This window comes from Melospiza melodia, unplaced genomic scaffold (genome assembly GCF_035770615.1).
Source record: "Melospiza melodia melodia isolate bMelMel2 unplaced genomic scaffold, bMelMel2.pri scaffold_91, whole genome shotgun sequence".
Lineage (NCBI taxonomy): Eukaryota > Metazoa > Chordata > Aves > Passeriformes > Passerellidae > Melospiza > Melospiza melodia.
In genome coordinates this window covers 963402-1231149 of record NW_026948805.1, presented here as the reverse complement: position 1 = coordinate 1231149, position 267748 = coordinate 963402, and the positions used below count along the sequence as shown (strand labels likewise).

Sequence of the window (267748 nt, the reverse complement as noted above, 5' to 3'; positions counted from 1 at the left end):
TTCTCTCAGAGACCTGCTGAAGTAACGTGTTATACACCACCCGCCATAACTTCCCGAATTTCTTTGCTGACTTATCATCGTCTAGTACTGTATCCCACAATATTTCCCCAAACTTTCTCCACTCTGATAACTCATGAACTGTATGAGGATTAGAAAAGATACCCTTAGCATGGCCATAAGCTAATAACCCTGGTAACTCCTTTTTTAAATCTATCCCTTTTATCCCATGCCGCTCTAAATAGGCGGTAAATAAATCATATGCCGCTTGCCTATCCATACCTATTAATCAGCGCGCGCTGTTGCAGCTCTCCAGGCTCCTGCGACACGTATTGGCTTAAGTCACCGTTGTGAACCTTAAGGGTGCTTCAAATTCCGGCACCGTCCCGGCTGCTGGGACCCAAACCCAACTTCCGGACCGTGGTGTAATCCCTTTTTCTTTTAATCCGAGAAAAAGGGCAGAGATTCGGTTATGCCCGCATTCTCCACCATTTGTCGGCGGAAGGGAACCAGGACATCAGTTTGATCATCACAGGCTCAATTTTATTGATCAGTACAGCGGGTTAAATACAGTTAATAATGAGCTTCATACATATTGCAAAAGTTGAGCTCAGGATTGGTCAGCTTACATATCAGCACCTACGCCTACTTCTACATTCCTATGGTTCTACTTTTGATACTTTCTACATATTCTTAGGATATATTCAGGACTAATCTCAACTCCCTATCCTCATGTTGCAGCAAGGTCACTGCTGACTCTTCCTTTCAGCTTGCTGACTGCTGACTTTTCTCCTTCAGCTTAACCAGTGGCATTATATCAGTGTGGCCTTTCTCAGCTAACCAGTTATTGATAATGCTCTCCACACTGTTGGAGTTCTGTGCCATTCTTATAATTGTAAAATATTTCCTCCTTACAAATGTAAATCCACCCTTATTCAGTTTAAAGATATTGACCCTTTTTTCTGTCACTGCAAGATTTGGGAGAAAATAACTTTGATCACGATTTTTCCATTTTCACAGACTTTTGAGAGGACACAAAATCTTCCAGGATGGAGGCCTCATCACAAAACCAGGATGTAGAATCTGATAGCTCTGGGATCAGTGGGGCGGAGACTGAGGACAGAACAGGAATAGCCTGGGAGGGATGGAAGAGTGAGATTCTGGAGCTTTTCTTCATAGAGGATATAGGCATGAGAAAAAAACAATGGCACCAAGGGCAGCTGGGGAGGCCAAGACTGAACACGAAGAGAACAGAGTTTCCCTGGCAGGGCAGGGCTGTGGTGCAGCACGTCCCCCAGAAGGAGCCTGGAGCAGCCCAAGGCTTTGTATGGGCAGGCAGAGGCAGGCAGGAGGCAGAGCTGTCAGCAAAGGAAGGGCCCAGCCAGGTGGGGCAGCCGGGGGATGCTGACAGCCTGCAGGGACAGAGGCACAGGTTTGCTCAGCATCAGGGACACCTTTCCCTTGCTTGTCCCCACCTGTCATCACTGCCACCAGTGTTCTGCTCTACCTGGAACCTTGGGACACTTTCTCAGTTCTGTCCTTTAATGAGACCCATTGACCCTTCAAGAAAACTTCTGTATTTCAATCTGACTTTGAGTTCCTGAGAGGTTTTGAGCACACTCTGATAGACTGAGTCTGATGCAAAGAGCGCCAAAGCCCCAGACACATTAAAGTCCTTGTGCTGTGTCTGTGCTGCTGAGCTGGGCCGGGCTCCTGGCCCAGAGGCAGCTCCTGGCAAGGGCAGCGCTGCAGAGAGACAGCTCTGGCCAGGAGCAGCTCCTGTCCACAGCCCAGCAGGGCTGGGACGCTGCCAGGGCCCCTCAGGGACACCAGCAGGGCACAGACAGAGCTCACAGGGGCTCAGCACTGGCAGGGGCTGTGGGATGTCCCAGAGGGGGCTGTGTCACAGCAGCACCTCTGTGGCTGTGTCATAGAGGCACAGAGCAACGGGGATGTCAGCAAGGGGCTGTGTGACAGCACAGAGTGGGCTGTGTGAGGTCACAGATTGGGCTGTGACATCGCAGAGTTTGTTGCGTGATGTCATAGTGCAGCTACGGCATCATAGAGTGGACTGTGTGACATCATAGAGAAGGCTGTGACATCATGGCATGGCTATGTGACATCATAGAGCTGGCTGTTAGGTCAAAGTATGTGCTGTGACCTTACAGAGTGTCAGTATGACATTGCAGAGAGGGTTTTGTGACATCACTGAGGGGGGTTGTTACATCACAGAGCAGGCTGTGACATCGTAGAATAGGGTATGAGGCCACAGAGCAGATTCTGCCATCATAGAAGGTGGCTCTGTGACATCAGGGAGTGGGTTGTGACAACACTGGGTGGCTGTGTAGCATCATAGAGGAGGTTGTGACATCACAGAACAGATTCCAACATCACATTGTGGCTTTCTGAGATCACAGAGTCTTTTGTGACATCACAGTGCAGCTGCATGACATTCCAGGCTGACATAACAGAGTTGGCTCTCTGACATCACAAGGGTGCTGTGTGACATACCAGAGTGGGCTGTGATATCACAGGTTGCTTTGTGACATCACAAAAAAGCTGTGTGGCATCATAGGGGGCTCTGTGACATCACAGGATACTGTGTGACATCACAGGTGACTGTGTGACATCACACAGGCTGTGTGACATAACAGAAGTTCTGTGACATCCCAAGAGCTGTGTGAGGTTGCAGAGATGGCTGTGTGCCATCACAGGTGACTGTGTGACATCACAGGGATGGTGTGACATCACAGGGCCTGTGTGACATCACAGGGGCTGTCTGAGGTCACTGGGGAGGTCACTCTGCCCCGGCCCCCCTCACAGTTCCCCCCAGAGCAGTCCAACACTGCTCGTGCACAGCGGGGTCCCCTGTCCCCCCGGGTCCCCCCACCCCCAGCCCCACAGCCTCCCCCAGAGGATGTTCCACGAGATCGACCCCAGAGCCTGACACGGGGGCCTGGGGGTGGCACAGGGGGACAGGGACCCCCCGGCAGCGTCCCCATGTCCGCCAGGGCCAGAGCCTGGGCCAGGGCTCCTTCACCCTGTTACGAACGAGGCCTTGAGAGCACTGAAAAAATCCCCAGCAAGGGATCAGCAAAAACCAGATTTAATATTAAGGGACAGCAGCAAAAAGTTCCTTGGCAAGAGTCACTGTGTTCCTGACTGGACACTTCAGGCACACCAAGGAAACAAAGCAACAGCAAAACAAAACCAAATCCAGGCAATCAAACCAGGAACGAACCAAGAACTGTCCATGTGAGTTTGTGTAACAAAAGGACAGTGAGGGCAAGGATAAAAGGAATATCGCTCAAAAGGTGAACACAGCCCAAACTTAACAGGACTTAAATTATACCTTAATCTTAATTGATATCTTAAACATCAGAGTTTAGCAAAAGAACAGCACTTAACAGTATTTAACCTAACCTATACCCTATGACTTAATGATTTAACAGTGGAAAAATAATTTACAATATTCAACTTTGCTTATAACTTATATTAAACATAACAACTTAGCAGAAGAAAAACTCTTAGCAGCATTTAACTTCGCTTAGACCTCATGACCTAACCTCACTTACAGGCCTGACTGACTCAACTATCCAAGGCAATAAAACCCCTCAGAGAGCAGCATTTCTTCCACATTTCCCCAGCACAGGCACTCCTGTGTGCACACTGACACAAAGAGTCAGTGCAAGGCACCAATGAGAAATTCCCCTGAGGGCAGGCAATGCTCCCTGTGGGTCCTTTGGCATCTCCCCAGCGGGTGAAGGGTTGAGCCTGGAGGAGTGGGGGGATCGGCCCAGGCTCCGTCATTGTTCAGGATCCCCAAGTGCAGCAAACGGGAGAGTTCCCGGCTGGGAGAGGCCCCACTCAGAGGGAGTCACTGGCCCAGGAGAGCTCCAAGGGCTCCTTTTGGAGCGCTGTTTGCAGGGCCCCAAGAGAGGGGCTTCAGTCCCAGCAATGGCTCATCCTGGCCACACTTGGCATCAACAGCTTTCTTTGGCACTGTGAGAACAGGGATGTTGTGCCACTGAGGGAACAGAAACAGTTCCCAGGGCTGCTCCTAAAGGAACCAGGAGCTGGTTGGGCAGCAGCAGTGCCTGGAGCAGACAGTGTTTGTGATGAGCTGCAGAGGAGCTGAGCCCAGGGGCTGTTGGCCAAGGCCAAGGCCCAAGGAACATTTCTCAGCTGGAAGGGCAGCCTGAGAAGGGGAGGAGGGAATGCAGCAGCACAGGGCCCATGGAACCAAGGGACCATTGTAACACTGTGGGGCCTTGTGAGACCAAGGGACCAGTGTGACACTGTGGTGCCTCATGGAATCATGGAGAGCACTGTGACATTGCTGGGCCTCATGGAACTAAGGGAACCGTACTGACGCTGGTTGGCTCCATGGAATGTAGGGTTCATTGTGACACTGAGAGGCCCCATCAAACCAAGGGTCCATTGTGACACTGCGGGGCCTCGTGGAACTGTGTAGACCATTATGACACTTTGGGGTGTCATGGAACCAATGGGCCATTGTGACACTGTGAGACCCCATGGAGCCAGAGGTCCATTGTAACATTGCAAGGCCTCATGGAACCATGGAAAGACCATTGTGACACTTCACAGCCTCATGACACCAAGGCACCATTATGACGCCTTGGGGCACCCTGGCACCAAGGAGACCATTGCAACACTGAGAGGACTCATGGAATCATGGAGACCATGGTGACACTATGAGGCCCCATGGAATAAGCAAAACATTGTGACACTGTGAGGCCTCATGGAACCACTGAGACCATTGTGACTCTGGGGGTCCCCACAGATCCAAGAGGGCCATTATGATACTGTGGGAGCTTCTGAAACCAAGAGGCCATTGTAACGCTTAGGGCTGCATGGAACCAAGGCTCCATTGTGACACTGCAGGGCCTGATGTCATCCATGGTCCATTGTGACACTGTGGAGCCAAAGGAGACCATTGTGACACTGCAAACCCCCAGGGTCCAAAGATCCACTGTGACATTGCAGGATCATGGAACAGAAGAGTCATGTGACATTGTGGGGCCTGGGGAACCACAGAGACGATTGTGACACTTCAGGGCAGCATAAAATTAAGGGAACGTGGAACAGACCTGGCTGCTTTGGCCTCCTGGGCCTCCTTACTGGTCCAGCTGACCTTGGCATGTTGAAGGTCTCTTCTCATCTGCTACTGAAACACTGGGGCTCCATGCTTTCATTACTATGGAAAAGAACTGTCCTTCTCCAGGTGCCCATGGCCTGAATTGGGATTTCACCTCCAACATTGCCTATTGTGAGAGACTGGAGGACATTGTTGGCTCAAAACATTTCATGTGTGGGAGATGACAGGGAAGGTTCAGCCCTGTCCTGCCTAGAATCCCTACCCTTCCTTGGAACCCCAATCCCCCCAGAGTCTCTATCCCAGCCCAGCAGTGTCTGCCAGTCCCTGGCACAGCACAGGCAATGCTCCACAGCCACCTCTGGAGCCCCAGCCCAGCTCCTGAGGGACCAAATGAGCCCAAGTCTCACCTGGGGGAAGGGCCCAGGGAGACCAAAGGGTATTGAAGGCTGACCACAAGGCAAGCACACATCTTGACCCTACCTCCTCTTGGAATTTCCATCTGAACATTGCTGGAATCCAGGATTTCGTAGCTGTGTGTGTGCTTCTCTGTATCTTTTTTGTCTTTCTCTCTCTCTGTGTCTTCTAATAACCTCCTCTTGCAAATTTTGATTAACTTAAAATTGAACAAGCTAAGAGTTTGTTAAGTTGAATGGGCCAAGGTAATGCTTTGAGAAGTGTTTTCTGCTGATTGAATGTGGCATTAAACCTTTTGCTAAGCTCCTCTAATTTTCTAAAATTGCCAGTAAATGCTGTTTGGTTCTTTTGAACTCCTGAGAATATTTCCCCAGGGAGTCCAACTCAGAGTACACAAACAATTGTAATTCTTTTTAAACGTCTCACTGAGAGAATTTTTTGGGGCAGGGCAGTCAGGGCATGTCTGTCCTCCTTGGCACACCCCAGGCAGGGCTTTCCCAGCCACATTCCACACTCCATTTCCCAGCTGGAGCCGCTGCTGCCTCTCAGTTGTGCTGCCCCAGCCCCAGGGACGCTCTTCTTGTCTGCCCATTCCCCCACGGTCTCTGGGCAGGGATGGCCTCAGTGGGGGCTGCTGACATCCTCAGCAACTTGGAGGCTGCTGCTGAATTTTCCTGCTGCAGAGGCTTGTTCAGCCTTCAGCTGTTGAGTGCAGGAATTCAGTGTCCCAGGGCTCATTAACATTCAGAACACCTTAACCAGCCAAGCCTCTTGGAATAATTTGATTTTAATTTTCATATCTTTTGTGGTTAATTGGACAAATTTGAGTAGTGTATTCAAACTGAATATATTCTATATAAAATGACAGTAAGAAAAGATTTTTTTAAGTCCTTTTAAGCTTTTTCCCCATGTTTATAAATTGACATGCACAGTTCTCCAACTGACACTGAATGCAAGTACCTCCTCATGCACTTGGAATAGATATGAAAATCAAGACCCTTCATGACTGACAATCAATCATACTCTGTCCCTACCCTCACCCCACCATTTCCCCCATCAATGCTGTGGCACCCAGAGCAGCCTTGTGCAAATCTGAGCTCCCTCCAGCTCAGGCTGCACCTGCAGCTTTCAGCTCCTTGGCTCCAATTCCCACCTACTTTCCTTGGAGAAGGAACTACCAGAGACACGGAGGGATGTTCATTTATTGCCAGTCAACAAACCCAAGGGAAGGCAGGGCTCCATCAAATGCAAAAGTCATTCTTCTCCCTGAATTTGCCCTGCCCCTGATCCCCACATCTTGCCCTGTTTCCTTCCTTTCTACATTGCCAGGGACTTTGTGGGACAAGGGAGCTCTGCTCTGACTATGGAGGGAGATGCAAGTGCCACCACTGAAGTGGGAACCACAACTCATCAGGTTTGTGTCCTCTGGGGGTCAGGAACTGGTGAGACTCAGAGGCACAGGAAGTTTCTCTTCATGGCCAACAGACCATAGTGTAACAGGACACAATTTAATAACAGTCACACCCTTCCCTGAGCTATGTGCAATGTCCCAGCAGTGTCTGATGAGTTCCTCCATCCACAAGCAATTTCCATACTAAAATTAATTTCAGACAAACATGATTCTGTGATAGATATAAACACAATTCAGTTCTTGTATCTGGGTGCTCACCCTGGAGTGGGGGCAGAACAGCTTGAACAATTCCTGATTTGCAAAGCTGTCAGTCCTGGATGGAGAAGGGAGGTCAGCCTGCTCTTGGTGTTGAGGAAATGCTGAAACCAGCCTGACTCATTTAATTTCCTCCTGTCCTGGCTGATCTCTCCTGTTTCCTCTTCCACACAATGACTTTTTTCTCCCACCAGACCCCAGTGAAGAGCCTGGCTTCTGTGTTCTCCATCCCCTCCTCACTGGCACTGCCAGGCTGGGATGAGGAGCCCCTCAGCCTTCCCTGCTCCAGACTGTACCAGCCCAGCTCCCTCAGCCTCTGCCCACAGCCCAAGGGCTCCAGCCCCACCTTGGAGGCCCTTCCCAGACCCTTCTCCAGCTGCCAGACATCTTTCCTGCCCTGGGGAACCCAACCCGGCCACAAGGACCTGGATAATCCCCGTCCTTGATGTCCTGGTGACACAGCCCTGGCCCCTTTTCCCCTGTCAGGCTCTGGGGTGGATCCTGTAGAACATCCTTTGGTGGAGGCTGTGGCTCCAGGTGGGCTGGGAAGATCCTGGGGGACAGGGACCCTGCTGGGCATGAACAGCATTGGAGTTGTTGGGAGAAACTGTGAGGGGGAGCTGGGGCAGAGTGACCAACCCAGTGACCTCACACAGCCCTGCTGGGATGTCACACAGCCCCTCTGGGGGATGTCACAGCCAGCTCTCTGAGGTCACAGCCCATTCTCCAATGTCACACAGCTGGTCTCTGATGTCACAGCCAACTCTGTGATGTCATAGTCTGCTCTATGATGTTAGAACCTCTGCCCTGTTATGTCACAGCTTGCTCAGTGATATCAGAGAGGCAGTCCATGCCATAGCTGCTTGATGACCTCACATAACCCACTCTGTGATGTCATAGCCCACTCTGTGACCTTGTGTTACCAGATGATCAGTTGTCTCTACCAGGTGACACCTGGAGCTTGTTCTCCAAAATCCCAGGCCTATGGAAACCACACAGTGCCCATTGTGTGAGAAGGGCAAGTAGAAGTTCAGCAGCCTCAGTGTCCTGCCAGCTCAGCCCGGCCCACCGGAACACTGGGGTCCGTGACCACCACGGACCACCAGAGAGATCCTCAGGACAGAAGAACACATGGGTTAAGGGGAGGGGAAATACATTAATGATTCTGGAGAAATGATTGTCATATGTATGCTTAGTCTGGGAAAATCAATGAATATGTGTGCAAAATACACAAAATTAACAGAATCTTTCCTGCACTCAGCCTGCACGGCTTTGGGAAGAGCTCTCCCCCATGAATCCAGCTGAATAAAGAATGCTTCTTCTTAATGCTACACTGGTGTTAAGGAGTTTTCTGTTTTACCAAATTTTTGGTAACATTCCCACTGCCAAGGAAAACTCTGTCTCCTGCTGTTCACAAACAGAGAAGGGCTGGTGGCAGATGTGGGGCTTGTAGGCTGCCTGGGGCACAGTGACGAACAACTTTTCCATGTTCAGTGAGAGAAGGAGGGGCAGCAACAAAATTTCTGCACTTTAATTAGGAAGGGCAGATTTGGCCTATTCGGGATGCAGATTTGAGGAATACCTCAAAAAACACAGATTTTTTTAAAAAAGAAACAGCCCTTAAAAACAAAGGGGTCCAGGAAGGAAGGACACATTTCAAGAAAGTAATCTTAAGGGGCTAGTGAGGAAAATGGCTGGCCTGGCTGTCCATGGATCTTTGGTAACAACTTAAGGGAAAAAAGATGATGCATCATTTTGAAAGGCAAACAGGCAACTAAAAAGTGTTTAAGGAGGTTGTTAGGTTATGCAGAAAGAAAAGGAAAGAGATGAAAGCTCAAGTAGAGCTTAATCTGGCCACTTCTGTTAAAAATAATAGGAAATGTTTCTATAAATAAATTAGTAGCAAAACACCAGATAAAGAGAACCTCTACTCTTTATTGGATGCAGTGGAGAATAGAGTAACTAAAGAAAGGCTGAACTGTTTAACATCTTGTCTGTCTCAATGTTCAATATCAGAACAAGTTGTCCTCAGGACAAGTGTTCTCCTGAGATGGTAGATGGGCACAGGGAGCAGAATAGGCCCCTGGAATCCAGGAGGGAGCAGTTGGTGACCTGCTTGAGCCACTCAGATGCTCACAGGTGAATGGGATAGGATGGGATCAATCCCAGGGGGATGAGGTAGCTGTGGATGAGCTCCCCAAGCTGCTCTCCATCATTTACCATCAGTGCTGGCTCAGCAGGGAGGTCCCAGAGCACTGGAGGCGCCAATGTGAGCCCATCCCCAAGAAGGGCTGGAAGGAGGATCTGGGGAGCTCCAGGCCTGTCAGCCTGACCTGGGTGCCCAGCAAGGTTATGGAACGGATCACCTTGAGTGCCATCACAGGGCACCCACAGGATGGCCGAGGGATGAGAGCCAGCCAGAGCGGATTTAGGGATGGCAGGTCCTGCCTGACCAACCTGGTCTCCTTTTATGACCAGGTGACCCACCTGTGGATGTGGGAAGGGCTGTGGATGTTGTGCGCCTGCACTCCAGCAGAGCCTTTGACTCTGTCTCTGACAGGATTCCCTGGAAAAGCTGCAGCCCACAGCTTGGGCAGGTTCCCTCCTCGCTGGGAGATTTAAGAGCTGGCTGGAGGCTGGGCCCAGAGAGTGGTGGGGATGGTGCTGCACCCAGCTGGTGTCCAGGCACTGGTGGTGTCCTCCAGGGGTCCGTGCTGGGCCCAGTCATGGTTAATATCTTCACTGATTATCTGGCTGAGGGGATCGAGTCCAGCATTCACAAATTGCAGATGGCACCAAGCTGGGTGTGAGTGTGGATCTGCTGATAGGCAGGACAAGAAGACACAGCCTTAAGCTGCATCAGGAGAGGTTCAGGCTGGACAATAGGAATAGGTTCGTCATAGAAAGGGTGAGTGGGCATTGGAATGGGCTGGCCCGGGGGGAGGTGGCAGAGTCACTGTCCCTCTCCAGTGGCACTTAGTGGCATGGTCTTGGTGACAAGGCAGTATTAGGGCATTGGTTTTTTTTATGATCCCAAAGGTCTTTTCCAGCCTATTTGATTCTGTCATTCTGTGATGATTGGGACACTCTGGAGCCATTGTGACACTGCAGGGCCTCATGGAACTAAAGGGACCATGGTGACACTGTGCAGCCCCATAGAACCAGGGGTCCAATGTGGTGCTGTGGGGCCACATGGAACCAGGAAGTGCACCGTGACACTCTGGGTCCTTGTGGAACGACAGAGACCATTGTGACACTGCAGGGCCTCGTGTAACCAAGGGGTTTCACCATTTTGGCACTGCAAAACCAAGGAGACCATTGGGAGACTCCAGGGCCCAGTGGAACCAAGGGGCCATTCTGACACTGTGGGGCCTCATGCAACCAAGGGGACATTGTGACACTGCAGGATCCTGTGCAACCAAGGGGCCACTGTGACACGATGGGGCCTCGAGGAATCTGGAAGAACATTGTGACACTGTGTGGCCTCATGGAAACAAGGAGTCCTGTAGGCGACGGGGGTCACGCACGGTAGGGATGGATGGAGACGAGATCTCTTTGAAGCCAAGTTGTGAAACTATCGGTTTATTGCAAAGGGCATGGGTGAAGGGTCCTGTTGCGAGCTGCCAGCCGCAGCTCGAAGCAGGGCCCAGAGAGGAGAGGCTTAAAGTGTGAGAGAGTCAACAGCAAAGATTTAAGAGTGGAGAGCATGTAGAAAGGAGGGGGTGAAGAAGTGCAGAGGGAAGACAAAGAGACAAAGAAAGAAAAGGGCGCGAAGAGGAGCACGAGAGCAGGCAAAGAGATAAGGGAGAAGAGAGATAAGAGAGCGTGGAGAGCAAGCGAAAAGAGAGCAAAAAAAAAGAGTGCGAAGCTCCCGTTACAACACAATAAATTGTCTTCAGTGTTGAATATGCAGATTCTCATTAACCAATCTACTACAGCATGCATATCTTATAACATTTCCACACAACCTATAAGAATCACTACATTACCATACTATGTTTACGTGTTAAACCCTAAATCTTATTCTTTGGGCCCTATCTGCCAAGCTGCAAGGCCTGCTCTGACTCTTAGGCCTGCCTGCTTGCAGAGGGAATTGTTTCCTCCAGGGGGGATTACATTGAACTGGTCACAACTAAGGTAACTCAAAGGTTTCTTTCATTTCAATCTCCTTTATAGTTTCTATATTCTCAAAATCTTTTGCTAGGCAGTCATATTTAAAAGGCTTTCTTGTTTCATCCTGCCCAACAGAGTCCATTGTGTCACTGAGGGGACTTGCGGCACCACAGAGACCATGGTGACAGCGTGGGAGCTCATGTGACCATGGGCCCATTGTGACATTCTGGGACCCCATGGAACCAAGGGGCTACTATGAAACTGCAGCACCAACAAGAACATTGTGACACTGTGAAGGCCCACAGAACCAAGGATTCTAAAGTCACATATTGGGGCCCCATGGAACAAAGGAGACCAGCGTGACAGTACATGGAACAAAGGAGACCAGCGTGACAGTAAAGGGCCTGGTATAACCAAGAGGCCATTGTGACACTGAGGGGCCCTTAGGAACCAAGGATATCTTTGCAGATGTCACCAAGCTGGATGTGAGTGTTGACCTGAAGAAACATAGGAGTGGTCTGCGCAGGGACCACTGATAGGCTGGATCCAGAGGATGAATCCAACAAGGTGAGGATTAACAAATGCAGGGCCATCCAGGCCCTGCTTTTTGGCGCCTGTACTACAGGTTGGGGAGGGAGTGTCTGGACAGCAGCCAGACAGAAAGGGACCTGCAGGGACTGATGGACAGCAGGCTGGACATGAGCCAGCAGTGTGCCCAGGTGGCCAAGAAGGCCAATGGATCCTGGCCTGGATCAGGAATAGTGTGGCCAGCAGGAGCAGGGCAGTGATTCTTCCCTTGCGCTTGGGGGAACTGGTTGGGCAGCACCTCGAGTGCTGTGTCCAGTTCTGGGCCTGCTGGGGTGGGCAATTAGAAGAAATTTGAAGCAGAAGGAGTAAAGAAAGCAAAGGTCAAGCCAAGGAAATGCTCAGGGCAGTTTGGGGGTGGCTTCCAGGCAGCCCCTGCTCTGAGCAACAGTGTCTGCAGTGCCACAGGAAGCTCCCAGCTGATGGGAACAAACTTTCTGGCTGACTGCAGAGGCCAGGACAAAGCTGAGTGCTTTCCCTGGTGTCCCCCAACCCTTGCTGGCCCCAGGGGCTGATGGCATTTCTGCTCCCTCATGTTCATGCCCCCACAGCAACAGGATGGGGGTGCTCCTGTATTGGAGAATTTTGCTCAGAAATGGCTTACAGAGTTTTGTTCAGACATGCCATAATCATATACAGCTGATGGAAAAGTAAAAGGCAGCTGTGAGCAGAAAATTCTCACAGCCTGTTTCTGTAAACAGCTAAGTTTTTAAGCCTGTCTTCAATAACAAGTAAACATTCTGTCCTTGGCTGTCTTGGGAACAGACATGGAGGTTTGGAGAGCCCTTCGTATCAGGGTGAGAACACAAATCTTGGTTTCAATAACAAACCACAGGTATAGAAAATAAAAGGAGGGGTTAGTGTTTGATCTGTGGCCTATGGTGAGCTCAGGTTTGCAATATATATGAGCTTAATTAACACAGTTATAAAAACCTGCATTTTGGATCAATAAATTGGAGTTCGATGCTGATCAACAAGGATGGGTCATCTCCCTTCGCTTTCAACACTCCTGCCTGCTGTGTGCAATGCAAACAGGGGCTGCTGAGCCAGTGCTGCCGTGTCTGTTCCTGCAAGGATGGGGCACCTGTGTGAGCTGGGGGAGAGGCCAGGGCTGCAGAGGGGGGATGTTGTTGGCAGCTCCATGAGGACGCTCTGGGACACTGCCCTGGGCTGTCCAGCGCACTGGGGATGAATCAGCCCTTGCTCTGCTGCTCCTTCCCATCTGCCTCATGGCCCTTGCAGAGCCCCAGCCATGCTGTTTGCCCCCAGCCTGCCCACAGCCAGCCTGGGGCTGATCATGGGAGTTTCTGTGCTGAGCATTGGCCTGGGCGTGTTCTTGAGAGAGCCTGGGCAAGGAGCCTGGAGCCCCCAGGCCCTGGCCTGAGGCATCAGCACTGCCCCAGCAGTGCCCGTGGCCTGTCCCTGCTGCAGCCCCGGCACTGCCACACCCAGGACTGTGCCCGGCCCCGAGAGCACTCAGGCCCTGCAGCAACACCAGGGCCACCAGGGCAGCGGGGCAGGGCCATGGCAGGAGCACTGGCAACACCAAGTGCTGCTGCTGCTGGGCACAGCTGATGGGCCAGCACTGATCTGCCCCCAGCTCTGCACACAGACATTGCTGCTGCAGTGCAAGCATCTGCTTCTGCAGAAATGGCACAAACAATGACATTTCTTTGGGGACAATATTAATACATGTAATAGAGAAGGAAAAAACCCACAAACAAACCTAAAAGAAGTATCAAAGATAACTTTTATTACCAGTGATTTTCAGAAATTTTCCAGCAGTTTAATGTTCCTAAAATCATCCAATCATCAGACTCCTCACAGCAGCCTTGGGCTCCTGGTTCCTCGGGCTGCAGATGAGGGGGTTCAGGGCTGGAGGCACTACGGAGTACAGAACTGACAGGGCCAGATCCAGGGATGGGGAGGACATGGAGAGGGGCTTGAAGTAGGTAAAAAATGAGGTGCTGAAGAACAGGGAGACGACAGCCAGGTGAGGGAGGCAGGTGGAAAAGGATTTGTGCCGTCCCTGCGCAGAGGGGATCCTTAGCACAGCCCTGAAGATCTGCACATAGGAGAAAGTCATGAACACAGAACAGCCAAATACTAAACCGCCACTAACAGCAATCAGCCAAAGTTCCCTGCGGTAAGAGTAAGAGCAGGAGAGCTTGAGGATCTGTGGGATTTCACAGAAGAACTGGCCCAGGTCATCGCCATGGCAGAGGGGAAGGGAAAATGTATTGGCTGTGTGCATGAGACTAGTGAGAAAGGCACTGGCCCAGGCAGCTGCTGCCATGTGGGCACAAGCTCTACTGCCCAGGAGGGTCTCGTAGTGCAGGGGTTTGCAGATGGACACATAGCGCTCGTAGCACATGATGGTAAGGAGATAAAACTCTGCTTCAATGAAGTACATCAAGAAAAAGAGCTGAGCAGCACATCCTGAGTAGGAGATGTCCCTGGTGTCCCAGAGGGAATTGTGCATGGCTTTGGGGACAGTGGTGCAGATAGAGCCCAGGTCAGTGAGCGCCAGGTTGAGCAGGAAGAAGAACATGGGCGTGTGCAGGTGGTGGCCGCAGGCTACGGCGCTGATGATGAGGCCGTTGCCCAGGAGGGCAGCCAGGGAGATGCCCAGCAAGAGGCAGAAGTGCAGGAGCTGCAGCTGCCGCCTGTCTGCCAATGCCAGCAAGAGGAAGTGCCTGATGGAGCTGCTGTTGGACATGTGCTGTGCCTGCACATGGGGACCTGTTCATGGAGAAAGGACAGTGAGAAGTCAGGAGAGGCTTCTTTGAGCCAAACCTGGGTCATTCCCTATAGATTGTCCCACTGGGACTCACCCAGCCTTGTTCCTGCTCTGGGAAATCCTTCACCCAGGTCCCTGCCTGAGTTCCAGTTGTGCTGGCTGAGTGTGCCAGGAGCAGCCAGGGCTTTGCATGGGGGCCCTCAAGGAGCCATCTCTGCCCCACTGCCCTGGGTTTGTGGCCATGGGGTAGAGGGACAAGGCTGGATATTCAGTATTTGTCAGGGGAATCACTCGTACTGCTGACATACTATTAGCATCTGCACTCCCAGTTGTAACACAAATAGATGGCAGGAGTTGGTTTTAGGAATTATTTTCCTATCTACCAATCATTCCTGGCTCTCTGAGGTCAGAAATCCCCAGCATTTCTGCTGCACTCAGAGTTTGCCACTGAGAGATGTGAGAGGCAAAGGATTTCCTGTGGCTGAAGGAAGGTGAGGGGCTGGATGGGCTTGTTCAGAACCTGCCCTGGCTTTGCACCTTTGGCTGCAATCAGAGCACAATCACACTCCCTGGGTCACCCTGGGACAAACCAGACCCTGCCCAGAGCAGAGGGATCCCTGAATGTCTTGCCCTCTCTCAAGGTCTCTGGGCAAGATCTCAGCACCCCCTTGTGCCAAGGACACTCACAGCTCCCTTGGCAAACCCAACAGCATTTCCTCAGCACTGGCAGCTCTGCCCTTCCCCGTGGGACATTAAGGGAACTCCCAGAGGCTCTGGCACAGATTTGCACCCAGGAGGGCAGCTCAGAGCTTGGAAGGGCACAGCAAGGAGATCCCTGGCAGTGCCCATGATGGGATCTCAGGGATAGGGCTCAGCTCATTCCCCTTTCCCATGGACTGCTTTGCTCACAGCCCCACAGATGCCAGGGAATCTTGGACATCCCATTCCTATGGACAGCCCTGCCTGGCAGGAATGCCAAGGGCAGTGCCTGACTCAGCTGCTGCAAATGCCAGAGCCTCCCTGAGAGCAGCAGGTAACAGTGACAATATCAGGGCAGGGCAGAACCAAGAGAAGATGTTGTGGTGCTGTCCCTGAGAGGGCAGGGCAGAGACAGCCGGGCACTCAGGACACTGTTCCCGTGCCCAGCTGTGCCCGGCACCTCCCACACACCAACAATGCTCCCCTGCCCCCAGCACTGCTCTCTTCAGCCCCCTCTCCTTCCCTGAGCATCTCCCTGGGCCTGGACATTCCCTCCTGAGAGGAGCCTTGTCCCTGCCAGCGCTCACAGAGCCCATCCCAGCCTGTGTGCCCTGGCCAGGGCCCTACAGAAACCTGCCCGTGTGCAGGGCCCTGGCTGGGGCAGGCTCTGTGTGCAGCTGGGCAAGGGCAGCTCAGGAGAGCCCTGCTGGGCCCTGCAGAGGTGATGCTGCTGCTGTCCAGGGCTGAGGAGTGGCTGATGGCCCTTTGGGAGGCTCCCAGCAGAGAGACTGATTAAATTTACAGTTCTGCAGTCCCTGTAAAAGATCAAACATTACTTTGATGATTCTGCTGTGTCCCTTTCAACTCAGAATCTTCTGTGATTCTGGGATTACAATTCCTGCTCTGCTTCTCTCATCCCCCTGTTGTCTATAATCCAAAGAGAGAAAAAAAAAAAAAAAAAAAAAAAAAAAAAAAAAAACAAAAAAACCCTTGCTACAAGTGTTAGAACAGTAAAGTAAAAACCAGATATTAATTGAAAGCTTCTGGGTGTCCCAGTGGGGATGGGTCACACCCAGGCCCTGATTTCAACAATTTATTGAGATTGATTAACTAGGATATTTAACAGGAACATTCAATAAGAGATTCAGTTGCCCCAGTTACACACCTCTGGCTGAATCCATTGGAGTAGGTCCAAGGGCTTCTTTGCCTTAACTTTTTATAATGACTGCTCATATTCTGCTCATTCTCAAAACCCAAAATGTTCCTATATGTCCAGTTCCTAGAAGACTACATAGTATTTCAGGACTATATAAAAGAATAGGACTATACAGCATTTTAGGAATATATTTAGACTGTCAGGTTATTAAGAGAAAGGTAAGAAAACATACTAGATTTAATTCAGGATTAAAGCTTTTATAAGAATATAATAGTGGTTTAAGAGGTTCAAGAGTTTAATAAACTAAGGATTATAGTATTGTAAATATATAATAGTAATTTAGAGAGCTATAAACATATAAAATGTAAAAAATACAAAAATCTTTTGTCATCACTCCAACGTTTCCATCCTCTCCAAGTAGGAAATTGAAAACACTCTCAGGAAAGCTCCTGATCTTTCCAGCAATCCCAGGCTTACCTTCTTTGGGAAGTGTCCTCTGGAGCTGTGCCCAGGCACAGCAGGGAGCAGCCCTGCCCCACCCAGCCCCTCTCAGCAGCAGCCCCTGCCCAGCTCAGGGTGGCTCCTTCCCCCCACAGCTTCTCCCCAGCGCTGGGAGCAGCTGCCAGGGCTGGCTGAGAGCTGTCCCTGGCAGGCAGCAGAGTCCCTGCCCCAGCACAGTGCCCTGGGCTGCAGGACCCTGCTCTGCAGGACAGCCCTGGGCACCCCTGGCTGCAGCCCCGGCTGCTCAGCCCTGCAGCAGAGCCTGGCAACAGGAGCTGCCTTGGGCTGTGCCTGGGCTGGGGCAGCAGGGAAAGCCAGCCCTGCCCTAGTGCCACAGCCCTGCCCTGGAGCAGCTCTGAGAGTCCTCCTGAAAGGTCCTCAAAGCTGTGGGATGTGCCAGCTCCAGGAGATCCCTGCAGGAACTGCAGCTTCTCTTCCCACAGCCAGGGAATTACTGTTTCAAACCTGGAATGATTTCTGCTCTAGTGAGCCCTGAGTGAGCTCTGCTCTGTGCTCCCAGCCCAGGCTGAGTTTAACCCCTCTGTGCTGTGCCCAGGGTGGCTGCAGGCAGTGCCCCAGCCCTGCTGGGCTGTGCACAGGAGCTGCTCCTGGGCAGAGCTGTCTCTCTGCAGCGCTGCCCTTGCCAGGAGCTGCCTCTGTGCCATGAACCTCTGTGCAGGTTTTTCAAAGGACTTTGGGTTTGGCTTTTCCCTTGGAGTCTCTGAGTGGTTTGTGCAATCATGGCCTCCAATTATCTGCTGTAATTAGTCCCTGGAGAGGCTTTGTCAGTAACAGCACTCAGTGGGGCTCATTAATACTTGAGGGTACTTCATTTATTGTAAGGTAGTTGGTGTTTTCCCTTTGATACAGACTTTGTGAGAGGTTTGTGCAATCATGGCCTCAATTATCTGCTTTAACGAGTCCCTTGAGAGCTTTGTACTGAAACTTAGTGGGGCTCATTAATACTTTGAGGTACTCAAGGTTTTTAAAGGTATTTTAAGGATTTAAGGATACTTTTAAGTACTTTTAAGGATTTTCCTTTCCATACTGAGTCTCTGAGAGGTTTTTGTGCCGTCCTGGCCTCCAAATCTCTCCTCCAAAGAGTCCATGAGGAGCCTGTGTTGAGGATGGACCTCAGTAGGACCCATTCATGCTTTGAGACACTTTGGGTGTTTCCTCTGACTTTTCCTCCTGGAAAGGTGTGGTGGTTTGACCAGGAAGAAGTGGGAATTCTGGGATGCTGTGGTCAAACCAATGGGTGCTTGGATTTTGATATTGGCACCTGGTGTAGCCAGTGGGGTTTTGGACACACCTCTGAGAACACACAGGGGTTAAAAGCAGAGCTTCGGCCCTGGGAGTTCTCTCTTGGGACTTCGAGGGACGGAGGTCGGATCTCCCTTCCCCCGTCCAGCCGCTGCTGCTGGGCGGGAGAGGGGCAGCCATGTGGTAGGCCTGGGCCTGGACAGAGATGGGAGGTGAGGAGGCCCTGGAGGATGGAAGGGTGGAGGAGCCCCAAGAGACATCAGGCAGCCATTCCCCCCCCGGAGAGAGAGAGGGAGAGCTGGCGACAACGAATGTGATAGCAGCCGGCCCAGGAGGAGAAAAGGGGGGGAATGCAGCGAGGGAGGAGGTGCCCGGCCAGCCGGAGCAGCAGCAAGTGTGGGAGTGCCGGAGTTCTGGGACAGACAGAGACTGAAATTTTTAACCCCTTTCTTTCATGATTGGGACCTTCCAAAAAAAATACTGATCCTCCTCGGAGCTGAATAAGACGGGAGATAAGAGATGAGATGAGACAAGGACCTGGCCCGAAGGACGTGGAGAAGGCTTGCTGAGTGGAGAGAGAGGTGATTGGAGTGGCCTTTTGGCTGGACTTTTCTTGTGTAGCCATAGACTGAACCAGTTTTATTCCTGTGACACAGAGACTGCATTTAGGGGGAGGCAGTGCCTCAGAACCAGGAGGGTTCATTGTGGGGACCCCTCGGCCCCTGGGGTTGGATAAAAATGGGGGGGACAGATGTCCCAAAGCAGAGACTGCGCCTTTTTGGAGTGAGACAAGGCATCCTTAAAAGACAACTCTAAAAGCAGCTCTGGTCCATGCCAGTGGTGAGAGCACTGAGCATGGAAGGAAGATGTTACAAGCGGCAAAAGGACTTTCCGGGCAGTGCCGAGTGACATGGAAGCACACGAGGTTTCAGCGTGTTTCCAGGGGAAGCCTATGGTGCAAGAAAGACTCCTCTCCTCTTCATGGACTGAAGTTTGAATATCCAAAAGGGTGATGCCAGACTGGGCAGTTGGTGATTTTTGGGGGAATGTATCGGATTGGGAAAATTTTGGTGGTGGGGAGGAGGAAAGTGTTTTTTGTAAGGTTTTCAATCTTTTTTCTCTTATAGTTTTTGTTCCGTCTTTCTTTTCTTGTAGTTTAGGTAATAAAGTTTTCTTTATGTAAAAGCTGGAGCCTGCTTTGCTTATTCCTGGTCACATCTCACAGCAGACACCAGGGAGAAGGTATACTCATGGGGGCTCTGGCTCTGCCAGGCCCAAACCATGAGAAAAGGTTTGTGCCATCTCCTCTCAGGCCATGAGGTTCCAGTGCTCAGATCAAAGTGCACCACAGGGCTCATTAGGATCAAGCAATTCCTGACAAACCATGGCTCTGCCTTGTTTTCCCTCTGCTCTCATGCAGTTCATCAGGAAGGTTTCCTTTTATGTTTTGGTTCTCCAATTTGAGATTTCTTGGCAAATTCATCAATTATTGTGGTGTGTTCAGTTTTGGCTGATTACCAGTGCACTCGCTAGAATATACTTACTCATTTCCTGCTGTGAGAGAGGATTAGGAGAAAGGCAAAACAGGCTCAAAACTTTAAGAGTGTATAAAGAAAAGTTTATTAATAGCAACTAAAAGAAAGAGTAATAAGAATGTTGGGATCGGCGGGAGAAATGCGGCACGCAATATGAATGATCAGCAAATCTCGAACTTTATTGATAGGCACACATCTTTATGTCGGTGTTAATGAATCTCATACATATTACAAAGGCCAGCTCACTATTGGCTAGTAACTTATCAGCCAACTACGCCTACTTCTGCATTCTTGTGGATATTTTATTGAAACTTTTCTTTGTATTTCTGCCAAAGATGTTCTCCCCTATCCTGTTGTTGCACCAAGGGCACAATGTCCTTGCCTGTTATTGGACACTGACTCCTGACTCCTATATTGTTGCCTTCAAGCTTAACCAGCGGCATTATGTCGACGTGACCTTTCTCGGCTAGCCAACTGTCCACAAAGCTCTCCACACTTCCCCCGTTTTTCTGTTGGACAAGCATAGTCTGATTAAATGCAGCAGATATCATCCTTTGCACCATGTTCTGTAAGCACATGCAAAAACATGGCAAAATTAACACTACTAACAGAGCTATAATGCCCACTATAATGCCAGCTTTAACAACAGAACGTAACCATGATCCCAGGCCTAACGATAAGAGCCATCCATCAATACCGAAACCTGATTCTACCTGTAAGTTTCCAATTAACCTTCGCAATTCAGCGAGCTGGGTATGGATGGAGACTGCGAATGGTCAGAAAGATTCAAGAAACACATGCCCTCAAATTCTTCACAGCCATGGCCTTGTGCAAGTAAAAGAAAGTCAATCACAGCTCTATTTTGAAGCAGTGCATGACAAATAGAATCAATATCAAGCAAAAGGCTAGAAAGTGCCAAAGAGGTGGCATTGGTTTGCTTTGCAAGCCAGCATCCCAACTTATTTAGGGCACCATAGGCACCTGCAGCTGCCACCCCTGGAGCCAAAAAGGATGCTGCAATTATGGCCCCTGGGGACCAAAATTTTACATCGTCCCTACAGTCAGCAGTAAATGCATGGATCATTCTCTTATGTCGATAACGGTGGCGGCTCATGTTTAATATCATGGACGTATTGGGTGTAAGCAGAGACAGCCGTCCAATTGTACATGGCCCCCCCACACAGCATCGATGGGACACCAAGCATGGTCCCCACAGATTAAGAAGTAACCTGCTGGCAGTTGAATAGGGTCATTTGATGAGATTGACACTTTCCCTGTGGTATAATTGCACCCAGCTGTTGCATTACGGTACACAGCCATGCTGGAAGTTACAATAGTGGAATGGTTTTTTGCTGAAAACTGGCTTCTATGGTTAAAATTAATACATGCATCTGCCATCACTGAACCTAAAAGCTCCAATTCTTGGGGTTCCTGTGGTGCTACGGGGAGGTGAGAAACCCATTGGTCCCAATTATCTGCAGTTGTCTTAGGATTGTCAGTTTTGCAGGTGGGTACACCTGAGGGACATGGCCAGGGATCTGCTGGTAGTCCTACTAAGCAAGTTGTGGATGGATTACCGGGAGGAGATAATGACAGGCAAATAGCCTCCTAGTTTGTTAAGTTTGCCAGGATAACCCAAATATTAGTCTTAGGCTGAGGTGGGGCCCATGCATGATAAGTTTTCACCTCTCCGGCAGCATCTGCACTGTCTGCTAAGAGGGTGAGGATCAGCAACATAACAGCATAAATGTGCCACATCACCCTGGTCTCCCCAGGCGCTGTTTTGAACCACCCACACATTTGGTAGATAAACTTGTTTCCCACAAGTCATTAAGAATGTCTCTCCTTTCCCCTTCTTTCTCCTTGATCTGCCCAGATTTAACCTCTTTAGGTCTCTCAGACAATTGTCCCACGCTTGGTTGAGATCTTGATCTGCAGAAATCGGACCTATTATACTTGTTTGTGAAAGGGGAATACCCCTACCACACTTAGTCTGTAAAATATGCAACTTGGACTGTCCCAAAGCACGTTTAACTAAATGCTGGGTTTCCCACCTAAACCATGCAATAATTTTCTGTTCTGGTGACTCATACAACTGTAACCCTTGGCAACCAGGTAATCCTGTAAAGGCCCGGAGTTCTGCTTGCCAGGAGCCGAACCGCCAATAAAATCCACAGTTCCTGCACCACAAATAAGGTAATTGAGTCTGATGTAGCCACTTAGTTTGCTGACAGCCCCCACAGAAAAACAATACCCATGCAGCACACTGTCTATTATGACAATTAATACAAGCTTGGTCCCTAGGCCCTCTAAAATCAAATGTAGAAAGCGCTTGAAGCAGGCTTAGTATATAATCTAAGGATTTACACCGATCAATCGCTCGGTAGATAGCCAAACTACACTGTCCTTTCAGCTTAAGAAGTATTGGTCGAAGGATGATCAACAGCTTCGTCTCTACTCGCTGACAGTCTTCTGCGCTCAGTTGATGGAGTTCTGGTGGTTCCATCTAATACAGCTGCTCGGGTCCATTTAGCAGGTACCCATAAGGATCCTGTAGGGGTAGAGACACAAAGATGTTCTCGGCCCAAATATAACACCTTAGCAGGACCTTGCCATTGCCCTGTTTTAGGATCTCTGTATTTTACCCATACGTCTTGCTTTACACTCTCTTTCTCCTGTACATAGTGGTGAATGTGAATTACAGCAGGCACCTTGCTTTCCCCAAAAACACACAAGTGATTTAAAACAAATAAACGCCTTAACAATCTTTCTTGCAGTTCTCTAATATCCATGTATTTACCTAGATATCTTTTCAAGGTACCATTAGCTCTTTCTACGATTGCTTGCCCTGTCGGGGAATTAGGAATGCCTGTCACATGTTCTATCCCCCACATTTGCATGAACTACTTTATTCTTTTGCTGCAGTAGGCAGGCCTGTTATCTGTCTTAATACACCATGGCACTCCCATTACAGCAAAGCAGCTGCTGAGATGCCTCTCCACTTGCCCAGCTTTCTCACCTGTCTGTGCTGTGGCCCATATAAAATGACTATAGGTGTCTATAGTAACATGCACATACTTCATCCTTCCAAACTCAGCAACATGTTTGACATCCATTTGCCAGGTCTCATTTGTACTCAACCCTCTTGGGTTAACTCCCAGACCTAACCCGCAGACCCCATTATGATGACTACACATGGGACAGGCTTTGACTATTGCCCGTGCCTCGCCCATAGATATCTGAAATTCTCTATGGAGACCTTTTGCATTTTGGTGAAACATGGAATGTGCCTCTCTGGCAATAGTCTGCCTGGGAATTGTAGTAATTTGTGTGATTGAGACTAGTTTATCTGCTTGCACATTACCCTCTCCTAGACCAATATCCCATTTGTGACTTCTGATATGGATAACAGAAAAGGGATGTGTTCTCAGCTTAATTGCCCTCTGTAATTGAATAAACAGTTCATGTAAGCTCCTGTTTTGAACCTCTTTTATAGGCGTCCTCTATTCACTCACACACTCATGCAACATACAAAGAATCTGTCACTATGTTGAGGGCCCCCGAAAAATGCATCATGGCCCATAAAACAGCCAATAGCTCCATCATTTGTAAAGTATCCGACTTGGAAGCCTGGAGAATCTGATGGTGCCATTGTCCCTTTTCCTGCCAGGTCACTGCAGCAGTTCTTGATTTTCTTCCTGCATCCGTGTAGGCTGTTATAGCATCCAACAGGGGCTTCTGTGATCTTTTTGGGCATTGAATCCAACCCCACCGCCCTATCCAGTTCAATGGTATATTGGGAATATCATCAGTGGCAATCACGCTTCCAGCTCCCAGCGGTGCCTCTTGTAATTCCATATTGTTTATCAGGTACCAGGTCAATGTATCTTTCTTCATTGGTATCCGTATCTGATCAGGCTCCTTTCCCGTAATCTGTAATGCACGTTCACGACCCTTCTTAAGCAGGTCAGCCAAAATTTCAATTTTTTGAAGAAGGGTTTTATGCTGTTGAAGTGGAGGAGATATCCATTCTAAGGCCCAAGCCTCCCCCATTTTTCTGTTTTGCTGAATAAGTGCACCCAGTAAAAATTTAGTTCCACACCAAACTGTCAGCTGTATGGGGAGGTTAAGATCTCGTCTCTGGACACTGCCCTGTGTCACACAGTCCAATATCTGCTGAAGTGTCTTAACCTGCTCAGAGGTTATATGGACAGGTTATGCTGGGTCAGTCCCTTTTAGTAAAGGTCGAAGTTCATCTAACAACTCATTTGGGATGCCCACAATAGGGCGCAGCCATTGCTGATCACCAAATAACTTTTAAGCATCATGCAATGTATGTATTTTAATTTTGAATTGCAATTTCTGGGGGGTAACAACCTGATCAGTAAGCGTCCATCCCAAATATTTCCAGGGTGCAGATAATTGAATTTTTTCAGGAGCTGCAACCAAGCCATGTAGTTCCAGGGCCTTATGTATTTCTTGAATTTGTTGACCTGCAAAAGGTTGTGGCTGCACAAATAAAATATCATCCATGTAATGATAAATGGTTGTTTTGGCCCAGACCTGTCGCAAAGGTTGTAAAGCATTGTCAACATACAGCTGACACAAGGGGGCGCTGTTGCGCATTCCCTGTGGGAGAGTAAGCCATTCAAATCTCTTGTCTGGTTCTTCCCTATTTAAAGCCGATAAGGTAAATGCAAACCTCTGAGTGTCTCGAGGGTGAAGAGCAATAGTAAAAAAGCAGTCCTTAAGATCCACAATTAACAGTGGCCAGTACTTTGGCAACATGGCTGGGTTAGGCAAACCTGGTTGTAAGGCTCCCATAGGCTCCATTTGTTCATTTACAGCCCATATATCCTGTAGCAAACGATACTTTCCCGACTTCTTTTTAATAACAAAAACAGGGGTATTCCATGGGCTTACTGACAACTGTAAATGACCCTGCTCATATTGTTCTTGTACTAGTACATGTGCTTGTTCCAGACTTTCCCTTTTTAATGGCCATTGCTTAACCCACACTGGTGTGTCTGTGTTCCAAATGAGTGGGATTGGGAAAGTCCACACAATGGCCATTAGCCCAAAGAGTACTCATTTGTCAGCACTACCCCCATTTGAGCAAAAATGTCCCGACCAATGAGGCACTGCACAGTAGGAGGCATAGGCACAACAGAGAAAACACTCCGTAAAATTTTTCTGTCAATACTTACTGATAACATGGGTGATTTCCTTGCAAGCGTTAAGCCTCCAACCCCGGTAACGGCTACTGTGGTGGGCTGTAACGGCCAGTTGTGGGGCCAGCAATCCGGGCTGATAATGCTGGAGTCTGCACCAGTATCTAATAAACCTTCCAAGGTTTTCCTGTCACCCTGATACTCTATCAATACAGGAGGTTTTGGTCGAATGTTTAAGTTCATTGTTAACAGAGTAAGTCCTCCATTGGAGCCAAAGCCCCGTTCCCCCTGGACAGTGATTGATGAGGGGGTAATGTTTTAGTCATTTGTTCCAATGGAACTAATTGAGCTATCCTCTGTCCTTTCTCGATTCATATCGGTGGAAAAGGAGCGAAAGGGCCGCTCCTCCGTGTGAATCCTCTGGTGCCTGACAAGATGAGAGCTGGTCTGAAACCTCTTCCTGCATTTATCACACTCATAGGGCTTCTCCCCAGTGTGGCTCCTCAGGTGGTAGATCAGGTGGGAGCGCTGGCAGAAGCTCTTCCCACACTCTTCACACTCGTAAGACCTCTCGCCAGTGTGGATCCTCTTGTGGACAATCAGGTTCGACTTGTGGGTGAATCTCTTCCCACTTGGGGCACTTCCAGGGCTGCCCTTAGTGATGGCTCTGTTGGTGTCTGGTCAAGTTAGAGCTCTGAGAGAAACTCTTCCTACGCTCAGAACACTCGTAGGGCCTCTCCCCGGAGTGGATGCACCAGTAGCTGATGAGAGCAGTGTTCTGCTTGAAGCCCTTCCCACAGTCAGGGCAGTTGAAGGGCCTCTCATCTGTGTGAAGCTGCTGGTGCAGGAGGAGAAAGGAGCTGGTCTGAAACCTCTTCTTGCATTTAACACACTCATAGGGCCTCTCCCCAGTGTGGATCCTCTGGTGGCCAAACAGGTGGGATTTTGACATGAAGCTCTTCCCACACTGCCCACATTTGTAGGGCTGTTCCAGCCCTGTGTGGACTTCCATGCGGCGGGTCAGGTGGCTTCTCCTCTGGTAGCTCTTCCCACATTCCCCACACTCAAAAGGCCATTCCCCAGTATGGTTTCTCTGGTGGATGGTCAGTTCAGAGCTCGTCCTGAAGCTCTTTCCACCCTCTGCATACTCATAGTTTTGTTCCTCCGTGTGGGTCCTCAGGTGGGCAGTCAGGGTGGAGTTCTGGGTGAAGCTCTTTCCAAACTCAGGACACTCGTAGGGCCTCTCCCCGCTGTGGATGCACAGGTAGTGATGAGGCCGGAGTTGTACCTGAAGCCTTTTGCACAATGGTGGCAGCAGAAGGGCCTCTCGCCTTTGTGACTCTGCTGATGCCTGATGAGACAGGAACTCATCTGAAACCTCTTCCTTCATTTATCACACTCGTCGGGACGTTCTTCTGTGTGGATTCTCATGTGGCGGATCAGGGAGGATCTCAGGGAGAAGGTCTTCCCACATTCTGAGGACTTGTGGGACTCCTCCCCCTCCTGGAGCTGCTCATGGATCCCCAGCTCTGAGCAGCAGCTCCCTCCCTGGCCCAGGGTGGGCCTTTCCCCCTCAGATCCCCATGATCGGCGTTTGCAGCCCCTCCTCGTAAGGGATCTCTGGGGCTTTTCTTTTCCCTTTGATTCCTGTGCTGTGGAGCTGCACAAAACAGCCTCTTCTACAAGGTTCTGCTGTGGGGATTTGACCTCCCTGGTCTCTGGCCTAAGCTTCTTGTCTGGGGAAGGAAGGACAAGGAGAAGATGGGATTTGCCTCTGTGCCACAGGGAAGGACAAGGAGATCCTCCCAGTGCGTCCCCAGCAGGACAGCTTTGGCACCAGGGTTGTCCTGCAGCCGGGGGCCGTGCTGGGGTGGGAGATGGAGCAGGAGAGAGGGGGAAAGGGGCACTGACTTCCTCCTCACCTGCCTGGGGCTCCTGGGCCATCTTCTTCCTCAGGGCGTCCTCCTTCTTCATCGGGCCAAGGTTTGGAAAAAAAAAATCCTGGTTTGGGGGAAAACAAGGGCTGAATGTGTTGGGTTTGATAGTCCTGTTGCCCAAGTGCAGCTGGAGAAGTCAATGCCCCTTTCAGCCTTGAGGGGCCTGGAGCCCACTCATCCCCAGCCTCCCCCACCCCTCCAGGCAGCCAGTTTGTCTCCCAGCTCCGGGATCGCCCCTCTGCGCTCTTCCCCACTCCAGGGCTCCCGAGCTCCCGTCTGCTCTCCTGGGCATCCCCCAGCCCGAGATCACCCCTGTGCCCATCGGTACCAGGCGAACGTGAGGCTGTTCCCTCCACGGGAAATTAACGGTTCAGGTTTGAGGTCCTGCAAGAGTCAAAGATCCCCTGCCCCATGAAAAAACCCTCCCAGAGACCCCCCCAATGGATCTGGTGCACGCTCCCCCTCCCCACTCACCTGTGGCTTCTGGAGGGGGCAATGCAGCAGGAGTCGGGGGAGCTTCAGCCTGAGCGGCAGGGGAAGGCGGCGGGGAAACCAACGTGGTTGTGCTGCTCCTCTTCCTTCTGCTCCTCCACTTACTCCTCGTCTGTTTCTCCTCTTCCTTCCACTTTTCTTTCACTCCTAGACCGGCCCAGGCAATGCTGACACCCAAAAGCAGCCACGCTCTGCCCTGGGCGGGTTCGGAAACAGCATGGCAGTAAAACTGGGGAGTGAAATGGGAGCATTGGGAAAGATCATGAGAGCAGCGGGAAGGAATTGGGAGCGCTTTCCCTGCCAGTCCCGCTTTTACTGGGAGAACTGAGAGGGAACTGGGAGCAAACAGCACTCGGAGGCGGCTGCAGCCGGCAGCTAGTGGGGCCACGATAGAAGGCCTGGTTATGAGAATAAGAGAGCGATCACTCGCTGGGATTGGTGGGCGGGAGCAGCGCGGGGTTTGCTCGGTTATGTGAGGGCCGGGAGGGGCCGGAGCAATGGCGGCGGCGGCCGGTGAGAGGGGACAGGGAGCGGGAATGGGGACCGGGAGCGGGAATGGGGACGGCAATGAGGACAGGGAGTGGGTATGGGGACAGGGAAGAGGCATGGGAATGGGGACATGATCGGAAATGGCACGCGGAACTGGAATGGCACAGAGAATGGGGACAGGGACCGGGAATTGGAATATGGGTATGGGACAGGGAATATTGAAATGGAAATATGGGAACAGGAGTGGGACCGTGAATAACAGAAGGGGAACAGAGACTTGGAATATGGGAGACAGATAGGGAATGAGACTGGAATGAGATTCAGGCTGGGATGGCAGCGGAACGGTACCAGGGTGACATGGGAATGGGTGGGTGAGAGGGGGTGACAGCAGGGAGAGGGGGATCCTGAACAGGGACACTGGCAACCAGGACAGAGGGACATGGAGACAGTTCCAGGGCAGGGGGGCCTTGATCAGCTGTGCCACAACTTTCACCAGGGTCCCCAAGCACTTTTGCAGCTACTGGGCCTGTTCTGCCCAAAGCCCTGAGCAACCCCCAAGTCCCTCCCAGGAACGCCCACCTCCCTCAAACCCAACATGCCCCCCGTCCCCTGGCAGATCCCCCCATGTCCCCATCAATGGCTTATTCCAATGTCTTTTTTTTTACCCTAGTTTTGTGTGTTTTGAAGGGACCAACAGAAATGAAAGGAAAATCCAGGCCACGGGGTGCAAGGAAGATGTGAAGCAGCTGGACAGGTGGTTTCTAAAATGGATAACCAGCAACAGGAATGGCCTGGGCTCTGCTTACCGGCGTTTCCTGGGGATTACCCAGGGTGGATCCCTCTGTGGTGGCTGGAGCTGGAGCAGTGCAGGAAGGTCTTCCTGCACTTGGGGCACTCACTGGGCTGCCCTTAGTGCTGGCTCTGTTGGTGTCTGCTCAAGATAGAGCTCTGAGAGAAGCTCTTCCCACACTCAGGACACTCATAAGGCCTCTCCCCACTGTGGATGCGCCGGTGGGTCACGAGGGTGGAGTTGTCCCTGAAGCCCTTCCCGCAGTCAGGGCAGCGAAAGGGCCGCTCCTCCGTGTGAATCCTCTGGTGCCTGACAAGATGAGAGCTGGTCTGAAACCTCTTCCTGCATTTATCACACTCATAGGGCTTGTCCCCAGTGTGGCTCCTCAGGTGGTAGATCAGGTGGGAGCGCTGGCAGAAGCTCTTCCCACACTCCCCACACTCGTAAGACCTCTCGCCAGTGTGGATCCTCTTGTGGACAATCAGGTTCGACTTGTGGGTGAATCTCTTCCCACACTCGGGACACTCATAGGGCCTCTCCTGGGTGTGCATGTGCTGGTGGCTGACAAGGGAGGAGTTGTACTTGAAGCCTTTCCCGCAGTCGGGGCAGAGGAAGGGCCTCTCCTCTGTGTGAGTGCGCTGGTGCCTGAGGAGATCAGAGCTGGTCTGAAACCCCTTTCTGCATTTATCACACTCGTAGGGTTTCTCCCTGGTGTGCCTCCTCATGTGGACAGTCAGGTGGGAGATCCGGCTGAAACTCTTCCCACACTCCTCACACTTGTAACACCTCTCCTCGGTGTGCCTCCTCAGGTGGACAATCAGGCAGGAGATCCAGCTGAAGCTCTTCCCACACTCCTCACACTTGTAAGACCTCTCCTCGGTGTGGCTCCTCAGGTGGACAGTCAAGTTGGATCTCCGGCTGAAGCTCTTCCCACACTCCTCACATATATAGGGCCTCTCCCCCGTGTGGATTTTCATGTGGCAGATCAGGTTGGATTTCTGGCTGAAGCTCTTCCCACATTTCAAGCACTTCTGGGGCTTCTCCTTACCCTGAAGCTGCTCGTAGACCACGAGCTCTGAGCTCCAGGCGCCTCCCCGGTCCAGGGTGGGCCTTTCCCCCTCAGATGCCTGAGATCTGCGTTTGCAGCCCCTCCTTGTGTGGGATCTCTGGGGTTTTTCCTCCCCGTTGGATTCCTGTGCTGTGGAGCTGCTCAAAACAGCCTCTTCCACAAGGTTCTGCTGTGGGGATTTGTCCGCCCTGGTCTCCATTCTCAGCTCCTGGTCTGGGGGAGGATGGGATTTGCCTCCGTGCCACAGGGAAGGACAAGGAGATCCCCCCAGTGCGTCCCCAGCAGGACGGCTTTGGCAGCAGGGTTGTCCTGCAGCCGGGGGCCGTGCTGGGGAGGGAGATGGAGCAGGAGAGAGGGGGAAAGGGGCACTGAATTCCTCCTCACCTGCTTGGGGCTGCTGGGCCATCTTCCTCTTCCTCACGACCTCCTCCTCTTGCATCGGGCCAAGGTTTAGAAACAGGAAATCCTGGTTTGGGGGAAAACAAGGGCTGGGCGCGTTGGGTTTGATGGTCCCGCTGCCTGTCTTGGTGTCTGCTAAGGAAGGCAGAGCCTCCCTTAAAATTGAAAATGTAAACCCCCTCCCTCCAAAGTACTATAATTTTGAAATTAAGGGGCTCTCAGGGAAAGATATGGAAATAGGAATAACAGTTCTTTGCTAGGAAAAATAAAATGAAAAATGTAATAGTAGAAAGAAAACCACTGACAGAGTCAGAATCCAAGCTGACACCCTGTTAGTCAGGGTGTTTGTTGCACTCCAATTAAATGGTGGCTGCAGTCCTCCTGCAGGGACAGATGTGGTTCTGTTGAAGCAGTGGTTCCTGCAGAAGGGTGTAGTTTTCCTCCAAAGGTCCAGTGGTGGTGTAGATAGGTCTGGTCTTCCTCGGCGAATCCAGTGGAGAAGAAAAGCTGCTCCTCTGGGAATCCAGTGGAGAAGAAACGCTGCTCCTCTGGGAATCCAGTGGGAAAAGCCTGACTGTGGTGTTCCAAATCTCTGATTATATCCAGGTGGGAATGCCTGGCTCCTCCCCATGGGTGGAACATCTGCCAATGGGGTGAGGTAATTTTATCAGTCCTGCAGTGAGGCTCAATGGCCCATTAACAGAAGATATCTCCCTGGAGGGCTTGTGGAAGAGATAAAGAAAACTGCCCAATTAACAGAAGATAACTGCCCCACCTCTAACAGATGGCAATAGAATACATACCCACATCTTGCATTTCCAACCTCAGACACTCTCCGTTGCTCTCAGTAGCCCAAAGTGTGATCCCAGTTGCTCCCTTTTAACAGCAGTATGATCCCAGTAACTTCCAATATGATCCAAGTCATCTACCACTATTCCCAGTATGGTCCTAGTATAATCCTAGCTGCTTCCAGTCCATCCCAGTATGGTCCAAGCTGCCTCCAGCTACATCAACACAATCAGTCCCAGTATGATGCCATTTGCTACCAGCGTGCTCCCAGTTGCTCACAGCATCTCCCACTCACTCTCAGAATGATCCCAGTCATTCCCAGTATATCACATTAGCCCCTAACATGGTCTCAATTGGCCCAGCAGGTTCCTACTCACTTCCAAAATGATCCCAGGATGATCCCAGTACAGCCCAGTCCCTCCCAGTGATGCCACTCCTGGCATCCCCCAGCCCTGTCTGTGTTCCCCCCTCCCAGATTGCCTGATAGGAGCCCCAGGGGCTGGAAGGCCTCAACCAACATCCCCAGCAAGCCCCAGTGTGGATGTGCAGCCTCCAGTTTTCCCAGTCTGCCTCTCCTTCTCCCCAGGCAGGGTTCTCCTCCTCCTGCTCCTCCCGGCCCCAGTGGGTGGGAGCAGCTGAGAGCCCCGCACTGCCGAACCCGACCTGTCCCGGCTCCATCCCCGCTCCTGCCGCGGGCTGCGAGGGCTGCAGGACCGGGGCAGGAGGAATGGGATGGTGGAGCAGGGAGGGAGAAGCAGCAGGACAAGGGCTGGAGGGAACAAGAGAAGGAGGAGGAGGAGGAGGTGTGGAGCAGGAAGAGGAGGAGGACGGGTGGGAGGAAGAGCTGGGTGAGAGGAGGAGGAGTGGGAAGTGGAAGCGGGGGGAACACAGGCTCCAGCCCTCGCTTTCTCCGCAGCACTCCCGGACCCTGGGGCATTTCCCCCCCATATCTCAGGTGATCACAGAGGGGGAGCTCAACCAAATATCCTGGGTGCTCCATAGCTGGGTATCTTTTTGGGGATGGGGGGATTTTTGGAGCTCAAAGGACTCCAAAGCTAAGCTGCAAATGCCCATTGGGGAGATTTTGGCGGTGTCCTGGCAGGTTGTTTCTTCGCGGGGGAGGGCAAGAGAGGGGAGAACACTGGGACACCGACGTGTGTAGCCCAGAGAGAGGAGACCGCCAGGATTCAGCCCGGAGAGGGGAACACCCTTGCGAGGGGGAAACCCTGGAGCTCCCCACAGCCTGGAGCAGAGTCAGGGGAAACGGGAGCGCTGAGACACCAAGAGCCCCGGCATTGCTAAGAGGGAGCCCAGAGAGGGGGATCTAGGGAACCCCTGGGGGCTGCAGGGAACCCCCAGCAGCACAGAGAAGGGGGAGCCCCAGAAGCCCAAGGTCAGAAGAGCAGAGAGGGGGGACCCTGGGGATTCCCGTGACAGCCTGGAGAGGGTGTGGACTCCTGGAGAGGAGAACGCTCAATAGATGCAGGACTCCAAGAAGTCCAAAGTGGAGAGACCAGAGAAGGGCAATTCATGGGGAGCTCTTTTTTGGAATAATCATGAGACATTCAAGTCTTGGCAGGCTTAAGGATGGTATTTCTCAGGGTTTTTCCAACTAAAGTTTTTTGGTCTGGAGTTTTTTTTTTGGGCAGGATCTTGGTGGTCTGGAGATTTTTATGGACACAAAATGTCTGGAGACTTCTAGAGATGGGTTGGGGCAGGAGGAATGCCCAACAAAATGCTCTCATACCTTGTTTTTCTCATTTCCAAACCTCAGCCAAGTCTGTTGCCCTGTCTCTGGGAACACCCGCTGGTGTCACCTCGATACATTGTCCCCGCTGCCTGGTGTCGCTCTCTGGTCTGTTCCCTGTGTCATCCCATTCCTAGTGTCCACCATGCCTGGCATCAACCCCTGGTCCATGTCCATCTTGTCTTATGTTGCAATGCGAGATGTAACCAGCAGTATGTATTTTATCACCATCTGTTGAAACCAGGAGGAGCAGTGTTCTTTATCACTTCCATGACACATCCCTCCTAACACCAGGGCAGATATTCTCTATTAATGGGCAAGCTGTTAAAACCAGGTGAGGCAGGTTTATTTTTATCTCTTCCATAACCCATCATCCCTCCAGGGAGATATCTTCTGTTAATGGGCCATTGAGATTCACTGAGTGACTGATAAAATTAATCAACAGTGGGTGTTCCCAGAAATGGAGCTCACAGACTGGGCTAAGGTTTGGAAATGAGAAATCCTATTTCCAAGAGAAAAACAAGGTATGAGAGCATTTTGTTGGGCATTCCTCCTGCCCCAACCCATCTCTAGAAGTCTCCAGACATTTTGTGTCCATAAAAATCTCCAGACCAAAAAACTTTAGTTGGAAAAACCCTGAGAAATACCATCCTTAAGCCTGCCAAGACTTGAATGTCTCATGATTATTCCAAAAAAGAGCTCCCCATGAATTGCCCTTCTCTGGTCTCTCCACTTTGGACTTCTTGGAGTCCTGCATCTATTGAGCGTTCTCCTCTCCAGGAGTCCACACCCTCTCCAGGCTGTCACGGGAATCCCCAGGGTCCCCCCTCTCTGCTCTTCTGACCTTGGGCTTCTGGGGCTCCCCCTTCTCTGTGCTGCTGGGGGTTCCCTGCAGCCCCCAGGGGTTCCCTAGATCCCCCTCTCTGGGCTCCCTCTTAGCAATGCCGGGGCTCTTGGTGTCTCAGCGCTCCCGTTTCCCCTGACTCTGCTCCAGGCTGTGGGGAGCTCCAGGGTTTCCCCCTCGCAAGGGTGTTCCCCTCTCCGGGCTGAATCCTGGCGGTCTCCTCTCTCTGGGCTACACACGTCGGTGTCCCAGTGTTCTCCCCTCTCTTGCCCTCCCCCGCGAAGAAACAACCTGCCAGGACACCGCCAAAATCTCCCCAATGGGCATTTGCAGCTTAGCTTTGGAGTCCTTTGAGCTCCAAAAATCCCCCCATCCCCAAAAAGATACCCAGCTATGGAGCACCCAGGATATTTGGTTGAGCTCCCCCTCTGTGATCACCTGAGATATGGGGGGGAAATGCCCCAGGGTCCGGGAGTGCTGCGGAGAAAGCGAGGGCTGGAGCCTGTGTTCCCCCCGCTTCCACTTCCCACTCCTCCTCCTCTCACCCAGCTCTTCCTCCCACCCGTCCTCCTCCTCTTCCTGCTCCACACCTCCTCCTCCTCCTCCTTCTCTTGTTCCCTCCAGCCCTTGTCCTGCTGCTTCTCCCTCCCTGCTCCACCATCCCATTCCTCCTGCCCCGGTCCTGCAGCCCTCGCAGCCCGCGGCAGGAGCGGGGATGGAGCCGGGACAGGTCGGGTTCGGCAGTGCGGGGCTCTCAGCTGCTCCCACCCGCTGGGGCCGGGAGGAGCAGGAGGAGGAGAACCCTGCCTGGGGAGAAGGAGAGGCAGACTGGGAAAACTGGAGGCTGCACATCCACACTGGGGCTTGCTGGGGATGTTGGTTGAGGCCTTCCAGCCCCTGGGGCTCCTATCAGGCAATCTGGGAGGGGGGAACACAGACAGGGCTGGGGGATGCCAGGAGTGGCATCACTGGGAGGGACTGGGCTGTACTGGGATCATCCTGGGATCATTTTGGAAGTGAGTAGGAACCTGCTGGGCCAATTGAGACCATGTTAGGGGCTAATGTGATATACTGGGAATGACTGGGATCATTCTGAGAGTGAGTGGGAGATGCTGTGAGCAACTGGGAGCACGCTGGTAGCAAATGGCATCATACTGGGACTGATTGTGTTGATGTAGCTGGAGGCAGCTTGGACCATACTGGGATGGACTGGAAGCAGCTAGGATTATACTAGGACCATACTGGGAATAGTGGTAGATGACTTGGATCATATTGGAAGTTACTGGGATCATACTGCTGTTAAAAGGGAGCAACTGGGATCACACTTTGGGCTACTGAGAGCAACGGAGAGTGTCTGAGGTTGGAAATGCAAGATGTGGGTATGTATTCTATTGCCATCTGTTAGAGGTGGGGCAGTTATCTTCTGTTAATTGGGCAGTTTTCTTTATCTCTTCCACAAGCCCTCCAGGGAGATATCTTCTGTTAATGGGCCATTGAGCCTCACTGCAGGACTGATAAAATTACCTCACCCCATTGGCAGATGTTCCACCCATGGGGAGGAGCCAGGCATTCCCACCTGGATATAATCAGAGATTTGGAACACCACAGTCAGGCTTTTCCCACTGGATTCCCAGAGGAGCAGCGTTTCTTCTCCACTGGATTCCCAGAGGAGCAGCTTTTCTTCTCCACTGGATTCGCCGAGGAAGACCAGACCTATCTACACCACCACTGGACCTTTGGAGGAAAACTACACCCTTCTGCAGGAACCACTGCTTCAACAGAACCACATCTGTCCCTGCAGGAGGACTGCAGCCACCATTTAATTGGAGTGCAACAAACACCCTGACTAACAGGGTGTCAGCTTGGATTCTGACTCTGTCAGTGGTTTTCTTTCTACTATTACATTTTTCATTTTATTTTTCCTAGCAAAGAACTGTTATTCCTATTTCCATATCTTTCCCTGAGAGCCCCTTAATTTCAAAATTATAGTACTTTGGAGGGAGGGGGTTTACATTTTCAATTTTAAGGGAGGCTCTGCCTTCCTTAGCAGACACCAAGACAGGCAGCGGGACCATCAAACCCAACGCGCCCAGCCCTTGTTTTCCCCCAAACCAGGATTTCCTGTTTCTAAACCTTGGCCCGATGCAAGAGGAGGAGGTCGTGAGGAAGAGGAAGATGGCCCAGCAGCCCCAAGCAGGTGAGGAGGAATTCAGTGCCCCTTTCCCCCTCTCTCCTGCTCCATCTCCCTCCCCAGCACGGCCCCCGGCTGCAGGACAACCCTGCTGCCAAAGCCGTCCTGCTGGGGACGCACTGGGGGGATCTCCTTGTCCTTCCCTGTGGCACGGAGGCAAATCCCATCCTCCCCCAGACCAGGAGCTGAGAATGGAGACCAGGGCGGACAAATCCCCACAGCAGAACCTTGTGGAAGAGGCTGTTTTGAGCAGCTCCACAGCACAGGAATCCAACGGGGAGGAAAAACCCCAGAGATCCCGCACAAGGAGGGGCTGCAAACGCAGATCTCAGGCATCTGAGGGGGAAAGGCCCACCCTGGACCGGGGAGGCGCCTGGAGCTCAGAGCTCGTGGTCTACGAGCAGCTTCAGGGTAAGGAGAAGCCCCAGAAGTGCTTGAAATGTGGGAAGAGCTTCAGCCAGAAATCCAACCTGATCTGCCACATGAAAATCCACACGGGGGAGAGGCCCTATATATGTGAGGAGTGTGGGAAGAGCTTCAGCCGGAGATCCAACTTGACTGTCCACCTGAGGAGCCACACCGAGGAGAGGTCTTACAAGTGTGAGGAGTGTGGGAAGAGCTTCAGCCGGATCTCCCACCTGACTGTCCACATGAGGAGGCACACCAGGGAGAAACCCTACGAGTGTGATAAATGCAGAAAGGGGTTTCAGACCAGCTCTGATCTCCTCAGGCACCAGCGCACTCACACAGAGGAGAGGCCCTTCCTCTGCCCCGACTGCGGGAAAGGCTTCAAGTACAACTCCTCCCTTGTCAGCCACCAGCACATGCACACCCAGGAGAGGCCCTATGAGTGTCCCGAGTGTGGGAAGAGATTCACCCACAAGTCGAACCTGATTGTCCACAAGAGGATCCACACTGGCGAGAGGTCTTACGAGTGTGGGGAGTGTGGGAAGAGCTTCTGCCAGCACTCCCACCTGATCTACCACCTGAGGAGCCACACTGGGGACAAGCCCTATGAGTGTGATAAATGCAGGAAGAGGTTTCAGACCAGCTCTCATCTTGTCAGGCACCAGAGGATTCACACGGAGGAGCGGCCCTTTCGCTGCCCTGACTGCGGGAAGGGCTTCAGGGACAACTCCACCCTCGTGACCCACCGGCGCATCCACAGTGGGGAGAGGCCTTATGAGTGTCCTGAGTGTGGGAAGAGCTTCTCTCAGAGCTCTATCTTGAGCAGACACCAACAGAGCCAGCACTAAGGGCAGCCCAGTGAGTGCCCCAAGTGCAGGAAGACCTTCCTGCACTGCTCCAGCTCCAGCCACCACAGAGGGATCCACCCTGGGTAATCCCCAGGAAACGCCGGTAAGCAGAGCCCAGGCCATTCCTGTTGCTGGTTATCCATTTTAGAAACCACCTGTCCAGCTGCTTCACATCTTCCTTGCACCCCGTGGCCTGGATTTTCCTTTCATTTCTGTTGGTCCCTTCAAAACACACAAAACTAGGGTAAAAAAAAAGACATTGGAATAAGCCATTGATGGGGACATGGGGGGATCTGCCAGGGGACGGGGGGCATGTTGGGTTTGAGGGAGGTGGGCGTTCCTGGGAGGGACTTGGGGGTTGCTCAGGGCTTTGGGCAGAACAGGCCCAGTAGCTGCAAAAGTGCTTGGGGACCCTGGTGAAAGTTGTGGCACAGCTGATCAAGGCCCCCCTGCCCTGGAACTGTCTCCATGTCCCTCTGTCCTGGTTGCCAGTGTCCCTGTTCAGGATCCCCCTCTCCCTGCTGTCACCCCCTCTCACCCACCCATTCCCATGTCACCCTGGTACCGTTCCGCTGCCATCCCAGCCTGAATCTCATTCCAGTCTCATTCCCTATCTGTCTCCCATATTCCAAGTCTCTGTTCCCCTTCTGTTATTCACGGTCCCACTCCTGTTCCCATATTTCCATTTCAATATTCCCTGTCCCATACCCATATTCCAATTCCCGGTCCCTGTCCCCATTCTCTGTGCCATTCCAGTTCCGCGTGCCATTTCCGATCATGTCCCCATTCCCATGCCTCTTCCCTGTCCCCATACCCACTCCCTGTCCTCATTGCCGTCCCCATTCCCGCTCCCGGTCCCCATTCCCGCTCCCTGTCCCCTCTCACCGGCCGCTGCCGCCATTGCTCCGGCCCCTCCCGGCCCTCACATAACCGAGCAAACCCCGCGCTGCTCCCGCCCACCAATCCCAGCGAGTGATCGCTCTCTTATTCTCATAACCAGGCCTTCTATCGTGGCCCCACTAGCCGCCGGCTGCAGCCGCCTCCGAGTGCTGTTTGCTCCCAGTTCCCTCTCAGTTCTCCCAGTAAAAGCGGGACTGGCAGGGAAAGCGCTCCCAATTCCTTCCCGCTGCTCTCATGATCTTTCCCAATGCTCCCATTTCACTCCCCAGTTTTACTGCCATGCTGTTTCCGAACCCGCCCAGGGCAGAGCGTGGCTGCTTTTGGGTGTCAGCATTGCCTGGGCCGGTCTAGGAGTGAAAGAAAAGTGGAAGGAAGAGGAGAAACAGACGAGGAGTAAGTGGAGGAGCAGAAGGAAGAGGAGCAGCACAACCACGTTGGTTTCCCCGCTGCCTTCCCCTGCCGCTCAGGCTGAAGCTCCCCCGACTCCTGCTGCATTGCCCCCTCCAGAAGCCACAGGTGAGTGGGGAGGGGGAGCGTGCACCAGATCCATTGGGGGGTCCCTGGGAGGGTTTTTTCATGGGGCAGGGGATCTTTGACTCTTGCAGGACCTCAAACCTGAACCGTGAATTTCCCGTGGAGGGAACAGCCTCACGTTCGCCTGGTACCGACGGGCACAGGGGTGATCTCGGGCTGGGGGATGCCCAGGAGAGCAGACGGGAGCTCGGGAGCCCTGGAGTGGGGAAGAGCGCAGAGGGGCGATCCTGGAGCTGGGAGACAAACTGGCTGCCTGGAGGGGTGGGGGAGGCTGGGGATGAGCGGGCTCCAGGCCCCTCAAGGCTGAAAGGGGCATTGACTTCTCCAGCTGCACTTGGGCAACAGGACTATCAAACCCAACACGTTCAGCCCTTTGTTTTCCCCCAAACCAGGATTTTCTTTTTCCAAACCTTGGCCCGATGAAGAAGGAGGACGCCCTGAGGAAGAAGATGGCCCAGGAGCCCCAGGCAGGTGAGGAGGAAGTCAGTGCCCCTTTCCCCCTCTCTCCTGCTCCATCTCCCACCCCAGCACGGCCCCCGGCTGCAGGACAACCCTGGTGCCAAAGCCGTCCTGCTGGGGACGCACTGGGAGGATCTCCTTGTCCTTCCCTGTGGCACGGAGGCAAATCCCATCTTCTCCTTGTCCTTCCTTCCCCAGACAAGAAGCTTAGGCCAGAGACCAGGGAGGTCAAATCCCCACAGCAGAACCTTGTAGAAGAGGCTGTTTTGTGCAGCTCCACAGCACAGGAATCAAAGGGGAAAGAAAAGCCCCAGAGATCCCTTACGAGGAGGGGCTGCAAACGCCGATCATGGGGATCTGAGGGGGAAAGGCCCACCCTGGGCCAGGGATGGAGCTGCAGCTCAGAGCTGGGGATCCATGAGCAGCTCCAGGATGGGGAGGAGTCCCACAAGTCCTCAGAATATGGGAAGGCCTTCTCCCTGAGATCCTCCCTGATCTGCCACATGAGAATCCACACAGAAGAACGTCCCGACGAGTGTGATAAATGAAGGAAGAGGTTTCAGATGAGTTCCTGTCTCATCAGGCATCAGCAGAGTCACAAAGGCGAGAGGCCCTTCTGCTGCCACCATTGTGCAAAAGGCTTCAGATACAACTCTGGCCTCATCACTACCTGCGTGCCCACGAGCACGGCCTGGGGATCCTCTGCAGGTAAAATGGGGGGAGAGACCCCTCCCCAAATTAACAAAAATCCTAAAAACCCAAAAAACGGAAATTTGGGGAAAAAACCCGGAGAAAATAAAAAATTCTGAAGAAAAATATCAAAAATGGGGGGGAAACACTCAGGAAAGGGGAGCAGATAGGGGCAGTAAAGGAAGGCGGAGACCCCTCCCCTAATTACCAAAAACCATAAAAATTAGAAAATCCCAAAGAAACTGAAATTTGGGGAAAAAATACCCAAAATCCTGGAGAAAAAAGCATCAAAATTTGGGGGGAAAATACAAAAAAATTCTGGGGAAAAATATCAAAATTTAGGGGGAAAAAAGGGGAGGGGGTGGGGACCCCTCCCCAAATTAACAAAAACCCCAAAAATCCAAAAAATCCCATAAAAAACCCCCAAAATTCAGGGGGAAATCCCGAAATTTGGGGGGTCTTGGGATGGTTTGGGGAGGTTTTGGGTGATTTTGGGTGAATTTTGGGCAATTTCTGGGGGATTTCTGGTGGTTTATTGGGTGGGTTTTGGGGTAGATTTTTGGGAGATTTTCAGGTGATTTTTTGGGCATTTTTGGGGGATTTTTGGGTGATTTTTTTGGGTCATTTTGGGGTGTTTTTTGGGGGAGTTTTGGGTGATTTTGGAGGGAATTTTGGGGAAGGTTTTGAGGGGATTTTGGGGTGATTTTTGGGCTGTTTTGGGTGATTTTGGGGCAGTTTTTTGGGGGATTTTTGGGTTATTTTGTACTATAAATACTGAATTTTCCCAAAATCACCGTTTTTCACCCCAGCCTGTCCTCAGGCTGCCCCAAGGGGCTGCGGGAGTGCCGGGACCCCATGTAGGAGGAGTTTTGGGGGAGTTTTGGGTGATTTTTGGGTGTTTTTTGGGGGTTTTGGGTGAATTTGAACTGAATTTGCCCAAAATTGAGGAAAATTCGGAGATGAGGGAAAATTCGGACAGACTCTCACACTGGCTCAGTGCCTTTCTGTGACCCAAGTATGGGGCTCGGGCTCTTCCTTTTTGCTCTGGGATGCAAAACCTTTTCACTGCTTCCATGTGACTGAACTCTCGAGGTCCCTGATGTGAAATGTTTTAACACAGCTCCTGCTACAGCAGACAAGTTTGGATTTACAAATGTGAAAGGAGAGCTTTTCTTTTGGAATTTAAAACCCGGCCAAGAAGGCTGGAAGGAAAGAAGAAAAGGATTCAAAAACCAGCAGAAATGTACTTTATTTTATGAAATGGGTTGGCCCTGCCCTTTCTCCTATGACCTGAGCAAAGTGAGCAGAAACGTGTGTTTCCCTTGTAGATAAAGTGTCCCTGCTGAAAGAGTTCAGCTACCAATGGAATCACCTGAGTGGCCAAGCCCTGCTGGATGTCACCGAGCGTATCACAGGTTTGGCCTCCCCTTCTGAGCCCAGAGCTCTTCCCAGGGAGCATTTACAGGGAATGCCTGTGAGCAGACAGCAGAGCAGCTCCTCCAAACCAGGAGGTGCTGAGCGTGTCCCTGCTGCCCCATGGCCAAGGCAGGTGGGTTTGGCAGGTTTTCCCTGGCTGCTGCAGGGCTGGGCAGCACCTGAGATGGGGGCAGCGCTCGGCCTGGGGCTGAGCTCTCACTGGGGCATCTCAGAACCACCTCCAGCAAAGGGAGGGCTAAAAATGCCCCAGCTGGCTCCTCTCTGGGGAGCTCAGGGACATCTGTTATCTTTGAGGGGAAGTGGCAAATGCTGTTTCAGGGCATCAATTTGTTTTGTCCTCACAGAATTCTTGTTTGTCTCTTGGAAAGTTTTGAGGCTGAACCGTGCAGAGCCTGGGGGTCACAGCTTAGGCTAGAACTCAACAGAGGTATCAGAGGCACGGGTTCAGTGCAAGGCAGCCTCTGGGGCACAGGGACAGAAGCAGAGTGCTGAGGCTCCCTGCCTGTGCTCTCAGAGGGGCCTTGGACTGAGCCTTTCAGGGTGTGCAAACAGTGTCTGCCTGTGTCAGCGCTGCCCAAAATGATACAAATGCAGCTGATAATTGATTCCTCAGCGGAGCTTGCTATGTCAGCAACAGCCAAGGAATGGAAAAAGGATAATCTCAATATATAATGGAGAAGATTACTGATAGCCTTGCTTTAACTGGGGCTAAATCCACTGCTAATTATGCCAACATCTTTGAATGCAAGGTTTAATACACTTTGTGTCTTCATTAGGAATCTCAAAAGGGCATGTTTAGCAATTGGGAATGTCAAAGGGCCTTAAAGACCATTTGAATAAAGTAGATCTCCAGCAATAGGGAATTTAGTTTAGCAGTTCTTTTGATCTCTTTTTTAAATATAGGAATTAACCATAAATTATGAGTACTTTAGAAAGAGCAGATGTTCTCTCTAGTAGGAACAGAGAGCTGTTCCTCACGTTCAGTAGTCACCAATGTCTTTAATTGCATTTAAACTCAAATACATTCCCATTTTAAAATGGGTACCATAACCCTTTCCTGCTTAGCAGAATTGGTTTTGGGTACTTGCAGGAGCTCTTTCAATGTTGATGACTGCTGGTGGATTAACAGCATAGAGAAAATGAAGTCTCTTCCACCAGAGAATATTAAATGGCTGCTAGATAACATTTTGTGTGATCAGAAAATAAGAATGGTTTCCAAAGCATTTCAGGTTTTGATCTCTCAGCCAAATCTGCCATGCAAGAAGCCTGTTGGTAGTAAATATTTGTCTGTGTTTGATAAAATTCAGTTCAGAAAATGGACAGAGAGGTTTCAGAGAAAATATGAGAAAAGACTCGTGTTTTGGTTACATTTCAGTTCCATGTGTAGCATTTTTCTTTCTCTATGCCCCTATTCAAGTGGACATTATAAGAAAAAATGCCATTAACATTGAGAGGGGGAGTGGCATTAAAATGTGAGGATGCCCAAATGCCAAGGCAATGGGGTCTGGGTAATTCTCTCAGATACCCTGAGGTTTGAAACAGCTCTTTGTTGGAAGCCCCAAAAGCATTCTGCCAAAGACACCAGCTGGTCACTGATGTTTCCCATCCAGCTGTCAGGCAGCAGCCATCTCTGGTGGGCTGGAGTTTTGAGGTGTGTTCTAATCCTGCCCTTTGCTGTGTGCCGCTGAGCAAAGGGAAGTGCCAGATTAGACATTTGGCACTTGACATCTAAGTTACAAAAATGGAATCATCCCTTTTATTAGAAATCTCTCCATTTCCTCTCTATGGTGCATTTCCAAATCTTCAGTGTGGGTTTAGACAACTTCTTAATGGAAATCAAAGGCAGTTGGACATTTCATTCATTGTTCATGCAGAAAGAGATTGTGAAATAATTTAGTAAAGGTAGGAAGTCTGCCACAGGGACAAGGGCTCTGGTTGGAGCAATTAGTGCTGAGGGGTTGGTGGTTCTGTTTCCAGGATGCTCAGCTGCTTTGCCCGTTTCTGGACCAAGGGGCTCTGTGTGCTATTTTGCTGCTCTTTGCCAGAGAGGCTGGCAAGAAGCAGAAGCAGAGGCAGATCCTTGTTGCAGTGAGGCTGGTGGGTAAGGAGCTGTGTCTCTGTCCCGGCAGTGCTTGTGCAGGGGGTTCATGCCAGAAGCCCTGAAGTCATCCAGCGCGACGCCCTGCCCGTGCTCTGGCCCTGCCTGGAGAACAAGGCGCTGCCTGTGCGGAGCGCCAACGTCCGCACCGTGGCCACCAAGCTGGCCTCTGCCCTCTGCAAGGTGATGGGCACCCAGCTGAAGGAATGTGCTGCCAGCAAGCCTCCACATGTGCGGGAAAACCTCTCCAAAATGTTGGGCTGGTGAAGGCGAGATGTTCTCCAGGAAGCTGAGGAAGCGCTGAGTTGGACACCTCTGGATTTGCCTTTTTAGCTGTGCCAAAATGACGAAATCCTAAGGAAAGGTGTGCATCTGCCCCTGCTCTCTTCATTGCCCTTCCTAGTCATGGCATGGGGGGCCTGGAGCAGCTCCAGACTGAGGACAAGATGAAGGCAATCATGGCTCAGCCTCACACAGAGGTGAGGGGGGACCTGGGCCAATCTCTGCTGGTAGGAAGGGTCTTGTGGCAGCCCAGAGGGGCCGTGCACATTGCCAGGGAACAGCTGTGCCCTGCACGTGCCCCTGCAATGAGCTGTGCTGCTGCCAGTGCCCCTGGAGCTGTGGGGCTGCTGAGCTGTGGGGCAGGCAGAGGAGCAGGAGGGTGTGTGTGCAGCTGAGCCATTCCTGGGGAGCACAGGGCTCTGGGCTCCCTGCTGTCCCAGGGCAGCCCAGAGGCCAGGCTGGGCCTGTGCCAGCTCTGGGCAAGTGGCTCAGGGTTGTGCCCTGGCCTGCCTCACGTGTCTGCCAGCAGGAGCATGTTTCCCTGTGCAGCTGTTTGTACATTTCCAGGAAATGTGTCCCATGAAATATGGAGCTTCAGCTGCTTTAGGTTTGCATTGTGGCCTCTGTTAAACTTTGCCTCTCTGTTAAAATTTGTGTCTCTATTTTGCAGATCTGGCTGGTTACAGTCTTACCGAGAAGTTTTCTCTGAACACTTCTGATGTTCCCTCACCCACAAAGTCCTTGCCTCCCCTCCAGAAGAGCTCTCTTTCCTCCAAGCTCAGGAAGAAGCTGCCGCCTGTATGAAGAGTGTTTGAAGAATAGGATTGATGTGTTAGGCTTCATAGTTAGAGCTGTACATATGTTCTGATCTTTAGATGCAGTTTTGATTTAATGAGTTTTGATGGTATCTTTCAAATTTGATTACATATTTTTATTCTATATATTTTATTTTGATGATGAAGAAAAGTAAATAAATAAATAAAATTTAAATAAACCAGGAGGAGAATGTGAGACCATGACCTGCTAGCCTAGAGATTATGGGAGTGCAGCTCACTCAATGTGCCAGTGTCTCACCACATCCTTTCCTTATTGAGTCTCTCCTCTTCCTCTTTGGCCATGGTTTCTTTGTGTCATTTGTGCTGCTGTTTTCAACTTGTCATTGTAACAGGGCCACACATTGACATGTTTGGGGGACAATGGATCCAAAAGATCCTGTCTAGTCAAAGGTTTTCTACCTAGGGGTGTTCTCTGCTCACCAACGGCCTGAGCAAAGAAACCAAGAGAAGTGTGCCCAAATCCCAAAGCTTTGCTCCTTTGCAGTCTCCCACAGATCTGGTTCACAGGTGTCTTCAATCACAATTCTATAGGTAAGAAGAGGTCATGAATTTCACTGGGAAATGATGCACTGCTTTGGCAATCACCTGTATGTATATTTATCCGGGACAGCAGTCCAGCTGTGTTGTTTGCACCTTGTTTGCAGAAGGATGAGTGCACTGGGAGGCCAATAACAAGTGACAAGGGTTCCTCAAATCTGCACTGCAGCCTGGGCGCCATTCAGCCCAGAGCTAGGGGATCATTTGTTCCCATGGACCAGTGCTTGCCAGTGGAATGAATTGCTGCACAGCTGGAAGAAGCAATTCTGGATTCAGCTCCAGCTGTTGGTGGGCAGCATGATCATTGACAATGCTGCCCTTCCAGAAATTATTCTGCAGTTTCCTTTCATAGTCATTTGAAGCTTTGAAACTTCACATTTCGATTTGCTTTGCCTTAAGGAAAAACACTTCTGGGCCAAGTGCAAACTGTAACCTTTCGGCAGCAAAGTCCTCATGGTTGCCAGCTTCTGATGTCACACAATGTCACCTGACTGCCTGTGTTTGCTTAGCTCTGGGTCTAGTCCCATCCCAGTAAAGCCCAGGCAGGGTGGCACGTTGCAGGGAAAACTTGTCCATGAGCTTATGGGGTTGCCATCAGCAGCAGAGTGAATGTGCCCTTTGGGGATTCCTCTGGAGACAAAATTTGGGACCCACTCCGTGCCACAATATTCTCTTAGATCTTTTTGAAATATCCTAGAAAAGGCTGTGAAACTTCACATCTCCTTGCACAGCTACTGTTTGAAGAGGGGCATTTTGGTCCCTCCTCAAAGTCATTGCTCTTGTACATGAGAAACATGAACATCCACCAACAGGAATGATGCATGGTCCAGCTGCTGCTGCTGCAGACAACTGGGCAGTGCAGACCTGAGTATTACCAATATGAGCACTTAATTAGCATTTCATGCTCCTTCAAGCTCTCCAGATCTCAGGGCTTTTTGTTTCAAAGCAGCCACTGCACCATCTCTAGGGAAGAACAGGAACTGGGAAACAGCGACTGCCAGCCTTGCAGGGGTGTAGGGGAAAACGTGAGGTGTCTGCCTCAAAAGATGAATGGGAAGAGTGTATTTGCCAAAGCAAATGCTCTGTTAGGACAGCCGGATCAGTTCTTTACTGCATGCTTGCATGAAGATCATGTGGGATCTCCTTTTTGTATCTCATGCAGAAAAGGAGCTCTTAATAATACCATGCTACTTAAACCAGATTGGGATGCAGCTCTGTAGTGGTTCACAATGAAGCAGACTGCCTGCTCTGTCACTGCCAGCCCTGGTGAGCCTGCGAGGGACTGTAGTTTATCCCATGCCTGTTTTACCTCCACGCAGAGCTTGGTTTTCCTTATTAGTGTGGAGTAAATAGAAGAGTAATAAAATGGACAATTAGACTGACCACTTTGGAGGATATGCTCATGCTTTCGCATGTCAGTCCTGCACCTCATTCTCCCAAGGCCTGTTATTCATCAAGAAATATTTTAATACAAAAACCTCAGCTCTCATGTTACATCTGAATAAAATTGCACAAGATCATCAAGAATTCTGCTGTCAGGAACAAGACAAGAGCCTTCTGACACTCACTTGCAGCTGTCCTGGATTGCTGCAGCCCTTTGTGAAAAGCTGCAGAGAGAGTGTTTGGAGTTGGTTTGGGCCTTTATGAAAGATCTATGGAGCAGTGCGCAGGGCTCTCCTGGCAGGAAACTGTGGAGAGTTTTGTCAAAGAGTGGCTTGAGGAGAGGGGACACAGCCAAATCAATTTGGTGAAGATGTCCTAACTAGGGCACAGGCCCTTTCGCAGGCAGGGTGTCCTTGTTGACAAAGAAAATGCTGAAGTTATACAAGAATGGGATGTGGAATGCAGAAGTTACTATGCTTGCTAACCACAAGAATGTAGATAAAGGCTAAATTAGGCGGGGTTGACATGTAGCTGAAGAGCCAATCCTGAGCTCAGCTTTTGCAATATGTATGAGGCTCATTATGGACTGTATTTAGGTTGCCGAATCAATCAATAAATCAGACCTGTTGATGACCATCTGGTGTCCTGGTCTCCTTCCTTTGACAACTGGTGACCCTGACGTCTGCCTCCACATCTTGCTGAAAAAGAGAACGGGGGAGGACGCGCCACGGTTGAGGGAAGTTGGAGTTGGGTCCTGATCGCAGCCAGGATGGTGCCGGAATTTTGAAGCACCCTCGAGGTTCTCATCGGTGACTTGAGCCATACGTGTCTGCCAGAGCCTGGAAAGCTGCAACAGCACTGACGTATACAAATAGGTATGGATAGGCAAGCAGCATATGATCTTTTCACCGCGTATTTAGAAAGGCGAGGAGCAAAGGGGATAGATCTAAAAAAGGAGCTACCAGGGTTGTTAGCCTATGGCTATGCTAAGGGGGTTTTCCTTAACCCACATACGGTCCATGAGCTCGCGAAATGGAGAAAATTTGGGGATATACTGTGGGAAGCGGTGTTAGAAGATGGTAAGACAGCAGAGAAATAGGGCAAGCTATGGTGGGTGGTGCACAATACACTGCTTCGGCATGTCTCTGAGCACAAGGCAGCAGAAAGGGTGACAGAAACTAATAAGAGGAATATAGGGTATGGTCGTGAGGACGATCCTTTTGAGCCTTCAGTAAACAAGGTGTTAATACCAAAGGGTTCAAAATAGTGTTGTATGGAGGATCCTGTTACAGGCGTGGGGGGCCGTCCGCACCTTCTATGTCGGAGGAGAAGGATGAGTTGGAGGATGGCAGAGAGAGCGAGCTAAGCCTGCCGCCCCCCCTGCAGAGAGAGAGAGTTAAGCCTGCCACCTCCCCGCAGAGAGGGTGAGCTGAGCCTGCCACCTCCCCCACCCGAATGGCCTGCACAGAAGTGCCAACAGCGCAGAACTCTCGGAGAGTCAGATTCTATCCCAGGGGCACTCAGTGACCTATGGGAGGAGATGGCTAAACAGAGGAGGGAGGCTTGGGCTGCTCTGGCAAAAGAGGCAATGCAAACGGGAGATGGTGAGGCTATGGAGTCCGCTTTTGCTCTTGCCTGTCCAGTTACATACACGCCACAGTATGATGCTCAGGATAACCACACACAGGATCTGGCAGAGTATACCCCTTTAGACTGGAAGTTGTTATCTCAGTTGCGGTCCACAGTCAGTCAGTTCGGTGCAAAAAGCGAACCTGTTAGGCAGATACTGGATTATCTCTTTAATACGCAGATTTTGTGCCCAAATTACCAAATTATTTGAGGGGGATGGTACGATTAATATTTACTCAGCATCAGCAATTGTTGTTTAATGCGCTATGGCAAGCCTTGGTTAATGAGTTGGTTGCGTCACAGCGAGCTCAGGGGGACCCGCTGCATGGAGTGACGATAGATGAGCTCATGGGCTTAGGGGCATATTTGTGCACGGAGGCACAGATGATATCAGGAGCAGATAAGCTTAGAGAAGCTATGCGTTTGGTACGTGCTGCCATAGAGAGGGTTAAAGAGCCAGGAGGGCTGCCGGTGTACATGGGCATAAAACAAGGTAGAGAGGAATCATTTGGGAGTTTTATTGACAAAGCAGCTGCGGCTATAGACCGGGCAGGAGTTGCAGAATATACGAAGGGGGCGTTATTGGAGCAGTGTACCTTACAAAATAGCAATCAGGCAACACAAAGATTGCTAGCCACTCTGGGAGGAAATTGGACCATTGAGGAAGCACTAGAGTGAATGGCATTAAGGCCAACAGCCTCACAGGCATTTTTAGTAGATGCCTTAAAGGAATTAGGATTAGGGCTGCAAAAGCAAGCAGAATGCACTCAAAATCAGGTGTTAGCTGCTCTTACTCCTCTCCGAAATGGCTCCATGACAGTCACACAGGGAGGCTCGAGATCACATCTCAAGTGCTACCGGTGCAGCAATGGGGGACACATGGGCCGAGAATGCAGAGCGACTGGCGTGTGGTGCCAAAGCTGCCAATCTAGCTCCCACAACACTACGGCTTGTTGGCGCCGATCGGGAAACGGTTAGTGACATCAGCGCCACCTTCTGTCTGCAACCAGCAACAGCAGGGAGCATCGGCTTGGACATAGCAGCAGCAGTAGATGTCACATTAATGACGAACCGGCCTGAAAGGATACCATCTGGAGTAAATGGTCCTCTCACGCTACAAGGACAAAAATGTGGAGCATTATTACTAGGACGCTCCTCGACATTCATGCTGGGACTATTTGTATTGCCTGGGGTCATAGACGCAGACTATACAGGGGAAATACAAATCATGGCTTACACCCCTTATCCCCCAGTTAAAATAACAAAGGACAACGCATCACACAATTGGTACCACTACCACAGATGACATCAGGTATACCATCGTTTACTGGACAGAAGCGTGATGAGAAGGGTTTTGGCTCTACCGGTATTACACTTTTGACTGTGGACTTACAGGAGAGACCAAGACAAAAAGCTGAGATCACCCATAGACATCAGAGCATAACCCTCTATGGATTACTGGATACAGGAGCAGACACCAGCATTATATCTCCAGAGGCATGGCCACAACATTGGCCCCTGCTCCCATCAGTAAACATGCTCACAGGAGTAGGAGGACTTACTTTTGCAAGCAGAACACCGCTTCTCTCAGTGCGCATTGATGGGCAACAAGTGTCCGTTGTGCTTTCAGTCGTTCAGTTGCCTCCTACGGTCTCCTGCCTGATAGGCAGGGACATTTTAACACAGCTGGGGATGGTGTTGACCAATCACCACCCTTTGGGGTAATTGCCATTGCTGGGACTTTCCCCATTCTACTCACTTGGAAAACAGATACACCGGTGATGGTTAAGCAATGGCCCTTCAAAGGGGTAAGTCTTATGCATGCCCATGAATTGGTGAAGGAACAATACACGCAAGGACATTTACGACTCTCAACGAGTCTCTGGAACACGCCCATTTTTGTGATTAGGAAGAAATCAGGAAAATACCGCCTGGTACACGATCTGCGAGCTGTGAATGACCAGATGGAACCGATGGGGGGAGCCTTGCAGCCTGCTCTTCCGAATCCAGCCATGATCCCACAAGATTGGCCACTTCTAATCATCGACTTAAAGGATTGTTTTTACACTATTGGGCTGCATCCCGATGACATGAAGAGGTTCGCCTTTACCCTACCAGCAATAAGTCATGGAGAACCAGACAAAAAATTTGAGTGGACGTCACTACCACAGGGGATGCACAATGCCCCTATGTTGTGCCAGCTTTATGTTGATGCTGCATTACAGCCATTGCGTCAGCAGTGGCCAGCTACCATAATATATCATTACATGGATGATATCTTGTTTGCGCAGCAACAACCATTTTCCCCTTTGCAGGTTGACAGGATCAGAGACACTCTTGCAGCATATTCACTTGTTATTGCCACAGAGAAAATTCAGACCACGAAACCATGAAGTATTTGGGATGGACCCTAATGGACCAAACAGTGGTACCCCAAAAATTAGAACTGCACTTGGACATTAAGACTTTACATGATGCTCAAAAGTTTCTAGGAGACTTACAGTGGCTAAAACCCATTGTGGGAATACCAAATCATTTGTTAGAAACCCTACGACCCTTGTTAAAGGGCACTGATCCCTCTACCCCCATGTGCCTCACAAAGGAGCACCATCTTGCCTTGCAGCAAATCAGCAACTGTGTGCAACAAGGATATGTGTCTCGTCGATAACTGGATTGCCCTATTGATCTCACTGTTCGGAATAGCCCTTGCCACTTGTTTGGCGCTCTCCCAGTGTGAAAACAAAATGGGGGAGATACGGGTATTGGAATGGCTGTCACCACCGCTACAACATAAAAGAACAATATTCTCAAAAATCAAACAATTTGCTGCGTTGATCAAAAAAGGCCATCTCAGAATTACTGAAGTGGACGGTAGAGAACCTGCCACCACTAGGCTACCCATGGAAAAAGAAATGCTGGACTGGTATCTGGTTAACTCTACGGACCTACAGGAAGCACTATTGACACCATCTGCAAAAGTGCAGACAAGCAAGTTAGTGCCCATGGTCCTGCAATGGATGACAGAATGGGACTGGATCACTCGGCCGCTGAGAAGAGAGAGCCCCATAGAAGGAGCCACCACAGCCTTCACAGACGCAGGGAAAAAACCGAGACGTGCTGCTGTCACCTGGCAAGAAAAAGGACAATGGAAGCATCAACTTCTTACAGCAGACCCTGCAGATAGCCTACTAACCTTAGAATTGTTAGCAGTAGTATGGGCAATGTCCAACCTGCATGAGCCCTTGAATGTGGTCACAGACTCCATGTATGTCGCTGGAGTAGCCAGACGTATAGAAGGAGCAGCAATTAAGGAAGTGAATAACAAACAGCTGTATGAGTTACTGGTTCAATTAAGGAGAGCTCTCCGGGATAGAAGTGCAGTGTACTCTGTAATCCATATCAGGAGCCATAAGTGGTCTGAGGGTCTAGGAGATGGGAATGAGCGTGCAGATAAATTGGTTACCTTACCCATTGATAACTCTTGTCCTGTTGATAAGCATACATTGGCAAGAGAAGCCCATAGTAGATATCATCAAAATGTGAAAGGGTTGGTGAGGAACTTTGATCTGGGCTTATCAGAAGCCAAGGCCATTGTCAGGGCATGTCTAATATGCAGTTATCATAATGGGGGAATAGGTCTGGGCTGCGGAGTTAATCCTCGAGGTTTAGAAATGAATGAGAAATGGTAAATGGATGTCACGCATGTAGCTAGGTTTGGCAGGCTTAAGTATGTGCATGTTACGATAGATACATATAGCCATTATATATGGGCTACAGCTCAGGGAGGCGAGAAAGCGATACATGTGATCAGGCATTTATTGAGTTGCTTTGCTGTTATGGGAGTCCCACAAGGTATCAAAATGGATAATGGTCTGGCTTACACAAGTGCTAGAGTCCGAAAGTTTTTGGACCAATGGTCTGTCAAGCATGTGACAGGTATTCCGCATTCCCCCACAGGACAGGTGATAGTAGAAAGAGCAAATGGTACCCTCAAACAATATATTGACAAACACCAGGATTTAAAGGATCCACAAGCATGCCTGGCTAAGGTTTTGTATGTGATCAATCATTTATGTATTTTTGGGGAGGATGATGCCCCCCCTGCAGTTAAACATCACCCGAGATCAGGTCAGGAAACTATTAAGGAAACAGAGGTCTGGGTGTAGAACCCAAGCACAGGGATATGGGAAAAACTCTCAAAAGTGCTATATTGGGGTGGGGGATATCTTTGTGTTTCCTCACCAACAGGGCCTTTGTGGGTGTCTGCCAAGTGGACTAAACCTGTCTTTAATGCAGCATCTGGTGAACAACCTTAAGGAGGGGGACAAGGAGTGCCTGAAGAAGAAGCTGCTGCTGATTTTACAACCCTTATTGCTGCAGCTGAAGGGACACTCGAAAGCAGTGGACAGAGCAGCGACACGCTGCTACAGGACGGCCAGGGAACTGATTGACAACGTTGAAGCACTATCGACCTTCCACATAAAAGGACCAGCAAGGGAGCGCTGCCTTGAGTGTCACAGCCCCTGTTGTGCTGCGTGGGTAGCTCTGTATTGTGGGGGTTGTGGTAAAACCTTTTGGTTAGAACAGTCCGGGATCTGGGGTTTATGGTGTAACACCTGCAAGCATGACTACGCATGGGGGGAAGACTGGCAAAGGGAACTAAGGAGACAGACGGGACTAGGTACGGCTCTAGCTTTAAATCTTTATGAGTCTCCCGAGCAGAAAATCTTGGCCTATTACCAGTGGGAGGTACAGTGTATTGTGAAAAGAGTTAAAGTTCAAAGTAAGTCATACATAGCTTCTGCTAGGTGTAGAAAATTGGTGCCTTTAACACAGCATTCAGTTGTAGGACCCATCAGAGGAGATCCCGATCAGGCATTGGACTCCTGCATCGAGGCCCTACAGAGACGGAGATTGCAAGAGTTAGGATCGATGAGGTTAAAGACAGATAAGAAAAGGAAAGTGAGAAAGAAAACAGAAAAATGAGGCTTATTTTTGTTATACTGCTCAGTGCTGTGACGGACGGGGCAGTAGGAGTAACACGCTTTAATCAGCCAAGAGATAACATATGGATAACGCTTGCTAATCAAACTAACCAATCATCACTTTGTCTTAGCCTTGGAGGAGTTACTAACCCATTTTGAACATGCTTGGTGGGGCTTCCAGTGTGGTCTCCTTGGGAATTTTGTAGTCTGATTGATAACCAAACTCTATGCATGCAGAATATGACAAACATTAGGTTACCCACACAACAAGGGTACACTACAAGTCAAAGTGACGGTTACCGCCAGTGCTTAATAATCTTATCACTTAATACTACTTTGTACTCTCCTCCAGAGGAGTTGGATATCTTCTGAAGTGCAAACGCCAGTATGACTAACACCTCAAATGGTGGATGGTTCAGTTTCGATCCCTTAGATCCCCAGAATTTAAATCAGCATAGAGGAGCATGGGCTACCCTAGATTCATCCCTGAATTTGGGTACAGTGTCTCAGCAGCTTTATAGCCAATGTAACGGCACTAACATCACGGCACTGATGAAATTACCCACAGGGTTATTTTGAATTTGTGGAGACAGAGCTTGGAATGGTATATCAGCCAGGCCACAGGGTGGACCTTGCTATTTGGGAAAATTGTCATTGTTTCACCCCAATGTGTCTTTATTAATGCAATTGAGTCAAAATTCAAGCAGGAAGAGACGCAGCCTGCATGACTTAGACTGCAGCCAGATAGGACCCACAGTTTTGGAGTGAGTTAAAGCAAGAGATAGTTTCAACTATCTTGCCAGGAGGAGCTGCAAATAAAGCTATGAACTTAGCAAAGCAATTGGGATGCTGGGCCAAGGATGAGCTAAACAAGACGTCACAAATTTTAGATATGCTAACCGCAGATGTGCAAAGTGTTAATCATGCTGTTTTGCAAAATAGAGCCGCTATAGATTTTTTGCTTTTAGCACAAGGTCATGGATCTGAAGAGTTTGAGGGAATGTGTTGCATGAATTTGTCCAATCACTCTGTATCTATTCATGCAAAGGTAAAAGAATTATAGCAGGGACTTCACAATCTTAAAGAAGAAGAGGGTTTAGGAATTGACAAATGGCTTAAAAACTTAGGACTTGGACTGTGGCTGAGAAACTTTGTGACATATGCTATAGAGATACTGGGTGTGATTTTGATGCTTTTGCTTATTTTGCCTTGTATCTTAAATTGTATTCAAAACATGGTCAGCCAAATGATAGAAAGAACCTGGCAGACTAGCCTCCTTGTCCAAGAACAAAACGGGGGAAGTGTGGAGAGTTTTGTCAAAGAGTGGTTTGAGGAGAGGGGACACAGCCGAATCAATTTGGTAAAGATGTCCTAACTAGGGCAGAGGCCCTTTTTGCAGGCAGGGTGTCTGTTGGGAATTTAGCCGACTAGAGAATGGAAAAGTACAAGGCCGTGGCTAATTCCAAGTCCTGCACCTGCAAGATAGCGTGTCCTTGGGCCTAGCTGAGTATGATAACGAGTGGACAGAGAGATGTAAGAAATAGAGAACGTAGGCCCAAAGGAATGAGGAAGAGTTGATGGTATAGTTTACCCAATAGATCGCTTGGCTTACAGAATATTCATAAGCTTATTACTTGCTGTATAAGTGTCTGATGCTTTCTTCAATAAAGGGGACCTGTTGATGACCATCTGGTGTCCTGGTCTCCCTCCTTCGACATCTTGCCAAGTGTTTTGGGAACAGATGAGTGGTGACCCTCATGAAACCACTGCCATCCAGACTTGTCCTGGCAATATTCCTATGGGAACAATCCCTGGATATAAGGAAATTTGGAGGTGAAACTCCAATTCTGGCCATACGTGCCTGGAGCAGAATGTCAGATCTTTTCCATAGGAAGGAAAGCATGAAGCACCACTGTTTCAATAGTGGATGAGACCCTCAACATGCCAAGGTCAGCCTGACCTCTTGGGTGGTCAAACCAGCCAGACCTGTACTGTATTCCTTTGTTTTTATGGGGCCCTGAAGTGTCACAATGGTGCCTTGGTTCTGTGGGGCTCCACACTGCCACAATGGCTCCTTGATTACAAGAAGACCTGAAATGTCACAATGGACCCCTTGTTCGATGGGATCCCACAGTGTCACAGTGGCTCCCAGGTTTCACAATGGTCCCACTGATTCCATGAGGCCTTGCAGTGTCACAATGGTCTCCATGGTTCCCCAGGCTCCACAATGTCACAGGACTCCTCTGTTCCATGAGCCCTGCAATGTCACAATGGACCTTTAGACCCTGGAGGTTTGCAGTGTCACAATGGTCTCATTTTGGCTCCACAGTCTCACAATGGTCCGTTGATAACAGGAGGACCTGCAATGTCACAATAGACCTTTGGCTCCATGCAGCCGTGTAGTGTCACAAAGGCCTCTTGGTTTCACCAGGCCCCATAGTATGAAAATAGTCCTCTTGGTTCTGTGGTGACCCCCAGGGTCACAATGGTCTCACTGGTTCCATGAGGCCTCACAGTGTCACAATGCTTTGGATCCTTATAGTGTCACAATGATCTCCATGATTCCATGAGTCCCCTCAGTGTAACAATGATCTTCTTGGCTCCATGGTGCCTCACAGTGTCACGATGGCCCCTTGGTTCCATGAGGCTGTGAAGGGTCACAATGGCCTCTCCATGATTACATAAGGACTTGCAATGTCACAATGAACCTTTGGCTCCATGTGGTCTTGCTGTATCACAACAATCCCTACATTCCATGGAGCCACACAGAGTCAGCACGATCCCCTTGGTTCCATGAAGCCCAGCAATGTCACAGTGCTCTCCATGATTCCATGAGGCCCCACAGTGTCACAATGGTCCCTTGGTGTCACAGGGCTCCACAGTGTCAAGGTAGTCCCATGGTCTCACAGGGCCCCACAGTATAACAATGGTCCCTTGGTGTCACAGGGCCCCACAGTGTCACAATGGTCCCTTGGTTCCATGGGCCCTGTGCTGCTGCATTCCCCCCTCCCCTTCTCAGGCTGCCCTGCCAGATGAGAAATGCTCCTTGGGCCTCGGCCTTGGCCAACAGCCCCTGGGCTCAGCTCCTCTGCAGCTCATCACAAACACTGTCTGCTCCAGGCACTGCTGCTGCGCACCCAGCTCCTGGTTTCTGTAGGAGCAGCCCTGGGAACTGTTTGTGTTCCCTCAGTGGCACAACATCCCTGTTCTCACAGTGCCAAAGAAAGCTGTTGATGCCAAGTGTGGCCAGGATGAGCCATTGCTGGGACTGAAGCCCCTCTCTTGGGGCCCTGCAAACAGCACTCCAAAAGGAGCCCTTGGAGCTCTCCTGGGCCAGCGACTCCCTCTGAGTGGGGCCTCTCCCAGCCGGGCACTCTCCCGTTTGCTGCACTTGGGGATCCCAAACAATGATGGAGCCTGCGCTGATCCCCCCATTCCTCCAGGCTCCTCCAGGTTCAACCCTTTGGCCTTTGCTGGGGAGATGCCAAAGGATCCACAGTGAGCATTGCCTGCCCTCAGGAGGATTTCTTACAGGTGTCTAGCACTGATTTTTGTGTCTGTGTGTACATGGGAGTGCCTGTACTAGGGAAATGTGGCAGAAATGCTGCTCTCTGAGGGCTTGTAGTGCCTTGGATAGCTGAGTCAGTCAGGCCTGTAAGTAAGGTTACATCATGACAAATAAGTTATGAGTTTTTTTTTTTTTGCAAAGTTTACTATGTTGTAAGCTAAGTTGAATATTGTTTAATGTTATTCCACTAATAAATCTCTAAGTCATTGGTTGTAAGTGAGGTTAAATTCTGTTAAGTGCTGTTCTTTTCCTAAATTGTGAAGTTGAAGATATCAGTTAAGGTTAAGGTATCAGTGAAGTCCTGTTAAGTTTGACCTTTGTCAAGCTTTTATTTCTTTATTCATTTTAACCTTGCCCTCACTGTCCTTGTGTCTCACACACACTGGTACAGTTCTCAGCTCATTTCTGGTTTGATTGCCTGGATTCTGTTTGGTTTTGTTGTTGCTTTGTTTCCTTGTTGTGCCTGAAGTGTCCAGTCAGGAGAAGAGTGACTCTTGCCAAGGAACTCTGTGCTGCTGTCCCTTAATATTCAGTCTGGTTTTTGCTGCTCCCTTGCTGGGGATTTCTTCAGCGCTCTCAAGGCCACATTCATAACAGGGTGAAGGAGCCCTGGCCCAAGCTCTGGCCCTGGCGGACATGGGGACGCTGCCGGAGGGTCCCTGTCCCCCTGTGCCACCCCCAGGGCCCCGTCCCCCCGTCCCCGTGTCAGGCTCTGGGGTCGATCTCGTGGAACATCCTCTGGGGGAGGCTGCGGGGCCGGGGGAGGGGGGACCTGGGATGACAGGGGACCCCGCTGTGCACGAGCAGGGTTGGACTGCTCTGGGGGAACTGTGAGGGGACCGGGGCAGAGTGACCTCCCCAGTGACCTCACACAGCCCCTGTGATGTCACACTGCCCCTGTGATGTCACAGCCCCTATGATGCCACACAGCTCTTTTGCAATGTCACACAGCCACCAGTGATGTCACAGCCCACTCTGGGTTGTCACACAGCCCCTGTGATCTCACACAGCTAACTATGAGATGCCACCCTATGATGTGCTACATCTGCTTTGTGATGTCACAGAAGTCTCTGTGATGTCACAACCTGCTCTATGATGTTACACAGCCACCCAGTGATGTCACAACCCACTCTCTGATGTCACAGAGCCACCCTCGATGATGGCAGAGACTGCTCTATTGCCTCACACTATGATGTCACAGACAGCTTTGTGATGTCACAAACCCCTCAGTGATGCCACGAGACCTTTTCTGTGCTGTCATACTGGCACTCTTTAATGTCACAGCACATACTTTGAACCTCACAGCCAGCTCTATGATGTCATCCAGCCATGCCATGGTGCCACAGCCTGCTCTGTGATGTCACAAAATCTCCTCTATGATGCTGTAGCTGCTCAGTGACTTCTACAACAAACTCTCAGATGTCATAGACCAATCTGTTGACTTCAAAATTGCTTCCTAGAGCACTATATTCTAATACTTGATAAAGATCCTGAACTGTGGAGTAAATAGCTCAGGTTAAAATCTTTCTGTCCGATCATGATCAGAATCAATCAGAGCTGTATTTATACAAATATATCTGGTATTCCATCATTAATCCTGTGGGACAAATTGGGGTAAAGTTCAATTCCACCCCTCCAATCCTTTACACATTAACCTTTGACAAATTCTTGGGCTGGGATTGGATCCAGCTGTTCCCAGTCTCCTCTCTTAGAAGGAATTTTAGTAGTCTAGGAGCCCTGCAAGGGTTTGAGGATCCATGGTGGCTGTTGGGTGTACTTTCTGCACCTCATGTATCAGGAGGAGTTTCTCCAATAAAGAAACAAAGCTTTTGCCTGAAGCTCCCACTGTGCCCATGACAGGAACCCCTGTGAGTGTCTGGAACATCCCGGCTCTTTGGCAGCCTGGGGACTCCTGGGATGTCACCGTGGACCCCCGTGAGTGCCTGTGACAGATCGGTGCCTTTGCAGCCCAAGGTGACCTGGGATGTCACCATGGAATGGCTGAGAGTGCCTCTGACCACAGGGCTCTTTACCATCCTCAGAAGGCCCTGGAAGGTGTCCATGGAGCCCCTGTCTGTGCCTGTGACATTCCAGCTCTGGAACAGCCTGGAGACTCTTGGAATGTCCCCACGGAACGCCTCTGAGGGCCTGTGAAAAATCTGATCCTTAGCAGGTAACCATCACCAGGCCCCTGTTGCTATGGTCAGTTTCCATGGCAACCATCACAAACCCCCTGTTGCTATGCTCAGTCCCTCGGCAGCTCCATGGAGACCCCATGCCAGGGGTGGTTGCCATGGACACCAGCTCAGGCCTGCAGCCACAGCCTGTTGCCATGGCAACCATTGGCAGCCCCATCCCCAGGCTCATGGGATCCCAGAACCACAGAATTGGCTGAGCTGGGAGGGACCCATCAGGATCCTCCAGTCCAACTGCTGGCCCTGCACAGAACACCCCAAAAATGCCAGCCTGGGCCTGGCAGTGCTGTCCAAACGCTGCTGCAGCTCTGAGAGCCCTGGAGCTGGGACCCTTCCCTGGGGAGCCTGGGCAGGGCCCCAGCAGCCTCTGGGCAAAAACATTTTCCTGACATCCAACCTGAGCCTGCCCCAACTCAGCTGCAGCCGTTCCCTCCACTCCTGTCCCTGGGCACCAGAGGGAAGAGGTTCCCACAGCCCCAGCCAGGGACCTGCTCCCAAGGCTGTTGCCATGGCCACCAGGGCTGGGACCAGCTGGGATTCTCAGTTTCCATGGGCGGGGGTTCAGGAATGGGATTCCTCAATTTCCTGCCCCTGCTAAAACCGTGTTGCCTTCGCTGCCCTCCCGCCTCCCATGGAAAGGACAAAAGGCAAAGATCCTGGGCTGGGATAAGAACAATTTATTGGGAACAACAATGAGATAAGGAACAAAGAGAAAAAGAAATTATATTGATAACAGAAGGGATAAATGAAACAGTTTACTGGGAAAACTAATACATCAACAACAGGCTCTTCCTGGCCACAATTTCCCCTGTCTGGAAAGGACACCCTTCTCCTCAGGGAGAGAGAGGGAGTCCCTTTCCTGCCCCTGCCAATGTTCTGAGGTGCGAGTGAATGTAATGACACGGCCATGGCCAGACCCTCATGTTCTTCCGTCCCACATCATGTCTTTGGCAAGGGCAGGAAAAGGGACAGGTGTTTTTCCAGCATAGACCACAGGGAAACTGGATCACCAGGGTTCTTCCCAATGTGGGCCCTCTAATGGGGGATGAAGCTGGAGTGGTGCATGAAGCTGTTCCTGCATTTTTGGCATTTGCAGGGCTTCCCTTACTGGTGGGTCCGTTGGTGTCTGGTCAAGTGAGAGCTACTGGTGAAGCTTTTCTCACACTGGGGACACTTGTAGGGCCTCTCCCCTGTGTGGATGCGTCGGTGGGTAATGAGGGTGGAGTTGTGCTTGAAACCCTTCCCACAGTCGGGGCAGTGGAAGGGCCTCTCATCCGTGTGAATCCGCTCATGCAGGAGGAGATGGGAGCTTGTCTGAAACCTCTTCCCACATGTGGCACACTGGTAGGGTCTCTCCCCAGTGTGGATGCGCCAGTGCTTGATGAGGTTGCAGTTGCGCTTGAAGCCCTTCCCGCACTCAGGGCAGAGGAAGGGCCTCTCCTCAGTGTGAATCCGCTGGTGCTGGAGGAGATTGGAGCTGCTCGGAAACCTCTTCTGACACTGGGGACACTCGTAGGGCCTCTCTCCAGTGTGGAGACGTTGGTGGGTCACAAGGTTGGATCTGTAGCTGAAGCCCTTCCCACACTCCCCACACTTGTAGGGCCATTCCCTGGTGTGGATCATCTGGTGGCTGATCAGGTTGGAGCTCCACCTAAAGTTCTTCCCACACTGCAAGCACTTGTGGGGCTTCTCCCCATCATGAAGCTTTTTATGGACCACCAGCTCTGAACTCTGGCTGAAGCTCTGTCCACCTTCCTGGCTCAGGGTGGCTCTTTCTTCTTCAGAGCACCCTGGGCTGGGTTTGGAGCCCCTCCTCATGGGGGATTCCTGAGGTTTTTCTTCCCTGTTGGATTCCTGTGTGCTAGAATCACTCAAAACGGTCTCTTTCACGAGGTTCTGCCTTGCAGATTTTTCTTCCCTGGTCTCCATCCTCAGTTTCTTCCCTGGGGAAGGAAGGACAAGGAGAGGATGGGATTTGCCTCCATGCCAGAGGGAAGGGGAAGGAGATCCCTCCAGTACATCCCTGGCAGGACAGGGCTGACAGCAGATTTGTCCTGCAGCCGGGGCCTGTGCTGGGCTGGGAGATGGAGCAGGAGAGAGGGGGAAATAGAAACTGACTTCCTCCTCACCTATCTGGGTGTCCCGGGGCTCCTTCGTCTTCCTCACAGCCTCCTTCTCCATCCAATCAAGGTTTGGGAATGGGAAATCCTGGTTTGGGAAGAAAACAAAGGGTGCGCCCATTTTCTTTTGTACTGGTTTGAAGGCAAACCTTTGGAGCATCTTAAGGAGAATTACAATTTAAAAGAAAACTAAGATCAAGGCAATGATACAGAAACACTGCCTTAAACTGACAGAGTCAGGATATAACCTGACACCCTGTTGGTCAGGGTGGTGGCAGCTGTCCCAGTAAATGGTGACTGCAGTCCTGTTGGAGAGATGAAGGTGATTCTGTTGAAGCAGTGATCATGCAGAAGGGTCTGGTCTTCCTTTGGAGGTCCAGTGGTGGTTATGGAGCTCTTGTCCTCTGGCAATCCAGTAGGCAAGCTGCTCCTGGTGTGGCAAGTCTCAGCTTATATCCAGGTAGGAATGCTTGGATCCTCCCCCTGGGCGGAGCATCCCACAATGGGAGGATAGAATTTTATCAGTCCTGCAGTGACAATCAATGACCCATTCACAGAAGATATCTCCCCTGGAGGGCGTTATCAGTGCTGAGTCCTGGAAGAGATAAAGAACACTGCCCCACCTGTTTATAGCAGTTGATGAAGATGGGGATTGAAAACATGCATTTGGTTACATCTTGCATGGCAACCTGAAACAGTGGGGTAATCCCTGCTCAGGGGGTGAACACCACCCCCCTTACCCAACCTGGCTCAGGTGTAAAACCCCCACCCTGGGAAGGCCACACACACAGGGGATAATGTCGTACTTGCCCTGCTCCAGGGGAGGTCTCTGTCCCTTGTCATTCCATTGCTCTCTCCTCTTTTCTCTTTCTTTCCAACTCTCTCTCTACCTCACATTTACTGTTCAGTAAAATCCATTTTGGATTTGGTCTTGTTAGCACCTTAATTGGGGCAGAGGCATATCTCTAACAATTTTCTTAACCGTATTGCCATATTATTTTGACACAGTGAGTTCAGGGCACTGTTCTCTGACCCCAAGTGCCTTTGACAACAGCATGGTTCCCTCCATTGAGGAGGTTGTGGTTCTTTCTGGAAGAACTCTTGGAAACTTGGACACAGTGCCTCCTTCATCCTGGGGACCTTATGGAACTTATAAAAGTTTTATTTCTTTATGGGAGAAATGATGAGGGAAATGGCTTTTATGGGTGGCCAGTGTAAAGAAAATAATTTGCTGTCTTTCCTTATAAAGTTATTAAAATCACTGGAGGAAATGGACCATATGTTACCAGCGAGACTGACAAGGTTCATTAACCCCATGGTGAGGAACGCAAGGCAGCTGAAAGTCCCACAAGAAGCCCAGCTCAAGGAGCTAAATTTCCAAATAAGTCCTGAATTCCCAGGCTTGGGGGCTTTACCAAATGTGAAAATTATTTTTCTCTTGATCCCTGTCACCTTTGTGACTGCTACACAGAGCTTTCCATTCCTTTTAATAACCTGTTTTGGGCCAAATTTCCACTTTCCTTTTATCGGAACCTGTCAGCAGCTGAGCTGGAGCTGTGCAGGAAGCAATGAATATTGGAATTGCCACATCACTGCTTGGATTGTCAGTTTATTCATGTTTGGGATTTGTTTGCGCTTTCATCACAAGTTACTTGTGGGAAGAGGATATATTCATCAAAGTGATTTATGCAGAGTCAAGTTTGATTTCTGCCAAGTTTATTTTGTCCAGTGCCCAGGGGATGCTCAAGGGGTCTCTGTGCCTCTCACACTGGGGGATGCTTGGGAGGGGTTTGGGGGTGTTTTTGTCACCCCAGGGCATTCCCCAGGGGGTCTCCATCATTTTCACCCAGGGAATGCTTGGGGGTTCTCCCTCCCTCTCATACCCTGTGCCAGGGGATGTCTGGGGCAGTCTCTGTCCCTCTCAGCCCAGGGGATGCTCGGGGGTCTCTGTCCCCTCACTCTGGGGGATGCTCGGGGGGTCTCCATCCCTCTGGCCTCAGGCAATGCCTGTGCAGGGCTGGGGACCAGGGGCTCTGTGTCCCTCTCACCGCTGAGGGTGCTCGGGGCTGGGGGGGCTCTCCGACCTTCTCACACCTGGGCAGGCCGGGGGGGGTCTCTGTCCCTCTCAGCCCTGCTGTGACCCCACCCAAACATCATCGGGCTCAGAGGGACAGAGACACCCCCAAAGCCCCAGAAGGGCTGAACCCGGGATTTGATTTGGGGCTGAGGATTTAGGAAGGGGCTGGAATTGGGGCTGGGCTTGGAGTTGGGGCTGAGGATTTAGGAAGGGGCTGGAATTGGGGCTGGGCTTGGAGTTGGGGCTGAGATTCGGATTAGAGCTGGGATTGGGGTTAAGGCTGGACATGGGATTGGCTTTAGGGCTGGGGTTGGGATTGGGTCTAGGGCTAGACAAGTCTGGCACTGGGATGAGATTAAATACAGAACTGTGAGTGTGTTTAAACATGGAGTGAGACTGAGACCAGGATCAGGGTCAGGTTTGGGACTGAGCTCACCCAGAGCGGGACAGGGAGAATGTTACGGTGGGAAGGTTTAGGGAAAATCCTGGTTTGGGGAAAAACAAGCTGTGAATGCCTTGCGTTGGGGATTCCTCCCACCCATGTCCTTTTCTAGAAGTCACCTGATGTCCAAAAATCAAGAGTGAATCACAAAACCTACCAGGAGTTTCCCATTTCCAGTCTCATCCCTCTTGGGTTATGGTTGGTCCCCCATCTCAGGGCTGGTGGGGATCCCATGGGTCCTGGGGATCCCCCCTCTCCAGGGTCCTGCTTTTGGATTTTGGGAGGTTCTGGAGTCCCAAGGTCCCCCTCTCCAGCCTCCTCTCAATCCAGCCACTTGGGGTTCCCCTTTCTTTCCACCACCCTGTCCTTGTTTAGGGCAAAATCGGTTGAAACCCTCCAAAAGGAGTTTCCTCTAGAATGCCGATTCAGCAGCCCCACCCTCAGCCAGTCCGGGAAAATATTTCCGGGGAGAAAAGTGGAAAAAAACTTTATTCTACAGGCAAAGCATTCACCAGCACAAAAATTGAACAATATTAAGCAATAAAACCTCCTGCTGCTCCAAAATAGATGACAAACTCCGAAAGTCCCTCCTTGGGTTGTAGCTCCGTGCACTCAGTGTCTTATCAGTCTCTTATCAGTCTCTTTTCAGTCCCTCCAGCACTGGAAATGCTGGCCCAGGCTCAGCCAGGTGGGTCACAGGTGCGAGCTGCCGGTGGTGTTCTGGCTGTTCAGTGCAGAGCAGATTTAAACAGCTCCAAAGAAAAAGAAAAACCACAGTCCAGGGAACTTCTCTGCCTCAGCGAGCTAAAAACTAACTAAAAGCAAAGGAGAGCTCTGTCCTGCTCTCTGTCCATCCAGCAGCTGGAATGTGGAGGAGTGAGTGCAGTGTATGAAAACAAACTGCAGCTTCTTCCTCCTCCCCTTTGCTCTCAGAACCAGCCTTAAAGGTGCAGAACTCATTTCTGGGCTAAACAGACCGATGGGGTACGAGCATCATGAAGTCACCCCAGGACACGCCCCTGTCAGGGTCAGGGGGTCCCGTCCCCGCCTCATCTCTGGGCTGCCGGGGGTCCCCCAGCTCCGGTATCGCCCCTTCCCCTCTCCCCGCCCCGGGGGTCCCCCGTTCCACAGCCCCGGCTCTCACGGGGATCCCCAAAACCAATGTCCCGCCCCGTCGGCACCGGGCCATCCCCACGTGGACCCCCGGGACCCTCCCGAGGGGCGATCGCGGCTCCTCTCCCCCCGAGAAAGCTCCTCTTGGGGAGCCCGGAGATATCCGGGGCTCGACTCCGGGATCTGCCGGCTCCGAACCCTCTCCAAAAAATCCTCCCGGAGACCCCTGGCTGGAGCCGGGGCGAGCTCGGCCTCTGCCCTCACCTGCGGCTCGGGGCTGGGGGCGATGCTCCCGGGGCAGGGGATGCTGCAGGCTCGGCGTGCGGGCGCTGCGAGCGCCGCGATTCTCCCCCTCCTGCTCCTGCTCCTCCTCTCCCTCCTCTTCCTCCCGCATTTCCTCCGCTGCCAGCCCGGAGCCCCCTTTCCCACCGCTCTGCCCCGCGGCCCCGCAGCACCGGCTGCTGGGTGGGGGAGCCCCCGATCGGCCCCAGGGCTGGGCAGGGGCTCGGGGACCCCCCCGGGCGGATCCGTCCCCCGGCCCGAGCCCCAAATTCCGCTCCGGGGCCGCCGGGCTCTGCGGGCCCGCCTGGCAACCGGTGAGTCATCGGCGAGAAAAGCTCTGGTTGGCTGGAAATTGTTTACCGCGTCCTCTGATTGGCTGGAATTGTAAAAGGCGCTACGCCCTGCGGCTGTTGCTGGGAGCTGCGGAGGCCGGGCGGGAGCCTTTTCCTGTTTCTTTCTGTTCTCTGAGACCTCTTTCCTTTTTCTTTCTCTCTTTGAGACCTCTTCCCGGTTTCTTTCTCTCCCTTTCTCCTCCCCATTTCTTGTTCCGTTCAGTCCACGCTCAATAATCGTCGGTTGCTTTCCCACGCTCTCATTCGCTCCTTCCCTGGGGCAGAGGCGTCTCTCCCTCGCGGGGTCGTAATCCATGGACAGGGTCCCTTCCCACCCCTGGAAAATGTCCATCAAAGCCACCTTTGCTATGTGCTCTGGGAGCCCACAGAGCTGCTGGAGCTTCTCCCCTTGGGAGGCACGGCAGGAGCGGCACCCTGGGAGCCTCGGGAATCCACGGCACACACTGCAGGGTCTGGAATTCCAGTTCTCAGCTATGAAAAGATGTTCCTGCCCTTGAGGGCAAAGCTGTCAAGAAGGAGCCAAAAGCCAAGTGGAACAAGATCTTACAGTGGCATTTCACTGCGAGCCTTCATAACTTCCCCCATGGTTGTTGTAGCTCCTGAATTGGGAATTAAATCTGGGCGCGGTCTTTGGTGTGAGCTGCCCTCGGTCAAGGGAGACACTGAGAGAGAAACAGAGCAGGGAAAGAGAGGCAGGAGAGAAAAGAGGGCACAAACACAGTCAGCTGAGAAGGTGGCACTCTGAAAACAGACCAGAACTGACTGAAAAGGAATATAACAGAAAGGAATAATTTTGCACCTTTTTTTTACTATCAAAATACAATTTCAGCCCCTTCTCACAAACCTCTTGCCAGTGTCATTCACCAGGGCTGCCAGAAAGTCCTTCATTCTGGGTGGATGTTCCAGGCTGCAGCCACAAGGAAAGAGGGAATGGGGATTTTCCTGCTCCTGGGGAGTTTGACATCCTCAGCTGAGGAGAGGAGGAGACACCAGAAGAAAAGGGCAGCTGGACTTCACCTTTCCACAGGATAAACGGGGCGGGGGAATCTCTCATCCTGTCTGCTGCTGCTCCACAGAGATGTGAGGACTGATCCCAGAGCCCCAGTGGTGACAGTCAGGGCTGCCCTCAGGGAATGCTTGCCTGGTATTGAGGGGCAGCATGGGAGGACCTGGATCTTGGGGCACCCAGCTGTCCCCCATGTTTGGAGGTGCCTGAGGAGGGCTGGGATGATGCCAGGGACATCCTGCAGTGACATCCCCCCGTCCTGCCCTGGGTGAGCTCAGTCCCAAACCTGACCCTGATCCTGGTCTCAATCTCACTCCATGTTTAGACACACTCACAGTTCTGTATTTAATCTCATCCCAGTGCCAGACTTGTCTAGCCCTAGACCCAATCCCAACCCCAGCCCTAAAGCCAATCCCATGTCCAGCCTTAACCCCAATCCCAGCTCTAATCCGAATCTCAGCCCCAACTCCAAGCCCAGCCCCAATTCCAGCCCCTTCCTAAATCCTCAGCCCCAACTCCAAGCCCAGCCCCAATTCCAGCCCCTTCCTAAATCCTCAGCCCCAAATCAAATCCCGGGTTCAGCCCTTCTGGGGCTTTGGGGGTGTCTCTGTCCCTCTGAGCCCGATGATGTTTGGGTGGGGTCACAGCAGGGCTGAGAGGGACAGAGACCCCCCCCGGCCTGCCCAGGTGTGAGAAGGTCGGAGAGCCCCCCCAGCCCCGAGCACCCTCAGCGGTGAGAGGGACACAGAGCCCCTGGTCCCCAGCCCTGCACAGGCATTGCCTGAGGCCAGAGGGATGGAGACCCCCCGAGCATCCCCCAGAGTGAGGGGACAGAGACCCCCGAGCATCCCCTGGGCTGAGAGGGACAGAGACTGCCCCAGACATCCCCTGGCACAGGGTATGAGAGGGAGGGAGAACCCCCAAGCATTCCCTGGGTGAAAATGATGGAGACCCCCTGGGGAATGCCCTGGGGTGACAGGGACAGGAAAAACACCCCCAAACCCCTCCCAAGCATCCCCCAGTGTGAGAGGCACAGAGACCCCTTGAGCATCCCCTGGGCACTGGACAAAATAAACTTGGCAGAAATCAAACTTGACTCTGCATAAATCACTTTGATGAATATATCCTCTTCCCACAAGTAACTTGTGATGAAAGCGCAAACAAATCCCAAACATGAATAAACTGACAATCCAAGCAGTGATGTGGCAATTCCAATATTCATTGCTTCCTGCACAGCTCCAGCTCAGCTGCTGACAGGTTCCGATAAAAGGAAAGTGGAAATTTGGCCCAAAACAGGTTATTAAAAGGAATGGAAAGCTCTGTGTAGCAGTCACAAAGGTGACAGGGATCAAGAGAAAAATAATTTTCACATTTGGTAAAGCCCCCAAGCCTGGGAATTCAGGACTTATTTGGAAATTTAGCTCCTTGAGCTGGGCTTCTTGTGGGACTTTCAGCTGCCTTGCGTTCCTCACCATGGGGTTAATGAACCTTGTCAGTCTCGCTGGTAACATATGGTCCATTTCCTCCAGTGATTTTAATAACTTTATAAGGAAAGACAGCAAATTATTTTCTTTACACTGGCCACCCATAAAAGCCATTTCCCTCATCATTTCTCCCATAAAGAAATAAAACTTTTATAAGTTCCATAAGGTCCCCAGGATGAAGGAGGCACTGTGTCCAAGTTTCCAAGAGTTCTTCCAGAAAGAACCACAACCTCCTCAATGGAGGGAACCATGCTGTTGTCAAAGGCACTTGGGGTCAGAGAACAGTGCCCTGAACTCACTGTGTCAAAATAATATGGCAATACGGTTAAGAAAATTGTTAGAGATATGCCTCTGCCCCAATTAAGGTGCTAACAAGACCAAATCCAAAATGGATTTTACTGAACAGTAAATGTGAGGTAGAGAGAGAGTTGGAAAGAAAGAGAAAAGAGGAGAGAGCAATGGAATGACAAGGGACAGAGACCTCCCCTGGAGCAGGGCAAGTACGACATTATCCCCTGTGTGTGTGGCCTTCCCAGGGTGGGGGTTTTACACCTGAGCCAGGTTGGGTAAGGGGGGTGGTGTTCACCCCCTGAGCAGGGATTACCCCACTGTTTCAGGTTGCCATGCAAGATGTAACCAAATGCATGTTTTCAATCACCATCTTCATCAACTGCTATAAACAGGCGGTTAGTGTTCTTTATCTCTTCCATGACTCAGCCCTGATAATGCCCTCCAGGGCATTATCATTAGCATCTTCTGCTAATGGGCCATTGAGTGTCACTGCAGGACTGATAAAATTCCATCATCCCATTGTGGGATGTTCCACCTGTTGCCATCTGATGCAAGGCAAGGCGACCTGGTTCTGAGGAAACGGCACTGCTACCCAAACTCTCCAGGGTTGATCAGGCCAAGAACACGCAGACACCAACGTGGTGGACGGTCCAAAGGCCTTTATTGCCCCGTCTCGTGGGATTTTGTAATCTGGGAGGTTTTTCTCTACGTCAGGGGGTCTTACCTTACTGTAATTGGTTAATAAGGAGTGGAAAGTTACTAGTGTTAGGGGGGTCTATATTCTTGGGTGATCCCTTATCACTATGCGTTAGGGGGAGAGGAATCCTGCTGCTTTCCGTGACATCGCAAGATTTTCCGAACGCCTGTCCCTATCTACCACATCTCCCCCCCCCTTTTTCACAAATGAACGAGGTAGTCATATACATAGGTACTGAGATGAGGCATGAGGTTGTTGACAAAGAAAGGGGTTTGGTAAACCTGGGTAAGATTTTTGCCAAGCAAGCTTAGAAAATCTTGTGACTGGCAGTGTTCCCAGGTCGAATTCACAGCAGTTGTTCCCGGCCTATGAACAGGATGTTGGCCCGTTCTAGGCAGGTCTGAATGAATGAGACTAGCTTGTTCAGCAGGCAAGATTCAAAGGTGACAGCTAAAAGTAGCATTGCCAATGGACCTATTAGGGTAGAAATAAGGGTGGTTAGCCATGGTGATCAATTGAACCAGGACTCGAAGCAACCCTGTTGGACATTCCTTTCTTTCTGTCTCTGAGCCAGTCTGTTTCGGAGTTCTGCCATGGAGTCTCTCACGACTCCCATGTGGTCTGCATAGAAGCAGCACTCCTCCTTCAAGGCGGCACACAGGCCCCCTTGCTGCATGAACAGGAGGTCTAGTCCTCGCCTGTTCTGCAAGACTACTTCTGAGAGTGAGGAGACTGACTTCTCTAGAAAGGAGATGGATTTCTCGATCCTCTGCAGGTCCTCGTCAATCGTTGCCTGCAGCTGTGACAGTCCTTGGTGCTGTGTCGCTAAGGCTGAGACTCCTGTGGCCGTTCCGGCTGCTCCTAGGCCCAGCAGCATTGCGATAGTCATACCTGTTACTATTTCTCTTTTGTGGAGCCGGCTGGGTTCCTCAAAAAGGTGATACACTTCTTCATCTCCGTGGTACAGGACCCTAGGAACAATCAGAACTTGGACACAAAAGTCGTTAGAGTCATCGAATTTGGCAAGGAACACACACGGACTCACTCCGGATCGCTGGCAAACCCACATCCCAGATGCCGATGGGACTACCCACTTATTGTTTTTCCTGTTGGGTTTGACCACTTTGGTGCAGACGTTGCCTTTCCACCTAGCTAGGGTTGCATTGCCAAAGCATCTTCCCTGGCCTGTGATTCCTTTGCGGGGGGTGTCCCATCTACATTGGTTGGGTGAATCTGCTGTGGAGTAACTGAAGGGAGTGTTTAAAGCGACTCCTTCGTAAAAGGGAGGTTCGACATCATAACAAAGCCAGCAGGATTCGGTTAGGTTAGGGTTAGATTCGTTCAGGGATTGGAAGGTAGCTTCTAATATACGAAGGATTGGGTCTGAGTCTGACTCGGCTGAGCGGCCTATCTGAAAGGCTTCCGCATGGCCGGTTGGGATATCAGCGACCCTTGCGGGCAAGGCTTTGGGGTGGGTCGCGTTTCTCCCTTTTGGCACGCTTTTAATCACTTTGTTGGGTCCGACCACTCGGGGTGCCGATGGTTGGAGCCTAATAATTTGCACATTCACCCTCTCTTTTGACCCTTGAAGGACTACTGTCCACGTTCTGCCTATTGCCCAACTGGGGTGATGCGGCTGCAAAACTGTCATGTTGTAGTTAGTGCATGTCCGAATTTTTGGGACTTTATGGCAATTTTGATGGAAGGTTCCATGAAAGAAGAGTGGTGTTTTTCAACCGATGGGTGCCCAGTTGAACTGTAAGAATTTGTCAGGCTCTTGTGGCTCCCACCCAGGCCCTGACAGTCTGGCATCTGTGACGATGGTTTCGCAGCCCCAGTGCCCACAATGTCCCCACCTGGGTGACTGCAGTAGCTTTTCTCAGGGTTTGAAGCTGGGCACCAGTAGGATAGGTACATGTGTGTGGCGTGTGGGGAATGGGGGTCTACCTTTGGTTGTCCTGGAAACAGGTCGGTGATGCAGAGCACGAAGGATGGGGCGTTCGGTGTGGTGATTTCTTTGAGCACCTTGTCACTACTAAGGTGTTGCATGACCCACCTGGAGGGCCGATGGGGGTAGTGGTCTGGGCTGGCTTGCCCTCTGGCGACAAGCCCCAACAGCAAAATCACACAGAAACACCGTTGACGCTTGGGTTCCACCCGTGCGGGTCTCTCAGGCGCTGCCTGGCGGCTTGGTGGTCTGTCACTTTCGTCTGGAATGGGGATGTATGCATCACGAGGACGTCCCACGAGCATGTCCTGTAAACAGAAACTCACAACTCTCATCAGTCTCATTCTGCTAGTTGTGAAGGTCGGGCTTGATTGACTTAAGTAGACACGACCTGATTTTGCCGTCCTTTTTGACAGCTGCGTACCCTCGCCCCGTGAGCATCAACCTCCAGCCCCGTTCCCATTCGCCTAGCTCGTTTCTAATTACCACCTGTGGGCCCTCCGCTCCTGTTTCTGCTCCCAGGCCTTCTGATCCTCCCTTTTTCATCTGCTCCAGTCGCTCCAGCTGCCTCTGGCCCTCCTGGTACAGCTCCTCAGCCCTCAATGCCCGCTCCTCTACATTCTGCTCCATCTGTTTCACAATGCCCTGCTGGGCTCTCACCAGCTCCTGCTTCCTCTGGTGCTCCCGCTCCTCCTGGACCTCCATGCCCTTCTCCCGCTCCATTTCCATCATCTTGTTCAGGTGCTTCTCTTCTTCCGCCAGTTCCTCGAGGATCATCTACTTCTCCAGGACTTGCTTGTCCCAGGTCATGTTGCACTTGGCACTGAGGAACAGCGTGTTCAGTTCCCGCACATCTTCCTCCTCCTTCAGCTTCATCCTTGTCGCTCGCTGCGGCAGCTTCTGCTTCCCCTGCTGCAGCTCCTCATCCACGTCTCTCCTGTGGTCCCTCTCGTCCTCCAGCTCTGCCTTTCTCTGCTCCTCGATCTGTGCCTTTTTCAGGCCTTCTGCAACGTCCAGATGCCTTTCGCTGCGACGTCCGCTTTGTTGTTGCCGATCTGGAAGTGGCCTTTGACTGGGTCGTGGCTGTTGATGTGAATGACTGACACAGTGCCCTGTCGCGAGGAGAGTGCTTCTTCCAGCATTAGGGCCGCTGCTGATGTTGGCACTCCTGGTCCCTTTTTTGTGTGAAGTGTTAAAGCCACCAGCTGGGTGCTTTTCCACGCCCAGGACTGCCCTCCCACTCCGTTCACTGGAGGGACTTCTTTAAATTGCCAGTGTCCGGGCCAATGTGCTTGGGGAAAAATCGTGCAGTCTGATCCCGTGTCCACCCAAAACTGGAGCCCTATGACGTGGGGATCCTGACTGCCGTAAAGGCGGCATGTCCCCCACACCATCAGGGGCTCCTTCCCTATTCTCATGGCCAAGGCCACCCAGGGATCCCGCTTTGGGGCACCTCCTGCTGGCTCTGTGACACTGGCACGGCTTGTGGCGGTGGGGAGTGCGAGGGTGCTGAGGGTGCTGCATAACTCTGCCATTGTGTTGCTGGCGGGGATGTGAAATTGACTGCTCCCTGTGGGGGCATGGGGTATGAGGGTCCCCTGCCCCACTGGGGGTTGGCATAGATGGGCCGTCTCGCATTTGCAGTGGGAGGAGGCTGAGCATGGCCCGCGTGCCCCCTCCCTCTCCCGTTTCCCCGGGGCCGGGATCTACAGTCCCTAGCGAGGTGTCTTCCCGCAGCTCCTACAGGTCCCTCTCGGGCGTGCTTGGAGTGAGGGTGCTGCCAGGGAAAGCTGTGCCGGCTGGGGACAGCTCGCTGAGTTGCTGCCCTTCCCCGGAAGCCTGGGCTAATGCGGTCGTCCTGCCACTCCTGCTTAATTACAATCCGCCCCGCCCCATCAAAAAGCATGTGGCTTATTTGCGTAATATCAAAAGTGAGCAGATCGTTATTGCTAGAAAGGTCATCCTCAAGAGTGGGTACTACAGCAGAGTTGATCCCTATTTCTGAAATCGCTTTGGCTTCTTTTGGGTTAACTGGGGTATATGCCCTTTGTTGGTTCCCCCGCGCTCCGGCAACCCCCACTGGGAAAGCGTGCATGGAGGCTGCCGGTGCCCAGTCCCCACAGGCTGCTTTTATTTTTCCCCAATCGGCGAGTTTGCGTTGCGATTGTTTCCCGATATTGTTTAAAGCTTTATTCGGTTTCGCTCGAAACCGCATTAATTCTGCTCTCTCAGTTTCCGAGTCCCAGCCGGACTCGGTTGGCTCTTCCGAGCTGTCTGAGCAGCTGTAACTTGACTCTGAGGTGGAAGCTGACTGCCAGTACACTTCCAGCGCTCCGTGCCGATTTGTTCGGCTTCGACCCTGCTCCTCCCTTCGGGGGTGGTGCCGCTCCCTCTCCCTGGGGTCTCCCCGCCTCCTGCCGGGGGAGGTCCTTACCCTATAAGGACCTAATTTGAATAGAGCGCTCTGGTTGGTTTTGCACTCTACTGCGGGGACTGCCCCCCTTCCCCGCTCGCGCGCGCATGCGATGTTAAGCAGGCTGGCTGCATTTCTGCCCCCCGCCTCCTCCCTTCCGCCCTCGCCATGTGGTTCGGCGCCATTTTTGAACGCACATGGCGGGGGTGAGTTTTTACTGATCCCGGCGGGGTCCGACAATCCGGCCTCGTTCCGCGCCTCCTCTGCGAGTCCCTGCCAGAAGCATCGCGCGCGCTGCTCTGCTTCTTGCGCCGGACTGGCGGCCGGCGGGGAAGAGACGGATAGAGAAACCGCGGCTTTTTCGGACGGTTCCGCGGGCGGGCTAGGACCTGGCGGGCTCCGTGGGAAGGTCGGGGGGTCCTCTGGGGGCTCCGGGGGGTCTCCTGGGGGCTCCGGGGGGTCCGGGCTCGGGAAGGGGTAGAACGCGCCCGGCCCCTGCATATTCCCGCCGTCAATCTGATCGCTCTCAGAGGCGGTCTGTGTCATGGCCCCCACCCCCCGCTTTGGTGTAGCTAATAAACGTATACGCGTGGCTTCCCGCGTCTCCTGTTCTTCTAACGTCTTGCGTAGGGCCTCTTCTACTTTCCCCCACGCTTTGAGGTTTTTACCACTGCCTGTGGACTTAGAGTCCTCTGCTGAGGCGGCAGTGCACTTCTCCCACGCTTCCGAATATAATATATTTACCAGACGTTCGATCGTCCCCAGCTCTAGGAGCCTTGCAATAGCAAGATTAGAGTTCCTGAGCTCACCTTTAGTTCCCCATTGCTCATGAGCCTGACTTACGACCTTCGCTGTGGATTCCATGGTCCACGCTGGTCCGGAGGCGTCCCTCCCGCTGTGGTCAGGCCTGCTGCCACAGCCGCTGTCCTCTGTCCAGGAGAATCCCCGTTCCCCGGGCACAGATCGGCTCCCGGGTGTCGGCACCAGATGTTGCCTTCTGGATCAAGGCAGGCGACCTGGTTCTGAGGATCAGCATGGCGACCCAAACTCTCCAGGGTCGCTTGGGCCAATGACACACGCAGACACCAATGTGGTGGACGGTCAAAAGGCGTTTATTACTTCTTCTCGTGGGGTTTTATAGTCTAAGGGGTCTCTACATCAAAAGGGGGTTTGTTCTTCTTATCTATGGTTAGTAGGGAATGGAAAAGTACTGGGTAAGGAATGGAAAGTTACTGGCACTACTGTTAGTGGGGCCGCACCCCTAGGGTGATCTCTTATCTTAGAGGAACAGGGGGTCCTGCCTTTCCATGACATCGCGAGATCTTCTGGAGCGCCTGTCCCTATCTACCACAGTGCCTTGGGGTGGTCTGATCCCAAATTTGGGGATTTGGGGGTTGTTTGACAACAAAATTTGGAGGTTTTGGGGTGGTTTAATCCCAAATTTGGGGATTTTGGGGTGGTTTGACCCCAAATTTTGGGGGTTTTGGGGTGGTTTGACCCCAAATTTGGGGCTTATGGGGTGATTTGGCAACAAATTTTTGGGATTTGGGGGTTTTGGGGTGGTTTAATCCCAAATCTGGGGGGTTTAGGGTGGTGTGACCCCAAATTTGGGGCTTTTAGGGTGGTTTGAGATGCTTTAATCCCAAATTTGGGGCTTTGGGGGTAATTTAGGACAGGATTTCAGCCAAAATTTGGGGCTCTTGAGGTGGTCTGACCCCAAATTTGGGGATTTTGGGGTGGTTTGACCCCAAATTTGGGGGTTCTGGAGTGGTATGGGGGTGATTTGACAACAAAATCTGGGGATTTGGGGTGGTTTGGGGTGGTTTGATCCTAAATTTGTGGATTTGTGGTGGCTTGACCCAAAATTTGGGCATTTTCGGCTGGTTTGGGGTAAGAATTCTGTGTGTCTCGGGCTCTTGCACGAATCCAACCCGGCCGGCTCTGGACCCTGGCCCACGCAGTCTCACATGGACAAAGTTTATTTTCTACTCCAACATTTATAGTTTATAATTTTCCAAAAGTGAAAAAACGTGAAGTTTATTTTCTGACTCCAACATTTATAATTTTGCAAAAGTGACAAAATGTGAAGTTTATTTTCTGACTCCAACATTTATAATTTATAATTTTTCAAAAGTGAAAAGATGTGAAGTTTATTTTCTGACTCCAACATTTATAGTTTATAGATTTCCAAAAGTGTAAAAATGTGAAGTTTATTTTCTACTCCAACATTTATAGTTTATAATTTTCCAAAAGTGACAAAGTGTGAAGTTTATTTTCTGACTCCAACATTTATAATTTTGCAAAAGTGTAAAAATGTGAAGTTTATTTTCTACTCCAACATTTATAGTTTATAGATTTCCAAAAGTGAAAAAATGTGAAGTTTATTTTCTGACTCCAACATTTATAATTTTCCAAAAGTGTAAAAATGTGAAGTTTATTTTCTGACTCCAACATTTATAATTTATAATTTTGCAAAAGTGAAAAAATGTGAAGTTTATTTTCTGACTCCAACATTTATAATTTATAGATTTCCAAAGTGACAAAATGTGAAGTTTATTTTCTACTCCAACATTTATAGTTTATAGATTTCCAAAAGTGACAAAGTGTGAAGTTTATTTTCTGACTCCAACATTTATAATTTATAGATTTCCAAAAGTGACAGTGGACTGGAAGGTGACAGTGCCACCTCTCCAATGACCCTGCTCAAACCAACAGTCCATCAATTTCTCCTCCTCCATAAAGGAATGGAAAACAATGAGTTATTTACAGAAATTGTGTGAGAAAGTTCACTACAAGAATGTCAACATCAGAAGGCTTAGAAAATCTTAAAAAACCAGGGCGACATCTCACCCTTTTCCGTTTAAAAAAGAAAAAAAAGAGAAAATTAACAATATGGAAAAGAAACCTTGTGCCTCGTCTGCAGCCTGCAATGAGAGATGGTGGTTCAGAATCACAGGATGATTTGAGGATTATCATTATGAAAAAATAATACAAAAATTTCAAAACGTAATAATACAAATAAATATTCAAAAAATAATAATTATAATTCTAATTATAATAACAATATAATTAATACAAATACAAGTATATAAATATAAATACAAATATAAATATAAATATAAATATAAATACAAATACAAATACAAATATAAATAAATACTAATTCAAAAACTAAAAAACATTTGATTTTTTGATGATTTTTATCAAAAAGAATATATTATGATTTTTATTTTATTATTCTGCACACAGTGAGATGGCTGACTGTGCACAAAGCCTTTGCCCACAGGCCGTGCGGGGTTTCACCCTGCATTCCCCGTTTTGGTTTTTGAAGAAGCCGCTCCCAAGCACCACGAGCGCGTTCTACAAGAGCTCAACCAGTTGTGACAGTGGAGCCCTGGAAAAAATTAGAGATGGAATCTAAAATGTTGGGCTTTGTGCTTTCCCAGATCAACTGCACCTGCGTAAGCAGAATGATAAATTATATAATTGTTAGATGTGATGATTGTTCAGTCATTAAATGTAATTATTATATAACCATAAGAAGAATAGTGAGAAACTATGTTGGAAATTCAGAGAGGGGCTAAATTTATGTATACAATAGAACAATATAAGTTTAATAATTAACATGAAAGTTATGTAACGATAGAGTATAAACCATGATCATTTCGGATGTATGGTCGGAGTCAGATTTGGGTTGAATACACCCCGATTCCCAGAGCTCTTAATAAAAAGCACCGCATATAATCCCCCGTGATTCTGTGTTTCTGAACGCTAACAGTCGGAGGACGAGGGACACCAAACTTGTGCGAGACACCCCACAGGTGCAGCAACTGCCGCACCTTCTGCGATGCGCAGGCAGGACCATTGTCGGTTTTAACAGCAGAAGGTGTTGTTATCACATTTCTAGAGTGGCTTGGGGGTGATTTGACAACAAAATTTGGGGATTTTGGGGTGGTTTGGGGTGGTTTGCTAGCAAATCCCTGAGAATCCCAGCTCTCAGGCTGCCACAGCTCTCGGCTATCCCATCTTACATCGTGTCAGGGTCACCACTTGTCATTCTCACATTTCTAGAGTCCCAGCTCTCAGGCTGCCACACCCCTCGGCTGTCATATCTTCAATCATGTCGGGGTCACCAATTCTTGTATTCATATGGTTATTATCTTATTTCTGGAGTCCCAGCTCTCAGGCTGCCACAGCTCTCAGCTGTCCTATCTTCTATCACGTCAGGGTCACCAATCGTTGTATTCGTATTGTTGTTTTCATATTTCTAGAGTCCCATACCTTCTCAGTGGTTTTCTCACAAGCAGCTCTTCACAGCAGTGTTGTTCCTGCTTCTTCTTCAGGGCTCCTCCAAGGCTCTCCCTGACGGGCCGACCCACTCCCTTTTATCCCAGTTATCTTCATTGGCCACAGCTGCCGCCCAATTAAGGACATCACAGCTGCAGCCCATTTAGAACAACCAGGATCAGGGCAAGGCCACTTGTACAATACATAGATTTTACTACTACTCCTACTGTAGAAGGTATGCCCAGAACGGCAAAAGCCTGCCTCCAGTGGGCGAGGACATCACGGGCCTTCTCCCCAGTGTGAGCAGAAGCCCACGCAGCAGAGGAGAACGTGTCCACAGTGACATGCACATACTCGAGCCAGCCAAACTCGGCAACCTGGGTGACATCGGTCTGCCAAAGCTCCAAGGCCCTAAGGCCTCTGGGATTTACCCCTGCTGGTAGAGGCGGAGCAAGTGCGTGGCAGTCATCACACGACTCAACAATGTCACGAGCCTCAGCTGGCGTCAGCTGAAACTGCTTCTGCCGGGTATGTGTGTTCTGGTGGAAAAACCCACGCGATGCCTCAGCCTGCGCGAGTGTATCAGGCTGAGGCGCTGCCCACGCTGGGTTAGCCAACTTGTCAGCCCTTGCGTTACCTTCCACTATAAAACCTGGCAAATCGGTGTGACTCCTCACATGCAGAACATAGAATGGATGAACCCGGGCCTGAATGGCACACCACAAGGTCTTCAGTAAATGAAACAAGGCAGGATCTTCAACTTCCTGAAGGGCGGCTGTGGTGAGCTGGGGGTCGGTCTCTTTCTCCAGGCAACAACAAGAGGACACAGTCTCAAGTTGCGCCAAGGGAGATACAGGCTAGAATTAAGGAGGAAGTTTTTCACAGAAAGAGTGGTCAAATACTGGAATCATCCACCCAGGGAGGTGGTGGAGTCACCATCCCTCAATGTGTTTAAGGGAAGACTGGATGTGGCACCTGGTGCCATGATCTATTTGAGGTATTAGAACATGGGTTGGACTTGATGACCTTAAAGGTCTCTTCCAACCTAGAAATTCTGTGATTCTGTGTGTGATTCTGTGATTGCTGACCTCCTTCAAAACCGGATGACCCAACCTCTGTGCGGTATCAGCCACACAGGCGGAATCCGTGACCAAGTTGAAAGGTTCCTGGGGAAATTTCTCAAGTGCCATGACAGCAGCGTTCAGTTCAACCAATTGGGCTGACCCATCCCCATGGCCTTCCAGAACCTGCCACTCAGATCCATCCCTCCAGGTAACAATGGCCTTTCCTATTCTCCCTGAACCGTCGGTGAAGACGGTGGGTCCTTGCACAGGTTCCTGGCTACTTTTGGGCCGCAAAGATATTTGTGTGAATTTTGCCATTGCAGTAGCCTATGGCTGGGCAGATGATAAATGATCTGCCCTGAAAGGTTTTCCAGAACACTCTGCAGGGACACACTGTTTGCAAAGCTCCAGTCAAAATCCTCCCGTTTCACTGGGAGTGTGATCTTTGCGGGATCCACACCCATCAATTGCAAACACCGTTTCTGGCATTTGATTATCAAGCGAGCGATCAGCTCAAACAATGGGGTTGCCGTCTTCTGCGGCTGATGGGGCAGAAAAACCCATTCCAGAACGTGCAAGGAATCAACCATTTCTCACTCCTTTGGCCAATGATGGAGTGGGATGCGAATCTGGAGTGGTGATGAACACAGTGACATCAACGGAGGGATCAATGCGTTAAACCTGACAAGCCGAAACAGCTCGCTGAGCCACCTCCAATGCCTTACGCGCCTCAGGGGTCAGCGTGCGAGGCGACTTTAGATTGTTAGCGTTCAGAAACACATAATCACAGAGCGATTATATGCAGTGCTTTTTATTTAAGAGCTCTGGGAATCGGGGTATTACCCAAATCTGATCCCAACCATACATCCAAGATGATCATGTTTTTATACTCTAGCGTTATATAACTTTCATGTTAATAATTAAACTTATATTGTTCTATTGTATACATAGATTTCAGTAAGCTTGGCCCCCCTCTGAATTTCCAACATAGTTTCTCATTATTCTTCTTATGGTTATATAATAATTATATTTAATTACTAAACAATCATCACATCTAACAATTATATAATTTATCATTCTGCTTACGCAAGTGCAGTTGATCTGGGAAAAGTCAAAGCCCAACATTTTAGATTCTATCTTTAACTTTTCCCAGGGCTCCATTATCAAGATCAGAGTCTCCTTTCAACAAATCATACAGAGGAGACAGCTGTGTGTCGCTTAGTCCCAAGAACGGATGTAACCAAGTGATGACACCCACCAATTTCTGAGCATCATTCAGTGTCTTCACAGAATGCACAAATTGCACCTCCTGGTGACGGATCGTCCGTTCCAGAGTTTTGACCCCCAAGTTCTTCCAAGGCGGTTGTTGTTGAACCTTTTCTGGAGCCACCTGCAGTCCATGAGCATGCAAAGCATTGAGCAACCGAGGCTGAATCCTCAGCAGCTCATCCTCAGAGGATACAGCCACCTAAATTTCAACCATATAATGATACAGACGCTCATCAGGAAACTGCTTGTGAACTCCAGACAAGACAGGAGAATTCTGCATGCCCTGGGGCAACGTCCTCCATTGGTATCTCTGTGCAGGCTCAGCCTCGTTAATCGCTGGCACCGAGAAGGCAAACTTCAGTCTGTTATCGGGATGCAAAGGAATCATAAAGAAACAATCCTTCAGATCCACAATGAGGACCGGCCAGTCTGCGGGAAGCATGGTAGGCGATGGCATGCCCGCCTGCAATGTTCCCGTGCTTTCCATCACAGCATTGACCTTCTGGAGGTCTCGCAACAACCTCCATTTCCCAGATTTCTTTTTGATGCAGAAGACAGGAGTGTTCCAGAGACTGGTAGAAGGCTCCAGATGACCTTGTGTGGGAATCCACAAAATTAAAGGATTTTGGGAAAGCTGCAAGATGCAGGCCTCAGAGAGAGCAGAACTGTGAGCAGAGCTATGCAGCAGCCATGAGATAGGTCAGCAAAAGAATTATTTAAACTGTAGAAAAGCAAGGGCAAATAGAACAATGGTCTGTGCATTAACACTTGTCTGAATAGCTCTCTAAGCTACAGAAAGTTTATCTAGCAAGATATTGGGAAGGTTAAAGCTTAATAATGGAGCTCGGTGCATTGTGTTTTAAGGCTTACAAGCAGGTATTGTATTCAAAATAAGAAAGTGTTGTTTTAACCAAAGGTACGTGTGCTTATGGGGATTGGATAGAACTACTGTCAATGTGCTTTTGCTTTGTGTGATTGGTCAAGAAATTTATAAAGTAAGTTGTAACATTAAGTTCCTGGTCTGCTGCCTGGAATGTGAGCTGCTGGCATCTTCCCATTGTCATAACCATGTTATGAGACTGATGCTGAAAAATAAAGCAGCTCGGGGCACGTTCTACAGCAGCCCTGTCTGGTTCATGGTTTGTACAAAGCCGCCCTGCCGGCTCCACCCTGGTCCAACTGCTCCTGCACCAGGTTCCGTAGGGCGTCCAGTTTATCTTGAGGGAGGGGCCACTGCTTCTCCCAGACAGGTTTGTCCACCAGCCACCGAATAGGAGGCGTAGGACACTCTGCACCCTTCATCGCAGTGACCCCCATCAAAAATCCGTCCCGATGCGCTCCCCCCAGACAGACAGAACATCCCTCCCCCAGAGGTTGGCAGGAGTAGAAATGACATCAGGCCTGACCCAGGCTGTCTGTCCCTCCGGGTTCGTGACCAGCACGGGCCGCTGGCTCACGTAGCATTGCGCCGTCCCTCCCAGGCCCGCAACAGACGTCCCCACCGGATCCAGGGGCCACTCCGAGGGCCAGGCGGTGAGGGAGAGAACCATGACATCAGCACCGCTGTCGAGAAGCCTGTGGGGGTGAATTTCCGACAGTGTCACACCAGGAACGGACAGGGTACACAGCATCTCGGGACGGTCCTTGGTCAGGACAGCAGTCCAGCAAACTTGAGGCGAGCCGGTGGATCCAAAGCCACCAGCTCCACGTGACCGGTCAACTGTCCTGCGAACAGAAGACTTAAAAGGCACAAGTTGAGCAAGCCGTGTCCCTTTTGGGATTGTGACGGGAGGGGGTGGGTGTGGAGACCATGGCACAAATCTGCCCTGTGAAATCTGCATCAATGAGCCCCAGGTGCACAATGATGCCCTGAAGGGTGGCACTGGACCTCCCCACAAGGACAGCACTCATGCCCCCACTCAAGGGATCAAAGGCATCCAGGGGAACCTTGCGTATCTCAGATGAGTCTAAGACAACTTTTGCTGCGGTGCAGACGTCCATGCCTGCTGATCCGCGGGTGCTGGCTGCAAGCCGGCAAAGGAGACCTCCATCGGCTCCGGGATCTGGAGAGAACCTTGTGTCTGAGCGCGCCCCTCCTGCTGCGCGCTCCGCCTCACGTTTCCCGAACCTGGCAACGCCTGGCCATTAGCATGAACAGTCGCCTTACAAATATTGGACATGTGATTCGGCCTACCACACCGACCGCACAAGAACATGGGGAATCTGAACTTCTGTGCCTTCTTCCCCTGCTTCTTGCCAGCCGGCGCAGTCCCCTGCTGTGGCCACCTTCCCTGCAGTGCCACCCAGACCGGCTGCACAGCGGCAGCCACGGCAGCCAACTCCTGACCCGGGGGGTGATGTCCGCAGAGGCCTCCGCCATCTGGGAGACAGTAGGAACACCAGGCAGAGCCACTATGAGCCTCCTGCAAGCATCATTGTAATTACACCTCGCAAGGTTTGCAATCACAACCCTCCTTGCCACAGGATCAGGCACCTGCCTCTCCACAGACGCAGTCAGCCTTGCCGCAAATGCCATGAAAGGCTCTGTCGAGAGAAGGGGACCAGGACACCAGCTGATTCATCACAGGTCCCGTTTATTGAAGAAAGCATCAAACACTTATACAGCAAATAATAAGCTCATGAATATTCTGTAATTTGCACCGTCCATTGGCCACACCACAACATCAGCTCTTCCCCATTCCTTAGGGGTTACATCTCTCTTTTCTCATGTCTCTTTCACTATTTGTTATCCTACTACAGCTAGGCCCAGGGACGTGCTATCTTACAGGTGCAGAACTTGGAATTAGACACGGCTTTGTACTTTTCCTGTCTCTAGTCAGCTAAATTCCCAACAGGCTCAACATCCCCCTGGACGATGGCTGCAAACGGCTGCCTTGGAGCAGCCATTTCCAGGGTCTGAACAATCGCTGCCATGCCCAGCGGGTGGCACGGGTCAAGCACAAGAGGATCGAAGCCAGCCTGCCCCTGAGCATTTTCATAAAGCCCCGTGCCCAACAGCATGTCAGTGACAACCCCCCACCTGGGGTCCTGCGGCGCCAGCGCAGCATTCTGCACCACCGCGTGGGCTGCCAAACGAGCCCACTTGGTCTAAAAAACCCCAAATTGCACAGGGTCAAAAAGAGAATGTTCCACACAATGGAGGTCATGAGGCGCCAGCACGTCCGTAGCAACCCTCCAGAGAGTGTGCATAACCTCAGCAGACCCCAAACCATGCTGTGAGATGCAAAGCTGTATTTCGTGTCAGGTACAAACAGGTGACGCGTGTACTCGTGAACGCGAAATGTGTGGATACCGACAATGGGATAGTTGCGAATTCTAATAATAACTGAGGAAAATAAAGCATGGAAAAAGGCCTTTGAACCTATCTTTTGTTTGCAATTAATCCTAGTTGATTTAGGAGCACTGGAATTAAGGTGTTAGGGATGCTGCTTTTTGCTTGCATTTAATCCATAAAAAGCTCTGCAATAATAACCTTCTGAAGTATAATTTTAGAATATTACTTGTATCCTTGAACCTATAGCTTTGGAATATATATAAAGGAAATATGCTTATCTCATGCCTTTTTGAAGCAGAGAAAAACACCTTGAGAAAGGAAGATGAACATCACCTCAAGGGTTTATGGTTTCAACCAAAGAGAAGCTGGACATCACTGTAATGAGATTTATGTTCTCTGCAATTAAAAGGTGGACACACATCTGGGGAGCTGGACCCCACCAGATGGGATTCGTCTTCTTCTTTCGGAAGCTGGACCGTCACCATCTGAGAATACTCATTTGAGATACATCCTGAGAAATTAAAATCACAATAGTGTATAGAATTGTGGTGTAATAATTTGGAATAAAAATTGCTGATGAGTAAAAAATTTGAAATAGAAACTGCTGAGAAAGCTGATAAGTACCCCTATAAATACCTGTAACCATCAATTATTGGTGTGCAGTTGGAGGGAAAACTTCTCCCACTGTACCCGGCGCTGTATTGCTCATACTTTACCATAATAAATAATAAATTGATTGCTGCTTGAATATTGGCCTAGTCAAGCTTCTTATTCATAGCAATGCTGAGCAACCACATCACAGACTTCTCTCTCCAGCTTATACGAAAGGGGTTCATGGGTGTTGTGAGTGACACCCCTGAGCACAGGGAAAGCCTGGGAACCCCCTGGCAAAGCCACCGCACCTGCTGTGTCCTGGTCCTTGGGCCCCACAGGGACAAGAGGAGATGATTGATGGGAGCCAGGTCAACACCACTCGCCCCTGCACCCCCTGCAGCACCGGCAGTGTCGAAGGAAGGAGACCAGGACACCAGATGGTTCATCACAGGTCCAGTTTATTAAAGAAAGTATCAAATATTTATACAGCAAATAATAAGCTTATGAATATTCTGTAAGCCAAGCAATCTATTGGTTAAACTATACCATTAACTCTTCCTCATTCCTTTGGGCCTACGTTTTCTACTTCTCACACCTTGCTGTCCATTTTTTATCATACTCAGCTAGGCCCAAGGACACGTTATCTTTGCAGGTGCAAGATTTGGAATTAACCACTGTCTTGTACTTTTCCATTCTTTAGCCTGCTGCTTTCTCAACAGACACCCTGCCTGCAAAAAGGCCTCTGCCCTAGTTAGGACATCTCTATCAAATCAATTCGGCTGTGTCCCCTCTCCTCAAGCCACTCCTTGACAAAACTCTCCACACGGCAGAGCCAGAGGAGCCCACTCTGCAACCCGGCAGATACCATGAACAGGCAGGCTCATTCATCTCGTTGGTCTTGGTTTTGGCTTCTCGCCAGAAACGCACGGGGTTCCTCAGACACATGGTCACCTGGCACAAGGGAAGCGTCCACAAATTCGACGAGGAAGTGCCACAGCCCCGGGAGCCCACTGGCCTCCCGCTGGCCGTGTCAGCATTTGCGCTAAAGGTAAATACCTCTATTACAGCGCCCTGATGAGGTCTCCAGGGTGAGAGAAGGATGAGAATCTTGTTTGATGATCAGAAGGCTGGATTTATTGATATATGATATATAATATAACTATACTAAAAAGAATGAGAGAAGTTGCAGAGGCGGCTAAGCTAAGAATAGAATAGAAAAGAATCTAAAAACAAGAGAGTTCTCTGTCACTGTGTTCCAGAGAGATTGCCCTGTGATTGGTCCTTAATTGTACACACGGAACACGAACCAATCACAGGTGCATCCTATTGCAATTCACAGCGGCTGATAATCATTGTTTACATTCTCTTTCTGGGGCCTCAGCTTCCCAGAAGATGCACAAGTCCCAAAGAAAGGATTTCTATGAAAAAATGTCTGCGACATACCTCAGCGCCCTGTCGTGCCGCAGCCCCGGCAGGGGAGCCTTGGTGGGCACAGGTGCCGGCACGGCCCGCAAACCCGGTGTGGGCTGGGACGATGTGACCATGGTCACAGGGGTTTTCAGGATGAGAGAGAGACGAGAATGTTGACTCCATGATCAGAAGGCTTGATTTATTATTTTATTATATATATGTATACTACATTATAACTATACTAAAAAGAAATAGAAAGGAAAAGGTTTCTCAGAAGGCTAGGCTAAGAATAAAATCGAGAAGAATGAATAACAAAGATCTGTGTCTCAGCAGAGAGCGAGAGCAGCTCTGCCGTGAGTGGTCAGTACATCCAAACACCCACAAGAGACCAATCACGGATCCACCTGTTGCATTCCACAGCAGCAGATAACCATTGTTTACACTTTGGTGCTGAAACTTCTCAGCTTCAGCAGGAAAAATCCTAACGAAAGGATTTTAATGAAAAGATGTCTGTGACAGGATGAGACCAGCAAGGAGCCCCTGTCCCCAACACAGAGGAGGAGTGGGGTGCCCAGAGAGGTGCAGCCCGTGGAGCCGCATCACTGCAGAGCAGCACAAGGGAGCCTGGCACAGCCAAATCCACCCCGGGGGAACCATCGCCATCCCCCAGTTGGATTTGTCCCCCAGCACACTGTCCCAGGGTGGGGAGAGAGCTCCACATCGCACAGAAACTCAAACACCCCCTCGCCCATGTCCGAGACAGAAGGGCTCCACTGGGAACTCCGAGGGATACAAGAGCCAGACCCCTGCCAAAGCTCCTCACACTTTTTCCACTGCACCAGCAGCGATCCCACGTCTGCGGTGCAATCATCAAAGAGGGCCTGCATGAGGCGGACCCCCACGAGAGACCACTCCTCCTTGGAGAATGGCTCTGCAGAGTCCGAAAAGAGCCCTTGCTCTCGGGCCCACAGAAACAATCTCTCAAAATCATCCCAGGAAACAGAAACCTGTTTCCACTCCAGGACCCCCCTCCAGAGATCCAAAACGAGGGAATCCTCTTTGAAACTCGCAGAGGTTGCCATCACCACCAGAACAGCAGGCAAAGCACCAAAGAGGGGGGACAACACAACCTCACCAGCAATCTGGACTCTGTGTCTCAGCCTACACTCCGGCAGTCACCAGATGTCACTAGAGGACACAGAAGAACAGAAGCGCACACCGCTGTTCTCAGGGTGAAGGAAAAGGGAAGTTTATTTTCTGACTCCAACATTTATAGTTTTCCAAGAGTGACAGCGGACTGGAAGGTGACAGTGACACCTCTCCAATGACTCTGGTCAATCCAACAGTCCATCAATTTCTCCTCCTCTATTAAGGAATGCAAAAGAATGAGTTATTTACAGAAAGTGTGTGAGAAAGTTCGCTACAAGAATGTCAACATCAGAAGGCTTAGAAAAACTTAAAAAACCAGGGTGACAGAGGGGTCAATTAAAACAGGGCAGGGGTCAATTAAATCAAGGGACGGTCTTTGGTGGTCACTGGGGCAATTAAATCAAAGGAGGGTCTCTGGTGGTTTCTGGGTTAAGGGAGACACTGAGAGAGAAACAGAGCAGGCAAAGAGAGGCAGGAGAGAAAGGAGGACACAAATACAATGACCTGAGAAGGAGGCACTCTGCAAACAGAACTGCAATGGACTGAAAATGAACGGGAAAGAAATCAATAAGTCTGAGAGTTTTATTTGCTATCAAATACATCCCACAAACCCTGACCCACATAATCTCCATCCCACCAATCTAATTGAGATCCTACTACTCCAAATCACCTCCAAACCCCATCTCACCCTGGTGGCTGTGGAATCGAGTAGGTTTGTGAAGAGGTAGAGCTTTTTTGAGGTGCGAAAAAGCCCTTTTGATGTGGGCCTGAGTTCTCTGAGTCTAAGACTGAGCTGTTTTCACTGGGATTTGAGGTGACAGATCCATCCCTCTTGGCTTTTAGACAGCAGAGAGGCGGAGAAGATAAAAAACTTAATGCGAAACCAAAAGGAGAAGCAGCCAGGTGTGTTGCCAACATGGATCACAGGGAATGTGAGCGACCAGACTGTGCCCAAAGTGCCTCCTCCAGTGGGGGATGGAGCTGGAGCAGCGCACGAAGCTCTTCCCGCACTCGGGGCACTCGCAGGGCTTCACTTACCAGTGCCTCTGTTGGTGTCGGGTCAAGTGAGAGCTCCTGGAGAAGCTCTTCCCACACTGGGGACACTCGTAGGGCCTCTCCCCAGTGTGGATGCGCCGGTGCCTGATGAGGTGGGCGTTCTGCCTGAATCCCTTCCCGCACTCGAGGCATTGGAAGGGCCTCTCCTCTGTGTGACTCTGATAGTGCCTGATGAGACGGGAGCTGATCTGAAACCCCTTCCCACACTTGGAACACTCATAGGGCCTCTCCCCAGTGTGGGTCCTCTGGTGCGAGGACAGGTGGGAGCTCTGTGAGAAGCTCTTCCCACACTCCCCACACTCGAAGGGCCTCTCCCCAGTGTGGGTTCTCTGGTGCTTGATCAGGTTGGAGCTCAGGCTGAAGCTCTTCCCACACTCCCCACACTCGAAGGGCCGTTCTCCAGTGTGGATCCTCTGGTGCTTGATCAGGCTGGAGCTCTGGCTGAAGCTCTTTCCACACTCCCCACACTCGTAGGGCTTCTCCCCAGTGTGGATCCTCTGGTGCACAATCAGGTTGCAGTTCCGCCTGAAGCTCTTCCCAAACTCCATGCACGTGTGAGGCTTCTTCCCATCATGGAGCTGCTCATGGAGTACCAGCTCCGAGCTCTGGCTCCATCTCCCGCCACCTTCCCGGCCCAGGCTGGCTCTTTCCCCCTCAGATCCCCACCAGCTGCATTTGCAGCTCCTCCTCGTGCGGCATCTCCGGGGCTTTTCCTCCCCGTTGGCTTCCTGCGCCGTGGAGCCGCTCAAAATGGCCTCTTCCACCAGGTTCTGCCGCAGGCATTTGTCCTCCCTGCTCTCCATGCTCAGCTCCTGCTCTGGGGGAGGAAGGACAAGGACAGGATGGGATTTGCCTCCGTGCCACAGGCAAGGGCAAGGAGATTCCCCCAGGGCTGAGCTGCAGCTGGGGCTGTGCTGGGCTGGGAGATGGAGCAGCACAGAGGGGAAAGGGGCACTGACTTCCTCCTCACCTGCCTCAGTGTCCATGGGTATCTTCCTCTTCCTCACAGCATCCCAGGGGTTGGCAATGGGAAATCCTGGTTTGGGGAAAACAAGGGATGAGCACGGTGAGTTTGAAGGTCCCTCTGCCCGAGTCCGTCTCTACAAGTCACTGGCCACGTGGGCTCCATAAAAACCTCCCAAATACCAAAAGATTCAGCCCTGGAAAAGCCTCCCGGGAGTTCCCTGTCCCTGGTCCCTCCCCTCTGGTGTTCAGGGGTTCCCCCCTGTCCCAGCTGCTGGGGTCACGCTTGGATTGAGGGTCCCCCTTCTCCTCGGTGCCCGCCCTGCCCAGGCTGCTGGCACTTCCAGCAATGCCAAAAGCTCCCCCCTCTTGGCTCTCCCCATTTCGGGATGCCGGGGCTGTTTGGGCTCCCGGGCTCCCTTCTCCCCTCATTCTCTGCTCGGGGCTGCAGCGGCTGCAAGGAGTCCCCCCTGCCCCTCTCCAGGCTCTTGAGGCTCCCGCCAATGGCGGCGCTCCCCCCTCTCTGGGCTCCCCACTTTGGGCTCCTGGGGCACACAGGGCTCTGCTCCTCCAGGCTGCCTCTGCCGGCAGCTGCCACCGGCACCTCCCGATGTCCCCCCGAGGGGCCTTTTCCGCTCAGCCTTGGACTGCTTCATTCTCCAAACATCCCCCAAAAACCCAACTGGGAGTGACTGGGAACATGCTGCAGGGAACTGGGCTACGCTGAGGGATACTGGGAGTGACTGGAACAAAAGTGAGGGTGAAAGAGCAACTGGAACCATGTGGAGCACAACTGGTTCATAGTGGCAGGGACTGGGAGCACACTGGGCTCATCTTTGGATCATACTGGGAGGGACTGGACTAATACTGGGAGTGTCTGAGAGCGACTGGGAACACACCCTGCACATCATCCCCCATGCTGGGCCTGACTGGGAGCAACTGGGAGCATGCTGGGAGCAAATGGCATCATACTGGGAATGACTGGGCTGATCTAGGAAGCAACTGGGAGCCATGCTGGAGGCGGCTGGGACCATACTGGGAGAGACTGGAAGCATCTGGGATTATACTGGGACCACACTGGGAGGGCTGGCATGTGACTGGGATCAAACTGGAGCTTACTGGGATCATATTGGGGTTCAAAGGGAGCAACTGAGATCACACTTTGGGCTACTGGGAGCAACGGAGGGAAACTGGGACGATGCTGCAAGCAAACTGGAGAAACTGGGAAGGACTGGATACATGCTGGAGGCAACTGGGATATACTGGGCATGACTGGGGGATCATACTGGGAGAACTGACACCTTACTGGGGCCACTGGCAGTGCCTGGAAATGACTACAGACATGCTGGGGGCAACTGGGATATACTGGGAGTGTCTGTAACCATACTGGGGGGACTGGAACCACACCGGGAACAACTGGGACCATGCTGGGGAGAACGGGGCCCACACTGGGGGCACTGGCATCAGACTGGGAGTGAGTGGGAGCAACTGGGATTAGACTGCAGGTGACTGGGATCATACTGGGAGTTGCTACACTCATACTGGGATTATACTGGGTGTGAATGGAACCTGACTGGGGGTTACTGGGAGCAACTGGGATCGGCTGGAAGGTTCTGGAACCATGCTGAGAGCACTGAGACTACAACTGGGGCAACTGGGATCATACTGGGAGCATACTGGGACAAGCCTTTGAGCAACAGATGGAAACTGGGATTGTGCTAGAGGAAACTGGGAGCGACTGGGAAAGACTGGGATCATTCTGAGGTAACTAAAACCCACTGGGAGTGTCTCTAACCATACTGGAGGGACTGGAACCACACTGGGAACAGCTGGGATCATGCTGGGAGCAACTGGGACGATGCTGGGGGAAACTGAATCTACCCTGGAGGCAACTGGGCACAACTGGGACCCTGCTGGGAGGGACTGGGACTGTTATTGGGGCAACTGGGATCATAATGGGAGGAACTGGGAACAACTGGAATTATGCTGGGAGCAACTGGGATCACACTGGGATCACAGTGAGAGCAGCTGAGTCCATACTGGGTTACACTGGGATCTCATTGAGAGTGACTGGAATCATACTGGGAGTGACTGGGAGTGGCTGGTTTTGTGGATTTGGGGGGGTTTGGATTTTGGGGGATTTTATTGGCATTTTGAGGGGGAGTTTTTCTGGGGAAGTTTGGTGTTTATTGAAATTTTTTGTGTCTTTTTTTTTTAATTTTGTTTGTTTTACTGGGATTTTGTTGCGATTTTTTTGGGACTCTCAGAAATTCTGGGGGTTTTATTGGGATTTTTAGGAGATGTTGGGGCATTTTATTGGCATTGTGGTAACATTCAATAGGATTCCTAAGGGATTTGGGGTTTTTTGGGATTTGAGGGGTTTTGTGAAGTTTTTTGTGTGTTGCCAGGATTTCTTTGGATCTTGGGGGAGATATTGTGGGACTTCTTATAGTTTTGGGGACATTTTTTTGGGATTTAATCAGGATTTTTGGTGTTATTGGGATTTCAAAGGATTTTGTGGGCTGTTATTGGGATTCAGGGTGTTCTAATGGGATTTTGAGAGATTTAATTGGGATTTTGTGGGTTTTATTAGGACTTTTGGGGGTTTTAAGGAGATTTTGGTGCCTGTCAGCTGTTCCCCACACCCAAGGAATGCTCCAAAGCCCCCCTAAAATTTCACGAAAACTCCAAAAAATCACCAAAAATTACATGAAAGCCCTCAAAACCCCCAGAGAATCTCCAGAAATCCCAGTGGAACTCACCAAAATTTAAAACAACTGCTAAAAATTTCAATAAATCCCCCCCTCAAAAACCCCCCTGCAACCCAAACAAAACACCTAAAATCCAAAATCCTCAAATCAACAAAAACCCCAAAATCACGTAACCATCCCAAAATCCAATAATTCTCCCCAAAAATTCCCCCCAAACCCCCAACAAAATCCCACAAAGCCCAAAAAAGCCATCCCGAAATTCCCAAAACCCTCCAAAACCCCAAAATCCCCACAAACCCCCCAGACTCAGTGGGGCCGTCCTGGATCAGGGGGCACCGGCTGGTGGAACAGGAGCCACTTCAGGGGGCCCTCGGAGCTTTTTGGGGAGGGGGCACCATGGGAAACCCCTCAAAAACCTGGGGGGGGGGGGAAACCCCTGCTGTGCCCCCTCCCCCCGAAACCCCGGTTCAGGGTGGGCCTGGGACCCCCGGGACCCCCAAATCTCCCCCGGGACCCCTCCAGGAACCCCAAACCGCCCAGAGCTCCCCCAGGGTTGGCCCAGAACCACCCTGGACACCAAAATCTCCCCAGGACCCTCCGACCCCCACATTTCCCCCCAAAATTCAACTCAGACCCATCTGAGACCCCCCCGCAAACCCATCAGACTGCCCCAAATCCCCCTCAGACCCCTCAATCCCCACCAAACCCTATGAAATCCCCTCAGAATCCCCCACATTTCTCCAGAGCCACCTCAAACCCCCCAGATCCACTCACAACGCCCCAGTTTCTCTCGAAATCCCCCAAAATCCCCTCAGATCCTCCAAATTCCCCTCAGATCCCTCTTAACGCACCTGAGAACGCACCAGACCCTCTCAAGTTTCCCCCAAGCTCCCCAAAGCCCCCTCAGAACCCCTCATTCTCCCCAAACCTATGCACACCCCCCTATTTTCCGTTGATGCCCCCAAAAATCCCCGACTTCCCCTCAGACCCGCCCCAAATCCCCCCAGTTTCCTCCCCCCGTCCCCACCTCAGCCCCGCTCTCCCCTCACAATCTCCCGCCACCACCGCGCGCACGGGCCCACAACAATGGCGGCGCACCCCGCCGAACCAAACAATCACCGCGCCGTACATCAGCGAAACAACCAATCACGGTGCCGGTCCCCTCAGCAAGGCCCGCCTCCCCGGCGCCGCCCCAGCCAATCCGAGGCGAGCCGGAAGCGGCCCCTCCCTTCCCGCCGCTCCTGGGCCCCGCCGGGCTCGGGACAGGAGCGGGAGGGGCCTGAGAGGGGATCGGGGGGGGGGGGCGGGTTCTTGGAGGGCCTGGGGGGGTTTTGGGGTGGGATCGTAGGAAGGTCTTGGAAGGGTCTGGGGGTGTTGGGATGGTCCTGGGGGGAGTTTGGGGAGGGTTCTGGGGGCTCCTGAGGGTGTCCTGGTATTGGAATAAGAATCCCAATATTACCAGTTAGATTTTGCCTGGGCCAGTCTGACCCTTGCTGCTGGGCCAAAGGCAGCAACTGTGGTGTGTCACCCCAGAGATACCCTGGCTTGCTGGTGGTTGCAGCTGGGCACTGAACAAGTCCAGGCTTGTTAGGAACTCAGTTTACCTCAGGAGGAGAGCTTCAGGCGATGGTGAACAGAAAAAGAGATGGGATTCTGCTGGAGAGTTTATATCCAGAGGTATATTCCAAGGTTACAGATGTCAGAACATAGGCAACTGCTCCAACAGAACCGGCCTAAACGTCTGATCACCTTTTTAAGCTCAGGGACAGTGGAAGGGGAGGGAACAGGTGAGCCACCAACCAGGTGAGAGGGGCAGGGTCTCAGGGGGGGATGACACCCAGACAGGCCAATGGCCCCCGGGCCTGAGGGGCATCCTTTGAACTTGACCAACCACACGACGCCTTGCTGGAATGTTAAACCTGACTGACAGCCCAGCAGGGGGCGAGGGGGAAGGGGAAGAGAGGTATTGGCACACCTGGGGAAGGGAGTTTACAACACATTGCAACATCCTGGGAGGGTTCTGGAGGTTTTGGGGAGGGGCTTTGGGGGCTCTGGAAGGGTTTGGGGAGAGGATCTGGGGGGGTCCTCAGGGGACATCCAGGGCTGGGCCCGATTGGGGTCTGGGGGCAGGTTCCTTCCAGGCACGGGCATTCCAGCATTCTGTCAGGGACTCCCTGCCCTTCTTCCCTCTGCTCCCAGCTGCAGAATGTGCAGCAAAGCCGCCTTTGCTGTCTGCTCGGAGAGCCCAGCCAGCTGCTGCAGCCTGACCCTGCCCTGCACAGCTCCCCTGGCAGGCACGGCAGGAGCAGCGCCCCAGCAGCCTCAGCAATTGCCCTCTGACATCTCTGGCACACACTGCCATGGGCTGCAATTCCAGCTGCCAGCAAGGAAAAGATGCTCCTGCCCTTCAAGGCCAAATTCTGAAGGGGCCAAGACACAAGTGCAGCAAGATCTTACACAGACATTTCACTGCCAGCCTCTATAACTTCATCCAGGGCTGTTTGAGCACCTGGATGGGGAAGGAAAAAAAAATCAGGGGAGGGTCTTTGGCTGGAAGCTGCCACAGGTAAAGAGAGACCCTGGAAGGGAAAAGGAGCAGACCAAGGAAGGCAGGAAAGAAGGCAGGACACAAATGGCAACCAGCTGACAAGGTGGCACTCTGAAAACCAAACCTGGGCTTATGGAATAAGAATGGGACAGAAATGAAGAATTCTGAAACTTTATTTACTTGGCTTCTCTGAGCAATCTGTGAAGCCAGGACTTCACCATCCTGACAGGGAAGAAGCATTTTCTAGATCAAACCTGAGCTGCGTCCCTTTTACTGTGAGCCCCGTAAATCCCAATGAACTCATTTGTGGTCGTTTTCATCAAGGGCCCAAGCTTTTTGTTCCAGCACATCCAGCAAGCACCAGGCAGGACAGCACAGGAACCCAACACTCAGCTGAGGGATTCAGAACATCTAAACACCAGCAGGGCACATTGCTCATTTTTGCTCCAATAGATTTGAGAAATGAAACCCTGGGGACAAGAGCTCTTTTTCAGAGCAGTAATTGCTAGTTGATGTTAATGAAGTTGATAGGGTCTGAATTTGAAGTGTTGGTCTGTTGTTAAACATTGAACGTTACAGTTCTAGGACTTGCCTTTAGTTGCCGCTATCCAGTGTTACCATTTTTCCCTGTATTTGTATCTCTCCCCGGCATACTCTGTATTTGTGCCCCTTTCCGCCTCAGCCCAGATTTGTATCCCTTCCCGTCCCAGATTGAATTTAAATGAGAGGCCGTGGGAACTCCATGAACCCTCTCTGAACAACAAACCAGCACATAAACGATGACTTTACCCCAGCAGAACCGCACTAAATCACCCACCCTTGAGCAGAGCCGGATTCTGTCCTGCCCCCATAATTTTAATAGTGCTCAGCTTGGAGGATCCCCCTATGCTCCGAGCCAACGTTGCCTTCCTAAGGACTCTGGTGAGGACGGAAGCCCCGGCTGTGCCGAGAGACAAAGCTGCGCTGCTGCTGCTGCTGCTCCTCCTGCTCAGCGCGGTCCTGTGGGAGCAGCGGCGCCGTGCGCGACCCCTCGGGTTCCGCACCCAGAGCTGTCTTTAATAAAGGCCTTTTGAAAGGAGCTGCTCTCCTGGCCCTGTTTATCACACTGCCAGAGCCCCTCCCCAAAACCTCCAAAACCCTCCCAGGACACCCTAAGGACCCCCCAGAGCCCCCCCCAAACTCCCGCAGGACCATCCCAACACCCCCAGACCCTCCCAAGACCTTCCTATGACCCCTCCCCAAAACCCTCCCAGACCCTCCCACGACCACCCCGCTTCGGGATCCCTCTTAGGACCCATCCGCAAACTCCCCCCAGGTCCCCCCTCAATGCCCCAGGGCCCCTCCCCAGACCCCCCAGGTCCCCCCCCAAAGCCCCCCCGGACCCTCCCCCGCCCCCCCCCCCCGATCCCCTCTCAGGCCCCTCCCGCTCCTGTCCCAAGCCCGGCGGGTCGCGGCCGCGGTGGGGAACGGAGGGCCGCTTCCGTCTCGCCTCTGATTGGCTGGGCCGGCGCCGGGGAGGCGGGCCTTGCTGAGGGGAGCTGCGCTGTGATTCGTTGGTTCGGGGCCGTGCAGGGCGGTGATTGATTAGTTCGGCGGGACGCGCCGCTCTTGGCTGGGGGAGCCGGCGCACGCGGCGGAGGCGGGGGGAAGCTTGAGCGAGTCTGGATTGTTCTCAGGTGGGTTTAGGGGGATCTGAGGGGAAGTGGGAGGGTCTGAGGGCATTTTGGGGGATTGTGAGAGGAACTGGGGGGTTGCGAGGTTGGTCCGGGGAGAAATTTGGGGGAGTCTGAGCGGATTTCATAGGGTTTTGGGGGAAATTGAGGAGTCTGAGGGGGATTTGGGGCAGTCTGATGGATTTGCGGGGGGGGTCTCAGGTGGGTCTGGGGTGAATTTTGGGGGGAAATGTGGGGGTCTGAGAGTCCTGGGGAGGTTTTGGTGTCCAGGGTGGTCCTGGGCCAACCCTGGGGGAGCTCTGGGCGGTTTGGGATTCCTGGAGGGGTCCCGGGGGAGATTTGGGGGTCCCGGGGGTCCCAGGCCCACCCTGAACCGGGGTCTGGGGGTTTCGGGGGGAGGGGGCACAGCAGGGGTTCCCACCCCCCGGTTTTTGGGGGTCACCCATGGTGCCCCCTCCCCAAAAAGCTCCGTGGGCCCCCTGAAGTGGCTCCTGTTCCACCGGCCGGTGCCCCCTGTTATGAATATGAAGCGTGACTAGGCCAATATTCAAGCAGCAATCAATTTATTTTTTAATATGGTAAAGTATGAGCAATACAGCGCCGGGTACAGTGGGGGAAGTTTTCTCTCTAACTGTACGCCGATAATTGATGGTTACAGGTATTTATAGGGGTAGTCATCAGCTTTTTTCAGTAGTTTCTATTTCTAATCTTTTACTCATCAGCAATTTTTATTCCAAATTATTACACCACAATTCTATACACTATTGTGATTTTAATTTCTCAGGATGTATCTCAAAGGAGTATCCCCAGATGTTGATGGTCTAGTTTCCGAAAGAAGAAAGACGAATCTCATCTGGTGGGGTCCAGCTCCCCAGATGTGTGTCCACCTTTTAATTGCAGAGACTATAAATCTCATAACAGTGATGTCCAGCTTCCCTTTGGTCAAAACCATAAACCCTTGAGGTGATGTTCATCTTCCTTTCTCAAGCTGTTTTTCTCTGCTTCAATAAGGCATGAGATAAGCATATTTCCTTTATATATATTCCAAAGCTATAGGTTCAAGGATACAAGTAATATTCTAAAATTATACTTCAGAAGGTTATTATTGCAGAGCTTTTTATGGATTAAATGCAAGCAAAAAGGAACATCCTTAACACCTTAATTCCAATGCTCCTAAATCAACTAGGGTTAATTGCAAACAAAAGATAGGTTCAAAGGCCTTTTTCCATGCTTTATTTTCCTCAGTTATTTTTAGAATTCGCAACTATCCCATTGTTGATGTCCACATATTTCGCATTCGCAAGTACACACTTTGCCTGTTTGTACCTGACACGAAACACAGCTTTGCCTCTCACAGCCCTGATCCAGGACGGGCCCACTGAGTCTGGGGGGATTTGTGGGGATTTTGCGAGGGTTTTGGGGATTTCGGGGTGACTTTTTTGGGCTTTGGGGGATTTTATTGTCAGTTTCAAAGGAATTATTGGAGGTTTTGGGATGTAATTACTGGGTGAGAATTGCGTGATTTTCGGGCTTTTGTATTTTGGGGGCTTTCATTGGGGTTGTGAGGGGTTTCTTGAGAAAGGATTTATTGAAATTATTTGGAGTATTTTTTAATCTTGGTGAGTTCCACTGGGATTTTCAGAGATTCTCTGGGGTTATTGAGGGTTTTCTTGTAATTATGGGGGATTTTGTGGGATTTTCATGGAATTTTAGGGGGCTTTTGGGGCATTCCCTTGGTGTGGGGAAGAGCTGAGAGGCACCAAAATCTCCTTAAAAACCCCAAAGTCCAAATAAAACCCATGAAATCCCAATTAAATCTCTCAAAATCTCATTAGAACACCATAGAATCCCAATAAAAGCCCACAAAATCCTTTGAAATCCCAAAAATCCTGAATAAAATCTGCAAATCCCCAAAAAATGTCCCCAAAACCATAAAAAGTCCCACAAAATCTTCCCCAAGATCCAAAGAAATACTGGCAACACACAAAAAACCCCACAAAACCACTCAAATCCCACCAAAAATCCCGAAAGACCCCAAAACCCCAATGAACCCCACTAAATGGCTCCACAATGCCAATAAAATGCCCCAACATCTCCTAAAAATCCCAATAAAACCCTCAGAATCATTGAGAATCCCAAAAAATCCCAACAAAACCTCAGTAAAACCCCCAAAATTCAAAAGAAGCCACAAAAATTCAATAAACCCCCAAACACCCACAGAAAAACTCCCCCTTAAAATGCCAATAAAATCCCCCAAAATTCAAACCCCCCAAAATCCACAAAACCAGCCACTCCCAGTCACTCTCAGTATGATTCCAGTCTCTCTCAATGAGATCCCAGTGTAACCCAGTATGGACTCAGCTGCTCTCACTGTGATCCCAGTGTGATCCCAGTTGCTCCCAGCATAATTCCGGATGTTCCCAGTTCCTCCCATTATGATCCCAGTTGCCCCAATAACAGTCCCAGTCCCTCCCAGCAGGGTCCCAGTTGTGCCCAGTTGCCTCCAGGGTAGATTCAGTTTCCCCCAGCATTGTCCCAGGTGCTCCCAGCATGATCCCAGCTGTTCCCAGTGTGGTTCCAGTGCCCCCAGTATGGTTAGAGACACTCCCAGTGGGTTTTAGTTACCTCAGAATGATCCCAGTCTTTCCCAGTCGCTCCCAGTTTCCTCTAGCACAATCCCAGTTTCCATCTGTTGCTCAAAGGATGGCCCCAGTTGCTCCCAGTATGATCCCAGTTGTCCCAGTTGTAGTCTCAGTCCTCTCAGCATGGTTCCAGAACCTTCCAGCCGATCCCAGTTGCTCCCAGTGTGTCACATTTTCCTCCCAACATGGGCCCAGTTGCTCCCAGTAACCCCCAGTCAGGTTCCATTCACTCCCAGTGTAATCCCAGTATGATTGCAGTCTACTCCCAGTATGATCCCAGTCACTTGCAGTCTAATCCCAGTTGCTCCCAGTCACTCCCACGCTGATGCCAGTGCCCCCACTGTGATCCCAGTTGCTCCCAGCATAGGCCCAGCTGTTCCCTGTGTGCTTCCATCACTCCACTGTGGTTACAGACACTCCCAGTATGGTCCCAGTTGAACCCAGTTGTCCCTGCTCCAGTCCCAATTACTCCCCAGATGATCCCAGTCCCTCCCAGCATAGTCCCAGTTGTTGTTGTTATATTTCTGGAGTCCCAGCTCTCAGGCTGCCACAGCTCTCGGCTGTCCTATCTTCTGTTGCTGTTGTTATATTTCTAGAGTCCCGTACCTTCAGGGTGCTCTTCTCACACACAGCTCTTCACAGCAGTGTTGCTCCTGCTTCTCAGTCAGGGCTCCTCCAAGACTCTCCCTGCACGGCCACCCCACTCCCTTTTATCCCAGTTATCTTCATTAGCCACAGCAGCCACCCAATTAAGGACATCACAGCTGCAGCCCATTTACAATTAGGATCAGGGCACGGCCACTTATACAATACATAGGTTTTACTAGGACTCCTACTATACCCACTCACTCCCAGTTGCCCCCAGTGTGGGCCCCGTTCTCCCCAGCATGGTCCCAGTTGTTCCCAGTGTGGTTCCAGTCCCCCCAGTATGTCTGTAGTCATTTCCAGGCACTGCCAGTGGCCCCAGTAAGGTGTCAGTTCTCTCAGAATGATCCCCCAGTCATGCCCAGTATATCCCAGTTGCCTCCAGCATGCATCCAGTCCTTCCCAGTTTCTCCAGTTTGCTTGCAGCATCGTCCCAGTTTCCCTCCGTTGCTCCCAGTAGCCCAAAGTGTGATCCCAGTTGCTCCCTTTCAACCCCTGTATCATCCCAGTAAGCTCCAGTTTCATCCAGTCACATGCCTGCTCTCCCAGTGTGGTCCCAGTATAATCCCAGTTGCTTCCAGTCTCTCCCAGTATGGTCCCAGCTGCATCCAGCATGGTTCCAGTTGCTTCCTGGATCAGCCCAGTCAGTCCCAGTATGATGCCATTTGCTCCCAGCATGCTCCCAGTTGCTCCCAGTCAGGCCCAGCATGGGGGATGATGTGCAGGGTGTGTTCCCAGTCGCTCTCAGACACTCCCAGTATTAGTCCAGTCCCTCCCAGTATGATCCAAAGATGAGCCCAGTGTGCTCCCAGTCCCTGCCAGTATGAACCGGTTGTGCTCCACATGGTTCCAGTTGCTCTCTTTCACCCTCACTTTTGTTCCAGTCACTCCCAGTATCTCCCAGTGTACCCCAGTTTCCTCCACCGTTCTTCCAGTTCCTTCCAGTATGATCCCATTTGCTCACCAGCACTCCCAGTCAGCCTCAGTGTAGTGGCACTCACATCCAGCATTATCCCAGTTCATCCCAGTTGAAGTCCAGCAGTTTCCAATCACCACCAGCATGCACCCAGTCACTCCCAGTTCCTCCCAGTTGCTCCTAGCATGTTCCCAGTTACTCACAGCTATTCCCAGTCACACTCAGCACCATCCCTGTTACTCCCAGTTTATCCCATTTCTCCATAACATGGTCACAATTGCTCCCTGCAGGCTCCTGCTCACTCCCAGTATGATCCCAGTATGATCCCAGTCTCCATCAGTGCGATCACAGTCTGGCCTGACATGGCACTATGATCCCAGCATGATGTCAGTACATAGCAAATACAGTCCCAGTCACTCCCGGTACGATCCCAGTATGATCCCAGTACAAAGCCAGTAGAGTCCCAGTCACTCCCAGTACGATCCCAGTATGATCCCAGTACGAAGCCAGTACAGTCCCAGTCACTCCCAGTATGATCCCAGTCCAGCCCAGTGCTGTCAGTGCTGCCACTGCTGGGATCCCCCAGCCCTGTGTGCGTTCTCCCCTGGCGGATGTGCCGAGAGGAGCCCCAAGGGCTGGCAGTAGCCAGGCAGGGTCCCCAGCAAGGCCCAGTTTGGATGTGCAGCCCCCAGTGTGCCCAGTTTGCCTCTCGTTTGGCCTGGGCTGGGCTCCCCCCGCCCGCAGTGGCTGGGAGCAGCCGAGAGCCCCGCGCTGCCCATCCCGACCTGTCCCGGCTCCATCCCTGCTCCTGCCGCGGGCTGCGAGGGCTGCAGGAAGGGGCACCGAGGCTGTGGCTGCTGCTGGGGGAGGAGGAGGAGGGAGGGAAGGGCAGGGATGAAGGGGGAGGAGGAGGAGGGGTAGGGGAGGAGGAGGAGGAGAAGGAATGGAAGGGGCAGGATGGAAGAGGAGAAGGAGGTGGGTATAACACAGAGGAGCGGGAGGGGGGATGGAAGAGCAGGAGCTGGAGGAGAAAGAGGAGGGAAGGAGGCGGGGTTACAGGGGAGGAGGAGAGGGAGGAGGGATGGAGGAGGAGAAGGAGGTGGGGATAAGACAGAGGACGAGCGGGAGGAAGAGGCTGATCAAGGCTGATCAAGGCTGATCAAGGCTGATCAAGGCTGAGCAGATGGAGCCGCGTTGCAGCCCTGCCTGAATTCGCAGCCCCCACCCGTGGGATCATCGCCCCCCCGCCCCCGTCGCGCCGGTGAGCGGGGAGGGGGAGCCCGGCCCAGACATCCCAGGGGGTCCCTGGGTTGGGTTTTTGGGGGGATGTTTGGAGAATGAAGCAGTCCAAGGCTGAGCGGAAAAGGCCCCTCGGGGGGACATCGGGAGGTGCCGGTGGCGGCTGCCGGCAGAGGCAGCCTGGAGGAGCAGAGCCCTGTGTGCCCCAGGAGCCCAAAGTGGGGAGCCCAGAGAGGGGGAGCGCCGCCATGGGCGGGAGCCTCAAGAGCCTGGAGAGGGGCAGGGGGGACTCCTTGCAGCCGGTGCAGCCCCGAGCAGAGAATGAGGGGAGAAGGGAGCCCGGGAGCCCAAACAGCCCCGGCATCCCGAAATGGGGAGAGCCAAGAGGGGGGAGCTTTTGGCATTGCTGGGACTGCCAGCAGCCTGGGCAGGGCGGGCACCGAGGAGAAGGGGGACCCCCAATCCAAGCGTGATCCCAGCAGATGGGACAGGGGGGAACCCCCGAACACCAAAGGGGAGGGACCAGGGACAGGGAACTCCTGGGAGGCTTTTCCTAGGCTGAATCTTGGTGTTTGGGAGGTTTTTATGGAGCCCACGTGGCCAGTGACTTGTAGAGACGGACTCGGGCAGAGGGACATTCAAACTGAACATGTGTTGGGGAAGATGAAACAGAAAAGCCTCATAAATATGATTGTCTGGCAAAAGAATTTGAGAATATTGAAACTCTAAGCAAGATTGAGATGGAGGCAAGCTTTGAAATACCTTAGTGAACAACTGGAAAACAATGGTGTGGCCTGACTAAAGGTAATCCCCTTTTGTTGAAACAATTCCCTCTGCGTGCAGACAGACCCAAGGGTCTGAGCAGACCCTACTAGCTCAGCAGAAGGAGTCCAAAGCGGTGATTTTAGGGTTTAAAATGTAACACAGTATCATGATGTAATGATTCTTACAGGCTGTATGTAAATGCTCTAAGATTTGTATCTTGTACTAGATTTGATAGTGAGAAATAGAATATTCAACAGAGAAGATTTATTGTATTGTAATGGGAAGCTTACTCTCTTACGCTCTTCCCCTCTTACTCTCTCACCCTCTCATCCTCTCTACCCCTCTCTTCTCTCGGGCCTGCTCCGACCTGTGGCTGGCAGCTCCAAGCAGGGCCTTGCACCCAGGCCCTTTGCAATAAACCGCAAGTTCCACGACCTGGCTTCAGAGATCTCTCGTCTCCGTCCGTCCCGACCATCCTACCCCTCAATGCTCCTACAAACGTGCTCATCCCTTGTTTTCCCCAAACCAGGATTTCCCATTGCCAACCCCTGGGATGCTGCAAGGAAGAGGAAGATGCCCCGGGACACTGAGGCAGGTGAGGAGGAAGTCAGTGCCCCTTTCCCCTCTGTGCTGCTCCATCTCCCAGCCCAGCACAGCCCCAGCTGCAGCTCAGCCCTGGGGGAATCTCCTTGCCCTTGCCTGTGGCATGGAGGCAAATCCCATCCTGTCCTTGTCCTTCCTCCCCCAGAGCAGGAGCTGAGCATGGAGAGCAGGGAGGACAAATGCCCGTGGCAGAACCTGGTGGCAGAGGCCATTTTGAGCGGCTCCACGGCGCAGGAAGCCAACGGGGAGGAAAAGCCCCGGAGATGCTGCACGAGGAGGGGCTGCAAACGCAGCTGGTGGGGATCTGAGGGGGAAAGAGCCAGCCTGGGCCGGGAAGGCGGACAGAGATGGAGCCAGAGCTCGGAGCAGGTGCTCCATGAGCAGCTCCATGATGGGAAGAAGCCCCATACGTGCGTGGAGTGTGGAAAGAACTTCAGGTGGAACTGTGACCTGATCCTGCACCAGAGGACCCACACTGGGGAGAAGCCCTATGAGTGTGGGGAGTGTGGGAAGAGCTTCAGCCTGAGCTCCAACCTGATCAAGCACCAGAGAATCCACACTGGGGAGAAGCCCTATGAGTGTGGGGAGTGTGGGAAGAGCTTCTGTGGGAGCTCCAGCCTGATCAAGCACCAGAGGATCCACACTGGAGAACGGCCCTTCGAGTGCGGAGAGTGTGGACAGAGCTTCAGCCAGCGCTCCCACCTGATCTCGCACCAGAGGACCCACACTGGGGAGAGGCCCTACGAGTGTTCCAAGTGTGGGAAGGGGTTTCAGACCAGCTCCCATCTCCTCCGACACTATCAGAGTCACACAGAGGAGAGGCCCTTCCAATGCCCCGACTGTGGGAAGGGATTCAGGTGGAACTCCACCCTCGTCAGACACAGGCGCATCCACACTGGGGAGAGGCCCTATGAGTGTGATAAATGCAGGAAGAGGTTTCAGACCAGCTCCCACCTCCTCCAGCACTATCGGATTCACACAGAGGAGAGGCCCTTCCGCTGCCCCGAGTGCGGGAAGGGATTCAAGCACAACTCCACCCTCGTCAAGCATCGGCGCATCCACACTGGGGAGAGGCCCTACGAGTGTCCTCAGTGTGGGAAGAGCTTCTCCAGCAGCTCTGACTTGACCCGACACCAACGGAGGCACCGGTAAGGGAAGCCCTGCAGGTGCCCTGAGTGCGGGCAGAGCTTCATGCGCTGCTCCAGCTCCATCCCCCACTGGAGAAGGCACTTTGGGCACAGCCCTGGTCACTCACATTCCCTGTGATCCATGTTGGCAACACACCTGGCAGCTTTTACTTTTGTTTTGGCCCTAATGTTTCTAGCTTCTCTATCTCTTTGCACTCCAAAAGTCAAGAGAGATGGATCTGTCACCTAAAAACCACTGAAATCCCAGTGAAAACAACTCAATCTTACCCAAAAGGGCTCAATCCCACCTCAAATAAACTCAGTGCCGTACCAAACTCACTTGATTCCTCAGCCACCTAAGTAAGATGGGGCTGGGAGGAGATTGGGAGAAGTGGGATCTCAGTTAGAGTGGTAGGATGAGGATTGTGTGGAGCTGGGTGTGTAGGATGCATTTGATAGCAAACAAAATTCTCAGACTTACTGATTTCTCTCCTGTTCATGTTCAGTCCGTTGCAGTTCTGTTTGCAGAGTGCTGCCTTCTCAGCTCATTGTGTTTGTGTCCCCTGTTCTCTCCTGCCTCTCTTTGCTTGCTCTGTTTCTCTCTCAGTGTCTCCCTTGACCCAGGGACCACCACAGATCCTCCCCTGATTTAATTGACCCAGGCACCCCCAGAGACCCTCCCTATATTTAATTGCCTCAGGGACCACCAAATACCCTCCTTTGAATTATTGCCCCAGTGACCACCAAGGATTCTGCCCTGATTCAATTGACTCCATCCCTGATATAATTGACCTCTGCCCTGTTTTAATTGACCCCTCTGCCACCAAAGACCCTCCCCATATTATTTATTATTTTATTTCCCAAATATTATTTTAATTCCCAGTCCCAGGAGCTGAAGTCCTGAAGGCTGGCAGGGAAATGTCTCTTTAGGATTTTGTTCCATTTCCCTTCAAGGGCGGGAACATCTTTTCCTTTCTGGGAGCTGGAATTCCAGACTTTTGGAATGTATCCTGAGCAATAGAAGACTGGCATCAGATATGGATTGGGATCAAATGGATTGGGATCAAATGGATTGGGATCAAATAGGGACTGGGATCAAATAGGGACTGGGATCATATGTACTATCCCGAATTTCCTCATTATCCAAAAATTCCCATAATTCTGGAATTTCTGTTATCCCAAAATTCTCATTATCCCAAATTTCCCATTATCCCAAATTTCCCCATTATCCCAAAATTCTTGTTATCCCAAATTTCCCATTGATCTGGAATTTCTGTTAGACTGGAATTCCTGTTATCCCAAATTTCCCCTTGATCCCAGAATTCCCATTATCCTGGAATTTCTGTTATCCCGGAATTCCCATTATCCCAGTTCCCCATTATCCCACTCTCCCAGTTCCCCCCATTATCCCAGTCCCCCACATTATCCCAGTTCCCCCTCATCCCATTTTTCCTTTTATCCCAGTTTCCCCCGTTTTCCCAGTTCCCCCCCACCCTGCTATCCTGTGCCCCCCAGTTATCCCAGTTCCCTACTCAGCGGATGCCTGAGAGACTGGAATCCTATGCACTGGGACAAACTGGAATGGGATAGCCCAGACGGATCCTATGGACTGGGATTATATGGAACTGGGATCCTATGGACTGGGATAAACTGGACTGGGATAGCCTGCACTGGGATCCTATGGAAAAGGATAAACTGGACTGGGATAAACTGGAATGGCACCAAATAGGGATTGGGACTGTATAAACTGGAACCCTGTGAAATGGGATCCTATAGACTGGGACTGCACAGACTGGGACCATATGGATCCGGGCCATACACACTGGGATAAACTGGTCTGAGATTCTATGGACTGGGATCCCACCAAACTGGGATCGCATGGACCGGGACTGGAAATACAGGGATGGCATGGAAGAGGAGGGATAACGGAGATGGAGAAAGGATGGAAAAAAGAGGAGTAGGTGGGGTTAGGGAGGAGCAGGAGGAGGAGGAGGAGGGGTAAAATGGGAGGGAAGAAGGAGGAGAAGGAGGGAGGGTCAGGAAGGAGGAGGAGGAGGGAGGGAAAGGGAGGGACAAAGGAGGAGAAGGAGATGGGGAAAGAGGAGGGGGAGGAGGGATGGAAGAGGAGAAGGAGGTGCGGTGAGGGAGAAGGAGGAGGAGAGGGGATGGAACAGGAGGAGCGGGAGGAAGAGGAGGGACAAAGGCTGGTCAAGGCTGAGCAGATGGAACCGCATTGCAGCCCTGCCTGAATTCGCAGCCCCCACCTGTGGGATCATCACCATCCCCCGTTGCGCCGGTGAGCAGGGAGGGGGAGCCAGGCCCAGACATCCCGGGGGGTCCCTGGGTGGGGATTTTGGGGGGATGTTTGGAGAATGAAGCAGTCCAAGGCTGAGCGGAAAAGGCCCCTCGGGGGGACATCGGGGGGTGCCGGTGGCGGTGCCGGCAGAGGCAGCCTGGAGGAGCAAAGCCCTGTGTCCCCCAGGAGCCCAAAGTGGGGAGCCCAGAGAGGGGGGAGCGCTGCCATTGGCGGGAGCCTCAAGAGCCTGGAGAGGGGCAGGGAGGACTCCTTGGAGCCGCTGCAGCCCAGAGCAGAGAATTAGGGGAGAAGGGAGCCCGGAAGACCAAAAAGCCCCGGCATCCCAAAGTGGGGAGATAGAAAAGAGGGAACTTTTGGGATCGCTGGGTCTCCCAGCAGCCTGGGCAGGGCGGGCACTGAGGAGAAGGGGGACCCCCAACCCAGCAGCTGGGACAGGGGGGAACACTGCAACACCGGAGGCGAGGGACCTGGGAGGCTTTTTCAGGGCTGAATCTTGGTGTTTGGGAAGTTTTCTGGAGCCCAGATGGCCAGTGACTTGTAGAGATGGACTGGTGCAGAGGGACCTTCAAACTCACCGTGCTCATCCCTTGTTTTCCCCAAACCAGGATTTCCCATTGCCAACCCTTGGCAGGTTGTGAGGAACAGGAAGATGCCCACGGACACTGAGGCAGGTGAGGAGGAAGTCAGTGCACCTTTCCCTCTCTGTGCTTCTCCATCTCCCAGCCCAGCACGGCCCCCGGCTGCAGCATAGCCCTGGGGGAATCTCCTTGCCCTTGCCTGTGGCACGGAGGCAAATCCCATCCTGTCCTTATCCTTCCCCGCCCAGAGCAGGAGCTGAGCATGGAGAGCAGGGAGGACAAACGCCTGCAGCAGAACCTGGTGGCAGAGGCTGTTTTGAGCGGCTCCATGGCGCAGGATGCCAACGGGGAGGACAAGCCCCGGAGATGCCGCACGAGGAGGGGCTGCAAATGCAGCTGGTGCCGATCTGAGGGGGAAAGAGCCAGCCTGGGCTGGGAAGGCGGCTGGAGATGGAGCCAGAGCTCGGAGCTGGTGCTCCATGATGGGGAGAAGCCCCATACGTGCGTGGAGTGCGGGAAGAGCTTCAGGTGGAGCTCTGAGCTGATCCAGCACCAGAGGATACACACTGGGGAGAGGCCCTACGAGTGTTCCAAGTGTGGGAAGGGGTTTCAGGCCAGCTCCCATCTCCTCCGACACTATCAGAGTCACACAGGGGAGAGGCCCTACGGGTGTCCCCAGTGTGGGAAGAGCTTCTCACAGAGCTCTCACTTGCCCCAACACCAACGGAGTCACCACTAAGGGAAGCCCTGCGAGTGCCCCGAGTGTGAGAGCTTCGTGCGCTGCTTTTGCTCCATCCCGCACTGGAGGAGGCACTTTGGCCACCGCCCTGGTCACTTACGTTCCTTGTGATCCATGCTGGGAACACACCTGGCTGCTTCTCTCCTTTTGGTTTGGCCTCAATTTTCTTTTGCTTCATCTTCATCCCTTAAAAACAGCCAAAACAGGCTGCTATTAAATGAAAGAAATTGATCAAAGATGTCTAAAGTTCCACAATTTCAGAGGTTTTTAAGGGAGAATTGATGGTTTAGGGACAATATTCTGGAGGATTTGTGGGTTCTCTGGGGGGATTTTGGGCAGTGTTTTCCATCTCTTTGCGCTCCAAAAGCCAAGAGGGTCACCTCAAAACAACTGAATCCCTCTGTAAACAACTGTTGCAGAATTTTGTTCAGACATGGCTTATAGAGGGGCCATGAAAATATACAGCTGGTTAAAAAGTAAAAGGCAGCTGTAAGCAGCAAGTTCTCGGGCTTTTTCCTTAAACAATAAACACCATGTCCTTGAGTAAAGTGATGAGAAAAAACATGATGGAAAACACAGAGGCCTTGAGAACAGTCAATAACAAGTCAACAACAGGATGAGAAAAACAAATGTTAGTCTCAACAAGAAACCACAGATCTTGACAACAAAGGGAGGGGTTGGTGTGTAATCTGTAGCCAATAATGAGCTCGGGTTTTGCAATATGTATGAACTTAATTAACACTACTATAAAAGTGTGTAAGCTGGATCAATAAATCGAACTCCGATTTATTGATCCAGCTTACACACTTTTGTAGTAGTGTTAAACAACTGAATTTTAATTCATATGGGCTCAATCCCACATCAAAATAGCTTGTTCCCACCTTAAAATAAACTCAATCCCATGCCAAACTCACTTGATTCCACCGATGGCATGGTGAGATGGGGTGGGAAGGAGATTGGGAGAAGTGGGATCCCAATTTGGAGCGATGGGATGGGGATTGTGTGGGGCTGGTTGGTTGGGATGTATTTGATAGCAAATAAAACTTTCAGAGTTACTGATTTCTGTCCCTTTCATTTTTAGTCAGTTGCAGTTCTATTGGCAGAGTGCCACCTTCTAAGCTGATTGTTTTTGTGTCCTCCTTTCTCTCCTGCCTCCCTTTGCCTGCTCTTTTTCTCTCTCAGTGCCTCCCTTGAGCCAGGGCAGCTGCCACCAAAGACCCTGCCCTGATTCAGTTCCCAGTGCAAGAGCTACAACAGCCATGGGTGAAGTTCTGAAGGCTGGCAGTGAAATGTCACTGTAGGATCTTGCTCCACTTGGCTTTTGGCCCCTTCATAAGAGCTTTGCCTTCAAGGGCAGGAATATCTTTTCCTGACTGGGAAATGGAATTCCAGGTCCTTGGAGTGTGTGCTGTGCAGGACCATACAGACTGGGATCACGTGGACCAGGATTTCACAGGCTGGGACCATAGGGATTAGGAGCAGAGACTGGGATCATACAAATTCGATCATACGGACCAGGATGCTGCACCAGATCGATGTAAACCAAGGGGGTCCCACCCTGCCTGGGGGTGCAGCCAAAGCTCCCTGGAACAAATGCAGAGTTTCAGGAGGGATCCCAATTCCAATCCCATTTCTAATCCCATTTCCAATCCTTTTGCCAATCTCAGAGTCATCCTGGCGCTGATCCTGGTCCCGGTGCCAGCCTCGGTCTCTGTCTCAGTCCCGGAGCACTCCCAGTGCTGATTCTGGTTCTCGTGTCAATCTCAATCGCACAGTGGTGCCGGTCCCGGTCTCTGTCTCGGTCTCAGAGCAGTTCTGGACCCAGTGCTGCTGCTGGTGCCAGTCTTGGTCCTGGAGTGCTCCCACTGCCAATCTCAGTCTCGGTCCTGGTCCCAGAGCGCTGCCGGTCTCAGTGCTGGTTCCAGTGACGGTCTCGGTCTCAGTCCTGGTGGGCTCCCGGTCTCGGTCCTGGTCCTGGTCCCAGAGCAGTCCCAGTGCAAGTGCTGGGTTCCAGTCTTGTTCCTGATCCCAGTCCTGGAGCGCTGCCAGTGCCAGTCCCAGTTCCAAAGCGCTCCTGTTGCAGGTCCCAGTGTCAGGCTTTGTCCCAGTGGCAGTTCTGGTGCTGGTTCTGGTCTGGGTCTCAGTCCTAGTCCCGGTGCCGGTCCTGTAGCGCTGCCAATCCCAGTTCCTGTGTTGGTCTCAGTCTTGCTGCTGGTGCCGGTTCTGCTGCTGTGTTTGGTGTTGGTCCTGGAGAATTTAGGTCCAATTGGGTGATTTTAGGCCAAACTGGGCAGGTTTAGGGTGGGTTTCAGATCCCTTACAGTGATTTCAAGCCTTTTGGGGTGGATCTTATGCCCCTTTGGCTGATTTTATGCCAAATCTGGAGGGTTGAGGGTGGATTTTAGACCCCTTTGGATGATATAAACCCATTTGGGTGGGGTTTGGGTCTGTTTGAGTGGTTTTAGGATAAACTGGGCAGTTTTAAGGTGGATTTTAGATCACTTTGGATGATTTTAGGCCTGTATGGTTGGATTTTAGGCCTCTTTGGGTAATTTTAGGTTGAACCAAGCCTTTTAACAGTGATTTTAGTCCCTTTGTCTTACAGATGGCTAATGAGATGATTGGCTCTTGCAATTAAGGGATGAATACTGTGTCAATATTAAGAGAAGCTTTATTGATGTGTGATTACGTTATTGCAGGCTGTTGTTTAGATGTCCTCTGTTCTCCCCACAGTCCCCTTTCCCCCTATTGTTACCATCAGACAGCCTGAGCCATCCAGGACAGGTGGAAAGTAGGTGAGTACAAAAGCTTGTTCCTCGGGGAGGGGGCGTGGCATGACACGACCTGACCCTCCAATCAAGCTGCAAGAAAGCAGACTCCACCAATAAACAGCAAAGAAGAGTTGACTGACAGACTGTGGGAGGAGCCAGGGTTGGCTGATTCAATACTTGGGGTATAAAAGGCGGAGTGTCCATCTTGAGGATGAGCCAGGCACGTGGTAGGCAGGCACGATGGAAGCTCCCAGGCCTGTTCTTCCTTATTGAGTCCTTTTCTTGTCATTTATGTTAAGGTTGAATAAACCTTTTAAAATTTTCAAAGTCAGCAGTCGTTTCTCACAATAACCAAAGGTTCCTTTACTGGAGTTTGGTGCACAGGAGAAACACCAACCATATATTCTCAAGAGGTCAAAATGACACAAAATTTTACTGGCAAAGTACAGAAAATCAAGAAACTTTCGAAAAAGATTTAATAAAACATCTAATTCAACATAAAACACCATAGCAGTAACTTCCTTAACTCAGCCCGTTGCACCTGGAAACGTTTAACCACTTCAGTTGTTGAGGTACCAAAAAATGTTCCATATCAAGAGCATTATAAGGAGAAAGACAGGAGGACAGAAGCTCTATAGAAAGAAATGCACATGGCTACCAACTGCTGGGGTTCCAGTGTGGATGAGACATAAACCGCAACCATGGAACCCTTGTGACACATCAAGGCCCCTCTGGAGCAAAGGAACCATTGCTGACAGAACAGAAACTCATGGAACCAAGGGGCCATTGTGACCATGCAGATCCAAGGACACCATGGTGGCACTATGGAACCTCATGGGAGCAAAGAGACAATTGTGACACTCTGGTACCTCATGGAATCAGGGGGACCATTGTGAAACTCAGGCCCCCTATGGAACCAAGGGCCAAGGATGAAGCTGTCGGGCCCATGGAACCAAGGAGCCGTTGTGACACAGCGGGGCCACAGGGAGCCGAGGGGCCATGGGGACAGTGAAGGGCTCAGGGAAGCCAAGAGGCCATTGTGACACTGCAGAAGAAAGGAGAACACTGTGACACTGCAGGGACTCCTGGAATCAAGGAGACCCTTGGGACACTGTGGGGGCCCCATGGAACCAACGAGACAGGGAGCAGGTGTGGCTGGTTTGGCCTCCCGGGGGCTGCTGGACAGGTCTGGCTGACCTTGGCATGTCGAGGGCTGCTCCTCACCTGCCCCTGAAGCACTGGGGCTCTGGGCTCTCCTTCCTATGGGAGAGAACTTTCCTGGTCCTTCTCCAGGGCCCTGTGGCCAAAACTGGGATTCCTTCTCCAAATTCCCTTACATGCACAGATTGTTCCCAGATGAAATCTGCCAGGAGAGAGATCTGGCTGCCTTGGCTACCTGGGGCCACCTCTCATCTGCCTTTGAAACCCTGGGACCATATGCTTTTCTTTCCTATAGGAAAAAACCATCCATCTCGACCAGGCACTCATGGCCAAAATTGGGCAACTGCCTCTGGAATTCCTTATATCCAAGGATAACTCCCAGACAAAAGCTGCCAGGACTGACAAGTCTGGCTGGCCTTGACTTCCTGAGGGCTGGCCCTCATCTGCCTCTGAAACACTGGGACTCTGTGCTTTCCTTCCTAATAAAAAGAACTCTTCTTCCTGTCCAGGCACCCACAGCCAAAACTGAGATTCCACCTCCAAAATGCCCAATGTCCAAGGAAAGCCCCTAAACTAAAGGTGCCAGGAAAGACAGGTATGGCTGGCTTGGCCTGAGGGTGGCCACCTCTCATCTGCTTCCAAAACACTTGGACTTTATGCTTTACTTTCCTATGGGGAAAAAAACCACCCATCTTGACCATGGCCAAAATTGGGATTCCACCTCCAAAGCTCAGTACATCCAAGGATTGCTCCCAAGTGAAAGCTGCCAGGACAGAGAGGTCTGGCTGCCCTTGGGCTCCTGAGGGTGCCTCTCCCCTGCTGTCCAAACACTGGGGCTCAGTGCTTTCCTTCCTATGGAAAAGAACCGTCCTTCTTATCCATGCAGAAATGGCTGAAATTGAGATTCCACCTCTAAAGTTCTTAATATCCAAGGGTTGCTCCCAGGCAAAATCTGCCTGTACCGTCAAGTCTGGCTGGCCTTGGCCTCTGGTGGCTGCCCCTGCAATACTGGGGCTGGGTTCTTTCCTTCCCATGGAGATCCCTGGGAGACTGTGGGGACCTCATGGAACCAAGGGGATCATTGTGGCACCACTGGAGCCCATGGAACCAAGGAGATCATTGTGGCACCACTGGAGCCCATGGAACCAAGGGGATCATTGTGGCACCACTGGAGCCCTTGGAACCAAGGGGATCATTGTGGCACCACTGGAGCCCATGGAACCAAGGGGCCTTGGTGACACAGCGGGGCTTCATGGACCCAGAGGCCATTATGGCTCTGTGGGGCCTGATGGAACCTTGGAGACCATTGTGACCCTTCAGGGTCTCGTGTCACCAAGGGGGCAGTATGGCACCTCAGGGCCACCTGTAAGCAAGGGACCATTGGGACACTGTGGGTCCCCATTGAACCCAGGGAACATGGAACAGCTCTGGCTTGCTTGGCCTCCCAGGGGCCACCTGACAGCTGTGGCTGATCTTGGGATGTCAAGGGCTGCCTCTCATCAGCTCCTGGAGCACTGGGGCTCCATGCTTTCCTTGCTATGGAAAAGAACTGTCCCCCTTTTCAGATGCCTATTGCCAAAATTGGTACTCTCCCTAAAAAATTCCTATTTGCAAGGGTATCTCACAAAATAAAACCTGCCAGCTCTGGCTGGCCTTGGCCTCTGATGGTCACCTCTCATCTGTCCTGGAAACACTGGGGCTCTGCTCCTTCTATCCTGTGGAAAAGAACCAGCCTTCTTGTCCATGGACCATGGTCAAAATTAGAATTTGGCCTCCCAAATTCTGTATATCCAAGGATTGGTCCCAGACAAAAGGAGCCAGGACAGACAGGTCGGGCTGGCCCTGTCCTCTGGTGCTTTTCTTAGACTATGAGCTGAATGTTTTCATTTGGAAACACCTTGGAGAGGGCCCAGAGGTGTCCCAAGGAGGGGTTTGGAGACCTCGGGCACATGAGCTCTGTATATGGACAAAGGAGCTCTGTGCTCAGTGGGTTGGAGGCTGAGGACAGTGGAGCAGAGCCAGGAGAGTGTTTAAAGAGCGATTTCAGGGATGGTGGATTCTTTTGACATAGTGGAAAACAGCCAGAGAGAGAAAGAATTAATGCCAAGTGCAGCTTGGGAGGCTCAGACTGGCACCAGGAGAAAGGAATTTCCCTGGCACGGCAGGGCTGTGGTGCAGCAAGTCCCCAGCAGAAGCCTGGAGCAGCCTAAGGCTTTGTGTGGGCAGGCAGAGGCAGGCAGGAGGCAGAGCTGTCAGCAAAGGAAGGGCCCAGCCAGGTGGGGCAGCCAGGGGATGCCGATAGCCTGCAGAGACAGAGGCACAGGGCAGGGACACCGTGGGACAGCCTGGGCTGCACAGGGCACAGGGATGGGCAGCAGCTGAGAGACAGCTCTGCCAGAGCCAACTTGGGCAGCACTTTGGCCATGGCTGCTGGGCCTGGGCCTGAGGCCACGAGGGGACAAGTGACCCTTGCAGGGCTGGGGCCTCATTGCCTCCTTGTCCCTGCTCAGCAGCCTGGCAGGGGCCGCCCCATGCTCCTGCCCTTGGCATTGCACATCCCCACTGCCAGTGCCCATCCCGGGAAGAGCCCTGAGCAAGGAGGGAGGGACAGGATCTGCCTGGCCAGGGGCTGGGGCTCAGGCATTGGCCTTTTGCATTCCTCAAACACATCCAGGTGTGCTAAGTACTAGAAACACCTTTGCCTTGTTTGTCCCCAGCTGCCATCACTACCTCCAGTGTTCTGCTCTCCCTGGAACCCAGGGACACTTTCTCAGTCCTGTCCCTCACAGGGATCTCTTTAAAGTACAAGAAACTTCAGTGTTTCAATCTCACTTTGATGTCTTGAGAAGTTCTTTGAGTACACTCTGAGGGACTGGGTCTGATGCAAAGAGCACCAAAGCCCCAGAGGCTCATTAAAGTCCCTGTGCTGTGTCTGTGCTGCTGAGCTGGGCCGGACTCCGTGCCCAGAGGCAGCTCCTGGCAAGGGCAGCGCTGCAGAGAGACAGCTCTGGCCAGGAGCAGCTCCTGTGCACAGCCCAGCAGAGACACCAGCAGGGCAGAGACAGAGCTCACAGGGGCTCAGCACTGACAGGGGCTGTGGGATGGCCCAGAGGGGGCTGTGTCACAGCAGCACCTCTGAGGCTGTGTCGTAGAGGCACAGAGCAGCTGGGATGTCAGCAAGGGGCTGTGTGACAGCACAGAGTGGGCTGTGTGAGGTCACAGATTGGGCTATGACATCACAGAGCTTGTTGTGTGAGGTCATTGAGCAGCTACACCATCATAGAGGGGACTGTGTGACATCACAGAGCAGGCTGTGACATCATGGCATGGCTGTATGACATCATATAGCAGGCTGTGAGGTCAAAACGTGTGCGGTGACATTACAGAGTGGCAGAATGACATCACAGAGAGGATTGTGTGACATCACTGAGGGGATTGTGACATCACAGAGGTGGCGTGGACATGATAGGGTAGGATGTGACGACATAGAGCAGACTCTGCCATCATGGAGGGTGGCGTTGTGGCATCAGAGAGTGGGTTGTGGTATCACTGGGTGTCTGAGTAACATCACAGAACAGTCTGTGACATCAGAGAACATGCAGTGACATCACTGGGTGAGTTTGTGACATCCCAGTGTCTTCTGAGACATCCCAGGAGGCAGCTGTATGACATCACAGAGTGATATGCCAGCATTGGCTCTGTGACATCACAAGGGGGATTCGTGACATCCCAGCATGTGCTGTGACGTCACAGGGGCTGTGTGACATCACAGACGCCTGTGTTATATCAGAGGGGCTGTGTGAAATCACAGATGGCTGTGTGATGTCACAGGGGCTGGGTGACATCACAGAGATGGCTGTGTGACGTCACAGCTGGCTGTGTGACATCACAGCTGTCTGTGTGACATCACAGGGACTGTGTGACATCACAGGGGCTGTGTGATATCACAGGGGCAGTGTGAGGTCGCTGGGGATGTCACTCTGCCCCAGCCCCCCTCACAGCTCCCCTCAGAGCAGTCCAACCTTGCTCGTGCACAGCAGGGTCCCCTATCCCCCCCGGTCCCCCTGCCCCCGGCCCCGCAGCCTCCCCCAGAGGATGTTCCACGAGATCGACCCCAGAGCCTGACACAGGGACGGGGGGACGGGGCCGTGGGGATGGCACAGGGGAACAGGGACCCCCCGGCAGTGTCCCTGTGTCCCGCAGGGCCAGAGCCTGGGCCAGGGCTCTTTCACCCTGCTACCAACGAGGCCTTGAGAGCACTGAAAAATCCCCAGCAAGGGAGCAGCAAAAACCAGATTTAATATTAAGGGATAGCACCACAAAGTTCATTGGCAAGAGTCACTTTGCTCCTGAGTGGACACTTCAGGCACAGCAAGGAAACAAAGCAACAACAAAACCAAACAGAATCCAGGCAACCAAACCAGAAATGAATCCAGAACTGTCCCTGTGTGTGTGTGTGTGTGACACAAGGACAGTGAGGGCAAGGATAAAAGGAATACGGCCAAAAAGGTTAATAGAGCTCAAGCTTAACAGGACTTAACTGATACCTTAACCTTAACGGATACCTTCAACTTCACAACTTAGAAAAGAACAGAGCTTAACAGTATGTAACCTAACTTATAACCTATGACTTAGCAATTTAACACAGGAATAACACTTAACAATATTTAACTTAACTTATATTAAACATAACAACTTAGCAAAAGAAGAACTCTTAGCAGCATTTAACTTAGCTTAAACCTTGTGACTTAACCTAACTTACAGGCCTGACTGGCTCAGCTATCCAAGGCACTCAAACCCCTCAGAAAGCAGCATTTCTGCCACATTTCCCCAGCACAGGCATTCCTGCGTGCACACAGACACGAAGAGTCAGTGCAAGGCACCTGTGAGAAATTCCCCTGAGGGCAGGAAATGCTCCCTGTGGATCCTTTGGCATCTCCCCAGTGGGTGAAGGGCTGAGCCTGGAGGAGTGGGGAGATCGGCCCAGGCTCCATCGTTGTTCAGGATCCCCGAGTGCAACAAACGGGAGAGTTCCCGGCTGGGAGAGGCCCCACTCAGAGGGAGTCGCTGGCCCAGGAGAGCTCCAAGGGCTCCTTTTGGAGCGCTGTTTGCAGGGCCCCAAGAGAGGGGCTTCAGTCCCAGCAATGGTTCATCCTGGCCACACTCGGCATCAACAGCTTTCTTTGGCAATGTGAGACCAGGGATGTTGTGCCACTGATGGAACAAAAACAGTTCCCAGGGCTGCTCCTACAGAAACCAGGAGCTGGTTGGGCAGCAGCAGTGCCTGGAGCAGACAGTGTTTGTGATGAGCTGCAGAGGAGCTGAGCCCAGGGGCTGTTGGCCAAGGCCAAGCCCCAAGGAGCATTTCTCAGCTGGCAAGGCAGCCTGAGAAGAGGAGAGGGGAATGCAGCAGCACAGGGCCATGGAACCAAGGGACCATTGTGACACTGTGGGGCTCTGTGAGACCAAGGGACCACTGTGACACTGTGGAGCCTCATGGAATCATGGAGAGCACTGTGACATTGCTGGGCCTCGTGTCATCAGTGGTCCATTGTGACACTGGGCAACCAAAGGAGACCATTGTGATGCTGCAGGGATGCATGGAACCTTAGGGGCCATGGTGATATTGTGGAACCCCATTGAACCAAGGGTTCATTGTGACACTGCAGGGCTGTGTGGAACCAAAGCTCCAAGGTGACACAGAGGGACCTCCTGTCATCAATGGTCCATTGTGACACTGTGGAGCCTAATGAGACCATTGTGACGCTGCAAACTCCAGGGTCCAAAGGTCCATTGTGACATTGCAGGGCTCATGGAATAGAGGAGTCATGTGACATTGTGGAAAGCCTTTGTGCTTTCCTTCCCATGGAAAAGAACTGTCCAGCTTCTCCAGGTGCCCATGGCTGAGATTGGAATTCCACCTCCAAATTTCCTTAAATCCAAAGACTGCTCCCAGATAGAATCTGCCATTCCTGACAAGTCTGGCTGGCCTTGCCCTAGTGAGGCTCTCACCTGCCTTCCAAATACTGGGGCTGTGTGCTTTCTTTCGTATAGAAAAGAGTTGCCCTTCTCAGCCAAGTGCACATGACCTGAATTGCTATTTCCACCTCCAGCATTCCCTGTTGTGAGAGACTGGAGGAGATTGTTGGCTGGAAATATTTTGTGGGGAGGGGGAGGAAGAAGCAGGTCCATCCTTGCCCTGCCCTGTAAACCCAGCACTGCCCTGGAACCCCAATCCCCCCAGAGCCTCCATCCCAGCCCAGCAGTGTCTGCCAGTCCCTGGCACAGCACAGGCAATGCTCCACAGCCACCTCTGCAGCCCCCAGCCCAGCTCCTGAGGGACCAAATGACCCCAAGTCCCACCTGGGGGAAGGGCCCAGGGAGATCCAGGGGTATTGAGAGCTGACCAAAAGGCAAGCATACATCTTGGCACTACCTCCTCTTGAAATTTCCATCTGAACACCACTGGAATCCAGGAGCTGGTAGCTGTGTGTGCACTTCTCTAAATCTTATTTTTCTCTCTTTCTGTGTCTAGTTGTTCTATATATGTCCTCTTGCAAATTTTGATTAACTTAAAATTGAACGGGTTTAGAGTTTGTGAAGTTGAATGGGCCAAGTCAATGCTTTGAGAAGTGTTTTTTATTGACTGAATGTCATATTAATCCTTTTGCCAAAGTTTCTCTGATTTTCTAAATTTGCCAGTCAAGGCTGTTAGGTTGTTTTGAGCTCCTGAGAATCTCTTGTTGGTATTTCTCTAGTACATAAAACCAAAGTATAGAACAATTTTAATTCCTTTAAAATGTCTCCTTGAGAGAGTTGTTTGGGGGATGGCAGTCAGGGCTTGTCTGACCTGCTTGGCCCAGCCCAGGCAGGGCTTGATGTGGTAGCTAGGGAAGAGGCGCTGCGGAAGATTGTCGCGATGTCACGGAAAGGCAGGACCCTCTGTTTCCCGTAGATAAGACCCTCTGTTACTCATAGATAAGAAACTAACATAGGAATGTGGCCCCACTAACAATAGGAATGTTGCCCCACTAAAGTCAGCAACTTTCCATTCCTTACCCAGTACTTTTCCATTCCCTACTAACCATAGATAAGAAAGACAAACCCCTTTTTGACGTAGAGACCTCTAAGACTATAAGACCCCACGAGAAGAAGTAATAAACGCCATTTGACCGTCCACCACATTGGTGCCTGCGTATGTCATTGGCCCGAACGGCCCTGGAGAGTGGGCTGTCGAGCTGTACCTCAGAACCAGGTTGCCTGCCTTGATGTAGAAGGCAACAGCTTTCCCAGCCACATCTCACATTTCCCAGCTGGAGCCGCTGGTGCCTCTGCGTTGTGCTGCCCCAGCCCCAGGGACGCTCTCCTTGTCTGCCCGTTCCCCCACGGTCTCTGGGCAGGGATGGCCTCAGTGGGGGCTGCTGACATCCTCAGCAACTTGGAGGCTGCTGCTGAATTTCACTGCTCCAGAGGCTTGTTCAGCCTTTAGCTCTTCAGTGCAGCAATTCAATGCTCATTAACATTCAGAACACTTTAACTAGCCAAGCCTCTGGGAATAATTGGATTTTAATTTTCAAATCTTTCGTGGTTAGGTAGATCTCAGTAGCATATTCAAAGTAAATGCATGATATTTAAAATGTCAGTGAGAAGATTTTTTTAGGTCCTATTTAGTTTTGTTTTCCTGGGTTTTTTATTGCTATGTGCAATCTCCAATTGACACTGAATCCAAGTATCTCCTCATGAATTTGAGGAGATATGAAAATCAAGACCCTTCATGGCTGACAATCAATCAGACTCTGTCCCTACTCCCACCCCACCATTCCCCCCATCCAAGCCCTGGCACTCAGAGCAGCCTTGTGCAAATCTGAGCTCCCTCCAGCCTAGGCTGCACCTGCAGCTTTCAGCTCCTTGGCTCCAGCTCCCACCTGCTTTCCTTGGAGAAGGAGCTGCCTGAGACGCAGAGGGATGTTCATTCATTGTCATCCAACAAACCCAAGGGGAGGCACAGCTCCATCAAATGCAAAAGTCATTCTTCTCCCTGAGTCCACCATCCCCCTGATCCTCACAGCCTGTCTGGTTTCCTTCATCCCTGCATTGCCAGGGACTTTGTGGGACAAGGGAGCTCTGCTCTAGGGATGGAGGGAGGTCCAAGTGCAGCCCCCAGAGTGGAAACCACAACTCATCAGGTTTCTGTCCTTTGAGGGACCAGGAACTGCTGAGACTCAGAGACACAGAAAGGTTTATCTTCATGGCCAACATAAAAATTGTGACCATGATAAAATTGAATAAACATCAAAACACTTCCCTCAGGTACTTGTGACATCTCAGCAATATCTGACATGTCCATCATCCAAAAGGGATAGCCATAAAGGAATGACTTTAGACAAAGACGTAATAAGAGGCGATAGAATAGATAAAACTACAACTAAGATGCTGACTAAGGAGTTATTTAAACTTCTGAAAGAGTAGGCAACTCCCTTAAGGTCAAAGCATTAAGCCAGTCAAGGGAGACTCATTGGAATGGTCAGAAAACAGCTGCAGGAAGAAAACTGGGACAGAAGGGAAGGACATAGATCAGCTGCTCTAAATGAAGACATGTCCTTAAACATGGCCATTTAAACAGGAGAGCTGGAAACACGTAAAGGAAGAGGGTCATGACATATTAGACTGAATGTTGGTGACAAGAGTAGAGGGGAAGATCAGTATTCCTTCTCCTGCCATCAGTAGAAGAATCCAGGAAATCCAGGAAATTCCTTCTCTTGGCAGGAATACTTTGCCAATTCTAAGAAGTACTCAAAAGACCCAGATAATTAAGATTTGCTTATAGACAAAAAAACAAACACGTATTAACACCTGTGCCCCTTTCCAGGCAGACATCAGTTGTGTGCCCATGAACAGGCAGTGCCACTTGTGCCCTGAGGTGCCCAGCTAGGATTGCATCTCTCCTAAAGCACCTGAGGGAGAGCAGAGCACCTTGCAAGCTGCAGGTCCCTGACAGCCCTGCAGGGCTCCTGTGCCCTCAACATCTGCTCTGCTCCAGTCTGAAACAGGGCCCAGCATGGTGCTGGGATTATCAGAGAGCTGAGGTGTGTGCTGGAATTCAATGCCCTCCCCATCCTGCAGCAGCCCTGCATTTCCCTCCTGCAGCCTTGGTCTCCAGCACAGCCATGGAGGCTCTTTGGGCTCTGGACTGTTCCTGCAGCCCCCAAGGGCAGCTGAGCTCTGCCTTTGGCACAGACAGGCCTGGCCAGTGCAGGCCATGCTCAGCAATTGCTTGTGTGTGCCTGGCCTTGCTGTCAGCCCCGGCAGCGGCTGGGCCTGTGGTGGCCCAGCCATGGTGGCCCAGCCCCTGTGCAGGCTCAGTCCAGGCCAGGAGCATTGTGCCGTGGTGCCCACGGCAGCCTTGGGGCTCTGTGCCCCATGGCCTCCCTGCTGGGCAGCCTCTGCCAGCTCCTGCAGAGCCCCTGGCACCTGTGGGGCTGCACAGACAGCCCTGCCCCGGGATCTGCCGGCCTCTGGGCCAGCAGAGAGGCAGACAGGGCTGGCCATGGCCGAGAACAGGCCCTGAGCCTTGCAGGAGGATGAAGCTGGGCCACAGCCAAACTCAGCCCAGGCCAAAGCTGAGCTCAGCAGCCAGGGCTGCCAAGGGCTGGGCACAGAGGCTGGTGCTGACAAATGTTCTGGACCCCCCTCCCTCCTCCACCCCTGCCATCAAGGGCACAGAGCAGCCTCCTCTGTGGGACACTTGCCTGTTTGCAATGCCTTGCACAGGCGCTGGCCCTGCCCCACAAGGCCTGGCCTGAGTCCTGCCCCTGCACGCTCAGCCAGGCTGAGATGGACACTGATGGTTTCTGGGCCAGGCTCTCTGAGCCCAGACCAGCTCCCTGCAAGCTCTGCCAGCTGCCCTGAGCTCTGGGCAGCACCAAGGGCCTCTCCCCAGCCCAGCCCAGCCAGCTCTGGCCCCACAGCTCTGCTCAGACCAGGCTGCTCTGGGCACTGCCCCACGGCCTCAGCCCCTGGCAAGGGCACAGCAGCAGCTGCAGCTGCCACAGGACTCAGCCCCAGCCATGGGGGAAGGTGCTTGGCCAAGGCCAATGGAGGCTCCCTGGCTGCCCTGCTCCCCTCGGGCTGAGGTGCTGAGAGCTCTGCAGCCCCTGCTGCCATCCCATCTGCCCAGGGCAATACAAGAGCCCTGACCTTGGGGCCCTCAAGAGCTGCTCCTGCTCCAGGCCCCAGGCCCATGCCAAAGCTGGGGCAGCAACAAAGCTGTGCCAATTTCTGTTCATTGCTACTCTAATGGCGATAGTAGAAGAACACAAACATTGTTGAAAGTTCATTTATTTCAAATAAATACAATGTGAGAATCCTGATTTACATGAAGTTTCTGAGTCACAAAAAGAGGGATAATTTGAAATTGGAGGTAATGAATACCATCTGTGCTTTGAAGACAACAGCATCAGAATTTGAAGAAATATAAATAAGGAGAAACTTGGCCTGTCATGATGTGCACCAGGGCCCAATGACAGAAGGAAGCTGGAAGTGTGTGGTAGCTGAAAAGGATCCAGACATCAGAGCCCTGAGAGATGTCTTGAGCTCCTGGTTCCTCAGGCTGTAGATGAGGGGGTTCAGGGCTGGAGGCACGACTGAATGCAGAACTGACAAAATCCAGGGCCAAATCCAGGGATGGGGAGGACATGGAGGGAGGCTTCAGGTAGGCAAATATGGCAGTGCTGACAAAGAGAGAGACCACGGCCAGGTGAGGGAGGCAGGTGGAAAAGGCTTTGTGCCATCCCTGCTCAGAGGGGATCCTCAGCACAGCCCTGAAGATCTGCACATAGGGGAAAACAATGAATACAAAACAGCCAAAACCTAAACAGAAAATAACAACGATGAGCCCAAGTTCTCTGAGCTGGGATTTGGAGCAGGAGAGCTTGAGGATCTGTGGGATTTCACAGAAGAACTGGCCCAGGACATTGCCATGGCGCAGGGGCAGGGAAAATATATTGGCCGTTTGCAGCAGTGCATTGAGAAAGCCACTGGCCCAGGCAGCTGCTGCCATGTGGGCACAAGCTCTGCTGCCCAGGAGGGTCCCGTAGTGCAGGGGTTTGCAGATGGACATGTAGCGGTCGTAGCTCATGATGGTCAGTAGGGAAAGATCTGTTGTGATGGAGAACATAAAGAAAAAGAGCTGAGCAGCACATCCTGTGTAGGAGATGTCCCTGGTGTCCCAGAGGGAATTGTGCATGGCTTTGGGGACAGTGGTGCAGAGGGAGCCCAGGTCACTGAGGGCCAGGTTGAGCAGGAAGAAGAACATGGGCGTGTGCAGGTGGTGGCCGCAGGCTACGGCGCTGATGATGAGACCGTTGCCCAGGAGGGCAGCCAGGGAGATGCCCAGCAAGAGGCAGAAGTGCAGGAGCTGCAGCTGCCGCGTGTCTGCCAATGCCAGCAGGAGGAAGTGCCTGATGGAGCTGCTGTTGGACATTTGGAATATCTTGGCATTGAGATCTGTAAAAAAAGTAATCATGCAATAGTTGTGTTTTGAAATGACTTTTAATATCTCAGCACAGACTGAGGGGCACTTTCCCCCCATTGCCTGCCCAGGGCTCTGCTGCCTGGAACTGTCCCTGCTAGCAGCTGCTTCCCTATGCCAAGGGCTGGGCCCTGCCAATGCTGCCAAAGCCAAGCCCAGCCCTGGGGGCTCAGCTCTGCCCTGCAGACCCCTCCCAGCTCTGGCACTTCCCAGGGGCCACTCTGGCTCTGCAGGCTTTGATGGCACCATCAGACCAACCCTGAGGAGTCTGGAAAAGTGTGACACTGTTGCTGCCTGTGATAGGCCCTGTGCTGATTTCTCTCACTGCCTGGTTTATTGAGATCTGAGAGATTTTTTTTTTCCCTCAACATTAACTGAGAGATTAATATCTGTGGACAAAATCCAATTTTGGCAAACTAGAGCAGTAGAGCAAAAAAGTGGGATTTTCTCTTTTTATGCAGCCCCTGTCTCACTATGCTCCATGTATAACCTACTTGGAAATGTTCTACTGTTAAATGTTACCCTAGAAGCAGCCCTGAACAATGCAGCATCCCCACCACACAAGGAGAACACTTCCAAGCATTAGCAGCTGTCTCCTCCCATCCAGATCTTGTCCCCCAGTGCTGGGAGCAGCTGCCAGGGCTGGCTGAGAGCTGTCCCTGGCAGGCAGCAGAGTCCCTGCCCCAGCACAGCGCCCTGGGCTGCAGGACCCTGCTCTGCAGGACAGGCCTGGGCACCCCTGGCTGCTCTGCACAAGAGACAATCAGAGAATGTACTCACAGGCTCTGTAGGCATTGGGATGTTCCAGCTTTAGGAGACCACTCCAGGAGCTGCAATTGCATTGTCCTGCAGCCAGAGGTTCCTGTGCCAAGGGCTGGTAGTGATTCTGCCCCAGGCACTTCTCAGCACCTTCCCAACCCTGACTGATTGAAGCTCTCTATGCCTCTGTGCTGTGCCCAGGCTGGCTGCAGGCAGTGCCCCAGCCCTGCTGGGCTGGCAGAAGAGCTGCTCATCAAGAGAAATGTGCTTTTGAAGCTCTTCTTGGTTACCAGGAGCTGCCTCTGTGCCAGGAGCCCAGCCCAACTCAGCAGCACAGACACAGCACAAGGACCTTAATGAGCCTCTGGAGCTTTGTGCTCAGGCCCTGAACATCAGTCCCTGAGAAGGAGCTGAAGAAACCGCTCCAGAACTCCAAGTCAGAATCACACTCCAAAGTTTCTTGGACTTTTAATGGGTCCCACTGAGGGACACGACTGAGAAAGTGTCCCCAGGCCCCAGGCAGAGCAGAGAGCTGCAGGCAGTGATGACAGGTGGGGACAAAGAGAAGCCAAGTCTTGGTGCCCTGGGGCACAGCACGGTCTGTGCCACCAAGAGCTGTGAGGAGACTCCTTGTCCTGTGGCCCTGGGGTCTCCTGGCACAGCCCCAGCCAGGCTGGGCGCTGTCACCCCCTTCTCCTGCCCTGAGCACACCCCCTCCAGCCCACATCCCAGTGGCCTGAAGGATCTGCTGGAAGGAGTCCCTGGGAAGCCTTGGGCAGAAATGGCCCTGGGTGCTCCTTCATGCTCCCTGCAGGGACTGCAGGTTTTTCAAAGGACTTTGGCTTTTGCCTTGAAATTCTGAGAGTTTTTGTAATCATGGCCTCCAATTATCTGCTTTAATTAGTCCCTGGAGAGGCTTTGTCAATAACAACACTCAGTGGGGTTCATTACTGCTTCAAGGTACTTCAGTTATTTTAAGCTACTTGGTGTTTCCCTTTTGATGGACTCTGTAAGAGGTTTGTGCAATCACAGCCCCAGTTATCTGCTTTAATGAGTCCCTTGAGAGTTTTGTACTGACACTCAGTTGGGCCCATTAATGCCTTGAGATACTCAAGTTTTTAAAGGTACTTTATGGATTTAAGACTACTTTTAGGTACTTTTAAGGTGTTTCCTTCCCATACTGAGTCTCTGAGAGGTTTTTGTGCTATCCTGGCCTCCAATTCTCTCCTCCCGGGAGTGCATGATGATCCTGTGTTGAGTATCTTCCTCCTTTCTGTTTTACAACAAAGATGGAACTGAAAGAATTTTGTAAGATTTTCTAGAAGGATCCAAACAAACATGGGACAATTAACAATACAACAACAACTAAGATAATTAATAGCCCTGTTTTAGCTAGATATCATCCAACTCTTTAGTACCTTGGATTGGAAGAGTTTATTGACCCAGTCTTTGTTTTCCACTTGAAGATTCTTGAACCCTTCCTTCAGTACCTGAATGCTCTTGTGGATTGACTCACTGTGGCTGGAGGGGTTCATACAATACATCCCTCAGAGTCTACGCAGCCATGCTCATGTGCCCAGAGTAAAAACTCTATCGTTGTTCTGCAAGGTGGCATGTCTGATGGTCTCTATATCTGAGAGCAGGCCACTCAATGTGAGGGACATAGCACTGGTTTGCTAACTTAACAGGCACCCAGGATGGTCCAAATGTCCTAAAGCTTTAGCTGCATCCACCCAAGGTAATCCAAACTGGGGGTGCTATCATTCGATACCTGGATTAAAGCTTTCAAAGACATCTCTTTGATATCATCCAATACTTCTCTGAGGATACCTGCTGTTTGATCATCTGGTAGGCTGTATTGTCCTTCTCCAGCTAGACGGTTGATTGTCAATTCTGCCCTTGACTCATTATTAGCATAGTCTGCTATCAATTGATTTAGTAAACACTTCCATCCCCCTTTCCACAGGGTGTGTTCTGTAGGTGACAACAACATGGTCATATTATATTTTAAATCATAGGGGGTTAACATATGTGCTGTAAACATGGCCCTCATTAGGCCATTAAAACAAGGTAAGTCCCTCCTATGGTCTTTAGCTGCCCTACACAGATCCTTGATTTCCTTGCAAGCCAACGGCTGATACCTGGGATTCTGCCCCCTTCTTTCATAACATACGAGGGCAACGAGGAGTTGTTGAGACTGTTTGCCAGTCTCCTTCCTTAACTGCTTCTTTCCGGATCCTTTCCTGGGGATCTTCTGGGGCTGAGGGGTGAGGTGGCTCTGGGGAATCCAAACTGTCTTCTGGGGATGAAGAGCAACTTGGAGCAGAAACATTTGGATTAGAAACACTGTGACTGTTCGGTTTAGTATCTTTGATCATGGGGTTATATTGTCGCCAGAGGGGGAGGCAAAGGGCACTGCCATTTTGTCAGGTGTTGGGAGGAAGGGCCTTGATTTAGGATGGCGGACTTCTGGGGTGGAGTTCTGGAGGCATGGCCCAGGGTGAAGGTGGAATGACTGACAGTGAGGCATGACCCACAGTTGTGGGGGTGGAGTCTGGAGGTTCATTCAGGGCAGAAGAGAAAGCAGGAAGTGGAGGAGCCAAGATGGAGAGAGGATGGTCAGGCTCAGGGGCATCTGGAGAATTTTTAATGATCTGCCTTAGGATTGATTTTAACTTGTACTTTGAAGATATTTGGTCATGATCTCTGAAAATTAACTTAAAGCATCGATATACACACCTTTCTACTTTGGATATCTGGCTGCCCATTTTTTCTTTCTCTGCCTTACGTAGAACAGCCACTGGAACACCCTAAATCAGTTATGGGATGTCGGTGTATATTGTAAAAAGACAGTGACAAAATGGGCAATAATTGTCCTATGTGTCCCCAAACCCACCTGCAATCCTATGCAGGTGAAACTGTCATTTTCCCTTGTGGATCCTGGCCAAGGTCCCTCAAAGAAATGATGAATCTGCCAGCCTGGCACAATCCAAAATCCTGGGGAGCACTGGCCTGTCCATCAGCTAACCCCAGTTGACATGACTGAATGTCAGGGTCCCTGTTGGGGTGCCAAATGTCGCAATGAGGGTGGCTGTGACAAAACTTTCTGGTTCCTCAACTTCAGGGCAAGCGTGGTGAAAATGAAAAGGAGCAGATGCTGGGGAAGATGAAACAGAAAAGCCTTATAAATATGATTGCCTGGCAAAAGATTTTGAAAATATGGAAACTGTCAGATTGAAATGAAAGCAAGCTTTGAGATACCAAGCCTTAGTTACTGAACAACTGGAAAACAATGGTATGGATGGCTGAAGGTAATCCCCTTTTGATGAAACAACTCCCTCTGCTTGCAGACAGGTCCAAGGGTCAGAGCAGACCCTACTAGCTTGGCAGAAGGGGTCCAAAGAGTAGTTTTTAGGGTTTAAAATGTAACACAGTATGGTAATGTAATGATTCTTATAGGCTGTATGTAGATGCTATAAGATTTGTATCTTGTACTACATTAGTTACTGAAAATTAGAATATGCAGCACAGAAGATTTATTGTATTGTAACGGGAACTCCCCTCCTCTTTTGGGCATCCATTTTGGGCGCCTCTTTCAAGCTCCTCTTTCGGGCCTGCTCCGAGCTGTGGCTGGCAGCTCCAAACAAGGCCCCTGCACCCACACCCTTTGCAATAAAGCACAAGTTGAAAGACCTGGCCTCAGAGATCTCTCACCTCCATCCATCCCAACCGTCCTACCCACCAATGCTACAACAAGCAGGATCAATTGAGTTGCCCAAAAAGAACTTTAGTAACAGGGTGAAAAACAACAAACATGGAGAAGTCAAGCACAGGACGAGGGATGGGATTCAAAGACCTGAGAAAAAGGCAAAGCAACAATATATACACTTGAGGGTAGAACACTCTAGAAGAATAACCCTGTAGGGGAAACAAGTTACCACTGGAGGAGAAGAACTTGGACTACTTAGCATAACAACACTAAAGGCTTATGGGGGAACTCTCAAACTTACCCTAAGTTAAATGAATGATTCCCAAGGCTTGAAACTCATGCCCAATTCTTTTGGGGTAAAATCCATCTGACTCTGAGTTACAGCTGGGCTTACTTCCACACCGCTGCTTTGCTCTGGTCCTTTGGGCCCAACAGAGCCACAATGATGTGCAATGGTTCCACAAGGCTCCACAGTGTCACAATAGTCCCTTGGATCCATGGTGCTCTGTAGTGTCACAATGGCCAAATGAAGGTTTCACAAGGCTCCCAAATGTCACATTGGTCTCCATAGGAAGGAAACCACTTAGCCCCATGTTTCAGAAGCTGATGAATGGCAACCACCAGAGGCCAAGGCAAGCCTGACATGTCTGTCCTGGCAGGTTTGCTTGGAGCAGCTCATGGATATTTGAAATTATGAATGCGGAGTCACAGTTTCAGACATTTGTGCCTGGAGAAGAGGGATGGGAGTTTTTTCCATAAAAAGAAAAGCGCAGAGCCCTTTCCAGTGTTTGGAATATAAGTGAATGCTATCCCTCAGGAGTCAAAGACCAGCCCGACTTGTCTGTCCTGGTAAATTTTGTCTGGGAGCAATCCTTTAATGCACAAAAATTTGGAGGTGGAATCCTAATTTTGGCCATGGATGCCTGGAAAAAATGGACAGTTCTTTTACATAAAAAGAAAAGTCCAGAGCCCCAGTGTTTCAGGGGCAGATGGGAGCAGCCTTCCACATTCCCAGGTCAGCCAGACCTGTCAGGTGACCCCTGGGAGGCCAAGGCAGACACACCTATTTCATGTTCCCTTGGTTCCACAGGGCCCTGCAGTGTCACAATGGCTCCTTGCTTCCATGAGGCCTTGCAGTGCCAAAATTGGTCTCTTGCTTCTATGATGCCCTCAGGTGTCATAATGGCCCCTTGATTACACAAGTCCTTAAGGATCTTAATTCTCTTTATGACTCCACAAGGCCCCACATTGTCCTAATGGTCTTTGGGTTCCATGAAGCCTCACTGTGTCCAATGGCCCCTTGGTTCCATTGGGGCCCAGTAGTGCAACAATGATTTCCTTGGCTCCACAAGTTCCCAAAGTGTCACAATGGCCCTTTCCTTCCATGAGGCCCTGCAGGGTCACAATGCTCTGCATGATTCCATGGAGTCTTTCAATGCCACAATAATCTCCATGGATCCACAGAGCCCTGCAGGATCACAATGGCGCTTTGGCTCCACAATGCCCTGAAATGTAGCAATGGCCTCTTGGTTCCACAAAGCTCTGCTGCTTCACACTGGCCCCTTGGGACCATGCGGCTCAACAGAGCCACAAAGATATCCTTGGTTCCACAAGGCCGCACAGTGTCACAGTGGCCCCTTGGATCCATGGTACCCTGCAGGGTCAACATGTTCCCCTTGGTTCCACAAGTTCTTACAGTGTAACAGATTCCACAAGGGCCTGCAGTGTCACCATGGCCCATTGGTTCCACAATGCTCCGCAGTGTCACAATGGTCTCCATAGGAAGGAAACAAGTGAGCAGTGGTGCAGGGGCAGATGGGAGGCAGTCACCAGAGGCCAAGTCTAGCCAGACTTGACAGTATGGGCAGATTTTGTCTGGGAGTAACCCTTGCATATAGAGAATTTTAGATGCACAATCTCAATTTTGGCCATGGGTGCCTAGACAAGAAAGACAGTTCTTTCCCATAGGAATAAAACCACAGAGCCCCAGTGCTTCATGGTCAGATGGGAAGTGGCCCTTGACATGTCAAATTCAGTGGGACCTGTCAGACAGCACCCATGAGTCCAAACCAGGCAGACCTGTTCCATGTTCCATTGACTTAATGGGTCCTAACACTGTCACAATGGTCTCCTTGATTCCATGAGGTCTGGCAACGTCACAATGGCTTCTTGGTTTCATGAGCCCCAACAGAGTCACAAGGGTCCATTGGCCCCATGCAGCCCCGCTGTGAAACAATGGCTCCTTGTTTCTATTTTAAATCAATCACAATCAAACCACAGTTCGATCATTGATCCTTGCTTCCATAGGCCCCCTGAGCTGCACAATGGTCTCCTTGATTCCCTGATGCCTGGATTCCACAGTCTCACCATCGTTTCCTTGGATCTCCATTGTCACAACTAACCCATGGTTCCATGAGGTTCTGTAATGTCACCATGGTCGCTGTCAGAGGGTGGATGAGATCAATATCCCGAGACACCTTGGGATGCTCGGAATGCCCGTGTGGGGCCAGGGCTGGGTCAGGCCTTGGTTTGTGGTGGGACAGAGCCCTGCCCCCAGACCTGGCCTGGCAGAGCTGTCAATCACACAGCAGGGGGTGATGTTAACCCAGCTCTGATTGGCCCAGCTGTCAATCAATCACACACTAGCAGCAGGGGCTACCCTGGCTCTGATTGGACAAGCAACTGGCAGTCCCACCCCAGGGGCAGGCCCATGAAGGCCCAGGGGATTTAAAGCCAGAGCACGAGGCCCAGCGTCTGGATCCTGCTTTCTCCTTGGGTTCCTCTGTTAGTGATGCTGGAACCTGAGCTGTTGGTACCTATGTGTGTGTCTTTTTATGGATCTTCTGTCTTTCTGTTCTTCTCTAGTTCTTCTCCGTCAAATCCTACTTACCTGGAAAATTTTTGGGTAACTTCACACGTTAAGGATTAATAGATTTTAGATTAAATGTGTGGGAATCCAAGGCATAGGGAATATTTCTGTCTGCTCTGAGGGGTCCTGACCCCCAGAGAAACACTGCCTTTCACCTTCACCCATGGAGAGGACTTCCAGGAATTTGAGAACTATTAGAATTTTCCGAAGTGTGACATAGTTTAGAGGGTATTATGCTATGTTCCTTGGGTGAGAAATTTAGGTTTTGGGGTTTTTAGTATGGTGTAGAAAGGCAGCAAGATGGAGGAATTGGGCTGTAGTCCCTGTCATCTTCATCTACTCGATTTTCTGCAGTGTTGGTGGCACAGGGTGATTGGTCAAGGAAAGCACAGTGCAGACGTTATGTGGACAGTCAAGGGATGACTTATGTGTAGATAAGTAGAAATAATACACGTTTTAAGAGTTGATTGGATGAGACAACTTTAAAAGACCTTGAAACCGTACATTTTAGAGCCATTTTGAGGTGTTTGTTCCAGCATTCTGAGCCTCCCGTGGACAGCAATGCAAAACTTTAGATAAGATAACAATAAACAAGAAGCTGAAGACTGAAAAAGTCCCATGCACTTCCTTTTACCTGGCAGAGAACTGCTACAGCAGGATTTCCCACATCGAGAGAGCCCCCAGAAAGGCCCAACATAAAACAACCATCAGTACCTGGTACCCTGACAATGTTTGAAATAAGTAGGCTTTTTTCCATAAAGTTGTTTACTGAAGGGTGTTGTCTTAATTAGCCATTCATGTGAAATGTGTTGATAAAATGACCAATGAGGTCCACCTGAAGATGTAAAAGTCGATGATTGAATAAATGGGTAGGTTTTAGCCCTTAGCATTCTGATGTGAGTCTGTGTCATCTCTGACTAAGTGGTGATATGTGGGGATCTGTGGGGGCTACAGGGGATCCTTTCTGCACTTCATGACCCAACAGGAGCTTCTCTAATATTAAACTTTGCCTGAAGTTCCCACTGTGCCCATGACAGGAACCCCTGTGAGTGTCTGGGATACCCTGGCTCTTTGGCAGCCTGGGGACTCCTGGGATGTCACTGTGGAGCTGCCATGAGTGCCCGTGACAGATCGGTGCCTTTGCAGCCCAAGGTCCTCTGGGATGTCACCATGGAATGGCTGTGACTGCCTCTGACCACAGGGCTCTTTAACATCCCCAGAAAGTCCTGGGAGGTCTCCATGGAGCCCCTGTCTGTGCCTGTGACATTCCAGCTCTGGAACAGCCTGGAGACTCTTGGAAAGTCCCCATGGAACACCCTGCTGCTATGGTCAGTTTCCATGGTAACCATCACCAGCCTCCTGTTGCTATGGTCAGTTTCCAGGGCAACCATCACCAGACCCCTGTTGCTATGCTCAGTCCCTTGGCAGCTCCATGGAGACCCCATGCCAGGGGTGGTTGCCATGAACACCAGCTCAGAACTGCAGCCACAGCCCGTTGCCATGGCAACCATTGGCAGCCCCATCCCCAGGCTCATGGGATCCCAGAACCACAGAATTGGCTGAGCTGGGAGGGACCCATCAGGATCCTCCAGTCCAACTGCTGGCCCTGCCCAGGACACCCCAACAATGCCAGCCTGGGCCTGGCAGCGCTGTCCAAACGCTCCTGGAGCTCTGAGAGCCCTGGAGCTGGGACCCTTCCCTGGGGAGCCTGGGCAGGGCCCCAGCAGCCTCTGGGCAAAAACCTTTTCCTGACATCCAACCGGAGCCTGCCCTGACTCAGCTGCAGCCGTTCCCTCCACTCCTGTCCCTGGGCACCAGAGGGAAGAGGTTCCCACAGCCCCAGCCAGGGACCCGCTCCCAAGGCTGTTGCCATGGCCACCAGGACTGGGACCAGCTGGGATGCTCGGTTTCCATGGGCCGGGGTTCAGGAATGGGATTCCGCAATTTCTTGCTCTTCTTAAACCACGCTGCCCTCGCTGCCCTTCCACTTCCCATGGAAAGCACAAAAGGCAAAGATCCTAAGCTGGGATAAGAACCATTTATTGGGAACAGCAATGAGATAAGGAACAAACAGGAACAAAAACAATATTGATAACAGAAGCAATAAGTAAAACTATTTGCAGAGAAAACTAAAACATCAACAATTGGCTCTTCACGGCAATGTATTTCCTCCTGTCTGCAAAGGACACCCTTCTCCCTGGGGTGAGAAAGAGTCTCTTTCCTGCCCCTGGCAATGACCTGAGGTAGGAGTGAATGTAATGACAGGGCCATAGCCAGACCCTCATGTTCTTTCATCCCACATCATGTCATTGGCAGGGGCAGGAAAAGGGACAGGTGTCTTCCTAGCATGGATCACAGGGAACATGGATCACCAGGGCTCTTTCCAATATGGGTCCTCCAATGAGGGATGAAGCTGGAGCTGGGCATGAAGCTCTTCTGCTGTTGGGGCACTGACAGAACGTCCCTTACCGGTGCTTCCATTGGTGACTGGTCAAGTCAGAGCTCTGGGTGAAACTCTTCCCACACTGGGGACACTCGAAGGGCCTCTTCCCTGTGTGGATGCGCTGGTGCCTGATGAGGGTGAACTTATGCTTGAATCCCTTCCCACAATCAGGGCAGCAGAAGGGCCTCCCCTCTGTGTGAATCCGCTCATGGAGACGGAGATTTGAGCTGGTCTGAAACCTCTTCCCACACGTGGGACACTCGTAGGGCCTCTCCCCAGTATGGATGCGCTGGTGGATGATGAGATGGGACTTGCGCTTGAAGCCCTTCCCACACTCAGGGCAGCAGAAAGGCCTCTCCCCAGTGTGAATGAGCTGGTGCCTGAGGAGATCGGAGCTGGTCCGAAAGCTCTTCTGGCACTCGGGACACTCGTAGGGCCTCTCCCCGGTGTGGATGCGTTGGTGGGTCACAAGGGTAGACCTGTAACTGAAGCCCTTCCCACATTCCCCGCACTCGTAGGCCCATTCCCTGGTGTGGATCATCTGGTGGCTGATCAGGGTGCTGCTCTGCCTGAAGCTCTTCCCACACACTGAGCACTTGTGGGGATTCTCCCCATCATGAAGCTGCTCATGGACCACCAGCTCTGTGCTCTGGCTGAAGCTCTGTTCACCTTCCTGGCTCAGGGTGGGTCTTTCCTCCTCAGCACACCCTGGTCTGGGTTTTGAGCCCCTCTTCCTGTGGAATCTCTGGGGATTATCCTCCCCATTGAATTCCTGTGTCATGGAGCTGCTCAAAATGGCCTCCTCCTCCAGGTTCTGCTGTGGGGATTTGTCCTCCCTGGTCTCCATCCTCAGCTTCTTCTCTGGGGGAGGAAGGACAAGGAGAGGATGGGATTTGCCTCCACGCCCGAGGGAAGGGGAAGGAGATCCCCCCAATGCATCCCCGTCAGGACAGCGTTGGCAGCAGGGTTGTCCTGCAGCCGGGGGCCGTGCTGGGCTGGGAGATGGAGCAGGAGAGAGGGGGAAGCGGGCACTGACTTCCTCCTCACCTGCCTGGGTGTCGTGGGGCATCTTCCTCTTCCTTGCAGTCTCTCCCTCCATCTGGCTAAATTTTAGGAATGGGAAATTCTGTTTTGGGAGGAAAACAAGAAATGAGCACACTAAATTTTGTACCAGATTGAAGGCAAACCAGGGGGAGAGTCTGAGTCAGAATTCCAATTCAAAAACAAAATTAGGATCAAGGCAATGATACAGAAACACTGCCTTAAACTGACAGAGTCAGGATATAACCTGACACCATGTTGGTCAGGGTGGTGGCTGCAGTCCTGTTGGAGTGATGAACGTGATTCTGTCCAAGAAGTGATGCTGTAGAAGGGTCTGGTCTTCCTCTGCAGGTCCACTGGTGGTTATGGAGCTCTTGTCCTCTGGGAACCCAGTAGGCAAGGTGCTGCTGGTGTTGCCAGCCTCAGCTTATATCCAGGTAGGAATGCTCGGATCCTCCCCCTGGCGGGCGGAGCATCCCACAATGGGATGATGGAATTTTATCAGTCCTGCAGTGACACTCAATGGCCCATTCTCAGAAGATATCTCCCCTGGAGGGCGTTATCAGGGGTGAGTCATGGAAGAGATAAAGAACACTGCCCCACCTGTTTATAGCAGTTGATGGAGATGGTGATTGAAAATATGCATGTGGTTACATCTTGCATGGCAGCCTGAAACAGTGGGGTAATCCCTGCTCAGGGGGTGAACACCACCCCCCTTACCCAAACTGGCTCAGGTGTAAATCCCCCACCCCAGGAAGGCCACACACACAGGGGACAACGTCACACTTTCCCTGCTCCAGGTGAGGTCTCTGTCCCTGTCACTCCCTTACTCTCCCCACTTTTCTCTTTCTTTCCAACTCTCTCTCTACCTCACATTTACTGTTCAATAAAATCCACCTTGGATTTGGTCTTGTTAGTATCGTAATTGGGGCAGAGGAATCTCTCCAACAATTTTCTTAAGCAGATTGCGACATTATTTTGCCATAGTGGGTTCAGGGCACTGTTGTCTGACCCCAAGTGCCTTTGACAACAGCATGGTTCCCTCCTCTGAGGAGGTTATGGTTCTCTCTGGAGGAACTCTTGGAAACTTGGACACAGCTTCCTCCGAGCACCTTATGGGAGAACTGATGAGGAAAATGGCTGTTGTAGGTGGCCAGTGAAAAAGAAAACATTTTGTTTTCCTTGCTTGAAAAGTTTGTTAAAATCACTGGAGAAAAGGGAGCAAATGTTACCAGCGAGACTGACAAGGTTCATTCACCCCATGGTGAGGAACACAGGGCTCCTAAAAGTCCAACAAAAAGCGCAATTCAAGTAGCTAAATTCCCAAATAACTCTGGAATTCACAGGCTTGGGTTCTTTGCCAAATGTGAGCATCATTATTCTCTTCATCCCTGTCACCTTTGTGACAGCTACACAGAGTTTCCCCTTCCTTTAAATAATCTGTATTGGGCCTAATTTCCACTTTTATTTTATTGGAACCTGCCAGCAGCTGAGCTGGAGCTGTGCAGGTACCAATGAAACTTGGAATTGCCAGAGAATTTCTTCTATTGTCAGTTTATTCCTGTTTGGGATTTGTTTGCATTTCCATCACATGTGACTCTCGGGAAAATCAAATATTCATCAAAGTATTTTATGTAGGATTAAGTTTGATTTATGCCTAGTTTATTTTGTCCAGTGCCCTGGGGATGCTCAAGGGATCTCTGTGCCTCTTGCCCTGGGGGACGCTCAGGAGGAATTTGTTGCGATTGTCTCTGTCCCTGTCACCCTAGCCCATGCCCTGGGAGTGTCCTTGTCCCTGTCACCCCAGGCCATTCCCCAGGGGGTCTCCATCATTCTCACCCCAGGAAATGCCTGGGGGGTCTCCCTCCCTCTCACCCCTGTGCCAGGGGGTGCTCGGGCCAGTGTCTGTCCCTCTCAGCCCAAGGGATGCTCAGGGGTCTCTGTCCCCTCACCCTGGGGGATGCTCGGGGGGTCTCCATCCCTCTGGCCTCAGGCAATGCCTGTGCAGGGCTGGGGACCAGGGGCTCTGTGTCCCTCTCACAGCTGAGGGTGCCCGGGGCTGGGGGGGCTCTCCCACCTTCTCACACCTGGGGAGGCCGGGGGGGTCTTTGTCCCTCTCAGCCCTGCTGTGACCCCCACCCAAACCTCATCGGGGTCAGAGAGATGGAGACACCCCCAAACCCCCAGAACGGCAGAACCTGTGATTTGGCTTGGGGCTGAGGATTTAGGAAGGGGCTGGAATTGGGGCTGGGCTTGGAGTTGGGGCTGAGATTTGGATTAGAGCTGGGATTGGGGTTAAGGCTGGACATGGGGTTGGCTTTAGGGCTGGGGTTGTGATTGGGTCTGGGGCTAAACAAGTTTGGCACTGGGATGAGAATAAATACAGAACTGTGAGTGTGTCTAAACATGGAGTGAGATTGAGACCAGGATCAAGGTCAGGTTTGGGACTGAGCTCACCCAGAGTGGGACAGGGGGGATGTCACTGTGGGATGTCCCTGGCATTGTCCCAGCCCTCCTCAGGCACCTGCACACATGGGGGGCAGCTGGGTGCTCCAAGATCCAGGTGCTCCCACGCTCCCACCTCAATATGAGGTGAGCATTCCCTGAAGGCAGCCCTGACTTTGACCCTTGGGGCTCTGATATCAGCTGTCACATCCCTGTAGGAGCAGCTACAGACAGGAGGAGAGATTTCCCCCCCACCTAATTCAAGTGGAAAGATGAAGCCCAGCTGCCCTTTTCTTCTGGTGCCTCCTCCTCTCCTTTGGCAAGGATGTCAAACTCACCAGAAGCAGGAAAATCCCCATTCCCTGTGTCCTAGAAGGCTCGGGAATGCCCCTCTGGGATCCATGGCACACACTCCCAGGGGCTGGAATTCCAGTTCCCTGCCAGCAAAAGGTGTTCCTGCCCAGGAAGGAAAAGCTCTCAAGAAGGAGCCAAAAGCCAAGTGGAGCAAGATCCTACAGTGATGTTTCACTGCCAGCCTTCATATCTTCACCCATAGTTGTTATAGGTCCTGGATTGGGAATTAAATCAGGGCAGGGTCTTTGGTGGGAGCTGCCCTGGGTGAAGGGAGATGCTGAGAGAGAAACAGAGCAGGCAAAGAAAGGTAGGGGAGAAAGGAGGGCACAAACACAATCAGCCGAGAAGGTGGCACTCTGAAAACAAACCAGAACTGACTGAAAAGGAATATGACAGAAAGAAATAATTTTGCACATTTTATTTCCTATCAAAACACAATTTCTTCCCATTCTCACAAACCTCTTGCCATTGTCATTCAGCAGAGCTATCAGAAAATTCTTCACTCTGAGTGGATGTTCCAGGCTGCAGCTACAAGGAAATAGGGAATGGGGATTTTCCTGATCCTGGGGAGTTTGACATGCTCAGCTGAGGAGAGGAGGAGGCACCAGAAGAAAAGGGCAGCTGGGCTTTTTCCATCGACAAGTTCAGCCCTTCTGGGGGTTTGGGGGTGTCTCCATCCCTCTGACCCCGATGATGTTTGGGTGGGGGTCACAGCAGGGCTGAGAGGGAGAGAGACCCCCCCCGGCCTCCCCAGGTGTGAGAAGGTGGGAGAGCCCCCCCCAGCCCCGAGCACCCTCAGCTGTGAGAGGGACACAGAGCCCCTGGTCCCCAGCCCTGCACAGGCATTGCCTGAGGCCAGAGGGATGGAGACCCCCCGAGCATCCCCCAGGGTGAGAGGACAGAGACCCCCGAGCATCCCCTGGGCTGAGAGGGACAGAGACTGCCCCGAGCACCTCTGGCACAGGGTATGAGAGGGAGGGAGACGCCCAGACACCCCTCAGCATCCCCTGGGATGAGAATGATGGAGACCCCCTGGGGAATTGCCTGAGGTGACAGGGACAAGGACACTCCCAGGGCATGGCCTGGGGTGTCTGGGAGAGAGACAATCCCAACAAATTCCTCCTGAGCGTTCCCCAGGGCAAGAGGCACAGAGACCCCTTGAGCATCCCCAGGGCACTGGACAAAATAAACTAGGCATAAATCAAACTTAATCCTACATAAAATACTTTGATGAATATTTGATTTTCCCGAGAGTCACATGTGATGGAAATGCAAACAAATCCCAAACAGGAATAAACTGACAATAGAAGAAATTCTCTGGCAATTCCAAGTTTCATTGGTTCCTGCACAGCTCCAGCTCAGCAGCTGGCAGGTTCCAATAAAAGAAAAGTGGAAATTTGGCCCAATACAGATTATTAAAAGGAAGGGGAAGCTGTTAGTAGCTGTCACAAAGGTGACAGGGATGAAGAGAATAATGATTCTCACATTTGGCAAAGAACCCAAGCCTGTGAATTCCAGAGTTATTTGGGAATTTAGCTACTTGAGCTGGGCTTTTTGTGGGATTTATAGCAGCCTTGTGTTCCTCACCATGGGGTGAATGAACCTTGTCAGTCTCACTGGTATCATTTGCTCCCTTTCTTCCAGTGATTTTAACAAACTTTTCAAGCAAGGAAAACAAAATATTTTCTTTTTCACTGGCCACCTACAACAGCCATTTTCCTCATCATTTCTCCCATAAGTTGCTCAGAGGAAGCTGTGTCCAAGTTTCCAAGAGTTCCTTCAGAGAGAACCACAACCTCCTCAGAGAACAGGAACCATGCTGTTGTCAAAGGCACGTGGGGTCAGACAACAGTACCCTGAACCCACTATGGCAAAATAATGTCGCAATCTGCTTAAGAAAATTGTTGGAGAGATTCCTCTGCCCCTATTAAGGTGCTAAAAAGACCAAATCTAAGGTGGATTTTATTGAATGTAAATGTGAGGTAGAGAAAGAGATGGAAAGAAAGGGAAAAGGGGGGAGAGTAAGGGAGTGACAGGGACAGAGACCTCACCTGGGGCAGGGAAAGTGTGACGTTGTCCCCTGTGTGTGTGGCCTTCCTGGGGTGGGGGATTTACACCTGACCCAGTTTGGGTAAGAGGGGTGTTGTTCACCCCTGAGCAGGGATTACCCCACTGTTTCAGGTTGCCATGCAAGATGTAACCAAATGCATGTTTTCAATCCCCATCTTCATCAACTGCTATAAACAGGTGGGGTAGGGTTCTTTATCTCTTCCATGACTCACCCCTGATAACACCCTCCAGGGGAGATATCTTCTGTGAATGGGCCATTGAGTGTCACTGCAGGACTGATAAAATTCCATCATCCCATTGTGGGATGCTCCGCCCAGGGGGAGGACCCGAGCATTCCTACCTGGATATAAGCATAGGCTGGAAATACCAGGAGCAGCTTGCCTACTGGATTCCCAGAGGACAAGAGCTCCATAACTAACCACTGGACCTTCAGAGGAAGACCAGACCCTTCTACAGGATCACTGCTCTGACAGAATCACGTTCATCACTCCAACAGGACTGCAGCCACCATTTAATAGGACTGCAGCCAGCACCGTGACCAACAGGGTGTCAGGTTATATCCTGACTCTGTAAGTTTAAGGCAGGGTTTCTGTATCATTGCCTTGATCCTAACTTTGTTTTTGAATTGTAATTCTGGTTTAGACTCTCCCCCAGGTTTGCCTTCAGTCCGGTGCAAAATTTAGTGTGCTGATTCCTTGTTTTCCTCCCAAAACGGGATTTCCCATTCCTAAAACGTAGCCAGATGGAGGGAGAGACTGCGAGGAAGAGGAAGATGCCTCAGGACACCCAGGCAGGTGAGGAGGAAGTGAGTGCCCCTTTCCCCCTCTCTCCTGCTCCATCTCCCAGCCCAGCACGGCCCCCAGCTGCAGTACAACCCTGCTGCCAACGCCGTCCTGCTGGGGATGCACTGGGGGGATCTCCTTCTACTTCCCTCTGGCACGGAGGCAAATCCCATCCTCTCCTTGTCCTTCCTGCCCCAGACAAAGAGCTGAGGATAGAGACCAAGAAGGACAAATTCCCCCAAAAGAACCTTGTGGAAGAGGCCATTTTGTGCAGTGCCACGGAGCAGAATTCCAACTGGGAGGAAATGCCTCAGAGATCCCACAGGAAGAGGGGCTCCAAAGCCAGCCCAGTGTGCTCTGAGGAGGAAAGACCCACCCTGAGCCATGAAGGTGGACAGAGCTTGAGCCAAAGCTCAGCGCTGGTGGTCCATGAGCAGCTTCATGATCGGAAGAAGCCCTACAAGTGCTCAGAGTGTGAGAAGAGCTTCAGGCACAGCAGCACCCTGATGAGCCACCATATGATCCACACCGGGGAATGGCCCTACAAGTGTGGGGAATGTGGGAAGGGCTTCAGCTACAGCTCCGCCCTCATCACCCACCAACGCATCCACACTGGGGAGAAGCCCTACGAGTGTGCCCAGTGTCAGAAGAGGTTTCAGACCAGCTCCAGTCTCCTCCAGCACCAGCAGATTCACACAGATGAGAGGCCCTTCCGCTGCCCTGACTGTGGGAAGGGCTTCAAGCGCAACTACACCCTCGTCAGCCACCGGCGCATCCACACTGGGGAGAGGCCCTACGAGTGTCCTGAGTGTCAGAAGAGGTTTCACACCAGCTCTGATCTCCTCCTGCATGAGCGGATTCACACGGATGAGAGACCCTTCCTCTGCCCTAGCTGCGGGAAGGGCTTCAAGCGCAACTCCCACCTCATCAGGCACAAGCAGACCCACACTGGGGAGAGGCCCTACGAGTGTGGGGAATGTGGGATGAGCTTTAGCCAGAACTCTAACCTGATCTCCCACCAGAAGACCCACACCAGAGAACGGCCCTATGAATGTCGGGAATGTGGGAAGAGCTTCAGTCTGAAGTCTCTCTTGAGCTGCCACCAGAGGATCCACTCTGGGGAAAGGCCATACAAGTGTGGGGAATGTGGAATGACCTTTTCTAGGAGGCCCCAATTGATCATCCACCAAATGACCCACACTGGGGAGAAGCCCTACAAGTGCCCTGACTGTCAGAAGAAGTTTTATACAAGTTCTCATCTCCTCCAGCACCAGCGGATTCACACAGATGAGAGGCCCTTCCGCTGCCCTGACTGCGGGAAGGGCTTCAAGCACAACTCCACCCTCATCACCCACCGGCGCATCCACACTGGGGAGAGGCCCTATGAGTGTCCTCAGTGTGGGAAGAGCTTCTCCAGCAGCTCTCACTTGGCCAGACACCAACGGAGTCACCAGTAAAAGAAACCCTGCACATGCCCCAGTTGCAGGAAGAGTTCATGCACTGCTCCAGCTTTATCCCCCATGGGAGAACCCACGTTGGGAAGAGCCCTGGGGACCCATTTTCCCTGTGATCCATGATGGGAAGACAGCTGTACCTTTCCTGCTCCTGCCAATGATATGATGTGGGATGGAAGAACATGAGGGTCTGGCCATGGCCCTGTCATTACATTTACTCCCACCTCAGGTCATTCCTAGGGGCAGGAAAGGGACTCTCTCTCTCCCTGAAGAGAAGGGTGTCCTTTCCAGGCAGGGGAAATTGTGGCCAGGCAGACCCAGTGAATTGTGTTTAGTTTTCCCTGTAAATAGTTTTTCTTATCCCTTCTGTTATCAATATAATTTCTGTTCCATTTTTTCCTTATCTCATTGCTTTTCCCAATAAATCATTCCTATCCCAGCCCGGGATCTTTGCCTTTTGTGCTTTCCATGGGAGGCTGGAGGGCAGTGAAGGCAGGGCGGTTTTAGCGGGAGCAGGAAATTGGGGAATCCCATTCCTGAAGCCCGGCCCATGGAAACCGAGCATCCCAGCTGGCCCCAGCCCTGGTGGCCATGGCAACAGCCTTGAGAGCGGGTCCCTGGCTGGGGCTGTGGGAACCTCTTCCCTCTGGTGCCCAGGGACAGGAGTGGAGGGAACGGCTGCAGCTGAGTCAGGGCAGGCTCAGGTTGGATGTCAGGGAAAGGTTTTTGCCCAGAGGCTGCTGGGGCCCTGCCCAGGCTCCCCAGGGAAGCTCCAGGGCTCTCTGAGCTCCAGCAGCGTTTGGACAGCACTGCCAGGCCCAGGCTGGCATTGTTGGGGTGTCCTGTGCAGGGCCGGCAGTTGGACTTGAGGATCCTGATGGGTCCCTCCCAGCTCAGCCAATTCTGTGGTTCTGGGATCCCATGAGCCTGGGGATGGGGCTGCAAATGGTTGCCGTAACATTGGGCTCTGGCTGCAGGCCCAAGCTGGTCTCCATGACAACCACCCCTGGCATGGGGTCTCCATGGAGCTGTTGAGGGACTGAGCATAGCAACAGGGGTCTGGTGATGGTTGCCATGGAAACTGACCATAGCAACGGGTCCTGGTGGTGATTGCCTGCTAGGGATCAGATTTGTCACAGGCCCTCAGAGGGGTTCCATGGGGACTTTCCAAGAGTCTCCAGGCTGTTCCAGAGCTGGAATGTCACAGGCAGAGACAGGCGCTCCATGGAGACCTCCCAGGGCTTTCTGGGAATGGTAAAGAGCCCTGTGGTCAGAGGCAGTCACAGCCATTCCATGGTGACATCCCAGGGAACCTTGGGCTGCAAAGGCTCTGATCTGTCACAGGCACTCACGGGGGCTCCACGGTGACATCCCAGGAGTCCCCAGGCTGCCAAAGAGCCGGGATGTTCCAGACACTCACAGGGGTTCCTGTCATGGGCACAGTGGGAGCTTCAGGCAATGTTTATTAGAGACGCTCATGTTGGGTCACGAGGTGCAGAAAGGAGCCCCAGTAGCCCCCACAGATCCCAAAATACCCCCAAGGACCTCCAGGCTTTCTCAACTCCTTCTGTGAGAGGAGCCTTGGAGCAGTGGTTTCCAATCCCAGTTCCAGACTTTTACAGAGTTTGTGTGTAAAGAATTATAAAATTGGAATTAAATCTTTGTAGAATTTGTCCCACAGGATTAGGGATGGCAAACCAGATAGTTTTATATAAATATGTATGATATATTATGGTAATGATTAGAGAAAATTGCCTGAATCATAAATATTTAACCAGGATGTAAGAGATGTATAATATATTATACAGAGCACTAAGAAATTATTTCAAAGGAACTGCATTAAAGCAAAATCTGTAATTATGCAGAGATCGATGTTACTCCTGCAGACCAATGACTGTGTGCAAATCCCTTCGACTCAGGATGGAGCAGTGACCTTGAGGGGTGTCCCCACTGCAGGGAGGAATTTCCACACCCCCCAAGAAGGGAAATGTCAGGAGATGTTGCCATTAAAATTTGGGATGGGGCTTTTCTAGTCTGAGGTGCTGCCCTGTCAGTCAGATGTGCCCAGGCTGTGCCAGCTCAGCAGCTCTGCAGAAGCTCTCAGTGGTGTGTCACTTGGTTGTTCCTTTCTCAGGGGATTTTTCCAGCTCTGCCACAGCTTCAGCTCCCTCTGAGGATGTTGAACTTTGGGATGGAGGAGTCAAGCTGGTTTCAGCATTATTCACCCCAAAAGCAGTGTGACACCCCTCCTTCATTTCCCACTGGGGGCTTTGCAAACAGGGCCTTGCCAGAGTTGTTGGAGCCCATTGCAGGCAGAGCCTCCTGCTCCAGCAGGAACTGCCTTTTCAGTGCCATCAGCAGGGCAGGTCCCGCTGCAGGAAAAGCCCCAGGCCAGCCCCAGCACAGGGAAGGGCTCGGGCACAAGGGCAGAGTGCCGTGCTGGGAGCTGTGCCAGGGAGAGCCTGAGGCACCAAAGGCACCTTGGCAGCAGCAGCTGCTTGCAGGCCATGGCCAGAAGCCTCCCTTGGCAGCTCGGCCTGGTGGCCACCACTGCAGAGCTGCTGCCTCAGGGCTCATTCCTGGCTCGGCTCTGAAAAGCCACTTCTGCTCCAGGAGCCTGACTGGGAAGCCATTGGCCCCAGCGCCTTGGGGACAAGATATTAATGACAAAACTCTTCATGCCAGCAGAGCCATGGCAGGGGCAGAGGAAAGGGGAGAGCCTGGCCCAGGGGACAGGGCTGCCATGGTGATGGCTGCGAGGCCACTGCCCCTGCAGCAGCCTGGCTGCCCTCAGAAGACTTTCTGGGCAGAAGCGTTGTGAGGGTACCCAGCACATCAGACAACCCACAGTAAAGGAATTCTGTCCTTGGGGAGGGGATGGGGTTTCCCTATGTCAGGTTGCACAAAGTTCCTGCTCTTGGACAATTCCTGGGATGGGAAATCCACTTCTCTGGAATAACTGTTGTCGACGGAAGGGAACCAGGACATCAGTTTGATCATCACAGGCTCAATTTTATTGATCAGTACGGCGGGTTAAATACAGTTAATAATGAGCTTCATACATATTGCAAAAGTTGAGCTCAGGATTGGTCAGCTTACATATCAGCACCTACGCCTACTTCTACATTCCTATGGTTCTACTTTTGATACTTTCTACATATTCTTAGGATATATTCAGGACTAATCTCAACTCCCTATCCTCATGTTGCAGCAAGGTCACTGCTGACTCTTCCTTTTAGCTTGCTGACTGCTGACTTTTCTCCTTCAGCTTAACCAGTGGCATTATATCAGTGTGGCCTTTCTCAGCTAACCAATTATTAATAATGCTCTCCACATTTCCCCCGTTTTCTTCTTGTGCAAGGAGATTAGTTTGCCATGTTTTTGCTATTGTACGGCTGACCATGTTTTGGATACAGTTAAAGATACAAGGCAAAATAAGCAAAAACAGTAAAATTACACCCAGCAGTCCTATAGCATAGATCACAAGGTTCCTCAGCCACGGTCCGAGTCCCAGGCCTTTAAGCCATTCGTCAATTCCTAAACCGTCTTCTTTCTTAAGTTTGTGAAGTCCCTGTTGTAATTCTTTTATCTTAGTGTGAATGGACACCGAATGATCAGACAGATTCATGCAACACATTCCCTCGAACTCTTCACATCCATGTCCTTGTGCTAAGAGCAAAAAATCTACAGCAGCTCTATTTTGCAAAACAGCATGGTTAACACTTTGCACATCTGCAGTTAACATGTCTAGAATTTGTGATGTCTTGTTCAGCTCATCCCTTGCCCAGCATCCTAATTGTTTTCCTAAATTCATGGCTTTATTGGCAGATCCTCCTGGTAAGATCGTTGAAACCACCACCTGTTTGAATGTGCCCCAAAACCGTGGATCTCCTATCTTGCTGCAGTCTAAGTCATGTATGCTATGTTTTCTCCTGTTTGAATTTTGACTCAGCTGCATTAGCAAGGACACATTAGGATGAAACAGTGACAATTTTCCCAAAAAACAGGGTCCACCCTGTGGTTTAACTGGTATACCATTCCATGCCCTGTCTCCACAAATCAAAAATATTCCTGTGGGTAATTTCATTGGTGCCGTGATATTGGTGCCGTTACATTGACTGTAATGCTGTGGAGAGAATTCACTCACATTCAGGGATGAATCTAGGGTGGCCCATGTTTCTTTAGGTTGGTTTAAATTCTGAGCACCCGAAAGTTTGAAGCTAAACCATCCACCAGCTGTAGTGTTAGATATGCTGGCATTTGTACTTCCAAAAAGATCCAATTCTTCAGGAGGAGAATGCAAAGAGGTGTTAAGTGATTGGATTAGTAAACATTGATGATAGCCATCACTCTGACCTGCAGTATACCCTTGTTGCACCGGCAATGTGATGTTTGACATGTTAGACATACATAAGGTTTGATTGTTTATCAAACTGCAAAATTCTCCAGGAGACCACACCGGAAGTCCCACCAGGCATGTTCGAAATGGGTTAGTGACTCCTCCAAGACTAAGACAGAGTGATGATTGGTTAGTTTGATTAGCAAGCGTTACCCATAAATTTTCCCTTGGTTGACTAAAGTGTGTTACTCCTACTGCCTCACTTGCTACAGCATTGAGCAGTATTACAAAAACAAACCTCATTTTTCTTTCTGCTTGCTTTGCTTCTCCTTTTCTTCCTTCTGCTTACGTTGTTTTTCCTTTCTTCGCTGTCTTTTCCCTGGTTTGCTAGATTGTCTATTGTAAGGCTGAGTCAATTCTTGAATATACTGATCTAATTCTAAATCAGCATCCTTGCTCACAAGTATAGCACGAGGTAAGTTTGAAGGCAAATCAGCTTTGCAGCGAGCTGCTATGATGCGTGAGGCTTTAGTAATTTCAAATATTCTAAGGTTTTCCTGTAACTTCCACCTAAGATATGCTATAACCACTTGTTCTGCACTCTCAAAGAGCTGTAATCCTGTCCGTCCTGGCAGGCCAGTACTTTGTTCAAGAGCTCTAACCCAGATATGATTTCGAATCCACTTTCCAAAACAAGATGTGCACCATAAATATCCCAATGACTTCTGTGAATACCAATAAACCTGATTACAATCTGCACAATGCAAAGCTACCCATGCATAGCATTTATCTTTATCCTTTTTGCAAACATAACAAGGAAGCGAATGTAAGTAAGGACCAGTATAAAATTGTGTATCTTCAACCCAATGCAACCAATTCAATGGTGGTGATCGCAAAGCCTCTTCAGCCTTTTTACTATATGAGGCTAACAGCTCAAGGTCTTTCCTTTAACACAAGGTGTATCTTATTTCGTAATCGTAGTTCTTGTTCGTTATCCTCCTCAACAACTATATCCTCCCGAGGGTCCCACAACAGTAAAATTGTTCTAATCATAGAAAATTAATTAGCAATCACTGATACCCCTATTCAAATGAGACCGTTCCCTTTTTTGCCTTCTTTTTCTTATCTGTCTTCAATCTTGCTGCTCCTAATTTCACTGGTCCTGCCACTTTCAAACTTAATTTTTGCAACTTATCAATGCAGCAATCTAATGCTCTATCAGGATCCCCTTGGAAGGGTCCTACAACTGAATGCTGTGTTAAAGGCACTAATTTCCTACACCTTATAGAAACTATACGTGATTTACTTTGAACCTTAATTCTATTTACAATACATTGTATTTCCCATCGATAATAAGCAAGAACCTTCTGTTCAGGAGACTCATAAAGATTTAAAGCTATATATGCGTTTTGCCCCGTTTGTCTCCTTAATTCATCTTGCCAGCTTTTTCCCCACGTATGCTCGTGTTCACAAGTATGACACCACAAATCCCATAATAGTGATTGTTCTATCCAAAAAGTTCTTTTACAGCCCCCACAACGCAGAGCTATCCAGGCAGCACAATGTGGATTGTGACAGTCAAGGCAATGTAGTTTCGCTGGATCTGTTAAGTGAAAAGTTGATAATGAGTCAATGAAACCAATCAACTCCTGGGCCGTCCGATAGTGACGTGTCAGTGCTCTGTCCACCGCTTCCGAGTACCCCTTCAATTGAAACAGTAGTGGTTGTAGGACTAGAAGCAGTTTCTTCCCCAGTCGCTTCTTGTCCTCCTCCGTAAGGTGATCCACCAGAGGCTGCATCAAAAACAGGTTTAGTCCACTTAGCAGGCACCCACAAAGGCCCTGTAGGTGAGGAAACACAAAGATACCCCTGACCCCAATATAATACTTTTGCAGGTTTTTCCCATAATCCTGTATTTGGGTTCTTATACTTAACCCAGACCTCTGTTTCCTTAGTATTTTCCTGACCTGACCTCGGATGATGTTTCATTGCAGGGGGGGTATCATCTTCCCCAAAAATGCATAAATGATTAATCACATACAAAACCTTAGCCAAACATGCTTGTGGATCTGTCAAATCTTGATGTTTTTCAATATACTGCTTAAGGGTACCGTTTGCTCTTTCCACTATTGCCTGTCCAGTAGAAGAGTGTGGAATACCTGTCACGTGCTTAACAGACCACTGATTCAAAAATTTCCGGACCCTAGCACTTACATAAGCTGGACCATTATCCGTTTTGATACTCTTTGGAACTCCCATAACAGCGAAACAACTTAACAGATGTCTGATAACCTGTATAGCTTTCTGTCCTGCCTGAGCCGTAGCCCATATGTAGTGACTATATGTATCTATGGTGACGTGCACATGCTTGACTTTACCGAATCTAGCTATGTGTGTAACATCCATTTGCCATATCTCATTTATTTTTAAACCTTGAGGATTAACCCCGATGCCTAGACCTATCCCACCATTATGATAACTACATGTTGGACATGCTCTGACAATGGCCTTGGCTTCTGACAAACTCAGCTCAAAGTGTTTTGCTAAACCTCTTGCATTTTGATGATATCTACTATGTGCTTTTCTGGCCAATGTGTGCTTGTCAATAGGACAAGAATTATCAGTGGGTAGGGTAACCAATTTATCTGCACGTTCATTCCCTTCTCCTAAACCTTCAGACCACTTATGGCTCCTAATATGAATCACAGAATATGCTGCCTTTCTTTCTCGTAAAGCCTTCCTTAACTGTATCAGTAACTCATACAATCGTTTATTATTCACTTCCTTAATTGCTGCTTCCTCTATTCGTTTGACTACTCCTGCAACATACATAGAGTCTGTGACCACATTTAAAGGCTCCTGTAAGTTGGACACCGCCCATACTACTGCTAACAATTCCAAAGTTTGTAAGCTATCTGCAGGGTCTGCTGTGAGGAGTTGATGCTTCCATTGTCCTTTTTCTTGCCAGGTAACAGCAGCACGCCTTGATTTCTTTCCTGCATCTGTAAAAACTGTAATAGCTCCTTCTATGGGGTTTTCTTCTCTTAAAGGTCGAGTAATCCAGTTCCATTCTGTCATCCATTGCAAAACTCTAGGCACTAATTTACTAGTCTCTACTTTAGCAGGTGACATCAATAATGCTTCTTGTAAATTCTTTGAATTTATCAAGTACCAGTCCAAGGTTTCTTTTTCCATAGGCAATCTAATATTAGCAGGTTCTCTACCATCCACTTCAAGAATTCTGAGACGCCCCTTTTTGATTAATGCAGCCAATTGTTCAATTTTTGAAGATATTGTTTTCTTATGCTGTAGTGGTGGTGATAACCATTCCAACACCTGTATCTCCCCCGTTTTCTTTTGCAACTGAGAGAGAGCACCAAGCAAGTGGCAAGGGCTATTCCAAATAGTAAGGTCAATGGGGTGGTCGAGTTGTCGACGAGACACATACCCTTGCTGTACACAGTTACTAATTTGCTGCAAGGCAAGACGATGCTCCTTTGTCAGGTGTACAGGAGTAGTAGGGTCCACGCCTTTTAACAAAGGTCGTAGGGCTTCTAATAAGTGATTTGGTATTCCCACAATAGGCTTCAGCCACTGTAAGTCTCCCAGCAACTTCTGTGCATCATGTAGAGTTTTAATGTCCAATTGTAATTCCAATTTTTGTGGTATCACTATTTGATCCGTCAAAGTCCATCTCAAATATTTCCAGGGCTTTGTAGTCTGAATTTTCTCTGCAGCAATAACAAGTGAATATGCAGCAAGAGTATTTATAATGGTGTTAATCTGTAAAGAGGAGAATGGCTGTTGCTGTGCAAACAAAATATCGTCCATGTAATGATATATTATAGTTGCTGGCCATTTACGACGTAGTGGCTGTAATGCAGCATCAACATAAAGCTGACATAAAGTGGGGGAGTTGTGCATGCCCTGCGGAAGAGATGTCCATTCAAATCTTTTATCTGGTTCCCCACGATTTATTGCTGGTAAAGTAAAAGCAAATCTCTTCATGTCATCAGGATGCAGGCCAATAGTGAAAAAACAATCCTTTAGGTCAATAATTAAAAGTGGCCAGTGTTCTGGAATCATAGCTGGATTTGGAAGACCAGGCTGTAAGGCCCACATTGGTTCCATTTGGTCATTTACAGCCCTCAAATCATGTATCAAACGATATTTCCCTGATTTCTTTTTGATTACAAAAATAGGTGTATTCCAAGGGCTTGTGGACAGTTGTAGGTGCCCTTTTGCATATTGTTCCTGTACCAATTCATGGGCATGCATAAGACTCTCCCCTTTTAATGGCCATTGCTTAACCATCACCGGTGTATCTGTTTTCCAGGTGAGTGGAATGGGGAAAGTCCAAGCAATGGCAATTACCCCAAAGGGTGCTGATTAGTTAACACCACTCCCAATTGTGTTAAAATGTCCCTTCCAATTAAAGAGGAAACTGTAGGAGGCAGTTGAACAATTGAAAACACAGCAGATATTTGTTGATTCTCAATGCACACAGACAAAGACGGCGATCTACTTGCCAATGTAAATCCTCCTACTCCTGTGAGCATGTTTGATGAAGGAAATAGAGGCCAATGTTGTGGCCATGCTTCTGGAGAAATGATGCTAGTATCTGCTCCTGTATCCAATAATCCATAAAGGGTTATGCTTTGATGCCCATAGGTAATTTCAACCTTTTGTTTTGGTCTATTTTGTAAATCCACAGTTAAAAGTGTAACACCAGTAGAGCCAAAACCTTTTTCATCCCGTGCTTGCCCAGTAAATGATTGTATTCCCGATGTCATTTGTGACAGTGGTACCAATTGTGCAATGCGTTGTCCTTTTGTAATTTTAATCGGAGGATAAAGGGTGTAAGCCATAATTTGTATTTCCCCTGTAAAGTCCGCATCGATAACACCAGGCAAAACAAATAATCCCAACATAGTTATAGAGGAACGTCCCAGCAATAATGCTCCACATGTTTGTCCATTTAGTATAAGAGGACCCTTTATTCCAGTGGGTATCCTCTCAGGCCGGTTCATCATTAGTGTGACGTCTACTGCTGCTGATAAATCCAAGCCGAGGCTCCGTGTTGTTGCGGGTTGCAGACAGGAGGTAGCAGCGATGTTACGGCAGCTGCTGGTGTCTCCGATGTCACGGCGGCAACTTGTGTCTGTCCCTCATTGCCGCATCGGTAACACTTGATGAATGGTCTCGAGCCTCTTTACGTGACTGCCAGTGAGCCGCTTTGGAGAGGAGCAAGAGCAGCTAACACCTGATTTTGAGTAGACTACGCTTTTGCAACCCTAATCCTAATTCCTTTAAGGCTTCTGCTATAAATGCCTGTGAAGCTGTTGGCATTAATGCCATTCACTCTAATGCTTCCTCAATAGTCCAGTTTGCCCCTAAAGTAGCTAACACTCTTTGGGTTGCTGGATTGCTATTTTGCAAAGCACACTGCTTCAATAGCGCCCTGCAACACGAGCCCAATCTATAGCAGTAGCTGTTCTATCGATAAAATTTCCAAATGATTCTTCCCTTCCTTGCTTAATACCCATATAAGCCGGTAACCCTCCTGGCTCTTTAACCATGTCTATTGCAGCACGCACTAACCACATAGACTCTCTAAGTTTATCTGCTCCCGATATCATCTGTGCCTCTGTACGCAAAAATGCCTCTAAGCCCATCAGCTCCTTTACTGTTACTCCATGTAATGGGTCATGTGCATTAAACAATAACTGCTGATGCTGAGTAAATATCAACCGAACTATTCCTCTTAAATCATTAGGACATAAAACCTGAGTATTAAAAAGATAATCTAACATTTGCTTAACAGGTTCACTTTTTACTCCAAACTGACTAACCGTAGAACGTAGCTGAGTTAACAGCTTCCAATCTAAGGGAGTATATTCTGCTATATTATGCGTAAGGTTCCCCTGTGCATCATACTGTGATGTGTATGTAACTGGACATGCAAGACTAGAAGCTATTTCCACCGCCTCACCATCCCCCATTTGCATTACTTCTTTCGCCAAAGCAGCCCAAGCTTCCCTCCTCTGTTTAGCCATCTCCCCCCATGGATCACGGTGTGCCCCTGGGATGGGATCTGGCCCTTTAAGGGTGCTATGCTGCTGGCGCTTCGGTGCAGACACCGAGCTTTCGCGCGGGGGGGGGCAGTGAAGCAGAGGCTGGCTCGTGCGGGGGAAGCGGGAGCCCCCCCTCCCCCGCTGGAGCTGACAGTGAAACCGGAGCCGGCTCACGCGGAGCCAGCCTGCGGGGGGCAATCCGCCCCCCCGCTGTAGCTGGCTCTGGCGGGGAAATGGACTCTTCCCCCACCGAAGCTGTAACCTGAGCCAGCTCACTGAGGGGTAGCGGCGGAGGCAAGGCTGGCGGTGGAGGCGAAGCTGGCTTGCTCCCACCCCCACCATCCGACCCGCCTGAAGCTGGTGGCAGAGGCAAAGCTGGCTTGCTCCTACCCCCACCATCCGACTCGCCCTCCCCCTCTGACAGGAAAGGTGCAGACGGTTCCACTGCGCCTATAGAGAAATCCTCCACACCACTTTGCTGGGGACTCTTAGGCATAAGTACCTTAGTTACAGAAGGTGCCAGGGGATCATCTTCACGACCATACCCTATATTCCTCTTATGAGCTTCTGTCGCCCTTTCTGCTGCCTTTCTCTCAGAGACCTGCTGAAGTAACGTGTTATACACCACCCGCCATAACTTCCCGAATTTCTTTGCTGACTTATCATCGTCTAGTACTGTATCCCACAATATTTCCCCAAACTTTCTCCACTCTGATAACTCATGAACTGTATGAGGATTAGAAAAGATACCCTTAGCATGGCCATAAGCTAATAACCCTGGTAACTCCTTTTTTAAATCTATCCCTTTTATCCCATGCCGCTCTAAATAGGCGGTAAATAAATCATATGCCGCTTGCCTATCCATACCTATTAATCAGCGCGCGCTGTTGCAGCTCTCCAGGCTCCTGCGACACGTATTGGCTTAAGTCACCGTTGTGAACCTTAAGGGTGCTTCAAATTCCGGCACCGTCCCGGCTGCTGGGACCCAAACCCAACTTCCGGACCGTGGTGTAATCCCTTTTTCTTTTAATCCGAGAAAAAGGGCAGAGATTCGGTTATGCCCGCATTCTCCACCATTTGTCGACGGAAGGGAACCAGGACATCAGTTTGATCATCACAGGCTCAATTTTATTGATCAGTACAGCGGGTTAAATACAGTTAATAATGAGCTTCATACATATTGCAAAAGTTGAGCTCAGGATTGGTCAGCTTACATATCAGCACCTACGCCTACTTCTACATTCCTATGGTTCTACTTTTGATACTTTCTACATATTCTTAGGATATATTCAGGACTAATCTCAACTCCCTATCCTCATGTTGCAGCAAGGTCACTGCTGACTCTTCCTTTCAGCTTGCTGACTGCTGACTTTTCTCCTTCAGCTTAACCAGTGGCATTATATCAGTGTGGCCTTTCTCAGCTAACCAGTTATTGATAATGCTCTCCACACTGTTGGAGTTCTGTGCCATTCTTATAATTGTAAAATATTTCCTCCTTACAAATGTAAATCCACCCTTATTCAGTTTAAAGATATTGACCCTTTTTTCTGTCACTGCAAGATTTGGGAGAAAATAACTTTGATCACGATTTTTCCATTTTCACAGACTTTTGAGAGGACACAAAATCTTCCAGGATGGAGGCCTCATCACAAAACCAGGATGTAGAATCTGATAGCTCTGGGATCAGTGGGGCGGAGACTGAGGACAGAACAGGAATAGCCTGGGAGGGATGGAAGATTGAGATTCTGGAGCTTTTCTTCATAGAGGATATAGGCATGAGAAAAAAACAATGGCACCAAGGGCAGCTGGGGAGGCCAAGACTGAACACGAAGAGAACAGAGTTTCCCTGGCAGGGCAGGGCTGTGGTGCAGCACGTCCCCCAGAAGGAGCCTGGAGCAGCCCAAGGCTTTGTATGGGCAGGCAGAGGCAGGCAGGAGGCAGAGCTGTCAGCAAAGGAAGGGCCCAGCCAGGTGGGGCAGCCGGGGGATGCTGACAGCCTGCAGGGACAGAGGCACAGGTTTGCTCAGCATCAGGGACACCTTTCCCTTGCTTGTCCCCACCTGTCATCACTGCCACCAGTGTTCTGCTCTACCTGGAACCTTGGGACACTTTCTCAGTTCTGTCCTTTAATGAGACCCATTGACCCTTCAAGAAAACTTCTGTATTTCAATCTGACTTTGAGTTCCTGAGAGGTTTTGAGCACACTCTGATAGACTGAGTCTGATGCAAAGAGCGCCAAAGCCCCAGACACATTAAAGTCCTTGTGCTGTGTCTGTGCTGCTGAGCTGGGCCGGGCTCCTGGCCCAGAGGCAGCTCCTGGCAAGGGCAGCGCTGCAGAGAGACAGCTCTGGCCAGGAGCAGCTCCTGTCCACAGCCCAGCAGGGCTGGGACGCTGCCAGGGCCCCTCAGGGACACCAGCAGGGCACAGACAGAGCTCACAGGGGCTCAGCACTGGCAGGGGCTGTGGGATGTCCCAGAGGGGGCTGTGTCACAGCAGCACCTCTGTGGCTGTGTCATAGAGGCACAGAGCAACGGGGATGTCAGCAAGGGGCTGTGTGACAGCACAGAGTGGGCTGTGTGAGGTCACAGATTGGGCTGTGACATCGCAGAGTTTGTTGCGTGATGTCATAGTGCAGCTACGGCATCATAGAGTGGACTGTGTGACATCATAGAGAAGGCTGTGACATCATGGCATGGCTATGTGACATCATAGAGCTGGCTGTTAGGTCAAAGTATGTGCTGTGACCTTACAGAGTGTCAGTATGACATTGCAGAGAGGGTTTTGTGACATCACTGAGGGGGGTTGTTACATCACAGAGCAGGCTGTGACATCGTAGAATAGGGTATGAGGCCACAGAGCAGATTCTGCCATCATAGAAGGTGGCTCTGTGACATCAGGGAGTGGGTTGTGACAACACTGGGTGACTGTGTAGCATCATAGAGGAGGTTGTGACATCACAGAACAGATTCCAACATCACATTGTGGCTTTCTGAGATCACAGAGTCTTTTGTGACATCACAGTGCAGCTGCATGACATTCCAGGCTGACATAACAGAGTTGGCTCTCTGACATCACAAGGGTGCTGTGTGACATACCAGAGTGGGCTGTGACATCACAGGTTGCTTTGTGACATCACAAAAAAGCTGTGTGGCATCATAGGGGGCTCTGTGACATCACAGGATACTGTGTGACATCACAGGTGACTGTGTGACATCACACAGGCTGTGTGACATAACAGAAGTTCTGTGACATCCCAAGAGCTGTGTGAGGTTGCAGAGATGGCTGTGTGCCATCACAGGTGACTGTGTGACATCACAGGGATGGTGTGACATCACAGGGCCTGTGTGACATCACAGGGGCTGTCTGAGGTCACTGGGGAGGTCACTCTGCCCCGGCCCCCCTCACAGTTCCCCCCAGAGCAGTCCAACACTGCTCGTGCACAGCGGGGTCCCCTGTCCCCCCGGGTCCCCCCACCCCCAGCCCCACAGCCTCCCCCAGAGGATGTTCCACGAGATCGACCCCAGAGCCTGACACGGGGGCCTGGGGGTGGCACAGGGGGACAGGGACCCCCCGGCAGCGTCCCCATGTCCGCCAGGGCCAGAGCCTGGGCCAGGGCTCCTTCACCCTGTTACGAACGAGGCCTTGAGAGCACTGAAAAAATCCCCAGCAAGGGATCAGCAAAAACCAGATTTAATATTAAGGGACAGCAGCAAAAAGTTCCTTGGCAAGAGTCACTGTGTTCCTGACTGGACACTTCAGGCACACCAAGGAAACAAAGCAACAGCAAAACAAAACCAAATCCAGGCAATCAAACCAGGAACGAACCAAGAACTGTCCATGTGAGTTTGTGTAACAAAAGGACAGTGAGGGCAAGGATAAAAGGAATATCGCTCAAAAGGTGAACACAGCCCAAACTTAACAGGACTTAAATTATACCTTAATCTTAATTGATATCTTAAACATCAGAGTTTAGCAAAAGAACAGCACTTAACAGTATTTAACCTAACCTATACCCTATGACTTAATGATTTAACAGTGGAAAAATAATTTACAATATTCAACTTTGCTTATAACTTATATTAAACATAACAACTTAGCAGAAGAAAAACTCTTAGCAGCATTTAACTTCGCTTAGACCTCATGACCTAACCTCACTTACAGGCCTGACTGACTCAACTATCCAAGGCAATAAAACCCCTCAGAGAGCAGCATTTCTTCCACATTTCCCCAGCACAGGCACTCCTGTGTGCACACTGACACAAAGAGTCAGTGCAAGGCACCAATGAGAAATTCCCCTGAGGGCAGGCAATGCTCCCTGTGGGTCCTTTGGCATCTCCCCAGCGGGTGAAGGGTTGAGCCTGGAGGAGTGGGGGGATCGGCCCAGGCTCCGTCATTGTTCAGGATCCCCAAGTGCAGCAAACGGGAGAGTTCCCGGCTGGGAGAGGCCCCACTCAGAGGGAGTCGCTGGCCCAGGAGAGCTCCAAGGGCTCCTTTTGGAGCGCTGTTTGCAGGGCCCCAAGAGAGGGGCTTCAGTCCCAGCAATGGCTCATCCTGGCCACACTTGGCATCAACAGCTTTCTTTGGCACTGTGAGAACAGGGATGTTGTGCCACTGAGGGAACAGAAACAGTTCCCAGGGCTGCTCCTAAAGGAACCAGGAGCTGGTTGGGCAGCAGCAGTGCCTGGAGCAGACAGTGTTTGTGATGAGCTGCAGAGGAGCTGAGCCCAGGGGCTGTTGGCCAAGGCCAAGGCCCAAGGAACATTTCTCAGCTGGAAGGGCAGCCTGAGAAGGGGAGGAGGGAATGCAGCAGCACAGGGCCCATGGAACCAAGGGACCATTGTAACACTGTGGGGCCTTGTGAGACCAAGGGACCAGTGTGACACTGTGGTGCCTCATGGAATCATGGAGAGCACTGTGACATTGCTGGGCCTCATGGAACTAAGGGAACCGTACTGACGCTGGTTGGCTCCATGGAATGTAGGGTTCATTGTGACACTGAGAGGCCCCATCAAACCAAGGGTCCATTGTGACACTGCGGGGCCTCGTGGAACTGTGTAGACCATTATGACACTTTGGGGTGTCATGGAACCAATGGGCCATTGTGACACTGTGAGACCCCATGGAGCCAGAGGTCCATTGTAACATTGCAAGGCCTCATGGAACCATGGAAAGACCATTGTGACACTTCACAGCCTCATGACACCAAGGCACCATTATGACGCCTTGGGGCACCCTGGCACCAAGGAGACCATTGCAACACTGAGAGGACTCATGGAATCATGGAGACCATGGTGACACTATGAGGCCCCATGGAATAAGCAAAACATTGTGACACTGTGAGGCCTCATGGAACCACTGAGACCATTGTGACTCTGGGGGTCCCCACAGATCCAAGAGGGCCATTATGATACTGTGGGAGCTTCTGAAACCAAGAGGCCATTGTAACGCTTAGGGCTGCATGGAACCAAGGCTCCATTGTGACACTGCAGGGCCTGATGTCATCCATGGTCCATTGTGACACTGTGGAGCCAAAGGAGACCATTGTGACACTGCAAACCCCCAGGGTCCAAAGATCCACTGTGACATTGCAGGATCATGGAACAGAAGAGTCATGTGACATTGTGGGGCCTGGGGAACCACAGAGACGATTGTGACACTTCAGGGCAGCATAAAATTAAGGGAACGTGGAACAGACCTGGCTGCTTTGGCCTCCTGGGCCTCCTTACTGGTCCAGCTGACCTTGGCATGTTGAAGGTCTCTTCTCATCTGCTACTGAAACACTGGGGCTCCATGCTTTCATTACTATGGAAAAGAACTGTCCTTCTCCAGGTGCCCATGGCCTGAATTGGGATTTCACCTCCAACATTGCCTATTGTGAGAGACTGGAGGACATTGTTGGCTCAAAACATTTCATGTGTGGGAGATGACAGGGAAGGTTCAGCCCTGTCCTGCCTAGAATCCCTACCCTTCCTTGGAACCCCAATCCCCCCAGAGTCTCTATCCCAGCCCAGCAGTGTCTGCCAGTCCCTGGCACAGCACAGGCAATGCTCCACAGCCACCTCTGGAGCCCCAGCCCAGCTCCTGAGGGACCAAATGAGCCCAAGTCTCACCTGGGGGAAGGGCCCAGGGAGACCAAAGGGTATTGAAGGCTGACCACAAGGCAAGCACACATCTTGACCCTACCTCCTCTTGGAATTTCCATCTGAACATTGCTGGAATCCAGGATTTCGTAGCTGTGTGTGTGCTTCTCTGTATCTTTTTTGTCTTTCTCTCTCTCTGTGTCTTCTAATAACCTCCTCTTGCAAATTTTGATTAACTTAAAATTGAACAAGCTAAGAGTTTGTTAAGTTGAATGGGCCAAGGTAATGCTTTGAGAAGTGTTTTCTGCTGATTGAATGTGGCATTAAACCTTTTGCTAAGCTCCTCTAATTTTCTAAAATTGCCAGTAAATGCTGTTTGGTTCTTTTGAGCTCCTGAGAATATTTCCCCAGGGAGTCCAACTCAGAGTACACAAACAATTGTAATTCTTTTTAAACGTCTCACTGAGAGAATTTTTTGGGGCAGGGCAGTCAGGGCATGTCTGTCCTCCTTGGCACACCCCAGGCAGGGCTTTCCCAGCCACATTCCACACTCCATTTCCCAGCTGGAGCCGCTGCTGCCTCTCAGTTGTGCTGCCCCAGCCCCAGGGACGCTCTTCTTGTCTGCCCATTCCCCCACGGTCTCTGGGCAGGGATGGCCTCAGTGGGGGCTGCTGACATCCTCAGCAACTTGGAGGCTGCTGCTGAATTTTCCTGCTGCAGAGGCTTGTTCAGCCTTCAGCTGTTGAGTGCAGGAATTCAGTGTCCCAGGGCTCATTAACATTCAGAACACCTTAACCAGCCAAGCCTCTTGGAATAATTTGATTTTAATTTTCATATCTTTTGTGGTTAATTGGACAGATTTGAGTAGTGTATTCAAACTGAATATATTCTATATAAAATGACAGTAAGAAAAGATTTTTTTAAGTCCTTTTAAGCTTTTTCCCCATGTTTATAAATTGACATGCACAGTTCTCCAACTGACACTGAATGCAAGTACCTCCTCATGCACTTGGAATAGATATGAAAATCAAGACCCTTCATGACTGACAATCAATCACACTCTGTCCCTACCCTCACCCCACCATTTCCCCCATCAATGCTGTGGCACCCAGAGCAGCCTTGTGCAAATCTGAGCTCCCTCCAGCTCAGGCTGCACCTGCAGCTTTCAGCTCCTTGGCTCCAATTCCCACCTACTTTCCTTGGAGAAGGAACTACCAGAGACACGGAGGGATGTTCATTTATTGCCAGTCAACAAACCCAAGGGAAGGCAGGGCTCCATCAAATGCAAAAGTCATTCTTCTCCCTGAATTTGCCCTGCCCCTGATCCCCACATCTTGCCCTGTTTCCTTCCTTTCTACATTGCCAGGGACTTTGTGGGACAAGGGAGCTCTGCTCTGACTATGGAGGGAGATGCAAGTGCCACCACTGAAGTGGGAACCACAACTCATCAGGTTTGTGTCCTCTGGGGGTCAGGAACTGGTGAGACTCAGAGGCACAGGAAGTTTCTCTTCATGGCCAACAGACCATAGTGTAACAGGACACAATTTAATAACAGTCACACCCTTCCCTGAGCTATGTGCAATGTCCCAGCAGTGTCTGATGAGTTCCTCCATCCACAAGCAATTTCCATACTAAAATTAATTTCAGACAAACATGATTCTGTGATAGATATAAACACAATTCAGTTCTTGTATCTGGGTGCTCACCCTGGAGTGGGGGCAGAACAGCTTGAACAATTCCTGATTTGCAAAGCTGTCAGTCCTGGATGGAGAAGGGAGGTCAGCCTGCTCTTGGTGTTGAGGAAATGCTGAAACCAGCCTGACTCATTTAATTTCCTCCTGTCCTGGCTGATCTCTCCTGTTTCCTCTTCCACACAATGACTTTTTTCTCCCACCAGACCCCAGTGAAGAGCCTGGCTTCTGTGTTCTCCATCCCCTCCTCACTGGCACTGCCAGGCTGGGATGAGGAGCCCCTCAGCCTTCCCTGCTCCAGACTGTACCAGCCCAGCTCCCTCAGCCTCTGCCCACAGCCCAAGGGCTCCAGCCCCACCTTGGAGGCCCTTCCCAGACCCTTCTCCAGCTGCCAGACATCTTTCCTGCCCTGGGGAACCCAACCCGGCCACAAGGACCTGGATAATCCCCGTCCTTGATGTCCTGGTGACACAGCCCTGGCCCCTTTTCCCCTGTCAGGCTCTGGGGTGGATCCTGTAGAACATCCTTTGGTGGAGGCTGTGGCTCCAGGTGGGCTGGGAAGATCCTGGGGGACAGGGACCCTGCTGGGCATGAACAGCATTGGAGTTGTTGGGAGAAACTGTGAGGGGGAGCTGGGGCAGAGTGACCAACCCAGTGACCTCACACAGCCCTGCTGGGATGTCACACAGCCCCTCTGGGGGATGTCACAGCCAGCTCTCTGAGGTCACAGCCCATTCTCCAATGTCACACAGCTGGTCTCTGATGTCACAGCCAACTCTGTGATGTCATAGTCTGCTCTATGATGTTAGAACCTCTGCCCTGTTATGTCACAGCTTGCTCAGTGATATCAGAGAGGCAGTCCATGCCATAGCTGCTTGATGACCTCACATAACCCACTCTGTGATGTCATAGCCCACTCTGTGACCTTGTGTTACCAGATGATCAGTTGTCTCTACCAGGTGACACCTGGAGCTTGTTCTCCAAAATCCCAGGCCTATGGAAACCACACAGTGCCCATTGTGTGAGAAGGGCAAGTAGAAGTTCAGCAGCCTCAGTGTCCTGCCAGCTCAGCCCGGCCCACCGGAACACTGGGGTCCGTGACCACCACGGACCACCAGAGAGATCCTCAGGACAGAAGAACACATGGGTTAAGGGGAGGGGAAATACATTAATGATTCTGGAGAAATGATTGTCATATGTATGCTTAGTCTGGGAAAATCAATGAATATGTGTGCAAAATACACAAAATTAACAGAATCTTTCCTGCACTCAGCCTGCACGGCTTTGGGAAGAGCTCTCCCCCATGAATCCAGCTGAATAAAGAATGCTTCTTCTTAATGCTACACTGGTGTTAAGGAGTTTTCTGTTTTACCAAATTTTTGGTAACATTCCCACTGCCAAGGAAAACTCTGTCTCCTGCTGTTCACAAACAGAGAAGGGCTGGTGGCAGATGTGGGGCTTGTAGGCTGCCTGGGGCACAGTGACGAACAACTTTTCCATGTTCAGTGAGAGAAGGAGGGGCAGCAACAAAATTTCTGCACTTTAATTAGGAAGGGCAGATTTGGCCTATTCGGGATGCAGATTTGAGGAATACCTCAAAAAACACAGATTTTTTTAAAAAAGAAACAGCCCTTAAAAACAAAGGGGTCCAGGAAGGAAGGACACATTTCAAGAAAGTAATCTTAAGGGGCTAGTGAGGAAAATGGCTGGCCTGGCTGTCCATGGATCTTTGGTAACAACTTAAGGGAAAAAAGATGATGCATCATTTTGAAAGGCAAACAGGCAACTAAAAAGTGTTTAAGGAGGTTGTTAGGTTATGCAGAAAGAAAAGGAAAGAGATGAAAGCTCAAGTAGAGCTTAATCTGGCCACTTCTGTTAAAAATAATAGGAAATGTTTCTATAAATAAATTAGTAGCAAAACACCAGATAAAGAGAACCTCTACTCTTTATTGGATGCAGTGGAGAATAGAGTAACTAAAGAAAGGCTGAACTGTTTAACATCTTGTCTGTCTCAATGTTCAATATCAGAACAAGTTGTCCTCAGGACAAGTGTTCTCCTGAGATGGTAGATGGGCACAGGGAGCAGAATAGGCCCCTGGAATCCAGGAGGGAGCAGTTGGTGACCTGCTTGAGCCACTCAGATGCTCACAGGTGAATGGGATAGGATGGGATCAATCCCAGGGGGATGAGGTAGCTGTGGATGAGCTCCCCAAGCTGCTCTCCATCATTTACCATCAGTGCTGGCTCAGCAGGGAGGTCCCAGAGCACTGGAGGCGCCAATGTGAGCCCATCCCCAAGAAGGGCTGGAAGGAGGATCTGGGGAGCTCCAGGCCTGTCAGCCTGACCTGGGTGCCCAGCAAGGTTATGGAACGGATCACCTTGAGTGCCATCACAGGGCACCCACAGGATGGCCGAGGGATGAGAGCCAGCCAGAGCGGATTTAGGGATGGCAGGTCCTGCCTGACCAACCTGGTCTCCTTTTATGACCAGGTGACCCACCTGTGGATGTGGGAAGGGCTGTGGATGTTGTGCGCCTGCACTCCAGCAGAGCCTTTGACTCTGTCTCTGACAGGATTCCCTGGAAAAGCTGCAGCCCACAGCTTGGGCAGGTTCCCTCCTCGCTGGGAGATTTAAGAGCTGGCTGGAGGCTGGGCCCAGAGAGTGGTGGGGATGGTGCTGCACCCAGCTGGTGTCCAGGCACTGGTGGTGTCCTCCAGGGGTCCGTGCTGGGCCCAGTCATGGTTAATATCTTCACTGATTATCTGGCTGAGGGGATCGAGTCCAGCATTCACAAATTGCAGATGGCACCAAGCTGGGTGTGAGTGTGGATCTGCTGATAGGCAGGACAAGAAGACACAGCCTTAAGCTGCATCAGGAGAGGTTCAGGCTGGACAATAGGAATAGGTTCGTCATAGAAAGGGTGAGTGGGCATTGGAATGGGCTGGCCCGGGGGGAGGTGGCAGAGTCACTGTCCCTCTCCAGTGGCACTTAGTGGCATGGTCTTGGTGACAAGGCAGTATTAGGGCATTGGTTTTTTTTATGATCCCAAAGGTCTTTTCCAGCCTATTTGATTCTGTCATTCTGTGATGATTGGGACACTCTGGAGCCATTGTGACACTGCAGGGCCTCATGGAACTAAAGGGACCATGGTGACACTGTGCAGCCCCATAGAACCAGGGGTCCAATGTGGTGCTGTGGGGCCACATGGAACCAGGAAGTGCACCGTGACACTCTGGGTCCTTGTGGAACGACAGAGACCATTGTGACACTGCAGGGCCTCGTGTAACCAAGGGGTTTCACCATTTTGGCACTGCAAAACCAAGGAGACCATTGGGAGACTCCAGGGCCCAGTGGAACCAAGGGGCCATTCTGACACTGTGGGGCCTCATGCAACCAAGGGGACATTGTGACACTGCAGGATCCTGTGCAACCAAGGGGCCACTGTGACACGATGGGGCCTCGAGGAATCTGGAAGAACATTGTGACACTGTGTGGCCTCATGGAAACAAGGAGTCCTGTAGGCGACGGGGGTCACGCACGGTAGGGATGGATGGAGACGAGATCTCTTTGAAGCCAAGTTGTGAAACTATCGGTTTATTGCAAAGGGCATGGGTGAAGGGTCCTGTTGCGAGCTGCCAGCCGCAGCTCGAAGCAGGGCCCAGAGAGGAGAGGCTTAAAGTGTGAGAGAGTCAACAGCAAAGATTTAAGAGTGGAGAGCATGTAGAAAGGAGGGGGTGAAGAAGTGCAGAGGGAAGACAAAGAGACAAAGAAAGAAAAGGGCGCGAAGAGGAGCACGAGAGCAGGCAAAGAGATAAGGGAGAAGAGAGATAAGAGAGCGTGGAGAGCAAGCGAAAAGAGAGCAAAAAAAAAGAGTGCGAAGCTCCCGTTACAACACAATAAATTGTCTTCAGTGTTGAATATGCAGATTCTCATTAACCAATCTACTACAGCATGCATATCTTATAACATTTCCACACAACCTATAAGAATCACTACATTACCATACTATGTTTACGTGTTAAACCCTAAATCTTATTCTTTGGGCCCTATCTGCCAAGCTGCAAGGCCTGCTCTGACTCTTAGGCCTGCCTGCTTGCAGAGGGAATTGTTTCCTCCAGGGGGGATTACATTGAACTGGTCACAACTAAGGTAACTCAAAGGTTTCTTTCATTTCAATCTCCTTTATAGTTTCTATATTCTCAAAATCTTTTGCTAGGCAGTCATATTTAAAAGGCTTTCTTGTTTCATCCTGCCCAACAGAGTCCATTGTGTCACTGAGGGGACTTGCGGCACCACAGAGACCATGGTGACAGCGTGGGAGCTCATGTGACCATGGGCCCATTGTGACATTCTGGGACCCCATGGAACCAAGGGGCTACTATGAAACTGCAGCACCAACAAGAACATTGTGACACTGTGAAGGCCCACAGAACCAAGGATTCTAAAGTCACATATTGGGGCCCCATGGAACAAAGGAGACCAGCGTGACAGTACATGGAACAAAGGAGACCAGCGTGACAGTAAAGGGCCTGGTATAACCAAGAGGCCATTGTGACACTGAGGGGCCCTTAGGAACCAAGGATATCTTTGCAGATGTCACCAAGCTGGATGTGAGTGTTGACCTGAAGAAACATAGGAGTGGTCTGCGCAGGGACCACTGATAGGCTGGATCCAGAGGATGAATCCAACAAGGTGAGGATTAACAAATGCAGGGCCATCCAGGCCCTGCTTTTTGGCGCCTGTACTACAGGTTGGGGAGGGAGTGTCTGGACAGCAGCCAGACAGAAAGGGACCTGCAGGGACTGATGGACAGCAGGCTGGACATGAGCCAGCAGTGTGCCCAGGTGGCCAAGAAGGCCAATGGATCCTGGCCTGGATCAGGAATAGTGTGGCCAGCAGGAGCAGGGCAGTGATTCTTCCCTTGCGCTTGGGGGAACTGGTTGGGCAGCACCTCGAGTGCTGTGTCCAGTTCTGGGCCTGCTGGGGTGGGCAATTAGAAGAAATTTGAAGCAGAAGGAGTAAAGAAAGCAAAGGTCAAGCCAAGGAAATGCTCAGGGCAGTTTGGGGGTGGCTTCCAGGCAGCCCCTGCTCTGAGCAACAGTGTCTGCAGTGCCACAGGAAGCTCCCAGCTGATGGGAACAAACTTTCTGGCTGACTGCAGAGGCCAGGACAAAGCTGAGTGCTTTCCCTGGTGTCCCCCAACCCTTGCTGGCCCCAGGGGCTGATGGCATTTCTGCTCCCTCATGTTCATGCCCCCACAGCAACAGGATGGGGGTGCTCCTGTATTGGAGAATTTTGCTCAGAAATGGCTTACAGAGTTTTGTTCAGACATGCCATAATCATATACAGCTGATGGAAAAGTAAAAGGCAGCTGTGAGCAGAAAATTCTCACAGCCTGTTTCTGTAAACAGCTAAGTTTTTAAGCCTGTCTTCAATAACAAGTAAACATTCTGTCCTTGGCTGTCTTGGGAACAGACATGGAGGTTTGGAGAGCCCTTCGTATCAGGGTGAGAACACAAATCTTGGTTTCAATAACAAACCACAGGTATAGAAAATAAAAGGAGGGGTTAGTGTTTGATCTGTGGCCTATGGTGAGCTCAGGTTTGCAATATATATGAGCTTAATTAACACAGTTATAAAAACCTGCATTTTGGATCAATAAATTGGAGTTCGATGCTGATCAACAAGGATGGGTCATCTCCCTTCGCTTTCAACACTCCTGCCTGCTGTGTGCAATGCAAACAGGGGCTGCTGAGCCAGTGCTGCCGTGTCTGTTCCTGCAAGGATGGGGCACCTGTGTGAGCTGGGGGAGAGGCCAGGGCTGCAGAGGGGGGATGTTGTTGGCAGCTCCATGAGGACGCTCTGGGACACTGCCCTGGGCTGTCCAGCGCACTGAGGATGAATCAGCCCTTGCTCTGCTGCTCCTTCCCATCTGCCTCATGGCCCTTGCAGAGCCCCAGCCATGCTGTTTGCCCCCAGCCTGCCCACAGCCAGCCTGGGGCTGATCATGGGAGTTTCTGTGCTGAGCATTGGCCTGGGCGTGTTCTTGAGAGAGCCTGGGCAAGGAGCCTGGAGCCCCCAGGCCCTGGCCTGAGGCATCAGCACTGCCCCAGCAGTGCCCGTGGCCTGTCCCTGCTGCAGCCCCGGCACTGCCACACCCAGGACTGTGCCCGGCCCCGAGAGCACTCAGGCCCTGCAGCAACACCAGGGCCACCAGGGCAGCGGGGCAGGGCCATGGCAGGAGCACTGGCAACACCAAGTGCTGCTGCTGCTGGGCACAGCTGATGGGCCAGCACTGATCTGCCCCCAGCTCTGCACACAGACATTGCTGCTGCAGTGCAAGCATCTGCTTCTGCAGAAATGGCACAAACAATGACATTTCTTTGGGGACAATATTAATACATGTAATAGAGAAGGAAAAAACCCACAAACAAACCTAAAAGAAGTATCAAAGATAACTTTTATTACCAGTGATTTTCAGAAATTTTCCAGCAGTTTAATGTTCCTAAAATCATCCAATCATCAGACTCCTCACAGCAGCCTTGGGCTCCTGGTTCCTCGGGCTGCAGATGAGGGGGTTCAGGGCTGGAGGCACTACGGAGTACAGAACTGACAGGGCCAGATCCAGGGATGGGGAGGACATGGAGAGGGGCTTGAAGTAGGTAAAAAATGAGGTGCTGAAGAACAGGGAGACGACAGCCAGGTGAGGGAGGCAGGTGGAAAAGGATTTGTGCCGTCCCTGCGCAGAGGGGATCCTTAGCACAGCCCTGAAGATCTGCACATAGGAGAAAGTCATGAACACAGAACAGCCAAATACTAAACCGCCACTAACAGCAATCAGCCAAAGTTCCCTGCGGTAAGAGTAAGAGCAGGAGAGCTTGAGGATCTGTGGGATTTCACAGAAGAACTGGCCCAGGTCATCGCCATGGCAGAGGGGAAGGGAAAATGTATTGGCTGTGTGCATGAGACTAGTGAGAAAGGCACTGGCCCAGGCAGCTGCTGCCATGTGGGCACAAGCTCTACTGCCCAGGAGGGTCTCGTAGTGCAGGGGTTTGCAGATGGACACATAGCGGTCGTAGCACATGATGGTAAGGAGATAAAACTCTGCTTCAATGAAGTACATCAAGAAAAAGAGCTGAGCAGCACATCCTGAGTAGGAGATGTCCCTGGTGTCCCAGAGGGAATTGTGCATGGCTTTGGGGACAGTGGTGCAGATAGAGCCCAGGTCAGTGAGCGCCAGGTTGAGCAGGAAGAAGAACATGGGCGTGTGCAGGTGGTGGCCGCAGGCTACGGCGCTGATGATGAGGCCGTTGCCCAGGAGGGCAGCCAGGGAGATGCCCAGCAAGAGGCAGAAGTGCAGGAGCTGCAGCTGCCGCCTGTCTGCCAATGCCAGCAAGAGGAAGTGCCTGATGGAGCTGCTGTTGGACATGTGCTGTGCCTGCACATGGGGACCTGTTCATGGAGAAAGGACAGTGAGAAGTCAGGAGAGGCTTCTTTGAGCCAAACCTGGGTCATTCCCTATAGATTGTCCCACTGGGACTCACCCAGCCTTGTTCCTGCTCTGGGAAATCCTTCACCCAGGTCCCTGCCTGAGTTCCAGTTGTGCTGGCTGAGTGTGCCAGGAGCAGCCAGGGCTTTGCATGGGGGCCCTCAAGGAGCCATCTCTGCCCCACTGCCCTGGGTTTGTGGCCATGGGGTAGAGGGACAAGGCTGGATATTCAGTATTTGTCAGGGGAATCACTCGTACTGCTGACATACTATTAGCATCTGCACTCCCAGTTGTAACACAAATAGATGGCAGGAGTTGGTTTTAGGAATTATTTTCCTATCTACCAATCATTCCTGGCTCTCTGAGGTCAGAAATCCCCAGCATTTCTGCTGCACTCAGAGTTTGCCACTGAGAGATGTGAGAGGCAAAGGATTTCCTGTGGCTGAAGGAAGGTGAGGGGCTGGATGGGCTTGTTCAGAACCTGCCCTGGCTTTGCACCTTTGGCTGCAATCAGAGCACAATCACACTCCCTGGGTCACCCTGGGACAAACCAGACCCTGCCCAGAGCAGAGGGATCCCTGAATGTCTTGCCCTCTCTCAAGGTCTCTGGGCAAGATCTCAGCACCCCCTTGTGCCAAGGACACTCACAGCTCCCTTGGCAAACCCAACAGCATTTCCTCAGCACTGGCAGCTCTGCCCTTCCCCGTGGGACATTAAGGGAACTCCCAGAGGCTCTGGCACAGATTTGCACCCAGGAGGGCAGCTCAGAGCTTGGAAGGGCACAGCAAGGAGATCCCTGGCAGTGCCCATGATGGGATCTCAGGGATAGGGCTCAGCTCATTCCCCTTTCCCATGGACTGCTTTGCTCACAGCCCCACAGATGCCAGGGAATCTTGGACATCCCATTCCTATGGACAGCCCTGCCTGGCAGGAATGCCAAGGGCAGTGCCTGACTCAGCTGCTGCAAATGCCAGAGCCTCCCTGAGAGCAGCAGATAACAGTGACAATATCAGGGCAGGGCAGAACCAAGAGAAGATGTTGTGGTGCTGTCCCTGAGAGGGCAGGGCAGAGACAGCCGGGCACTCAGGACACTGTTCCCGTGCCCAGCTGTGCCCGGCACCTCCCACACACCAACAATGCTCCCCTGCCCCCAGCACTGCTCTCTTCAGCCCCCTCTCCTTCCCTGAGCATCTCCCTGGGCCTGGACATTCCCTCCTGAGAGGAGCCTTGTCCCTGCCAGCGCTCACAGAGCCCATCCCAACCTGTGTGCCCTGGCCAGGGCCCTACAGAAACCTGCCCGTGTGCAGGGCCCTGGCTGGGGCAGGCTCTGTGTGCAGCTGGGCAAGGGCAGCTCAGGAGAGCCCTGCTGGGCCCTGCAGAGGTGATGCTGCTGCTGTCCAGGGCTGAGGAGTGGCTGATGGCCCTTTGGGAGGCTCCCAGCAGAGAGACTGATTAAATTTACAGTTCTGCAGTCCCTGTAAAAGATCAAACATTACTTTGATGATTCTGCTGTGTCCCTTTCAACTCAGAATCTTCTGTGATTCTGGGATTACAATTCCTGCTCTGCTTCTCTCATCCCCCTGTTGTCTATAATCCAAAGAGAAAAAAAAAAAAAAAAAAAAAAACAAAAAAACAAAAAAACCCTTGCTACAAGTGTTAGAACAGTAAAGTAAAAACCAGATATTAATTGAAAGCTTCTGGGTGTCCCAGTGGGGATGGGTCACACCCAGGCCCTGATTTCAACAATTTATTGAGATTGATTAACTAGGATATTTAACAGGAACATTCAATAAGAGATTCAGTTGCCCCAGTTACACACCTCTGGCTGAATCCATTGGAGTAGGTCCAAGGGCTTCTTTGCCTTAACTTTTTATAATGACTGCTCATATTCTGCTCATTCTCAAAACCCAAAATGTTCCTATATGTCCAGTTCCTAGAAGACTACATAGTATTTCAGGACTATATAAAAGAATAGGACTATACAGCAATTTAGGAATATATTTAGACTGTCAGGTTATTAAGAGAAAGGTAAGAAAACATACTAGATTTAATTCAGGATTAAAGCTTTTATAAGAATATAATAGTGGTTTAAGAGGTTCAAGAGTTTAATAAACTAAGGATTATAGTATTGTAAATATATAATAGTAATTTAGAGAGCTATAAACATATAAAATGTAAAAAATACAAAAATCTTTTGTCATCACTCCAACGTTTCCATCCTCTCCAAGTAGGAAATTGAAAACACTCTCAGGAAAGCTCCTGATCTTTCCAGCAATCCCAGGCTTACCTTCTTTGGGAAGTGTCCTCTGGAGCTGTGCCCAGGCACAGCAGGGAGCAGCCCTGCCCCACCCAGCCCCTCTCAGCAGCAGCCCCTGCCCTGCTCAGGGTGGCTCCTTCCCCCCACAGCTTCTCCCCAGCGCTGGGAGCAGCTGCCAGGGCTGGCTGAGAGCTGTCCCTGGCAGGCAGCAGAGTCCCTGCCCCAGCACAGTGCCCTGGGCTGCAGGACCCTGCTCTGCAGGACAGCCCTGGGCACCCCTGGCTGCAGCCCCGGCTGCTCAGCCCTGCAGCAGAGCCTGGCAACAGGAGCTGCCTTGGGCTGTGCCTGGGCTGGGGCAGCAGGGAAAGCCAGCCCTGGCCTAGGACCACAGCCCTGCCCTGGAGCAGCTCTGAGAGTCCTCCTGAAAGGTCCTAAAAGCTGTGGGATGTGCCAGCTCCAGGAGATCCCTGCAGGAACTGCAGCTTCTCTTCCCACAGCCAGGGAATTACTGTTTCAAACCTGGAATGATTTCTGCTCTAGTGAGCCCTGAGTGAGCTCTGCTCTGTGCTCCCAGCCCAGGCTGAGTTTAACCCCTCTGTGCTGTGCCCAGGGTGGCTGCAGGCAGTGCCCCAGCCCTGCTGGGCTGTGCACAGGAGCTGCTCCTGGGCAGAGCTGTCTCTCTGCAGCGCTGCCCTTGCCAGGAGCTGCCTCTGTGCCATGAACCTCTGTGCAGGTTTTTCAAAGGACTTTGGGTTTGGCTTTTCCCTTGGAGTCTCTGAGTGGTTTGTGCAATCATGGCCTCCAATTATCTGCTGTAATTAGTCCCTGGAGAGGCTTTGTCAGTAACAGCACTCAGTGGGGCTCATTAATACTTGAGGGTACTTCATTTATTATAAGGTAGTTGGTGTTTTCCCTTTGATACAGACTTTGTGAGAGGTTTGTGCAATCATGGCCTCAATTATCTGCTTTAACGAGTCCCTTGAGAGCTTTGTACTGAAACTTAGTGGGGCTCATTAATACTTTGAGGTACTCAAGGTTTTTAAAGGTATTTTAAGGATTTAAGGATACTTTTAAGTACTTTTAAGGATTTTCCTTTCCATACTGAGTCTCTGAGAGGTTTTTGTGCCGTCCTGGCCTCCAAATCTCTCCTCCAAAGAGTCCATGAGGAGCCTGTGTTGAGGATGGACCTCAGTAGGACCCATTCATGCTTTGAGACACTTTGGGTGTTTCCTCTGACTTTTCCTCCTGGAAAGGTGTGGTGGTTTGACCAGGAAGAAGTGGGAATTCTGGGATGCTGTGGTCAAACCAATGGGTGCTTGGATTTTGATATTGGCACCTGGTGTAGCCAGTGGGGTTTTGGACACACCTCTGAGAACACACAGGGGTTAAAAGCAGAGCTTCGGCCCTGGGAGTTCTCTCTTGGGACTTCGAGGGACGGAGGTCGGATCTCCCTTCCCCCGTCCAGCCGCTGCTGCTGGGCGGGAGAGGGGCAGCCATGTGGTAGGCCTGGGCCTGGACAGAGATGGGAGGTGAGGAGGCCCTGGAGGATGGAAGGGTGGAGGAGCCCCAAGAGACATCAGGCAGCCATTCCCCCCCCGGAGAGAGAGAGGGAGAGCTGGCGACAACGAATGTGATAGCAGCCGGCCCAGGAGGAGAAAAGGGGGGGAATGCAGCGAGGGAGGAGGTGCCCGGCCAGCCGGAGCAGCAGCAAGTGTGGGAGTGCCGGAGTTCTGGGACAGACAGAGACTGAAATTTTTAACCCCTTTCTTTCATGATTGGGACCTTCCAAAAAAAATACTGATCCTCCTCGGAGCTGAATAAGACGGGAGATAAGAGATGAGATGAGACAAGGACCTGGCCCGAAGGACGTGGAGAAGGCTTGCTGAGTGGAGAGAGAGGTGATTGGAGTGGCCTTTTGGCTGGACTTTTCTTGTGTAGCCATAGACTGAACCAGTTTTATTCCTGTGACACAGAGACTGCATTTAGGGGGAGGCAGTGCCTCAGAACCAGGAGGGTTCATTGTGGGGACCCCTCGGCCCCTGGGGTTGGATAAAAATGGGGGGGACAGATGTCCCAAAGCAGAGACTGCGCCTTTTTGGAGTGAGACAAGGCATCCTTAAAAGACAACTCTAAAAGCAGCTCTGGTCCATGCCAGTGGTGAGAGCACTGAGCATGGAAGGAAGATGTTACAAGCGGCAAAAGGACTTTCCGGGCAGTGCCGAGTGACATGGAAGCACACGAGGTTTCAGCGTGTTTCCAGGGGAAGCCTATGGTGCAAGAAAGACTCCTCTCCTCTTCATGGACTGAAGTTTGAATATCCAAAAGGGTGATGCCAGACTGGGCAGTTGGTGATTTTTGGGGGAATGTATCGGATTGGGAAAATTTTGGTGGTGGGGAGGAGGAAAGTGTTTTTTGTAAGGTTTTCAATCTTTTTTCTCTTATAGTTTTTGTTCCGTCTTTCTTTTCTTGTAGTTTAGGTAATAAAGTTTTCTTTATGTAAAAGCTGGAGCCTGCTTTGCTTATTCCTGGTCACATCTCACAGCAGACACCAGGGAGAAGGTATACTCATGGGGGCTCTGGCTCTGCCAGGCCCAAACCATGAGAAAAGGTTTGTGCCATCTCCTCTCAGGCCATGAGGTTCCAGTGCTCAGATCAAAGTGCACCACAGGGCTCATTAGGATCAAGCAATTCCTGACAAACCATGGCTCTGCCTTGTTTTCCCTCTGCTCTCATGCAGTTCATCAGGAAGGTTTCCTTTTATGTTTTGGTTCTCCAATTTGAGATTTCTTGGCAAATTCATCAATTATTGTGGTGTGTTCAGTTTTGGCTGATTACCAGTGCACTCGCTAGAATATACTTACTCATTTCCTGCTGTGAGAGAGGATTAGGAGAAAGGCAAAACAGGCTCAAAACTTTAAGAGTGTATAAAGAAAAGTTTATTAATAGCAACTAAAAGAAAGAGTAATAAGAATGTTGGGATCGGCGGGAGAAATGCGGCACGCAATATGAATGATCAGCAAATCTCGAACTTTATTGATAGGCACACATCTTTATGTCGGTGTTAATGAATCTCATACATATTACAAAGGCCAGCTCACTGTTGGCTAGTAACTTATCAGCCAACTACGCCTACTTCTGCATTCTTGTGGATATTTTATTGAAACTTTTCTTTGTATTTCTGCCAAAGATGTTCTCCCCTATCCTGTTGTTGCACCAAGGGCACAATGTCCTTGCCTGTTATTGGACACTGACTCCTGACTCCTATATTGTTGCCTTCAAGCTTAACCAGCGGCATTATGTCGACGTGACCTTTCTCGGCTAGCCAACTGTCCACAAAGCTCTCCACACTTCCCCCGTTTTTCTGTTGGACAAGCATAGTCTGATTAAATGCAGCAGATATCATCCTTTGCACCATGTTCTGTAAGCACATGCAAAAACATGGCAAAATTAACACTACTAACAGAGCTATAATGCCCACTATAATGCCAGCTTTAACAACAGAACGTAACCATGATCCCAGGCCTAACGATAAGAGCCATCCATCAATACCGAAACCTGATTCTACCTGTAAGTTTCCAATTAACCTTCGCAATTCAGCGAGCTGGGTATGGATGGAGACTGCGAATGGTCAGAAAGATTCAAGAAACACATGCCCTCAAATTCTTCACAGCCATGGCCTTGTGCAAGTAAAAGAAAGTCAATCACAGCTCTATTTTGAAGCAGTGCATGACAAATAGAATCAATATCAAGCAAAAGGCTAGAAAGTGCCAAAGAGGTGGCATTGGTTTGCTTTGCAAGCCAGCATCCCAACTTATTTAGGGCACCATAGGCACCTGCAGCTGCCACCCCTGGAGCCAAAAAGGATGCTGCAATTATGGCCCCTGGGGACCAAAATTTTACATCGTCCCTACAGTCAGCAGTAAATGCATGGATCATTCTCTTATGTCGATAACGGTGGCGGCTCATGTTTAATATCATGGACGTATTGGGTGTAAGCAGAGACAGCCGTCCAATTGTACATGGCCCCCCCACACAGCATCGATGGGACACCAAGCATGGTCCCCACAGATTAAGAAGTAACCTGCTGGCAGTTGAATAGGGTCATTTGATGAGATTGACACTTTCCCTGTGGTATAATTGCACCAAGCTGTTGCATTACGGTACACAGCCATGCTGGAAGTTACAATAGTGGAATGGTTTTTTGCTGAAAACTGGCTTCTATGGTTAAAATTAATACATGCATCTGCCATCACTGAACCTAAAAGCTCCAATTCTTGGGGTTCCTGTGGTGCTACGGGGAGGTGAGAAACCCATTGGTCCCAATTATCTGCAGTTGTCTTAGGATTGTCAGTTTTGCAGGTGGGTACACCTGAGGGACATGGCCAGGGATCTGCTGGTAGTCCTACTAAGCAAGTTGTGGATGGATTACCGGGAGGAGATAATGACAGGCAAATAGCCTCCTAGTTTGTTAAGTTTGCCAGGATAACCCAAATATTAGTCTTAGGCTGAGGTGGGGCCCATGCATGATAAGTTTTCACCTCTCCGGCAGCATCTGCACTGTCTGCTAAGAGGGTGAGGATCAGCAACATAACAGCATAAATGTGCCACATCACCCTGGTCTCCCCAGGCGCTGTTTTGAACCACCCACACATTTGGTAGATAAACTTGTTTCCCACAAGTCGTTAAGAATGTCTCTCCTTTCCCCTTCTTTCTCCTTGATCTGCCCAGATTTAACCTCTTTAGGTCTCTCAGACAATTGTCCCACGCTTGGTTGAGATCTTGATCTGCAGAAATCGGACCTATTATACTTGTTTGTGAAAGGGGAATACCCCTACCACACTTAGTCTGTAAAATATGCAACTTGGACTGTCCCAAAGCATGTTTAACTAAATGCTGGGTTTCCCACCTAAACCATGCAATAATTTTCTGTTCTGGTGACTCATACAACTGTAACCCTTGGCAACCAGGTAATCCTGTAAAGGCCCGGAGTTCTGCTTGCCAGGAGCCGAACCGCCAATAAAATCCACAGTTCCTGCACCACAAATAAGGTAATTGAGTCTGATGTAGCCACTTAGTTTGCTGACAGCCCCCACAGAAAAACAATACCCATGCAGCACACTGTCTATTATGACAATTAATACAAGCTTGGTCCCTAGGCCCTCTAAAATCAAATGTAGAAAGCGCTTGAAGCAGGCTTAGTATATAATCTAAGGATTTACACCGATCAATCGCTCGGTAGATAGCCAAACTACACTGTCCTTTCAGCTTAAGAAGTATTGGTCGAAGGATGATCAACAGCTTCGTCTCTACTCGCTGACAGTCTTCTGCGCTCAGTTGATGGAGTTCTGGTGGTTCCATCTAATACAGCTGCTCGGGTCCATTTAGCAGGTACCCATAAGGATCCTGTAGGGGTAGAGACACAAAGATGTTCTCGGCCCAAATATAACACCTTAGCAGGACCTTGCCATTGCCCTGTTTTAGGATCTCTGTATTTTACCCATACGTCTTGCTTTACACTCTCTTTCTCCTGTACATAGTGGTGAATGTGAATTACAGCAGGCACCTTGCTTTCCCCAAAAACACACAAGTGATTTAAAACAAATAAACGCCTTAACAATCTTTCTTGCAGTTCTCTAATATCCATGTATTTACCTAGATATCTTTTCAAGGTACCATTAGCTCTTTCTACGATTGCTTGCCCTGTCGGGGAATTAGGAATGCCTGTCACATGTTCTATCCCCCACATTTGCATGAACTACTTTATTCTTTTGCTGCAGTAGGCAGGCCTGTTATCTGTCTTAATACACCATGGCACTCCCATTACAGCAAAGCAGCTGCTGAGATGCCTCTCCACTTGCCCAGCTTTCTCACCTGTCTGTGCTGTGGCCCATATAAAATGACTATAGGTGTCTATAGTAACATGCACATACTTCATCCTTCCAAACTCAGCAACATGTTTGACATCCATTTGCCAGGTCTCATTTGTACTCAACCCTCTTGGGTTAACTCCCAGACCTAACCCGCAGACCCCATTATGATGACTACACATGGGACAGGCTTTGACTATTGCCCGTGCCTCGCCCATAGATATCTGAAATTCTCTATGGAGACCTTTTGCATTTTGGTGAAACATGGAATGTGCCTCTCTGGCAATAGTCTGCCTGGGAATTGTAGTAATTTGTGTGATTGAGACTAGTTTATCTGCTTGCACATTACCCTCTCCTAGACCAATATCCCATTTGTGACTTCTGATATGGATAACAGAAAAGGGATGTGTTCTCAGCTTAATTGCCCTCTGTAATTGAATAAACAGTTCATGTAAGCTCCTGTTTTGAACCTCTTTTATAGGTGTCCTCTATTCACTCACACACTCATGCAACATACAAAGAATCTGTCACTATGTTGAGGGCCCCCGAAAAATGCATCATGGCCCATAAAACAGCCAATAGCTCCATCATTTGTAAAGTATCCGACTTGGAAGCCTGGAGAATCTGATGGTGCCATTGTCCCTTTTCCTGCCAGGTCACTGCAGCAGTTCTTGATTTTCTTCCTGCATCCGTGTAGGCTGTTATAGCATCCAACAGGGGCTTCTGTGATCTTTTTGGGCATTGAATCCAACCCCACCGCCCTATCCAGTTCAATGGTATATTGGGAATATCATCAGTGGCAATCACGCTTCCAGCTCCCAGCGGTGCCTCTTGTAATTCCATATTGTTTATCAGGTACCAGGTCAATGTATCTTTCTTCATTGGTATCCGTATCTGATCAGGCTCCTTTCCCGTAATCTGTAATGCACGTTCACGACCCTTCTTAAGCAGGTCAGCCAAAATTTCAATTTTTTGAAGAAGGGTTTTATGCTGTTGAAGTGGAGGAGATATCCATTCTAAGGCCCAAGCCTCCCCCATTTTTCTGTTTTGCTGAATAAGTGCACCCAGTAAAAATTTAGTTCCACACCAAACTGTCAGCTGTATGGGGAGGTTAAGATCTCGTCTCTGGACACTGCCCTGTGTCACACAGTCCAATATCTGCTGAAGTGTCTTAACCTGCTCAGAGGTTATATGGACAGGTTATGCTGGGTCAGTCCCTTTTAGTAAAGGTCGAAGTTCATCTAACAACTCATTTGGGATGCCCACAATAGGGCGCAGCCATTGCTGATCACCAAATAACTTTTAAGCATCATGCAATGTATGTATTTTAATTTTGAATTGCAATTTCTGGGGGGTAACAACCTGATCAGTAAGCGTCCATCCCAAATATTTCCAGGGTGCAGATAATTGAATTTTTTCAGGAGCTGCAACCAAGCCATGTAGTTCCAGGGCCTTATGTATTTCTTGAATTTGTTGACCTGCAAAAGGTTGTGGCTGCACAAATAAAATATCATCCATGTAATGATAAATGGTTGTTTTGGCCCAGACCTGTCGCAAAGGTTGTAAAGCATTGTCAACATACAGCTGACACAAGGGGGCGCTGTTGCGCATTCCCTGTGGGAGAGTAAGCCATTCAAATCTCTTGTCTGGTTCTTCCCTATTTAAAGCCAATAAGGTAAATGCAAACCTCTGAGTGTCTCGAGGGTGAAGAGCAATAGTAAAAAAGCAGTCCTTAAGATCCACAATTAACAGTGGCCAGTACTTTGGCAACATGGCTGGGTTAGGCAAACCTGGTTGTAAGGCTCCCATAGGCTCCATTTGTTCATTTACAGCCCATAAATCCTGTAGCAAACGATACTTTCCCGACTTCTTTTTAATAACAAAAACAGGGGTATTCCATGGGCTTACTGACAACTGTAAATGACCCTGCTCATATTGTTCTTGTACTAGTACATGTGCTTGTTCCAGACTTTCCCTTTTTAATGGCCATTGCTTAACCCACACTGGTGTGTCTGTGTTCCAAATGAGTGGGATTGGGAAAGTCCACACAATGGCCATTAGCCCAAAGAGTACTCATTTGTCAGCACTACCCCCATTTGAGCAAAAATGTCCCGACCAATGAGGCACTGCACAGTAGGAGGCATAGGCACAACAGAGAAAACACTCCGTAAAATTTTTCTGTCAATACTTACTGATAACATGGGTGATTTCCTTGCAAGCGTTAAGCCTCCAACCCCGGTAACGGCTACTGTGGTGGGCTGTAACGGCCAGTTGTGGGGCCAGCAATCCGGGCTGATAATGCTGGAGTCTGCACCAGTATCTAATAAACCTTCCAAGGTTTTCCTGTCACCCTGATACTCTATCAATACAGGAGGTTTTGGTCGAATGTTTAAGTTCATTGTTAACAGAGTAAGTCCTCCATTGGAGCCAAAGCCCCGTTCCCCCTGGACAGTGATTGATGAGGGGGTAATGTTTTAGTCATTTGTTCCAATGGAACTAATTGAGCTATCCTCTGTCCTTTCTCGATTCATATCGGTGGAAAAGGAGCGAAAGGGCCGCTCCTCCGTGTGAATCCTCTGGTGCCTGACAAGATGAGAGCTGGTCTGAAACCTCTTCCTGCATTTATCACACTCATAGGGCTTCTCCCCAGTGTGGCTCCTCAGGTGGTAGATCAGGTGGGAGCGCTGGCAGAAGCTCTTCCCACACTCTTCACACTCGTAAGACCTCTCGCCAGTGTGGATCCTCTTGTGGACAATCAGGTTCGACTTGTGGGTGAATCTCTTCCCACTTGGGGCACTTCCAGGGCTGCCCTTAGTGATGGCTCTGTTGGTGTCTGGTCAAGTTAGAGCTCTGAGAGAAACTCTTCCTACGCTCAGAACACTCGTAGGGCCTCTCCCCGGAGTGGATGCACCAGTAGCTGATGAGAGCAGTGTTCTGCTTGAAGCCCTTCCCACAGTCAGGGCAGTTGAAGGGCCTCTCATCTGTGTGAAGCTGCTGGTGCAGGAGGAGAAAGGAGCTGGTCTGAAACCTCTTCTTGCATTTAACACACTCATAGGGCCTCTCCCCAGTGTGGATCCTCTGGTGGCCAAACAGGTGGGATTTTGACATGAAGCTCTTCCCACACTGCCCACATTTGTAGGGCTGTTCCAGCCCTGTGTGGACTTCCATGCGGCGGGTCAGGTGGCTTCTCCTCTGGTAGCTCTTCCCACATTCCCCACACTCAAAAGGCCATTCCCCAGTATGGTTTCTCTGGTGGATGGTCAGTTCAGAGCTCGTCCTGAAGCTCTTTCCACCCTCTGCATACTCATAGTTTTGTTCCTCCGTGTGGGTCCTCAGGTGGGCAGTCAGGGTGGAGTTCTGGGTGAAGCTCTTTCCAAACTCAGGACACTCGTAGGGCCTCTCCCCGCTGTGGATGCACAGGTAGTGATGAGGCCGGAGTTGTACCTGAAGCCTTTTGCACAATGGTGGCAGCAGAAGGGCCTCTCGCCTTTGTGACTCTGCTGATGCCTGATGAGACAGGAACTCATCTGAAACCTCTTCCTGCATTTATCACACTCGTCGGGACGTTCTTCTGTGTGGATTCTCATGTGGCGGATCAGGGAGGATCTCAGGGAGAAGGTCTTCCCACATTCTGAGGACTTGTGGGACTCCTCCCCCTCCTGGAGCTGCTCATGGATCCCCAGCTCTGAGCTGCAGCTCCCTCCCTGGCCCAGGGTGGGCCTTTCCCCCTCAGATCCCCATGATCGGCGTTTGCAGCCCCTCCTCGTAAGGGATCTCTGGGGCATTTCTTTTCCCTTTGATTCCTGTGCTGTGGAGCTGCACAAAACAGCCTCTTCTACAAGGTTCTGCTGTGGGGATTTGACCTCCCTGGTCTCTGGCCTAAGCTTCTTGTCTGGGGAAGGAAGGACAAGGAGAAGATGGGATTTGCCTCTGTGCCACAGGGAAGGACAAGGAGATCCTCCCAGTGCGTCCCCAGCAGGACAGCTTTGGCACCAGGGTTGTCCTGCAGCCGGGGGCCGTGCTGGGGTGGGAGATGGAGCAGGAGAGAGGGGGAAAGGGGCACTGACTTCCTCCTCACCTGCCTGGGGCTCCTGGGCCATCTTCTTCCTCAGGGCGTCCTCCTTCTTCATCGGGCCAAGGTTTGGAAAAAAAAAATCCTGGTTTGGGGGAAAACAAGGGCTGAATGTGTTGGGTTTGATAGTCCTGTTGCCCAAGTGCAGCTGGAGAAGTCAATGCCCCTTTCAGCCTTGAGGGGCCTGGAGCCCACTCATCCCCAGCCTCCCCCACCCCTCCAGGCAGCCAGTTTGTCTCCCAGCTCCGGGATCGCCCCTCTGCGCTCTTCCCCACTCCGGGGCTCCCGAGCTCCCGTCTGCTCTCCTGGGCATCCCCCAGCCCGAGATCACCCCTGTGCCCATCGGTACCAGGCGAACGTGAGGCTGTTCCCTCCACGGGAAATTAACGGTTCAGGTTTGAGGTCCTGCAAGAGTCAAAGATCCCCTGCCCCATGAAAAAACCCTCCCAGAGACCCCCCCAATGGATCTGGTGCACGCTCCCCCTCCCCACTCACCTGTGGCTTCTGGAGGGGGCAATGCAGCAGGAGTCGGGGGAGCTTCAGCCTGAGCGGCAGGGGAAGGCGGCAGGGAAACCAACGTGGTTGTGCTGCTCCTCTTCCTTCTGCTCCTCCACTTACTCCTCGTCTGTTTCTCCTCTTCCTTCCACTTTTCTTTCACTCCTAGACCGGCCCAGGCAATGCTGACACCCAAAAGCAGCCACGCTCTGCCCTGGGCGGGTTCGGAAACAGCATGGCAGTAAAACTGGGGAGTGAAATGGGAGCATTGGGAAAGATCATGAGAGCAGCGGGAAGGAATTGGGAGCGCTTTCCCTGCCAGTCCCGCTTTTACTGGGAGAACTGAGAGGGAACTGGGAGCAAACAGCACTCGGAGGCGGCTGCAGCCGGCGGCTAGTGGGGCCACGATAGAAGGCCTGGTTATGAGAATAAGAGAGCGATCACTCGCTGGGATTGGTGGGCGGGAGCAGCGCGGGGTTTGCTCGGTTATGTGAGGGCCGGGAGGGGCCGGAGCAATGGCGGCGGCGGCCGGTGAGAGGGGACAGGGAGCGGGAATGGGGACCGGGAGCGGGAATGGGGACGGCAATGAGGACAGGGAGTGGGTATGGGGACAGGGAAGAGGCATGGGAATGGGGACATGATCGGAAATGGCACGCGGAACTGGAATGGCACAGAGAATGGGGACAGGGACCGGGAATTGGAATATGGGTATGGGACAGGGAATATTGAAATGGAAATATGGGAACAGGAGTGGGACCGTGAATAACAGAAGGGGAACAGAGACTTGGAATATGGGAGACAGATAGGGAATGAGACTGGAATGAGATTCAGGCTGGGATGGCAGCGGAACAGTACCAGGGTGACATGGGAATGGGTGGGTGAGAGGGGGTGACAGCAGGGAGAGGGGGATCCTGAACAGGGACACTGGCAACCAGGACAGAGGGACATGGAGACAGTTCCAGGGCAGGGGGGCCTTGATCAGCTGTGCCACAACTTTCACCAGGGTCCCCAAGCACTTTTGCAGCTACTGGGCCTGTTCTGCCCAAAGCCCTGAGCAACCCCCAAGTCCCTCCCAGGAACCCCCACCTCCCTCAAACCCAACATGCCCCCCGTCCCCTGGCAGATCCCCCCATGTCCCCATCAATGGCTTATTCCAATGTCTTTTTTTTTACCCTAGTTTTGTGTGTTTTGAAGGGACCAACAGAAATGAAAGGAAAATCCAGGCCACGGGGTGCAAGGAAGATGTGAAGCAGCTGGACAGGTGGTTTCTAAAATGGATAACCAGCAACAGGAATGGCCTGGGCTCTGCTTACCGGCGTTTCCTGGGGATTACCCAGGGTGGATCCCTCTGTGGTGGCTGGAGCTGGAGCAGTGCAGGAAGGTCTTCCTGCACTTGGGGCACTCACTGGGCTGCCCTTAGTGCTGGCTCTGTTGGTGTCTGCTCAAGATAGAGCTCTGAGAGAAGCTCTTCCCACACTCAGGACACTCATAAGGCCTCTCCCCACTGTGGATGCGCCGGTGGGTCACGAGGGTGGAGTTGTCCCTGAAGCCCTTCCCGCAGTCAGGGCAGCGAAAGGGCCGCTCCTCCGTGTGAATCCTCTGGTGCCTGACAAGATGAGAGCTGGTCTGAAACCTCTTCCTGCATTTATCACACTCATAGGGCTTCTCCCCAGTGTGGCTCCTCAGGTGGTAGATCAGGTGGGAGCGCTGGCAGAAGCTCTTCCCACACTCCCCACACTCGTAAGACCTCTCGCCAGTGTGGATCCTCTTGTGGACAATCAGGTTCGACTTGTGGGTGAATCTCTTCCCACACTCGGGACACTCATAGGGCCTCTCCTGGGTGTGCATGTGCTGGTGGCTGACAAGGGAGGAGTTGTACTTGAAGCCTTTCCCGCAGTCGGGGCAGAGGAAGGGCCTCTCCTCTGTGTGAGTGCGCTGGTGCCTGAGGAGATCAGAGCTGGTCTGAAACCCCTTTCTGCATTTATCACACTCGTAGGGTTTCTCCCCGGTGTGCCTCCTCATGTGGACAGTCAGGTGGGAGATCCGGCTGAAACTCTTCCCACACTCCTCACACTTGTAACACCTCTCCTCGGTGTGCCTCCTCAGGTGGACAATCAGGCAGGAGATCCAGCTGAAGCTCTTCCCACACTCCTCACACTTGTAAGACCTCTCCTCGGTGTGGCTCCTCAAGTGGACAGTCAAGTTGGATCTCCGGCTGAAGCTCTTCCCACACTCCTCACATATATAGGGCCTCTCCCCCGTGTGGATTTTCATGTGGCAGATCAGGTTGGATTTCTGGCTGAAGCTCTTCCCACATTTCAAGCACTTCTGGGGCTTCTCCTTACCCTGAAGCTGCTCGTAGACCACGAGCTCTGAGCTCCAGGCGCCTCCCCGGTCCAGGGTGGGCCTTTCCCCCTCAGATGCCTGAGATCTGCGTTTGCAGCCCCTCCTTGTGCGGGATCTCTGGGGTTTTTCCTCCCCGTTGGATTCCTGTGCTGTGGAGCTGCTCAAAACAGCCTCTTCCACAAGGTTCTGCTGTGGGGATTTGTCCGCCCTGGTCTCCATTCTCAGCTCCTGGTCTGGGGGAGGATGGGATTTGCCTCCGTGCCACAGGGAAGGACAAGGAGATCCCCCCAGTGCGTCCCCAGCAGGACGGCTTTGGCAGCAGGGTTGTCCTGCAGCCGGGGGCCGTGCTGGGGAGGGAGATGGAGCAGGAGAGAGGGGGAAAGGGGCACTGAATTCCTCCTCACCTGCTTGGGGCTGTTGGGCCATCTTCCTCTTCCTCACGACCTCCTCCTCTTGCATCGGGCCAAGGTTTAGAAACAGGAAATCCTGGTTTGGGGGAAAACAAGGGCTGGGCGCGTTGGGTTTGATGGTCCCGCTGCCTGTCTTGGTGTCTGCTAAGGAAGGCAGAGCCTCCCTTAAAATTGAAAATGTAAACCCCCTCCCTCCAAAGTACTATAATTTTGAAATTAAGGGGCTCTCAGGGAAAGATATGGAAATAGGAATAACAGTTCTTTGCTAGGAAAAATAAAATGAAAAATGTAATAGTAGAAAGAAAACCACTGACAGAGTCAGAATCCAAGCTGACACCCTGTTAGTCAGGGTGTTTGTTGCACTCCAATTAAATGGTGGCTGCAGTCCTCCTGCAGGGACAGATGTGGTTCTGTTGAAGCAGTGGTTCCTGCAGAAGGGTGTAGTTTTCCTCCAAAGGTCCAGTGGTGGTGTAGATAGGTCTGGTCTTCCTCGGCGAATCCAGTGGAGAAGAAAAGCTGCTCCTCTGGGAATCCAGTGGAGAAGAAACGCTGCTCCTCTGGGAATCCAGTGGGAAAAGCCTGACTGTGGTGTTCCAAATCTCTGATTATATCCAGGTGGGAATGCCTGGCTCCTCCCCATGGGTGGAACATCTGCCAATGGGGTGAGGTAATTTTATCAGTCCTGCAGTGAGGCTCAATGGCCCATTAACAGAAGATATCTCCCTGGAGGGCTTGTGGAAGAGATAAAGAAAACTGCCCAATTAACAGAAGATAACTGCCCCACCTCTAACAGATGGCAATAGAATACATACCCACATCTTGCATTTCCAACCTCAGACACTCTCCGTTGCTCTCAGTAGCCCAAAGTGTGATCCCAGTTGCTCCCTTTTAACAGCAGTATGATCCCAGTAACTTCCAATATGATCCAAGTCATCTACCACTATTCCCAGTATGGTCCTAGTATAATCCTAGCTGCTTCCAGTCCATCCCAGTATGGTCCAAGCTGCCTCCAGCTACATCAACACAATCAGTCCCAGTATGATGCCATTTGCTACCAGCGTGCTCCCAGTTGCTCACAGCATCTCCCACTCACTCTCAGAATGATCCCAGTCATTCCCAGTATATCACATTAGCCCCTAACATGGTCTCAATTGGCCCAGCAGGTTCCTACTCACTTCCAAAATGATCCCAGGATGATCCCAGTACAGCCCAGTCCCTCCCAGTGATGCCACTCCTGGCATCCCCCAGCCCTGTCTGTGTTCCCCCCTCCCAGATTGCCTGATAGGAGCCCCAGGGGCTGGAAGGCCTCAACCAACATCCCCAGCAAGCCCCAGTGTGGATGTGCAGCCTCCAGTTTTCCCAGTCTGCCTCTCCTTCTCCCCAGGCAGGGTTCTCCTCCTCCTGCTCCTCCCGGCCCCAGCGGGTGGGAGCAGCTGAGAGCCCCGCACTGCCGAACCCGACCTGTCCCGGCTCCATCCCCGCTCCTGCCGCGGGCTGCGAGGGCTGCAGGACCGGGGCAGGAGGAATGGGATGGTGGAGCAGGGAGGGAGAAGCAGCAGGACAAGGGCTGGAGGGAACAAGAGAAGGAGGAGGAGGAGGAGGTGTGGAGCAGGAAGAGGAGGAGGACGGGTGGGAGGAAGAGCTGGGTGAGAGGAGGAGGAGTGGGAAGTGGAAGCGGGGGGAACACAGGCTCCAGCCCTCGCTTTCTCCGCAGCACTCCCGGACCCTGGGGCATTTCCCCCCCATATCTCAGGTGATCACAGAGGGGGAGCTCAACCAAATATCCTGGGTGCTCCATAGCTGGGTATCTTTTTGGGGATGGGGGGATTTTTGGAGCTCAAAGGACTCCAAAGCTAAGCTGCAAATGCCCATTGGGGAGATTTTGGCGGTGTCCTGGCAGGTTGTTTCTTCGCGGGGGAGGGCAAGAGAGGGGAGAACACTGGGACACCGACGTGTGTAGCCCAGAGAGAGGAGACCGCCAGGATTCAGCCCGGAGAGGGGAACACCCTTGCGAGGGGGAAGCCCTGGAGCTCCCCACAGCCTGGAGCAGAGTCAGGGGAAACGGCAGCGCTGAGACACCAAGAGCCCCGGCATTGCTAAGAGGGAGCCCAGAGAGGGGGATCTAGGGAACCCCTGGGGGCTGCAGGGAACCCCCAGCAGCACAGAGAAGGGGGAGCCCCAGAAGCCCAAGGTCAGAAGAGCAGAGAGGGGGGACCCTGGGGATTCCCGTGACAGCCTGGAGAGGGTGTGGACTCCTGGAGAGGAGAACGCTCAATAGATGCAGGACTCCAAGAAGTCCAAAGTGGAGAGACCAGAGAAGGGCAATTCATGGGGAGCTCTTTTTTGGAATAATCATGAGACATTCAAGTCTTGGCAGGCTTAAGGATGGTATTTCTCAGGGTTTTTCCAACTAAAGTTTTTTGGTCTGGAGTTTTTTTTTTGGGCAGGATCTTGGTGGTCTGGAGATTTTTATGGACACAAAATGTCTGGAGACTTCTAGAGATGGGTTGGGGCAGGAGGAATGCCCAACAAAATGCTCTCATACCTTGTTTTTCTCATTTCCAAACCTCAGCCAAGTCTGTTGCCCTGTCTCTGGGAACACCCGCTGGTGTCACCTCGATACATTGTCCCCGCTGCCTGGTGTCGCTCTCTGGTCTGTTCCCTGTGTCATCCCATTCCTAGTGTCCACCATGCCTGGCATCAACCCCTGGTCCATGTCCATCTTGTCTTATGTTGCAATGCGAGATGTAACCAGCAGTATGTATTTTATCACCATCTGTTGAAACCAGGAGGAGCAGTGTTCTTTATCACTTCCATGACACATCCCTCCTAACACCAGGGCAGATATTCTCTATTAATGGGCAAGCTGTTAAAACCAGGTGAGGCAGGTTTATTTTTATCTCTTCCATAACCCATCATCCCTCCAGGGAGATATCTTCTGTTAATGGGCCATTGAGATTCACTGAGTGACTGATAAAATTAATCAACAGTGGGTGTTCCCAGAAATGGAGCTCACAGACTGGGCTAAGGTTTGGAAATGAGAAATCCTATTTCCAAGAGAAAAACAAGGTATGAGAGCATTTTGTTGGGCATTCCTCCTGCCCCAACCCATCTCTAGAAGTCTCCAGACATTTTGTGTCCATAAAAATCTCCAGACCAAAAAACTTTAGTTGGAAAAACCCTGAGAAATACCATCCTTAAGCCTGCCAAGACTTGAATGTCTCATGATTATTCCAAAAAAAGAGCTCCCCATGAATTGCCCTTCTCTGGTCTCTCCACTTTGGACTTCTTGGAGTCCTGCATCTATTGAGCGTTCTCCTCTCCAGGAGTCCACACCCTCTCCAGGCTGTCACGGGAATCCCCAGGGTCCCCCCTCTCTGCTCTTCTGACCTTGGGCTTCTGGGGCTCCCCCTTCTCTGTGCTGCTGGGGGTTCCCTGCAGCCCCCAGGGGTTCCCTAGATCCCGCTCTCTGGGCTCCCTCTTAGCAATGCCGGGGCTCTTGGTGTCTCAGCGCTGCCGTTTCCCCTGACTCTGCTCCAGGCTGTGGGGAGCTCCAGGGCTTCCCCCTCGCAAGGGTGTTCCCCTCTCCGGGCTGAATCCTGGCGGTCTCCTCTCTCTGGGCTACACACGTCGGTGTCCCAGTGTTCTCCCCTCTCTTGCCCTCCCCCGCGAAGAAACAACCTGCCAGGACACCGCCAAAATCTCCCCAATGGGCATTTGCAGCTTAGCTTTGGAGTCCTTTGAGCTCCAAAAATCCCCCCATCCCCAAAAAGATACCCAGCTATGGAGCACCCAGGATATTTGGTTGAGCTCCCCCTCTGTAATCACCTGAGATATGGGGGGGAAATGCCCCAGGGTCCGGGAGTGCTGCGGAGAAAGCGAGGGCTGGAGCCTGTGTTCCCCCCGCTTCCACTTCCCACTCCTCCTCCTCTCACCCAGCTCTTCCTCCCACCCGTCCTCCTCCTCTTCCTGCTCCACACCTCCTCCTCCTCCTCCTTCTCTTGTTCCCTCCAGCCCTTGTCCTGCTGCTTCTCCCTCCCTGCTCCACCATCCCATTCCTCCTGCCCCGGTCCTGCAGCCCTCGCAGCCCGCGGCAGGAGCGGGGATGGAGCCGGGACAGGTCGGGTTCGGCAGTGCGGGGCTCTCAGCTGCTCCCACCCGCTGGGGCCGGGAGGAGCAGGAGGAGGAGAACCCTGCCTGGGGAGAAGGAGAGGCAGACTGGGAAAACTGGAGGCTGCACATCCACACTGGGGCTTGCTGGGGATGTTGGTTGAGGCCTTCCAGCCCCTGGGGCTCCTATCAGGCAATCTGGGAGGGGGGAACACAGACAGGGCTGGGGGATGCCAGGAGTGGCATCACTGGGAGGGACTGGGCTGTACTGGGATCATCCTGGGATCATTTTGGAAGTGAGTAGGAACCTGCTGGGCCAATTGAGACCATGTTAGGGGCTAATGTGATATACTGGGAATGACTGGGATCATTCTGAGAGTGAGTGGGAGATGCTGTGAGCAACTGGGAGCACGCTGGTAGCAAATGGCATCATACTGGGACTGATTGTGTTGATGTAGCTGGAGGCAGCTTGGACCATACTGGGATGGACTGGAAGCAGCTAGGATTATACTAGGACCATACTGGGAATAGTGGTAGATGACTTGGATCATATTGGAAGTTACTGGGATCATACTGCTGTTAAAAGGGAGCAACTGGGATCACACTTTGGGCTACTGAGAGCAACGGAGAGTGTCTGAGGTTGGAAATGCAAGATGTGGGTATGTATTCTATTGCCATCTGTTAGAGGTGGGGCAGTTATCTTCTGTTAATTGGGCAGTTTTCTTTATCTCTTCCACAAGCCCTCCAGGGAGATATCTTCTGTTAATGGGCCATTGAGCCTCACTGCAGGACTGATAAAATTACCTCACCCCATTGGCAGATGTTCCACCCATGGGGAGGAGCCAGGCATTCCCACCTGGATATAATCAGAGATTTGGAACACCACAGTCAGGCTTTTCCCACTGGATTCCCAGAGGAGCAGCGTTTCTTCTCCACTGGATTCCCAGAGGAGCAGCTTTTCTTCTCCACTGGATTCGCCGAGGAAGACCAGACCTATCTACACCACCACTGGACCTTTGGAGGAAAACTACACCCTTCTGCAGGAACCACTGCTTCAACAGAACCACATCTGTCCCTGCAGGAGGACTGCAGCCACCATTTAATTGGAGTGCAACAAACACCCTGACTAACAGGGTGTCAGCTTGGATTCTGACTCTGTCAGTGGTTTTCTTTCTACTATTACATTTTTCATTTTATTTTTCCTAGCAAAGAACTGTTATTCCTATTTCCATATCTTTCCCTGAGAGCCCCTTAATTTCAAAATTATAGTACTTTGGAGGGAGGGGGTTTACATTTTCAATTTTAAGGGAGGCTCTGCCTTCCTTAGCAGACACCAAGACAGGCAGCGGGACCATCAAACCCAACGCGCCCAGCCCTTGTTTTCCCCCAAACCAGGATTTCCTGTTTCTAAACCTTGGCCCGATGCAAGAGGAGGAGGTCGTGAGGAAGAGGAAGATGGCCCAGCAGCCCCAAGCAGGTGAGGAGGAATTCAGTGCCCCTTTCCCCCTCTCTCCTGCTCCATCTCCCGCCCCAGCACGGCCCCCGGCTGCAGGACAACCCTGCTGCCAAAGCCGTCCTGCTGGGGACGCACTGGGGGGATCTCCTTGTCCTTCCTTGTGGCACGGAGGCAAATCCCATCCTCCCCCAGACCAGGAGCTGAGAATGGAGACCAGGGCGGACAAATCCCCACAGCAGAACCTTGTGGAAGAGGCTGTTTTGAGCAGCTCCACAGCACAGGAATCCAACGGGGAGGAAAAACCCCAGAGATCCCGCACAAGGAGGGGCTGCAAACGCAGATCTCAGGCATCTGAGGGGGAAAGGCCCACCCTGGACCGGGGAGGCGCCTGGAGCTCAGAGCTCGTGGTCTACGAGCAGCTTCAGGGTAAGGAGAAGCCCCAGAAGTGCTTGAAATGTGGGAAGAGCTTCAGCCAGAAATCCAACCTGATCTGCCACATGAAAATCCACACGGGGGAGAGGCCCTATATATGTGAGGAGTGTGGGAAGAGCTTCAGCCGAAGATCCAACTTGACTGTCCACTTGAGGAGCCACACCGAGGAGAGGTCTTACAAGTGTGAGGAGTGTGGGAAGAGCTTCAGCTGGATCTCCTGCCTGATTGTCCACCTGAGGAGGCACACCGAGGAGAGGTGTTACAAGTGTGAGGAGTGTGGGAAGAGTTTCAGCCGGATCTCCCACCTGACTGTCCACATGAGGAGGCACACCGGGGAGAAACCCTACGAGTGTGATAAATGCAGAAAGGGGTTTCAGACCAGCTCTGATCTCCTCAGGCACCAGCGCACTCACACAGAGGAGAGGCCCTTCCTCTGCCCCGACTGCGGGAAAGGCTTCAAGTACAACTCCTCCCTTGTCAGCCACCAGCACATGCACACCCAGGAGAGGCCCTATGAGTGTCCCGAGTGTGGGAAGAGATTCACCCACAAGTCGAACCTGATTGTCCACAAGAGGATCCACACTGGCGAGAGGTCTTACGAGTGTGGGGAGTGTGGGAAGAGCTTCTGCCAGCGCTCCCACCTGATCTACCACCTGAGGAGCCACACTGGGGAGAAGCCCTATGAGTGTGATAAATGCAGGAAGAGGTTTCAGACCAGCTCTCATCTTGTCAGGCACCAGAGGATTCACACGGAGGAGCGGCCCTTTCGCTGCCCTGACTGCGGGAAGGGCTTCAGGGACAACTCCACCCTCGTGACCCACCGGCGCATCCACAGTGGGGAGAGGCCCTATGAGTGTCCTGAGTGTGGGAAGAGCTTCTCTCAGAGCTCTATCTTGAGCAGACACCAACAGAGCCAGCACTAAGGGCAGCCCAGTGAGTGCCCCAAGTGCAGGAAGACCTTCCTGCGCTGCTCCAGCTCCAGCCGCCACAGAGGGATCCACCCTGGGTAATCCCCAGTGAACCCCGGTAAGCAGAGCCCAGGCCATTCCTGTTGCTGGTTATCCATTTTAGAAACCACCTGTCCAGCTGCTTCACATCTTCCTTGCACCCCGTGGCCTGGATTTTCCTTTCATTTCTGTTGGTCCCTTCAAAACACACAAAACTAGGGTAAAAAAAAAGACATTGGAATAAGCCATTGATGGGGACATGGGGGGATCTGCCAGGGGACGGGGGGCATGTTGGGTTTGAGGGAGGTGGGGGTTCCTGGGAGGGACTTGGGGGTTGCTCAGGGCTTTGGGCAGAACAGGCCCAGTAGCTGCAAAAGTGCTTGGGGACCCTGGTGAAAGTTGTGGCACAGCTGATCAAGGCCCCCCTGCCCTGGAACTGTCTCCATGTCCCTCTGTCCTGGTTGCCAGTGTCCCTGTTCAGGATCCCCCTCTCCCTGCTGTCACCCCCTCTCACCCACCCATTCCCATGTCACCCTGGTACCGTTCCGCTGCCATCCCAGCCTGAATCTCATTCCAGTCTCATTCCCTATCTGTCTCCCATATTCCAAGTCTCTGTTCCCCTTCTGTTATTCACGGTCCCACTCCTGTTCCCATATTTCCATTTCAATATTCCCTGTCCCATACCCATATTCCAATTCCCGGTCCCTGTCCCCATTCTCTGTGCCATTCCAGTTCCGCGTGCCATTTCCGATCATGTCCCCATTCCCATGCCTCTTCCCTGTCCCCATACCCACTCCCTGTCTTCATTGCCGTCCCCATTCCCACTCCTGGTCCCCATTCCCGCTCCCTGTCCCCTCTCACCGGCCGCCGCCGCCATTGCTCCGGCCCCTCCCGGCCCTCACATAACCGAGCAAACCCCGCGCTGCTCCCGCCCACCAATCCCAGCGAGTGATCGCTCTCTTATTCTCATAACCAGGCCTTCTATCGTGGCCCCACTAGCCGCCGGCTGCAGCCGCCTCCGAGTGCTGTTTGCTCCCAGTTCCCTCTCAGTTCTCCCAGTAAAAGCGGGACTGGCAGGGAAAGCGCTCCCAATTCCTTCCCGCTGCTCTCATGATCTTTCCCAATGCTCCCATTTCACTCCCCAGTTTTACTGCCATGCTGTTTCCGAACCCGCCCAGGGCAGAGCGTGGCTGCTTTTGGGTGTCAGCATTGCCTGGGCCGGTCTAGGAGTGAAAGAAAAGTGGAAGGAAGAGGAGAAGCAGACGAGGAGTAAGTGGAGGAGCAGAAGGAAGAGGAGCAGCACAACCACGTTGGTTTCCCCGCTGCCTTCCCCTGCCGCTCAGGCTGAAGCTCCCCCGACTCCTGCTGCATTGCCCCCTCCAGAAGCCACAGGTGAGTGGGGAGGGGGAGCGTGCACCAGATCCATTGGGGGGTCCCTGGGAGGGTTTTTTCATGGGGCAGGGGATCTTTGACTCTTGCAGGACCTCAAACCTGAACCGTTAATTTCCCGTGGAGGGAACAGCCTCACGTTCGCCTGGTACCGACGGGCACAGGGGTGATCTCGGGCTGGGGGATGCCCAGGAGAGCAGACGGGAGCTCGGGAGCCCTGGAGTGGGGAAGAGCGCAGAGGGGCGATCCCGGAGCTGGGAGACAAACTGGCTGCCTGGAGGGGTGGGGGAGGCTGGGGATGAGTGGGCTCCAGGCCCCTCAAGGCTGAAAGGGGCATTGACTTCTCCAGCTGCACTTGGGCAACAGGACTATCAAACCCAACACGTTCAGCCCTTTGTTTTCCCCCAAACCAGGATTTTCTTTTTCCAAACCTTGGCCCGATGAAGAAGGAGGACGCCCTGAGGAAGAAGATGGCCCAGGAGCCCCAGGCAGGTGAGGAGGAAGTCAGTGCCCCTTTCCCCCTCTCTCCTGCTCCATCTCCCACCCCAGCACGGCCCCCGGCTGCAGGACAACCCTGGTGCCAAAGCCGTCCTGCTGGGGACGCACTGGGAGGATCTCCTTGTCCTTCCCTGTGGCACGGAGGCAAATCCCATCTTCTCCTTGTCCTTCCTTCCCCAGACAAGAAGCTTAGGCCAGAGACCAGGGAGGTCAAATCCCCACAGCAGAACCTTGTAGAAGAGGCTGTTTTGTGCAGCTCCACAGCACAGGAATCAAAGGGGAAAGAAAAGCCCCAGAGATCCCTTACGAGGAGGGGCTGCAAACGCCGATCATGGGGATCTGAGGGGGAAAGGCCCACCCTGGGCCAGGGATGGAGCTGCAGCTCAGAGCTGGGGATCCATGAGCAGCTCCAGGATGGGGAGGAGTCCCACAAGTCCTCAGAATGTGGGAAGACCTTCTCCCTGAGATCCTCCCTGATCTGCCACATGAGAATCCACACAGAAGAACGTCCCGACGAGTGTGATAAATGAAGGAAGAGGTTTCAGATGAGTTCCTGTCTCATCAGGCATCAGCAGAGTCACAAAGGCGAGAGGCCCTTCTGCTGCCACCATTGTGCAAAAGGCTTCAGATACAACTCCGGCCTCATCACTACCTGCGTGCCCATGAGCACGGCCTGGGGATCCTCTGCAGGTAAAATGGGGGGAGAGACCCCTCCCCAAATTAACAAAAATCCTAAAAACCCAAAAAACGGAAATTTGGGGAAAAAACCCGGAGAAAATAAAAAATTCTGAAGAAAAATATCAAAAATGGGGGGGAAACACTCAGGAAAGGGGAGCAGATAGGGGCAGTAAAGGAAGGCGGAGACCCCTCCCCTAATTACCAAAAACCATAAAAATTAGAAAATCCCAAAGAAACTGAAATTTGGGGAAAAAATACCCAAAATCCTGGAGAAAAAAGCATCAAAATTTGAGGGGAAAATACAAAAAAATTCTGGGGAAAAATATCAAAATTTAGGGGGAAAAAAGGGGAGGGGGTGGGGACCCCTCCCCAAATTAACAAAAACCCCAAAAATCCAAAAAATCCCATAAAAAACCCCCAAAATTCAGGGGGAAATCCCGAAATTTGGGGGATCTTGGGATGGTTTGGGGAGGTTTTGGGTGATTTTGGGTGAATTTTGGGCAATTTCTGGGGGATTTCTGGTGGTTTATTGGGTGGGTTTTGGGGTAGATTTTTGGGAGATTTTCAGGTGATTTTTTGGGCATTTTTGGGGGATTTTTGGGTGATTTTTTTGGGTCATTTTGGGGTGTTTTTTGGGGGAGTTTTGGGTGATTTTGGAGGGAATTTTGGGGAAGGTTTTGAGGGGATTTTGGGGTGATTTTTGGGCTGTTTTGGGTGATTTTGGGGCAGTTTTTTGGGGGATTTTTGGGTTATTTTGTACTATAAATACTGAATTTTCCCAAAATCACCGTTTTTCACCCCAGCCTGTCCTCAGGCTGCCCCAAGGGGCTGCGGGAGTGCCGGGACCCCATGTAGGAGGAGTTTTGGGGGAGTTTTGGGTGATTTTTGGGTGTTTTTTGGGGGTTTTGGGTGAATTTGAACTGAATTTGCCCAAAATTGAGGAAAATTCGGAGATGAGGGAAAATTCGGACAGACTCTCACACTGGCTCAGTGCCTTTCTGTGACCCAAGTATGGGGCTCGGGCTCTTCCTTTTTGCTCTGGGATGCAAAACCTTTTCACTGCTTCCATGTGACTGAACTCTCGAGGTCCCTGATGTGAAATGTTTTAACACAGCTCCTGCTACAGCAGACAAGTTTGGATTTACAAATGTGAAAGGAGAGCTTTTCTTTTGGAATTTAAAACCCGGCCAAGAAGGCTGGAAGTAAAGAAGAAAAGGATTCAAAAACCAGCAGAAATGTACTTTATTTTATGAAATGGGTTGGCCCTGCCCTTTCTCCTATGACCTGAGCAAAGTGAGCAGAAACGTGTGTTTCCCTTGTAGATAAAGTGTCCCTGCTGAAAGAGTTCAGCTACCAATGGAATCACCTGAGTGGCCAAGCCCTGCTGGATGTCACCGAGCGTATCACAGGTTTGGCCTCCCCTTCTGAGCCCAGAGCTCTTCCCAGGGAGCATTTACAGGGAATGCCTGTGAGCAGACAGCAGAGCAGCTCCTCCAAACCAGGAGGTGCTGAGCGTGTCCCTGCTGCCCCATGGCCAAGGCAGGTGGGTTTGGCAGGTTTTCCCTGGCTGCTGCAGGGCTGGGCAGCACCTGAGATGGGGGCAGCGCTCGGCCTGGGGCTGAGCTCTCACTGGGGCATCTCAGAACCACCTCCAGCAAAGGGAGGGCTAAAAATGCCCCAGCTGGCTCCTCTCTGGGGAGCTCAGGGACATCTGTTATCTTTGAGGGGAAGTGGCAAATGCTGTTTCAGGGCATCAATTTGTTTTGTCCTCACAGAATTCTTGTTTGTCTCTTGGAAAGTTTTGAGGCTGAACCGTGCAGAGCCTGGGGGTCACAGCTTAGGCTAGAACTCAACAGAGGTATCAGAGGCACGGGTTCAGTGCAAGGCAGCCTCTGGGGCACAGGGACAGAAGCAGAGTGCTGAGGCTCCCTGCCTGTGCTCTCAGAGGGGCCTTGGACTGAGCCTTTCAGGGTGTGCAAACAGTGTCTGCCTGTGTCAGCGCTGCCCAAAATGATACAAATGCAGCTGATAATTGATTCCTCAGCGGAGCTTGCTATGTCAGCAACAGCCAAGGAATGGAAAAAGGATAATCTCAATATATAATGGAGAAGATTACTGATAGCCTTGCTTTAACTGGGGCTAAATCCACTGCTAATTATGCCAACATCTTTGAATGCAAGGTTTAATACACTTTGTGTCTTCATTAGGAATCTCAAAAGGGCATGTTTAGCAATTGGGAATGTCAAAGGGCCTTAAAGACCATTTGAATAAAGTAGATCTCCAGCAATAGGGAATTTAGTTTAGCAGTTCTTTTGATCTCTTTTTTAAATATAGGAATTAACCATAAATTATGAGTACTTTAGAAAGAGCAGATGTTCTCTCTAGTAGGAACAGAGAGCTGTTCCTCACGTTCAGTAGTCACCAATGTCTTTAATTGCATTTAAACTCAAATACATTCCCATTTTAAAATGGGTACCATAACCCTTTCCTGCTTAGCAGAATTGGTTTTGGGTACTTGCAGGAGCTCTTTCAATGTTGATGACTGCTGGTGGATTAACAGCATAGAGAAAATGAAGTCTCTTCCACCAGAGAATATTAAATGGCTGCTAGATAACATTTTGTGTGATCAGAAAATAAGAATGGTTTCCAAAGCATTTCAGGTTTTGATCTCTCAGCCAAATCTGCCATGCAAGAAGCCTGTTGGTAGTAAATATTTGTCTGTGTTTGATAAAATTCAGTTCAGAAAATGGACAGAGAGGTTTCAGAGAAAATATGAGAAAAGACTCGTGTTTTGGTTACATTTCAGTTCCATGTGTAGCATTTTTCTTTCTCTATGCCCCTATTCAAGTGGACATTATAAGAAAAAATGCCATTAACATTGAGAGGGGGAGTGGCATTAAAATGTGAGGATGCCCAAATGCCAAGGCAATGGGGTCTGGGTAATTCTCTCAGATACCCTGAGGTTTGAAACAGCTCTTTGTTGGAAGCCCCAAAAGCATTCTGCCAAAGACACCAGCTGGTCACTGATGTTTCCCATCCAGCTGTCAGGCAGCAGCCATCTCTGGTGGGCTGGAGTTTTGAGGTGTGTTCTAATCCTGCCCTTTGCTGTGTGCCGCTGAGCAAAGGGAAGTGCCAGATTAGACATTTGGCACTTGACATCTAAGTTACAAAAATGGAATCATCCCTTTTATTAGAAATCTCTCCATTTCCTCTCTATGGTGCATTTCCAAATCTTCAGTGTGGGTTTAGACAACTTCTTAATGGAAATCAAAGGCAGTTGGACATTTCATTCATTGTTCATGCAGAAAGAGATTGTGAAATAATTTAGTAAAGGCAGGAAGTCTGCCACAGGGACAAGGGCTCTGGTTGGAGCAATTAGTCCTGAGGGGTTGGTGGTTCTGTTCCCAGGTTGATCAGCTGCTTTGCCCGTTTCTGGACCAAGGGGCTCTGGCTGCTATTTTGCTGCTCTTTGCCAGAGAGGCTGGCAAGAAGCAGAAGCAGAGGTAGATCCTTGTTGCAGTGAGGCTGGTGGGTAAGGAGCTGTGTCTCTGTCCCTGCAGTGCTTGTGCAGGGGGTTCATGCCAGAAGCCCTGAAGTCATCCAGCGCGACGCCCTGCCCGTGCTCTGGCCCTGCCTGGAGAACAAGGCGCTGCCTGTGCGGAGCGCCAACGTCCGCACCGTGGCCACCAAGCTGGCCTCTGCCCTCTGCAAGGTGATGGGCACCCAGCTGAAGGAATGTGCTGCCAGCAAGCCTCCACATGTGCGGGAAAACCTCTCCAAAATGTTGGGCTGGTGAAGGCGAGATGTTCTCCAGGAAGCTGAGGAAGCGCTGAGTTGGACACCTCTGGATTTGCCTTTTTAGCTGTGCCAAAATGACGAAATCCTAAGGAAAGGTGTGCATCTGCCCCTGCTCTCTTCATTGCCCTTCCTAGTCATGGCATGGGGGGCCTGGAGCAGCTCCAGACTGAGGACAAGATGAAGGCAATCATGGCTCAGCCTCACACAGAGGTGAGGGGGGAGCTGGGCCAATCTCTGCTGGTAGGAAGGGTCTTGTGGCAGCCCAGAGGGGCCGTGCACATTGCCAGGGAACAGCTGTGCCCTGCACGTGCCCCTGCAATGAGCTGTGCTGCTGCCAGTGCCCCTGGAGCTGTGGGGCTGCTGAGCTGTGGGGCAGGCAGAGGAGCAGGAGGGTGTGTGTGCAGCTGAGCCATTCCTGGGGAGCACAGGGCTCTGGGCTCCCTGCTGTCCCAGGGCAGCCCAGAGGCCAGGCTGTGCCTGTGCCAGCTCTGGGCAAGTGGCTCAGGGTTTTGCCCTGGCCTGCCTCACGTGTCTGCCAGCAGGAGCATGTTTCCCTGTGCAGCTGTTTGTACATTTCCAGGAAATGTGTCCCATGAAATATGGAGCTTCAGCTGCTTTAGGTTTGCATTGTGGCCTCTGTTAAACTTTGCCTCTCTGTTAAAATTTGTGTCTCTATTTTGCAGATCTGGCTGGTTACAGTCTTACCGAGAAGTTTTCTCTGAACACTTCTGATGTTCCCTCACCCACAAAGTCCTTGCCTCCCCTCCAGAAGAGCTCTCTTTCCTCCAAGCTCAGGAAGAAGCTGCCGCCTGTATGAAGAGTGTTTGAAGAATAGGATTGATGTGTTAGGCTTCATAGTTAGAGCTGTACATATGTTCTGATCTTTAGATGCAGTTTTGATTTAATGAGTTTTGATGGTATCTTTCAAATTTGATTACATATTTTTATTCTATATATTTTATTTTGATGATGAAGAAAAGTAAATAAATAAATAAAATTTAAATAAACCAGGAGGAGAATGTGAGACCATGACCTGCTAGCCTAGAGATTATGGGAGTGCAGCTCACTCAATGTGCCAGTGTCTCACCACATCCTTTCCTTATTGAGTCTCTCCTCTTCCTCTTTGGCCATGGTTTCTTTGTGTCATTTGTGCTGCTGTTTTCAACTTGTCATTGTAACAGGGCCACACATTGACATGTTTGGGGGACAATGGATCCAAAAGATCCTGTCTAGTCAAAGGTTTTCTACCTAGGGGTGTTCTCTGCTCACCAACGGCCTGAGCAAAGAAACCAAGAGAAGTGTGCCCAAATCCCAAAGCTTTGCTCCTTTGCAATCTCCCACAGATCTGGCTCACAGGTGTCTTCAATCACAATTCTATAGGTAAGAAGAGGTAATGTATTTCACTGGGAAATGATGCACTGCTTTGGCAAAGTCACCTGTATGTATATTTACCCGGGACAGCAGTCCAGCTGTGTTGTTTGCACCTTGTTTGCAGAAGGATGAGTGCACTGGGAGGCCAATAACAAGTGACAAGGGTTCCTCAAATCTGCACTGCAGCCTGGGCGCCATTCAGCCCAGAGCTAGGGGATCATTTGTTCCCATGGACCAGTGCTTGCCAGTGGAATGAATTGCTGCACAGCTGGAAGAAGCAATTCTGGATTCAGCTCCAGCTGTTGGTGGGCAGCATGATCATTGACAATGCTGCCCTTCCAGAAATTATTCTGCAGTTTCCTTTCATAGTCATTTGAAGCTTTGAAACTTCACATTTCGATTTGCTTTGCCTTAAGGAAAAACACTTCTGGGCCAAGTGCAAACTGTAACCTTTCGGCAGCAAAGTCCTCATGGTTGCCAGCTTCTGATGTCACACAATGTCACCTGACTGCCTGTGTTTGCTTAGCTCTGGGTCTAGTCCCATCCCAGTAAAGCCCAGGCAGGGTGGCACGTTGCAGGGAAAACTTGTCCATGAGCTTATGGGGTTGCCATCAGCAGCAGAGTGAATGTGCCCTTTGGGGATTCCTCTGGAGACAAAATTTGGGACCCACTCCGTGCCACAATATTCTCTTAGATCTTTTTGAAATATCCTAGAAAAGGCTGTGAAACTTCACATCTCCTTGCACAGCTACTGTTTGAAGAGGGGCATTTTGGTCCCTCCTCAAAGTCATTGCTCTTGTACATGAGAAACATGAACATCCACCAACAGGAATGATGCATGGTCCAGCTGCTGCTGCTGCAGACAACTGGGCAGTGCAGACCTGAGTATTACCAATATGAGCACTTAATTAGCATTTCATGCTCCTTCAAGCTCTCCAGATCTCAGGGCTTTTTGTTTCAAAGCAGCCACTGCACCATCTCTAGGGAAGAACAGGAACTGGGAAACAGCGACTGCCAGCCTTGCAGGGGTGTAGGGGAAAACGTGAGGTGTCTGCCTCAAAAGATGAATGGGAAGAGTGTATTTGCCAAAGCAAATGCTCTGTTAGGACAGCCGGATCAGTTCTTTACTGCATGCTTGCATGAAGATCATGTGGGATCTCCTTTTTGTATCTCATGCAGAAAAGGAGCTCTTAATAATACCATGCTACTTAAACCAGATTGGGATGCAGCTCTGTAGTGGTTCACAATGAAGCAGACTGCCTGCTCTGTCACTGCCAGCCCTGGTGAGCCTGCGAGGGACTGTAGTTTATCCCATGCCTGTTTTACCTCCACGCAGAGCTTGGTTTTCCTTATTAGTGTGGAGTAAATAGAAGAGTAATAAAATGGACAATTAGACTGACCACTTTGGAGGATATGCTCATGCTTTCGCATGTCAGTCCTGCACCTCATTCTCCCAAGGCCTGTTATTCATCAAGAAATATTTTAATACAAAAACCTCAGCTCTCATGTTACATCTGAATAAAATTGCACAAGATCATCAAGAATTCTGCTGTCAGGAACAAGACAAGAGCCTTCTGACACTCACTTGCAGCTGTCCTGGATTGCTGCAGCCCTTTGTGAAAAGCTGCAGAGAGAGTGTTTGGAGTTGGTTTGGGCCTTTATGAAAGATCTATGGAGCAGTGCGCAGGGCTCTCCTGGCAGGAAACTGTGGAGAGTTTTGTCAAAGAGTGGCTTGAGGAGAGGGGACACAGCCAAATCAATTTGGTGAAGATGTCCTAACTAGGGCACAGGCCCTTTCGCAGGCAGGGTGTCCTTGTTGACAAAGAAAATGCTGAAGTTATACAAGAATGGGATGTGGAATGCAGAAGTTACTATGCTTGCTAACCACAAGAATGTAGATAAAGGCTAAATTAGGCGGGGTTGACATGTAGCTGAAGAGCCAATCCTGAGCTCAGCTTTTGCAATATGTATGAGGCTCATTATGGACTGTATTTAGGTTGCCGAATCAATCAATAAATCAGACCTGTTGATGACCATCTGGTGTCCTGGTCTCCTTCCTTTGACAACTGGTGACCCTGACGTCTGCCTCCACATCTTGCTGAAAAAGAGAACGGGGGAGGACGCGCCACGGTTGAGGGAAGTTGGAGTTGGGTCCTGATCGCAGCCAGGATGGTGCCGGAATTTTGAAGCACCCTCGAGGTTCTCATCGGTGACTTGAGCCATACGTGTCTGCCAGAGCCTGGAAAGCTGCAACAGCACTGACGTATACAAATAGGTATGGATAGGCAAGCAGCATATGATCTTTTCACCGCGTATTTAGAAAGGCGAGGAGCAAAGGGGATAGATCTAAAAAAGGAGCTACCAGGGTTGTTAGCCTATGGCTATGCTAAGGGGGTTTTCCTTAACCCACATACGGTCCATGAGCTCGCGAAATGGAGAAAATTTGGGGATATACTGTGGGAAGCGGTGTTAGAAGATGGTAAGACAGCAGAGAAATAGGGCAAGCTATGGTGGGTGGTGCACAATACACTGCTTCGGCATGTCTCTGAGCACAAGGCAGCAGAAAGGGTGACAGAAACTAATAAGAGGAATATAGGGTATGGTCGTGAGGACGATCCTTTTGAGCCTTCAGTAAACAAGGTGTTAATACCAAAGGGTTCAAAATAGTGTTGTATGGAGGATCCTGTTACAGGCGTGGGGGGCCGTCCGCACCTTCTATGTCGGAGGAGAAGGATGAGTTGGAGGATGGCAGAGAGAGCGAGCTAAGCCTGCCGCCCCCCCTGCAGAGAGAGAGAGTTAAGCCTGCCACCTCCCCGCAGAGAGGGTGAGCTGAGCCTGCCACCTCCCCCACCCGAATGGCCTGCACAGAAGTGCCAACAGCGCAGAACTCTCGGAGAGTCAGATTCTATCCCAGGGGCACTCAGTGACCTATGGGAGGAGATGGCTAAACAGAGGAGGGAGGCTTGGGCTGCTCTGGCAAAAGAGGCAATGCAAACGGGAGATGGTGAGGCTATGGAGTCCGCTTTTGCTCTTGCCTGTCCAGTTACATACACGCCACAGTATGATGCTCAGGATAACCACACACAGGATCTGGCAGAGTATACCCCTTTAGACTGGAAGTTGTTATCTCAGTTGCGGTCCACAGTCAGTCAGTTCGGTGCAAAAAGCGAACCTGTTAGGCAGATACTGGATTATCTCTTTAATACGCAGATTTTGTGCCCAAATTACCAAATTATTTGAGGGGGATGGTACGATTAATATTTACTCAGCATCAGCAATTGTTGTTTAATGCGCTATGGCAAGCCTTGGTTAATGAGTTGGTTGCGTCACAGCGAGCTCAGGGGGACCCGCTGCATGGAGTGACGATAGATGAGCTCATGGGCTTAGGGGCATATTTGTGCACGGAGGCACAGATGATATCAGGAGCAGATAAGCTTAGAGAAGCTATGCGTTTGGTACGTGCTGCCATAGAGAGGGTTAAAGAGCCAGGAGGGCTGCCGGTGTACATGGGCATAAAACAAGGTAGAGAGGAATCATTTGGGAGTTTTATTGACAAAGCAGCTGCGGCTATAGACCGGGCAGGAGTTGCAGAATATACGAAGGGGGTGTTATTGGAGCAGTGTACCTTACAAAATAGCAATCAGGCAACGCAAAGGTTGCTAGCCACTCTGGGAGGAAATTGGACCATTGAGGAAGCACTAGAGTGAATGGCATTAAGGCCAACAGCCTCACAGGCATTTTTAGTAGATGCCTTAAAGGAATTAGGATTAGGGCTGCAAAAGCAAGCAGAATGCACTCAAAATCAGGTGTTAGCTGCTCTTACTCCTCTCCGAAATGGCTCCATGACAGTCACACAGGGAGGCTCGAGATCACATCTCAAGTGCTACCGGTGCAGCAATGGGGGACACATGGGCCGAGAATGCAGAGCGACTGGCGTGTGGTGCCAAAGCTGCCAATCTAGCTCCCACAACACTACGGCTTGTTGGCGCCGATCGGGAAACGGTTAGTGACATCAGCGCCACCTTCTGTCTGCAACCAGCAACAGCAGGGAGCATCGGCTTGGACATAGCAGCAGCAGTAGATGTCACATTAATGACGAACCGGCCTGAAAGGATACCATCTGGAGTAAATGGTCCTCTCACGCTACAAGGACAAAAATGTGGAGCATTATTACTAGGACGCTCCTCGACATTCATGCTGGGACTATTTGTATTGCCTGGGGTCATAGACGCAGACTATACAGGGGAAATACAAATCATGGCTTACACCCCTTATCCCCCAATTAAAATAACAAAGGACAACGCATCACACAATTGGTACCACTACCACAGATGACATCGGGTATACCATCGTTTACTGGACAGAAGCGTGATGAGAAGGGTTTTGGCTCTACCGGTATTACACTTTTGACTGTGGACTTACAGGAGAGACCAAGACAAAAAGCTGAGATCACCCATAGACATCAGAGCATAACCCTCTATGGATTACTGGATACAGGAGCAGACACCAGCATTATATCTCCAGAGGCATGGCCACAACATTGGCCCCTGCTCCCATCAGTAAACATGCTCACAGGAGTAGGAGGACTTACTTTTGCAAGCAGAACACCGCTTCTCTCAGTGCGCATTGATGGGCAACAAGTGTCCGTTGTGCTTTCAGTCGTTCAGTTGCCTCCTACGGTCTCCTGCCTGATAGGCAGGGACATTTTAACACAGCTGGGGATGGTGTTGACCAATCACCACCCTTTGGGGTAATTGCCATTGCTGGGACTTTCCCCATTCTACTCACTTGGAAAACAGATACACCAGTGATGGTTAAGCAATGGCCCTTCAAAGGGGTAAGTCTTATGCATGCCCATGAATTGGTGAAGGAACAATACACGCAAGGACATTTACGACTCTCAACGAGTCTCTGGAACACGCCCATTTTTGTGATTAGGAAGAAATCAGGAAAATACCACCTGGTACACGATCTGCGAGCTGTGAATGACCAGATGGAACCGATGGGGGGAGCCTTGCAGCCTGCTCTTCCGAATCCAGCCATGATCCCACAAGATTGGCCACTTCTAATCATCGACTTAAAGGATTGTTTTTACACTATTGGGCTGCATCCCGATGACATGAAGAGGTTCGCCTTTACCCTACCAGCAATAAGTCATGGAGAACCAGACAAAAAATTTGAGTGGACGTCACTACCACAGGGGATGCACAATGCCCCTATGTTGTGCCAGCTTTATGTTGATGCTGCATTACAGCCATTGCGTCAGCAGTGGCCAGCTACCATAATATATCATTACATGGATGATATCTTGTTTGCGCAGCAACAACCATTTTCCCCTTTGCAGGTTGACAGGATCAGAGACACTCTTGCAGCATATTCACTTGTTATTGCCACAGAGAAAATTCAGACCACGAAACCATGAAGTATTTGGGATGGACCCTAATGGACCAAACAGTGGTACCCCAAAAATTAGAACTGCACTTGGACATTAAGACTTTACATGATGCTCAAAAGTTTCTAGGAGACTTACAGTGGCTAAAACCCATTGTGGGAATACCAAATCATTTGTTAGAAACCCTACGACCCTTGTTAAAGGGCACTGATCCCTCTACCCCCATGTGCCTCACAAAGGAGCACCATCTTGCCTTGCAGCAAATCAGCAACTGTGTGCAACAAGGATATGTGTCTCGTCGATAACTGGATTGCCCTATTGATCTCACTGTTCGGAATAGCCCTTGCCACTTGTTTGGCGCTCTCCCAGTGTGAAAACAAAATGGGGGAGATACGGGTATTGGAATGGCTGTCACCACCGCTACAACATAAAAGAACAATATTCTCAAAAATCAAACAATTTGCTGCGTTGATCAAAAAAGGCCATCTCAGAATTACTGAAGTGGACGGTAGAGAACCTGCCACCACTAGGCTACCCATGGAAAAAGAAATGCTGGACTGGTATCTGGTTAACTCTACGGACCTACAGGAAGCACTATTGACACCATCTGCAAAAGTGCAGACAAGCAAGTTAGTGCCCATGGTCCTGCAATGGATGACAGAATGGGACTGGATCACTCGGCCGCTGAGAAGAGAGAGCCCCATAGAAGGAGCCACCACAGCCTTCACAGACGCAGGGAAAAAACCGAGACGTGCTGCTGTCACCTGGCAAGAAAAAGGACAATGGAAGCATCAACTTCTTACAGCAGACCCTGCAGATAGCCTACTAACCTTAGAATTGTTAGCAGTAGTATGGGCAATGTCCAACCTGCATGAGCCCTTGAATGTGGTCACAGACTCCATGTATGTCGCTGGAGTAGCCAGACGTATAGAAGGAGCAGCAATTAAGGAAGTGAATAACAAACAGCTGTATGAGTTACTGGTTCAATTAAGGAGAGCTCTCCGGGATAGAAGTGCAGTGTACTCTGTAATCCATATCAGGAGCCATAAGTGGTCTGAGGGTCTAGGAGATGGGAATGAGCGTGCAGATAAATTGGTTACCTTACCCATTGATAACTCTTGTCCTGTTGATAAGCATACATTGGCAAGAGAAGCCCATAGTAGATATCATCAAAATGTGAAAGGGTTGGTGAGGAACTTTGATCTGGGCTTATCAGAAGCCAAGGCCATTGTCAGGGCATGTCTAATATGCAGTTATCATAATGGGGGAATAGGTCTGGGCTGCGGAGTTAATCCTCGAGGTTTAGAAATGAATGAGAAATGGTAAATGGATGTCACGCATGTAGCTAGGTTTGGCAGGCTTAAGTATGTGCATGTTACTATAGATACATATAGCCATTATATATGGGCTACAGCTCAGGGAGGCGAGAAAGCGATACATGTGATCAGGCATTTATTGAGTTGCTTTGCTGTTATGGGAGTCCCACAAGGTATCAAAACGGATAATGGTCTGGCTTACACAAGTGCTAGAGTCCGAAAGTTTTTGGACCAATGGTCTGTCAAGCATGTGACAGGTATTCCGCATTCCCCCACAGGACAGGTGATAGTAGAAAGAGCAAATGGTACCCTCAAACAATATATTGACAAACACCAGGATTTAAAGGATCCACAAGCATGCCTGGCTAAGGTTTTGTATGTGATCAATCATTTATGTATTTTTGGGGAGGATGATGCCCCCCCTGCAGTTAAACATCACCCGAGATCAGGTCAGGAAACTATTAAGGAAACAGAGGTCTGGGTGTAGAACCCAAGCACAGGGATATGGGAAAAACTCTCAAAAGTGCTATATTGGGGTGGGGGATATCTTTGTGTTTCCTCACCAACAGGGCCTTTGTGGGTGTCTGCCAAGTGGACTAAACCTGTCTTTAATGCAGCATCTGGTGAACAACCTTAAGGAGGGGGACAAGGAGTGCCTGAAGAAGAAGCTGCTGCTGATTTTACAACCCTTATTGCTGCAGCTGAAGGGACACTCGAAAGCAGTGGACAGAGCAGCGACACGCTGCTACAGGACGGCCAGGGAACTGATTGACAACGTTGAAGCACTATCGACCTTCCACATAAAAGGACCAGCAAGGGAGCGCTGCCTTGAGTGTCACAGCCCCTGTTGTGCTGCGTGGGTAGCTCTGTATTGTGGGGGTTGTGGTAAAACCTTTTGGTTAGAACAGTCCGGGATCTGGGGTTTATGGTGTAACACCTGCAAGCATGACTACGCATGGGGGGAAGACTGGCAAAGGGAACTAAGGAGACAGACGGGACTAGGTACGGCTCTAGCTTTAAATCTTTATGAGTCTCCCGAGCAGAAAATCTTGGCCTATTACCAGTGGGAGGTACAGTGTATTGTGAAAAGAGTTAAAGCTCAAAGTAAGTCATACATAGCTTCTGCTAGGTGTAGAAAATTGGTGCCTTTAACACAGCATTCAGTTGTAGGACCCATCAGAGGAGATCCCGATCAGGCATTGGACTCCTGCATCGAGGCCCTACAGAGACGGAGATTGCAAGAGTTAGGATCGATGAGGTTAAAGACAGATAAGAAAAGGAAAGTGAGAAAGAAAACAGAAAAATGAGGCTTATTTTTGTTATACTGCTCAGTGCTGTGACGGACGGGGCAGTAGGAGTAACACGCTTTAATCAGCCAAGAGATAACATATGGATAACGCTTGCTAATCAAACTAACCAATCATCACTTTGTCTTAGCCTTGGAGGAGTTACTAACCCATTTTGAACATGCTTGGTGGGGCTTCCAGTGTGGTCTCCTTGGGAATTTTGTAGTCTGATTGATAACCAAACTCTATGCATGCAGAATATGACAAACATTAGGTTACCCACACAACAAGGGTACACTACAAGTCAAAGTGACGGTTACCGCCAGTGCTTAATAATCTTATCACTTAATACTACTTTGTACTCTCCTCCAGAGGAGTTGGATATCTTCGGAAGTGCAAACGCCAGTATGACTAACACCTCAAATGGTGGATGGTTCAGTTTCGATCCCTTAGATCCCCAGAATTTAAATCAGCATAGAGGAGCATGGGCTACCCTAGATTCATCCCTGAATTTGGGTACAGTGTCTCAGCAGCTTTATAGCCAATGTAACGGCACTAACATCATGGCACTGATGAAATTACCCACAGGGTTATTTTGAATTTGTGGAGACAGAGCTTGGAATGGTATATCAGCCAGGCCACAGGGTGGACCTTGCTATTTGGGAAAATTGTCATTGTTTCACCCCAATGTGTCTTTATTAATGCAATTGAGTCAAAATTCAAGCAGGAAGAGACGCAGCCTGCATGACTTAGACTGCAGCCAGATAGGACCCACAGTTTTGGAGTGAGTTAAAGCAAGAGATAGTTTCAACTATCTTGCCAGGAGGAGCTGCAAATAAAGCTATGAACTTAGCAAAGCAATTGGGATGCTGGGCCAAGGATGAGCTAAACAAGACGTCACAAATTTTAGATATGCTAACCGCAGATGTGCAAAGTGTTAATCATGCTGTTTTGCAAAATAGAGACGCTATAGATTTTTTGCTTTTAGCACAAGGTCATGGATCTGAAGAGTTTGAGGGAATGTGTTGCATGAATTTGTCCAATCACTCTGTATCTATTCATGCAAAGGTAAAAGAATTATAGCAGGGACTTCACAATCTTAAAGAAGAAGAGGGTTTAGGAATTGACAAATGGCTTAAAAACTTAGGACTTGGACTGTGGCTGAGAAACTTTGTGACATATGCTATAGAGATACTGGGTGTGATTTTGATGCTTTTGCTTATTTTGCCTTGTATCTTAAATTGTATTCAAAACATGGTCAGCCAAATGATAGAAAGAACCTGGCAGACTAGCCTCCTTGTCCAAGAACAAAACGGGGGAAGTGTGGAGAGTTTTGTCAAAGAGTGGTTTGAGGAGAGGGGACACAGCCGAATCAATTTGGTAAAGATGTCCTAACTAGGGCAGAGGCCCTTTTTGCAGGCAGGGTGTCTGTTGGGAATTTAGCCGACTAGAGAATGGAAAAGTACAAGGCCGTGGCTAATTCCAAGTCCTGCACCTGCAAGATAGCGTGTCCTTGGGCCTAGCTGAGTATGATAACGAGTGGACAGAGAGATGTAAGAAATAGAGAACGTAGGCCCAAAGGAATGAGGAAGAGTTGATGGTATAGTTTACCCAATAGATCGCTTGGCTTACAGAATATTCATAAGCTTATTACTTGCTGTATAAGTGTCTGATGCTTTCTTCAATAAAGGGGACCTGTTGATGACCATCTGGTGTCCTGGTCTCCCTCCTTCGACATCTTGCCAAGTGTTTTGGGAACAGATGAGTGGTGACCCTCATGAAACCACTGCCATCCAGACTTGTCCTGGCAATATTCCTATGGGAACAATCCCTGGATATAAGGAAATTTGGAGGTGAAACTCCAATTCTGGCCATACGTGCCTGGAGCAGAATGTCAGATCTTTTCCATAGGAAGGAAAGCATGAAGCACCACTGTTTCAATAGTGGATGAGACCCTCAACATGCCAAGGTCAGCCTGACCTCTTGGATGGTCAAACCAGCCAGACCTGTACTGTATTCCTTTGTTTTTATGGGGCCCTGAAGTGTCACAATGGTGCCTTGGTTCTGTGGGGCTCCACACTGCCACAATGGCTCCTTGATTACAAGAAGACCTGAAATGTCACAATGGACCCCTTGTTCGATGGGATCCCACAGTGTCACAGTGGCTCCCAGGTTTCACAATGGTCCCACTGATTCCATGAGGCCTTGCAGTGTCACAATGGTCTCCATGGTTCCCCAGGCTCCACAATGTCACAGGACTCCTCTGTTCCATGAGCCCTGCAATGTCACAATGGACCTTTAGACCCTGGAGGTTTGCAGTGTCACAATGGTCTCATTTTGGCTCCACAGTCTCACAATGGTCCGTTGATAACAGGAGGACCTGCAATGTCACAATAGACCTTTGGCTCCATGCAGCCGTGTAGTGTCACAAAGGCCTCTTGGTTTCACCAGGCCCCATAGTATGAAAATAGTCCTCTTGGTTCTGTGGTGACCCCCAGGGTCACAATGGTCTCACTGGTTCCATGAGGCCTCACAGTGTCACAATGCTTTGGATCCTTATAGTGTCACAATGATCTCCATGATTCCATGAGTCCCCTCAGTGTAACAATGATCTTCTTGGCTCCATGGTGCCTCACAGTGTCACGATGGCCCCTTGGTTCCATGAGGCTGTGAAGGGTCACAATGGCCTCTCCATGATTACATAAGGACTTGCAATGTCACAATGAACCTTTGGCTCCATGTGGTCTTGCTGTATCACAACAATCCCTACATTCCATGGAGCCACACAGAGTCAGCACGATCCCCTTGGTTCCATGAAGCCCAGCAATGTCACAGTGCTCTCCATGATTCCATGAGGCCCCACACTGTCACAATGGTCCCTTGGTGTCACAGGGCTCCACAGTGTCAAGGTAGTCCCATGGTCTCACAGGGCCCCACAGTATAACAATGGTCCCTTGGTGTCACAGGGCCCCACAGTGTCACAATGGTCCCTTGGTTCCATGGGCCCTGTGCTGCTGCATTCCCCCCTCCCCTTCTCAGGCTGCCCTGCCAGATGAGAAATGCTCCTTGGGCCTCGGCCTTGGCCAACAGCCCCTGGGCTCAGCTCCTCTGCAGCTCATCACAAACACTGTCTGCTCCAGGCACTGCTGCTGCGCACCCAGCTCCTGGTTTCTGTAGGAGCAGCCCTGGGAACTGTTTGTGTTCCCTCAGTGGCACAACATCCCTGTTCTCACAGTGCCAAAGAAAGCTGTTGATGCCAAGTGTGGCCAGGATGAGCCATTGCTGGGACTGAAGCCCCTCTCTTGGGGCCCTGCAAACAGCACTCCAAAAGGAGCCCTTGGAGCTCTCCTGGGCCAGCGACTCCCTCTGAGTGGGGCCTCTCCCAGCCGGGCACTCTCCCGTTTGCTGCACTTGGGGATCCCAAACAATGATGGAGCCTGCGCTGATCCCCCCATTCCTCCAGGCTCCTCCAGGTTCAACCCTTTGGCCTTTGCTGGGGAGATGCCAAAGGATCCACAGTGAGCATTGCCTGCCCTCAGGAGGATTTCTTACAGGTGTCTAGCACTGATTTTTGTGTCTGTGTGTACATGGGAGTGCCTGTACTAGGGAAATGTGGCAGAAATGCTGCTCTCTGAGGGCTTGTAGTGCCTTGGATAGCTGAGTCAGTCAGGCCTGTAAGTAAGGTTACATCATGACAAATAAGTTATGAGGTTTTTTTTTTTTGCAAAGTTTACTATGTTGTAAGCTAAGTTGAATATTGTTTAATGTTATTCCACTAATAAATCTCTAAGTCATTGGTTGTAAGTGAGGTTAAATTCTGTTAAGTGCTGTTCTTTTCCTAAATTGTGAAGTTGAAGATATCAGTTAAGGTTAAGGTATCAGTGAAGTCCTGTTAAGTTTGACCTTTGTCAAGCTTTTATTTCTTTATTCATTTTAACCTTGCCCTCACTGTCCTTGTGTCTCACACACACTGGTACAGTTCTCAGCTCATTTCTGGTTTGATTGCCTGGATTCTGTTTGGTTTTGTTGTTGCTTTGTTTCCTTGTTGTGCCTGAAGTGTCCAGTCAGGAGAAGAGTGACTCTTGCCAAGGAACTCTGTGCTGCTGTCCCTTAATATTCAGTCTGGTTTTTGCTGCTCCCTTGCTGGGGATTTCTTCAGCGCTCTCAAGGCCTCATTCATAACAGGGTGAAGGAGCCCTGGCCCAAGCTCTGGCCCTGGCGGACATGGGGACGCTGCCGGAGGGTCCCTGTCCCCCTGTGCCACCCCCAGGGCCCCGTCCCCCCGTCCCCGTGTCAGGCTCTGGGGTCGATCTCGTGGAACATCCTCTGGGGGAGGCTGCGGGGCCGGGGGAGGGGGGACCTGGGATGACAGGGGACCCCGCTGTGCACGAGCAGGGTTGGACTGCTCTAGGGGAACTGTGAGGGGACCGGGGCAGAGTGACCTCCCCGGTGACCTCACACAGCCCCTGTGATGTCACACTGCCCCTGTGATGTCACAGCCCCTATGATGCCACACAGCTCTTTTGCAATGTCACACAGCCACCAGTGATGTCACAGCCCACTCTGGGTTGTCACACAGCCCCTGTGATCTCACACAGCTAACTATGAGATGCCACCCTATGATGTGCTACATCTGCTTTGTGATGTCACAGAAGTCTCTGTGATGTCACAACCTGCTCTATGATGTTACACAGCCACCCAGTGATGTCACAACCCACTCTCTGATGTCACAGAGCCACCCTCGATGATGGCAGAGACTGCTCTATTGCCTCACACTATGATGTCACAGACAGCTTTGTGATGTCACAAACCCCTCAGTGATGCCACGAGACCTTTTCTGTGCTGTCATACTGGCACTCTTTAATGTCACAGCACATACTTTGAACCTCACAGCCAGCTCTATGATGTCATCCAGCCATGCCATGGTGCCACAGCCTGCTCTGTGATGTCACAAAATCTCCTCTATGATGCTGTAGCTGCTCAGTGACTTCTACAACAAACTCTCAGATGTCATAGACCAATCTGTTGACTTCAAAATTGCTTCCTAGAGCACTATATTCTAATACTTGATAAAGATCCTGAACTGTGGAGTAAATAGCTCAGGTTAAAATCTTTCTGTCCGATCATGATCAGAATCAATCAGAGCTGTATTTATACAAATATATCTGGTATTCCATCATTAATCCTGTGGGACAAATTGGGGTAAAGTTCAATTCCACCTCTCCAATCCTTTACACATTAACCTTTGACAAATTCTTGGGCTGGGATTGGATCCAGCTGTTCCCAGTCTCCTCTCTTAGAAGGAATTTTAGTAGTCTAGGAGCCCTGCAAGGGTTTGAGGATCCATGGTGGCTGTTGGGTGTACTTTCTGCACCTCATGTATCAGGAGGAGTTTCTCCAATAAAGAAACAAAGCTTTTGCCTGAAGCTCCCACTGTGCCCATGACAGGAACCCCTGTGAGTGTCTGGGACATCCCGGCTCTTTGGCAGCCTGGGGACTCCTGGGATGTCACCGTGGACCCCCGTGAGTGCCTGTGACAGATCGGTGCCTTTGCAGCCCAAGGTGACCTGGGATGTCACCATGGAATGGCTGAGAGTGCCTCTGACCACAGGGCTCTTTACCATCCACAGAAGGCCCTGGAAGGTGTCCATGGAGCCCCTGTCTGTGCCTGTGACATTCCAGCTCTGGAACAGCCTGGAGACTCTTGGAATGTCCCCACGGAACGCCTCTGAGGGCCTGTGAAAAATCTGATCCTTAGCAGGTAACCATCACCAGGCCCCTGTTGCTATGGTCAGTTTCCATGGCAACCATCACAAACCCCCTGATGCTATGGTCAGTTTCCATGGCAACCATCACCAGCCCCCTGTTGCTATGGTCAGTCCCTTGGCAGCTCCATGGAGACCCCATGCCAGGGGTGGTTGCCATGGACACCAGCTCAGGCCTGCAGCCACAGCCTGTTGCCATGGCAACCATTGGCAGCCCCCATCCCCAGGCTCACGGGATCCCAGAACCACAGAATTGGCTGAGCTGGGAGGGACCCATCAGGATCCTCCAGTCCAACTGCTGGCCCTGCACAGAACACCCCAAAAATGCCAGCCTGGGCCTGGCAGTGCTGTCCAAACGCTGCTGCAGCTCAGAGAGCCCTGGAGCTGGGACCCTTCCCTGGGGAGCCTGGGCAGGGCCCCAGCAGCCTCTGGGCAAAAACCTTTTCCTGACATCCAACCTGAGCCTGCCCCGACTCGGCTGCAGCCGTTCCCTCCACTCCTGTCCCTGGGCACCAGAGGGAAGAGGTTCCCACAGCCCCAGCCAGGGACCCGCTCCCAAGGCTGTTGCCATGGCCACCAGGGCTGGGACCAGCTGGGATTCTCAGTTTCCACGGGCGGGGGTTCAGGAATGGGATTCCCCAATTTCCTGCCCCTGCTAAAACCGTGTTGCCTTCGCTGCCCTCCCGCCTCCCATGGAAAGGACAAAAGGCAAAGATCCTGGGCTGGGATAAGAACAATTTATTGGGAACAACAATGAGATAAGGAACAAAGAGAAAAAGAAATTATATTGATAACAGAAGGGATAAATGAAACAGTTTACTGGGAAAACTAATACATCAACAACAGGCTCTTCCTGGCCACAATTTCCCCTGTCTGGAAAGGACACCCTTCTCCTCAGGGAGAGAGAGGGAGTCCCTTTCCTGCCCCTGCCAATGTTCTGAGGTGCGAGTGAATGTAATGACACGGCCATGGCCAGACCCTCATGTTCTTCCGTCCCACATCATGTCTTTGGCAAGGGCAGGAAAAGGGACAGGTGTTTTTCCAGCATAGACCACAGGGAAACTGGATCACCAGGGTTCTTCCCAATGTGGGCCCTCTAATGGGGGATGAAGCTGGAGTGGTGCATGAAGCTGTTCCTGCATTTTTGGCATTTGCAGGGCTTCCCTTACTGGTGGGTCCGTTGGTGTCTGGTCAAGTGAGAGCTACTGGTGAAGCTTTTCTCACACTGGGGACACTTGTAGGGCCTCTCCCCTGTGTGGATGCGTCGGTGGGTAATGAGGGTGGAGTTGTGCTTGAAACCCTTCCCACAGTCGGGGCAGTGGAAGGGCCTCTCATCCGTGTGAATCCGCTCATGCAGGAGGAGATGGGAGCTTGTCTGAAACCTCTTCCCACATGTGGCACACTGGTAGGGTCTCTCCCCAGTGTGGATGCGCCAGTGCTTGATGAGGTTGCAGTTGCGCTTGAAGCCCTTCCCGCACTCAGGGCAGAGGAAGGGCCTCTCCTCAGTGTGAATCCGCTGGTGCTGGAGGAGATTGGAGCTGCTCGGAAACCTCTTCTGACACTGGGGACACTCGTAGGGCCTCTCTCCAGTGTGGAGACGTTGGTGGGTCACAAGGTTGGATCTGTAGCTGAAGCCCTTCCCACACTCCCCACACTTGTAGGGCCATTCCCTGGTGTGGATCATCTGGTGGCTGATCAGGTTGGAGCTCCACCTAAAGTTCTTCCCACACTGCAAGCACTTGTGGGGCTTCTCCCCATCATGAAGCTTTTTATGGACCACCAGCTCTGAACTCTGGCTGAAGCTCTGTCCACCTTCCTGGCTCAGGGTGGCTCTTTCTTCTTCAGAGCACCCTGGGCTGGGTTTGGAGCCCCTCCTCATGGGGGATTCCTGAGGTTTTTCTTCCCTGTTGGATTCCTGTGTGCTAGAATCACTCAAAACGGTCTCTTTCACGAGGTTCTGCCTTGCAGATTTTTCTTCCCTGGTCTCCATCCTCAGTTTCTTCCCTGGGGAAGGAAGGACAAGGAGAGGATGGGATTTGCCTCCATGCCAGAGGGAAGGGGAAGGAGATCCCTCCAGTACATCCCTGGCAGGACAGGGCTGACAGCAGATTTGTCCTGCAGCCGGGGCCTGTGCTGGGCTGGGAGATGGAGCAGGAGAGAGGGGGAAATAGAAACTGACTTCCTCCTCACCTATCTGGGTGTCCCGGGGCTCCTTCGTCTTCCTCACAGCCTCCTTCTCCATCCAATCAAGGTTTGGGAATGGGAAATCCTGGTTTGGGAAGAAAACAAAGGGTGCGCCCATTTTCTTTTGTACTGGTTTGAAGGCAAACCTTTGGAGCATCTTAAGGAGAATTACAATTTAAAAGAAAACTAAGATCAAGGCAATGATACAGAAACACTGCCTTAAACTGACAGAGTCAGGATATAACCTGACACCCTGTTGGTCAGGGTGGTGGCAGCTGTCCCAGTAAATGGTGACTGCAGTCCTGTTGGAGAGATGAAGGTGATTCTGTTGAAGCAGTGATCATGCAGAAGGGTCTGGTCTTCCTTTGGAGGTCCAGTGGTGGTTATGGAGCTCTTGTCCTCTGGCAATCCAGTAGGCAAGCTGCTCCTGGTGTGGCAAGTCTCAGCTTATATCCAGGTAGGAATGCTTGGATCCTCCCCCTGGGCGGAGCATCCCACAATGGGAGGATGGAATTTTATCAGTCCTGCAGTGACAATCAATGACCCATTCACAGAAGATATCTCCCCTGGAGGGCATTATCAGTGCTGAGTCCTGGAAGAGATAAAGAACACTAACCGCCTGTTTATAGCAGTTGATGAAGATGGGGATTGAAAACATGCATTTGGTTACATCTTGCATGGCAACCTGAAACAGTGGGGTAATCCCTGCTCAGGGGGTGAACACCACCCCCCTTACCCAACCTGGCTCAGGTGTAAAACCCCCACCCTGGGAAGGCCACACACACAGGGGATAATGTCGTACTTGCCCTGCTCCAGGGGAGGTCTCTGTCCCTTGTCATTCCATTGCTCTCTCCTCTTTTCTCTTTCTTTCCAACTCTCTCTCTACCTCACATTTACTGTTCAGTAAAATCCATTTTGGATTTGGTCTTGTTAGCACCTTAATTGGGGCAGAGGCATATCTCTAACAATTTTCTTAACCGTATTGCCATATTATTTTGACACAGTGAGTTCAGGGCACTGTTCTCTGACCCCAAGTGCCTTTGACAACAGCATGGTTCCCTCCATTGAGGAGGTTGTGGTTCTTTCTGGAAGAACTCTTGGAAACTTGGACACAGTGCCTCCTTCATCCTGGGGACCTTATGGAACTTATAAAAGTTTTATTTCTTTATGGGAGAAATGATGAGGGAAATGGCTTTTATGGGTGGCCAGTGTAAAGAAAATAATTTGCTGTCTTTCCTTATAAAGTTATTAAAATCACTGGAGGAAATGGACCATATGTTACCAGCGAGACTGACAAGGTTCATTAACCCCATGGTGAGGAACGCAAGGCAGCTGAAAGTCCCACAAGAAGCCCAGCTCAAGGAGCTAAATTTCCAAATAAGTCCTGAATTCCCAGGCTTGGGGGCTTTACCAAATGTGAAAATTATTTTTCTCTTGATCCCTGTCACCTTTGTGACTGCTACACAGAGCTTTCCATTCCTTTTAATAACCTGTTTTGGGCCAAATTTCCACTTTCCTTTTATCGGAACCTGTCAGCAGCTGAGCTGGAGCTGTGCAGGAAGCAATGAATATTGGAATTGCCACATCACTGCTTGGATTGTCAGTTTATTCATGTTTGGGATTTGTTTGCGCTTTCATCACAAGTTACTTGTGGGAAGAGGATATATTCATCAAAGTGATTTATGCAGAGTCAAGTTTGATTTCTGCCAAGTTTATTTTGTCCAGTGCCCAGGGGATGCTCAAGGGGTCTCTGTGCCTCTCACACTGGGGGATGCTTGGGAGGGGTTTGGGGGTGTTTTTCCTGTCCCTGTCACCCCAGGGCATTCCCCAGGGGGTCTCCATCATTTTCACCCAGGGAATGCTTGGGGGTTCTCCCTCCCTCTCATACCCTGTGCCAGGGGATGTCTGGGGCAGTCTCTGTCCCTCTCAGCCCAGGGGATGCTCGGGGGTCTCTGTCCCCTCCCTCTGTGGGATGCCTGGGGGGTCTCCATCCCTCTGGCCTCAGGCAATGCCTGTGCAGGGCTGGGGACCAGGGGCTCTGTGTCCCTCTCACCACTGAGGGTGCTCGGGGCTGGGGGGGCTCTCCGACCTTCTCACACCTGGGCAGGCCGGGGGGGTCTCTGTCCCTCTCAGCCCTGCTGTGACCCCACCCAAACATCATCGGGCTCAGAGGGACAGAGACACCCCCAAAGCCCCAGAAGGGCTGAACCCGGGATTTGATTTGGGGCTGAGGATTTAGGAAGGGGCTGGAATTGGGGCTGGGCTTGGAGTTGGGGCTGAGGATTTAGGAAGGGGCTGGAATTGGGGCTGGGCTTGGAGTTGGGGCTGAGATTCGGATTAGAGCTGGGATTGGGGTTAAGGCTGGACATGGGATTGGCTTTAGGGCTGGGGTTGTGATTGAGTCTAGGGCTAGACAAGTCTGGCACTGGGATGAGATTAAATACAGAACTGTGAGTGTGTTTAAACATGGAGTGAGACTGAGACCAGGATCAGGGTCAGGTTTGGGACTGAGCTCACCCAGAGCGGGACAGGGAGAATGTTACGGTGGGAAGGTTTAGGGAAAATCCTGGTTTGGGGAAAAACAAGCTGTGAATGCCTTGCGTTGGGGATTCCTCCCACCCATGTCCTTTTCTAGAAGTCACCTGATGTCCAAAAATCAAGAGTGAATCACAAAACCTACCAGGAGTTTCCCATTTCCAGTCTCATCCCTCTTGGGTTATGGTTGGTCCCCCATCTCAGGGCTGGTGGGGATCCCATGGGTCCTGGGGATCCCCCCTCTCCAGGGTCCTGCTTTTGGATTTTGGGAGGTTCTGGAGTCCCAAGGTCCCCCTCTCCAGACTCCTCTCAATCCAGCCACTTGGGGTTCCCCTTTCTTTCCACCACCCTGTCCTTGTTTAGGGCAAAATCGGTTGAAACCCTCCAAAAGGAGTTTCCTCTAGAATGCCGATTCAGCAGCCCCACCCTCAGCCAGTCCGGGAAAATATTTCTGGGGAGAAAAGTGGAAAAAAACTTTATTCTACAGGCAAAGCATTCACCAGCACAAAAATTGAACAATATTAAGCAATAAAACCTCCTGCTGCTCCAAAATAGATGACAAACTCCGAAAGTCCCTCCTTGGGTTGTAGCTCCGTGCACTCAGTGTCTTATCAGTCTCTTATCAGTCTCTTTTCAGTCCCTCCAGCACTGGAAATGCTGGCCCAGGCTCAGCCAGGTGGGTCACAGGTGCGAGCTGCCGGTGGTGTTCTGGCTGTTCAGTGCAGAGCAGATTTAAACAGCTCCAAAGAAAAAGAAAAACCACAGTCCAGGGAACTTCTCTGCCTCAGCGAGCTAAAAACTAACTAAAAGCAAAGGAGAGCTCTGTCCTGCTCTCTGTCCATCCAGCAGCTGGAATGTGGAGGAGTGAGTGCAGTGTATGAAAACAAACTGCAGCTTCTTCCTCCTCCCCTTTGCTCTCAGAACCAGCCTTAAAGGTGCAGAACTCATTTCTGGGCTAAACAGACCGATGGGGTACGAGCATCATGAAGTCACCCCAGGACACGCCCCTGTCAGGGTCAGGGGGTCCCGTCCCCGCCTCATCTCTGGGCTGCCGGGGGTCCCCCAGCTCCGGTATCGCCCCTTCCCCTCTCCCCGCCCCGGGGGTCCCCCGTTCCACAGCCCCGGCTCTCACGGGGATCCCCAAAACCAATGTCCCGCCCCGTCGGCACCGGGCCATCCCCACGTGGACCCCCGGGACCCTCCGAGGGGCGATCGCGGCTCCTCTCCCCCCGAGAAAGCTCCTCTTGGGGAGCCCGGAGATATCCGGGGCTCGAGTCCGGGATCTGCCGGCTCCAAACACTCTCCAAAAAATCCTCCCGGAGACCCCTGGCTGGAGCCGGGGCGAGCTCGGCCTCTGCCCTCACCTGCGGCTCGGGGCTGGGGGCGCTGCTCCCGGGGCAGGGGGTGCTGCAGGCTCGGCGTGCGGGCGCTGCGAGCGCCGCGATTCTCCCGCTCCTGCTCCTGCTCCTCCTCTCCCTCCTCTTCCTCCCGCATTTCCTCCGCTGCCAGCCCGGAGCCCCCTTTCCCACCGCTCTGCCCCGCGGCCCCGCAGCACCGGCTGCTGGGTGGGGGAGCCCCCGATCGGCCCCAGGGCTGGGCAGGGGCTCGGGGACCCCCCCGGGCGGATCCGTCCCCCGGCCCGAGCCCCAAATTCCGCTCCGGGGCCGCCGGGCTCTGCGGGCCCGCCTGGCAACCGGTGAGTCATCGGCGAGAAAAGCTCTGGTTGGCTGGAAATTGTTTACCGCGTCCTCTGATTGGCTGGAATTGTAAAAGGCGCTACGCCCTGCGGCTGTTGCTGGGAGCTGCGGAGGCCGGGCGGGAGCCTTTTCCTGTTTCTTTCTGTTCTCTGAGACCTCTTTCCTTTTTCTTTCTCTCTTTGAGACCTCTTCCCGGTTTCTTTCTCTCCCTTTCTCCTCCCCATTTCTTGTTCCGTTCAGTCCACGCTCAATAATCGTCGGTTGCTTTCCCACGCTCTCATTCGCTCCTTCCCTGGGGCAGAGGCGTCTCTCCCTCGCGGGGTCGTAATCCATGGACAGGGTCCCTTCCCACCCCAGTCCCTGGAAAATGTCCATCAAAGCCACCTTTGCTATGTGCTCTGGGAGCCCACAGAGCTGCTGGAGCTTCTCCCCTTGGGAGGCACGGCAGGAGCGGCACCCTGGGAGCCTCGGGAATCCACGGCACACACTGCAGGGTCTGGAATTCCAGTTCTCAGCTATGAAAAGATGTTCCTGCCCTTGAGGGCAAAGCTGTCAAGAAGGAGCCAAAAGCCAAGTGGAACAAGATCTTACAGTGGTATTTCACTGCGAGCCTTCATAACTTCCCCCATGGTTGTTGTAGCTCCTGAATTGGGAATTAAATCTGGGCGCGGTCTTTGGTGTGAGCTGCCCTCGGTCAAGGGAGACACTGAGAGAGAAACAGAGCAGGGAAAGAGAGGCAGGAGAGAAAAGAGGGCACAAACACAGTCAGCTGAGAAGGTGGCACTCTGAAAACAGACCAGAACTGACTGAAAAGGAATATAACAGAAAGGAATAATTTTGCACCTTTTTTTTACTATCAAAATACAATTTCAGCCCCTTCTCACAAACCTCTTGCCAGTGTCATTCACCAGGGCTGCCAGAAAGTCCTTCATTCTGGGTGGATGTTCCAGGCTGCAGCCACAAGGAAAGAGGGAATGGGGATTTTCCTGCTCCTGGGGAGTTTGACATCCTCAGCTGAGGAGAGGAGGAGACACCAGAAGAAAAGGGCAGCTGGACTTCACCTTTCCACAGGATAAACGGGGCGGGGGAATCTCTCATCCTGTCTGCTGCTGCTCCACAGAGATGTGAGGACTGATCCCAGAGCCCCAGTGGTGACAGTCAGGGCTGCCCTCAGGGAATGCTTGCCTGGTATTGAGGGGCAGCATGGGAGGACCTGGATCTTGGGGCACCCAGCTGTCCCCCATGTTTGGAGGTGCCTGAGGAGGGCTGGGATGATGCCAGGGACATCCTGCAGTGACATCCCCCCGTCCTGCCCTGGGTGAGCTCAGTCCCAAACCTGACCCTGATCCTGGTCTCAATCTCACTCCATGTTTAGACACACTCACAGTTCTGTATTTAATCTCATCCCAGTGCCAGACTTGTCTAGCCCTAGACCCAATCCCAACCCCAGCCCTAAAGCCAATCCCATGTCCAGCCTTAACCCCAATCCCAGCTCTAATCCGAATCTCAGCCCCAACTCCAAGCCCAGCCCCAATTCCAGCCCCTTCCTAAATCCTCAGCCCCAACTCCAAGCCCAGCCCCAATTCCAGCCCCTTCCTAAATCCTCAGCCCCAAATCAAATCCCGGGTTCAGCCCTTCTGGGGCTTTGGGGGTGTCTCTGTCCCTCTGAGCCCGATGATGTTTGGGTGGGGTCACAGCAGGGCTGAGAGGGACAGAGACCCCCCCCGGCCTGCCCAGGTGTGAGAAGGTCGGAGAGCCCCCCCAGCCCCGAGCACCCTCAGCGGTGAGAGGGACACAGAGCCCCTGGTCCCCAGCCCTGCACAGGCATTGCCTGAGGCCAGAGGGATGGAGACCCCCCAGGCATCCCACAGAGGGAGGGGACAGAGACCCCCGAGCATCCCCTGGGCTGAGAGGGACAGAGACTGCCCCAGACATCCCCTGGCACAGGGTATGAGAGGGAGGGAGAACCCCCAAGCATTCCCTGGGTGAAAATGATGGAGACCCCCTGGGGAATGCCCTGGGGTGACAGGGACAGGAAAAACACCCCCAAACCCCTCCCAAGCATCCCCCAGTGTGAGAGGCACAGAGACCCCTTGAGCATCCCCTGGGCACTGGACAAAATAAACTTGGCAGAAATCAAACTTGACTCTGCATAAATCACTTTGATGAATATATCCTCTTCCCACAAGTAACTTGTGATGAAAGCGCAAACAAATCCCAAACATGAATAAACTGACAATCCAAGCAGTGATGTGGCAATTCCAATATTCATTGCTTCCTGCACAGCTCCAGCTCAGCTGCTGACAGGTTCCGATAAAAGGAAAGTGGAAATTTGGCCCAAAACAGGTTATTAAAAGGAATGGAAAGCTCTGTGTAGCAGTCACAAAGGTGACAGGGATCAAGAGAAAAATAATTTTCACATTTGGTAAAGCCCCCAAGCCTGGGAATTCAGGACTTATTTGGAAATTTAGCTCCTTGAGCTGGGCTTCTTGTGGGACTTTCAGCTGCCTTGCGTTCCTCACCATGGGGTTAATGAACCTTGTCAGTCTCGCTGGTAACATATGGTCCATTTCCTCCAGTGATTTTAATAACTTTATAAGGAAAGACAGCAAATTATTTTCTTTACACTGGCCACCCATAAAAGCCATTTCCCTCATCATTTCTCCCATAAAGAAATAAAACTTTTATAAGTTCCATAAGGTCCCCAGGATGAAGGAGGCACTGTGTCCAAGTTTCCAAGAGTTCTTCCAGAAAGAACCACAACCTCCTCAATGGAGGGAACCATGCTGTTGTCAAAGGCACTTGGGGTCAGAGAACAGTGCCCTGAACTCACTGTGTCAAAATAATATGGCAATACGGTTAAGAAAATTGTTAGAGATATGCCTCTGCCCCAATTAAGGTGCTAACAAGACCAAATCCAAAATGGATTTTACTGAACAGTAAATGTGAGGTAGAGAGAGAGTTGGAAAGAAAGAGAAAAGAGGAGAGAGCAATGGAATGACAAGGGACAGAGACCTCCCCTGGAGCAGGGCAAGTACGACATTATCCCCTGTGTGTGTGGCCTTCCCAGGGTGGGGGTTTTACACCTGAGCCAGGTTGGGTAAGGGGGGTGGTGTTCACCCCCTGAGCAGGGATTACCCCACTGTTTCAGGTTGCCATGCAAGATGTAACCAAATGCATGTTTTCAATCCCCATCTTCATCAACTGCTATAAACAGGCGGTTAGTGTTCTTTATCTCTTCCATGACTCAGCCCTGATAATGCCCTCCAGGGCATTATCATTAGCATCTTCTGCTAATGGGCCATTGAGTGTCACTGCAGGACTGATAAAATTCCATCATCCCATTGTGGGATGCTCCACCTGTTGCCATCTGATGCAAGGCAAGGCGACCTGGTTCTGAGGAAACGGCACTGCTACCCAAACTCTCCAGGGTTGATCGGGCCAAGAACATGCAGACACCAACGTGGTGGACGGTCCAAAGGCCTTTATTGCCCCGTCTCGTGGGATTTTGTAATCTGGGAGGTTTTTCTCTACGTCAGGGGGTCTTACCTTACTGTAATTGGTTAATAAGGAGTGGAAAGTTACTAGTGTTAGGGGGGTCTATATTCTTGGGTGATCCCTTATCACTATGCGTTAGGGGGAGAGGAATCCTGCTGCTTTCCGTGACATCGCAAGATTTTCCGTACGCCTGTCCCTATCTACCACATCTCCCCCCCCCCTTTTTCACAAATGAACGAGGTAGTCATATACATAGGTACTGAGATGAGGCATGAGGTTGTTGACAAAGAAAGGGGTTTGGTAAACCTGGGTAAGATTTTTGCCAGGCAAGCTTAGAAAATCTTGTGACTGGCAGTGTTCCCAGGTCGAATTCACAGCAGTTGTTCCCGGCCTATGAACAGGATGTTGGCCCGTTCTAGGCAGGTCTGAATGAATGAGACTAGCTTGTTCAGCAGGCAAGATCCAAAGGTGACAGCTAAAAGTAGCATTGCCAATGGACCTATTAGGGTAGAAATAAGGGTGGTTAGCCATGGTGATCAATTGAACCAGGACTCGAAGCAACCCTGTTGGACATTCCTTTCTTTCTGTCTCTGAGCCAGTCTGTTTCGGAGTTCTGCCATGGAGTCTCTCACAACTCCCATGTGGTCTGCATAGAAGCAGCACTCCTCCTTCAAGGCGGCACACAGGCCCCCTTGCTGCATGAACAGGAGGTCTAGTCCTCGCCTGTTCTGCAAGACTACTTCTGAGAGTGAGGAGACTGACTTCTCTAGAAAGGAGATGGATTTCTCGATCCTCTGCAGGTCCTCGTCAATCGTTGCCTGCAGCTGTGACAGTCCTTGGTGCTGTGTCGCTAAGGCTGAGACTCCTGTGGCCGTTCCGGCTGCTCCTAGGCCCAGCAGCATTGCGATAGTCATACCTGTTACTATTTCTCTTTTGTGGAGCCGGCTGGGTTCCTCAAAAAGGTGATACACTTCTTCATCTCCGTGGTACAGGACCCTAGGAACAATCAGAACTTGGACACAAAAGTCATTAGAGTCATCGAATTTGGCAAGGAACACACACGGACTCACTCCAGATCGCTGGCAAACCCACATCCCAGATGCCGATGGGACTACCCATTTATTGTTTTTCCTGTTGGGTTTGACCACTTTGGTGCAGACGTTGATTTTCCGCCTAGCTAGGGTTGCATTGCCAAAGCATCTTCCCCGGCCTGTGATTCCTTTGCGGGGGGTGTCCCATCTACATTGGTTGGGTGAATCTGCTGTGGAGTAACTGAAGGGAGTGTTTAAAGCGACTCCTTCGTAAAAGGGAGGTTCGACATCATAACAAAGCCAGCAGGATTCGGTTAGGTTAGGGTTAGATTCGTTCAGGGATTGGAAGGTAGCTTCTAATATACGAAGGATTGGGTCTGAGTCTGACTCGGCTGAGCGGCCTATCTGAAAGGCTTCCGCATGGCCGGTTGGGATATCAGCGACCCTTGCGGGCAAGGCTTTGGGGTGGGTCGCGTTTCTCCCTTTTGGCACGCTTTTAATCACTTTGTTGGGTCCGACCACTCGGGGTGCCGACGGTTGGAGCCTAATAATTCGCACATTCACCCTCTCTTTTGACCCTTGAAGGACTACTGTCCACGTTCTGCCTATTGCCCAACTGGGGTGATGCGGCTGCAAAACTGTCATGTTGTAGTTAGTGCATGTCCGAATTTTTGGGACTTTATGGCAATTTTGATGGAAGGTTCCATGAAAGAAGAGTGGTGTTTTTCAACCGATGGGTGCCCAGTTGAACTGTAAGAATTTGTCAGGCTCTTGTGGCTCCCACCCAGGCCCCGACGGTCTGGCATCTGTGACGATGGTTTCGCAGCCCCAGTGCCCACAATGTCCCCACCTGGGTGACTGCAGTAGCTTTTCTCAGGGTTTGAAGCTGGGCACCAGTAGGATAGGTACATGTGTGTGGCGTGTGGGGAATGGGGGTCTACCTTTGGTTGTCCTGGAAACAGGTCGGTGATGCAGAGCACGAAGGATGGGGCGTTCGGTGTGGTGATTTCTTTGAGCACCTTGTCACTACTAAGGTGTTGCATGACCCACCTGAAGGGCCGATGGGGGTAGTGGTCTGGGCTGGCTTGCCCTCTGGCGACAAGCCCCAACAGCAAAATCACACAGAAACACCGTTGACGCTTGGGTTCCACCCGTGCGGGTCTCTCGGGCGCTGCCTGGCGGCTTGGTGGTCTGTCACTTTCGTCTGGAATGGGGATGTATGCATCACGAGGACGTCCCATGAGCATGTCCTGTAAACAGAAACTCACAACTCTCATCAGTCTCATTCTGCTAGTTGTGAAGGTCGGGCTTGATTGACTCAAGTAGACACCACCTGATTTTGCCGTCCTTTTTGACAGCTGTGTACCCTCGCCCCGTGAGCATCAACCTCCAGCCCCGTTCCCATTCGCCTAGCTCGTTTCTAATTACCACCTGTGGGCCCTCCGCTCCTGTTTCTGCTCCCAGGCCTTCTGATCCTCCCTTTTTCATCTGCTCCAGTCGCTCCAGCTGCCTCTGGCCCTCCTGGTACAGCTCCTCAGCCCTCAATACCCGCTCCTCTACATTCTGCTCCATCTGTTTCACAATGCCCTGCCGGGCTCTCACCAGCTCCTGCTTCCTCTGGCGCTCCCGCTCCTCCTGGACCTCCATGCCCTTCTCCCGCTCCATTTCCATCATCTTGTTCAGGTGCTTCTCTTCTTCCGCCAGTTCCTCGAGGATCATCTACTTCTCCAGGACTTGCTTGTCCCAGGTCATGTTGCACTTGGCACTGAGGAACAGCGCGTTCAGTTCCCGCACATCTTCCTCCTCCTTCAGCTTCATCCTTGTCGCTCGCTGCGGCAGCTTCTGCTTCCCCTGCTGCAGCTCCTCATCCACGTCTCTCCTGTGGTCCCTCTCGTCCTCCAGCTCTGCCTTTCTCTGCTCCTCGATCTGTGCCTTTTTCAGGCCTTCTGCAATGTCCAGATGCCTTTCGCTGCGGCGTCCGCTTTGTTGTTGCCGATCTGGAAGTGGCCTTTGACTGGGTCGTGGCTGTTGATGTGAATGACTGACACAGTGCCCTGTCGCGAGGAGAGTGCTTCTTCCAGCATTAGGACTGCTGCTGATGTTGACACTCCTGGTCCCTTTTTTGTGTGAAGTGTTAAAGCCACCAGCTGGGTGCTTTTCCACGCCCAGGACTGCCCTCCCACTCCGTTCACTGGAGGGACTTCTTTAAATTGCCAATGTCCGGGCCAATGTGCTTGGGGAAAAATCGTGCAGTCTGATCCCGTGTCCACCCAAAACTGGAGCCCTATGACGTGGGGATCCTGACTGCCATAAAGGCGGCATGTCCCCCACACCATCAGGGGCTCCTTCCCTATTCTCATGGCCAAGGCCACCCAGGGATCCCGCTTTGGGGCACCTCCTGCTGGCTCTGTGACACTGGCACGGCTTGTGGCGGTGGGGAGTGCGAGGGTGCTGAGGGTGCTGCATAACTCTGCCATTGTGTTGCTGGCGGGGATGTGAAATTGACTGCTCCCTGTGGGGGCATGGGGTATGAGGGTCCCCTGCCCCACTGGGGGTTGGCATAGATGGGCCGTCTCGCATTTGCAGTGGGAGGAGGCTGAGCATGGCCCGCGCGCCCCCTCCCTCTCCCGTTTCCCCGGGGCCGGGATCTACAGTCCCTAGCGAGGTGTCTTCCTGTAGCTCCTACAGGTCCCTCTCGGGCGTGCTTGGAGTGAGGGTGCTGCCAGGGAAAGCTGTGCCGGCTGGGGACAGCTCGCTGAGTTGCTGCCCTTCCCCGGAAGCCTGGGCTAATGCGGTTGTCCTGCCACTCCTGCTTAATTACAATCCGCCCGGCCCCATCAAAAAGCATGTGGCTTATTTGCGTAATATCAAAAGTGAGCAGATCGTTATTGCTAGAAAGGTCGTCCTCAAGAGTGGGTACTACAGCAGAGTTGATCCCTATTTCTGAAACCGCTTTGGCTTCTTTTGGGTTAACTGGGGTATATGCCCTTTGTTGGTTCCCCCGCGCTCCGGCAACCCACCCCGGGAAAGCGTGCATGGAGGCTGCCGGTGCCCAGTCCCCACAGGCTGCTTTTATTTTTCCCCAATCGGCGAGTTTGTGTTGCGATTGTTTCCCGATATTGTTAAAAGCTTTATTCGGTTTCGCTCGAAACCGCATTAATTCTGCTCTCTCAGTTTCCGAGTCCCAGCCGGACTCGGTTGGCTCTTCCGAGCTGTCTGAGCAGCTATTACTTGACTCTGAGGTGGAAGCTGACTGCCGGTACACTTCCAGCGCTCCGTGCCGTTTTGTTCGGCTTCGACCCTGCTCCTCCCTTCGGGGGTGGTGCCGCTCCCTCTCCCTGGGGTCCCCCCGCCTCCTGCCGGGGGAGGTCCTTACCCTAAAAGGACCTAATTTGAATAGAGCGCTCTGGTTGGTTTTGCACTCTACTGCGGGGACTGCCCCCCTTCCCCGCTCGCCCGCGCATGCGTTGTTAAGCAGGCTGGCTGCATTTCTGCCCCCCGCCTCCTCCCTTCCGCCCTCGCCATGTGGTTCGGCGCCATTTTTAAACGCACATGGCAGGGGCGAGTTTTTACTGATCCCGGCGGGGTCCGACAATCCGGCCTCGTTCCGCGCCTCCTCTGCGAGTCCCTGCCAGAAGCATCGCGCGCGCTGCTCTGCTTCTTGCGCCAGACCGGCGGCCGGCGGGGAAGAGACGGATAGAGAAACCGCGGATTTTTCGGACGGTTCCGCGGGGGGGCTAGGACCTGGCGGGCTCCGCGGGAAGGTCGGGGGGTCCTCTGGGGGCTCCGGGGGGTCTCCTGGGGGCTCCGGGGGGTCCGGGCTCGGGAAGGGGTAGAACGCGCCCGGCCCCTGCATATTCCCGCCGTCAATCTGATCGCTCTCAGAGGCGGTCTGTGTCATGGCCCCCACCCCCAGCTTTGGTGTAGCTAATAAACGTATACGCGCGGCTTCCCGCGTCTCCTGTTCTTCTAACGTCTTGCGTAGGGCCTCTTCTACTTTCCCCCACGCTTTGAGGTTTTTACCACTGCCTGTGGACTTAGAGTCCTCTGCTGAGGCGGCAGTGCACTTCTCCCACGCTTCCGAATATAATATATTTACCGGACGTTCGATCGTCCCCAGCTCTAGGAGCCTTGCAATAGCAAGATTAGAGTTCCTGAGCTCACCTTTAATTCCCCATTGCTCATGAGCCTGACTTACGACCTTCGCTGTGGATTCCATGGTCCACGCTGGTCCGGAGGCGTCCCTCCCGCTGTGGTCAGGCCTGCTGCCACAGCCGCTGTCCTCTGTCCAGGAGAATCCCCGTTCCCCGGGCACAGATCGGCTCCCGGGTGTCGGCACCAGATGTTGCCTTCTGGATCAAGGCAGGCGACCTGGTTCTGAGGATCAGCATGGCGACCCAAACTCTCCAGGGTCGCTTGGGCCAATGACACACGCAGACACCAATGTGGTGGACGGTCAAAAGGCGTTTATTACTTCTTCTCGTGGGGTTTTATAGTCTAAGGGGTCTCTACATCAAAAGGGGGTTTGTTCTTCTTATCTATGGTTAGTAGGGAATGGAAAAGTACTGGGTAAGGAATGGAAAGTTACTGGCACTACTGTTAGTGGGGCCGCACCCCTAGGGTGATCTCTTATCTTAGAGGAACAGGGGGTCCTGCCTTTCCATGACATCACGAGATCTTCCGGAGCGCCTGTCCCTATCTACCACAGTGCCTTGGGGTGGTCTGATCCCAAATTTGGGGATTTGGGGGTTGTTTGACAACAAAATTTGGAGGTTTTGGGGTGGTTTAATCCCAAATTTGGGGATTTTGGGGTGGTTTGACCCCAAATTTTGGGGGTTTTGGGGTGGTTTGACCCCAAATTTGGGGCTTATGGGGTGATTTGGCAACAAATTTTTGGGATTTGGGGGTTTTGGGGTGGTTTAATCCCAAATCTGGGGGGTTTAGGGTGGTGTGACCCCAAATTTGGGGCTTTTAGGGTGGTTTGAGATGCTTTAATCCCAAATTTGGGGCTTTGGGGGTAATTTAGGACAGGATTTCAACCAAAATTTGGGGCTCTTGAGGTGGTCTGACCCCAAATTTGGGGATTTTGGGGTGGTTTGACCCCAAATTTGGGGGTTCTGGAGTGGTATGGGGGTGATTTGACAACAAAATCTGGGGATTTGGGGTGGTTTGGGGTGGTTTGATCCTAAATTTGTGGATTTGTGGTGGCTTGACCCAAAATTTGGGCATTTTCGGCTGGTTTGGGGTAAGAATTCTGTGTGTCTCGGGCTCTTGCACAAATCCAACCCGGCCGGCTCTGGACCCTGGCCCACGCAGTCTCACATGGACAAAGTTTATTTTCTACTCCAACATTTATAGTTTATAATTTTCCAAAAGTGAAAAAACGTGAAGTTTATTTTCTGACTCCAACATTTATAATTTTGCAAAAGTGACAAAATGTGAAGTTTATTTTCTGACTCCAACATTTATAGTTTATAATTTTCCAAAAGTGAAAAAACGTGAAGTTTATTTTCTACTCCAACATTTATAGTTTATAATTTTCCAAAAGTGAAAAAACGTGAAGTTTATTTTCTGACTCCAACATTTATAATTTTGCAAAAGTGTAAAAATGTGAAGTTTATTTTCTACTCCAACATTTATAGTTTATAGATTTCCAAAAGTGAAAAAATGTGAAGTTTATTTTCTGACTCCAACATTTATAATTTTCCAAAAGTGTAAAAATGTGAAGTTTATTTTCTGACTCCAACATTTATAATTTATAATTTTCCAAAAGTGTAAAAATGTGAAGTTTATTTTCTGACTCCAACATTTATAATTTATAGATTTCCAAAGTGACAAAATGTGAAGTTTATTTTCTACTCCAACATTTATAGTTTATAGATTTCCAAAAGTGACAAAATGTGAAGTTTATTTTCTGACTCCAACATTTATAATTTATAGATTTCCAAAAGTGACAGTGGACTGGAAGGTGACAGTGCCACTTCTCCAATGACCCTGCTCAAACCAACAGTCCATCAATTTCTCCTCCTCCATAAAGGAATGGAAAACAATGAGTTATTTACAGAAATTGTGTGAGAAAGTTCACTACAAGAATGTCAACATCAGAAGGCTTAGAAAATCTTAAAAAACCAGGGCGACATCTCACCCTTTTCCATTTAAAAAAGAAAAAAAAGAGAAAATTAACAATATGGAAAAGAAACCTTGTGCCTCGTCTGCAGCCTGCAACGAGAGATGGTGGTTCAGAATCACAGGATGATTTGAGGATTATCATTATGAAAAAATAATACAAAAATTTCAAAACGTAATAATACAAATAAATATTCAAAAAATAATAATTATAATTCTAATTATAATAACAATATAATTAATACAAATACAAGTATATAAATATAAATACAAATATAAATATAAATATAAATACAAATACAAATACAAATATAAATAAATACAAATTCAAAAACTAAAAACCATTTGATTTTTTGATGATTTTTATCAAAAAGAATATATTATGATTTTTATTTTATTATTCTGCACACAGTGAGATGGCTGACTGTGCACAAAGCCTTTGCCCACCGGCCGTGCGGGGTTTCACCCTGCATTCCCCGTTTTGGTTTTTGAAGAAGCCGCTCCCAAGCACCACGAGCGCGTTCTACAAGAGCTCAACCAGTTGTGACAGTGGAGCCCTGGAAAAAATTAGAGATGGAATCTAAAATGTTGGGCTTTGTGCTTTTCCAGATCAACTGCACCTGCGTAAGCAGAATGATAAATTATATAATTGTTAGATGTGATGATTGTTCAGTCATTAAATGTAATTATTATATAACCATAAGAAGAATAGTGAGAAACTATGTTGGAAATTCAGAGAGGGGCTAAATTTATGTATACACTAGAACAATATAAGTTTAATAATTAACATGAAAGTTATGTAACGATAGAGTATAAACCATGATCATTTCGGATGTATGGTCGGAGTCAGATTTGGGTTGAATACGCCCCGATTCCCAGAGCTCTTAATAAAAAGCACCGCATATAATCCCCCGTGATTCTGTGTTTCTGAACGCTAACAGTCGGAGGACGAGGGACACCAAACTTGTGCGAGACACCCCACAGGTGCAGCAACTGCCGCACCTTCTGCGATGCGCAGGCAGGACCATTGTCGGTTTTAACAGTAGAAGGTGTTGTTATCACATTTCTAGAGTGGCTTGGGGGTGATTTGACAACAAAATTTGGGGATTTTGGGGTGGTTTGGGGTGGTTTGCTAGCAAATCCCTGAGAGTCCCAGCTCTCAGGCTGCCACAGCTCTCGGCTATCCCATCTTACATCGTGTCGGGGTCACCACTTGTCATTCTCACATTTCTAGAGTCCCAGCTCTCAGGCTGCCACACCCCTCGGCTGTCATATCTTCAATCATGTCGGGGTCACCAATTCTTGTATTCATATGGTTATTATCTTATTTCTGGAGTCCCAGCTCTCAGGCTGCCACAGCTCTCAGCTGTCCTATCTTCTATCACGTCGGGGTCACCAATCGTTGTATTCGTATTGTTGTTTTCATATTTCTAGAGTCCCATACCTTCTCAGTGGTTTTCTCACAAGCAGCTCTTCACAGCAGTGTTGTTCCTGCTTCTTCTTCAGGGCTCCTCCAAGGCTCTCCCTGACGGGCCGACCCACTCCCTTTTATCCCAGTTATCTTCATTGGCCACAGCTGCCGCCCAATTAAGGACATCACAACTGCGGCCCATTTAGAACAACCAGGATCGGGGCAAGGCCACTTGTACAATACATAGATTTTACTACTACTTCTACTGTAGAAGGTATGCCCAGAACCGCAAAGGCCTGCCTCCAGTGGGCGAGGACATCACGGGCCTTCTCCCCAGTGTGAGCAGAAGCCCACGCAGCAGAGGAGAACGTGTCCACAGTGACATGCACATACTGGAGCCGGCCAAACTCGGCAACCTGGGTGACATCGGTCTGCCAAAGCTCCAAGGCCCTAAGGCCTCTGGGATTTACCCCTGCTGGTAGAGGCGGAGCAAGTGCGTGGCAGTCATCACACGACTCGACAATGTCACGAGCCTCAGCTGGCGTCAGCTGAAACTGCTTCTGCCGGGTATGTGTGTTCTGGTGGAAAAACCCACGCGATGCCTCGGCCTGTGCGAGTGTATCAGGCTGAGGCGCTGCCCACGCTGGGTTAGCCAACTTGTCAGCCCTTGCGTTACCTTCCACTATAAAACCTGGCAAATCGGTGTGACTCCTCACATGCAGAACATAGAATGGATGAACCCGGGCCTGAATGGCACACCACAAGGTCTTCAGTAAATGAAACAAGGCAGGATCTTCAACTTCCTGAAGGGCGGCTGTGGTGAGCTGGGGGTCGGTCTCTTTCTTCAGGCAACAACAAGAGGACACAGTCTCAAGTTGCGCCAAGGGAGATACAGGCTAGAATTAAGGAGGAAGTTTTTCACAGAAAGAGTGGTCAAATACTGGAATCATCCACCCAGGGAGGTGGTGGAGTCACCATCCCTCAATGTGTTTAAGGGAAGACTGGATGTGGCACCTGGTGCCATGATCTATTTGAGGTATTAGAACATGGGTTGGACTTGATGACCTTAAAGGTCTCTTCCAACCTAGAAATTCTGTGATTCTGTGTGTGATTCTGTGATTGCTGACCTCCTTCAAAACCGGATGACCCAACCTCTGTGCGGTATCAGCCACACAGGCGGAATCCGTGACCAAGTTGAAAGGTTCCTGGGAAAATTTCTCAAGTGCCATGACAGCAGCGTTCAGTTCAACCAATTGGGCTGACCCATCCCCATGGCCTTCCAGAACCTGCCACTCAGATCCATCCCTCCAGGTAACAATGGCCTTTCCTATTCTCCCTGAACCGTCGGTGAAGACGGTGGGTCCTTGCACGGGTTCCTGGCTACTTTTGGGCCGCAAAGATATTTGTGTGAATTTTGCCATTGCAGTAGCCTATGGCTGGGCAGATGATAAATGATCTGCCCTGAAAGGTTTTCCAGAACACTCTGCAGGGACACACTGTTTGCAAAGCTCCAGTCAAAATCCTCCCGTTTCACTGGGAATGTGATCTTTGCGGGATCCACCCCCATCAATTGCAAACACCGTTTCTGGCATTTGATTATCAAGCGAGCGATCAGCTCAAACAATGGGGTTGCCGTCTTCTGCGGCTGATGGGACAGAAAAACCCATTCCAGAACGTGCAAGGAATCAACCATTTCTCACTCCTTTGGCCAATGATGGAGTGGGATGCGAATCTGGAGTGGTGATGAACACAGTGACATCAACGGAGGGATCAATGCGTTAAACCTGACAAGCCGAAACAGCTCGCTGAGCCACCTCCAACGCCTTACGCGCCTCAGGGGTCAGCGTGCGAGGCGACTTTAGATTGTTAGCGTTCAAAAACACATAATCACAGAGCGATTATATGCAGTGCTTTTTATTTAAGAGCTCTGGGAATCGGGGTATTACCCAAATCTGATCCCAACCATGCATCCAAGATGATCATGTTTTTATACTCTATCGTTATATAACTTTCATGTTAATAATGAAACTTATATTGTTCTATTGTATACATAGATTTCAGTAAGCTTGGCCCCCCTCTGAATTTCCAACATAGTTTCTCATTATTCTTCTTATGGTTATATAATAATTATATTTAATTACTAAACAATCATCACATCTAACAATTATATAATTTATCATTCTGCTTACGCAAGTGCAGTTGATCTGGGAAAAGTCAAAGCCCAACATTTTAGATTCTATCTTTAACTTTTCCCAGGGCTCCATTATCAAGATCAGAGTCTCCTTTCAACAAATCATACAGAGGAGACAGCTGTGTGTCGCTTAGTCCCAAGAACGGATGTAACCAAGTGATGACACCCACCAATTTCTGAGCATCATTCAGTGTCTTCACAGAATGCACAAATTGCACCTCCTGGTGACGGATCGTCCGTTCCAGAGTTTTGACCCCCAAGTTCTTCCAAGGCGGTTGTTGTTGAACCTTTTCTGGAGCCACCTGCAGTCCATGAGCATGCAAAGCATTGAGCAACCGAGGCTGAATCCTCAGCAGCTCATCCTCAGAGGATACAGCCACCAAAATTTCATCCATATAATGATACAGACGCGCATCAGGAAACTGCTTGTGAACTCCAGACAAGACAGGAGAATTCTGCATGCCCTGGGGCAACGTCCTCCATTGGTATCTCTGTGCAGGCTCAGCCTCGTTAATCGCTGGCACCGAGAAGGCAAACTTCAGTCTGTTATCGGGATGCAAAGGAATCATAAAGAAACAATCCTTCAGATCCACCATGAGGACCGGCCAGTCTGCGGGAAGCATGGTAGGCGATGGCATGCCCGCCTGCAATGTTCCCGTGCTTTCCATCACAGCATTGACCTTCTGGAGGTCTCGCAACAACCTCCATTTCCCAGATTTCTTTTTGATGCAGAAGACAGGAGTGTTCCGGAGACTGGTAGAAGGCTCCAGATGACCTTGTGTGGGAATCCACAAAATTAAAGGATTTTGGGAAAGCTGCAAGATGCAGGCCTCAGAGAGAGCAGAACTGTGAGCAGAGCTATACAGCAGCCATGAGATAGGTCAGCAAAAGAATTATTTAAACTGTAGAAAAGCAAGGGCAAATAGAACAATGGTCTGTGCATTAACACTTGTCTGAATAGCTCTCTAAGCTACAGAAAGTTTATCTAGCAAGATATTGGGAAGGTTAAAGCTTAATAATGGAGCTCGGTGCATTGTGTTTTAAGGCTTACAAGCAGGTATTGTATTCAAAATAAGAAAGTGTTGTTTTAACCAAAGGTACGTGTGCTTATGGGGATTGGATAGAACTACTGTCAATGTGCTTTTGCTTTGTGTGATTGGTCAAGAAATTTATAAAGTAAGTTGTAACATTAAGTTCCTGGTCTGCTGCCTGGAATGTGAGCTGCTGGCATCTTCCCATTGTCATAACCATGTTATGAGACTGATGCTGAAAGTTAAAGCAGCTCGGGGCATGTTCTACAGCAGCTCTGTCTGGTTCATGGTTTGTACAAAGCCCCCCTGCCAGCTCCACCCTGGTCCAACTACTCCTGCACCAGGTTCCGTAGGGCGTCCAGTTTATCTTGAGGGAGGGGCCACTGCTTCTCCCAGACAGGTTTGTCCACCAGCCACCGAATAGGAGGCGTAGGACACTCTGCACCCTTCATCGCAGTGACCCCCATCAAAAATCCGTCCCGATGCGCTCCCCCCAGACAGACAGAACATCCCTCCCCCAGAGGTTGGCAGGAGTAGAAGTGACATCAGGCCTGACCCAGGCTGTCTGTCCCTCCGGGTTCGTGACCAGCACGGGCCGCTGGCTCATGTAGCATTGCGCCGTCCCTCCCAGGCCCGCAACAGACGTCCCCACCGGATCCAGGGGCCACTCCGAGGGCCAGGCGGTGAGGGAGAGAACCATGACATCAGCACCGCTGTCGAGAAGCCTGTGGGGGTGGATTTCCGACAGTGTCACACCAGGAACGGACAGGGTACACAGCATCTCGGGACGGTCCTTGGTCAGGACAGCAGTCCAGCAAACTTGAGGCGAGCCGGTGGATCCAAAGCCACCAGCTCCACGTGACCGGTCAACTGTCCTGCGAACAGAAGACTTAAAAGGCATAAGTTGAGCAAGCCGTGTCCCTTTTGGGATTGTGACAGGAGGGGGTGGGTGTGGAGACCATGGCACAAATCTGCCCTGTGAAATCTGCATCAATGAGCCCCAGGTGCACAATGATGCCCTGAAGGGTGGCACTGGACCTCCCCACAAGGACAGCACTCATGCCCCCACTCAAGGGATCAAAGGCATCCAGGGGAACCTTGCGTATCTCAGATGAGTCTAAGACAACTTTTGCTGCGGTGCAGACGTCCACGCCTGCTGATCCGCGGGTGCTGGCTGCAAGCCAGCAAAGGAGACCTCCATCGGCTCCGGGGTCTGGAGAGAAGCTTGTGTCTGGGCACGTCCCTGCTGCTGCGCGCTCCGCCTCACGTTTCCCGAACCTGGCAACGCCTGGCCATTAGCATGAACAGTCGCCTTACAAATATTGGACATGTGATTCGGCCTACCACACCAACTGCACAAGAACATGGGGAATCTGAACTTCTGTGCCTTCTTCCCCTGCTTCTTGCCAGCCGGCGCAGTCCCCTGCTGTGGCCACCTTCCCTGCAGTGCCACCCAGACCGGCACAAGAACATGGGGAATCTGAACTTCTGTGCCTTCTTCCCCTGCTTCTTGCCAGCCGGCGCAGTCCCCTGCTGTGGCCACCTTCCCTGCAGTGCCACCCAGACCGGCTGCACAGCGGCAGCCACGGCAGCCAACTCCTGACCCGGGGGGTGATGTCTGCACAGGCCTCCGCCATCTGGGAGACAGTAGGAACACCAGGCAGAGCCACTATGAGCCTCCTGCAAGCATCATTGCAATTACACCTCGCAAGGTTTGCAATCACAACCCTCCTTGCCACAGGATCAGGCACCTGCCTCTCCACAGACGCAGTCAGCCTTGCCGCAAATGCCATGAAAGGCTCTGTCGAGAGAAGGGGACCAGGACACCAGCTGATTCATCACAGGTCCCGTTTATTGAAGAAAGCATCAAACACTTATACAGCAAATAATAAGCTCATGAATATTCTGTAATTTGCACCGTCCATTGGCCACACCACAACATCAGCTCTTCCCCATTCCTTAGGGGTTACATCTCTCTTTTCTCATGTCTCTTTCACTATTTGTTATCCTACTACAGCTAGGCCCAGGGACGTGCTATCTTACAGGTGCAGAACTTGGAATTAGACACGGCTTTGTACTTTTCCTGTCTCTAGTCAGCTAAATTCCCAACAGGCTCAACATCCCCCTGGACGATGGCTGCAAACGGCTGCCTCGGAGCAGCCATTTCCAGGGTCTGAACAATCGCTGCCATGCCCAGCGGGTGGCACGGGTCAAGCACAAGAGGATCGAAGCCAGCCTGCCCCTGAGCATTTTCATAAAGCCCCGTGCCCAACAGCATGTCAGCAACAACCCCCCACCTGGGGTCCTGCGGCGCCAGCGCAGCATTCTGCACCACCACGTGGGCTGCCAAACGAGCCCACTTGGTCTAAAAAACCCCAAATTGCACAGGGTCAAAAAGAGAATGTTCCACACAATGGAGGTCATGAGGCGCCAGCACGTCCGTAGCAACCCTCCAGAGAGTGTGCATAACCTCAGCAGACCCCAAACCATGCTGTGAGATGCAAAGCTGTATTTCGTGTCAGGTACAAACAGGTGACGCGTGTACTCGTGAACGCGAAATGTGTGGATACCGACAATGGGATAGTTGCGAATTCTAATAATAACTGAGGAAAATAAAGCATGGAAAAAGGCCTTTGAACCTATCTTTTGTTTGCAATTAACCCTAGTTGATTTAGGAGCATTGGAATTAAGGTGTTAAGGATGCTGCTTTTTGCTTGCATTTAATCCATAAAAAGCTCTGCAATAATAACCTTCTGAAGTATAATTTTAGAATATTACTTGTATCCTTGAAACTATAGCTTTGGAATATATATAAAGGAAATATGCTTATCTCATGCCTTTTTGAAGCAGAGAAAAACACCTTGAGAAAGGAAGATGAACATCACCTCAAGGGTTTATGGTTTCAACCAAAGAGAAGCTGGACATCACTGTAATGAGATTTATGTTCTCTGCAATTAAAAGGTGGACACACATCTGGGGAGCTGGACCCCACCAGATGGGATTCGTCTTCTTCTTTCGGAAGCTGGACCGTCACCATCTGAGAATACTCATTTGAGATACATCCTGAGAAATTAAAATCACAATAGTGTATAGAATTGTGGTGTAATAATTTGGAATAAAAATTGCTGATGAGTAAAAAATTTGAAATAGAAACTGCTGAGAAAGCTGATAAGTACCCCTATAAATACCTGTAACCCTGAATTATTGGTGTGCAGTTGGAGGGAAAACTTCTCCCACTGTACTCGGCGCTGTATTGCTCATACTTTACCATAATAAATAATAAATTGATTGCTGCTTGAATATTGGCCTAGTCAAGCTTCTTATTTATAGCAATGCTGAGCAACCACATCACAGACTTCTCTCTCCAGCTTATACGAAAGGGGTTCATGGGTGTTGTGAGTGACACCCCTGAGCACAGGGAAAGCCTGGGAACCCCCTGGCAAAGCCACCGCACCTGCTGTGTCCCAGTCCTTGGGCCCCACAGGGACAAGAGGAGATGATTGATGGGAGCCAGGTCAACACCACTCGCCCCTGCACCCCCTGCAGCACCGGCAGTGTCGAAGGAAGGAGACCAGGACACCAGATGGTTCATCACAGGTCCAGTTTATTAAAGAAAGTATCAAATATTTATACAGCAAATAATAAGCTTATGAATATTCTGTAAGCCAAGCAATCTATTGGTTAAACTATACCATTAACTTTTCCTCATTCCTTTGGGCCTACGTTTTCTACTTCTCACACCTTGCTGTCCATTTTTTATCATACTCAGCTAGGCCCAAGGACACGTTATCTTTGCAGGTGCAAGATTTGGAATTAACCACTGTCTTGTACTTTTCCATTCTTTAGCCTGCTGCTTTCTCAACAGACACCCTGCCTGCAAAAAGGCCTCTGCCCTAGTTAGGACATCTCTATCAAATCAATTCGGCTGTGTCCTCTCTCCTCAAGCCACTCCTTGACAAAACTCTCCACACGGCAGAGCCAGAGGAGCCCACTCTGCAACCCGGCAGATACCATGAACAGGCAGGCTCATTCATCTCGTTGGTCTTGGTTTTGGCTTCTCGCCAGAAACGCACGGGGTTCCTCAGACACACGGTCACCTGGCACAAGGGAAGCGTCCACAAATTCGACGAGGAAGTGCCACAGCCCCGGGAGCCCACTGGCCTCCCGCTGGCCGTGTCGGCATTTGCGCTAAAGGTAAATACCTCTATTACAGTGCCCTGATGAGGTCTCCAGGGTGAGAGAAGGATGAGAATCTTGTTTGATGATCAGAAGGCTGGATTTATTGATATATGATATATAATATATTATAACTATACTAAAAAGAATAAGGAGAGAAGTTGCAGAGGCGGCTAAGCTAAGAATAGAATAGAAAAGAATCTAAAAACAAGAGAGTTCTCTGTCACTGTGTTCCAGAGAGATTGCCCTGTGATTGGTCCTTAATTGTACACACGGAACACGAACCAATCACAGGTGCATCCTATTGCAATTCACAGCGGCTGATAATCATTGTTTACATTCTCTTTCTGGGGCCTCAGCTTCCCAGAAGATGCACAAGTCCCAAAGAAAGGATTTCTATGAAAAAATGTCTGTGACATACCTCAGCGCCCTGTCGTGCCGCAGCCCCGGCAGGGGAGCCTTGGTGGGCACAGGTGCCGGCACGGCCCGCAAACCCGGTGTGGGCTGGGACGATGTGACCATGGTCACAGGGGTTTTCAGGATGAGAGAGAGACGAGAATGTTGACTCCATGATCAGAAGGCTTGATTTATTATTTTATTATATATATGTATACTACATTATAACTATACTAAAAAGAAATAGAAAGGAAAAGGTTTCTCAGAAGGCTAGGCTAAGAATAAAATCGAAAAGAATGAATAACAAAGATCTGTGTCTCAGCAGAGAGCGAGAGCAGCTCTGCCGTGAGTGGTCAGTACATCCAAACACCCACAAGAGACCAATCACGGATCCACCTGTTGCATTCCACAGCAGCAGATAACCATTGTTTACACTTTGGTGCTGAAACTTCTCAGCTTCAGCAGGAAAAATCCTAACAAAAGGATTTTAATGAAAAGATGTCTGTGACAGGATGAGACCAGCAAGGAGCCCCTGTCCCCAGTACAGAGGAGGAGTGGGGTGCCCAGAGAGGTGCAGCCCGTGGAGCCGCATCACTGCAGAGCAGCACAAGGGAGCCTGGCACAGCCAAATCCACCCCGGGGGAGCCATCGCCATCCCCCAGTTGGATTTGTCCCCCAGCACACTGTCCCAGGGTGGGGAGAGAGCTCCACATCGCACAGAAACTCAAACACCCCCTCGCCCATGTCCGAGACAGAAGGGCTCCACTGGGAACTCCGAGGGATACAAGAACCAGACCCCCGCCAAAGCTCCTCACACTTTTTCCACTGCACCAGCAGTGATCCCACGTCTGCGGTGCAATCATCAAAGAGGGCCTGCATGAGGCGGACCCCCACGAGAGACCACTCCTCCTTGGAGAATGGCTCTGCAGAGTCCGAAAAGAGCCCTTGCTCTCGGGCCCACAGAAACAATCTCTCAAAATCATCCCAGGAAACAGAAACCTGTTTCCACTCCAGGACCCCCCTCCAGAGATCCAAAACGAGGGAATCCTCCTTGAAACTCGCAGAGGTTGCCATCACCACCAGAACAGCAGGCAAAGCACCAAAGAGGGGGGACAACACAACCTCACCAGCAATCTGGACTCTGTGTCTCAGCCTACACTCCGGCAGTCACCAGATGTCACTAGAGGACACAGAAGAACAGAAGCACACACCGCTGTTCTTAGGGTGAAGGAAAAGGGAAGTTTATTTTCTGACTCCAACATTTATAGTTTTCCAAGAGTGACAGCGGACTGGAAGGTGACAGTGACACCTCTCCAATGACTCTGGTCAATCCAACAGTCCATCAATTTCTCCTCCTCTATTAAGGAATGCAAAAGAATGAGTTATTTACAGAAAGTGTGTGAGAAAGTTCGCTACAAGAATGTCAACATCAGAAGGCTTAGAAAAACTTAAAAAACCAGGGTGACAGAGGGGTCAATTAAAACAGGGCAGGGGTCAATTAAATCAAGGGAGGGTCTTTGGTGGTCACTGGGGCAATTAAATCAAAGGAGGGTCTCTGGTGGTTTCTGGGTTAAGGGAGACACTGAGAGAGAAACAGAGCAGGCAAAGAGAGGCAGGAGAGAAAGGAGGACACAAACACAATGACCTGAGAAGGAGGCACTCTGCAAACAGAACTGCAATGGACTGAAAATGAACGGGAAAGAAATCAATAAGTCTGAGAGTTTTATTTGCTATCAAATACATCCCACAAACCCTGACCCACAGAATATCCATCCCACCAATCTAATTGAGATCCTACTACTCCAAATCACCTCCAAACCCCATCTCACCCTGGTGGCTGTGGAATCGAGTAGGTTTGTGAAGAGGTAGAGCTTTTTTGAGGTGCGAAAAAGCCCTTTTGATGTGGGCCTGAGTTCTCTGAGTCTAAGACTGAGCTGTTTTCACTGGGATTTGAGGTGACAGATCCATCCCTCTTGGCTTTTAGACAGCAGAGAGGCGGAGAAGATAAAAAACTTAATGCGAAACCAAAAGGAGAAGCAGCCAGGTGTGTTGCCAACATGGATCACAGGGAATGTGAGTGACCAGGGCTGTGCCCAAAGTGCCTCCTCCAGTGGGGGATGGAGCTGGAGCAGCGCACGAAGCTCTTCCCGCACTCGGGGCACTCGCAGGGCTTCCCTTACCGGTGCCTCTGTTGGTGTCGGGTCAAGTGAGAACTCCTGGAGAAGCTCTTCCCACACTGGGGACACTCGTAGGGCCTCTCCCCAGTGTGGATGCGCCGGTGCCTGATGAGGTGGGCGTTCTGCCTGAATCCCTTCCCGCACTCGGGGCATTGGAAGGGCCTCTCCTCTGTGTGACTCTGATAGTGCCTGATGAGACGGGAGCTGATCTGAAACCCCTTCCCACACTTGGAACACTCATAGGGCCTCTCCCCAGTGTGGGTCCTCTTGTGCGAGGACAGGTGGGAGCTCTGTGAGAAGCTCTTCCCACACTCCCCACACTCGAAGGGCCTCTCCCCAGTGTGGGTTCTCTGGTGCTTGATCAGGTTGGAGCTCAGGCTGAAGCTCTTCCCACACTCCCCACACTCGAAGGGCCGTTCTCCAGTGTGGATCCTCTGATGCTTGATCAGGCTGGAGCTCTGGCTGAAGCTCTTTCCACACTCCCCACACTCGTAGGGCTTCTCCCCAGTGTGGATCCTCTGGTGCACAATCAGGTTGCAGTTCCGCCTGAAGCTCTTCCCACACTCCACACACATGTGGGGCTTCTCCCCATCATGGAGCTGCTCATGGAGTACCAGCTCCGAGCTCTGGCTCCATCTCCCGCCACCTTCCCGGCCCAGGCTGGCTCTTTCCCCCTCAGATCCCCACCAGCTGCATTTGCAGCTCCTCCTCGTGCGGCATCTCCGGGGCTTTTCCTCCCCGTTGGCTTCCTGCGCCGTGGAGCCGCTCAAAACGGCCTCTTCCACCAGGTTCTGCCGCAGGCATTTGTCCTCCCTGCTCTCCATGCTCAGTTCCTGCTCTGGGGGAGGAAGGACAGGATGGGATTTGCCTCCATGCCACAGGCAAGGGCAAGGAGATCCTCCCAGGGCTGAGCTGCAGCCGGGGCCGTACTGGGCTGGGAGACGGAGCAGCACAGAGGGGAAAGGGGCACTGACTTCCTCCTCACCTGCCTCAGTGTCCATGGGCATCTTCCTCTTCCTCACAGCATCCCAGGGGTTGGCAATGGGAAATCCTGGTTTGGGGAAAACAAGGGATGAGCACGGTGAGTTTGAAGGTCCCTCTGCCCGAGTCCGTCTCTATAAGTCACTGGCCACGTGGGCTCCATAAAAACCTCCCAAATACCAAAAGATTCAGCCCTGGAAAAGTCTCTGAGGAGTTCCCTGTCCCTGGTCCCTCCCCTCTGGTGTTCAGGGGTTTCCCCCTGTCCCAGCTGCTGGGGTCACGCTTGGATTGGGGGTCCCCCTTCTCCTCGGTGCCCGCCCTGCCCAGGCTGCTGGCAGTCCCAGCAATGCCAAAAGCTCCCCCCTCTTGGCTCTCCCCATTTCGGGATGCCGGGGCTGTTTGGGCTCCCGGGCTCCCTTCTCCCCTCATTCTCTGCTCGGGGCTGCACCGGCTCCAAGGAGTCCCCCCTGCCCCTCTCCAGGCTCTTGAGGCTCCCGCCAATGGCGGCGCTCCCCCCTCTCTGGGCTCCCCACTTTGGGCTCCTGGGGCACACAGGGCTCTGCTCCTCCAGGCTGCCTCTGCCGGCACCGCCACCGCCACCTCCCGATGTCCCCCCAAGGGGCCTTTTCCGCTCTGCCTTGGACTGCTTCATTCTCCAAACATCCCCCAAAAACCCAACTGGGAGTGACTGGGAACATACTGCAGGGAACTGGGCTACGCTGAGGGATACTGGGAGTAACTGGTACAAAAGTGAGGGTGAAAGAGCAACTGGAACCATGTGGAGCACAACTGGTTCATACTGGCAGTGACTGGGAGCACACTGGGCTCATCTTTGGATCATACTGGCAGGGACTGGACTAATACTGGGAGTGTCTGAGAGCGACTGGGAACACACCCTGCACATCATCCCCCATACTGGGCCTGACTGGGAGCAACTGGGAGCATGCTGGGAGCAAATGGCATCATACTGGGAATGACTGGGCTGATCTAGGAAGCAACTGGGAACCATGCTGGAGGCGGCTGGGACCATACTGGGAGAGACTGGAAGCATCTGGGATTATACTGGGACCACACTGGGAGGGCTGGCATGTGACTGGGATCAAACTGGAGCTTACTGGGATCACACTGAGGTTGAAAGGGAGTGACTGGGATCACACTTTGGGCTACTGGGAGCAACGGAGGGAAACTGGGACGATGCTGCAAGCAAACTGGAGAAACTGGGAAGGACTGGATACATGCTGGAGGCAACTGGGATATACTGGGCATGACTGGGGGATCATACTGGGAGAACTGACACCTTACTGGGGCCACTGGCAGTGCCTGGAAATGACTACAGACATGCTGGGGGCAACTGGGATATACTGGGAGTGTCTGTAACCATACTGGGGGGACTGGAACCACACTGGGAACAACTGGGACCATGCTGGGGAGAACGGGGCCCACACTGGGGGCACTGGCATCAGACTGGGAGTGAGTGGGAGCAACTGGGGTTAGACTGCAGGTGACTGGGATCATACTGGGAGTTGCTACACTCATACTGGGATTATACTGGGTGTGAATGGAACCTGACTGGGGGTTACTGGGAGCAACTGGGATCGGCTGGAAGGTTCTGGAACCATGCTGAGAGCACTGAGACTACAACTGGGGCAACTGGGATCATACTGGGAGCAACTGGGACAAGCCTTTGAGTACAGATAGAAACTGGGATAATGCTATAGGAAACTGGGAGCGACTGGGATCATTCTGAGGAAACTAAAACCCACTGGGAGTGTCTCTAACCATACTGGGGGGACTGGAACCACACTGGGAACAGCTGGGATCATGCTGGGAGCACCTGGGACGATGCTGGGGGAAACTGAATCTACCCTGGAGGCAACTGGGCACAACTGGGACCCTGCTGGGAGGGACTGGGACTGTTATTGGGGCAACTGGGATCATAATGGGAGGAACTGGGAACAACTGGAATTATGCTGGGAGCAACTGGGATCACACTGGGATCACAGTGAGAGCAGCTGAGTCCATACTGGGTTACACTGGGATCTCATTGAGAGTGACTGGAATCATACTGGGAGTGACTGGGAGTGGCTGGTTTTGTGGATTTGGGGGGGTTTGGATTTTGGGGGATTTTATTGGCATTTTGAGGGGGAGTTTTTCTGGGGAAGTTTGGTGTTTATTGAAATTTTTTGTGTCTTTTTTTTTTAATTTTGTTTGTTTTACTGGGATTTTGTTGCGATTTTTTTGGGACTCTCAGAAATTCTGGGGGTTTTATTGGGATTTTTAGGAGATGTTGGGGCATTTTATTGGCATTGTGGTAACATTCAATAGGATTCCTAAGGGATTTGGGGTTTTTTGGGATTTGAGGGGTTTTGTGAAGTTTTTTGTGTGTTGCCAGGATTTCTTTGGATCTTGGGGAGATATTGTGGGACTTCTATAGTTTTGGGGACATTTTTGGGGGATTTAACAGGATTTTGGTGTTATTGGATTTCAAAGGATTTTGTGGCTGTTATTGGATTCAGGGTGTTCTAATGGGATTTTGAGAGATTTAATTGGGGATTTTGTGGGTTTTATTAGGACTTTTGGGGGTTTTAAGGAGATTTTGGTGCCTGTCAGCTGTTCCCCACACCCAAGGAATGCTCCAAAGCCCCCCTAAAATTTCACGAAAACTCCAAAAAAATCCCCAAAAATTACATGAAAGCCCTCAAAACCCCCAGAGAATCTCCAGAAATCCCAGTGGAACTCACCAAAATCTAAAACAACTGCTAAAAATTTCAATAAATCCCCCCCTCACAAAACCCCCCTGCAACCCAAACAAAACACCTAAAATCCAAAATCCTCAAATCAACGAAAAACCCCAAAATCACGTAACCATCCCAAAATCCAATAATTCTCCCCAAAAATTCCCCCCAAACCCCCAACAAAATCCCACAAAGCCCAAAAAAGCCATCCCGAAATTCCCAAAACCCTCCAAAACCCCAAAATCCCCACAAACCCCCCAGACTCAGCGGGGCCGTCCTGGATCAGGGGGCACTGCCGGTGAACAGGAGCCACTTCAGGCGGCCCTCGGAGCTTTTTGGGGAGGGGGCACCATGGGAAACCCCTCAAAAACCTGGGGGGAGGGGGGGGAAACCCCTGCTGTGCCCCTCCCCCCGAAACCCCGGTTCAGGGTGGGCCTGGGACCCCCAAATCTCCCCCGGGACCCCTCCAGGAACCCCAAACCGCCCAGAGCCCCCCCAGGGTTGGCCCAGAACCACCCTGGACACCAAAATCTCCCCAAGGACCCTCCGACCCCCACATTTCCCCCCAAAATTCAACCCAGACCCATCTGAGACCCCCCCGCAAACCCATCAGACTGCCCCCAAATCCCCCTCAGACCCCCTCAATCCCCACCAAACCCTATGAAATCCCCTCAGAATCCCCCACATTTCTCCAGAGCCACCTCAAACCCCCCAGATCCACTCACAACGCCCCAGTTTCTCTCGAAATCCCCCAAAATCCCCTCAGATCCTCCAAATTCCCCTCAGATCCCTCTTAACCGCACCTGAGAACGCACCAGATCCTCTCAAGTTTCCCCCAAGCTCCCCAAAGCCCCCTCAGAACCCCTCATTCTCCCCAAACCTATGCACACCCCCCTATTTTCCGTTGATGCCCCCAAAAATCCCCGACTTCCCCTCAGACCCGCCCCAAACCCCCGCAGTTTCCTCCCCCCGTCCCCACCTCAGCCCCGCTCTCTCCCCTCACAATCTCCCGCCACCACCGCGCGCACGGCTCCCAACAATGGCGGCGCACCCCGCCGAACCAAACAATCACCGCGCCGTACATCAGCGAAACAACCAATCACGGTGCCGGTCCCCTCAGCAAGGCCCGCCTCCCCCGGCGCCGCCCCAGCCAATCCGAGGCGAGCCGGAAGCGGCCCCCCCCCCCTTCCCGCCGCTCCTGGGCCCCGCCGGGCTCGGGACAGGAGCGGGAGGGGCCTGAGAGGGGATCGGGGGGGGGGCGGGTTCTTGGAGGGCCTGGGGGGGTTTTGGGGTGGGGTCGTAGGAAGGTCTTGGAAGGGTCTGGGGGTGTTGGGATGGTCCTGGGGGGAGTTTGGGGAGGGTTCTGGGGGCTCCTGAGGGTGTCCTGGTATTGGAATAAGAATCCCAATATTACCAGTTAGATTTTGCCTGGGCCAGTCTGACCCTTGCTGCTGGGCCAAAGGCAGCAACTGTGGTGTGTCACCCCAGAGATACCCTGGCTTGCTGGTGGTTGCAGCTGGGCACTGAACAAGTCCAGGCTTGTTAGGAACTCAGTTTACCTCAGGAGGAGAGCTTCAGGCGATGGTGAAGAGAAAAAGAGATGGATTCTGCTGGAGAGTTATATCCAGAGGTATATTCCAAGGTTACAGATGTCAGAACATAGGCAAACTGCTCCAACAGAACCGGCCTAAACGTCTGATCACCTTTTTAAGCTCAGGGTCAGTGGAAGGGGAGGGAACAGGTGAGCCACCAACCAGGTGAGAGGGCAGGGTCTCAGGGGGGGATGACACCCAGACAGGCCAATGGCCCCCGGGCCTGAGGGGCATCCTTTGAACTTGACCAACCACACGACGCCTTGCTGGAATGTTAAGCCTGACTGACAGCAGCCAGCAGGGGGCGAGGGGGAAGGGGAAGAGAGGTATTGGCACACCTGGGCAAGGGAGTTTACAACACATTGCAACATCCTGGGAGGGTTCTGGAGGTTTTGGGGAGGGGCTTTGGGGGCTGTGGAAGGGTTTGGGGAGAGGATCTGGGGGAGTCCTCAGGGGACATCCAGGGCTGGGCCCGATTGGGGTCTGGGGGCAGGTTCCTTCCAGGCACGGGCATTCCAGCATTCTGTCAGGGACTCCCTGCCCTTCTTCCCTCTGCTCCCAGCTGCAGAATGTGCAGCAAAGCCGCCTTTGCTGTCTGCTCGGGGAGCCCAGCCAGCTGCTGCAGCCTGACCCTGCCCTGCACAGCTCCCCTGGCAGGCACGGCAGGAGCAGCGCCCCGGCAGCCTCAGCAATCGCCCTCTGACATCTCTGGCACACACTGCCATGGGCTGCAATTCCAGCTGCCAGCAAGGAAAAGATGCTCCTGCCCTTCAAGGCCAAATTCTGAAGGGGCCAAGACACAAGTGCAGCAAGATCTTACACAGACATTTCACTGCCAGCCTCTATAACTTCATCCAGGGCTGTTTGAGCACCTGGATGGGGAAGGAAAAAAAAATCAGGGGAGGGTCTTTGGCTGGAAGCTGCCACAGGTAAAGAGAGACCCTGGAAGGGAAAAGGAGCAGACCAAGGAAGGCAGGAAAGAAGGCAGGACACAAATGGCAACCAGCTGACAAGGTGGCACTCTGAAAACCAAACCTGGGCTTATGGAATAAGAATGGGACAGAAATGAAGAATTCTGAAACTTTATTTACATGGCTTCTCTGAGCAATCTGTGAATCCAGGACTTCACCATCCTGACAGGGAAGAAGCATTTTCTAGATCAAACCTGAGCTTCGTCCCTTTTACTCTGAGCCCAGTAAATCTCAATGAAGTCATTTGTGGTCGTTTTCATCAAGGGCCCAAGCTTTTTGTTCCAGCACATCCAGCAAGCACCAGGCAGGACAGCACAGGAACCCAACACTCAGCTGAGGGATTCAGAACATCTAAACACCAGCAGGGCACATTGCTCATTTTTGCTCCAATAGATTTGAGAAATGAAACCCTGGGGATGAGAGCTCTTTTTCAGAGCAGTAATTGCTAGTTGATGTTAATGAAGTTGATAGGGTCTGAATTTGAAGTGTTGGTCTGTTGTTAAACATTGAACGTTACAGTTCTAGGACTTGCCTTTAGTTGCCGCTATCCAGTGTTACCATTTTTCCCTGTATTTGTATCTCTCCCCGCATACTCTGTATTAGTGCCCCTTTCCGCCTCAGCCCAGATTTGTATCCCTTCCCGTCCCAGACTGAATTTAAATGAGAGGCCGTGGGAACTCCATGAACCCTCTCTGAACAACAAACCCAGCACATAAACGATGACTTTACCCCAGCAGAACCGCAATAAATCACCCACCCTTGAGCAGAGCCGGATTCTGTCCTGCCCCCATAATTTTAATAGTGCTCAGCTTGGAGGATCCCCCTATGCTCCGAGCCAACGTTGCCTTCCTAAGGACTCTGGTGAGGACGGAAGCCCCGGCTGTGCCGAGAGACAAAGCTGCGCTGCTGCTGCTGCTGCTCCTCCTGCTCAGCGCGGTCCTGTGGGAGCAGCGGCGCTGTGCGCGACCCCTCGGGTTCCGCACCCAGAGCTGTCTTTAATAAAGGCCTTTTGAAAGGAGCTGCTCCAATGGCCCTGTTTATCACACTGCCAGAGCCCCTCCCCAAAACCTCCAAAACCCTCCCAGGACACCCTCAGGACCCCCCCAGAGCCCGCCCCAAACTCCCGCAGGACCATCCAAACACCCCCAGACCCTCCCAAGACCTTCCTATGACCCCTCCCCAAAACCCTCCCAGACCCTCCCACGACCACCCCGCTTCGGGATCCCTCTTAGGACCCATCCGCGCCCCCCAGGTCCCCCCTCAATGCCCCAGGGCCCCTCCCCAAAGCCCCCCCGGACCCTCCCCCGCCCCCCCGATCCCTTCTCAGGCCCCTCCCGCTCCTGTCCCAAGCCCGGCGGGTCGCGGCCGCGGTGGGGAACGGAGGGCCGCTTCCGTCTCGCCTCTGATTGGCTGGGCCGGCGCCGGGGAGGCGGGCCTTGCTGAGGGGAGCTGCGCCGTGATTCGTTGGTTCGGGCCGTGCAGGGCGGTGATTGATTAGTTCGGCGGGACGCGCCGCTCTTGGCTGGGGGAGCCGGCGCACGCGGCGGAGGCGGAGGGAAGCTTGAGCGAGTCTGGATCGTTCTCAGGTGGGTTTAGGGGGATCTGAGGGGAAGTGGGAGGGTCTGAGGGCATTTTGGGGGATTGTGAGAGGAACTGGGGGGTTGCGAGGTTGGTCCGGGGAGAAATTTGGGGGAGTCTGAGCGGATTTCATAGGGTTTTGGGGGGAATTGAGGAGTCTGAGGGGATTTGGGGCAGTCTGATGGATTTGGGGGGGGGGTCTCAGGTGGGTCTGGGGTGAATTTTGGGGGGAAATGTGGGGGGTTCTGAGAGTCCTGGGGAGGTTTTGGTGTCCAGGGTGGTCCTGGGCCAACCCTGGGGGAGCTCTGGGGGGTTTGGGGTTCCTGGAGGGGTCCCGGGGGAGATTTGGGGGTCCCGGGGGTCCCAGGCCCACCCTGAACCGGGGTCTCGGGGTTTCGGGGGGAGGGGGCACAGCAGGGGTTCCCCCCCCCCCCCCGGTTTTTGGGGTCTCCCATGGTGCCCCCTCCCCAAAAAGCTCCGAGGGCCCCCTGAAGTGGCTCCTGTTCCACCGGCCGGTGCCCCCTGTTATGAATATGAAGCTTGACTAGGCCAATATTCAAGCAGCAATCAATTTATTTTTTAATATGGTAAAGTATGAGCAATACAGCGCCGGGTACAGGGGGGAAGTTTTCTCTCTAACTGTACGCCGATAATTGATGGTTACAGGTATTTATAGGGGTAGTCATCAGCTTTTTTCAGTAGTTTCTATTTCTAATCTTTTACTCATCAGCAATTTTTATTCCAAATTATTACACCACAATTCTATACACTATTGTGATTTTAATTTCTCAGGATGTATCTCAAAGGAGTATCCCCAGATGTTGATGGTCTAGTTTCCGAAAGAAGAAAGACAAATCCCATCTGGTGGGGTCCAGCTCCCCAGATGTGTGTCCACCTTTTAATTGCAGAGACTATAAATCTCATAACAGTGATGTCCAGCTTCCCTTTGGTTGAAACCATAAACCCTTGAGGTGATGTTCATCTTCCTTCTCAAGCTGCTTTTCTCTGCTTCAATAAGGCGTGAGATAAGCATATTTCCTTTATATATATTCCAAAGCTATAGGTTCAAGGATACAAGTAATATTCTAAAATTATACTTCAGAAGGTTATTATTGCAGAGCTTTTTATGGATTAAATGCAAGCAAAAAGGAACATCCTTAACACCTTAATTCCAATGCTCCTAAATCAACTAGGGTTAATTGCAAACAAAAGATAGGTTCAAAGGCCTTTTTCCATGCTTTATTTTCCTCAGTTATTTTTAGAATTCACAACTATCCCATTGTTGATGTCCACATATTTCGCATTCGCAAGTACACACTTTGCCTGTTTGTACCTGACACGAAACACAGCTTTGCCTCTCACCCCCTGATCCAGGACGGGCCCACTGAGTCTGGGGGGATTTGTGGGGATTTTGCGAGGGTTTTGGGGATTTCGGGGTGACTTTTTTGGGCTTTGGGGGATTTTATTGTCAGTTTCGAAGGAATTATTGGAGGTTTTGGGATGTAATTACTGGGTGAGAATTGCGTGATTTTCGGGCTTTTGTATTTTGGGGGCTTTCATTGGGGTTGTGAGGGGTTTCTTGAGAAAGGATTTATTGAAATTATTTGGAGTATTTTTAATCTTGGTGAGTTCCACTGGGATTTTCAGAGATTCTCTGGGGTTTCTGAGGGTTTTCTTGTAATTATGTGGGATTTTGTGGGATTTTCATGGAATTTTGGGGGCTTTTGGGGCATTCCCTTGGTGTGGGGAAGAGCTGAGAGGCACCAAAATCTCCTTAAAAACCCCAAAGTCCAAATAAAACCCACGAAATCCCAATTAAATCTCTCAGAATCTCATTAGAACACCATAGAATCCCAATAAAAGCCCACAAAATCCTTTGAAATCCCAAAAATCCTGAATAAAATCTGCAAATCCCCAAAAAATGTCCCCAAAACCATAAAAAGTCCCACAAAATCTTCCCCAAGATCCAAAGAAATACTGGCAACACACAAAAAACTCCACAAAACCCCTCAAATCCCACCAAAAATCCCGAAAGACCCCAAAACCCCAATGAACCCCACTAAATGGCTCCACAATGCCAATAAAATGCCCCAACATCAACTAAAAATCCCAATAAAACCCTCAGAATCATTGAGAATCCCAAAAAATCCCAACAAAATCTCAGTAAAACCCCCAAAATTCAAAAGAAGCCACAAAAATTCAATAAACCCCCAAACACCCGCAGAAAAACTCCCCCTTAAAATGCCAATAAAATCCCCCAAAATTCAAACCCCCCAAAATCCACAAAACCAGCCACTCCCAGTATGATTCCAGTCTCTCTCAATGAGATCCCAGTGTAACCCAGTATGGACTCAGCTGCTCTCACTGTGATCCCAGTGTGATCCCAGTTGCTCCCAGCATAATTCCGGATGTTCCCAGTTCCTCCCATTATGATCCCAGTTGCCCCAATAACAGTCCCAGTCCCTCCCAGCAGGGTCCCAGTCGTGCCCAGTTGCCTCCAGGGTAGATTCAGTTTCCCCCAGCATCGTCCCAGGTGCTCCCAGCATGATCCCAGCTGTTCCCAGTGTGGTTCCAGTCCCCCCAGTGTGGTTAGAGACACTCCCAGTGGGTTTTAGTTTCCTCAGAATGATCCCAGTCTTTCCCAGTTACTCCCAGTTTCCTCTAGCACAATCCCAGTTTCCATCTGTTGCTCAAAGGGTGGCCCCAGTTGCTCCCAGTATGATCCCAGTTGTCCCAGTTGTAGTCTCAGTCCTCTCAGCATGGTTCCAGAACCTTCCAGCCGATCCCAGTTGCTCCCAGTGTGTCACATTTTCCTCCCAACATGGGCCCAGTTGCTCCCAGTAACCCCCAGTCAGGTTCCATTCACTCCCAGTGTAATCCCAGTATGATTGCAGTCTACTCCCAGTATGATCCCAGTCACTTGCAGTCTAATCCCAGTTGCTCCCAGTCACTCCCACGCTGATGCCAGTGCCCCCACTGTGATCCCAGTTGCTCCCAGCATAGGCCCAGCTGTTCCCTGTGTGCTTCCATCACTCCACTGTGGTTACAGACACTCCCAGTATGGTCCCAGTTGAACCCAGTTGTCCCTGCTCCAGTCCCAATTACTCCCCAGATGATCCCAGTCCCTCCCAGCATGGTCCCAGTTGTTGTTATTATATTTCTGGAGTCCCAGCTCTCAGGCTGCCACAGCCCTCGGCTGTCCTATCTTGTATTGCTGTTGTTATATTTCTAGAGTCCCGTACCTTCAGGGTGCTCTTCTCACACACAGCTCTTCACAGCAGTGTTGCTCCTGCTTCTTGGTCAGGGCTCCTCCAAGACTCTCCCTGCACGGCCACCCCACTCCCTTTTATCCCAGTTATCTTCATTAGCCACAGCAGCCACCCAATTAAGGACATCACAGCTGCAGCCCATTTACAATTAGGATCAGGGCACGGCCACTTATACAATACATAGATTTTACTAGGACTCCTACTATACCCACTCACTCCCAGTTGCCCCCAGTGTGGGCCCCGTTCTCCCCAGCATGGTCCCAGTTGTTCCCAGTGTGGTTCCAGTCCCCCCAGTATGGTGACAGTCACTCCCAGTATATCCCAGTTGTCCCCAGCATGTCTGTAGTCATTTCCAGGCACTGCCAGTGGCCCCAGTAAGGTGTCAGTTCTCTCAGAATGATCCCCCAGTCATGCCCAGTATATCCCAGTTGCCTCCAGCATGCATCCAGTCCTTCCCAGTTTCTCCAGTTTGCTTGCAGCATCATCCCAGTCTCTCTCACTTGCTCCCAGTAGCCCAAAGTGTGATCCCAGTCACTCCCTTTCAACCCCTGTATCATCCCAGTAAGCTCCAGTTTCATCCAGTCACATGCCTGCTCTCCCAGTGTGGTCCCAGTATAATCCCAGTTGCTTCCAGTCTCTCCCAGTATGGTCCCAGCTGCATCCAGCATGGTTCCAGTTGCTTCCTGGATCACCCCAGTCAGTCTCAGTATGATGCCATTTGCTCCCAGCATGCTCCCAGTTGCTCCCAGTCAGGCCCAGCATGGGGGATGATGTGCAGGGTGTGTTCCCAGTCGCTCTCAGACACTCCCAGTATTAGTCCAGTCCCTCCCAGTATGATCCAAAGATGAGCCCAGTGTGCTCCCAGTCCCTGCCACTATGAACCAGTTGTGCTCCACATGGTTCCAGTTGCTCTCTTTCACCCTCACTTTTGTTCCAGTCACTCCCAGTATCTCCCAGTGTACCCCAGTTTCCTCCACCGTTCTTCCAGTTCCTTCCAGTATGATCCCATTTGCTCACCAGCACTCCCAGTCAGCCTCAGTGTAGTGGCACTCACTGCCAGTATTATCCCAGTCACCTCCAGCATGATCCCAGTTCATCCCAGTTGAAGTCCAGCAGTTTCCAATCACCACCAGCATGCACCCAGTCACTCCCAGTTCCTCCCAGTTGCTCCTAGCATGTTCCCAGTTACTCACAGCTATTCCCAGTCACACTCAGCACCATCCCTGTCACTCCCAGTTTATCCCATTTCTCCATAACATGGTCACAATTGCTCCCTGCAGGCTCCTGCTCACTCCCAGTATGATCCCAGTATGATCCCAGTCTCCATCAATGCGATCACAGTCTGGCCTGACATGGCACTATGATCCCAGCATGATGTCAGTACATAGCAAATACAGTCCCAGTCACTCCCGGTACGATCCCAGTATGATCCCAGTACAAAGCCAGTAGAGTCCCAGTCACTCCCGGTACGATCCCAGTATGATCCCAGTACAAAGCCAGTAGAGTCCCAGTCACTCCCAGTACGATCCCAGTATGATCCCAGTACGAAGCCAGTACAGTCCCAGTCACTCCCAGTATGATCCCAGTCCAGCCCAGTCCCTGGCAGTGCTGCCACTGCTGGGATCCCCCAGCCCTGTGTGCGTTCTCCCCTGGCGGATGTGCCGAGAGGAGCCCCAAGGGCTGGCAGTGGCCAGGCAGGGTCCCCAGCAAGGCCCAGTTTGGATGTACAGCCCCCAGTGTGCCCAGTTTGCCTCTCCATTGGCCCGGGCCGGGCTCCCCCCGCCCGCAGCGGCTGGGAGCAGCCGAGAGCCCCGCGCTGCCCATCCCGACCTGTCCCGGCTCCATCCCTGCTCCTGCCGCGGGCTGCGAGGGCTGCAGGAAGGGGCACCGAGGCTGTGGCTGCTGCTGGGGGAGGAGAAGGAGGGAGGGAAGGGCAGGGATGAAGGGGGAGGAGGAGGAGGGGTAAGGGAGGAGGAGGAGGAGAAGGAATGGAAGGGGCAGGATGGAAGAGGAGAAGGAGGTGGATATAACACAGAGGAGCTCGAGGAGGGATGGAAGAGGAGGAGCGGGAGGAGAAAGAGGAGGGAAGGAGGCGGGGTTACAGGGGAGGAGGAGAGGGAGGAGGGATGGAGGAGGAGAAGGAGGTGGGGATAAGACGGAGGAGGAGCGGGAGGAAGAGGCGGGACAAAGGCTGATCAAGGCTGATCAAGGCTGATCAAGGCTGAGCAGATGGAGCCGCGTTGCAGCCCTGCCTGAATTCGCAGCCCCCACCCGTGGGATCATCGCCCCCCCGCCCCCGTCGCGCCGGTTAGCGGGGAGGGGGAGCCCGGCCCAGACATCCCAGGGGGTCCCTGGGTTGGGTTTTTGGGGGGATGTTTGGAGAATGAAGCAGTCCAAGGCTGAGCGGAAAAGGCCCCTCGGGGGGACATCGGGGGTGGCGGTGGCGGTGCCGGCAGAGGCAGCCTGGAGGAGCAGAGCCCTGTGTGCCCCAGGAGCCCAAAGTGGGGAGCCCAGAGAGGGGGAGCGCCGCCATGGGCGGGAGCCTCAAGAGCCTGGAGAGGGGCAGGGGGGACTCCTTGGAGCCGCTGCAGCCCCGAGCAGAGAATGAGGGGAGAAGGGAGCCCGGGAGCCTAAACAGCCCCAGCATCCCGAAATGGGGAGAGCCAAGAGGGGGGAGCTTTTGGCATTGCTGGAAGTGCCAGCAGCCTGGGCAGGGCGGGCACCGAGGAGACGGGGGACCCCCAATCCAAGCGTGATCCCAGCAGATGGGACAGGGGGGAACCCCCGAACACCAAAGGGGAGGGACCAGGGACAGGGAACTCCTGGGAGGCTTTTCCTAGGCTGAATCTTGGTGTTTGGGAGGTTTTTATGGAGCCCACGTGGCCAGTGACTTGTAGAGACAGACTCAGGCAGAGGGACATTCAAACTGAACATGTGTTGGGGAAGATGAAACAGAAAAGCCTCATAAATATGATTGTCTGGCAAAAGAATTTGAGAATATTGAAACTCTAAGCAAGATTGAGATGGAAGCAAGCTTTGAAATACCTTAGTGAACAACTGGAAAACAATGGTGTGGCCTGACTAAAGGTAATCCCCTTTTGTTGAAACAATTCCCTCTGCGTGCAGACAGACCCAAGGGTCTGAGCAGACCCTACTAGCTCAGCAGAAGGAGTCCAAAGCGGTGATTTTAGGGTTTAAAATGTAACACAGTATCATGATGTAATGATTCTTACAGGCTGTATGTAAATGCTCTAGGATTTGTATCTTGTACTAGATTTGATAGTGAGAAATAGAATATTCAACAGAGAAGATTTATTGTATTGTAATGGGAAGCTTACTCTCTTACGCTCTTCCCCTCTTACTCTCTCACCCTCTCATCCTCTCTACCCCTCTCTTCTCTCGGGCCTGCTCCGACCTGTGGCTGGCAGCTCCAAGCAGGGCCTTGCACCCAGGCCCTTTGCAATAAACCGCAAGTTCCACGACCTGGCTTCAGAGATCTCTCGTCTCCGTCCGTCCCGACCATCCTACCCCTCAACGCTCCTACAAACGTGCTCATCCCTTGTTTTCCCCAAAGCAGGATTTCCCATTGCCAACCCCTGGGATGCTGCAAGGAAGAGGAAGATGCCCCGGGACACTGAGGCAGGTGAGGAGGAAGTCAGTGCCCCTTTCCCCTCTGTGTTGCTCCATCTCCCAGCCCAGCACAGCCCCAGCTGCAGCTCAGCCCTGGGGGAATCTCCTTGCCCTTCCCTGTGGCACGGAGGCAAATCCCATCCTGTCCTTGTCCTTCCTCCCCCAGAGCAGGAGCTGAGCATGGAGAGCAGGGAGGACAAATGCCTGCGGCAGAACCTGGTGGAAGAGGCCATTTTGAGCGGCTCCACGGCGCAGGAAGCCAACGGGGAGGAAAAGCCCCGGAGATGCTGCACGAGGAGGGGCTGCAAACGCAGCTGGCGGGGATCTGAGGGGGAAAGAGCCAGCCTGGGCCGGGAAGGCGGACAGAGATGGAGCCAGAGCTCGGAGCAAGTGCTCCATGAGCAGCTCCATGATGGGAAGAAGCCCCATACGTGCGTGGAGTGTGGAAAGAACTTCAGGTGGAACTGTGACCTGATCCTGCACCAGAGGACCCACACTGGGGAGAAGCCCTATGAGTGTGGGGAGTGTGGGAAGAGCTTCAGCCTGAGCTCCAACCTGATCAAGCACCAGAGAATCCACACTGGGGAGAAGCCCTATGAGTGTGGGGAGTGTGGGAAGAGCTTCTGTGGGAGCTCCAGCCTGATCAAGCACCAGAGGATCCACACTGGAGAACGGCCCTTCGAGTGCGGAGAGTGTGGACAGAGCTTCAGCCAGCGCTCCCACCTGATCTCGCACCAGAGGACCCACACTGGGGAGAGGCCCTACGAGTGTTCCAAGTGTGGGAAGGGGTTTCAGACCAGCTCCCATCTCCTCCGACACTATCAGAGTCACACAGAGGAGAGGCCCTTCCAATGCCCCGACTGTGGGAAGGGATTCAGGTGGAACTCCACCCTCGTCAGACACAGGCGCATCCACACTGGGGAGAGGCCCTATGAGTGTGATAAATGCAGGAAGAGGTTTCAGACCAGCTCCCACCTCCTCCAGCACTATCGGATTCACACAGAGGAGAGGCCCTTCCGCTGCCCCGAGTGCGGGAAGGGATTCAAGCACAACTCCACCCTCGTCAAGCACCGGCGCATCCACACTGGGGAGAGGCCCTACGAGTGTCCTCAGTGTGGGAAGAGCTTCCCCAGCAGCTCTGACTTGACCCGACACCAACGGAGGCACCAGTAAGGGAAGCCCTGCGAGTGCCCTGAGTGCGGGAAGAGCTTCGTGCGCTGCTCCAGCTCCATCCCCCACTGGAGGAGGCACTTTGGGCACAGCCCTGGTCACTCACATTCCTTGTGATCCATGTTGGCAACACACCTGGCAGCTTTTACTTTTGTTTTGGCCCTAATGTTTCTAACTTCTCTATCTCTTTGCACTCCAAAACTCAAGAGAGATGGATCTGTCACCTGAAAACCACTGAAATCCCAGTGAAAACAACTCAATCTTACCCAAAAGGGCTCAATCCCACCTCAAATAAACTCAGTGCCGTACCAAACTCACTTGATTCCTCAGCCACCTAAGTAAGATGGGGCTGGGAGGAGATTGGGAGAAGTGGGATCTCAGTTAGAGCGGTGGGATGAGGATTGTGTGGAGCTGGGTGTGTGGGATGCATTTGATAGCAAATAAAATTCTCAGACTTACTGATTTCTCTCCCGTTCATGTTCAGTCCGTTGCAGTTCTGTTTGCAGAGTGCTGCCTTCTCAGCTCATTGTGTTTGTGTCCCCTATTCTCTCCTGCCTCTCTTTGCCTGCTCTGTTTCTCTCTCAGTGTCTCCCTTGACCCAGGGACCACCATAAATCCTCCCCTGATTTAATTGACCCAGGCACCCCCAGAGACCCTCCCTATATTTAATTGCCTCAGGGACCACCAAATACCCTCCTTTGATTTATTGCCCCAGTGACCACCAAGGATTCTGCCCTGATTCAGTTGACTCCATCCCTGATATAATTGACCTCTGCCCTGTTTTAATTGACCCCTCTGCCACCAAAGACCCTCCCCATATTATTTATTATTTTATTGCCCAAATATTATTTTAATTCCCAGTCCCAGGAGCTGAAGTCCTGAAGGCTGGCAGGGAAATGTCTCTGGATTTTGCTCCATTTGCCTTCAAGGGCGGGAACATCTTTTCCTGTCTGGAGCTGGAATTCCAGACTTTTGGAATGTATGCCGAGCAATACAGACTGGCATCAGATATGGACTGGGATCAAATGGATTGGGATCAAATATGGACTGGGATCAAATAGGGACTGGGATCATATGTACTATCCCGAATTTCCTCATTATCCAAAAATTCCCATAATTCTGGAATTTCTGTTATCCCAAAATTCTCATTATCCCAAATTTCCCATTATCCCAAATTTCCCCATTATCCCAAAATTCTTGTTATCCCAAATTTCCCATTGATCTGGAATTTCTGTTAGACTGGAATTCCTGTTATCCCAATTTTCCCCTTGATCCCAGAATTCCCATTATCCTGGAATTTCTGTTATCCCGGAATTCCCACTCTCCCAGTTCCCCCCATTATCCCAGTCCCCCACATTATCCCAATTCCCCCCTTATCCCATTTTTCCTGTTATCCCAGTTTCCCCCGTTTTCCCACTTCCCCCCCACCCTGCTATCCTGTGCCCCCCAGTTATCCCAGTTCCCTACTCAGCGGATGCCTGAGAGACTGGAATCCTATACACTGGGACAAACTGGAATGGGATAGCCCAGACTGGGATCTTATGGATTCGGATTATATGGAACTGGGATCCTATGGACTGGGATAAACTGGACTGGGATACCCTGCACTGGGATCCTACGGAAAAGGATAAACTGGACTGTGATAAACTGGAATGGGACCAAATAGGGATTGGGACTGTATAAACTGGAACCCTGTGAAATGGGATCCTATAGACTGGGACTGCACAGACTGGGACCCTATGGATCCGGGCCATACACACTGGGATAAACTGGTCTGAGATTCTATTGACTGGGATCCCACCAAACTGGGATCGCATGGACCGGGACTGGAAATACAGGGATGGCATGGAAGAGGAGGGATAACGGAGATCGAGAAAGGATGGAAAAAAGAGGAGTAGGTGGGGTTAGGGAGGAGCAGGAGGAGGAGGAGGGGTAAAATGGGAGGGAAGAAGGAGGAGAAGGAGGGAGGGTCAGGGAGGAGGAGGAGGAGGGAGGGAAAGGGAGGGACAAAGGAGGAGAAGGAGATGGGGAAAGAGGAGGGGGAGGAGGGATGGAAGAGGAGAAGGAGGTGCAGTGAGGGAGAAGGAGGAGGAGAGGGGATGGAACAGGAGGAGCTCGAGGAAGAGGAAGAGGCGGGACAAAGGCGGATCAAGGCTGAGCAGATGGAACCATGCGCTGCTGCCCTGCCTGAACTTGCAGCCCCCACCTGTGGGATCATCGCCATCCCCCGTCGTGCCGGTGAGCAGGGAGGGGGAGCCTGGCCCAGACATCCCGGGGGGTCCCTAGGTGGGGTTTTTGGGGGGATGTTTTTTGAGAACGAAGCAGTCCAAGGCTGAGCGGAAAAGGCCCCTCGGGGGGACATCGGGGGTGGCGGTGGCGGTGCCGGCAGAGGCAGCCTGGAGGAGCAGAGCCCTGTGTGCCCCAGGAGCCCAAAGTGGGGAGCCCAGAGAGGGGGGAGCGCCGCCATTGGCGGGAGCCTCAAGAGCCTGGAGAGGAGCAGGGGGAACTCCTTGGAGCCGCTGCAGCCCCGAGCAGAGAATGAGGGGAGAAGGGAGCCCGGAAGACCAAAAAGCCCCGGCATCCCAAAGTGGGGAGATGGAAAACAGGGAACTTTTGGGATCGCTGGGTCTCCCAGCAGCCTGGACAGGGCGGGCACTGAGGAGAAGGGGGACCCCCAATCCAAGCGTGACCCCAGCAGCTGGGACAGGGGGAACACTGTAACACCGGAGGCGAGGGACCTGGGAGGCTTTTTCAGGGCTGAATCTTGGTGTTTGGGAGGTTGTCTGGAGCACAGATGTCCAGTGACTTGTAGAGATGGACTGGTGCAGAGGGACCTTCAAACTCACTGTGCTCATCCCTTGTTTTCCCCAAACCAGGATTTCCCATTGCCAACCCTTGGCAGGGTGTGAGGAAGAGGAAGATGCCCACGGACACTGAGACAGGTGAGGTGGAAGTCAGTGCACCTTTCCCTTTCTGTGCATCTCCATCTCCCAGCCCAGCACGGCCCCCAGCTGCAGCATAGCCCTGGGGGAATTTCCTTGCCCTTCCCTGTGGCACGGAGGCAAATCCCATCCTGTCCTTATCCTTCCCAGCCCAGAGGAGGAGCTGGGCATGGAGAGCAGGGAGGACAAACGCCTGCGGCAGAATCTGGTGGAAGAGGCTGTTTTGAGCGGCTCCACGGTGCAGGAAGCCAACGGGGAGGAAAAGCCCTGGAGATGCCGCACGAGGAGGGGCTGCAAACGCAGCTGGCGGGGATCTGATGGGGAAAGAGCCAGCCTGGGCCGGGAAGGCGGCCGGAGATGGAGCCAGAGCTCGGAGCTGGTGCTCCATGATGGGGAAAAGCCCCACACGTGCGTGGAGTGCGGGAAGAGCTTCAGGTGGAGCTCTGAGCTGATCCAGCACCAGAGGATACACACCGGGGAGAGGCTCTACGAGTGTTCCAAGTGTGGGAAGGGGTTTCAGACCAGCTCCCATCTCCTCCGACACTATCAGAGTCACACTGGGGAGAGGCCCTACGGGTGTCCCCAGTGTGGGAAGAGCTTCTCACAGAGCTCTCACTTGCCCCAACACCAATGGAGGCACCAGTAAGGGAAGCCCTGCGAGTGCCCCGAGTGTGAGAGCTTCGTGCGCTGCTTCTGCTCCATCCCGCACTGGAGGAGGCACTTTGGGCACCGCCCTGGTCACTTACATTCCTTGTGATCCATGCTGGGAACACACCTGGCTGCTTCTCTCCTTTTGGTTTGGCCTCAATTTTCTTTTGCTTCATCTTCATCCCTTAAAAACAGCTAAAACAGGCTGCTATTAAATGAAATAAATTGATCAAAGATGTCTAACGTTCCACAATTTCAGAGGTTTTTAAGGGAGAATTGATGGTTTAGGGACAATATTTTGGAGGATTTGTGGGTTCTCTGGGGGGATTTTGGGCAGTGTTTTCCATCTCTTTGCACTCCAAAAGCCAAGAGGGTTACCTCAAAACAACTGAATCCCTCTGAAAACAACTGTTGCATAATTTTGTTCAGACATGGCTTATAGAGGGACCATGAAAATATACAGCTGGTTTAAAAGTAAAAGGCAGCTGTAAGCAGCAAGTTCTCAGGCTTTTTCCTTAAACAATAAACACCATGTCCTTGAGTAAAGTGATGAGAAAAAACATGATGGAAAACATGGAGGCCTTGAGAATAGTCAATAACAAATCAACAACAAGATGAGAAAAACAAATCTTAGTCTCAACAAGAAACCACAGATCTTGACAACAAAAGGAGGGGTTGGTGTGTAATCTGTAGCCAACAATGAGCTCGGGTTTTGCAATATGTATGAACTTAATTAACACTACTATAAAAGTGTGTAAGCTGGATCAATAAATCAGATTTCGATGCTGATCAATAAGGATGTGGTCGACTCCCTTCGCTTCCTCAAATGGTGACACCCGATTGTGATATGGCAACACACCACGGAGGAGTGAAGATACGGCTCGGGTCCTGAGAACCAGCCGGGATGGCAGAAAACGCGGAGAAAAGAAAAAAAAGGGATAAAAAAGAAGCTGGGACGCGTCGTGCCTCGGGTGTCGAGGCGAGCCCGACCGATACGTGATGCACGGACCTTGAAGAGGCTGCAACAGCGCTGACGATTTAGGTATGGAAAGGCAAGCAGCATATGATTTATTTACTGCCTTTTTACAAAAAAGGCAGTTTAAGGGGATAGATTTGCAAAAGGATTTACCAGGGTTTTTGACTTATGGCTACGATAGGGGAGTTTTTATTAACACCCAAACGGTTCACAAGTTAACGGAATGGCGTAAATTCGGTGATTTATTATGGGAGGCTACTTTAGAGGGCGATAAAACTGCCAAGAAGTTAGGTAAATTATGGAGGGTGGTTCACAATGAGATGTTAAAGCTTCAGGCTGAGAAAAAGGCTGCCCAGCAGGCTAACGCCGCTCATGGGCGTAATAAAGATTACGATCAGGACAGGCAATACGATCAGGACAAGGGATTACCATTAGCCCCTGCAATGAGGACGGTCTTATTACCTGCTTAGCCACCCTCTTCTGCTTCAAGCCAGGCTACACAGAGCGCTTCTGAGGCTTCCACACCCCCTGAACAACATGAACTATGGCCAAGACCACCCAATAATCTCCTGCAAATCAATGAGCCGATCCCTGGGGCGGAAAACGACCTAGCGGGGGCTATTGCAAGGGAGCGGAGGTTGGCTTGGGCTAACCTTGCCAGAGGCGCTATGAAAAAAGGGGATAAGGGAGTTATCAGCGCTGCTACCAAGCTGGCTTGTCCTGTTGTATTCCATCCGCAGGAGGGAGGGGGCATGCAGGCTACCATTACAGCCCTTGATTGGAAATTGCTGTCTCAACTGAGGTGTCTACTGTTAGTCAGTTTGGAGTGAAAAGTGAGCCAGCCAAACAGATGTTAGATTGTATTTTTGATACCAGTCTTCTTCTTTTGATGAATGATTGTAATGAGATAGCTAAATTGATCTTTACTCAGCCTCAGCAATTGTTATTCAATGCTCATTGGCAAGGGCTTCTAAATGAATGCGTAGCACAATTAGGGCTAGGCTTACAAGAACAAGCAGGGACCTCTCAGAATCAGGTGTTAGCTGCTCTTGCAACACTTCAAACCTCAGCAGCACTGCCTCCGACGGCTAATTGGGGCCAAAAATGCCATTCAGACACCGGGAAGCACGAACTGCAGTGACCACGCACCGACACAAGTCGTCGCTGCAGCATCAGCACCCTCTTCTGTCTCCAACCCACCAGCACAGGGAGCCTCGGTTTGGAACTGGCAGCCACCGTAGGAGTTACACTGATGACCCCGCACCCACGAAAAATTCTGACAGGGATTCATGGACCTATTGTTATACAGGGTCAAGCTGGGTGCTCTGCTGTTCAGAAGATCATCCGCATTGGGATTATTTGTTTTGCCAGGCGTCAGTGGTGTGGACTATATGATTATGGTGCATACCCCTTTCCCACCACTCCAAATTAACAAAGGACTGAGAATTGCTCAGCTGGTGCCACTTGAGCCAAATGACTAAGGGATTACAGACTATGAAAGGACAAGAGAGGGGGGAAAATGGTGTTGAATCCACCGGAGGACTTACCTTACTGACTCTGAACCTTTCTGAGAGACCAAAGAAAAGGGTGGAAGTGGAATTTCAGGGACAGAAAGGATCATTTTCAGGCTTGCTCGACACTGGAGCAGATTCCAGCATTATTAGCCCTAGCCGTTCGCCTCCTCTCCGGGTTCGCATGAATGAAAAACAGCTAACAGCTTTCTTACCACCTACCAGGACATTGTGGCTCAGTTGGGGGTGGTTTTAACCCTTTGGGGTAGAAGCCACTGCTTGGACCGTGGCTGAGGAACCATATGTTGCAGAATTTTGTTCAGACATGGCTTATAGAGGGGCCATGAAAATATAAAGCTGGTTTAAAAGTAAAAGGCAGCTGTAAGCAGCAAGTTCTCAGGCTTTTTCCTTAAACAATAAACACCATGTCCTTGAGTAAAGTGATGAGAAAAAACATGATGGAAAACACGGAGGCCTTGAGAACAGTCAATAACAAGTCAACAACAGGATGAGAAAAACAAATGTTAGTCTCAACAAGAAACCACAGATCTTGACAACAAAAGGAGGGGTTGGTGTGTAATCTGTAGCCAATAATGAGCTCAGGTTTTGCAATATGTATGAACTTAATTAACACTACTATAAAAGTGTGTAAGCTGGATCAATAAATCGAACTCCGATTTATTGATCCAGCTTACACACTTTTATAGTAGTGTTAAGCAACTGAATTTTAATTCATATGGGCTCAATCCCACATCAAAATAGCTTGTTCCCACCTTAAAATAAACTCAATCCGATGCCAAACTCACTTGATTCCACTGATGGCATGGTGAGATGGGGTGGGAAGGAGATTGGGAGAAGTGGGATCCCAATTTGGAGCGGTGGGATGGGGATTGTGTGGGGCTGGCTGGTTGGGATGTATTTGATAGCAAATAAAACTTTCAGAGTTACTGATTTCTGTCCCTTTCAATTTTTGTCAGTTGCAGTTCTATTGGCAGAGTTCCACCTTCTAAGCTGATTGTGTTTGTGTCCTCCTTTCTCTCCTGCCTCCCTTTGCCTGCTCTTTTTCTCTCTCAGTGCCTCCCTTGAGCCAGGGCAGCTGCCACCAAAGACCCTGCCCTGATTCAGTTCCCAGTGCAGGAGCCACAACAGCCATGGGTGAAGTTCTGAAGGCTGGCAGTGAAATGTCACTGTAGGATCTTGCTCCACTTGGCTTTTGGCCCCTTCATAAGAGCTTTGCCTTCAAGGGCAGGAATATCTTTTCCTGGCTGGGAAATGGAATTCCAGGTCCATGGAGTGTGTGCTGTGCAGGACCATACAGACTGGGATCACGTGGACCAGGATTTCACAGGCTGGGACCATAGGCATTAGGAGCAGAGACTGGGATCATACAAACTGGACCATACGGACCAGGATGCTGCACCAGATTGATGTAAACCAAGGAGGTCCTGCCCTGCCTGGGGGTGCAGCCAAAGCTCCCTGGAACAAATGGAGAGTTTCAGGAGGGATCCCAATTCCAATCCCATTTCTAATCCCATTTCCAATCCTTTTGCCGATCTCAGAGTCATCCTGGCGCTGATCCTGGTCCCGGTGCCAGCCTCGGTCTCTGTCTCAGTCCCGGAGCACTCCCAGTGCTGATTCTGGTTCTCGTGTCAATCTCAATCGCACAGTGGTGCCGGTCCTGGTCTCTGTCTCAGTCTCAGAGCAGTTCTGGACCCAGTGCTGCTGCTGGTGCCAGTCTTGGTCCTGGAGTGCTCCCACTGCCAATCTCAGTCTCGGTCCTGGTCCCAGAGCGCTGCCGGTCTCGGTGCTGGTTCCGGTGACGGTCTCGGTCTCAGTCCTGGTGGGCTCCCGGTCTCGGTCCTGGTCCCGGTCCCAGAGCAGTCCCGGTGCAGGTGCCGGGTTCCAGTCTTGTTCCTGATCCCAGTCCTGGAGCGCTGCCAGTGCCAGTCCCAGTTCCAAAGCACTCCTGTTGCTGGTCCCAGTGTCAGGCTTTGTCCCAGTGGCAGTTCTGGTGCTGGTTCTGGTCTGGGTCTCGGTCCTAGTCCCGGTGCCGGTCCTGTAGCGCTGCCAATCCCAGTTCCCGTGTTGGTCTCAGTCTTGCTGCTGGTGCCGGTTCTGCTGCTGTGTTTGGTCTTGGTCCCGGAGAATTTAGGTCCAATTGGGTGATTTTAGGCCAAACTGGGCAGGTTTAGGGTGGGTTTCAGATCCCTTACAGTGATTTCATGCCTTTTGGGGTGGATCTTATGCCCCTTTGGCTGATTTTATGCCAAATCTGGAGGGTTGAGGGTGGATTTTAGATCCCTTTGGATGATATAAACCCATTTGGGTGGGATTTGGGTCTGTTTGAGTGGTTTTAGGATAAACTGGGCAGTTTTAAGGTGGATTTTAGATGACTTTGGATGATTTTAGGCCTGTATGGTTGGATTTTAGGCCTCTTTAGGTAATTTTAGGTTGAACCAAGCCTTTTAATGGTGATTTTAGTCCCTTTGTCTTACAGATGGCTAATGAGATGATTGGCTCTCACAATTAAGGGATGAATACTGTGTCAATATTAAGAGAAGCTTTATTGATGTGTGATTACGTTATTGCAGGCTGTTGTTTAGATGTCCTCTGTTCTCCCCACAGTCCCCTTTCCCCCTATTGTTACCATCAGACAGCCTGAGCCATCCAGGACAAGTGGAAAGAAGGTGAATACAAAAGCTTGTTCCTCGGGGAGGGGGCGTGGCATGACACGACCTGACCCTCCAATCAAGCTGCAAGAAAGCAGACTCCACCAATAAACAGCAAAGAAGAGTTGACTGACAGACTGTGGGAGGGGCCAGGGTTGGCTGATGCAATCCTTGGGGTATAAAAGGCGGAGCGTCCATCTTGAGGATGAGCCAGGCACGTGGTAGGCAGCCACGATGGAAGCTCCCAGGCCTGTTCTTCCTTATTTAGTCCTTTTCTTGTCATTTATGTTAAGGTTGAATAAACCTTTTAAAATTTTCAAAGTCAGCAGTCGTTTCTCACAATAACCAAAGGTTCCTTTACTGGAGTTTGGTGCACAGGAGAAACACCAACCATATATTCTCAAGAGGTCAAAATGACACAAAATTTTACTGCCAAAGTACAGAAAATCAAGAAACTTTGGAAAAAGATTTAATAAAACATCTAATTCAACATAAAACACCATAGCAGTAACTTCCTTAACTCAGCCTGTTGCACCTGGAAACGTTTAACCACTTCAGTTGTTGAGGTACCAAAAAATGTTCCATATCAAGAGCATTATAAGGAGCAAGACAGGAGGACAGAAGCTCTATAGAAAGAAATGCACATGGCTACCAACTGCTGGGGTTTCAGTGTGGGTGAGACACAAACCCCAGCCATGGAACCCTTGTGACACATCAAGGCCCCTCTGGAGCAAAGAAACCATTGCTGACAGAACAGAAACTCATGGAACCAAGGGGCCATTGTGACCATGCAGATCCAAGGACACCATGGTGGCACTATGGAACCTCATGGGAGCAAAGAGACAATTGTGACATTCTGGTGCCTCACGGAATCAGGGGGACCATTGTGAAACTCAGGCCCCCTATGGAACCAAGGGCCAAGGATGAAGCTGTGGGGCCCATGGAACCAAGGAGCCGTTGTGACACAGCGGGGCCACAGGGAGCCAAGGGGCCATGGGGACATTGAAGGGCTCAGGGAAGCCAAGAGGCCATTGTGACACTGCAGAAGAAAGGAGAACACTGTGACACTGCAGGGACTCCTGGAATCAAGGAGACCCTTGGGACACTGTGGGGCCCCATGGAACCAACGAGACAGGGAGAAGATGTGGCTGGTTTGGCCTCCCGGGGGCTGCTGGACAGGTCTGGCTGACCTTGGCATGTCGAGGGCTGCTTCTCACCTGCCCCTGAAGCACTGGGGCTCTGGGCTCTCCTTCCTATGGGAGAGAACTTTCCTGGTCCTTCTCCAGGGCCCTATGGCCAAAACTGGGATTCCTTCTCCAAATTCCCTTACATGCACAGATTGTTCCCAGATGAAATCTGCCAGGAGAGACAGATCTGGCTGCCTTGGCTACCTGGGGCCACCTCTCATCTGCCTTTGAAACCCTGGGACCATATGCTTTTCTTTCCTATAGGAAAAAACCATCCATCTCGACCAGGCACTCATGGCCAAAATTGGGCAACTGCCTCTGGAATTCCTTATATCCAAGGATAGCTCCCAGACAAAAGCTGCCAGGACTGACAAGTCTGGCTGGCCTTGACTTCCTGAGGGCTGGCCCTCATCTGCCTCTGAAACACTGGGGCTCTGTGCTTTCCTTCCTAATAAAAAGAACTCTTTTTCCTGTCCAGGTGCCCATGGCCAAAACTGAGATTCCACCTCCAAAATGCCCAATATTCAAGGAAAGCCCCTAAACTAAAGGTGCCAGGAAAGACAGGTGTGGCTGGCTTGGCCTGAGGGTGGCCACCTCTCATCTGCTTCCAAAACACTTGGACTTTATGCTTTACTTTCCTATGGGGAAAAAAACCACCAATCTTGACCATGGCCAAAATTGGGATTCCACCTCCAAAGCTCAGTACATCCAAGGATTGCTCCCAAGTGAAAGCTGCCAGGACAGAGAGGTCTGGCTGCCCTTGGGCTCCTGAGGGTGCCTCTCCCCTGCTGTCCAAACACTGGGGCTCAGTGCTTTCCTTCCTATGGAAAAGAACCGTCCTTCTTATCCATGCAGAAATGGCTGAAATTGAGATTCCACCTCTAAAGTTCTTAATATCCAAGGGTTGCTCCCAGGCAAAATCTGCCTGTACCGTCAAGTCTGGCTGGCCTTGGCCTCTGGTGGCTGCCCCTGCAATACTGGGGCTGGGTTCTTTCCTTCCCATGGAGATCCCTGGGACACTGGGGACTTCATGGAACCAAGGGGATCATTGTGGCACCACTGGAGCCCATGGAACCAAGGGGATCATTGTGGCATCACTGGAGCCCATGGAACCAAGGGGATCATTGTGGCACCACTGGTACCCTTGGAACCAAGGGGATCATTGTGACACCACTGGAGCCCTTGGAACCAAGGGGATCATTGTGGCATCACTGGAGCCCATGGAACCAAGGGGATCATTGTGGCATCACTGGAGCCCATGGAACCCAGGGGATCATTGTGGCACCACTGGAGCCCTTGGAACCAAGGGGATCATTGTGGCACCACTGGAGCCCTTGGAACCAAGGGGCCTTGGTGACACAGTGGGGCTTCATGGACCCAAAGGCCATTATGGCTCTGTGGGGCCTGATGGAACCTTGGAGACCATTGTGACCCTTCAGGGTCTCGTGTCACCAAGGGGGCATTATGGCACCTCAGGGCCACCTGTAAGCAAGGGACCATTGGGACACTGTGGGTCCCCATTGAACCCAGGGAACATGGAACAGCTCTGGCATGCTTGGCCTCCCAGGGGCCACCTGACAGCTGTGGCTGATCTTGGGATGTCAAGGGCTGCCTCTCATCAGCTCCTGGAGCACTGGGGCTCCATGCTTTCCTTGCTATGGAAAAGAACTGTCCCCCTTTGCAGATGCCTATTGCCAAAATTGGTACTCCCCCTAAAAAATTCCTATTTGCAAGGGTATCTCACAAAACAAAACCTGCCAGCTCTGGCTGGCCTTGGCCTCTGATGGTCACCTCTCATCTGTCCTGGAAACACTGGGGCTCTGCTCCTTCTATCCTGTGGAAAAGAACCAGCCTTCTTGTCCACGGACCATGGCCAAAAATTGAATTTGGCCTCCCAAATTCTGTATATCCAAGGATTGGTCCCAGACAAAAGGAGCCAGGACAGACAGGTCAGGCTGACCCTGTCCTCTGGTGCTTTTCTTCGACTATGAGCTGAATGTTTTAATTTGGAAACATCTTGGAGAGGGCCCAGAGGTGTCCCAAGGAGGGGTTTGGAGGCCTTGGGCACATGAGCACTGTATAGGGACAAAGGAGCTCTGTGCTCAGTGGGGTGGAGGCTGAGGACAGTGGAGCAGAGCCAGAAGAGTGTTTAAAGAGCGATTTCAGTGATGGTGGATTCTTTTGACATAGTGGAAAACAGCCAGAGAGAGAAAGAATTAATGCCAAGTGCAGCTTGGGAGGCTCAGACTGGCACCAGGAGAAAGGAATTTCCCTGGCAGGGCAGGGCTGTGGTGCAGCAAGTCCCCAGCAGGAACCTGGAGCAGCCTAAGGCTTTGTGTTGGCAGGCAGAGGCAGGCAGGAGGCAGAGCTGTCAGCAAAGGAAGGGCCCAGCCAGGTGGGGCAGCCGGGGGATGCCGACAGCCTGCAGGGACAGAGGCGCAGGGCAGGGACACCGTGGGACAGCCTGGGCTGCACAGGGCACAGGGATGTGCAGCAGCTGCAAGACAGCCCTGCCAGAGCCACCTTGGGCAGCACTTTGGCCATGGCTGCTGGCCCTGGGCCTGAGGCCAGGAGGGGACAAGTGACCCTTGCAGGGCTGGGGCCTCATTGCCTCCTTGTCCCTGCTCAGCAGCCTGGCAGGGGCTGCCCCATGCTCCTGCCCTTGGCATTGCACATGCCCACATGCTAGTGCCCATCCCAGGAAGAGCCCTGAGGAAAGAGGGAGGGACAGGATCTGCCTGGCCAGGGGCTGGGGCTCAGGCCTTGGCCCTTTGCATTCCTCAAACACATCCAGGTGTGCTAAGCACTAGAAACACCTTTGCCTTGTTTGTCCCCAGCTGCCATCACTGCCTCCAGTGTTCTGCTCTCCCTGGAACCCAGGGACACTTTCTCAGTCCTGTCCCTCACAGGGATCTCTTTAAATTACAAGAAACTTCAGTGTTTCAATCTCACTTTGAGCTCTTGAGAAGTTCTTTGAGTACACGCTGAGGGACTGGGTCTGATGCAAAGAGCACCAAAGCCCCAGAGGCTCATTAAAGTCCCTGTGCTGTGTCTGTGCTGCTGAGCTGGGCCGGGCTTCTGGCCCAGAGGCAGCTCCTGGCAAGGGCAGCGCTGCAGAGACAGCTCTGGCCAGGAGCAGCTCCTGTGCACAGCCCAGCAGGGCTGGGGAACTGCCAGGGCCCCTCAGGGACACCAGCAGGGCACAGACAGAGCTCACAGGGGCTCAGCACTGGCAGGGGCTGTGGGATGTCCCCGAGGGGGCTGTGTCACAGCAGCACCTCTGTGGCTGTGTCATAGAGGCACAGAGCAGCTGGGATGTCAGCAAGGGGCTGTGTGACAGCACAGAGTGAGCTGTGTGAGGTCACAGATTGGGCTATGATATCACAGAGTTTGTTATGTGAGGTCATTGAGCAGCTGCACCATCATAGAGGGGACTTTGTGACATCACAGAGCAGGCTGTGACATCACGGCATGCCTGTATGACATAATATAGCAGGCTGTGCAGTCAAAATGTGTGCGGTGACATTACAGAGTGGCAGAATGACATCACAGAGAGGATTGTGTGACATCACTGAGGGGATTGTGACATCACAGAGGTGGCGTGGACATGATAGGGTAGGATGTGACGCCATAGAGCAGACTCTGCCAGCATGGAGGGTGGCGTTGTGGCATCAGAGAATGGGTTGTGGTATCACTGGGTGTCTGAGTAACATCACAGAACAGTCTGTGACATCAGAGAATGTGCAGTGACATCACTGGGTGAGTTTGTGACATCACAGTGTCTTCTGAGACATCCCAGGAAGCAGCTGTATGACATCACAGAGTGATATCCCAGCATTGGCTCTGTGACATCACAAGGGGGATTTGTGAAATCCCAGCATGTGCTGTGACATCACAGGGGCTGTGTGACATCACAGATGCCCGTGTTATATCACAGGGGCTGTGTGACATCACAGATGGCTGTGTGATGTCACAGGAGCTGGGTGACATCCCAGAGATGGCTGTGTGACATCACAGCTGGCTGTGTGACATCACAGCTGACTGTGTGACATCACAGGGGCAGTGTGACATCACAGGGCTGTGTGAGGTCACTGGGGAGGTCACTCTGCCCCAGCCCCCCTCACAGTTCCCCCCAGAGCAGTCCAACCGTGGTCGTGCACAGCGGGGTCCCCGGTCCT

General features: G+C 51.2%; 4 protein-coding genes and 1 pseudogene across 4 annotated transcripts; 2 read left to right on the top strand and 3 right to left on the bottom strand.

Annotated features, from left to right (window-relative positions):
• Positions 1-28864: 28864 nt before the first annotated feature.
• Positions 28865-29680, bottom strand: LOC134414036 (zinc finger protein 436-like; the record flags this gene model as incomplete). The annotated part of the gene is made up of 1 exon (XM_063148032.1): positions 28865-29680. A coding segment is annotated over one exon (816 nt), but the record flags the coding sequence as incomplete, so codon positions are not given.
• A 29695-nt stretch (positions 29681-59375) lies between these two features.
• LOC134414029 (zinc finger protein OZF-like) lies at positions 59376-92215 on the bottom strand. The gene is made up of 4 exons (XM_063148025.1): positions 92124-92215; positions 87816-87881; positions 86894-87662; positions 59376-60104 (listed from the first exon to the last, which is right to left on the bottom strand). The coding sequence occupies exons 2-4, from the start codon at positions 87829-87831 to the stop codon at positions 59600-59602; spliced, it is 1290 nt and encodes a 429-aa protein (XP_063004095.1). The 5' UTR covers positions 87832-87881; positions 92124-92215; the 3' UTR covers positions 59376-59599.
• Positions 92216-94667: 2452 nt separating this feature from the next.
• Positions 94668-187726, top strand: LOC134414024 (zinc finger protein 850-like; annotated as a pseudogene).
• Positions 187727-210199: 22473 nt separating this feature from the next.
• On the bottom strand, positions 210200-243053 carry LOC134414022 (zinc finger protein 418-like). The gene is made up of 4 exons (XM_063148021.1): positions 242987-243053; positions 238697-238762; positions 237715-238549; positions 210200-210949 (listed from the first exon to the last, which is right to left on the bottom strand). Exons 2-4 carry the CDS (start codon positions 238716-238718, stop codon positions 210424-210426), a joined length of 1383 nt encoding a protein of 460 aa, XP_063004091.1. The 5' UTR covers positions 238719-238762; positions 242987-243053; the 3' UTR covers positions 210200-210423.
• Positions 243054-251443: 8390 nt separating this feature from the next.
• On the top strand, positions 251444-253954 carry LOC134414018 (zinc finger protein 239-like). The gene is made up of 2 exons (XM_063148018.1): positions 251444-252480; positions 252634-253954. The coding sequence occupies exons 1-2, from the start codon at positions 252459-252461 to the stop codon at positions 253638-253640; spliced, it is 1029 nt and encodes a 342-aa protein (XP_063004088.1). The 5' UTR covers positions 251444-252458; the 3' UTR covers positions 253641-253954.
• Positions 253955-267748: the final 13794 nt, after the last annotated feature.

Bases quoted from the DNA above. Each gene is read 5' to 3' on its own strand.
- LOC134414022 (XM_063148021.1), bottom strand. From the start codon at position 238,718: ATGCCCATGGACACTGAGGCAG. The intron at 238,550-238,696 runs GTGAGGAGGAAG...TTCCTCCCCCAG, and splicing joins GCCCATGGACACTGAGGCAG to AGCAGGAACTGAGCATGGAG. The intron at 210,950-237,714 runs GTAAGGGAAGCC...CAACCTGATCAG, and splicing joins CGACACCAACAGAGGCACCG to CCACCAGATGATCCACACCA.
- LOC134414029 (XM_063148025.1), bottom strand. The intron at 60,105-86,893 runs GTGTCCCCAGTG...GATCCACACCAG, and splicing joins ACTGGGGAGAGGCCCTACGA to GGAATGGCCCTACAAGTGTG.
- LOC134414018 (XM_063148018.1), top strand. From the start codon at position 252,459: ATGCCCCGGGACACTGAGGCAG. The intron at 252,481-252,633 runs GTGAGGAGGAAG...TTCCTCCCCCAG, and splicing joins GCCCCGGGACACTGAGGCAG to AGCAGGAGCTGAGCATGGAG.